This window comes from Hippocampus bargibanti, linkage group LG11 (genome assembly GCF_051943395.1).
Source record: "Hippocampus bargibanti isolate YZ-2025 linkage group LG11, ASM5194339v1, whole genome shotgun sequence".
Taxonomy (NCBI): Eukaryota; Metazoa; Chordata; class Actinopteri; order Syngnathiformes; family Syngnathidae; genus Hippocampus; species Hippocampus bargibanti.
The window spans coordinates 18,525,001-18,730,000 of record NC_142744.1 but is presented as its reverse complement, the minus strand read 5'-3'; the positions used below and the strand labels follow the sequence as shown (position 1 = coordinate 18,730,000).

The following is a 205,000-nucleotide window of genomic DNA, read 5'->3' as shown; positions in this document are numbered from 1 at the left end:
GATATATCCGATATCGATATAACGAGACTTTACTGTATATATATACTCATACACACACACATACATATATATATATATATATATATATATATATATATATATATATATATATATATATATATATATATATATATATATATATATATATATATATATATATATATATATATATATATATATATATATATATATATATATATATATATATATATATATATATATATATATATATATATATATATATATATATATATATATAGACACATATACACATTTCTTGAAAACACATTTTTTAATCTATTAAAAATATTACTGCTATTAACATATCTCCACAGAGTTTAAAACAACACGCTGTAATTTATTGATTAACCGCTATATGACGGAGATGGCTATTCTGAATGCCCATGTACTGAATGTGCATCCACATCTTCAAATGATTACAGAGGGTTGCGTGTTCAACATTAAGCTAGTTAGCAATCAACACGCAATGCGTGAGCTCACCTCAGCTGAATAACACCTTACGGGAATCCCAAAGGCTCGAGCAAGCCCAAAATCAGCCAGCTTCAACTCACCATTCTGTAAACGCAAACTTGAATGAAACTCATGTAGTATATGGAACATATGTATGATCTGAGCTTGACTCACCCTGTTGATGAGGAGATTCTGCGGCTTAAGATCTCTGTGAAGGACATTGCGACTATGACAGAAAGCCAGTCCTTTCAAAAGCTGGAACATGAAAGACTGTAAAGAAGCAAAGAGCTAATTAACACTGCGCGACATTGTTCTGACTTTCTCAAGCGTCACAATTGGGACATGTCAAACAGCAAGCAGGTTGTTTTAAATGTTCCGTCAATTTAAGCACAGCCCAATCAGATGCTTCTTGAAATGTGCATGTACAGTAAAGTCTCGTTATATCGATATTCTAGGGACTATCGACTATCGATATATCCGACCCTGTTTGCATGTAATTTTCTCCGTGCGTGCATAGAAATAGTATCGATATAACCGGGACTATCGATATATCCGATATCGATATAACGAGACTTTACTGTAATTGGAAATAAAAAAATACATATACAGTAAAGTCTCATTATATCGATATTCAAGGGAGTCCGATATAACCGGGACTATCGATATATCCGACCCTGTTTGCATGTAATTTTCTCCGTGCGTGCATAGAAATAGTATCGATATAACCGGGACTATCGATATATCCGATATCGATATAACGAGACTTTACTGTATTTAGGTTTGAAATTGGAATTTGGCAATCTATTTTCTCACCTTGACTGTTTCAGGGTCTAAATCCCCGTTGCAACTGTCAAAGTACTTCTTTAGATCCTGTGCGTTGAAAAAAAGGTAATTTTTAGCTCAAGTGCCTGCAAGTGATCAGATGCAAGTTTGTCGGACCTGGTCACAATATTCAAAGACCAACGTTAGCTTCTTGTCGCTGTGCAACACGTCGTGTAGCCTGCAAAGGACAGAATTACCCATTAACATATTGGTATTACAATTTGTGTAGAATTTGCATGTGCATTGATATATAGAAAATAATGTGCCATTTTGGATATTTTTTCAATACCAGTCGTTTAAAGTGACTTTAAAGTGAAGATATTGATTGGATTTGCCTGAGGAACATGAATTTGTTTAATTTCTTCACTACTTAGGAATGTTGTTGAATCTCAGATTAGTATGTCTTCTTCTTTCCTTTCGGCTTTTCCCTTAATGTATTGTAAAAGTAAATAAATGAATAATAATAATAATAATAATAATAATAATAATAATAATAATAATAATAATAATAATAATGTGTTATTCACTAAATTAAAGTCATTCACATCTGCATTCACACCTGAGGCAGTTTAGAGTATTCAACAACGTAATTATTAATTTGATAATATTCTCATGGAAATTTTTGGGCTCTTTAAAGACGTTCTAGTTTTTTTTTTCACAATCACTTGAATTCACTGAGGAATGGTAAATTCGAAGAAAAAAAATGAGATAAAGTTCGAAGTTAATATGGGAACTTATTCATTTTCTTATTCCAATTATCCATGACTATTTTGTGGTTGAATTCTTTTAGTTATTTACATGATTTCACGGCTCTTTTTCTCTCAGTGAATGTGCAATTCATTAGAAATTTGAAGTTGAAGTCAAAATTAGACATACACTGATACTGTACGCCCTTTCTCCGATGAGGGACTCTATACATGCTCCAATATTATAACACTTTACCTGCCTAATGTTTCTGTATGACTTGCATGAAGAAGATATTAGCTATGTGGAGCTATTATAAGGTAAACAACATACATGGATGACTACACTATAGCTGAGTGTTGGAGGTAAAAATGTCAGTCATGACACGTTATTTCTTAAAAAAACGTTGAATAGGGGTGAAACATCGGCTCTTCGGCATTTACACATTTCTGATTCTCAAAGACATTTCACATGCTACGGATATCATGAACCTAATTCACTGACCTGACTATGTTTTTGTGCTTGAGCTCCTTCAGCAGGCAGATTTCTCTCAAGGCAGAGCTTGGCACGCCCTGTAGGGGGTGGAAAGCGGTTAGCCATCACCGTGGTCGAGACGAGTATGCGCAATAATCCAAACACACACCTCGTCGTCATCGTCCAAACGAACTCGTTTCAGGGCCACTATTTCGTGGGTTTCTCTGTTTTTAGCCTTGAACACAGTCCCATATGTACCTGTGGAATTGTTTAGGGAAAACAACAACCCCCCAAAAAAATTAGCTCAGATTGAATGGCACTATGAACATGCGAGCTAGTGAGACCATCTCTTAAACGCAAACAAGATGGAAACCGACATGTATATAGTTTACATCATTAATGGGCATGTTTACGTTGACCTCCCAATCACTTAATCTACAGCCAGGGTAAGCAAGACATAAAATTGAAGCTAATGTCAGCTAATCCACAAATAAAATAAACGCCTCAACAACAAATAGCTGATAGAGCGGCGGGTTTATATTTCTCCCCCCCAAAAAAAAGCTTACCTTCGCCAATTTTTTCGAGTTTCTCATATTTCTGCATGGTCGCTCTGTTTTAGCCAGCTGATAGGTGGCCAACGGAACTGCCCTGTGACCAAACCCCGAATTTAGGGGGTGTGGAGTGATGTGTCGTCCGCGAACGAACCGACTCGTAGAGTCGGCTCTCTGAAGTGAACGACTGGAGCCGGCACTTAAATGGGAGCCGCTTATATGAACGGATTCCGCAACTCCTTCGGTTAAAGTCTCACGTGATTGGTCAAAATAGAACAATAGTAGTAGTAGTAGTAGTAGTAGTAGTAGTAGTAGTAGTAGTAGTAGTAGTAGTAGTAGTAGTAGTAGTAGTAGAAGACACACACTCACAAGCACACGCACACACACGCGCATACACACACACGCACACACACAAACACACATGCACACACGTACACAAATAAAGTCACATAATTTTTAAAATGATATACTGTATTGTATATTTTTGGTAGTAAATTAATTTAAGCAACAATAAAAGAAAAAGAAAAACTGAGGAACCATGCCATGCCAGCCGAATAAACCCGATCTGCAGCTACGTACTTCCTCTTGACAATATTTTCCGTAAGTTTGGCATTCACTTTCACTGCTACGCGGATGACACCCAACTCTACCTCTCCAGCAAACCCGACGCCTCTCTTCCACCTTCATCCCTCTCACTTTGCCTCTCAGAAATTAAATCCTGGCTTTCCCATAACTTTCTCAAGCTGAACAGTGAAAAAAACCGAACTTCTCCTTGTCGGTACCAAATCCACCCTCCACAAAACTAACAGTTTCTCTCTCACCATTGACAGTTCAACCGTTTCCCCCTCTCCTCAGGTCAAGAGCCTGGGTGTCATCCTCGATAGCTCACTATCTTTTCAGTCCCATATAAATAACATAACTCGGTCTGCTTATTTCCATCTCCGTAATATTAACCGTCTCCGTCCTTCGCTCAGCCCTCACACCACTGTTATCCTTATCCACAGTCTCGTCACCTCCCGCATCAATTATTGCAACGCACTTCTCTTCGGTATCAATCAGAAATTTCTCCATAAACTCCAACTCGTCCAAAATTCTTCAGCCCGGATCATCACTAAAACCCCCTCCTTTCACCACATCACCCCTGTCCTCCAGCAACTCCACTGGCTACCTGTTAAACATCGTATCGAATTCAAAATACTTCTGTTTACATTCAAAGCCATCCATAACCTTGCCCCTCCCTATCTTTCTGACCTGCTTCAAATCTCTGTTCCCTCTCGGTCCCTCAGATCCTCATCCTCCCTTCACCTCTATGTGCCCTCTGCCTGTCTCACCACGATAGGATGCAGAGCTTTCAGCCGCTCTGCTCCCAAACTCTGGAATTCTCTTCCACCCAACATATGTAATATTAACTCCCTCCCTATTTTCAAGGCTCACCTCAAAACCCACTTGTTTAAAATTGCTTTCAATGTATAGTTCTATCTGCTATTTTATTATGTATCATTTTACTTATGGTTTTATTGTTATGTGCTTTGTTTTATTGTTTTTATTGTAAAGTGTCCTTGGGTGTTTTGAAAGGCGCTTGAAATAAAATGTATTACGTACGTATTATCTTTAAAGTGTGCGAGCCAAAAGAACCCACTCTATAAAAAGAGCCGTAATTCCCATCACTACTGACCAGATGACGCCAATAATACGGAAACAAAACATGCGCATGCGTAAAGGGTACTTCCTTTTTTGTGAAATCATAAAACCCCGTGGTTTATATTCCACCAATCAAATCATATGCTAGCAGACACCGGAAAAAGGAGCACCACCCGGAAGTACACAAGAGCGCGCGAAATACATGTACTGAATTCCAAATTTTGAGTCAATGCCGCGGCTGTCCGGTGTTATTCGATGTTGTGTCACATCAGCGAGGTATTTTAGTGCGGCACTTGTTTTATTTTGTCTCTTGCCGCACCTCGATTGTGCATCGCCCTCTTTTGTCGCAGCTTCGTTTATTGCAGCTTGTTCTCACGCCGCTGATTTTAAGTAAGCCTTTTGTTTTCGACATTGTCGCAATTGCTGCTTGCCTCTGCCGCTTCCCGAACCCCTACAGTTGTGGGGGGAAATTGTCATTTTTGTGTTTGGTTGTTGCATTTGGGTCTCAAATCGTTGCATTGTTCGTAATGCGCAGAATGTGGACACAGCGCGCAGTGTTTGCTTGACTCGCGGGTGTTTTGGTTTTTGTATGTCAAACGGTTGACAGTGTGAGGCTGGTGCGGGTTGCGACTTGCTTTCTTTTGCTACATAATCGTTGTGTGCCAGTTTTGGCATAAAAATGAATCTTTCTTCAAGCGCGTTCAGTTTTTGGTCACAGAGCCAATACTTTACGTGTCAATTGTTATTTTTGTATTGAGGGTTTGTTTATGTATTTTGTTTGTTTGATTGCTTTATGTATGTATTCGTTTATGTTGTGACTCAAGTGTAAAGTGTATTGGTTGTTTGCATTATTAACCTTAGCCCAGAAGAAAGATTCAAAAGACAAATCCAATATATAACACCTGGATTCTGCTTTCTCCCTTTTCTTTTACTAATTTTAATATACATATACTTTTTCGTGTGGTCATCAAAGCCTACTCTGGTTGTTTTACTGTAAATAGTTAAACGCTTATAAATATACACATTCAGAGATTGGAAATTTTTAACCTTGTTTTGAGATTGGTCTTTGTTTTCGTACTTTATATATATTTGTGAGACATGCAACACTGCTTATGTTTTTTAGTGAAAAGATCAACAAAATCCATCAGCACCTCGGGTCCTCTGTCCCCCCTCTCCCAGCCTTTCTACTCCTTCCCAACGACTTTCTGCCTTTGAACTCCCCCATTCCTCTATAATCTCAGACATTATCACCAAATCCAAGAACTCCTCCTGTCAACTCGACCCACTCTCTACTATCCTTATAAAGTCCTGCCTACCCTCTCTTCTCCCATTTATTTCTACCATTATTCACTCCTCATTATCAACTGGAATTGTTCCTATCCCACTCAAAACCGCAGCTGTCACTCCAATCCTGAAAAAAACCTGGCTCAGACCCAAACGATTTCAATAACTTACGTCCAATTTCCCACCTCCCATTCATCGCCAAAATTCTTGAAAAGACAGTTGTCCACTCGTCCAAAATTCTTCAGCCCGGATCATCACTAAAACCCCCTCCTTTCACCACATCACCCCTGTCCTCCAGCAACTCCACTGGCTACCTGTTAAACATCGTATCGAATTCAAAATACCTCTGTTTACATTCAAAGCCATCCATAACCTTGCCCCTCCCTATCTTTCTGACCTGCTTCAAATCTCTGTTCCCTCTCGGTCCCTCAGATCCTCATCCTCCCTTCACCTCTATGTGCCCTCTGCCCGTCTCACCACGATGGGATGCAGAGCTTTCAGCCGCTCTGCTCCCAAACTCTGGAATTCACTTCCACCCAACATCCGTAATATTGACTCCCTCCCTATTTTCAAGGCTCACCTCAAAACCCACTTGTTTAAAATTGCTTTCAATGTCTAGTTCTATCTATTTTATTATGTATCATTTTACTTATAGTTTTATTGTTATGTGCTTTGTTTTATTGTTTTTATTGTAAAGTGTCCTTGGGTGTTTTGAAAGGCGCTTGAAATAAAATTTATTATTTTTTGTTGTTGTTGTTGTATGCCATGTTGAGCATGTTCAGAAGAATATAAATAAGGCCATATAAATGAAAAGAAGAAATAAAAAAATTATGTATGATTTTTAAATTAGTGATTCATTTTACCTTGTTTTTGGTCGTAAATTAATTTAAGCAACAAACAACCTGAGGAGCCATTTGGGAGCTGAACGATCAGTTTTTGGTGAGCTGAGCCAAAAGAACCGGCCGGCTCTAAAAAAAGAGCTGAAATTCCCATCACTCGTGTGGAGGGGGTTGCTGTTATGATTGCCAGCGTTAGCTTCACGCTAGCAAAGCCTTGCTGCTCTCGAGAGCATGTTGCCCGCACTGATCAACTCTTGTATTACAACGCTTGACAAAGCAAGTCATGCAGTTCTAATTACACATGAAGTATTAAACGCATCATGTTTTGACAAATGAATCTTCCAAAGGTAAAATGAAACACAGTCACAACTTCAATAGATCATTTTATTGATAGATAATTTAAACTAAACTTTCGATTGAGGTAAACAATTTAAGAAACCTTAGACATTGTAGTAGTACTGTGTTTTTTACCCACGTTCTGGTCCAGTTACTTAAATTAAAAACAAGTACTTTGTTTCATTCATAACTCATATGACTGAGGAAATGTAAAATTAAAGTCCATCCAATTTTTTTTAATCCACTCGGGGGCACGATGGACCCCATCCCACGTGTCGTTGGGCAGTTGACGGTTTCCCGCCTATGCAGGGCACAATGATAAATAACCATCCGCGTTCACACTCCCACCCGGGGAAAATTTAGTGTTCCATTAACCTGCATGCATGTTTTTGGAATGTGGAAGTAATCTAAAATACCCACAGAAAACCAAACAGGCATGGTGAGAACATGCAGACTCCACACAAGGACAGAGGTGGAATCGAACTCTGCACCTCTACATTGTGAGGCCAGCCATCCGTGTAGCCCTATAATTAACATTTGTAATCATATTGAGCATGGTTCATTTCTGTCCCCCAGCCCTTTGCCTTTGGATCAGGTCGCAATACAGTCCACCTCGGGCCAGCAATTCTGTGTGAGTTCCAGCCTTAAAAAGTTGTTACAAATTATAGTCAGACAATTGAAACATTTGCATAGTTTAATGAACAACAATTACTTGAGGGGACATGATATTTTACGAATTTATGTTGAGAACATTTTGCCAAACTCACTTCTATAATGCGCCCGTTGCTCATGACGCAGATGACGTCAGCCGCCTGGATGGTGCTCAGGCGGTGGGCGATGATGAGCACAGTACGGCCCTGGGTCGCACGGTCCAAAGCTTCCTGAACCACACGTTCCGACTCGGCATCTAAAGCGCTGGTGGCCTCGTCCAGCACCAGGATTCTCGGATTCTTAATGAGGGCCCGGGCGATGGCGATACGCTGTTTCTGACCTCCTGATAATGTCACTCCACGTTCGCCTGGGATGTAAAGGGAATACATTCTGAAAAACTTGATGGCTTGTATACAGACTATACGGTCTCTGGAATGCAGACCTCACCCATTAAGTGCAAATCAAACAACCTAGTGAATGTCTTGCCTGCCTCTTCCTGACATTGTGTGGGTGAGTGAGCAGTTATTTACATCATAGTCCCAACTAGCCAGAGGACTACCTGGCCTTGGTTAAAATCGTGAGCTATGGCTCCAGACTACTGTACACCGAGGTCTGACACATTGTAATTAAGAGATGCCTACATCACTTGTTGAAATTTCCTTGATGATCATGTCAGAGCAAAATGGTAAGCAGAGCTGTATTGAGCAAGAAAATGTGAACAAAAGTGTTCACAGTCTAATACCGAGCACTGTGTTGTAGCCATCTGGGAAACTTGTAATGAAGCGATGAGCATTAGCTTGCTTGGCAGCTTCAAATACTTCAGCGTCGGTTGCTTCAGGCTTCCCGAAGCGGATGTTCTCCATTATAGACGCTCCAAACAAAATGGGCTCCTGCAGAGGAGAACGCGACACAGTTCAAATGGAACTCCTTATGTGAGGTCATTGTTATGACTGTCTTTCGCCATTTTGTGGTCATGTACAGATATAAGCTACAAACTAAAATACTTAAGGTGGGGCACACAACGATTGATAACTGAGCCTAATTTAAAGATTTTTTTTCCTCTCAAAATTACACTTATCCAAGAGCAATAATTTTTCCCAATCGTTGAAAATAGTAACTAATTAAAGAGACAGTTATTCAACAAATGTTCATCTGTGATCATGAAAGTCCCTATGTATGTGTTTTTTTTCCAACAAAAATTGAAGAAAAGAAATTTATTTTACTTGATTGATAAATCCAATAACTTGTCCCCTGAGCCAGCAAAGATCAAGGGTTCGAATGTCGAGTCCATCCAACATTACCACCCCGCTAGTTGGGTCATAGAAACGCTCCAATAAGGCTGCTACTGTGGACTTTCCTGAAATAAATAATACATCATGCACATTATTATACAGTCTGCATTGAGCTGCCTCGTATGATTTATGATGAAATTACCTCCTCCAGATTCCCCGACAATGGCGATTGTTTTGCTTGGTGGCAACGTTAGGTTGAACCTATCCAAAATAATATGGCCTGGCCGTGTTGGGTAGCTATAAATAGAAAATAAAATTAAATACAGACCTTTAATTGTACAGTTTACAGTTTTTGTTCACAAAATGTCTAAATCAGTGGTTCTCAACCTGGATGGAGCCTCTGCCATGGAGGAGAAAACACACACGACTCAACATCTTAGTTATGACGCACCGCCTGGCCATTACTGGCTGCAGATGATCACATAACATTTCTTGGCCAATCGGTGCTGTGGGAAATGTAGTTCACGTAGTAGTCAATGTGTGACATTCGTAATGGTAAATTGTACAGTTAAATAAAACTAGTATCTTGAAATGTGAAATGCATGTTTCTATATTGAATTTGTAAAAAAAAAAAAAAAAAAAAAAAAAAACATTTTCACTCATGAAGGGTTTGGTGGATATTAACTGTTTTGGGTTGGTTATCTCGAAAGAGGTTAAGAACCACTGGTCAAAATGAAGGCTACAACCTGAATGAAATGTTGAGAAAATCAACTCTTCCTGCCAGAGAATAATATGGAATGCGTCCCCCGCCGGAAAGAGGAATTGATGGCTTCAACAACAAATATTCAAAAACGCGAGCACCAGCGCTTGTTCCTCTCACCATCTGGAGAGAACAAGTGGAGGCAGTGAGAGCAAATTAAAGCTACTAATTATCCTGCATTTTACGACATTTGACTTACTTGGCCAAAAAGAATAGATATACTGGCTAAGGACCTAATAATTGAGGGAAAACAACAGTTGTTAAAATAGCTTGGATTTAAGACATATTCATCAGATGAGATGCATCATTTACCTCTGCACAGTCTGGGAAGCAATCAGGAAGGACATGAGTTCTCCAGGTGACATTTCATTGCTCGAAATCAGAGTTCCCCCAGCAAAAATAGTTCCCAGAACAATGCCTGCATTGACGTATAAAAAAAAGGGTGAAGCCCGTATTTTTTTTTTTTTTCCATAGGGGAAAATTCAAGAAACTTACAGTTAAGGGCAATGTTCGAAAGTCCCTGGAAGACAGCAATTCCAGTTCCAAGATTTTCATTCATTTCACAAGATTTTTCAACTTCATACGCGTACAACCTGGCAGATTAACGGGGGAAATGGTGGAAGTTTATCCGAACATATCTCACAGCTTTGAGCACATCACACACGTTTCACTTACTGTAGCTCCCGCTCCTCCATGGCAAATGCTTTCACTGTCCGTACATTACCGAGAGCTTCATCCGCCACTCCAGTTGCTCTAGCAACCTTTGGGGTAACACCACAGTTGTGATACATTGCTGATATGATTTAGACAAGACATATGGCTGTATTAACACTCCAGGGCCAAGTGCCCCCCACATTCCGCTCATGCTGCCAGGACACATTTAAAAAACAAAACAAAAAAAGGAAATGTGTGTCACTTGAACCATGCAGTCTTAACCCACCCTGTTTTAGAATTGGAGAAACATCCTCACCTGTTCTTGAGCCAAACGGGAAAGTCTGCGGAGGAACGAGCCAATGAGAGCGCCTGCCCCAACTAGACAAGGTAGCACCACCACGGTCAAGCCTGTGAGTTTTGGGGAGATGATGTAAAGCGACACAAAGCATCCCACCGTCTGTGTGATACTCCGCAAACCCTGAAATAATCAGCAAAATCCACATATTAGAAATACCAGACAGCTTTGACTAATTTCAAAATCTGCATTTCTTTATATAGTATGGCCGAATATACTCTGTTTCTTTCCAAATACAAAATTGCAAACCCTCCTTAGAAGATCTCTTCTTCTTTTCCTTTCGGCTTTTCCCTTTCCGGGGTGGCCACAGTGAATCAGTGTCCTCCATTTTCAGAGGTTTGATACGCATGTTTGTTTTAGCCAAGCTTTCACGTCGGATGCCCTTCCTGACACAACCCTCTGTATTTATCCGGGCTTGGGACCGGCACAAGAAGACATTAGCTTATGTCACCTTGTGGCTACAGAACAAGCAACTCTATGAACTTGATGAAGATGCTCAGAAAAAGGCACCCAAACACAAAATGGTCATCGGCACAGAAACATTCCAAAAAGCAAAACTATACTCACCATAAAATCAATAGTATGAAATATAAAATGATAAAAATGACACCAAAAGTAATAACACTTATAAATGAACTGTAAACAGTTTGGTATATAATAGTACTCATCAGAAAACGTTGCTTAAAAACAACAGCTTGACATCGTAAATCCTCCTTAGAAGATACATTAAAATATAACAGTTTTTTTCTGACTTCTGCTTTAAAAACTGCTTATGCATCAATGCGATATATGATAGATAAATACATTTACTGTATGCGGGATTGTTCACTTTTTGTATTGGTCCTTTTGAGGGAAACTGAAATTACCATGTGGCCCATGACCACAATTGGTTTGATACTCCTGATATGATGGAACAAATGAACCACATGGTGCCCTCAAACCATGTTTGAAATCTGTAAAGTTGAAATTTGTGCGGCTGTCGTGGACAATAAATGAAGTAAATAATTGGGTGGACAAAGTTTGCAGCTATATGCCAAATATGTATTGTCTAGATTAACACCTATATAGTGCATAATAAAAAAGTACAATTATGATAAGTAAACGGACAAAGATCGGAGGAAACTGCGCAGAAGTAATTATGGCAAGGAAACAGAAATAGGTTAGCAGAACAATACTGCCACATCGTAATTTGGGAGGAATTGAACGTACAGCCATACCTCATCTTACAAACTTAATTGGTTCCCAGAAGGTGTGTGTAAGGCGAAAAGTTCGTCTGGCAAATATTTATTTCCCATGAGAAACCATTAAAAATCAGAATAATCCATTCCCAGGTTCCCATAAACCATAATTTTCTACCAAATGAGCCTTAAAACTACACAAAATACACCTTTTTTTATGTGTAATAAATGTGATATTGTATTGTAAGTAAAAAAATAAACTACAGTATAACAAAGTCTTTTTATTTACCTTTGTGATGGTCGTTGATGTAGTTGCCTCTTGATGATATCTGAGTGAAGTTGGTGTGCTTTCTTGGCGATAATACCCTCACTCACACGGTCCTCTGCTAGCTGTTTTTCGTTAATCCAAATCAACAGAAGTTTTTCAACCTCTTCTATTGCCTGTGACCGTTGATTAGACAACACATGAACACGCTTAGCCACACGTAGCAATGGTCGACTTAGTGTATTGGTACTGGGACGCTAAGTCACACAGACGCAGACCTCGTTCGTGTTTTTCATTATCTCCTTCTACTCGACCGTAATTTTCTTTTGTGTCCTCTTTGGCTTAACGGTAGCCTGTGGTGGGGTCTTTTTCGGACCCATAATAGCAAAAGTCCGTCGTAAAGTAGTCCGCCAGCCACCGTGGCGCTGTATGGTTTGGCAAAAGCGAAAAGTTCATGAGCTAAAGCGATCGTAAGCCGAGGTATCACTGTATTGTAATACTGTAGCGTGATTGTATACATGCAATCATGGATCACTCTTTGCAGTTTGGTAAGGATGTTTACGTTGTACCTGAGAGATGACCAACTTAAAAGAAGATTTGAACTCCTGAATGTCAGCAGTCAAGCGATTCACCAGTTGCCCAGTTTTGTTAGCATCAAAGAATGCCACGTCTTGCCTGAGAGACAAAAAGTATTTCAACAATAGGACAGGTGGTTAAATTGAAAACAATTAGAAATGAACACCTGAGTAGTGACGCAAAAAGTGTTTTCCTCATGTCGACCGCCACTCTTTCTCCGACCCTTGAGAGCAGGATGATGTAGCCGCTTGTTAACAAGCCCTGTTGTACATTTCCAGTTCTTAAAGCAATTACAACAGAGTCATACATGGATCATTTGGTCAAAATGATGACGTACTTGGATGCCATATAGTCCAAGCAATTTAAAAGCGGGTGCTCTTATTTCACGGATGTAATTCCCAGTGTGTTCTTTCAGGTAGCGTGCCACAACATTCACCAGCTCCCCCAGCATGAGAGGGATTTGAATGTTTAAAACGGCTGCACCAAAAGCCAGCTGAAAAGAAAACAATACAATAAATTGATTATAATGACATAACAGAAAATGGATTATAAATGTTTCACGAGATTTACCAAGACAGCACATGTGAGCGCAAAGAGCTGAGGCTTCACAAATGCCCACAGAATGTGCCATTTGAACTCTGGATTTTTGTTTACAGTCTCCACTTGGATGTTGTTGTTCACATCTGCCTTGCAGTACGCGGTGTGGCAAAACAGTCGCCCGGACACCATAAGCACTGCTGGTGTGAAGATGAACCGCAGTGTCACACCAGAATGTTTGGATGTTTGCGTGGCTGACTGTCGCAAAGCTCTGTGAGCCACGCTCCATAAGCGACTGGTGACATTTCCATGTTGTCGCGAGGCACTCAAAACATTGGATCCTGAAGATGAATGCAATCTGCAGACAAAAAGAAATGTTTTAATTTGTACGTGAATAATAGAACAGCCATTATATTATACATATTTGGCCTATATTGCTAATCACTTCACTTGAAATTAACGAAAAGCAAAATGAGACAAATGAACATGTTCGACTGGTTGGCTCTAATTTACTTCTATGTACTTTCAATTCGTTAATGACAAAATATCAAATTTGCACCATATATAATAATTTAAATCTCGTAAGAATTAGAACAAACAAAAGTTAATTACGTTGGAGGTTTAAATGAATTAAAGAAGCAACTTGCATCCAAGCTTATTATCTACTAAGCAAAACTGGTTGAAGGAGCAACAAGCATTAAGCTGTCCTAAGACCAAGCGAGGGGGTCACATTACCCTACCTACCGTGAATATTTCCATAGACCCGCCGTTTTATTGCACTGCAGATATAGCGACAGTGACTGCGCCGGTGCGGAAAAGCTTACTCTCCACCAATACCACATGTTAACGCCTTTGTTTATATAAACGAAAAAAATGTGTTTGTTATCTTGGTGCTACAAGCGTGCCGCCATATTGAAATCACCCAGAATGCATTTTTCATCATCGGCAGAAATTATATTTTTCAACCGTTTAGTATACGGCAATTCTTTACTGCCACAATTATATTACGTTTATAAATTGAACTATGTGCGTTTTAATTTTTTGGGGCATTCCAAAAAAAATGACAAGGAAATCATACGACCAATCGTAAAAACTACAACAGGATAACGGAAGTTGTCGCAGCCAAAACATGTAGTGACGTATGTATGTCACGACAAAAACAGTGGGACCACTCGTAATGCATGTTGTGCTTTTGGAAGAGCAGTTGCCGAACTGGAAGATTGGAAGAATTAACCAACGCATTCGGGTTTAATGAACGCGAGTCACCCTGGTGTATTTGCCAAACAACGTGAAGAAGGAGTTCACCACCAGCTGATGAACGGAGCGAGTCGGGAACAAAACAAAGTGCACTCTGCATGACCACGCTCGACTGGCTGAACCATTCCCACGCTAGCAGACGACTTCACATTTGCCGTGGGGTCATTTGATTGTATACAGTTGGCGTATTACAACAATAACATCAGCCGAATACTCCTCGGGGTGATTTTGGGCGTTACGTCACAAGCCGTTGTAAATTGTCACACGAAAGTAGCTTGTAGATAGCCTGCTTGGACTTTTTAGTCGCTAGCTGAAGAACGTGGCCAGGCTTTTGAAGGTCTTTATTTTGCACGGGACACTGTAGCCCGTTCTTCGGTGAGTTGAACAACTGAGTGGAGAATGTGAAGCACAACCATGGCCAACTTGGAAGCCTACCGGGAGTATCAGAGGATTGAGGATCTGGAGGAGGACTCTCCACCTGGGGAGGAGCACTTGCTGCTCCACGTGCCCGAAGGCCTAAAAGGTAAACATGAAAAACAAACAAAATAAAGTGGCGTAGTAACTTAAAACATCTCGCGACAATGCTCCCTTATCCTCTCATAAAATTTCCGACATTTGTGTTACAGATTCATGGCACCACATCAAGAATTTGGATAACTTCTTCACTCGAATATCCTGATCTGTTTTTCTGTGACGTGTGCTTTTGCACTGAGCCTTGTAGGTGCAGATTTACTAGTTAAGTCAATGTCAACCCCAACGTGCAACAGAATTATTCAGTGATGCTGGTGGATTGCTAAAATGTTCGACATTAAAAAAAACAAAGGAGACAAAACGGTCATCTGGACAGATGGACTGATTGGTTGGAATTGACAGATTGTATAAAACATTGACATAGATAATATAACAAATATGACATTAGATGATCTTTACATCTTATTTTACTTTCTGCTTTTCCCTTCAAGGGGTCGCCATAGCGCATGAGTGTCCTACATCTTCAGGGGTTGATCATTACATGCCAATTTTTAATTAAATAAAATAGAGGTTGACATCTTATTACAGTCTGAAATTCTAAAATAATATGATCAAATTACAACATGTTGACACTACATAGTTTGTGGGGGTGACATTTGTCTGTGGAGAAGTGGAATAACAACTGCCTTTCACAGAAGCTGTTTTTTTTTTGCATGGAGGTAGTGCTCTGCATGATTGTAGCCTATTCCGTCGATTATTTTTCACACGTTTCCTCAGTGACTATGCCAATGTTAGCCTTGATGAGCTACACATTTTTTAAAGCAGACATTTCCCAGAAATATGGTTATACTTCAAAACTGTTTCACCCCTTTACATAGCTTCATATTTTTTCCCTTTCAAAGTTATACTTCTCATTCGAATGAGAAGGTTTCTTCAGCCGTCATCTGTACAAAAGTGAAGGTTTCGGACGTTTCACCTCCTATCCAAGAGGCTTCGTCAGCGAACTAAAGTCTGACTGGTCGTATCGGCCCCATTCTCATTCGAATGTGTCATGTTTTCCCTTAACCTGCGCGTGCACATCTATCATTTTCATCAAAAGAATGGCTTCGCCTGTATGATGCTGTCAGAGTTCTTTGAGCTTGTGTGAGTATCAATGTCCGTTACCTGATTTGATATTCAGTTGGATTACATCAGGTCACAGTAAATTTACATTGGATATAAGAAGTCTACACATCTCTGTTTTAGAAATCTTTTCAAGACCATTCACATGTCCTATAAACTCAACCACCTCAAAACCACCAGCAGTATAAGTGCAATTAGAAAATGTATGAATGGTTTTGTGGATTCGAACAGGATATTTGAAGACGCATGCTGCTCTTTGCTTTTGTGTTCACCATGGTTAAATATGCCCCCAGGCTTCAACATGAACTCTGTCACCTGGATAAATTTGATGATTTCAATCATTGTTAAATATTTTACACGATTACAACAAAAATGCTTGGATTTTTGTCGACTTTTCAGATCAATCACACACGGCACTTGTCCTCTTCTCACATGCAGTCTTATTTATTTTCCATTCTGACCGTCTGAGACTTTCTCTGTGCTCGACCAGTGGGGGCATATCTATTTTTAGGTCTTGTTCAACTGTTTGTCTGAATGTGGCCACAGGTCGCATTAATATATGGCCTCATGAACTAACAAGCTTAGAATGACAGCCTCCTGACTCATGATGTTTAGTACAGCAGTGACTGTTCTACTGGAGTACCCCAACAATGCATATTGGGTTCAGATTCAATCAATATTTGTCATCTACACTGATGTTTCCATCTACTTTTACCCATATCTCTGTTCTGTATTGAATGGTATCCACATAGGTAGGGTGAACAAATTTTACCCCTTCCAAGTCACACCAATTTATGATTTCACCAAGTGGAGACATAGTTGCATAGTTGCAAAGTTCTCCTTTGGATTTGTTTGTGTGGAGCGGGTAGGGTTAAGCACAAGCACATTGATGCCAGGTCTTGTGGTATTGAAGCTTAAGTGTTCTTTTTTGTGCTCAACAGTCAGTTTTTGTTCGTCGTCACTTTCACGACGTTCTTGGTCAACTGTGTGGAATATGATGTCCTGTTTGCCAACCGTGCTGTCAATCACACGGGGCTGGGCCACAACCCGTTGGACAGAAACAAGGTCACCATCCCTGATGCCCTTTTGCCAAGCCAGCAGTGCTCTCAGATGTAAGAACCAATTTGTTACACTTCATCAGCCTTATTTTCAGACATATATTCTATATTTCCATCCATTGCCCGTACTTTTGAATGAATAATTATTCTTGCAATGTTCTCCATTCTCGATTCTACTTAACAATACAACTTGACCTTTCATTTCGTCAAGAAAATATGAATTTTCTCTCAGTATCGTACAATATTTAACCTGAATATGTTTCATATTTGTTTTCAGTCTTTACACCTTGAATTCTTTGTGGTGTAATTTGAAATTGCTAAATACGTTGTTGTCATCAGAAACCAGGCATTTTTAGTTGTAAGAAAATTCTGACTATCTAAACTTATAGCGAATACAGATATTGCAATAGTCATGCTTTATTAAACAACTTTGTAAGATAAGGCAGTGTTGTGAGCAAGCCCGCGCCCCCTTGGGGCTAAGTGGTTTAGATAACGGATGGATGGAAGTTATCATTAACACCAGCAGCATTTTTTTTTCTTTTAAATTCATGTTGTTTGAAGGAGTTTGTCCCTTTTATTTTAGTCTTTTGTGACTGGTTTTCCTGTTGCGACATTTAACACGGATAACACGGTGAAGTTGTTTTGTTGCACGTTCAGTAATTGATCCGTGTCAGTGAGGTAAAAGTGGTCAGCCGAGATGCATTTTGGCTGCAGCTGACTGCTACATGAGACGCTGGCAGGCTGTGAGGAACAAACTCCATTCAATGTTATTTATTTTCCACAGTAGTCTCACTTGTGCGTATTTTTAACAGCTTACAGAAAGATCTAAAAAATAAATAAATAAAAATTGAGAAATGTCACTTAAGAGTTCTTGGAACTCTTTGTGGGATCCTTTTGTTCCTCCTCTGATATCTCAGTGAAGCTTCCTAAAGTTGTAGAATCATACATGTGTCGGTATACGATATGGAAAGAGTTATTTTTCTCATTATCGCTGAAGTGCAGGTCATTTTTCCTTCGCAAAATCATAAAACAAGGTTTTTTGACGGCCACTGTCCAGGACTCGTTCAGTTAACTACAAACATTCAAACGATAAAGATGGAATGGCTGCAACTGACTGTTTGGCTGTGTGACAGTGTAAATCTTTCATCATATTTAATGATGATATATTGTTATGCAGCTCCAAGTTTGGGGTAATTCTTCTATTTTAAAGTTTGGTTCATAAAATTCAGTCATTCTTTATGTAACATTATGACTTTTTACTTGAGAAATGTGAATTTTCTTCTCTATATTTTCTTTGTAATATGATGTTCTCCCTAGAGAATGTATTTCATGATCACATTTGGACTCATAACTAAATTTATTGTATTGTTACATTATTTCTACATGAAAAAAGTTACTTTTCACTAACTATTACTGTTTCATTCTTACGTTTTTATACTAAAAATGAATATTTTATCATAAACATTTGACTTTTTGCTCAATGATCGTGATCGTTTTTTGTAGCATTACAAATTTATCCAAAAAGATAACTTGCCACATGAGGACACTTTTATTCTTGTACCGACTTTGTCTTGTATGCAATGTTATACGCTACTTTAAAAAAATGACGACTTTAACAAATAATTTTGCTACAACTCATTCTCATAGCATGGTATATAAAAAACAACTTTTTATTTGGAAAAACATGTTTTTTTTTGTCCTCCAACCATTTTAGGAATATCCTTGTAGCTTGATGATTTTCCATTCTGATTAATGACTCCTAAGTTTGCTAACGTTACGACCTTATTCTGCCTGCCACTTGGAAACATATAGTCAAGATTATGCATTATGTGTAAAATATATATTTGTTTCTGTTACTGTCTACCTTCAGCATCCAGGACAACAGTTGGGTCATATTTCTTCTCATCATGGCAGCTATCTTCTGGCTGTATCGACTGATCAAGGTCATTTGCAATGTCCTGAGCTACTGGGAAATCCGACAGTTCTACATTAAAGCACTGAAGATCAGAATGGTACACATGAATTCATGAATTGAGATTTTAAAGGAGAGATTATTCTGTTTCTTCACAATTTAACAACTCTTAATTATCTGCATGTTCGGGACATGCTTCTATCCAAATAACCAATGGAGCAAGAATTACCCAACGCTTTACACACTCACATTACATACATCTCTTTTGCAGACAGTAAAAGCATTTCAACTCTAATGTCATTGTATCCACTTCTCCCTAGTTTGCATATTGCTAATTGAATGCTCTCCTTCATTGTGCCAGGATGAACTATGCAACTTCACGTGGCAAGAAGTCCAGGACCGTCTCATCAGCCTGCAGCGAGAGCAGCAAATGTGCATCCACAAGAAAGAGCTGACCGAACTGGACATCTATCACCGCATCCTGCGCTTCAAGAACTACATGGTGGCCATGATCAACAAATCCCTGCTTCCCGTGCGATTACAGCTCCCCCTACTGGGTGATGTGGTCTTCCTCTCGCAGGGCTTAAAGTACAACTTTGAGCTCATCCTTTTCTGGGGCCCTGGCTCGCTGTTCCAGAACAAATGGAACCTGCACCCCAAGTACAAGCGCAACGGCAATCGGCTGGAGCTGGCGCAGCAGCTCAGCAGGGTCATCCTGCTCATGGGCATAGCCAATCTGCTGCTTTGTCCCTTTATTCTGGTGTGGCAGGTTCTCTACGCATTCTTCAGTTACACAGAAATCATCCGCCGTGAACCTGGGAGTCTGGGCGCACGTCGCTGGTCTCTTTATGGAAGACTGTATCTGCGGCACTTCAATGAACTCAACCACGAGCTGCACGGGCGCTTGGGTCGAGGCTACAAACCCACATCCAAATACATGAACTCCTTCACGTCGCCGTTGCTCACGGTTCTGGCTAAAAATGTCGCCTTCTTCTCGGGCTCAGTGTTAGCTGTGCTCATTGTGCTGACTGTCTATGACGAAGATGTCCTCACGGTGCAGCACATTCTGACTGGAATCACAGTTTTGGGTGTGGTTATCACCATCACCAGGTGGGTTGTTTAATCATTGTCTCCATCATTTCTCTGTACACATTAGTAAACATCAACATTTGTTGTGTCCGACGCAAGGTCCTTCATCCCAGACGAGCATATGGTGTGGTGCCCAGAACAGCTGTTGCAGTGCATGCTGGCCCACGTCCACTATATGCCGGACCACTGGAGGGGAAGTGCTAACAAGAGCGAAACCCGTGACGAGGTGGCACAGCTGTTCCAGTACAAAGCGGTGAGTTCAGGAAACCTCACTGGTTGACTGCAGCCGACAAGGCACTTTCTATTCAATTTCGGGAAAAAATAGTAGGGTGATTCTTTTCTTGCAATATAGCGCATCAAAAAAAAAAACAGCAGCCGAGTCATATTAGCAGTACAAATGTAACAGTGTAAAAATCACTGAATATATCAATATAAATACAAAACAATCAAATGACAATTCGAGGGTAATGGTGTAATTTCACTCATTCCAAAGTTGTTGGCAACTATCCATCTCATGTACCCGGTACTCTTTTTAAGCATACTAAACTGTTCTCTCCTGAAATCAGGTGTTCATCCTGGAGGAGCTACTTAGTCCTATCATTACGCCCTTTATTCTCATCTTCCTGATGAGGAATAAGTCTCTAGAGATCATCGACTTCTTCAGGAACTTCACGGTGGAGGTGGTTGGCGTAGGAGACATCTGCTCCTTTGCACAGATGGACATCAGGCGCCACGGGAATCCAACTGTAAGTGGGATTCAAGCAGTACACAAATACTGTACAGAAATGTCATTTGGCAAAGTTGAGCTTTTTTCCACCCACCAGTTATTTGAGCAAAAGCACGATTGATTAGTCGATTTGTCCAAAAGATCATCTGGGTACAAGATTTTTCCTGGCTCAAATTGAGACAGATGGGGTCTCATTTTGACCTATTCTATAAATTCAACAGACACGATTTCTCTTACGGGAAACATTCTGTAAAAGTTCCAAAAAGCATATGCCTTCTGTCTTGTTAAAACATTCATGTATTCAAATTTGCATAAGAGAATTTTAGAGCCACAAAATATTCTGGAATAGCTTTCAATCGCTCTATCATCTTGTTTACTATACCCTGATGCAATGTCCTCTTTGGATGTGATTGCAAAGTACCGGTACTCGTTGGTGAGCATGTAGCCAGACAGCATAGATTTGTGGTGTGTCGAATGAAGTGTGGTGAGGAAGATGAAGAGAGTAAAAAGCAGAGAGGATAAAATGTTGTAAGCCGAAAAAGAAAATGTTTCGCATGACTTTTAGGAAGGAGTTGAGACAAGCTTTGGGCCGTCAGGATGTGCTTCCAGTTGACCAAAGAACTACAGTTAATGTCATCCGGGAGTCAAGTCGGAAAGTAGTTGATGTAAAATCTGGGAGGAAAGTCAATGAAGAGACTTGGTGGTGGAATGATCTGATCTGATTTGATCCGTTTCTCCTTCGGTAGTTGCTTTTCGTTGCAGTGCTGCAGACATAGTGCATCCATAATGGCGCACCACTGCAACTGGAATGAAAATATCAATCCCTCAATCATAAGTGTTTAGCAATATCAGTCAATTTAGTTGGTGGTGGCACAAAATAAACTGGAGGCAGCCCCCACACGTTTTTGAACACAGTGAAAACCCTGTGGCTAATTGTGTTTTTTTTTTTTTCCCCAAAGTAGCTATTACTTGTGTTTCGTGTTCTCACAAATCAGTCACCACAAATGACAAGAGGTAGATGAGATAAGCAAATAAGCAATGGAGCTACTCTTACAGCTATAATTATTTCTCCTATCATTGTACAGTTAACATCCACCTTTCGTCCGGGTTTCATTCCGACCAAGCGGTCGTAAGTCCAAATAAGACGAAATACATTCAAAATGTTGAATAGAGATTCGGTGCGAAATGACTTGCAAACAATCTGATTTGGACACCTCGGGGGCGGGCGGGTCTGGGTCGCCGGTGTTCTACCGGTTTCCCTCTCCCCGGCCTTACCCCGTCCTCCGTGCCGACGCGTGGCCCAACCCCGTGACGGTCTGCGGCACCGACCCGCCACCTCGCCCCAAAGCAGAACGAACTGTCTTAGAGAGGCGGCGGCGCCGGCCGTGGGCCCGACGTGGCGATCCAGAGCGCCGACGCCCGACCCACCTCGGCTCTCGTCCTGGCATGGCCGCATCGGGGGACTCTCCCCCTGTTCTTGTCGCGGCGGTCCCACGAGCCCGAGCGCCGACGCCCACCCGCCTCGGCTCTTGTCCTGGCCGCTCCGCAGCCGGCGTCGGTGAACACTCTCCCCTCCGGTTCCATCACACGGTCGATTGCTGTGCCAGAGTGAGATGCTGGCTGGCCAAAAGTGTCATGCGCGTTGCCGGGTTGCTAGCGCATTGCGGTGCCAGAAAAAATAAGTCTGGCAGTCGTGGTCATAAGTACGGGTGGTCACAAATCGTGCCGGTCGTAAGTCGGATGTTACCTGCATTGTCCATCAGTGTGGTTGTGTTGTGTCACCATGATGCCTCCTACTAGTCCAGGTTGATATTCCAACCGGTCTTAGTTTCAATGAGTCTTGCTGATGGACTAATATGTTAAGTGTGTTATTTCGAGTACACTAATCATTGTTTTTTTTTAATCACTTGATTTTTTTTCCTTGCCATGTCTTCTAATCGATGAGAAGGTTTCTTCAGCCGTCATCTGTACAAAAGTGAAGGTTTCGGACGTTTCGCCTCCTATCCAAGAGGCTTCGTCAGCGAACTAAAGTCTGACTGGTCGTATCGGCCCCATTTATATATCCCTAATGTCCAGACCTGGTGGCGCCGGACACAGCTATGATAGGTCCCTACTCTCAGGTTGGGGGGGGGCGCGGGACCCCCCCCCTGTGGCCCCACTGATTGTTCCTACATTCCTGACTAACGATTGGCCTATTACACCCACTCCCCCCGGTATCACCTCATCAGCATAACGACCCTCATCAGCATTGCGAAAGTTGCCTAACCTGTTTTGCCTGAGCAGGCTATTGTATGAACGATCCAAATTGAACCTCACACCACCAGACCGGTTTAATGAAGGATTTTGTTGTTTTATAAGAATCGCCTCTTTCACCCCCCTTTCAAACCATCTATGTTCTTTCGCTAAGATTTTAACCTCATTGTCGTCAAATGAGTGGTTGCTAGCTTTTAGGTGCAAATGTACTGCCGATTGAGGCCCACTAGTATTATCCCTGCGATGTTGATAAAGTCTTTTTTTGAGAATTTGTTGAGTCTCCCCAATGTACTGCTCTTTACAATTTTCATTCTTACAATGTATGGAATAAACTACATTACTTTGTTTTTCATTTGGTAGCCTATCTTTTGGATGCACTAATTTTTGCCTTAACGTGTTTATCGGTTTGAAATAAGTAGGAATTTTATATTGCCAAAGGACTCTGTAATTTTTTTTGTAATTTTTCAGACACTCCTGCAATGTACCGTACATTGCAGGAGTGTCTGAAAAATTACAAAGAGTCCTTTGGCAACATAAAATTCCTACTTATTTCAAACCGATAAACACGTTAAGGCAAAAATTAGTGCATCCAAAAGATAGGCTACCAAATGAAAAACAAAGTAATGTAGTTTATTCCATACATTGTAAGAATGAAAATTGTAAAGAGCAGTACATTGGGGAGACTCAACAAATTCTCAAAAAAAGACTTTATCAACATCGCAGGGATAATACTAGTGGGCCTCAATCGGCAGTACATTTGCACCTAAAAGCTAGCAACCACTCATTTGACGACAATGAGGTTAAAATCTTAGCGAAAGAACATAGATGGTTTGAAAGGGGGGTGAAAGAGGCGATTCTTATAAAACAACAAAATCCTTCATTAAACCGGTCTGGTGGTGTGAGGTTCAATTTGGATCGTTCATACAATAGCCTGCTCAGGCAAAACAGGTTAGGCAACTTTCGCAATGCTGATGAGGGTCGTTATGCTGATGAGGTGATACCGGGGGGAGTGGGTGTAATAGGCCAATCGTTAGTCAGGAATGTAGGAACAATCAGTGGGGCCACAGGGGGGGGGTCCCGCGCCCCCCCCCAACCTGAGAGTAGGGACCTATCATAGCTGTGTCCGGCGCCACCAGGTCTGGACATTAGGGATATATAAATGGGGCCGATACGACCAGTCAGACTTTAGTTCGCTGACGAAGCCTCTTGGATAGGAGGCGAAACGTCCGAAACCTTCACTTTTGTACAGATGACGGCTGAAGAAACCTTCTCATCGATGGACCACTCCTGTACGACTGAGAGCTTACACAGACATGTCTTCTAATGAAATATTTTATCTTTTTTTGCAGTGGCTGTCTGAGGGCCAGACGGAGGCGTCTGTGTACCAGCAGGCCGAGAACGGCAAGACAGAGTTGTCGCTCATGCACTTCACCATTAAGAATCCTCACTGGCAGCCACCACTGGATAGCTCGGTGTTCATCAGCCACCTGAAGGAGAAGGTGCAACATGACGCGCAAGGCGGTCCTTCCACGCAGCTGCTCCTTTCTGAAGCTCCTCTCTGTACCTCACTACAGTCCAACGAGTCTGCTACCGGGGTAAAAAATACTGCAGACAAACCCAGTCCATTTCTGTGTGGCCGTTATAAATTGTTCCACCACCTTGCTGTTATTTTTCCCAGCCGGAAAATCTGCTGGCCAGCGTCCTGGCGCACCCCGTTCTCACTGCGTCAGGACTACAAGGCAGAGCACACCTCTTTATCCCACCAAGTACGGCAGCATCAGCCGCCGCAAGTGTCCTGGCCTCTTTGTCCACCTCCCAGCTGCTGCACACTGGCCGGGGACACGCGCAACGCAACCAAGCTTCCTCAATACATCAAGAGAGCACCATATACCACAGTGATCGAACAATTATCGACAGGTACCAAACAGACCTCAAACATTGCATGATGTATATAACAAATGATATTATTCTTAAATTAATTTTATTCAAGGGACAGTAACACGAGTTAAGTTATATAGCCTTGTGCATGTTCACATTCACAAGAAAAGAAGACTCCCTCTGTAAGAAAGTGCATGTTGAACAAGTCATTCTTTATCGCAGCTGCCACATTGCCATCAGGACTTATTATTGATGCAGTGTTATTGTTATTTTCAAACGGTTCCAATTCCACAACCGATTTACTTCTCCCGATAGATTCCCACTGAATATAAATAGAGAGTACCTGCAAAGCTATAAAGGCTAATTTTACCTCACAAACCCAAATCACTCACCAGCCTCAAGCGAACGGCAATCCAATCCCGTCATATTTTTACTCACAGTGGAAGCATTTCATCAGCAAGCCTTAGAATTGCACTTGTCAAAAAGTACCGTGGTGTAGTGCATGATGTGACCCAACACAAATACCTTCAACTTGTTATTGTGAATTTTGTTGAGTGAGTTTGTGCTGATGATCAGAAGCTGGTGTTTGCAACACTGTTCAGACAACAGCTCTGGTTACCTTTTGTTTTCAGAATTCTACACTCAATGGCAGCTCAAGGAATCTAGCAATTCAGAATTAGAATCAGAATGCCTTTAATAGTCCCACAGCGGGGAAATTTGCAATCTACATCAGCAAGATTGAAAGGGGTGGGATGAGGATCAAAAAGAAGAAAACAAAGTCAATACTTTGTTTGTGCATGTACAGAAAAATGAAGGAGGACTGAACTGTACAACTGCACAAAATGTTTCATAAAAACATCTGTACATAGTGCCAAGTATAAAAATACAGTACAAAGCATATATGATCGATGTAACTCAATTTACTCTGCGATCATTGATAGAGCAACTTGGTAAAAGGATAGCTATTATGTAAGTCGTCCCAATGCTATGTAACTGAGGGAAAGAAGCGCGAAATGTCTCGCTCACAGTTGTAATGTACCTGCTGAAGTGCAGATATAATCCAGATTCATCCGGTAGTTTAATTCCACTTGATGGCTGGGCAGTCACATACCTTACATGATCGTTGAAAGGCACTTGATAAAAAATAACGCTCCACATTCTATTTGTGTTTTGTTTCTATTAGTATGTCATTCAGTGATAGCCGCTTAAGGAGCAATGCGCTGCACTCTGAGTTTGCCGCAGCAGAAATGAGCCTCCATGCTATCTACATGCATGAGGTAATTTTTCTCTAGGGAGCCACATGCGCCAATTCACTTATACCAGGACACTTGCTTTTTTTTTATTAACACCAATCTTTCTCTTCAGCTCCACCAGCAGACGTCGCAGCCGCGTAGAAGTTCAGGGCTTTGGCAAAGCTCAGTGCCAATGACAGAGCTACATGGCAACACTGGTAATTTCAACACTGGTCATGTGTTATACTGCAATTGAGCAGAACAGTGAAGGCTCTCAAATGGGAAGTTGTATGTAGAGCAAAATCTTGAAAATGTTCTTTTAACTCTGGTAATATCTTGATGGATATTTCCTGAGGTTTTCACTTGAGTGAAAAAGTCTGACATTTTTGTAGTTGATGAGTTGACTAAAACTCAAAATTTCAGGTTTCGTCGCCCGTATTGGTTCTACGCCATCTTTGATCACACCGGTGCATCTTGGTGGGTGGCGAGAAGAAGAGGAGGAAGAAGGTGAAGAAGAGATAAATAACAGATCTACTTTGAAACAGGACACCAGGAGTCTTTGAAGTGCCTTATGACATAAGGTGTGTGCTCTATTTTTAACCATGTCGGTCTGTGCTAAGTACATAAGAGATTTGCTTCTAATTTAAAAGTTAGTACTGCGGTGCATTCATGAGAAGGAACATCCCAATAAGTACATAAAAACATGATTGATGACAGTAAACAAAAATGACTAGCATTAACTTGATGTTGATTAAGAACAATATTGTCTGTTGTAAAAAAGTAGCCTTGCGAGCATACTAAAGATGCAATTTATGACAGTAAACAAAACATAGTGACATTAAATAAACAAAAAGCACGGCTGGATGTAAATAAAAATTTTGCCCACACTGAAAATGATACAATATGTCTGACTTCACTAAACTAAATACTGGCAAATAATTGTAATAAGAAAACTTTAAAAACTTTTTATTTGATCCCTGTCAACAACTGTGTAAGGGAAAAACAGCAGGAATTTATTTGATTTCCTAGATTTATTGATTGCACGACAGGTCCATGTTTTTAAAGCCAAAGCCTAATGAAGACATTCACACATCTTAACTCTGATTCCTGGTTTTCCCTCCTAGTGTTTACATTAGACTTTTCACCAATGAACATAGCGGCCTTAGAAGATCTTCAGCACGGAACTTTCAATCCATCCTTTTGACATGTGGACTTCACATGAATCACTATCTTCTTCTGCACAGTCATCAGGGAAGCATATATGTTTTCATTTTGTCCAGATGTTCGTGCCTACGTGTATGTGTACGCATGTGTGTGTACACTTGTGGACAGGTGTACAATATGGTGTACTGTCAAGACCACTGATGGAAAAATACCAAAGGCTCTATATGCACAATTCAAGTTTTTGTATTACATATTACAAGCATCTAGCATAATGTTTTTTTACATTATTGCTGCATGGAAGGACCGTAGTGAATAGATCCTTGCGATGTGTAGAAAATACATGCGTATATGTAGAATAGCACACATAATTGCTCAAAGAGTATGTGGTTGACGGACTTGATCCATGACTTGACTTGGAGGATGTTGATGGATGTTGATGCTTCTGTCTGTGTTAGGTTCTCACGTTCACAGATTTTGTTTAGTATTATCAATTCATTTTTAATAAGTTTATTTAACAACAGGAGGACGCACAAAACGGGCTCCAAATCCATTACAGGAAGTGGATGTTTAATGTTCCGTATTAAACTTGTGGCAATAGCCCAGGAAGATCACTTGACTAAGCGCTTCCTCTTTTCCTTTCGCCCTTTCCCCTGAAGGGGTCGCCACAGCGCAAAGGTTGTTCACGACCCAAGCACAGATTTCAAACTACAGTAAAGTCTCGTTATATCGATATCGGTTATATCGATAGTCCCGCTTATTACGATACTATTTCTATGCACGCAAGGAGAAATTTACATGCGCGCAGAGTCGGATATATCGATAGTCACGGTTATATCGATATTTTTCGGACTCCCGAGAATATCGATATAACGAGACTTTATATCCAAGCATCAACAGGTATTTTCGATACTGCTCATTACAGTTGTGGATGACCTGACGCCTAACCCTGCTGACCTCTGGGCCGGCGGCAGGGTGCATTCTGGGCATCACATGGCACATGTAGACCAATAAGCATTCACGCTTGTACGCGCACCAATTGACAATTTTAAGTCTTCAATGAACCCAACGCGCACACTTTTGGACTGTGACGGAAGCTGAAGCTGCAGTGCCAGAAAAACTCTCCAGGTAGAGGGAGACCACAAAATTCCTCACAACAACCCCAGGATTAGCACCCTCAAACAATGAACAGTGAGGCTTGTATTCGTAACCACTAAGGCATCGTGCACCATCCATAATTAATTCATTATTTATGAAAATTTATTTTTGAACACATGAGACTTGCATTGACATAACCTGTTGACGCGAAAGCGGTGGAAATTTTCCTCGCTGATTTTTTTAAATTATATTTTCTGTCTTTTGACTACTGTCACAAAGGCATTTCATGTAAAAACAAAAAGTTTAATTCATTTAGTCAATTTCATTTGTTGAACCACAGAAAACATGCATTCTATTGGACACAGAATAGACATATTCCCTGTATGCATTATTTATCCTCCATAAATTCTTGTTCATTTTAATTCACCCACATTTATTAACGCTTGATTTTTATGACCAGACCACAGTTTGTATCTCAGTTGACTTCATCAAAGTATTTTTTAGTTTTATGAATTGGATTTTACCCTCTTTAATGTACGGATAAACATTTGTAGAAAATATTTTTCAATTTCTCTCAAATTGTTTCCTCATGTGACTAATACTTAACTGACGTTGGTGTGCTCATATTCTGGGTAGCCAAAAAGACATTACTTAATGAAGATTAATTTAGTGTAGTTCAACCTGAGAGTCAGTGTACTGTATATGTAAACAAAAACACACACACACATCAAAAAAGGCGTATGTTCTTTTGAAAACACTGAGGATCAGCAGCTCAAATCACAATCGATAAACATGTTGGTGATTATCTGTTTGAGGAAGAGCAGGTGCTTCATGATGCTAACATGTCAGTATTTTACACTGATATATATATATATATATATAACATCAAAGTAGAATAAACAGAATTTTAAGTGTACATACATGCATGCACATGCAACAGCTCAGAAACGATCTGAGCCACCACCTTTTTATTTGTATGAATCGACTCATTTTGTATCGGTCATGTTGATGATATATTGATGATTTGCTTACATTTGTGTGTGTGCGTGTGTGTTGCATCTTCCATATCCATCTTGTAAAAGACACTGACATTGTTTTTATTGCTGTCACACCTCACTGCTGGTGTTTTCCTTTTTATTTGAAGCATTAAGGACTCATACTTGTTTTCTGGTCTTGTAAGATTTGCATAATTAACAGAAAATATTCAGTATTGTGCTTTTAGTCTCTCTGTGCAACATCAACATGAAAAACTGTATTTGCTCAGAAACTGTTCCTAATTAAGACAGATAATAGCTTCTCCTCAAATGGAAGCCATCCGAAATGTCGTTGGCCTATGTGATATCCACTTGAGAAAAAAAATTATTGACACCAAAAAATACAAACAATTGACAGCAGACTCAAATGTAACCCAAATAGCAGGTCGTTTATCATCCATTCATGACCAAAAAATATACCGGTATATATAAAAAATAAATTACCGGTAATAAAGAATTGCTGCAATAACATATGTTGGCCAATGCGGCATCCACTTTGAGCTAAAATGCCACCAACAAATAAGCGACATCCACCAATTTTGGGCCCAGTAATGAGAAACACAGGCATCTTTCAAATGATACCAATAAGACTTTCTCATTCTTAAATGGACACGGTGGCCTTGGTAGTTGCTATATCTATCATTCTTTCATCCATATAAACTCTTCACTGAAATAGATGCCAAGCCCAAAATAGTCATTGTTTTGTCATCCACTTTGCAAAAGAAACACCTCCTTGGATAGACCGCGTGCCCCCATTAGTCAATGTCTCTTCATCTACTTAAAACAATGAAGGCTTCCCTCAAATAATCATTGTGCCCTATTTACTCAGCGGGTCCATCATCCACCTGTGTAAATAACTGCCCCGCGGACACTTTTTTTGTAAATTCTGTTGACTACAATAAATGTGGCTTTAAAAACCTGCAACAGGACTGACACAAATACATATTTTAACTTATTTATGCTGTCTGAATTTGCACTGTCCTATCATCGACTGGCATCCAGGTCATCACCGTGGACAACCTCATTGAAACATGCCAGTCGAGTATAACAATGACTGGGATATGGTGCTCTTTGTTTTCATGCTATTTTTAATAGCAGCTGACTAATGCAAGGCGCCAAAATAACTTTTTCGACAATGTTTTGTGTGTCTGGCAGATGAATCTTATTTAATCTTTTTTTTTGAGTGTGTGTTATTGATTCTGTGGCTGTCTATTTCAAATAAAACATTTCTAAGGTTGTGATTGAACACTTGTGATGTGATATATTCTATTCATGCATTAAAGCTCTTTAACTACTGACTCTGTTGCATAGAATTGTATAATCTATGCACCCGTTCCCCAAAAATTCTTTGCTGACATTTATTTCTATTTATGTTCTATATCAGGTGTCTCAAACTCAATTTACCTGGGGGCCGCTGGAGGCAGAGTCTGGGTGAGGCCGGTACACATAAGGATTTCCACAAGAAAACCGCTGATAAATCATTACAATGATCTCAAATATCTATTTTTAACACAAATAACGACATAAATAGTTTTTTAATGAATGTCTGCTTTCACAGTCCTCTCACCTCCTCTTCCAGTTTTTTAACAAGTGCTACCAGTCCATTCTTCCACCATGTCCTTGATGAACTTAATTCTGCTGGGTTTTCTTCATTCGTTATTCCAGGATTTCCTGTGAAAGTATACACTCCTCTGACAACTCGAGGTTTATTCGCTCACCGCTCTCCTCCTTCCCTACCTGTCGATAAATAGTCAATGTCCGATGAACTGGCAGAGTTATCAGAAGTATTCAAGCTTCTGAGGGAAGGTACATATTCACTATCACCCGTTGAACTAGACATTTGGGTTGTAACACTTAGTACAAATACGTACAAAAAAAATTAATGCAAATGTGGATGTGAACAACACCTTAACAACAAAAACGGCTGTCGGAGCAAGTCTCATAACATGTCCTGGAAATCCCACAGCTCTACACTACTTGCAAGAATATTTCACACGTGGAATGGCTCACAAAGGCTTAAAATCGAATTTGTCCCCCTCTCTGATGCAAACCAGGTGATAAGCACTTTGTAGATCCATTTTCGTAAGAATGGTCGCCGATTCAAGAGGCGCGAAGGCTGAATCCATGAGGGGGAGAAGGTATTTGTTGCGAATGGTGATGTCGTTCAGACCCCGATAATCGACACACGGACGCAGGGATCTGTCTTTTCAATAAAGAAGAACCCTGCGCCAAGCGGGGAACGCGAGGGTCGGATAAGTCCCGCCGCAAGGGAAGAGTCTGTATGCTCAGGGCTTCTTTTTCCGGGTGTGAAATATGGTAAAGTCTGGAGTCCGGGAGTGGAGCCCCTGGCTGAAGTTCAATGGCGCAGTCATGACTTGCTGAACACCTCCCGCAAGTCATGGTAACAATGTGCCACGCCGTCGAGACAAATCTCTTATGGCGGGCCACCGCGGGAGGGGTCTCGCCCTGCCGTAGCCGACCGTAGGCAATTGGCATAGCAGTAGGGGCTCCAACCCTGTATGGTGGGACCCTCTCAAGAGATGGAAGGGTCATGGGTACTGAGCTAAGGGAGGCCCAGTACTAACGGCACGTTGCGGAAGGGCAATGTTCAACATGGTTACCCGCTAACCTGAGTTTAAGTGGTGCCGTGATGCGGGTAACCCTGGCCAGTAGTCGACCATCAAGGTCGAGAATCTCCTTGGGGGTCTGGAGAATCTCAAAGTCGCAGCCCAATGATTCGGCCAGTTGGGGGTCGATGAAGCACCCATCTGCCCCCGAATCCACTAGCGCCCGTATAGCTTGGGAGTTGGACGGGCCGAATAATTCGCCGTCCTCAATGCCTCCAATGGCGATGGTCTAGGCCAGGGGTGGGCAAACTTTTTGACTCGCGGGCCACAATGGGTTCTAAAATTTGACAGAGGGGCCGGGCCAGGAGCATTTGGTGGGAATGTTTGGGCCGGATATACTAAAGCATTAAAGGACAACCGCTATATTTTACTTTTAAGACTCGCACTGAATATTCCAGACTTGTTTTTGAGTTGATGACGAGTCCTCACGTCACTGAAGGAACACCCCTGACCGAGAAAGGACACACTGTAGCAGTCCTTTGATTACGCAATGTATTTTGCGGTACTTTATTTGGTCTGAAAACTTCGTGTTGATGGCGAAATTAGAAGGAAAACACATAAATAACGCAATGGTGAATCCTTGTGTGTTGTGACAAAAATGTTGAGCCATTTCCACGCGAAAGATTGTCGCCATCTTCTGCCTTTTTTGGGTGCAACATTCCACCCCCCTGATGCCTCAAAATGACACGGAATAAATTCTTTAATCGATTGCAAACATGTATGCTTTCCTCTTCAGAACTATTTCAATCATATTCATAACTGAATGAGTAACAAGAAAGCATCTTCTCTGAATCTGAAGCCATTGTTTTGATTCTCGAGCAAGGCAAGACGTCTTGGCGTGACACCCCGATCAAGGGGGCGGGACCTTCTGAAACTGGCCACTTCCGGTTTCGATTTTTAAGTCATTTTTATTGGTGTTCTTCATTTGACTAAAAATATCATACTGCATTTTTTGGGTATTTTAGATGCTACAAAACATTTTTCTGATGTCAGTTAGGAAATAAAAAAGTGATGTCAGTTGTTCTTTAAATCTAGTGTGTGCAAACCTCATAGCACAGTAAGAACACTATAACCCAATTTGGATTGGATTTGCCTTTATTAGTCTCGCAGTGGAGAAATTTACATTTCACATCAGCAAAGGGATGCATAGGATGTTTTTTGATTGATTTATTAATCTTTCAAATGTGAAAAAAAGCCCTTATCAGTTCATAAATTTGTATCAAGGAATATGCAAGATATGGCATTTACATACTATTTTGCAGATACTGGGAGGAGGAAATGTAAATAGATTAAAATAACATACGCACTGTGATTCATCAAGATTGCGTCTGTTTTTAATAAGTTTCAATCCAAAGTGGAAAGTTTAATCAACATTTATTGAAAAAAGGAATCACATTCAACATTCAATACATATTGTTACACAACGAAATACTCGAGCTCAATAATATCTACTTGTGTTAAACCCTGCAAAATCATGGATGGATTTTCCTGACCGCGCACTCGACAAACTCACCACGGACGCCCTCGCTCGCCTTCATGCGCTAACAGTACACGTGTATCGTTGCCAAGCACACAAACATAGGCTACCTACAGTTGAAATTTGCATACTCGACACAGCAGCCAATCAGAAGCCTGCTTCCTGCGTCGGACTTTCCCAAGAACGCTTGGGAAAGTCCGAAGCAAAGTCGTGCGTTTGCATATCATTTTCCAAAGTAGATGCACAGAACCTTAGCCCCAGAAGAAAGATTCAAAAGAAGCTCACAAAATTTGTGTCGCTATAAAAGGTAAATTTACATTAAACCGTGACTGTAAAGTGTACTTGAGAGTTATGAAAGGCGCTCAGTGGCCCGTAGGAGACAACGCATTGTGCACAAAGACGGCAAGAGACAACTGCAATAAAACTTTCGGCCACGGATATTTTCCGTAAATTAAACAACGTATCGTTTGTGGTCGGGACAGCCTAATTTTAAGGAAAACCTATATACTTTGCAGACAATGTTTTATTTTGCGATTGCGATTTCTCATCTTTCTTTATGGCCGGCAGGCTGTCTGACTTGTCCGCTAACATTTTCAGACTATCAGACACTGTTTTTACTATAATTTGGACAAATTCGGCGGGCCGGATTAAAAAGCCGTAGGCCGATGACTACGTCGATCATATTGCTGAGGGAGGTGCCCGCGTCGGGGGTGGTCAGCTCGTCCTTGAGAGCGGCGCTCAGTCCGCGACGAAACACTCTTCTCTGCGCTTGATCGTTGTAGCGGCTCCGGGCAGCCTGGATGCGGAAGTCGATGAACGTGTCCCTTGCACGCCTCGCACTCTGTGACCGGGTGGTGGAACACTTGGCGAAGGTCGGCCACAAAGTCCGGGTAGGAACTGTAAAGTCCAGGCCGGGACTCCCAGACGGCCAATACCCATGACTCGGCCTGGCCCGTGAGCAGACTGGTGATGATTGCCACTTTAGCCTCATCGCTAACGAAGGCGGAGGGCTGTTGTTCAAAAAACAACGAGCACTGCATCAAGAATTGAGCACAGCGCCCGGGTTCGCCTTCGTAGCGTGAGGGCTCGCGACTACTGGGGGGGGGGGGGGGTGGTCGCCAGGGTAGCGAGTCGTGTCTGGACCTCCTGTAGGCGTTGAGCCAGCGAGGACGCGATGAGGCGGTTCTCAGCGATCGCTTGCGCCAGCTGGCTCGAACGATCCGCCTGATGACGATTTTTTTCTCCACCGGCGAGATCCATAGTTGGTCAGTGTATTATGTCACGTCCGCTCGAGGAGTGGGGACAGGACTCGAGGGACGGCGGAAGGTGGTTCAGGTCGGATCCAAAATATACGGTGGAGACAAGTATTCAAAAAAAATGAGTCTTTACTGAGACACATATGGCATGAACAGAAAAATAGGCAATTTAGAGGGCACCGACAAAAACAGACATGCGTGCGGAGGGGTGACGGGGAACTTCCTGGAATACACCGACAACAACTGAACGGTAAGGGTGGTTTTTATAGCCAGAAGGCACAATTAAGGAAATGGGGAACAGGTACGTGAGTCAGGAGAGCCAGGAAGGGAGGGGCCCTCTCCAAGGAGCAGCGGAGGAAGAGACAGGAGGGGAGGGGCACGCTCCTGGCGTTGACGAGGATGTGACAATTACATCCCCTCCCAAAAGTTCTGGTCAAATCCTGCTTGCCGTCTCTCCTTCCATTCATTTCAGCCATTATTCACTCCTCGCTATCCTCAGGAATCGTCCCTGTCCCCCTCAAAACGGCGGCTATCACACCAATTCTTAAAAAGCCTGGATCTGATCCCAATGACTTCAAGAACCTTCGCCCCATTTCTCACCTTCCTTTTATTTCCAAAATCCTAGAAAAAGTTGTGTACTCCCAGCTACACTTTCTCCTCTTCCAGAATGATCTCTACGAACCATTCCAATTTGGTTTCCCCCCCACCACAGTACAGTGTCAGCTCTCTTAAAAGTCACGAATGATCTTCTTTTGGCAGCTGACGCCGGTTTACTCTCCATCCTCGTCCTTCTCGACCTCACTGCAGCTTTTGACACAATTTCTCATCTCATCCTCCTTGACAGACTTTCCTCTATAGGGATCACCCTATGGAGGGAAGCACCTACGCGGGTTCCACTCTTATCTCTCTGGCCGCCATCAATTTATCCAGATTAACTCCTTCACTTCACAGTCCTCTACTGTATCTTCTGGTGTTCCCAAAGGCTCTGTTTTGGGACCGCTCTTCTTTATCACCTACCTTCTTCCCCTTGGCAATAGTCTCCGGAAATTTGGTATAAAATGTCATTGCTTTGCAGATGACACACAGCTCCATCTCTCGAGCAAACCCGACGCCTCTCTCCCACCTTCTTCCCTTTCACTGTGCCTCTCTGAAATTAAATCCTGGTTCACCGATAACTTCCTCAAACTTAACGGTGAAAAAACTGAAATTCTCCTCGTTGGTACCAAATCCACCTTGAGCAAAGCTGACAGTTTGTCTCTCACTATTGACAATTTGACCGTTTCTCCCTTCCATCAGGTGAAAAGCCTCGGTGTCATCCTTGACAGCACACTATCTTTCCACTCCCATATAAATAACTTAACCCGATCTGCATACTTCCACCTACGCAATATCAATCGTCTTCGCCCGTCTCTTACCCCTCACACCACTGCTATCCTCGTTCATAGTCTTGTCACCTCCCGAATTGACTATTGCAATTCACTTCTCCTTGGTGTCCCTCAGAAACTTCTCCACAAACTTCAACTCGTCCAAAATTCTTCAGCCCGGATCATCAACACCACATCACCCATTGTTAGGGTAATTCGCCGTACAAACATCTCTAAACATCGCTCTGTAATCTTTGTTTACATTTTGAACTTCCTCGTATGTCATATCCTGCCTTCCCTTACACGATGTCGCATTTTTATTACGTCACATCCTGTCGCGTCATTGCTATGCGCCGCATAAATACTCCTGCGGCCGTTCGTCTCACTCTCTCTCCATGCGCTCCCTCCTCCGTCCGCACCACAATGCCCGTGCTCTCCAAATTAAATCAACTTTCTGTTCAAGTCCTGGCTCCCTGATGATTTAACCATCGATCTCCATCAACACCCGTCGAAGCAATGAACCAAGGGCGAACGATAAAAAATAACCCAACACCCATGTCCTCCAAGAGCTCCACTGGCTCCCGGTCAAATACAGAATCAACTTAAAAATTCTTCTTTATACATTTAAAGCTATCCATAACCTTGCCACCCCATACCTATCTGACCTTCTTCAAATTTCTATTCCCTCTCGTTCCCTCAGTTCTTGTTCCTCCCTCCAACTCTGTGTGCCCCCCTTCCCGTCTCAGAACAATGGGGGACAGAGCTTTACGCTGCTCTGCCCCCAAACTCTGGAACTCACTTCCTCCCTACCTTTGTAACATCAATTCTCTTCCCATCTTCAAATCCGATCTCAAAACCCACCTATTTAAAATTGCATTTTCTGTGTAGCTCTTTCTGATGAATGTATTATTATTATAAGATAGGGGACATTCTCGCAGATGGCAGGACTCCTTTTTTTGTGGATTTCAAGGGGTTATAAGGGTGCTACATACGACAGGCCCCCTAATTATCTGTGTGCCGACACCGTGGTTGTGCATTATGACATTGACAGAAGAGGCTCTAGAACTGATGTATTTCTCATATGCAGCAAGACAACTGATTCAAAAGAGGAAGTGAACAATGTATCAGAAGAATATAGCCCAGAGTATGATCAATCATCTTCAAGGCCCTCATTGTACATACATTCTACCTGTTTATCACACCGGCAATAGAAAAATAATCATGACATGATAAATCTGAAGGATTTTCTAAAGTATGGAGGCGGCTGGAAAATGAGGGATGGGACCGACCTGCAGGCCTACTTAGGACTAAGAATCTTAGGTGATCTGGATCAACTTGATGTGATATATCATAAGAAGACCAAGATGAGGGTGTTATGTATATATACAGTAAAGTCTCGTTATATCGATATCGGATATATCGATAGTCCCGGTTATATCGATACTATTTCTATGCACGCACGGAGAAAATTACATGCAAACAGGGTCGGATATATCTATATTTTTTCGGACTCCCTTGAATATCGATATAACGAGACTTTACTGTGTATGTATATATATATATATATATATACACACACACACAAAAGCTGTGCACTTAACAATACATAGTGGGCTACATCTGCAATTATTTGAATGGGTTAATTATAAATACTCATATTTTTGCCTTGTAACGTATTGTTCTAAATTGTTCATTGGAGGGAACAAAAGATGTTTCATCATGAAAATTCCTCTAAAAAAATCATCCAAAAATACTTTTCACACAAATTTTAGCTTTTTTGAATCTATACAAATATAAGTGAGGAGGGAAAACTATATCACATATTGTGGTGAAAGACAAGTTGTTTCTTCAAGCAAACTTAAAATGTGTGTTTAAAATTTCAATTAAGCTCCCTGTTTGGGGGGTGTACTGAAAATGGTTCATTTTCACCCAAAGGACACGGGGTGTGTACAGAAAATGAGGACAACCGGAGGGTTTGAAAAAATGCATTCCAAAATGTTTACGAAATAAATGATAATGTTTATATACAACCTTCATGACTAATATCACTCATGTCATATTTTTCCAGGTGCATCATGGCTAAGTATATGCCACCAACTGTTCATTATGTACAATGCTGTGTCATACTTTGGACAAAGTTCAAGTCTGAGGCCCGTTTACATTTTAACAATCTGATAATCGAATAATGCAGAAAAGGGGGCCAAAATACAACTTTAAACTAAATAATGTGCAGCATACATGTAGTATTACCAACAACTTTGCATAGCACGGAAACCAACTGGATAAAATGCAGTACAGGCATACTTGCGCTCCGTTAGAATTTTGAGTCAGGGGCTTCATCATGTGAACGCGCAGATGACATTGCTGCTGCCAATCACTGGTCAAAGGGGGAGGCAAATATAGTTTTGATCCACACTGCAAAAATGTAATTATATACTCGGTATAGTCATTTTCTGAATATCCTCCGATACTCCGGTTTCCTCCCAAATCCCCCCCAACCCCCAAAAAAAACATGCAAGGCTAGTTGATGGAACCCTAAATCGTCCTTAAGTATGAGCGTGAATGGTTGTTCATTTCCTCTGTGTTGTCCATGCTTCATGCCCGTAGACAGCCTGGTAGACACAAATACTACACATATTTATTTATATAATGCTTTTACATCAGCTTCGGCTGAAACAAAAATGAAAATGTAGTAATTGGGCCTTCTTGTGCTGACGTATTGTCATGCCACTGCGCAAGCTATTTGATTACATGTCATTCATAACCGCGTAAATTAGAAATGTCCGAAACTGAGAAACTATTATACTCCTCAGAAGTCATTCAAAATATGCTATTATGTGTCATCGTAGTGTCATGGTCCTGACAAGAGCTAAAAATATAGGTTTTCAAGGTTAATTTGCATTGTTCAGCACTGTAATAATTTAGTCAATGATGTGGACTTGTATTACAGATAATGTATGCCATTAGTAAGTGTTAATATTTGTACCATGACCTGATGAGTGTCAGATGATGGATGAATGGATGCATAATGTTATCTATATAATAAAATGGGATGCTTGAGCTATCATTTGTCTCTGTCCATATTTATATCCACAGCAAAAATCTGATGGAAGAGCAGAGCAAAATATTTGTGTTCGTATGATGCCACAGTTATTGCCTTACAAATCAGAATTCAACTAAAATTTTCCGGAATCCCCATTAAAATGTCCAAAAAAATATCACACAAGAACTAATGTCATTGATCACATGTACACTTACCAATTATTTTGTGTTTGTTTAACCTTGGTTTGTGATGGACTTTCGTTCCCATGGCGACATAAACAAAAAGACATCATATATAATCTCACACGAGCAGATGTGAACAGTGTTGTTGCTATTCTTATGAAAATCAGAAACAGTTCCCAAGAGTACCCTCACATATTTTTGAACGTGGACCCCAATATAATGAATTTGAAGCATGCAATCCAAGGGTTTCAATTTTCGGAGAATCATTTTTAATGAGTGCACAGCACAATGATAAATTCTCATGTCCAATCTGCCCTGCAGCAGTCCGCAACCACCGTATGAGTGACGATGTGGTATCTGCACACTAAATGACAAGAGTCTATTTTGGAAAGGAGGCTGCGCCAAAATAGGCATGCCAGCTATCTGCCAGCATCATGTTGGACCTACACGGGACAAGAAAGAAAATATAAGTCTAGTGAAGCGTGCACCACAGTGCACTTGGGGATGCTGCAGCACTCTGAATTTCCAACCACTTTAAGGATATTTCCACTTAGGGAAGACATTTTTGGCGGTTGGAATTTTTGCGCCTTCCATGACTGACTGATTTGGCCAAGAAGAGTCAAGGTGATTAAAAAAGCTTAAAAACTATAAAGTTGTGTACGCTCTGGTCAGATTTAGCTAACTTTACACCACTGTTTTACCTGTACTTAAAAAAAGTGTTGAACAAACAATTTCGTTTGCCAAGTAAGCTGACTAGCATCAAATTTGTATCAGGCTAGTTAAAATGCCTGTCATTTCCCACCATTTCCTGCTTTTAGTTTAAAAAACGCATTGGAAATTCCTTGCTGGCTTTCAAAGGCATATTTACAAAGCCTGATTGGGTGGAAGTGCGGTGTGGTGGCGTCATTGTCGGAGCCTTATCAAACAGCCGAAGCACTGCCGGCTTCTACAAATGGAAATGGAGCGAGACAGCCAGGGACAGCTGAGGTTATTTTTGGCCGGCCTCGGTTGAAGGCACAGAGGCGACAAAGCCACGATATGTCACCCTTCACAAAAGGGGGAAACACTCTGTTTTGACCTTGACACCCTGGAACTCATTAGTTTTTCCGTATTGAATATACTTACCTTTCTGTTCCTTTTTGTTCAGCAGTGGGGAAGAGCGCAAGTTGCATATTCATATTGATGAGTGTAAATATCTGGCGCTACAATTACTCATAAATGTGCATGTCTGCACTTTGGAATTATTACCCAATTTCATAACATCAGTCAATATGTCACTCATTGATCACAACATTAGATACAGTGCCTCTGAAAATGATATCTAACATAATGGATTTAAATTTTACAACTGAGTTCTGTTTGGATGGAAGAGTAACCTAAACATAAGCAAGTAGTAATTCGTCTTAGTTAGCTAACGCAGTAATGAAGCCAATGATAGCACATATTTGTTTGAAAATCAGTTCTTAGGCTATGAATATAACACAGCAGTAAGTCAGTACGAGGGTTGAAATCAGCCTGTTTTGAGGGGGTGGTCCTGCTCTAGCTGGTGCCCCCAGTCAGACCAGCAGTGAATGCAAAACAAAAGAGCCAAGATTTAAACAGCTGAACCTTCACTCAGTAACCAGACTAACTGAGCTAATAGCATCCAACAAGACCACTATGCTAGCACCACCTTATGGTAGGGCACCAGCAACAGGTTTGCCCTTGGCAGCTCTGGATTACTTCATAGAGACGAGATTTCTATTATCTGTTTTGTTTCTGAAAAATATTTTCCTTAACTGTAGGTACAAACCATGGATCCAAATCTGTTTGGAGGGGCCCCCAGGTTCCTCACCCGGCCCAAAGCGTTTGCCGTGTGTGTCGGCAAGGACGCCACGCTGAGTTGCACCATTGTTGGCAACCCCACACCACTTATCATCTGGGAGAAAGAAAAGCTGAAACTGACATCCGGGGGCCGCTTCAAGACCGTGGAAGATGGAGATACCTACCGTCTGACCATCTATGACATGGGGTTGGAAGACAGCGGTCAGTACCTGTGTAGGGCCAAGAACAGCGTCGGGGAGGCCTATGCAGCCGTGACTCTTAGAGTGGCCCTCCCATCAGAGATGACTCCAAGAGCCCCCATTTTCATGCTCAAGCCTACATCAGCCCGTCTGGGTTTAGGGGGCGATGCCGTATTCCATTGCAGAGTAGTCGCTCACCCCGAAGCCAACTTCGACTGGGAGAAGGATGGACGCTACCTGGGAGAGACCAACCGCATCAAGATCATTTCGGACAGCGACAGCAGCAGCTTAAAGATCCAAAGCGTCCGCAACCTGGACAGCGGCACGTACATCTGCACGGCCCAGAACAATTTGGGCCGGGCGCACGCCGCTGCCATGCTGGTGGTGGAAGCCCAGGATGCTCCCCAACTTGCATTGGAAAACCACACCTCCCTCCTTTCTCACCTCCAGAAACGTAAAGAAGAAATGAACAAGGACATATCGGTCTTTCGTAACGATGAAAGCGCTGCCTCAGATAAAATCACAGACAGTCTGAGTTCTCTGAGTCTGGAGCACGGGGTGAGGTCCTCAGCCCTGACAAAACTTCCCAAGGGTGTGTTCACCCGCACCTGCACGGTAACGGAAGGAAAGCATGCCAAACTGAGCTGCTTTGTGACGGGTCACCCCAAGCCTCACATCATTTGGAGAAAGGACGGAGCAAATATCAGCGAGGGCCGTCGCCACGTCATATATGAAGACCAGGCAGAGAACTTCATCCTCAAGATCTTGTACTGCAAGCAGGATGACAATGGTTTCTACACTTGCAATGCCACTAATATGGCTGGTCAGACCTACAGTGCTGTCCTGGTAACAGTCAAGGGTAAGTGGCTTTTAACAATTCATTGGGCTTTCACGGTTTACCATAGTTTCAAAATGTCAAGGTTAAAATCATTCCTAATATGAGCTGTCACCAGAATGGAGTACTCCTTTCCTTTTTGAGAGGATATCTTCGCAACCACCTTTTAAAGTTAATTGCCTCCAATATTTATTTATTTTAATTTTCAGCGCAGAGGAAAAGGAAGGGTGCAAGACTAGTTACTAGAAAGACTGGTGCCTCTTTGCACTGATTAATGGGAATTGTTCTAAAAGGAAAAAGGTCCAGTCGATACTAGTTTGCCACAAGGGCAACTTGATTAGCCTATAGGTCTGCGATAAGACTAGTTCACCAGTGATGAGACACTATGATTTTCTCATCTCATCTCATTTTCCGTACCGCTTATTCCTCATTAGGGTCGCGGGGGTTGCTGGAGCCTATCTCAGCTGTCTTCGGGCACGAGGCGGGGGACACCCTGAATTGGTTGCCAGCCAATCGCAGGGCACAAAAAGACATACAACAGTCACTCCACACAGGGAGGCCGGACCGGGACGCGAACCGGCGACCTCTGCACTGTTAAGCCGGTGTGCTAACCACTCGGCTACCGGGCTGTCCCACTATGATTTTCTCAGAAGAATTAAAAAAAAAGAATGTTAGCATTCATTTGAACTTAACCCAATGCACCTTTCTTTTGTACTAACTATTCAATATTACATTTGCATATTAGCATATTTGACAATAAAGCTGACTTTGACTTTGAAAAAAAAATGGATTGTTTTCAATGGGAGAATGGTGTTGTTTTTATTTACCCAAATATTTCATATTTAGCAGCCAGGCGTGCAGAGATCATTCATTCAATCCCCGCTCGGACCTTCCTGTGTGGAGTTTGCATGTTCTCCCCAAGCCCGTGTGTTTTTTTTCCGGGTCCTCTGGTCTCTCCCACATTCCAAAAACATGCATGGCAGGGTGACTGAACACTCTAAATTCTCCTACGGTGTGAGTATGAGGGTGGATGGTTGTTTGTCTCTGTGTGCCCAGCGCTTGACTGGCAACTGGTTCACGGTGTCCCCCGATGATAGCTGGGATAAGCTCCAGCAGCCCCGTGACCCTCGTGAGGATAGAGCAGTTCATATAATAGATGGATGGAAGAGCTGCAATTTTAACACCATCATGCTGTGATATTTTTGCTCACATTTGTCATATCATTACAATTTAAAATCTGCTCATGGCGACTTTTTGCCAACTGTATTGTGTCACATTTGCACATTTTATCGTTTCTAAAACCCAAATATCTATTTGACCCCTTTCAGGGACAGCAGTCACTACAGTGGTTAGCTTACCATGTTATCAGGTTAGATGGTGAATGAAAGGGTTAGAAATGTAAATAACAGTGGCAAGGGTGTATTTCAACGCGAGGCCTTCAGTCAATCCGTCTCAATCAATCCAGAGAGAAAAAAAGTGTGGTCTGATTTACTACAAGTCCACTAGAGCAGGGGTGGGCAAACTTTTTGACTCGCGGGCCACAATGGGTTCTAAAATTTGACTAAGGGGCTGGGGCAGGAGCATTTGGAGGGAGTGTTTGGGCCGGTTATACTAAAGCATTAAATGTAGTGTGTGCAAACCTCCTTTGCACAGTAAGACCACTACCACCCAATTTATTAACTGTCTTTCAAATGTGAAAAATAGACATTATCAGTTAATAAATTTGTCTCAAGGAATATACAAGATATAGCATTTACATACTATTTCGCAGATACTGGGAGGAGGAAATGTAAATAGATTAAAATAGCAGACACACTGTGATATATAAAGATGGCGTCTGTTTTTAATATGTTTCAATCGAAGGTGTAAAGTTCAAGAAATCAACATTTATTGAAAAATGTAATCATTCTCAACATTCAAAACAATTGATTACACAACGAAATACTCAAGCTCAATAATATCTACTTGTGTTAAACTCCGCAAAATCATGGATGGATTGTCCTGACCGTACGCTCTACAAACTCGCCACGGACGCCCTTGCCTTCATGCGCAAACAGTACACGTGTCTCGTTGCCAAACACACAGACATAGGCTGTATTACATATCCCACCTGCAGCTGAAATTTGAATACTCGGCACGACAGCCAATCACAAGCCTGCTTCATGCTACCGTACTCTCCCGAGCGTTATAAGGTCGTGCATTTGCGTATCATTTTAGAAAGTAGATGCACAGAACCTCAGCCCCAGAAGAAAGATTAAAAAGAAGCGAACAAAATTTATGACGCTACAAAACGTAAACGTACATTATCCCGTGACTGTAAAGTGTCCTTGAGAGTTTTGAAAGGCGCTTAGTGCCTCGTAGCAGACAACGCAACGCAAACATTGGATTGTGCACCATGACGACAAACGATAAACGACAACTGGAGCAAAATCTTCAGCAAGGGATGTTTACCGTAAATTAAGCAAGGGAGCATTTGTGGTAGGTACATTCTTAATTAAAAAAACCTTTTTGCAACAATGGTTTATTTTGCGATTAGTCATCTTATTGTGTTTCAAGTTGTAAAAATGTGGCAGGCAACTTTATGGCCATTTTTTTTGCGATTAGTCGTCTTATTGTGTTTTGAGTTGGGAAAAATGTGGCAGGCAACTCTATGGCAGGACAGGCAACTTTTCAGAGTTGTCTGCCCTGGTGTCCGCTAACTTTTTGTCATGAGTTTCAGACACTGTTTTACGGTAATTTGGACACGTTCGCCGGGCCGGATGAAAAAACCTAAAGGGCCATATGTAGCCCGCGGGCCATAGTTCGGCACTAGAGGGTACCATTAGCTAGGAAATAACTGACCGACCTTTCCTAATGATGTCCATTTTTTCTTGAAAATTCCGTCTTGAAAATGGCTATAACAGTAAATCTCCGACCAAATCCATTTTTTCTCCTCCTTCAGCTATTGTGGGTTGACAAAACTGCTAGTAAATCAACACAATTTATTTGCTTATGCAGCTCGCTACTGATACAGTGTGCTAGCTCTGGACAGTATCCGCGTATCACCCGCGGCAAGTGATACTATGATTGGCTACTGTAACATGTGACAAGCCAATCATAATTTCGAAAAAGGCTGACGTTACCAGCGCCTTGGGTTGCCAACTCGAACTCAGAGCCTGTGTTGCGCTCTCCACTATAGTAAGGGAGATACGGTGTTGTGGGATCCAGAAAAAAACCACAAGACAAGCAATGTGATACGTCTTGACTCAACAGTGGTTTACTTCGAATGCCCCGATCTAATGCAAACGTACGCGCACAACAATTTCCGGTCCAACGATCTAAATCGGTCCGACACGAAACATGAACCGAAGCAGGCGTTCCATGTTTAAATAAACATTTTCGATATATATCATTTGTAAACCAATAGAACTACGCGAATGTAACCAAAATAGGAAATACGATAATTTACAACCTGTCACATACTCCCCCTCAAAATAGATGTTGTCCCCAACATATGTACGAGTAAATACATAAATACGCTGGACGACGTGCCCAAAACAATGACGCACGGTATTATGAACTGCATCCAAATATGAACTATAATAATGAACAGTTTACAGACTGGAACTCTTTTCATACATTCTGTTTACATTATAACAATCAACAATTCACAGACTGGAACTCTTTTCATACATTCCGTTTTACTTATACAGGGCTCATCGGGGTCTTCTTGTTTCCATCTCACTGTTCTATTAAACCGAAGTGTCGATTAACCATTTCTGTAGTATTTCGTGGCATAATAGGGGTGTGCGCCATACATCCAAGGCATTGTCTGTTCACCATGATATGGTACTGTCCCTACATTGTAGCAAGATGGCGAACCAAGGCGATCATACGTGAATACCTTGGGTCTCCTGTGTTCTCGTCGTGGCCGTTGATTTCCCCCAATATCAGGATTACTGGGGGTTGGCTGGGGAAAAGGGGGACACACCGTCACAGGTGCATCATTTTCCGGACCAATGTTGCCCTCCTGAGGTTGGTCAACTTCCGCAGCTCCCGGCTCTGTCCCCGGCAGTTCATTCCCCAGTTGATTGTCATCATGGTGGGTTGTCTCCACGAAGCTCACGTCCCGCGGTTCTGGTGAGTCTGGTCGGGTGCTCTGGCGATGCAACACTGGATAATACTCATCCTCCTCATCATCCTCTTCCGGATCCATTTCCGGCATCTTGTTCGGTCGTTGCCGAGTGGACTTTTCCTTGGACTGGGACTGTAGTGAAGTCTCTAATGGCAAATGATCACATGGCAGCAAGAGATTGCGGTGGAGTATCCTAGATCTGCCCTTCCCCCTCTCAGGTTTCAGCTCATAAACTGGAATGTCTTGGCTGACTTGACGAACCACTGTATGAACAACATCCTCCCAGTGGTTTCTCAGTTTGCCTGAACCTCCACGTGGGGTTAAGTTTCGAACCAGAACACGATCACCGGGCAACAGGGTAGAATACTTTAGTTTACTGTCATATAGTCTCTTACTCCTGGCAGCAGCTTTGTTGTTATTTTCTTGCGTGATCGCATACGCTTCCTCCATGCCCTGTTTCCACTTCTTCACATAGTCCTTCTGGTTGGTTTCACCCTGGTTAGAGTCTGGATTCAAACTAAACAACATATCAACTGGCAAACGTGGTGAACGTCCATAAAGTAAGTAAAAAGGTGAGAACCCTGTCACCTCACTTTTGGTACAGTTGTAAGCATAAACGAGTTTGTTTAGTGAGTCTTTCCAGTTACTCTTTTGTTTCTCTGTCAGTGTCTTTAACATCTGGATCAGTGTTCGATTAAATCGTTCAACCTGTCCATTTCCCTGTGGATGGTAGGGGGTTGTCCTTGAACCCGCAACCCCACAATATTCCTTCAGTTGAGCAAAAAGTTGATTTTCAAATTCACCACCCTGATCATGGTGAATTCGAAGGGGGAACCCAAACTTTAAAGCATAGTCATTAAATATTTTGTTTGCCGCTGTTTTGCCAGATTTGGACGTTGTAGCATAAACTTGAGCGAAACGTGTAAAATGGTCTACTAGCACAAGCACGTATTCATAACCACCCTTACATTTGTCAAGATGCAAAAAGTCAACGGAGACAAGTTCAAAAGGCTGTGTAGTCACAATATTAGTGAGAGGGGCTCTGGTCTCACGGTTGGGCTTTTTGTGTTTTAGGCACACACACTCTCTCAGTACATAGTCCTCTATTTCTTTTTGCATAAAGGGCCAGTAAAAACGATCCCTTACAAGGGAAAGAGTCCTTTCTACACCATGGTGGCCCATTTCATCATGCAGGTCTTTTAACACTGTCACCTTGTGTTTTTCAGGAAGCAGTAGTTGGGTTCTGTTTGCCGTTTTTCTGTACAAAACACCTCTGTCATTAAAGTGTAGCTTGTCCCATTCCCTCACAAGACAAACAACTTGAGGACAATGCTTTCTTAGTTCAGTACCTAGCGGTTTCGTCTCCGCCAGTTTGTATCTAATAATATGTCCTATAATGGGGTCAGTCTCTTGATCTAGCTTGATCTGTCCAACAGTCAATGGGGCTATCGGTGTGTTTAGTGACACCTCGGCACACGTAGCTGAGATTCCCATAGACCAAGCTGCACTAGACTCGTTCTGTTGGTCAACCGCTTGTACGGCAGCACTCACAGCATCATATGACATTTCTTTTGTACATCCTTCCATATATGTTACCATATCAAGGGGCATCCTAGATAAACTGTCTGCATCAACATTTTCCTTACCGGGACGATATTTAACAGTAAAATTAAAATCAGAAAGTTCTGCGACCCACCTGCACCCAGTTGCATTTAACTTAGCAGTCGACAGTACATAAGTGAGTGGATTATTGTCACTATACACAGTGAAGAATGGTGCATAGTACAAATAATCACGAAACTTGTCTGTGATCGCCCACTTAAGCGCCAAAAATTCCAACTTGCCCGAGTGTAAGTTATAATTCTTCTCAGCTGCAGTTAATGTCCGAGAGCCATAGGCTATCACGCGAAGTTTGCCATTTTGTCTTTGGTACAACACAGCACCTAAACCCCGGTTAGAGGCATCTGTATGCAAAATGAAAGGATGCGCGAAGTCAGGAAAACCTAAAACTGGTGGTTGAACTAAACAGTCTATTAGCTGCTCTAACACTGACTGATGCTCATCACTCCACTCAACCAACTCGAACTCAGAGCCTGCAGAACTGATTGTGAAGGTGTTCAGGTAGATTTCTGACGCTGGTAAAAAATGATGGCTGAAATGTGATTGGTTAAATGCTTAAATGCGAAAACACAGGTCTGAAAGCAGCGCAACAGGGAATCTGAAACCAACTCGAACTCAGAGCCTGCAGAACTGATTGTGAAGGTGTTCAGGTAGATTTCTGACGCTGGTAAAAAATGATGGCTGAAATGTGATTGGTTAAATGCTTAAATGCGAAAACACAGGTCTGAAAGCAGCGCAACAGGGAATCTGAAAGACAATTTGGAGTTATTTAAAAATAATTTAGGGACAAAATATAATGAATTACTCTGTGATTCAGATATTTTTAGACCAGCAGAGAAGTCTTTGCAGGCCCTGACAGCCTGCCACCGGTAAACAAGAAAGTAATATTTGTTCTGTTATTTACAGCCTACATTTCCCCCTTTTTATTAATTTGTTCTTCCATCCATACATTTTCCGTACTGCTTATTCCTCATTAGGGTCGCGGGGGGATTGGTCTTCGGGCACGAGGCGGGGGACACCCTGAATTGGTTGCCAGCCAATCGCAGGGCACACAAGGACAAACAACAGTCAGTCTCACACTCACACCTAGGGACAATTTGGAGTCTTCAATCTGCCTGCCATGCATGTTTTTGGAATGTGGGAGGAAACCGGAGGACCCGGAGAAAACCCACGCGGGCCCGGGGAGAACATGCAAATTCCCGGACCGGGACGTGAACCGGCGACCTCTGCACTGTGACCGGTGTGCTAACCACTTGACTACCGGGCGGTTAATTTGTTCTTCTTTTTATGTATTTATTTTTCAGAACAACCATTGCTGAACTGTAATTATTATTTGTTTTAATATCTTAATTAAAGACACATAAACAAGTGAATCGCGGTTAAATTGACCTTAACCTATTCAGTCACTATCAAGTCACAGACCAAAATTGCTGCTGCTGCATTTGTTATGTAACTCGTCTGTGTAAGCTCTCAGTCGTACAGGAGTGGTCCATCGATGAGAAGGTTTCTTCAGCCGTCATCTGTACTTTTTGAAGGTGTCGGACGTTTTCGCCTCCTATCCAAGAGGCTTCGTCAGCGAACTAAAAGTTAGTTCGCTGACGAAGCCTCTTAATATCCAAAAGGCTTCGTCAGCGAATTAAAAGTTAGTTCGCTGACGAAGCCTCTTGAATAGGAAGCGAAACGTCAGACACCTTCAAAAAATACAGATGACGGCTGAAGAAACCTTCTCATCGTTGTTATGTAACTGTACATGCATTGTCAGAATAGTGTTTTAACAGAACATTTGCTTCTGATATTGCAAGTGTAGCAAATGTAGTGGCCAATGAGCGTGTGAGTAGGATAAATTAAAGTTAACTCACTCACTTTCATGCCACTTTTATGGCATGAAAGAAGCAGCAGGAGCGACTGCACATACTGTCCGTACCAGGCTGAAACCATTTTAAAATGTGAACAGCTTGTCGCAACATGATTCAGTCATAGCTTGTCTTCTGCGGGAAGGTGTAGTGTTGTATCTATTTTCTGCTGCGGTTGAGAAGTTCATGGCTGCTATGTGAGGTTCCTTCACTTTAGCACTAATGCGAGCTAGTATCACTTCCTCCGGGTTTGAAATTGATCAAAATATCAGACGGGTCTCTGCCAAGTCTTTGATGGTAGGGTCTTGTGGAGAATGCAACTAACCATAGTGCTCCAAGCAGGTTTTTGAAGAAGAAGAGAAATGTCCACAAGTCAACAAGAATGGTTCGATTGACCAGAATTTGAATGTTTATGTTCATATAGTCATGCCAAATTCCCATTCTTTTTAATAGCAACTTGCAACCTGACATAATTACACCAAGGCAATTAATAAAAGTGCCTTGAAAATGTTACCAACTGCAGACAGTGTTACATCAAAAACGTTTCTTCCTCTCTTCTGCCAGAGCCAAATGTGCCTTTCAGGAGGAAGCTTCAAGATGTGGCGGTCCCAGAGAAAACCTCGGCCACATTGATGTGCGAGGTGCCGCTAACTGGCAGCAGGGCTGACTGGTTCATGGAGGAAACGCGCCTAGAACAAAACGCTAAGTATCGCATGGAGGAACAAGGCACCCTGCGTCAGCTCACCATACACAACGTGACCACCAACGATGACGGCGTTTACATATGTGAAATGAAGGAGGGCAGCCGCACGGTGGGCGAGCTCACCGTCCTGGGTAAGGTTGACCACTTTATTTCTTTTTCTTTGTACGGTCACACTGCATTGCTAATCTTCTTGGTCTAATACCTTTTCAAATGGGTGTGTCAAAGATACTTCCAGAAAGCATTCCGCTCGTCATTGCGACCATTAGCCAGAAGTGGAGAGGCACTGAATTTGTGCCCAGCGTAGTTACACTGACCTTATTATGTACAGAATGATCCAGACTAAAATATGTGAGTAGAAAGTCATTAGGATTCCACCCATTTTAATTTGACATCAAACTTTGCAGGCAACATTACAAAGAAGCTTCCTCGGAGAACAGTCGTTCCTGTCAGTGACACCGTCATCTTCTGTGTGGAGCTACAGCAGCCCTGTCCTGATGCTTACTGGACCCGTAATGGCGAAAAGCTGAATGCGGATTCCCGAATTTCTATAGCTGGCCTCCACTGCCAGTACACGCTAACTATTAGGGAGTGTCAGTTGGATGATTCAGGAGAAGTGGCTTTTGTGGCTGGAGACTGCAAGACATCCACTCGATTCTCTGTCACCGGTGAGAAAATTTTCTACATTGATGAAAAGCTACATGGCACTCACACTCACAGCTGCTGAGGTTCTGTCTCTTTTTTTGTTTTTGCATTCTACTTAACCTTCACTGTCAATCTGGAAAAAAAGTATATCTTCAATGACTCTTTGCTTTTCAGCGGCAAGGAAGCATCCTCCCGAACCCCCAGTCGATGCCGTGGTGCGGAACAAGACAGACTCATCCATCACCCTGCAGTGGTCTCCTCCCGACAGTGGCCGCCCCGTGCCCATCAAGAGTTACATTGTAGAGAGGAGAAAAGTTGGCACTCACACCTGGCAGAGGTGCAACGTTGGAGAAATTATTTTGTCAACGGAGATCACAATCTCTAATTTCACAGAAGAAGCCTCGTTCCAATTCCGTATTTCTGCCATCAATGACTTTGGTCAGAGTGACTACCTGGAAGTTCCTGGAAGCTTCTACCTTGGTAAGATGGATATTTTTAGTAAGCACAAGTGTATTATGCCACTAAAATGTCGTCCCTCACGTTTGGTTGCTCTCGTTAGAACCCACTGCAGAAATCAGGAAAGGCCTTGTGAACAGCACCGCAGTTTCCGGTGAAGAGTTCTGCATTTCGGTGGAACTCTCAGCCGTTTGCTCAGGTTTTTGGTCTCTCAATGGCCGCCTGCTGCGAAGTGGTGGCGACTACCTTATCACCCGTTCCAAGAACGTGCACACGCTGCTCATCCGAGAAATGACTCTGGACATGAACGGAACAGAAGTCAAATTTGTGGGCGGAGGCTCGGAGAGTAGTTGCATCCTAGCTGTCAAGGGTGTGTCACAATGTCACTTGTTTATTTTTATTTTTTGCTTTTGTTTTCTCCGAAATATTTTGAGAACCGCCTTTTGTCTGATATGTATTTTAGCGCCACCTGTCCGTTTCATCAATAAGTCAGATCAGCAAGAGATGGTGTTCTGCAGTGCTCAAGCCACTGCTCAGATGATGGCTGAGGTGTCAGATTACGATGCGGAGGTTTGTATTCTTGAATAATACTTAACTCCAACATGTATGTGCTGTTGGATCATTCTCCAATTACCGTAAAAACGGTGTGTTCTCTTTATCATGAAATTCAATTACGGTTGTTTTCATTCAAGGCATGTCCGGACACACTGCAGAGAAAACTAATTTTGGCCACTTGTATCTGGTATACCTAGCTCGCAGAAATAACATTTTTGTTAAATACTGTATATACATACTTAGCGTGTTTATACAAAATCTTCTATCTGCAAGCAAAATGTGGATTCTTGAAAATATATTCATGCTGAAAATTTGTTGTTTATTTTTTTATTGTCAAATGTTTTTTTCCAGGTGGTATGGAAGAGAAATGGACGAGAGATAAAAATGGGCAAGAAGTATGAATACGTGACTGTGGACCGCAAGAGGACCTTGAGGGTGCACAATGTTACAGAGGAAGACATGGGCATTTACGAATGTGTTTGTGCAGATGACAACATTTCCATGCAGCTCACTCTTAAAGGTACAGAGCAGGCTTAAAAAAATGATTGTTTTCATTTATGTCAAATGTTTTTCATAATGAGGGGGGTAAAATGCCGCAAATTAGTTTAAAACAACCCAAGCTGTCAATTTCCAAAATAAATAGCAATATGTTTAGGTAGCTATTATAGTAACTTTGTACATTTCTTTCTTTCTTTCTTTCTTTCTTTCTTTCTTTCTTTCTTTCTTTCTTTCTTTCTTTCTTTCTTTCTTTCTTTCTTTCTTTCTTTCTTTCTTTCTTTCTTTCTTTCTTTCTTTCTTTCTTTCTTTCTTTCTTTCTTTCTTGTTTGTTTTGTTGATATGTTTGTTTATATATTTGTGCAGTTAACTATTTGTTTGTGTATGTGTGTTTTTTCATTTGTGTGTTTAATTGTTTATTTATGTGTTTATGTACTGTTTGTTTGTTTGTTTTTGCTTGTGTCAAATGAAACACATAATGACATTTGGGGCACATCCTAACAATGTATGTGTCTGCACACAGCTGTGGAGAAAATGTAAAATATTCATGAAGACTAACATGTTTCTGTTTTTTTTTTTTTTAGATGAACCAGCCAAGTTCCTAAATAAGCCCAGAGGTCCAATGGGCCTGTTGTCCTCACTCAAAGGAGATCTCGAGCTGAGTTGCGAGGTTTCTCCTGCTAGTACGGCTGTCACGTGGAAAAAAGACCAGATTGAGATTTTCGAGGACCAAAGAACTACCATCATCTCCAAAGGTACTCAAAGAAAGCTCATCATCAAAAATGCAAAAAAAAGCGACGAAGGTCATTATTTGTGCGAGACAGCCACTGACAAGATCACATTCCAGGTTAATATTAAAGGTAAGGATTTAATTTGGTGATAATTATTTACTAATTTGACTTTAATCGATATGATATTAAAACAATTTTCCTCTCAGAAACTCAAGCCCAGTCTGCCTTCTCCAACAAGGAATTGGTGCAGAAGGAACTAAAAGTGGCTCTCTCCCAAAAAGCCAGTCTGAGTTGCACGGTGACAGACAGCAAGACAGAGGTGAAATGGTACAAAGACGGTAAGCTGCTCATCTCCAGTCCAACAATTTACAGTGAAGTCAAAGGCAATCAACGCCAACTGGTGATTGAAAAAGCAGCAAAGAATGATGCTGGAGAATATACTTGCGAGGCTGGAGGAGAGAAGCTGGTCTTCAAAATTATTGTGCCTGGTAGGATCGAGTATTTGAATGTCTATAGTTTGTATGTGGTAGGGCATTATTACTTTTCTCATTTGGATTAATTTCAGACTCCCAGGCGGCCTTTATTAACAAAGAAAAAGTCCAGAGCGGGGTGAAAGCCACTCTCTCTGAGAGAGCCACTCTGAGCTGTGAAGTGTTTGATTCGACCAAGGAAGTGAAATGGTACAAGGACGGGAAACTGCTGGTCTTTGGTAAGACAACACATGCCGAAGCCAAGGGGAAAACTCGCCAGCTGGTGATTGACAGCGTGGAGAAGAAGAATGCCGGGGAATACGTCTGTGAAGCTGGGGAGGAGAAGCTCGTCTTTCAGATCACTGTGACCGGTAAGGAAATAAATAGTTGAAGTGCAGAGTTCAATGAATAGATCCTGGTTTTCATCATCAGAGCCTTCACCAGCCTTCATCAACGAAGAATCTGTCCAAAAGGAGGTGAAAGCAAATTTATCTCAAAAAGGCACTCTCAGCTGTGAGGTTGCTGACTCCAAGATAGAGGTGAAATGGTACAAAGACGGAAAGCTATTGGGCAATAGTAAGACAAAACGTGCAGAGTCCAAGGGGAAAAGTCGCCAGTTTGCAATTGACAGTGTGGACAAGAAGGATGCGGGAGAGTACGTCTGTGAAGCCGGTTCTGAGAAGTTGATCTTCAAGCTCCAGGTGGCAGGTATGAAACACCTGAAAAAAATGCAAAGCATCTACCTGTATCTTCCCAAACAAATGGGAAGTGTATCGAAGTGTCGTGCGGCGAGGTTCTTAGCTGGTAAGGCACTACATTTGGAGCTACAAAATGATGAGTCGAATGAAGTGGAATATTTGTCATTAAATTAGCAGCACGGTTGGACCATGGGTTTCACAGTACAGAGCTGCTCCAGCCTTCATTTGTGGACTTTGCATATTCTCCCTTTGCATGTGTGGGATTTCCTTGGGTACTCCTGTTACCTCCCACATACCAATAACATGCACGTCAGTATAATGGGACATTCTAAATTGCCCATAAGTGTGAATGTGAGCGTGAATGGTTGTTTGTCTATGTGTGCCCTGCTATTAGCTGTTCAGGCCATTGATTGTTGTTGTTTCTGCACTAGCTGTTAAAGTTTGAGAAATAATCTTACCTCCGATATCTACATGACCCGCTTTGTTTGTGCCCGTGTTCTCCTGTCGAATAAAATCAATTTCCTTCCCGTTATGCAGAGAAGCTAATAAAAGTAAACACAGGAGACATCCTTATTCTCCTTCCATCGTTGTTCAGAGTTATTCTTCACGGTTTGTGCTCACAAATCAACATTGAATCAAGCCATTGCAAGACATTTAGTGATTATTTTCCTTTGCAGATGTTCAGATCAAGCCGGCCTTTTCCAACACTGACTCCGTTCAGAGGGAGGTGATTGCCCCCTTGTCCCGGAAAGCAATTCTGAGCTGTGAGGTGTTTGACAGCAAAATAGAGGTGAAATGGTACAAAGATGGCAAGCCGCTGGTCTCTGGCAAGACAATACGGGCTGAGTCCAAGGGCAAGACTCGTCTCTTGCTGTTTGACAGTGTGGAGAATAAAGATGCTGGAGAGTACATCTGTGAAGCAGGAAGTGAAAAGCTGACATACAGGATCCAGGTGGCGGGTGAGATATGGCTTGAACCATTACCAAGAAAAAACTCACATTTTTTGAGAAATTTCAGCGGATTTAAATATAATATTTTGCTATGATCGCCACAGCTGTTCAAACCAAGTCCGCCTTCTTCAACGAGGAATCCGTCACCAAAGAGGTGAAGGCTTCTGTCTCTCAGAAAGCCATCCTGAGCTGTGAGGTGGCGGAATTGAAAAGCGAGGCAAAATGGTACAAAGATGGGAAGCTGCTGTCTTCGAGAAAGTCGCTTCATGTGGAGTCAAAGGGAAAACATCGTCAGCTGGTGATTGACAGTTTAGTTAAGGAGGACGCTGGGGAGTATATCTGTATGGTTGGAAGTGAGAAGCTCACTTTCAGGATAGACGTGACAGGTAAGAAATACACCGAAAGTAAATTGTATAATTAGGATGACATGGGACATAAATGCAAAGACAATGACATGTATTTAGCCGCTTTTCTCAAAATTTGATCTGTAGATCCCCCCTGTGTTTTCACAAACAAGGACTCCATCGAGAAGGAGGCGAGAGCCGTTTCGTCTGAAAAAGCCACATTGCGCTGTGAGGTGGCCGATTCCCAAATTAAGGTGAAATGGTCCAAGGATGGCAAACTGCTAGCCTCTAGCGCGGTGCTGCACATGGAGTCAAAAAGCAGGAGTCGGGAGCTGGTGATAGACAAAATGGACAAAAAATATGTTGGGGAATACACCTGTGAGGCTGGATCGGAGAAGATAACATTTAATCTGCAGCTAGCAGGTAAATTGTTCATAAATGAAGTGATGCAGTTTGGTGACTTTGGTCAATTTTTTTTCCCAACACTTGATTTCGTGCTGTTACTGAGTGGGAAGCAGAGTCAGCTCTAGACAAGCGTTGTATTTATTTATTTACTGATTGATTGATTGATTGGTTGATTGCTTTATTGATTGATTGATCGATCGATCGACGGACCGACCGACCGACTGAATCCTAATTACATTCAGCGGAGGTTTGTTTAATTTTATTTTAATGTCTAACAAAATATGAATGAATGAAATATGAATGCAGCTATAGTACACTTTTTTACTGTGTTATTGTTGTTAGACATCGAACTTAGTTTGGGGCTAGTTGCATGTCTTACCCTTCAGCTAAACCGAATGCACGTTGTCAAACTTCTCAAACCTTGACACGATAAGGTGGAAATCCTCCACAAGGATGTTTTTTTTATTTGGTTGCATATTAGCATATTTGACAATAAAGCTGACTTTTGACTTGGGCTGATGCTTTTTACTTATTATTATTATTATTATTATTATTATTATTATTATTATTATTATTATTATTATTAAAATAATAACCAGAGGAGGATTTTCGTTTGTTTGACCAGTAGGCATGTGACCAGTAGTCATGTCCAAAACAAAGACCCAAGCATTCTGATAACCTGTAATCAACTGAAAAATATCGTAATAAGTAAGACAGTAAGAAGTGGAACGGAGGGAAGAGGAATAAGATAAGAAAACTATATGAAATACAGTAAAGTCTCGTTATATCAATATTCTCGGGAGTCGGAAAAAATATCGATATAACCGGACTATCGATATATCCGATCCTGCGGCATGTAAATTTTCTCCTTGCGTTCATAGAAATAGTATCGTAATAAGCAGTACTATCGATATAACCGATATCGATATAACGAGACTTTACTGTACAACATATTTTTGGGAATTTAATTTGAGTGGCGTTCAACCCTCTCTTGCCCTGGCCTAGACCCAGCCCTCATAGGCAAAGAATCCTTACAGACTGCACCCGAGTCAGGCGAGTGTCCCAATATTTCATCACTGATACAAGCCAACCCAATTGTGTTCATCTCTGTAGATGTGCCTGCCAAGTTCCAGAAGAAGCTCATCAAGGACACATGCATCATTCAGGCCAGTGAGCAGATTGTTTTGACCAGCGAGCTGACTTCAGAAAGCAGCAGCGCCGTAAGGTGGTTTAAAGATGAAGTGGAGATCAAGGAGAGCAAAAAATACCAAATGAAAAAAGATGGCCTCTCTTGCACACTCATTGTCACGTCCACCGAATCCAAAGACAGTGGTGTGTACTACTGTCAGACTGCTGATGATAAACTGGAGTTCAAAGTCCACGTCAAAGGTCAGTTTATTTGTTTATTCATTTATTTTGGCATAAGAATCAAATGCTGATGTCTCATTCTAACTATCATGCACCACGTTTTGTTTGCAGACATCGCTGTTAAGTTTGTCATCCCGTTGAAACCTGTCACGGTCGACTTGGGGGCTGATTTACATCTGACGTGTGAAGTGAACCAAGCTTCAGGAGATGTTCTATGGCGGCGCAATGGTTCTGAGCTTAAACCTGGAGGCAGGTACTGCATCAAGACAGACGGCGTAACACGAATCCTCATGTTGACTGGCATGACGAGGGAAGATGAAGGCGAATACAGCTGTGAATGTAAAAATGACAAGACCTCTGTCAAAGTCTCCTCGAAAGGTAACAAGGAAGAATCACAATGCTGAACATTTATATAAAGGTTTATTTTGCTCAGCCCACCTTTTCTCACCCATAATGATTGGAACGTCAGGATTTCTTTTTCAGCGAATCAAATACTCATTTTACTCAGAAAATTTCACACTTCGGTGCTGTTTTTTTTTTGCTGTACTTTTGACTTTTAACAACCATGAACTGGTTCAGCAGAAGAATGCAATCCCAAATTTTCTTCCCCGTACCATAAGTCATTCCATGTCGTCATTGTGCATATTTAATGCCGGTCGTTCCTTTCAGCTCTCCGGGTCGTCAGACTGACTTCCAAGCTGAACAACGTAGCTGCAATGGAGGGCAAAGATGCGATATTCAAGTGCACCATCACCCCTGCAGACGCACACGTCAAATGGTTCCACAACAATGTTCCTATCGTTCATGGCGCCAAGTATAAAACTGAGCATGGTGGCAACACCCACTCGGTCAGCGTCACCTGTGTCACTCAGAAGGATGCAGGGGAGATCAGCGTGGATGCCGAAGGGAAAAGCTGCAAGGCGACGCTTCAAGTGCAACGTAGGAGGAGGCATTCATAGTTGACCTCCAAAATTTCACACAGTCCATGGGCATCCATGTTGTCAAATAGCCAAATAAAATGCTGAAAACAATTGAGACGTAATTTCAACATGGAGGTCCAGCTATATGATAAAATGGCTTGTTTTCAATTGACCCGGTATTTTTAATACCTCTTATTTTTATTTATTTATTTACCAATCAGGTGAGCCGGTGACATTCAAGAAGAAGCTGGAGAATGTGACGGTGGAGGAGCAGAACGAGGCAAAGTTTGAGGTTGAACTGAGCAAGCATTCAGATGAAGTGCACTGGATGAAGAATGGCGTAAAGTTACAGACTTCAGCGGGTGTGGAGGTCCGGTTGGACGGCGCCAAGCAGGCGCTGGTCTTCAAGAGTGTAACTTATGCTGACCGCGGCGTCTACTCGTGTGAAACTCTTGATGACAGAACTCAGGCCAAGCTCACCGTCGAGAGTTAGTATGCAAGCATGCATGCTGGATTATATTTTATTCACCTTACTCATGAAAAAAAATTCTTCCGCAGTGAAGAAAGTTGAGCTGATCAAAGGTCTCACGGAAACCAGGGCACACGAGAAACAGACGGTAAGCCTTGAGGTGGAGCTCAACCAGGCTGATATCGAAGGCTCCTGGACCCGGGATGGCATCAGGTTAAAATCGGAGCCCAATGTCCGCATCACAGCCCTGGGGAAAATGCACGGCCTTACCTTGTCAAATCTGACAAGAGAGGACACGGGAACCATCACCTTCTCAGCGGAGGGGATCCGGACTTCCTGCAAAGTCATTGTTACAGGTACACCGCACAGTCGGCCCATGTCTTGAAGACCCAGTGGAAAAGGGAACATATTTGAAAGTGTTGCCTTGAACAGTAATGGGTCGTATGTATTGCGTTGGGTCCATGGGATGCATGTTGACTTCATCAATGATTTGGGCTCATTGCAGCTCCAACAGACAAGATTTAGTCCCAATAATATGAAAATCTCATGTACCGTAGTTAAATGGACTCTATACGTCAGATTTATGATTTTAACCCATGTCTCATGGCCTTTGCACCTCTTCTGTACCAATTTACACCATACATGTGTTGATGCTTTATTTTGAGTTTTATTCAGTGTGTCATTATTTATCCGCCTAACCGCTTTAATGAAAACAATGTTTACGATTGTTGTCCATTGAATATTATAGGACAAATCTATCTAATGTATCATTATACGGACAAAACTATTCTGATTCAATAGAACCCCCTGTTACGATCTCAAAGCCCATTGTCGACATCAGCGTTGCGGAGAAGGAGAAGGTCACTTTGGAGTGTGAAGTATCAAGAACAAATGCAGATGTAAAATGGTTTAAGGTGAGCAGTCACGCCAGTCAGTGCTGAGTGATTAAGGACAAGTGCTCACATTAATGTCATGAAATTCTACAGGAAGATGTACAGCTGAAACCAGGGAAGAATTGTAGTATTCATTCATTGGGACGAAAACGCACCTTGATCATCAACAAATGCACCCCCGAAGATGCAGGCACTTACATCTGTCAAACTGCAGACGATGGCACCTGCGCCAAAATCACTGTTCATGGTGAGTACCACTTCATCCAAAACACAACTGCGACCTTTGTCAATCAAAACATGACAAAAATGGTTCCCGCTGCAGCCAGAGATGTGAAGATTGTGAAGGACCTGGAGGATGTGGAGGTGATGGAGAAGGACAGCGCTGCATTCGTCTGCGAAGTTTCACACGACGAGGTGGAGTGCCAGTGGTACAAGGGAAGCTCCAAACTTAGAGTCAACGACAATGTCAAGATGAGACAAGAAGGTGACATACCAAAAAAGCTACTCATACCATGGTACATCCATACATAGAAATGGCTCTCCGATTGTCTCAATAGCCCCCTTCCAATTTTCAGACTTTTCATGTGGACTTTGAAATGAACTGCATTCCTTCCCATCCTTTTGTTGCTGGAATAGACACAGATGTTATCAAAGTCAATTCCAAGTACTGAAGTCCTGTCGTCCTGGATACTGCATTTGCGTCTTACGCACATGTGTAGCATTTTTTCAGCACAATACGTGCCTGGCTGGGATCAATAAAGTTAAGCCAACACTGATCCACACACTATAAGACAGTGGTTGTTAATGTGTGTCCAGTAAATTGCTTTCAGGAGTTAGACCAGGGGTGGGCAAACTTTTTGACTCGCGGGCCGCATTGGGTTCTAAAATTTGACAGAGAGGCCCGGCCAGGAGCATTTGGAGGGAGTGTTTGGGCCGGAAATACTAAACCTAAAGCATTAAAGGACAACCGACGCCTCTGGACAAGTTATGTCCATAATTTATAAAATCACTTCAAATGACTTTGACTGAGCGTATTTTACAAAGATTCCACAGCATATAGCTATCGTTTACGTTTTACTTGCGCTGAATATTCAGGAAGTCTTGTTTTCGAGTTGATGACGATCCCCATGTGACGTCACGTTAGGGCGGCCCCTGACCAAGAAAGCGACACACAATGCATTTTGGGTACTTTGTTTGGTCTGAAAACTTCGTGTTGATCCGTGTTGATGGAGAAATTAGAAGGAAAACACATAATTAACGCCAGGGTGAATCGTTGTGTGTTGCACCAAGACAACTATTTGATATTCGCTGACACAAATTCCCAGCTGACAAATCAGCCCATTTCTAACGGAGCTTGGGCGGAATCTTCTGCATTTTCTGGGTGCTACATTGCTGTCATTGACGGCTCGAATTGATATGGGAGGACTCCTTGAATCAATTGCAAACATTTATGCTTTCCTCTTCAGAACTATTTGAATCATATTCATAACTGGATGAGTAACAAGAAAGCATCTTCTCCGAATCTGAAGCCATTGTTTTGATTCTCGACCAAGGCAAGACATCTTGGCGTGACGTCACGAACAAGGGGGTGGGACCTTCTGAAACTGGCCATTTCCGGATTCATTTTGAAGTCATTTTTATTGGTGTTTTTCATTTAACTAAAACTATCAGCCTACCTGATTTGGGTATTTTAGATGCTATAAAACGTTTTTCTGATGTCAGTGGGAAACAAAAAAAATGGTGCCGGTTGTCCTCTCAACGTAGTGTGTACAAACCTCATAGCACAGTAAGAACCGAATTTATTAACTGTCTTTCAAATGTGAAAAATATCCCTGAGTTAATAAATTTGTCTCAAGGAATATGGCGTTTACATACTATTTTGCAGATACTTGGAGGAGGAAATGGAAATAGATTAAAATAACATATGCACTGTGATTTATCAAGATTGCGTCTGTTTTAATAAGTTTTCATTAAAGGGGCAAAGTTAAAGAAATCAACATTTATTGAAAAATGGAATCACTTTCAACATTCAAAACATATTATTCCACAACAAAATATTCAAGCTCAATAATACCTACTTGTGTTAAATTCCGCCAAATCATGGATGGTTTGTACCATAGAAATATCTATTTCTATGGTTTGTCCTGACCGCGCGCTCAACAAACTCCTCACTGACGCCCTCGCCTTCACGCGGAAACAATACACGTGTACCCTCGCCGAGCACACAGACATAGGCTACCTGCAGTGAAATTTGCATACTCTGCACGGCAGCCAATCAGAAGCCTGCTTCTTTCTTCCGGACTTTCGCAAGCGTTATAAAGTCGTGCAATTGCATGTCATTTTCCAAAATAGATGCACAGAACCTCAGCCCAGAAGAAAGATTCAAAAAAAGCTAACAACATATGTGACGCTACAAAACGTAAATTTACATTAAACCGTGACTGTAAACGTACACTTATGAAAGGAGCTTAGTGCTTTTTTTAGGAAGCAATGCAAACGTTGCATTGTGCACCACAATGACAATCGACTACTGCAGCAAAATCTTAGAGCCATGCACATGTACCGTAAATTAAGCAAGGTAGCATTCGTAGTAGGTACATTCTTGATAAAAAAAAAAAAAACGTTATACTTTGTGACAATGTTTTTTAATGTGATTAGTTGTCTCATTGTGCTTCAAGTTGTGAAAAATGGGGCAGGCAACTTTTCAGTTATCTGCCTTCTTGTCCGCTAACTTTTTGTCATGAGTTTCCGACACTGTTTTTACTATAATTTGGGCAAATTCGGCGAGCCGGATTAAAAAGCCTAACGGGCAGTAGTTTGCCCATGTCTGAGTTAGACTGATTCTCTGTGTGCAGGTTAACTCATTCACTGCCAGATGATGTGCAAAAATGTGCCCACTCTCGTGCCAGGGTTTTTGTCTTTTTCACTGAATATGCAGGACCCACAGAATATTAAGCTTTAGGACTACATAAACATTCAATGCAGTGTAAGAAACCTTAGATGGTCTTCTTTCATCAGAAAAAGAGTTAATTCCTAAATTATATGCGTGTGGAGTTAGAAAAGCTTGAAATGGGGGCGGCTGTACAAAAGGCAAATGCTGCCCCCTCGTGGGAGGGAAAAACATTGCCAGAGGTCTGACCAGCGCTTTATCTGCATGCCCGCAAGAAGAACCAAAACCCAAACAAATTCAGGAATGGCCTTGAATGATTTAATACATGTCTGACTCAACATGCCAATTAGTCAGAAACGCTCACTTTGTCATCAGTGACTGGTTGATTTTGTGCACAGTTTAAAAACAAATGTATACTTATAGTTATACTAATTGTGTTTGCATTTTTTCTGTTTTCAATGCATGTGTTTTTTTAATGTCTTGAATTTGTTAAAAAAAAACTCTTTATTTTTACGGTTTTATGGTTTATCATACTTTTTACACTAATGAATATTTCTGTGCATGTACATATGAACTGATTGGGTTTGGCACCTATGGCAGAACGACTGCCATGAGAGCAGATTTTTTTCCCCTCGGTCATGCTTGGGGATTGTCACAAATCATTTCATACTTTTCTGGAATGAAGACAGTGATGTTAATTTGTTGTTGTTGTTTTTTTTGCATTTTTTAACACAGGTAGGACCTACGTGTTGCTGTTTAAAAGCGTGACCCCAGCAGATATAGGAGAGATTACATTTACAGCAGAGAAGGCCTCGTCATCTGCACAACTGAAGGTGAAAGGTAAACATACTTTGACCTAAGCATGTCAATTGCCTGGTTTGATTGATGTGATGTTGCAAGTCGATGGACTCAAAAAACAGACACTGACAATAACTAAAACAAGCCTAGGTATATAAGATCATCATGGATTTTTCCCCCTGGCAGTTTAATTAGAAAAATGTTTAAACGTGTGTATTCTAGTACAGTATATAGATTCATTCCACACAAAGTGAAATACTGAATTATTTGATCTTTCTGTAATGTGGAAGAGATCAATGAGTTTACAGCTTGTAAAAACCCACAGTGCTGAAAATTTTCATATTTCCTACATGTTTCGATAAATCTTTGAGTTTCACTTTTTCAATTAGACTCCTGGAATGAATGAATCCATCAACAATATTCTATTTTAGTTCCCCCGTCCCCATACATGATCAAATGCAATTCGTATGCTGTAGAGCTGCCCGCCAAGTTTGTGAAGAAACTCCGAGATAAGATAGCCATTTACAAGCACCGTGGCCACCTGGAGTGCCAAGTGTCCCGTGCCAGTGCCCAAGTCAAGTGGTTCAAAAACAACATAGAGCTGAAATCTGGGCAGAAGTATGAGATCAAAAGTGAGGATGTGTACCGGAAGCTCACGATCAACAATGTGGACACAGCTGATGAAGACACCTACACGTGCGATGCCTCTGATGACAAGACATCCTGTAAACTGCTTGTGGAAGGTAAAACAATTGGAGGTCAGAAGTCACATATAGGAAATAAGTCACCAGAGTTCTCGCCAATAAGTCCTGATGCTCAGACATTGTTTATCATCTTAAATTGAAATGAGAAGACAGATTGATGTGTTATGGTTGTAACTCACCGTCTGTTCCCACAGTTATAATATTAAGCAGATTCTTTACTTACAGACAGTGTAGGTGTTCAATTAGCTGACATGTTTCGGCGACTACTTCCGCCTTTGTTCCCATAGTTGTTTGATTTTTTGCGGACACTTAACTACCGTGATCGGAGGGCAATATTCATGTAGATGATGAATGTTGCCATCTGCCATAAATGTGCCATCTGCCCACAGTAATGGTCTCTTATGAATTATAAAAGTGGTTTGTCATCGCTTCCATATATTATTACATATCATTTGGTTGGTTGCTTCATGACTATGGTGTACATGAGGAATGGGTGAATTGGAACCCTGTAGATTATAATGTTCATTATACAGGCTCAAAAAGGTGTCGAACATTCTCTGAACATTTCGCAAACACTGAGCTGCACTAAAGTTCAATTAAAAATGGCCTGAATTGTACTGGAGTACTACTCCATACTTTTTTAAGGACTTACACATAGTTTTCTTACATTATTAGAATGAAGTTGATTTATTATTTACTCATATTGCAATTGTTTTATATTTGAATGAATTTTCAAGCAAACCCTTTTTTTGTTTGTATCCTTTTAGAGCGGTCCATAAGCATTGTGCGCGAGCTGAGTTCCGTAGAGGTGACTGAACCTTTCGCCGCTGTCTTCGAAGTTGAGATCAGTATGGAACTGGGGAAACCACCCATTTGGACCCTCAACGGCGTCATCGTGCAGGAGAACACTGATGTTGAGATTGAAACAGAGGGCACCATGCATCGTATCACGTTCAAAAAGACCAAAGCGTCCATGACTGGCCCGGTCCAGTTCACGGCTGGCAAGAGCAAGTCATCCGCCCAGCTTACAGTCAAAGGTACTCTATTTGTGTGAACACAGCATAATAACGCATTTATGCCGCATCTGTTTGTAAAGCTTCTTAATGATGCCTTTTCTATGCTCAGAGCGTCCACTTGAGATTGCAGAGCCCATCAAAGACGTGAAGGCCAAGGAGAAAAGCTCTGCCATGCTCACTTGTAAATTCTCCATCCCGCCAAAAGACAAAGTGCAGTGGTTCAAAGAACAAGTCGTACTGGCTGCGTCAGACAAATATAACATCAAGCAAGATGCTACCAGGGCTCAACTCACCATTCATAGGCTGACTGAAGAGGACAGTGGCGAGTACCTCTGTCAGTCTGGACCTGCTGTAACAAAAGGAAATCTTCTCGTTGAAGGTGCCCTTTCTTTAATATTATACTGTAAATCGATGAGAAGGTTTCTTCAGCCGTAACGAAAGGAAATCTTCTCGTTGAAGGTGCCCTTTATTTAATATTATACTGTAAAGCAGAGTTTTCCAAATGTGTAGCGGAGTGAAAGTAGTCAGAGTCCTCGACGTGTGGAAAAGTGTGACCAAAATGTTCACTGAAAGACGCTTCTCATGTCAAGTTTTTATCCATCTATCAGAATCACAATCAGAATCAGAATCATATTTACTGCCAAGTATGTAGAACACACAAGGAATTTGTCGACTGTATCATAGTTGATTTCATTATAGTCATATGTGAGCTGTAGCCAATCCCTGGCTGAGAGGCTAGCTACACCTTGACCTCGTCGCTAGCCAATTGTGGGGCACATATAGACAAGCTGGGTGGCCCGGTGGATTACTGGTTAATGCGTCATCCTCACAGTGCAGAGCAGCAGGGTTTGATTCCCGCTCCATCCTTCCTATGTGAAGAGTTTGCATGCTCACTATTGGGTGGTCTTTCTCCGGGTACTCCAGTTTCCTCCCACATTCCAAAAACATGCGTGACAGGTTAATGGAATACTCTAGAATAGTAATACATTTAACTTCTGAGTGCCCTTCAAAACTCTCAAGGACACTTCACAGTCATGGGATTTTTTTTTTTTTTTGCGCGGGTGAGCAGCGGCAGCAATTCGCGACAGCTTTCACTCTACCAGGAGCGTACCCTGCGATTGTATGGCAACTACTTCAAGGTTTCCTTCGGCTCCTGCCTGTAAACACATGTGATAGGTTCCAAACTTTGTGAGGATAGCGCAAAATGTATATATGAATGGATATAGAGAAGCAGGCATTCACACCCACACTCATACCTATGGACAATCTTGAATCTGTAGTAAACCTAACAAGCATGTTTTAATGCTGTTGGAAGAAACTCAAATTGCAAAACCTTTTACACAGTAGGCCACAGATGAAATACAAAGTTTTAATTAATAAAAGAAAAAAAAATGTTTGTTGTCATAAAAGGATGTCTTGAGAATGTCATGAGTCTGTGTATTTTTCTACTAATAGTCTGGGATCTGTGATGGAAGCAAAATGTCTTATCTGAAAAAGTTTGAAAACACAAAATTTTCCAACTACAGTGAATTCTATATAGCTGGTTTCCACCCTCAGTGCGTGACATAAAATTCATCCAGCACCTGGCTGACACAGAAGTGGAGGAAGACAGCGATGCAACGTTCACATGCGAGGTCAACTATGCGGACGAGGGGGCTCGGTGGCTCCTCAATGACAAGGCGCTCTTCACCAATGAAGTCAACACCATAAGCCATGAAGGGAAAGTGCATAAACTCACTCTTAAGAACCTGGCACCTCAAGATAGCGGCACTATCACAGTTTATGTCCGCAATGTTAAGGAATTGGTCACGCTTAAGGTTAAAGGTAAGAATCTGTGCGGATTAATATGGTATAGATTAGAAATAATATAATAATCACTATTTGCATGGTTCACTCGCCAGAAAAGCCTGCCCTTTTCCTCAAGTCTCTGGATGATGTCATCGGTGAGGAGAAAGGTTCCATCACTCTGGCTTGTGAGGCGTCCAAGCCCAGAGTCTCTCCCATGTGGAGTAAAGATGGCAGCCCGTTGAAGGCTGGACCCAAATATGAGCTCCTTCACACAGCCAAATCTTTGGGGCTCATCATCAAGGATGTGACCAAAGATGACGCAGGGGAGTACACTTGCGATCTGGGAACTGAGATGTCCAAAGCAAAGGTCACTGTAAGAGGTTGGTTTTATCAGAGTCGTCCCCGTCCGGGCATCACACACGAGCACAATAACAGCAACCTTGGCTGTACTTATTCCGTCCATTTTCCCCTCCCTAGAAATTGGCATCGGGATCACAAAATGGCTGAAGTCAGCTGAGGTGAACGAGGGGGAGACGTGTGTTTTCGAGTGCATCTTGTCTCGGGAGAGCACAGATGAGTGCGCCTGGTCTCTTAACGGCCGTACCGTTGCAAGCGGAGGCCGCTTCCAAATTAACAGCAAAGGACGGAAATACACTCTGACCATTACGGACGTCACCCCTGCTGATGCCGGAGATGTCATTTTTAGCATTAAGGATCTGACCACCAAAGCATCACTGACTATTGAAGGTGAATTTATTTTTTTTAGTTGGCATTCATGAATCAATCCATGATAATGGAGGACATAATACTTCGTTGCAGGAAAAACGGCAACGCTGTCAAAGGACCTGGAGAATATTACTGTGGTTCGTGGTGAAAATGCCACTTTTACCTGCGAAGTGACACAATCAACCGCCATTGTCAAATGGACAAAGGATGGCAAATCCATAAGGAAGAGCCAGAAGTACGACATCATCAGGGAAGACTGTGTGATGAAGCTGGTCATCTGCAATGTCTCCGGTAAAGACGCCGGAGAGTACTGGTGTGAGGTTGTCGGCGGGGCAACCGCAAAGGCCAGGCTTGATGTGAAAGGTGAGGTAGAATTTAGTCAGGGGTGGTATTAGTTTTGTTTTTGTTCCTTGTACGAGCCTATGGTTTTCGTAGTCACATGGGGTTAAACACTGAAAATCAGCGTTAATTTTGAACTTCCCAAATGATTTGGACTGGATTGGATTGGATTGGATTTGCCTGTATTAGTCTCGCAGTGGAGAAATTTACATTTCACAGCAGCAAAGTGATGAAAGGAATGAAAGTAGAAAATCAAAATACATGAGCTGCTGGAAATTTAATTTACTGGAATTGTAGTTTACTCTTTCACCTATGGAACCAAAAGCCCATCCACATTACCTTAACACAGGATCTCAGTGGATCCTTAATTGTCCTCAACTATGTATTTCAAAATGAAGGCCTCAAATAGACCTTTAAATTCATTGCTCAGTCCTCATAACAGGGCCACAGATACAATAACAATTAGAAACATTTGTAAAAATACAAATCAAAACAAGGCAGGCTGCATTGTTGAATATACATCTCGAAGTATTGGTTTCAAACTGTTACTTTGGTCTGTAACCGGAAAGTAAAACTATTTTTTAATGCACTCTAAGGTTATTTATTTAAATACTTTAAGGGAAGTCTTTAATTTAATCAAAATGCCCTTTATATTTTGCTGAAATTAAAGACCTCCCTTTAAGTATTTAAATAAATAAATTAAAACTCTCAAAAAAAAATGTGGCATGTAAATTTTCTTCTTGCGTTCATAGAAATAGTATCGTAATAAGCAGTACTATCGATATAACCGATATCGATATAATGAGACTTTACTGTATATATATATATATATATATATATAATATCCCGTCCGGGCATCACACACGAGCACAATAACAGCAACCTTGGCTGTACTTATTCCGTCCATTTTCCCCTCCCTAGAAATTGGCATCGGGATCACAAAATGGCTGAAGTCAGCTGAGGTGAACGAGGGGGAGACGTGTGTTTTCGAGTGCATCTTGTCTCGGGAGAGCACAGATGAGTGCGCCTGGTCTCTTAACGGCCGTACCGTTGCAAGCGGAGGCCGCTTCCAAATTAACAGCAAAGGACGGAAATACAGTCTGACCATTATGGACGTCACCCCTGCTGATGCCGGAGATGTCATTTTTAGCATTAAGGATCTGACCACCAAAGCATCACTGACCATTGAAGGTGAATTTATTTTTTTTAGTTGGCATTCATGAATCAATCCATGATAATGGAGGACATAATACTTCGTTGCAGGAAAAACGGCAACGCTGTCAAAGGACCTGGAGAATATTACTGTGGTTCGTGGTGAAAATGCCACTTTTACCTGCGAAGTGACACAATCAACCGCCATTGTCAAATGGACAAAGGATGGCAAATCCATAAGGAAGAGCCAGAAGTACGACATCATCAGGGAAGACTGTGTGATGAAGCTGGTCATCTGCAATGTCTCCGGTAAAGACGCCGGAGAGTACTGGTGTGAGGTTGTCGGCGGGGCAACCGCAAAGGCCAGGCTTGATGTGAAAGGTGAGGTAGAATTTAGTCAGGGGTGGTATTAGTTTTGTTTTTGTTCCTTGTACGAGCCTATGGTTTTCGTAGTCACATGGGGTTAAACACTGAAAATCAGCCTTAATTTTGAACTTCCCAAATGATTTGGACTGGATTGGATTGGATTGGATTTGCCTGTATTAGTCTCGCAGTGGAGAAATTTACATTTCACAGCAGCAAAGTGATGAAAGGAATGAAAGTAGAAAATCAAAATACATGAGCTGCTGGAAATTTAATTTACTGGAATTGTAGTTTACTCTTTCACCTATGGAACCAAAAGCCCATCCACATTACCTTAACACAGGATCTCAGTGGATCCTTAATTGTCCTCAACTATGTATTTCAAAATGAAGGCCTCAAATACACCTTTAAATTCATTGCTCAGTCCTCATAACAGGGCCACAGATACAATAACAATTAGAAACATTTGTAAAAATACAAATCAAAACAAGGCAGGCTGCATTGTTGAATATACATCTCGAAGTATTGGTTTCAAACTGTTACTTTGGTCTGTAACCGGAAAGTAAAACTATTTTTTAATGCACTCTAAGGTTATTTATTTAAATACTTTAAGGGAAGTCTTTAATTTAATCAAAATGCCCTTTATATTTTGCTGAAATTAAAGACCTCCCTTTAAGTATTTAAATAAATAAATTAAAACTCTCAAAAAAAATGTGTCATGTAAATTTTCTTCTTGCGTTCATAGAAATAGTATCGTAATAAGCAGTACTATCGATATAACCGGTATCGATATAATGAGACTTTACTGTATATATATATATATATATATAATATCCTCGTCTCACCCACCATGGGTGGTGTCTGTCCCCATTTCAGCTCGGGTCCTCTACCAGAGGCCAGGAAGCTTGAGGGTTCTGCGCAGTATCCGTGCTGTTCCCAGCACTGCGCTTTTCTGGACCGAGATATCCGATGTTGTTCCCGGGATCTGTTGCAACCACTCATCGAGTTTGGGGGTCACTGCCCCGAGTGCTCCGACCACCACAGGCACGACTGTCACCTTTACCTTCCAGGCTCTCTCCAGCTCCTCTCTGAGCCCTTGGTATTTCTCGATTTTCTCATGTTCCTTCTTTCTGATGTTCCCATCACTCGGGACCGCTACATCCACGACAACGGCTTTCCTTTCCCCTTTATCTATGACCACGATATCTGGTTGGTTGGCCATTACCATCTTGTCGGTCTGTATCTGGAAGTCCCACAGGATCTTTGCTCGGTCATTCTCCACCACCTTGGGAGGTGTTTCCCATTTTGACCTTGGGGTTTCCAGTCCATACTCCGCACAGATGTTTCGGTAGACTATGCCAGCCACCTGGTTATGGCGCTCCATGTAGGCTTTCCCTGCCAGCATCTTACACCCTGCAGTTACGTGTTGGATTGTCTCAGGTGCCTCTTTGCACAACCTACACCTTGGGTCTTGTCTGGTGTGGTATATCCCTGCCTCTATGGCTCTGGTGTTCAGGGCCTGCTCTTGGGCAGCCAGGATGAGTGCCTCTGTGCTGTCCTTTAGGCCAGCCCTCTCTAGCCACTGATAGGACTTCTTGAGATCAGCCACTTCTGCTATGGTTCGGTGGTACATCCCGTGTAGGGGCTTTTCCTCCCATGATTGTCCCTCTTCCAGCACCTCATCCTCTGTTCCCCATTGACTGAGACATTCTCTGAGTACATCATCCGTTGGAGCCTTCTCTTTGATGTATTCATGGAGCTTGGATGTTTCATCCTGGACAGTGGCTCTCACACTATATATATATATATATATATATATATATATAAAATCATGAAACACTGGACGTGATGTTATTCTGTCCATTTGTGCCAATGGATGGTCCTCGCATGCGATTAGCCTTGATGTTGAGAGTGGTGTGGGAGCTGTGCCGCAGGGATGGGAGGTTGTGAATTTGGGACACATCGTCAGTAGTGTGCCATCGTCAGTAGTGAGAGATATAGATAGATAGATAGATAGATAGATAGATAGATAGATAGATAGATAGATAGATAGATAGATAGATAGATAGATAGATAGATAGATAGATAGATAGATAGATAGATAGATAGATAGATAGATAGATAGAAATAGAGATCGAGAGATAGAGATCGAGAGATAGAGGAGGGTAAAGATAGAGAGGGTAGAGGTAGAGATAGAGGTAGAGAGATCAAGAGGTAGGTAGAGATGTAGGTAGAGAGGTAGGTAGTGAGGTAGGTAGAGATAGAGATAGGGAGAGAGACAGAGAGATAGAGATAGATTTAGAGATAGAGATAGATAGATATCTAGATAGATAGAGAGAGAGCTAGATAGCGAGATAGAGACAGATATATATATATATAGACAGATAAATAGATAGATAGATAGAGAGATAGAAAGAGATAGAGAGAAGAGAATCATGAACCACTGGATGTGATGTTGGAGCTGTGCCTCAGGGATGGGAGGTTGAAAAACCGGTCCCCCCACTGGACATCAGTGAAAAACCGCAGTGAAAAACCGGTCCCCCCACTGGACGACAGTGAAAAAACGGTCCCCCCACTGGACATCAGTGAAAAACCGCAGTGAAAAACCGCAGTGAAAAACCGCAGTGAAAAACCGGTCCCCCCACTGGACATCAGTAAAAAACCGGTCCCCCCCTGGACATCAGTGAAAAACCGCAGTGAAAAACCGGTCCCCCAATGGACAACAGTGAAAAACCGGTCCCCCCACTGGACAACGGGAAAAAGAAGTTCTGGAAACCAGGATAGTCCAGACCCCCTGACTAAAGATTCAACTGCTTAAATTCACCCAGTTCCCTCCAACTCCACCTGAATTGTGAGTATGGCCGACAAGAAGGCAGTTGACCAGCTTAAGACTGAGAGGACAACTGCAAAAGCATCATTCACCCGCCTGGTTAACAGCCTCACCAGGGACCATGATGACTTGTCTGAGGAGGAGCTCAGAGACAGTTTTAAGATGCTCATCGAAGCAGCTGACAAAGTTATGGAAGCCAATGACAAGGTAGAGGCCAAACTCCTGATACAGCTAAGAGATGGGGAAACAGAACTCACTGAAGGGCAGCAAGAAGATCTGGACAAAACTTCAATAGAATGTGTGTCAAAGCGGGCGGAGGTCAAAGGTTTACTTCAGAAGGTCCTGTGGAACAAGTTTGGAAAAAATGAAGTATCCATAGCTCTTCTGACAGCAGAGGAGGAGTGCAGACGCACCACTGCTGTAGACCCTGAGGATATGAACCTGGATGGATACCAGTTCTTGCTGAATCCTTGAAGGATTAATGAAGACTGCAAAAGAGGTACATAGCCGGTGGAGACAATGGATTCCTGAAGATACAGTAGCTGAAATCCTGACAACCTTAAATGCCCTGGAAATTCAAGCCACCAAGCTTGTCTCCAAAAAGGCTGACTTCATACAAGAGGGGGTAAAGGAAGAGGTCAGGAAGGAACCAATTACGTCCAGTCACCCCGTACCAGCCATCAAGTTGAAGCCAATAACCCTTCCTAAATTCACCGGAATCAAACGTGACTTCTACAGGTGGAAAAGGGACTGGGAAGCGCTCCAAAGACAAGGGGAGCCAACCGGTTCCAGGGAAGTGAAAAGGGCCCAATTGCTGGACAGTGTTGAGGACAAGATCAGGAAAGACCTTCGTCTCACCACCCATATCACTGCTGATGACATCTTCCGTGTTCTGGGAAATTGCGATGGCAACCGGACGTCCATTGCTATAGAAATTGTGGAGGAGCTGCAGAGAATACAACCCGTCAAAAGCAACCAGCCACGAAGAGTAGTGGAGTTAATCCAAGCTGTGGAGAAAGCACTTCAAGATCTCAGTGAGCTCGGGGACACTGGCACTATCAAAAACCCACTCGTGACCAGGTTGAGTGAGGGGAAACTCCCAGCACCTCTCAGAAAGGAATGGCTCATCTATGCAGCAGATCCCAGGAATGCTGTAACTCCAGTCAACAGGTTTGACGGTTTGTTGGACTTCCTGAAAGTGCAAGAGAGTATTTATGAGCAGCTGGAACAATTGGATGAGGAACCAAATAAGAGGGAATCGAAGCCTGAGCCAAGACATGCCAGGACGAAATCCACCAGGGCATGTGATGACCGCAATGGCTGTGTTGTCTGCGGAGATGGGAAGCACAGGAAGAAACTATACTACTGCATGCAGTTCCGGGCATTGCAGCTTGCAGACAAGAAAGCTGCTGTTAAGAAGCTGGGAGCATGCAACAGATGTCTTGATGTCCATAATGTCAGTTCAGACTGCAAAGATGACTTCCTATGCACCAACCAAGCCTGCAAGGATGAACATGCACCTGAGCATCATTTTTACCTCTGTCCGAACAAGAAAAGCAGCTCAGCACAGAAGAGGAGCAAACCTGGCTCCATGGATGGCAAAAGCAGGAGAACATACACAGAGGAACAAGAAAACTTTGTCAAGAGGCTTTCCCCAGAGCTGGCAAGGCAGTTTCATGATGCGTTCTCCAATGCTGCAGCCAAGATGTCAAACACAAAAGCCAAATCAGGACTTTTAGAAAGAAGTGGATTGCAGGAACTGCCAGTGTTGATGATGTTATTGGAAGTCACCGCAAATGCTGGACAAAAGATTGGAACACTGATTGACCTGGCGTCTGACACCAATTACATCACCCACACGACTGCAGACAAACTGAACCTTAGAAGCGAAGACATCACTCTCATCGTACACGGTGTTGGAGGAATGAAGACCATTGTGGAGACAAAGCGGTACCTCTTGAAGATCAGAGTGAGGACTCCAAAAGGCACTCTTAGATCGCATCAATTGGTCTGTTATGGTCTGGACAATATTGCAGACATTAACAAAAGTGTTGACTCCAAACGGCTACAGAAACTCTTTCCGGATGTTCCACTTGGAGCTCTGACAAGACCAGATGAAGTCAGTCTGCTTATAGGCCACAGAGAGGGCCAGCTAGCACCTCAACGGATCAGAGTTATTGGAGACCTTGTGGTGTGGGACGGGCCATTGGGGATGACAGTCGGAGGCTCTCATCCTGGACTCTTTGAAGACTTTACTGTGTCCGCCCACATGTCCAGGACTCACTTTGCAAGATCAACGAGGACTGCTGCCTTAAAGTACGAAGAACTCACTGGCCCAGCTAGAACAAACCCTCCCAACACTCATGTTCACGCAAAGCTCCAGAGGTCAAGCACTTCAAGCACCTACCGGGACTTCCTGGAGTGGTGGAAATGGGACAGTATTGGTGCAGCATGTGATCCAAAGTGTGGAGGATGCCGCTGTGGAAAATGTCAACCAGGCGGCAAAGAGATAACTCTCGCAGAGGAACGGGAACTTGAAGTAGTTCCCTATGTCGCAGAGGACCACCACAGCAAAGAGCCACACTGGCATGCCAGGTATCCCTGGGTAGAGGACCCCATTTCCTTACCAAACAACAGAAAAATGGTTGAGGTTACATTCCTGAGAACAGAAAAACAATTGGCCAAAAGACCGGAGTGGAAGGTGGCTTATGCTGCACAAGTCCATGATATGGTAAATAGAAAAGCAGCCTTCAAACTACCCAAAGGCACCATCACCAGTTGGGATGGACCAGTTTGGTATCTCAGTCACCTCATTGCTCCAAACCCACACTCGGTTACAACTCCAATAAGAATTGTCTGGAATAGCAGTCAAAGGTACAGAGGTGTCAGCATGAATGGCCTGCTGATGAAAGGCCCTGATGTCCTTAATCAGATTCGAGCTGTACTGCTCAGATTCAGATGTGGAGTTCATGCTGCCCTGGGAGACATAAAAAAGATGTATAACTCCGTCTGGCTGGAAGACCAAGAAGTGCATCTTCACAGATTCCTCTGGCGAGATACTGAGAATGAGGACCTGGGGGAATACGCGATCTCAAGAGTGAACATAAGAGACAAACCTGCAGGGTGCATAGCGCAACTGGCAATGCGTGAAACTGCAAACCTCCCTCTCTTTGCCCACCTTGAAAAGGAACGTCTAGTGATTCATAACGACAGCTACGTTGACGACATCCTTACTTCACACAACAGCCTTGTCCAGCTAAACTCCATCACAGCCAATGTGGAGAGGATCCTGAAGGTCGGAGGTTTTGAGCTGAAGCCATGGGTCTTCTCTGGGCAAAGTGGGAAGAATGAACGCTGTAATGAGGAAAGGACAAAGACCATCATCCTACCAAATCAGATGGGCAATGATGACAACAAAGCACTTGGTCTGGGCTACAGAGTTGAAGACGATAAGCTCCATGTCAGAATTGGAATCAACTTCTCTAAGAGGAAACAAAAGATGCGGCTGGGTGAAGACCTTCTGAAAGACAAGATCAGAGCCATGACACCCAGCCCTTTGACGCGAAGAGAACTTCTCTGTCAGGACTGCACAATCCAGTTGGCCTTGTGACTCTTACCAAGCAAAGGGGAGCTATTCTGGTGCGGAGGGCATTTCAAGAGGCAAAGGCTGAAAGCTGTCCAGTCAAAGACACATGGGGCATTGCACTCTCAGATGGACTCAGAGATGATGCAATCGATCTATTCGAGGAGTACCAGCAACTCAGTACGTTCATGTTCACTAGGGCTCTAACTCCCAAATGCTTCATTACTGAACCACCCTCTGCGATCACATTCTCTGATGGAAGTGAGCATGCTTATGGCGCAGTGATGTACCTGAAATGGACCACAGACCAGGGTCCTATCATTAGACTGGTCAAAACAGTTGGAATGGTTTGGAGAGCGGCAAAAAGCATCTCTCAACAAGTTCAAGCCTTGGACGGCCCAAAGTGGGAGGCAGTCTCCTCCATAGGAGCCATCTCTGTGTAAGAAAGAAAGAAAAAAAAATCACAGCTCTCAGAGGGCATCCAAGAAAGATCTGGTCTGATCCTGGCACCAATTTCATTGGAACAAAGTATTTCCTCAAGGAACTGTACAGTTTCTTGGATGGCTTGGATCAAACAACACTGGAGGATCCAGCAGCCAAAAATGGAACTAAGTGGATGTGGAAAATTCACCCCGCTGACTCTCCACACAATAACGAGGTAGAGGTAGAGAGATAGAGAGGTAGAGAGATCGAGAGGTAGGTAGAGATGTAGGTAGAGAGGTAGGTAGTGAGGTAGGTAGAGATAGAGAGAGATAGAGATAGAGATAGAGATAGAGATAGTGATAGAGTTAGAGATATAGAGAGAGATTTAGAGATAGATAGATAGATAGATAGATAGATAGATAGATAGATAGATAGATAGATAGATAGATAGATAGAGAGAGATGCAGAGAGATATATATAGAGAGAGATAGAGAGATAGATATATACAGAGAGAGAGATATATATATACAGAGATAGATAAATAGAGAGAGAGAGAGAGAGAGAGAGAGAGAGAGAGAGAGAGAGAGAGAGAGAGAGAGAAAGAGATAGAGAGAAGAGAATCATGAACCACTGGACGTGATGTTGCTGTGCCTCAGGGATGGGAGGTTGTGAATTTGGGACACATCGTCAGTAGTGTGCCAAAGAATCATTGGGTGTTTCGGCCTTTTAATCACTAGACACCCTCATCGATGGTGGCCAGCGACAGGTTGATCACGCCTGCGCTTGTGTCCCATGCCCAATCAGATGTTCAGAAGCTGGTGGGGGGGGGGGGGGGGGTCTTAGGTTGCTGACCTATGAGCCCAACAAGGGTCCTTCCTCTTCATCCAGATCCAGTGGCTGCTTCTTTCTGCCGCTTCAGAGAGTGACCTAACTGTGTGCCGCAGAGCCTGTCCATGGATACCCAGGTCTTTTAGCAGCCTGATGGTGGAGGAAGCCACAAACCCTCTGCATCCAACTTCAATTGGATATACCTTGGTGTTCCATCCCCGCTGTTGCGCATCCACTGCGAGTTCTATGTAGCGCAGCTTCTTGCGCTCATAGGCCTCTTCAACAGAGTTTTCCCACGGGACTGTGAGTTCTGCGATGTAGACAGCCTTGAGTGAAGGGGACCAGAGCACCAAGTCTGGTCTGAGGGTGGTGGCTGCAATCTCCGCTGGGAAAACCAATTGCTGGCCAACCCGCATCTCCCAATCGCGGGCCCCAGATAGCTGTCCAACTTCTGGTTTGGCAGTAGGATGGTTGGGCTTTTTCTCTCCATCTCAGATAAAAGTCAACGGTGCTGTGCTGGACGTGGTGGCTCTCATTGGCAAGGAGTTGATGGTATTCCTCTTGCTCTCAAGGACAACTGCCAAACTCTTCAGGACCTGGTTGTGCCTCCAGGTGTAGCGGCCTTGTGTGAGGCTGGTCTTACAACCGGTCAGGATGTGTTTGAGAGTTCCTGGAGTTCGACAGAGGTCACAGGTTGGATCTTCGCCATACCATTGGTGGAGGTTTTTGGGAGATGGGAGCACGTCATTGATAGCTCTGATGATGAAGCTGATGTTGCTTGCCTCCATTTCCCAGAGATCCTTCCAGCTGAGCCTTCTCGTTCCTTCGTGAATCCACGTTTGAGTTTTAATTTATTTAATTAAATACTTGAAGGGAGGTCTTTAATTTCATCAAAATATAAAGGGCATTTTGATATATATATTTTTTGGGGCGGGCTAAGGGTAACTTAACAGACATTACATGTAGTGTATCCCTGGATCCTTCCTCCTTCGTGAAGCCACGCTTGAGAGTGTTAAGCTTTTATAAAGGGCATTTTGATGAAATTAAATGTATATAGGAGGTGGGGGACTCCCCGAAGTACTTCTTTTTCTCGAGTTTCTATTATACAACATTTGTAAAATGCTACATGTATTTGCAACTCTACAAATTATTTTCCCAAACATTCTACTTTTCGCATTTGTAACGCACTCAATATTTAACAGAGCCAATTCATAAATTCACCGAAGAACTAAAGGACAGCAAAGCGGATGAGAAGTCCTCTGCGACAATCCAGTGCAAGACAGTTCAAAGTCCATCCACGGTTACCTGGCTTAAAGGGCACATGGAGCTCAAGGCTGGCGATCGATATGTGATGAGCCAGAAGGAAGGCATCTTATCTCTCACCATCAAACACCTCCAGGAAGATGACACTGACATCTACACCTGTGATGTGGGCACAGCTAAGAGCGCGGCCAAACTGACTGTTCTGGGTAAGAATATCTGCGTGCTCCCACAACAAAACAGAATTTAATAATCATACCATATTTACTCAGAGAGTGGTGGTAGATGTTTTAATGCATGTACCAAGGTGTCTGATCTGTGAGATACACTTTATTTAATGTGATTCCCTCTTTTTTTTAAATGACTTCTCAAGACACGTGGGGAAAAAAATCAAGTCGGTTCCTCTCATGCATTTCACATCAAATTTCCAAAGAAATGAATAATATTTAATTTTTTTCCCATCTCTCCCTCACTCACAATCTTTAAAACTTAAACATTAATACACATTTTTTTATTAATTATGCAAGATCCATCCATAGTTTGATTGGGACCTTCTCCTACACTTTGGTGTACTAAACATATCGTTTAAACATAAATATAGTTTGCTAATAAAAGAGGCATCTATTTTGAGTGCGCCCCCCCCCCCCAATTTATTCTCATGGCATGTCATGGTTAATGGTCAAGAATGTGTGTTGTCTTAACCATTAACCCTTTTAGGGACAGCCGTTCCAACAGTGTTTTTTTTTTTTGTGTTTAGTGTTTAGTGTTAGTGTTTTTTTAGTGTTTAGTGTTTAGCTTATCGTGTTATCAGGTCACATGTTATCGTTATTCATGCATAAAAGGGGTAATTGGGTGGTGACATTTTGAGCAGAGCTGACGAAATGAGGTATATAAGTGCTTTAATACTATAAATAATCTCTTGTTGTGTCTTAGCTCTACCCATCATTTTCAAAGAAAAGCTCAAGAATCAAGATGCAACGGAAGGAGAAACTGTCACACTTCGATGTGTGCTATCAAAGCCCACATCCAACATTCAGTGGAGGAAAGACTGTGAAACTCTCACTCCTGGAGAGACGTATCAGATTGAGCAGCAAGAGACATCTTGTGAGCTACGCATTATGAATGTCAAAATGGACCATTGCGGGGAATATTCTTGTCTATGTGGGGACCAGAAGACTTCGGCGATTCTAAAAGTGAACGGTATTGATCCATCTAATCCGAATCGTGTCACTTGAACTTGCAGTGTAAATGCTAAATCTTTGGTGTATGTGCAGCATTACCGGCATCCTTCACGGTGAAACTGCAGAGTCTGGAGGTTAATGAGGGATCCAGGGTTACCCTACGGTGTGAGACTTCTCAACCTTTAGTCCCTATTGAGTGGAAAAAGGGTGCACATGTGCTGAGACATGGAGAAAAATACCAGATGAAGCAACAGGCTTGTGATATTGAGCTCCTCATCAAACAGGCTGAGCTTGAAGATAGTGGAGAGTACAGCTGTGTGTGGGGGGAGAAGACAACCATGGCCTGTGTCATCATCAAGGGTATGATGAACCTCTACTCGATAAGTACAGTACACAAGCACATAAACATCTTCTAAATAAGGTGATTTTCCATTGAGAAGCTCCATCATGAATGACGTTTGTTTTCATATTTTGGACACTTATTTCTTCCACACAGGCTGCCATTTTTTTCATTTCTCTAGTATACCTCCGTAATACTACTTGTTTTTGTTGACGTAACATATTACTCCAATGATGTGTTTTTGCCAAAATAAATAAATAAATAACAAAATAAATAAGTAATCCCTCTGAATAGATGCCATCGCCTGTCTAGCGTTTGCCGAAATAAGCAAATATGTCATCATTGAAATATTTCATCCATGTGCATGTACTGTATAGGTTTAGCAACTGATCGTTTTAGCTATTGTTCCTAACATTCAACTTCGATCGCCAGCCTTACCGGTGACCTTCACAAAGAAACTGCAGCCTCAAGAGGTCGAAGAGGGATCTAGCGTCACACTCCGCTGTGAGACGTCAAAACCCGGGGTCTCAGTGGAGTGGGAGAAAGAAAGACAAGTACTAAAGTCTGGAGAAAAGTACCAGATGAAACAGCAAGCGTGTGTCAATGAACTCCATATCAGTGAAGCGCAGCCAGAAGACAGTGGGGAGTATAGCTGTGTCTGTGGGGGGAACAACACTGCAGCCAGCCTCACCATTAAAGGTAGAAGGAATACTTTTTTGGGAAACGTTTCTTATTCAGTGGAGTCTTTAAGATAAAATGTGAAAAAAATCTTATAATTTGGAGTTGAACCCTAAAAATAAGCCTTAGCAGTGTAACAATTGTTTTTATTTTGTTCTATTTATCAGTGAATAACTTTAAAGGACGACCGACGTCTCCGAACAAGTTGTGTCCATAATTTGTAAAATGGCTTCAAAGGACTTCTACTGAGCATATTTTAATAAGATTCCACCACATATAACTATATTATACATTTTAAGACTCGCACTGAATATTCAGGAAGGCTTGTTTTTGAGTTGGTGACGAGTCCGTACGTGACGTCACTAAAGGAACGCCCCTTACCGAAAAAAAAAGACGCATTGTAGTGGTCCTTCCATTACGTCAATGTATTTTGCTGTAATGTTTGGTCTGGGGACCTCGTGTTGCACCCAAAGCCGCCAGAAGAGGTCTTCCAAGCTCCATATAAGGAATTTATATGCCTGTGGAAACGGAGGTAGCCACAGGAGGTTGCCATTTTGTGCCTCTTTCTCTGTGGGAAATTTCCCCTCAATGTTGCCTCAAAATGACAGGGAATAACTTCTTTAATGTATGCCTTCCTCTACAGAACTATTTGAATCATATTCATAACTGGATGTGTAACAAGAAAGCATATTCTCTGATTCTGAAGCCATTGTTTTGATTCTCCAGTTATGCAAGACGTCTTGCAGTGACGTCACGAACTGGGGGCGGGACTTTCTGAAAATGCCCAATTCGCAGTTCAATTTTTTTTGCAGATTTTGGAGACTTTAACTCATTTTTATTGGTGTTTTGCATTTGAATAAAAATATCATACTGCGTGTTTTGGGTAATTTAGATGCTATAAAACGTTTTTCTAATGTCAGTTAAGAAACAAAAAAAGTGACGTCGGTTGTCCTTTAACCCTTTCAGGCACAGTGGTTACTCCAGTGGTAAGTTTTTTTCATCTTATCAAGTTACAGAGTGTATGAAAGGGTTCAAATCAATCAGCATCGTCAATTTTAAATGGACACTTTTGGGACTTCTGTCTATAGTTTGTCCGTTGAATCAGCTCTCCAAAATGTGGTTTTATTATTTCTAAAAAGTTGTGGCATCACCTGTTGCTGACCAATTCAAAATATCTAGCCCAAACAGTGACCTTCACAAAGAAGCTGCAGCCTCAAGAGGCCGAAGAGGGATCCAGTTACACTCTCCGCTGCGAGACGTCTAAACCTTTAGTTCCAGTGCAGTGGAAGAAAGGAAGACAACTTCTCAAGTCCGGAGAAAAGTTTCAAATGAAGCAGCAAGCATGCGTCAATGAACTCCACATTAGCCAAGTGCTGCCAGAAGACAGTGGGGAGTATAGTTGCGTGTGTGGCGAGAACAACACTACAGCCAGATTCATTGTTAAAGGTAAGAGGAACGCAAAGTCCTCCAAGGAGTACTTTTTAAAATAGTTGTTCATTCATGTTTCGAAGAGGGTCCTCAATTTTATGTCGACATGTCCGTCATTTAACGCCCCTGCTTACTAACCAATTCAAAACACGTCTAGCTCGACCAGTGACCTTCACAAAAAGGCTGCAGGATCAAGAAGCCGAAGAGGGATCCAGTGTTACTCTCCGATGCGAGACGTCTAAACCTTTAGTCCCAGTAGAGTGGAGGAAGGGAAGGCTCCTTCTCAAGTCAGGAGAAAAATATCATATGAAGCAGCAAGCCACTGTGAATGAACTCTTGATTTATGAAGCAACAGAGGAAGACAATGGAGAGTACAGTTGTGTGTGTGGGGACAACTATACAGCAGCTAACCTCAATGTTATAGGTAAGACAAAGCTCCCCCCTTTTTGCTTAAGTTGCACAAACAGTGGTCTATCCAACACCAAGCGCCACAAGAGTAACATGAATGGGCAGTGAAGTGTCCTGTTTGGTTTTGGAATTAATTCAGTTTAATTTTTTAACTCTACACACATGGGATTTTTTTTGTACTTTATTGTCATGTCATCTTAACTGAAATTTATCTCAGCCCAACCAGTGACTTTCACGAAGAAGCTGCAAAGTCAAGAGGCAGAAGAGGGTTCCACTGTGACTCTCCGCTGTGATACGTCCAAACCGAGAGTCTCAGTAGAGTGGAAGAAGGGAAGACAGGTTCTCAAGTCTGGAGAAACATACCTGATGAAGCAGGAGGAGGCTGTCAATGAACTGTATATTCATAAAGCGACAGAAGAAGATAGTGGGGAGTATAGCTGCGTGTGTGGAGAGAATCAAACGACAGCCAGTCTCAAAATCAGAGGTAAGAAAATGTGCTATTTAAAAGTACCATGTTATATATTATTGACAGCAGGAAATCAAGCATCTCCATTTGGCAGGCCATTTTGCTTATTTGTGTTCTGTTTAGTTAATCGTCTCTATAACCTGAGAGTAGGGACCTATCATAGCAGTGTCCGGCGCCGCCACGTCTGGACATTAGGGATACAGTGAGACCTCAAATTACAAACACCTTATTTTACGAACTTTTCATCTTACGAATGTCATATTTATGAAAATGAAACCTTATAATAAGCACTATTTTCATAATACTCACCCACCACGGCTGGTCCATTAAGCACACGACCTTCGGATCTGACGGAGTGATCTTCGGCGGAAGCACACGACCGAACAGCGCTCCAGCCGGCGCTACTTTCCACACCCCCTCTCATTCAATGCACTCGTCGATTGCCTAGCTTTTTGCTGATAATTTTACTATGATGGGACCGAAAAAAACCACCACAGGCTTGTGTTCAAGCCAAGAAGTCACAAAATGAAATCACCGTCGCTGAGAAGAACTAGATAATTGCAAAACACAAACAAGGTTTGCGTTTGTGTGATTTAGTGGCCGAGCACGGCTATGCTAAGTCAACCATTGCTACCATTCTCCGGAACAGAAAAGCCATCAAGTGTCTTTTGCAAAAGGTGTTTCCGTGCTCTCAAAGCGACGGTCTCAGGCAATCGAAGAAGTTGAAAAGCTTCTGTTAACGAAAAGCAGCTACCTGGCGACAGCGTGAGTAAAGCTATTTTATGCGAGAAAGCACGTCTAAGCATGCCGATATCGCCATGCGCCAACCTGGAGGTTCTGCGCTTATTGAGGATTTTAAAGCCAGTAACGGATGGTTCGAGAACATCTGAGGAGGAGATGGTTGCAGCATCAAGTGAGCTCATAAAGGCAATGTTGGCAAAGTGGAATGATGTGCAGGCTTTTACCGAACAGTTCCATTCAGAAAAGACTGTGGCTATGACAATCATCAACATGATGAACAATAATGTGATGCCTCAGCTTCGTAAGACCTTACAAGTCAGAAAGCAATAGGTGTCAATTAAGAGGTTTTTAATCAGCAAAAATGATGAGGAGTCTCCAAAGAAAAAAGAAGAGAAGCCACACCAGAGGTTAAGTTACCAACAGTCCTTATGGAAGGTGACTCCTTTCATAAGCCATCAACAACCATCAAAAAGGTAAATAAAACTTTATTTTACAGCACAGTTTATTTCTTTAATTACAGTCCTCATGTAATGTGCCTCTCTTTCCAAACAGCAATTCCCTTTGACCTTCGACCTCCAACAATATTCCATCAAGCCATCACTGACCATCACAATGTCAATAAAGTGACTTTATGATACAATGCAGTGTATTTCTTTCATTACAATACAATAGCACATTTATTATACATAGAATAAGGTATGTTGTGCGTAGTTTTAAGGCTTATTTAGTTGAAAAGTATATTTTATGGAAACCCGGGAACGGATTATTCCCATTTAAACGGTTTCCCATGGGAATTTTTTTTGAGATACACACTTTTCGCCTTACACACTCTGTCTGGGAACCAAATAAGTTCGTAAGTTGAGGTCTTACTGTATATATAGGGCCGATACTACCAGTAAGACTTTAGTTCGCTGAAGAAGCATTTTGGATAAGAAGCGAAACGTCCGACACCTTGAACAAGTACAGATGACGGCTGAAGAAACCTTTTCATCAATGTAGAAATAAGTTGGATCACTTTTTTCACTTTTCAAAAAAGTCCAAAGCTTTTCATGTCTGATAGAACATACTACGACAGGGTATTGATAATGGTGATGGTGATTATGATTACTATCATTATTTTTATTATTATTATTATTATTATTATTATTATTATTATTATTATTATTATTATGGGGTGTCATAATGAATCAATGCAATGCATCGCTGTGATTTGCTGAAGTATCACTTTCATGACTCGGCTTTTGGCACAAAGTATCTGTGGGGTTCTCCATGCAAATTCTTGCACTTGCTTTTGATTTTCTCATTTATTTTATGCCAAATGGCATGCAGTTTGCTTGTTTTGTTTGACTGAAGTATTCCGCTTGTAGCTTTGCTCAGGGGAGGAGCCTTGGACAGTGAGACCTCAACTTACAAACACCTTATCTGACAAACCTTTTGTCTTAAGAACCTCTAATTTCTGAAAATTAAACCTTGAAAAAAACAAGTTGAAAAAAACTTTGTTTTACAGCACAGTTTATTTCTTTAATTACAGTCCTCATGTAATGTGCCTCTCTTTGTGACTTTATGATACAATGCAGTGTATTTCTTTCATTAAGATACAATAGCACAATTATTATACATAGAATAAGGTATGTTGTGTGTAGTTTTAAGGCTTATTTAGTCAAAAACTATATTTTATGGAAACCCGGGAACAGATTATTCCCATTTTAATGGTTTCCTATGGGAATTTTTTTTTGAGATACACACTTTTCGCCTTACACACTCTGTCTGGGAACCAATTAAGTTCGTAAGTTGAGGTCTCACTGTACTGTATTTGCATTTGAGCCAGAGTCCCTGAAGCTAAATTTGTGGTTGCTAAAGATGAGCAGAAGAAGCAGGAGATATATAAAACAGTGGAAGGTAATCTTGGTCCATGTGCTCCTCGCGTATCAGTGTGGTCTGTGGAAGTGACGGAGTGAGTTACGTTCTGTATGTGCGCCATTTCATCACAAGTCATGCTTTAGTTTTGTGTTTTACATTGTCAGCTCTCAACTTGTGTGCACACTGCAGGACTGAATAAGTGGCCTCTGGCTAAGTACTTGTAGTTTGTACTTCAACAGTTGTTGGCTGTGTGGCATAAAGCTGAAGAAAAAAATCAAAATGAGGTTCAAATTTTATGTTCAATTTCATAGTTGTGACACTGCGCGAGATCTGTGTCATTCAACAGCACATCACTAATGGGCCTTTTTTACCGTGCTTGTGTGAACGTTAGTTCCGTGCCAGTTCCCAGGTTCTCACCAGTTTCATTTTTCAACCCTGAAATTGGCTTTAGCTCTTGCTCCGATACTTGAAACTGATGTTCAGCTGGCCCCAGTTATTTTTGAACGAGACGCTGGCAACAGTGTTTTGTCAATGACAATCACATATGTAGTGGAATGAATATCTGGACACACAGAGGTTTTACACAAAGGTTGAATGTTGAACTCCAGCATAATTGTGTCCTACTAGAAGACTGATCCTGGATGTGCCCAGTTGGCATGCGATCTCCGACTCACAGCCAGTCTTGTAGTCATCTACAATGATTAGGAAAGATAAAAGCATTTGGTAATTGCATGACCTTTACTCTTACAGTATATTCTACATACAAGTATAATCGATGCAATGCTAAATTGCCTATCGGATGCTTGCAGCATATCGTAATAATAATAATAATAATAATAATAATAATAATAATAATAATAATAATAATAATAATAATAATAAGAGATAATAATAATAAGAGATAAAGAAGGTGGAGGATTTTAAGTACTTGGGTTCAATTGTCCAGAGCAATAGAGAGTGTGGAAAAGAAGTGAAGAAGCGTGTCCAGGCAGGCTGGAGAAAAATGTCAGGTGTGATGTGTGATAGAAGGGTTTCAGCAAGGATGAAAGGAAAAGTGTATAAAACAGTGGTGAGACCAGCCATGATGTTTGGATGGAGACAGTGCCACTGAAGAAAAGACAGGAAGCAGAGCTGGAGGTAGCAGAGCTGAAGATGTTGAGGTGTTCTTTGGGAGTGATCAGGTTGGATAGGATCAGGAATTAGTACATTAGAGGGACAACTCATATTCACTGCACCGGGAAAACCAAGGAGCTGGTGGTGGACTTCTGCAGGAAACAATCCTCACCTGCACCATTGAACATCCAGGGTTCGGACATTGAGAGGGTGACCTCCTACAAGTACCTGGGTGTTACTCTCAACAATAAACTGGACTGGACAACAAACACGGATGCCCTAATCAAAAAGGGACAGAGTCGCCTCTTCCTCTTCAGGAATCTGAGGTCTTTTGGAGTTCAGGGGTCACTCCTAAAGACTTTCTATGACTCTGTGGTGGCATCAGCCATCCACTATGGCATTGTCTGCTGGTCAGGCAGCATCACCACCCGGGACAGAAAAAGACTGGTGTCAAGCGGGCCAGATCTGTCGTGGGCTGCTCGCTGGACTCTCGAGAGGAGGTGGGCAACAGACGGACGCTAGCTAAACTAAAAGCTATGACGGACAGCCCCTCCCACCCTCTCCTGCCCATCCTGACAGCTCTGGGTAGCTCCTTTAGCCAGAGACTATTACACCCGCGCTGCAAGAAGGAGAGGTACCGCCGCTCGTTCGTACCGACTGCTGTCAGGCTTCACAATTCCCATTGATCACATGTGAGAAAAAAAAACTGGACACTTGTAAATATGGGTTGTTGCAATATATCTAAATGCATTTCTTGATTCTGCACTATGTACAGTCTTGTTTATAGAACGGTTTTTGCACATCTACATTTGCACAGTATACAGTTGACATTTTTATTTTGTTATGCTTAGAATATCTTGTTTTCTATCCTTTCACTCCCTCCCCAACCCCATCCCTCTTCAATTGCTGCTGTGGACTGCAAATTTCCCCATTAAGGGACGAATAAAGGTATTCTGATTCTGATTCTGATGGCTCTGCGGGTGAGGCGGGTGTTGTAAATGTCCTGAAGGGGGGAGGGAGAGACACCGATGATCTTCTCAGCTGTCCTCTCTCCACTGCAGCACCGTCAATGGTTAGTGGAGCATGCTGGGGGCGCACTCTCCAGAAGTCTAAAACAATCTCCTTCGTCTTCTCCACATTCAGACGGAGATTTTTGTCCTTGCACCACGTGGCAAGGCGGCTGAACTCGTCCCTGTAGGCTGTCTCCTCATCGTTGTTGATTAGACCCACCACAGTTGTGTCATCCGCAAACTTTATGAAGAGGGTGGAGCTGGGTGATGATGGTGAGCAGAGTGAAGAGGAGGGGGCTCAGCACACACCCCTGGGGGGCCCTGTGTTCAGCGTGATGGTGCTGGAGGTGTTGTTTCCAACTCTGACTGCCTGTGGGCTCCCCGTCAGGAAGTCCAGCAGCCAGTTGCACAGGGAGGTGCTGATCCCCAGTTTGCTCAGTTTGTCTGTGAGCTGTTGGGGGATGATGGTGTTGAATGCTGAGCTGAAGTCGATGAACAGCATTCTGACATAAGAGTCTCTGGTCTCCAGGTGGTTGAGCGCTGAATGGAGAGGAGTGGGGATGGCATCATCGGTCGAGCGGTGGGGCCGATATGCAAACTGGAAAGGGTCATGGTTGGGGGGGAGGGCAGCGTTGATGTGGTTCATAACTAGCCGCTCGAAGCACTTCATGAGGATGGGAGTGAGTGTGACTGGGCGGTCGTCGTTGTGGCAGATGGGGGACGACTTCTTAAGGACCGGGATGATGGTGGTGGCTTTGAGGCACGTGGGAACAACAGCCTGGCTCAGAGAGGTGTTGAGGATGTCCGTGAAGACATCTGTGAGCTCATCAGCGCAGTCTCTCAGGACACGGCCAGGAATGCCGTCGGGACCCGGGGCTTTGCGTGTGTTGTTCCCTCTGAGGGATCGCCTCACGCTGTCCTGGCACAGTGTCGGTACCTGGTCGCCGGGAGGTGGTTGGGTCTTCTGTGCTGGAGTGCTGTTGTCGGAGTGCCTCGAAGCGGGCGAAGAAGTCATTCAGCTGGTTCAGCAGAGTGGTGGATTTCTCGCAGATCTGTGGAGAGGGCTTGTAGTCTGTTATGGTCTGTATCCAACGCCACAGGTTCCTGGTGTCTCTGCTGTCTCTGAAGTGGTTGGCGATCCTCCTGGAGTGCTGTTTCTTGACCATCCTGATGCCACGTGACAGGTTGGCCCTGGCTGTCCTCAGGCCCAGCTCATCGCCAGCTTTGTAGGCAGCATTCCTAGCCCTAAGGAGCCTGTGGACTTCACCCGTCAGCCATGGCTTTTGGTTGGCCTGGATGGTGACAGATCTTGTGACAGTCACGTCATCCATGCACTTCCTCATGTAGGAGGTAACAGAGTCTGTGTACTATTGGAGGTCTGTGGTGTTGTTGTAGGTGGCCGCTTGTCTGAACATGTTCCAGTCAGTGTTGTACAAGCAGTCTTTGAGTGCCTCTGACGAGCCATCAGGCCACACCCTTATCTGCTTCTTGGCTGGTTTGACGACTTTGACAAGTGGCCTGTATGCGGGCATCAACATGATAGTGGAGTTGTCCGAAGCTCCTAGGTGGGGGAGGGGGTAGGCTTTAAAGGTTCCTTTGTGTGTGGTGAAAACATTGTCCAGAATGTTGTTACCTCTAGTCGGAAAGGTAATGTGTCCATGGAGTTGTGGAAACACGCTTTTCGGGTTGGCATGGTTGAAATCGCCAGCCAGGATAAGGAAAGCATCTGGGTGGTCTGTCTGTTGCTCGCTGATGTGCTGGTAGTGTTCATTTAATGTTGTTAATTTAGCTTGGGGAGGTGTAAAGTGCTAAATTATGTATGGCACTAAATTCCCTCGGCAGGTAGAATGGCCGACATTTTATGACTATAAGCTCCATCAAAGGTGAGCAGTGTTTGCATACCACCACAGCGTTGCGGCACCAGGCATCACTAATGTAAACACAGAGTCCCCCGCCGCGAGTCTTCCCCCCTTGACGAGCGCTCTGTCTGCCCGGAAGCTAGTTAGCTGGGCTAGCTGGATGGCACTGTCCGGTATGCTGTCGTTCAGCAATGTTTCCACAAACACAAGGACACAACCACGGTCTTGGAAGTTGAGCGGAGAAGTCTGATGTCATCCATTTTATTGTCAAGCGAGCGTACGTTAGCCAGCGTGATGGTAGGAATGGTCGGCCGGTGGGGGCTAGCCGGGAGCCTAGTGCGGATACCTCCACGCTTCCCCCTCTTCTAGGAGAGAAAGAGGAGCCGCTGCGTGTGCACGCGCCGCCATCTTGGAAAAAAATGCACTGCAGTTGAATGAAAAATGTTCTAATCTGAGCAATTGAGTTGGCTTTTTTTTACATGTTGATATATTTTTTCATTTGATGAAATTGTGATGACGCTTGTTTTATACACTCCAAAATGTTGAATGTGTAACACAGATGCAGAGGCATATCTTGGGGTTCAATCAATTTCTTGAGCAGAATACTGAAAACCAAGTTGTTAATTATTCTGCACTACAGTAGCAAATGCCCATTTATGATGATGTTAATTATTGTACTGGTCTTTTTTTGTGCCACTGCCATTGATTTACACTTATGAATTGTCTGACCATTACCGCACACGTTCTGTATTGCAATGACTCTGTCGTTCTGGGATTGTCTTTTCTGACTCTTCAGAAAAGAAAAGTACACATCGGCGTCTCCATTACGCTTCAGCTCCAAGACTTTGTTAGTTTGAAGCATTTCTTGCGAGATTCTTTTGCTCTGAGAAGGGATTGAGTCCCATGTTTGGAAGACTGGAAAAGGGCAGGGTGAAATTCGATCTCCTTGAATTTATTTGAACAGAAGTTTTTATGTTAAACCAATCGTAATTTTATCATAAGGCAGTCCGGGACTCTCCAATGTAAATTCAAATGTTTGTTTCTGAACTACCACAAGTCTTCTTGTGGTGTTCAACCACACATTTTATGATCCATTCCATTCACCTCCAGCCTCTTTAGTCACGTTGCTCCGAGAAGTGGAAAACCAAGAATCTGTCGAAGGAGAACGTGTTACTCTGCTCTGTGAGCTTTCGAAGCTGGGACTTCCTGTCGAGTGGAAGAAGGGAACTCAAATCCTGAGTTGTGGAGAAAAGTACCAGATGACACAAAATGGTTTCCGTTATGAACTACACATCTTGGATTTGAGACCTTGTGACACAGGAACATATTCATGCTCTTGGGAGGGCGTGTCAAGCACTGCCTCCATTAACGTCAATGGTAGGATGGCTTCAGCTCTGCCATTCAAGCCAAACTGCACACTTCAGTCATTTCAATTTCTCTCTCCGATTCTCCATCTTTTCCATCCCCATGCCCCATTCATATTTTTCGCTCATTGCGTTCCATCAGTTCTCCCAGTCACTTTCACAAAAGATCTGGAAGACCAAAGAGCTGATGAGGGACAAAGCGTGGTTCTGCAGTGTGAGCTTTCTAAAGCCGGCGTCCCTGTCGAGTGGAGGAAAGAAGAACTCGGTCTTTGTCACTGTTCCAAGTATGACATTAGACAAAACGAGCACACCGCCACGCTTGTAATCCACGACGTAGACAAAGACGACATGGGCTGTTATACGTGCGATGCTGGATTCCATCAAAGTACATCATATGTGGCTGTGAAGGGTATGCCTGCCATTTCGTGTTTACTAGCATGTTGAAAGTGGGGCATGCACGGAACAAAATGGCCCATATGCTCTTACTGTTCTCATAGCAACGGATTGATGAACTTTAGGATCACACAGAACACATCACACACACTCAACACCTCCCCCCACGCTCCCAAAAAAGTGCAATTTAACATAATGTGACACATAGACTCCACCATGCAATGTGTTTCATCTGTCAATCCAGTCGCAAAGCAGAAGTTTTAGTGTGACATGATTGCAAAGTGATTTGTTAAAAACATTATCCACAGTAACCATGATTTTGATGAGCCACATATTTGTTTGAGTCACTGGGCTTAAAACTGAAGGGAAAAGTCACGGATGGTTATCCAAAGTTTACCATAGTGTTACCTTGGCTTAATATATTCTGACACTTTCTTTTGTTTCCCCTTGGTGGGTCAATTCCACATGACAGTCCAAAAAATACTCCGAATGTTTATTTAACATTTGAAATTGGCAGCCTGACCTCCAACAGACCTCAGACCTATATGCTGACTTGGTCAATAGGACCTCCGATGCTATCTTGATGTGTGTACCCCACTTGTGACTTGGGCTGTTTTTGTTTTTGGTTTTTTTTTTTCAGTTTTTTTTTTTTTTTTTTTTTTTTTTTTGAGTGGGGGGCGGGGCGGTTGCCACAATTACAATCATATCCTTTGTTTCTAGCTCAGGCGGTATTTTTCAAAACCCAACTGCAGAACCAGGAAAAGCCGGCAGGGGAGACAGCTGTTCTCCGCTGTGAAACCACAAAGCCCGGAGCTAGTGTGATTTGGAGACATGGTGACAGGGTGCTCGTATCCAGCAGCAAATATCACTTGAAACAGGCAGGGACGCTTGTAGAGCTCGTCATCTATAAATTGCGGGGAGCGGACTCGGGAGAAATCTCCTGTGATACGGGCAGCCACAAGACCTCAGCCACCCTCACTGTGCAGGGTAGGCTCGTTTTGGGTATTCCTCACGTGTGCACTTCTTTCATAGCACTTTCCACTTGTTTCTCTTGAGCATGAATTCAAACAGCTCGTATCGAATGACTTTCTTCGATTGTCTTGACTACATTTGAAATCTAATTTGAAAGTAATTTACCCTCACGCGTGTGGAGTCCACTCTTTACTGAGCACCTCTCCCTAACAACCCAAACACTTGATTTCAAGTGTTTGATCACCTGGTTCAGACCATCACAGAAATTAACACATCTTCTGGACATATTTACCAAGCACCTGCTCAATCCAAACACCAAGTATTTATCTTTTACACAGAAACGGAGGTGTCCATAGTGAAATTCTTGGAGAGTTGCGTCGCACGCGAAGGTGAAGACGTCCACTTTGAGTGTCTGGTCTCACATGAAGATGCGCCGTCGGCACAGTGGAGACTCCAAGATTTTCCACTACAGAATAATGACATGCATGTTATTAAGATAGAATGTTTTACACATAGCCTGACGCTTCGAGGCGTCACCACAGCGGACTCAGGCACAGTCACTTTCTCAGTAGGCAACCACACATCCACAGCCTCTCTGACTGTCACAGGTAAGGAAATACATATGGAGCTTCTCGTAGAAAATACACCCATACTTGAAATTTCAAATCCATGTCTTTTTTTGTTTTACCCCTCCTTCTTCTTGAATGGCTGTATATCAGTGGTTCTTTATCTTGTTGAAGGCACCGAACCCCACCAGTTTCATATGCTCATTCATCGAACCCTTCTTTCAATGATTGCGCTCACGAACTGCAGACTAGACTGAGGGGTGGAGCTCTGCGGCGGAGGATCCACCGAACCCCTGAGACCGACTCACCGAACCCCTAGGGTTCGATTGAAACTAGTTTAAGAGCCACTGCTGTAGATACTCTTGGAACATGTTGCTCTTAAGCCTTTCTTTAAATTTCCTTTTCTTTAAATATGGACATGTACTTCCTTCAAAAAGCTGTCATTTTGAAGAAGAGAGAGAGAGAGAGAGAGAGAGAGAGAGAGAGAGAGAGAGAGAGAGAGAGAGAGAGAGAGAGAGAGAATGGTAAAATAAATACATGACAAGGACTACTCGGAACAAACCAAAACACTGACGAATATAGAAAAACGATTGACTATAGTAATTGTCACGTCCGCACGAGGTCTCGTCGGACAAAAAGGAGAGCTGGATCCAAAATACTCGATGGAGACAGGAATAGGTTCAAAAGAGGCTTTACTGAGACACGCAGGGAACAAACATAAAGTGACGAAACTGAATAGCGAAGCAGCGACTGCCGAGTGGGACCAACCTGCGTACTGTAAGGGGACAAGGGCGTGGAATGAGGAAATACACCGGCGAATACCGAGCCTAACCGGGTGACTTTTATAGACAGAAGGCACAATCAGTGGATTCGGATCAGGTGCGCGAGCCCGGAGGAGCAGGGAGGGGAGGGGCGTGCACATGACGCCAATCAGGATGTGACAGTAATTCACCTGTGACACCGTCCGATGATGGTTACAGCTGTACTGGGCGTGAATTCAAATGGCACATGAGTTGTTTAATTCATATTTACATTTTTTTCATTGAATTCCCATGCAGATTTGCAGAGTTGAAATGAACCCATTTTTATTTTAAAAACAGATCCTGGGTTCATTAAAACAGCATTATTTATTATGATAATTTTTACACCTGGAAAAAAATCCACTCGTTCTAAATCGCAATGGTCTTTTCTGGCAGCCGCACCTGTTGAATTCAAGAAGACTCTGGACAGCCAAGAGGGCACCGAGGGTCAAAAAGTCACTTTGTCATGTGAGACATCCAGCCCCACCTGCAAGGTGACTTGGTGGAAGGGCTCAACCCTGCTCAACCACGGGGACAAATACAGCATTAAGCAAAACGCTGCAACTCACACTCTTGTCATTCACAAGCTGAGAACGGAGGATCGTGGGGATTATAGTTGTGACACGGGTGACAAGAAAAGCAGTGCTACGGTCACCGTCAAAGGTAAATATGACCATATGGCACTTTGTATTATTTCATTGGTTGTCTTAATCGGACATTGTAACCAAAGCAAACAGTAGTTAAGTCATTCTTCAGTTGATATTCTTTTTAAAAACGTATCTCGTATATAAAAAAAAACCTTGACAATTGCGTGTAACTGTTCATGTGTGTCTTACTTTGGTCCTGAACTCCCATTTGTTCTCAGAACATGTGCGAATCCTGCGGAAACTGCACGACATTACTGTGCAAACAGGGCAGGACGCTGTCTTTGAGGTGGAGTTGTCTCATGCCAGTGTGACAAGTGTGGAGTGGTGGCTAGCAGACAATCTCCTCCAGAATAATGATCTGAATCAGATGAGTAGCGAGGGCCGTGTACATCGCTTGGCCCTTAAGATGGTGACCCCTGACGAATCGGGAGATGTCGCCTTTGTCGTGGGTGAAGAAAAGAGTGTTGCTTGTTTGATGGTGGAAGAGAAACCAAAAGGTAAAGGACAGAAGCAACCAGACTTGGCAAACGGAAATCATAATTGATGCTGAATGATTCATATTGGACCAAAATAAACATATCTCATTGGCGTGCCATTTCTGAATTCTTCCCAGTGCTCATTGTTGAGAAGCCCCATAACATGGCAGCGTCGGAGGGGGAAACGGTCACCTTGACCTGCACCATCTCCGACCCCAAGGCGACCGTGACCTGGATGAGAAACAATTTGGTCATTAAAGCAGATCTCAAGTACGATCTGAAGCAGAACGCAGCCTTTCACCAGCTTTGTATTTACAATGTGGTACCTGAAGACGTAGGGATGTACACCTGCGAGACCATAGATGATCGCTGTGACGTCACCCTAACTGTGGAAGGTAAGCCCATTATAAGATAAGTGAATCGCTACTGGACATCAAACATGGGGTGAAGGGGTTTAAAAGGACCTAAAATATGCCTTTTTTACATTCTCAAACATTTCTGTCACATTTCGGGTTGCGACCGATGGGTGACAGTGTGGGGTGGCCCGGTCGTCAAGTGGTTAGCACACCGGCTTCACAGTACAGAGGTCGCCGGTCCGCTCCCTGTGTGGAGTTTGCATGTTCTCCCGGGGCCCGCGTGGGTTTTCTCCGGGTCCTCCGGTTTCCTCCCACATTCCAAAAACATGCATGGCAGGCAGATTGAACACTCCAAATTGTCCCTCGGTGTGAGTGTGAGAGTGACTGTTGTACGTCTTTGTGTGCCCTGCGATTGTCTGGCAACCAATTCAGGGTGTCCCCCGCCTCGTGCCCGAAGACGGCTGGGATAGGCTCCAGCAATCGCTGCGACCCTAGTGAGGTATAAGCGGTATGGAAAATGGATGGATGGATGGGTGATACTGTCGGGATCCCTGCCGCTGTACAGCTGTTGGTCGTTTTAATCAATGGCAGTTAAAAGTACAGTGATAACTCGGTTTACGAATCCCTTGGCTTACAAACTTTTCGGTTTAGGAACATTTATGACAATTTTACTTTGGCATATGAACTTTTTTCGTACACGCAGCTGCCTCAATGAGTGATGTGTCGTTTGCGAGCGAGCCCGTTCTTCGAACAACAAAATGGCAGTCGACTGTTTTTGTGCTCTATTCCCCGCCCCCAGTCTTTGGTTAAAGCCACGTGATTAGTCAAGAACGCAGCAGTGAGGGGAGGTGGTTTAAACATTAAAGAGACAGGCAGACGACAGTGAGAGTTTTAACTTTGATTGTTCAAAGGCAGAGTGTCGAATGCAAGGTTAAAATATCCCATCAATCAGGCTCCACAAACAACCCGCACAAGCCACTGTACACATGATGCAAAAAGCTATCAACCCAGCTAAACAGAACACAATTGATGAGGAACTAGATAAATTATCACAGAGAAAGCACCTACTAGGGATCATTCCTCAAGATGGTGAAAGAAGAAGGTTACGTTCCTCATCAAGTGTTTGATGCTGATGAAACCGGCCACTCCATTCCATCAAGCCATCAACGACCATCACAAAGGTAAATAAAACGACTTTATTATACTGTATAGTTTATTTCTTTAATTATAATACCATAGCACATTTATTATACATAAAATAAGGTATATTTTGTGTAGTTTTAAAGGACAACAGACGTCACTTTTTTGTTTTGTAACTGACACCAGAAAAACGTTTTATAGCATCTAAAATACCCAAAACACGCAGTATGATATGTTTAGTCAAATGCAAAACACCAATAAAAATTACTTAAAGTGTCCAAAATCTGCAAAAAATTGAGCTGCGAATTGGGCATTTTCAGAAAGTCCCGCCCCCAGTTCGTGACGTCACGCCAAAACGTCTTGCATTGCTTGTGAATCAAAACAATGGCTTCAGATTTGGAGAATATGCTTTCTTGTTACACATCCAGTTATGAATATGATTCAAATAGTTCTGAAGAGGAAAACATACATATTTGCAATCGATTAAAGAATTATATGTGCCATTTTGAGGCAACATTGGGGAAAATCTCTCACCCAAAAAAAAGAGGCACAAAATGGCGACCTCCAGTGGCCACCTCTGCTTCCACAGGCTGATAACTTCCTTATATGGCGCTTGGATGCCCTCTTCTGGCCTTCTGGCGGCTTTTGGGTCCAACACGAGGTCCCCAGACCAAAGAAGTACAGCAAAATACATTGACGTGATGGAAGGACTGCTACAATGCGTCTTTTTTACGGTCAAAGGGCGGTCCTTTAGTGCCGTCACGTACGGACTCGTCACCAACTCAAAAACAAGACTTCCTGAAAATTCAGCGTGAGTCTTAAAACGTAAAATATAGCTATATGTGGTGGAATATTTGTAAAATACGCTCAGTAAAAGTCATTTGAAGCCATTTTACAAATTATCGACACAACTTGTCCGGAGACGTCGGTTGTCCTTTAAGGCTTAGAAAATTAGAAAGTAGAAAATTATGTTTTATGGGGAGCTGGGAACGGATTATTCTAATTTTAATGGTTTCCTATGGGAAATTAATTTAGGGGATACACAGTTTTCACCTTATACACTCTGTTTGGGAACCAATTAAGTTCGTAAGCCAAGGTATCACTTTACTGGCACGACCATTCAGAGTTGTGTCACTGTTTATTTCACGCAGTCATGTTTGTTTTGTCTTGTCAGGTTTTTTTCAGTCATGTTTTAGTCATGGTTTTCTTTATAACTTTGGATCTTTTTGATGTACGATTTGTTGTTTTTGAGTTAGTTCTTGCCAACTTTATTTAAAATAATTTGTCAAATACACCCTGCTCCTTCTTCCTGCTTCTTTTTCGGGGTCCACCACCGCCACCATCTTGCAAAAAAATTTCACAGCTGTTTTGAAAAGATGATTTTGTCTAATGTCCTCAAGTTTAAGAATGCCATTGTCTTGCTGAAAATGGCTTCAATCAGACTTTCATTACAAGGAGAGACATCGCGCCCAATTCTCTTGTTTTATATCTCCACCAGCTACCCCAGCGTTCTTTAAGAAGGAACTAGAGAACCAGGATTCCATCGAGGGTGACGATGTAACCCTTCGTTGCGAGCTATCCAAGCCAGGGGTCTGCGTGGAATGGAGGAAAGGAGGTGTAGTTCTTGCACCTGGTAAGAAATATGAACTCTGGCAGGAAGGGTGCATTAAAGAGCTCCGGATATGGAACCTGGATCCGGAAGACAGTGGTTACTACACCTGTGATGCAGGAGATCAACTTACCACTGCCTCAGTGACAGTTCAAGGTAGCGTACAGAATCGCTGTTTGACCATATGTATAAATACTGTATATATATATATATATATATATATATATACTGTATATATATACTGTATATATATATATATATATATATATATATATATATATATATATATATATATATATATATATATATATATATATATATTACAGGGGTTCCTTGTTTTGAGTTATTTTACGATACTTTACAGTAGGTTAGTGATAGATGATGATGGGTTACTCAAGAAAAGTGGGTTATGTTTTCGCTGCTACAAACGGGAATCCCTGTACTACTGTCATGAAAATGTTGACACTGAGGTTGTTCCTGTATTTGTATTTTCACTCAACAGTAAAAGAGATCTACATTTTGTGTGGTCTTAAGCCAGTGGATGTGTTTGTTGGAGAATGGGCAACATTTTCTTGTCAGCTGTCTGGCCAGGCGCCCTGCAAAGTGCAATGGTGGTTGGATGGCACTTTGCTGAAAAGCGGCCCGGTTAATGAGATAGGGCTGAGTGAGGGCCACATTCACACACTCACCTTTAAGAACCTGGCCACAGATGACTCGGGCACTGTCATGTTCAAAGCTGGCAGTTTAACCTCTGCAGCCAAGCTCCTTGTCAAAGGTATCGCTGAAATGAACATGAACATAATCAAAGCCTTTTACACTCTGCAGAAAGTCAAGCAATGTGTTCGTGTAGTGATGAATCCCTTTTTAAAAACCGTTTCAACCATTCCATTCTACATGTATATAAAATACAGTGGAAACTCCAGATTCGACCCTCAAAGGGTGCGATTTAGAATGCACGTAAACATTTCTGGAAAGAAATATGCCTTTAGAGTCACAAGTCCAAATTGTCTTCTTGTGTTGATCACTCACCAACGGATTTGCCATCATAATTCATGAACATTTATTATTTACAATTGTTTTGTGAAGCAGCTATGAGAGGTAAAATCGATGTTAACACATTCCGCATAACAGTATAATCATTACGATAACTGAGCTTTTTCTAAATATACTCACTGGGGCGGGCCATAGATGAAAAAGGAGTCAATAATTAGGAAACACATTATTCTAAAAACATAGCTTTAATTTGTATTTCATGTAGTCTGTAACATGAGCAAATCAATTAAATGTGTCTCAATTCCAGTGCATGAACACATTTTAGTTTTATTACGCGAAACAAAATGTACTGGGTGGGCAGGAGGTCCTTCCAGATGACTAACAAACTACAATGAATGTAATCAGAGAGACAGGTCGGAAAGTACTTGGTGTATCGAATGGAAGAAAGGTAGATAAGGAGACTTGGTGGTGGAATGGGGAGGTGCAGGAGTTTACACAGAGAAAGAGGTTAGCAAAGAAGAAGTGGGACACTGAGAGGACGGACGAGAGTAGACAGCAGTACAAGGAGATGCAGCGCACGGATTACTTGTATGCGAGGCTGGACAGCAAGGAAGGCGAGACTGATCTTTTCAGGCTGGCAAGACAGAGAGACAAAGATAGTAAGGACCTGCACCAGGTTAGGGTGATTAAGGATAGAGATAGCAATGTATTAACAGGTGCCAGTAGTGTGATGGCAAGATGGAAAGAGTACTTTGAAGATGAATGAGGAAAATGACAAGGAACAAAGAGTAGATGATGTGACTGTTGTGGACCAAGACATAGCAATTGCAAACATTAGCAAGGATGAAGGGATGGGGGAGGCACTCGGGCCTGATGGTTTACCAATTGAGGTATGGAAGTGTCTAGGAGAGCTGGCAGTGGTGTTCCTGACAGGGTTATTCAACAAGATCCTAGATGGTGAACAGATGCCTGAAGAATGGAGACGAAGTGTAGTGGTGCCCATTCTTAAGAACAAGGGAGATGTGCAGAGTTGTAGTAACTACAGAGGAATAAAGTTAATGAGTCATACAATGAAACTATGAGAAAGAGTAGTTGAAGCGAGAATAAGAGCAGAAATGAGTGAAGCCAGTATGGCTTCATGCCAAAAAAGAATATGACAGATGCAGTGTTTGCTTTAAGAATGCTGATAGAATGCTGAAGTACAGAGAACGTCAGAAGGAATTGCATTGTGTCTTTGTAGATCTGGAAAAAGCGTATGACAGGGTGCCCAGAGAAGAGTTGTGGTATTGCAAGTCTGGAGTGACAGAACAGTATGTCAGAGCACTACAAGACATGTGTCATGACTGTAAGACAGTTGTGAGGTGTGCTGTCGGTGTGACGAAGGAATTCAAGGTGTGGAGGTGGGACTCCACCAGGGTTAAGTTCTGCGCCCCTTCTTATTCGCTATGGTGATGGACAGGCTGACAGACGATATTATCCAAGAATCTCTTTGGACCATGATGTTTGCAGATGACATTGTGATATGTAGCGAGAGCAAGGAACAGACGGGGGAGAAACTAGAGATGTGGAGGTATGCCCTGGAAAGGAGAGGAATGAAGATCAGCCGCAGCAAGACATTGTGATCTGTAGCGAGTGCAGGGAACAGGTGGGGGAGAAACTGGGGAGGTGTAGGTATGCCCTTGAAAGGAGAAAAATGAAGATCAGTGTGTGTGAATGAATGTGTGAAGGATCCAGGTGCAAGAGTGATGCAACTGGAAGAAGAGATAAAGAAGGTGGAGAATTTCAAGTACTTGGGGTCAACTGTCTAGAGCAGGGGTGTCAAAGTCATTTTTTGCCGCGGGCCACATTGTAGTTATGGTTTCCTCTCGAGGGCCGTTATGAATTTGAGGAACCCATTAGAATGTTTAAATCCCTTCAAATATTACATATAGAGCACACAGCAAATTAATGAATAACTCGTTTTCAAATCTGAAGTCAAGAATAATGACTTTTATTGTGGTTGACATCCAAAAATATGAAATTTTGGCTCAGATTTTAGCAATCATCATGGAATTTAACAAGTTTGATTTGCTTTCGCGGGCCGAAAAAAATGATGTGGCGGGCCGGATTTGGCCCGCGGGCCTTGACTTTGACACCTGTGGTCTAGAGCAATGGAGAGTGTGGAAAGGAGGTGAAGAAGCATGTCCAGGCAGGCTGGAACGGCTGGAGAAAAATGTCAGGTGTGATGTGTGATAGAAGTGTTTCAGCTAGGATGAAAGGAAAAGTGTATAAAACGGTGGTGAGACCAGCCATGATGTTTGGACTGGAGACAGTGCCACTGAAGAAAAGACAGGAAGCAGAGCTGGAGGTAGCAGAGCTGAAGATGTTGAGGTTTTCTTTGGGAGTGACCATGTTGGATAGGATCAGGAATGAGTACATTAGAGGGACAACTCACATTAGAGGCTTTGGAGAGAATGTCAGAGAGGCCAGACTGAGATGGTTTGGATGTCCAGAGGAGAGAGAGTGACTATATCGGGAGTAGGATGCTGAGCCTTGAACTGCCAGGCAGGAGACCGAGAGGAAGACCAAAGAGGAGGTTTATGGATGTTGTCAAAGAGGACATGAAGGTAGCTAGTGTCAGAGAAGAGGATGGACAAAACCAGGTTAGATGGAGGACATTGATTCGCTGTGGCGACTCCTGGAGGGAAAAGCCAAAAGGAAAAGAAGAAGACAAAAGAAAATGTATATAAAAATGTATAGACTAGCACATAATACAGTAAAGTCTCGTTATATCGATATTCAAGGGAGTCCGAAAAAATATCGATATAACCGGGACTATCGATATATCCGACCCTGTTTGCATGTAATTTTCTCCGTGCGTGCATAGAAATAGTATCGATATAACCGGGACTATCGATATATCCGATATCGATATAACGAGACTTTACTGTACCTGAAATAATATTAGGATACAGCATCTGCAAACATTTATGTTGCTTCTCTTTTACACATTTGTCACATTGGTCTTCAAAGCACAAGTAGTTTTACATAATTAGCTGGCGACCAGTGCAAGTTGTCCTCTGCCTCTCGCTCAAAATCACCTGACAAAGGCTGCAGCTCACTCGAGAGAGACCCTTATAAAGATTATCAGTTCAGACGATGGATGGATGGATGGATGGATGGACGTACAATATTATTTAAATATTTACAAAGTTCTTTGAGACTGAAACCAGTCTGATGGAATTGTACATTTGCCTGTAAAGGCAAAGTAAGTCCAGCTTCCATTCAGCGACGATGTGAATCTGAGAGTGAAGAGGGGTCTTTCTCAATGTGCACCCTGGACCGACTGGTGACACGACAAGCACAAAACGCACACAATGAATGGATAGGTGAATTGAATTCTCTTTGCATGACAACAACTGAAAGGTCAGCAAGTGTCACGGAAAGGATGATGTTTGACTTGGAGATTCCACTGTCAATATAATAATCGTGTCCAACGTGGTTTTCTGCAGAGGCTCGTAAAAATTGAAATGAACTAATTGAGACTTCACATTCATGTTGAATTGCTTGAACTTGTTTTATGTATTTATTTGGTTTTTTTAAGTACGTCATGCAACTTGGTTTGGCACAACAGCAAATTTAAAAAAAAGACCTTGTGTTTTGGATTTTGTTTTTGATACAGTAGACCCCCCCCCCTCTCTCTCTTTCTCTCTCCGTCTCTCTCTCTCGCTCTCGCTCTTGCTCTTGCTCTTGCTCTTGCTCTTGCTCTTGCTCCTGCTCCTGCTCCTGCTCTTTCTCGCTGTCTCTGCCTCTCACTCTCTCTGTCCCATCCACATCTCAACCATCCATATTTTCAGTGGAAAGTTTCTGATTAAAACTGGACTTCTCAGAAATATGAGTTGGAGCTGAGTCAATAGAAAAAGTTTGTCGGTCTCCCATAACTGGTCAGTGCACTATCTATCTGACCTTTCAGTCAGTAGCATGTGTTTTTAGTCTAGAATCTGGTTAAATTGCATCAGAAGTAATGTAACTAAGTTAGATGTAAGAATTATGCACAGTTGTGCGATATTCACCAATGTTTACTTTTCGAGGGACCTAGCTGAGAACCAGAACCTAACCCCCTTGAAAAGATGGGGTCTACTGTATTAAGGATTTTGTCATTCAAAAAATGAATCATTTGGGGAAGTCACTCCAAGTAGTGCAGTGCTGCTCCACCCATCCATTCTGGCCTGTTGCTTTCCACTAATGACTGACTTATTTTACCATTTGACCAAATGAATCTGTCATTAGCTTGAATGTACGCTTGCCTCTAACATTTGATTACCCATGCTTTTGCACTTAAAATGGCGTCCTTTGTCAATTGCAATTTAAACTGTAATCTTGACATAACTTGTTTTTTTTTTACCTCCAATATTTGTCAGGTCAATTCGTAGACCAGGGTCACCACTCGGGTGGCTGTTGGAATGTTATAGAAGGTATCACTTGAAAATCCAGATGGCAGAGATTCAAACAGTGTAAAAATCACAATGTGTATTATTTTCAGCTGTGAAATGGGAAGTTTTATTTGGACCTACTTTAAAATATAAATTATTGACATTCATGTCAGTAATGTTAGTTTGCATAACAAAGCAAGAAAATTGTTTATGGCAATATATCCAGTTTAGGCTGAGCCGTTTTTGGGAATAACTTATACTGTGGATAGACAGCAATACAAGGGAGTATTTGTTCTATGAAATCATATTTCTTTGTAGAAATATGATGTAGAAATGGGGGACAAGCAATTTCCCCAACAAGAAAATCTACAATATATATTTCGGAATTGCTCAACATAAAATATTGCCTTGAAATTTAGATTTCAGGCCACTTTTTGTGGTGTATTTGGATATCGGTTTCCTTTTCATTGTGAGAAATCAAAATGCCAGAGCACTAACTTCACAGATCTCAATACTATTCAAAAAACAAATAACCGGTAAGTTGTGCAAACTTGTTCATCAAACTGATAGCTCCTTGTATGTATCCGTAGCTAAAAAGCGGCCCTCACTTTCAAAATGCTTGGTGACCCCTGTCTACTATACTATCATCCAACTATAATATCATCACTCACCTCAAAAGTTGCTGGTTATAAAACCTTCATTTGGCATGCACTGTACAAATATGAGTCTTAAAACACCACCCTGACCTTTGACCTTTGACACCTGACCTTAACCTCAGATCCCACAGTTGAAGTGGTGAACGACATGGAGGACCTTAGGGTGGTCGAGAACCAACCGGCTGAGTTCATCTGCCAGTTTTCGCGGCCGGTGAAGGCCGAGTGGAAGCGAGATGGTCAGCTGTTGCAGCCTGACGGCTGCAGGGTATTAGTGGAGCAGGACTGGACTGTGTCTCGCTTGTACATTAGCCGCGTGTGTGCTGAAGACAGGGGCACATACTCCTGTGAGGCAGAGGGGATCCGTGTGGTTGCTTCGCTTCATGTGGAAGGTGAGCTCTCCTCCACATGGAAAGAGCAACGACCTTCGGGGCCTCACCTACCTGGGAATTTTGTGGCGCTATCAACTGATCTGCTGCTTTTTATTTTTTTCACATCATCAAGTGCAAAGAATGTGTCTCTTCAATCCCTTCTTTTTTTTCTCCCCTATAGCCAAACCTATCAACATAGTCCAAGGCCTAGAGAACATGGAAACCTTTGATGGAGGAGAAGCTTTGTTTGAGTGCGCCTTGTCTCGCCCGGAGAACAAAGACTGTCTGTGGCTCCTGGATGACAAACCGGTGAATGAATCCCCCAATGCTGAGATTGTGTCCTTTGAGAGCGGCCGTCGTCACCTGCTCCTCCTCAAAGAGCTCCGTGTTAGTGACAGCTGCACAGTTACCTTCAAGGCTGGCACGGCGTGTACATCTGCCCAACTTGCTGTCAAGGGGTGGCAACTAGGTGTGGCAAAGCATCTGGAGGATGTGGTGGCTGCTGTCGGTGAGAGGGTGGAATTTGGTGTGGAGCTAACTGAGCCCGTGCTCGCGTCGGAAATCATGTGGTATGCCAACGGAGTTGAGCTCAAGCCCGGCCAACAGTGGATCACCAGGAATGACGGATGTTGCTATCGCCTCATCCTGAATCAGGCACCGCTTATGGCTCAACAGGAAATAACCTTTGCAGCCCGTGACGCTATCTCTATGGCTAAGCTCTCCGTTATTGGTGAGTCTTGCAGTTCATTAGTCTGTTTTTCATGATGGGTGAATTGTTAGAACAAATTACAAAAAAACATGGCTGAATTGTAAGAGTGAGATGAATTTGTACACATTTCTCATTTCTTTTGCAAAATTTCTCAGACATTGTAGATTTTTTAAACAGAAATGTTGTAATTATTGAAGAATATGAAATCTGAATTTTTTAATCATTTGAAAAATGATGAATTTCAGTTTGAGTCATCAAATTAATGTTTTTTATTGATTTGCTTATGTTTAAAAGGCATCCTTGGGAATTTGCATAATGATTTGTTGAAAAGCTGACATTTTTGATACATGATGATATTTTTAATATTTTTTTTCTTCAATGATTTCAATGGTTTTTGTGTCTTGTGGAAAATGTGGAAATTATCCGAAAGTTAAAAAAATGAAGCCCATGTAAAAAGTTATCAAGATGTCCTTAGTAAGCCGGGTTATTTTGATTTCACACGATAATCGGTCAACCTGTTCAGGGTGTCCCCAGCCACCTGCCCAGAGCGCTAGGATAGGGTGCAGCACCCACCGCGACCCGAGTGTGGATAAAGTGGTCTGTAAAATGAATAGATAGATGGAGATAGATATAGGTTTTCAGAGTCAGACGTTTCGTGTTGTGTCATCCTTTATGAGTAAGAATCTACTTCAAAGTCGGGCTGCTTTCTTCATCGCAGCTGTACCAGACCCACCGGAGGATCCTGAGGTCCTTAGCAAGACCAAAGAATCGGTCACCCTTTCCTGGTTCACTCCTCTACATGACGGAGGAAGTACCATTCTGGGCTATAAGGTGGAGATGAGGCTGGCAGAAAGCGCTCTCTGGCTTCCGTGCCACTCCACTCTCGTGAGCAACACTGACTTTGTGGTGGGAAATCTCACCCAGGGTACCGGCTACAGATTTCGTGTGGCAGCCATCAACAGGGCTGGTACAGGGGAGCCTGTTGAACTTCCTCAGACTGTGGAGCTTGGTGAGTGGACCATTCAATATTTAAGTCAGCCATACACCAAGCGACTCCTCTGAACTGTACAATTGTGGAAATCAATTTGCAATCTGAAATTGACTCTTCACAATCAGTATTAATGGACATTGTAACGATAGTCGCAGTCGCAATATTTATTTGACACTTATTTTTCAAATTGGACCTCATAGGGCCAGTATGGTGTGTACACATGATTATAGTCAGCCATCAGCAACACTTTTTAGTATGTTGTATTGGACTTCTGTCACGTTGTTGGAAAAATATTGATTCTGGAGTGTTTTGGTTGATATATATATAGCACTGTTGTGTGTTGTATTGCATTTTTGTGTCATATTAACAATTCCTTCTCTGGAACATAACAGTGTCCCAAGTACCAAATGCATAGCCCGCCAGTCCTTGAGATTGCATTGTTTCTCCAAGTACTGCCAAAAGTCTCATCTAAAATGTTGTGTATCGATAGAAATGGAGGTAAAAGAAAATGAGTCTGAGCAACTCGGACAGCCCAGCCTTCCTCCAGAGGCTGCTGAAGAAGGAGATCTGCATGAACTGTGGGAGGCGTCGGCCAAGAAAAGGCGCATGAGTCGTGAGCCGACTCTGGACTCCATTACAGAACACCCAGAGGATGATAAAAAAGGCAGCCCAAAGACAATAGAGCAGAAGGAGAGCAGTGCTTCAGAGAAGATGGATTCAATATCAAAAGAGAGTGAGCACACCAAGAAACAGACTGAGTCTCAATTGCACACCAGTTCTGAGGAGTCCCATGATGAGTCTTTGCTCGTGTCCTACCTTAAGAAGAGCAGTCAGCTTCAATCTTCAGCCACGGTTGCAACCTCCGATGACCGGTCATCAGCCACCGAGCGCTTCTTTAAACACTTTCAGATGACCGACCAGAAAACAACAGTTCAGCAGACCGAAACAAAGCAGGCGTCTACACAAGAAACTGAGATCCTGGAGATCAGCAAGGAAGACGAACCAGAGCTCAGGGAAGCAGCCATCAAGATCCAAGCTGCTTTCAAGGGCTACAAGGCACGCAAGGACATGCGGCCGGTTTTCAAGGAGGTTTTCAAAGACCAGACTAAAGAGCCTAATGGGACCATACATCTGGAGTGTGTGGCGGAAGGAAAACCCGATAAGGTGCGTTGGCTGAAAGATGGGGAGCCGCTGTCAGATGGTAAACACCACCACATCGACATCTACAACAATGGCACTTGTTCCTTGGTCATCACTGCCATCACCACCAAAGACACGGGCGTTTACACATGCGAAGTCAACAATAAGTTCGGAGTCATCTCTCACAGTGCAAAGGTTTCCGTGGGAACAGTGAGAGAATCATGCGGTCGGCGTCCGCTGACAGTTGGCTACAGTGCTGACAGTGAGCCAGACAGCTCATCAGGCAGCGAGATGGACGAGTCGCTGAGGCAGGCGAGCAGACGCCTCCGCCGATTGCTGCGTACGCGCCTCCCGCCAGATGTGGAGGAGGAACCTTTCATCAGTGCAGATGAAGGAGAACTCTGCCCTCCGGATCCTCACACTTACCGTGAGGATGACAGGTATATTTACCTCCGGTTTGACACGTGGTTAGAGGCGGAGGTGGCATCCAAGAGGTTCCAGGAGATGTTTACAGTCCACGGAGTCCCTGTGGAGACCAGCATCCTAGAGGCCGGACATCACAAAGTGGAGCTGCGGATTAGGAAGATGGAGTTCACACAGGATGGCACGGAAACGCCCACTCAAGAAAAACAACCTCCAGCATTATTATCTGGAGCTTCTGGTAAGATCAAGAGTATTGCTGATATTTCCTCTTCTTATTCTCTGTTGATGAGTGTCTATGAAAATACAGTTCACTGGAAAGACAGTAGCTCTGAATCAGTTTCACACGAGAGCAGCTATTGGTCCACTTATTTACTAACTGGCTTTTTAGTATGTAAAAACAACAATAGACTTTTGGACATTTGGAGATACATTAAAAGTAAAAGTGAAATCCACCGAATTGTTTGATTCGATATCATTATTTCATTCAATTATATTTCATTTGATGATATTTTATTTGTTATCTTAAAAACATAGAAGATGACACACAAGTGGTAAACGAAACCCAGTCTTTCAAATGCAAGTCAAAGGTCTTTGTTTTTAAAAAGATGATCACTGCTATCTGAGATGACAGAGGAACAGGAAGTAGACGGATGCCTAAATTCACAAATTCATTTCACAGGTTTGCCTTGGTGGAGGTCTTTTCTTTAAATACTTTTGTATTCCTCCTCCCCCAGCCGCTCCTGTCTTCTTGACAGAGTTACAAAATCAGGATGTGCCCGAAGGCTATCCGGTTAGCTTTGACTGCGTGGTGATCGGCAAGCCTTCGCCCGCTGTGCGCTGGTACAAAGATGGCAAAGTGCTGGAAGAGAATGACCACTACATGATCAATGAGGACCAAGAAGGCTGCCATCAGCTCATCATCACTGCCGTGCTGCCCTCCGACATGGGAGTCTACCGTTGCACGGCGGAAAACACCAGCGGCATCGCGGCCACCAGGACCGAACTCAGGGTTGACAGTGAGTTGAACCTCATTTTTCACTCACACATCTCACGTTTCGGGATCTCACAGTTCTGGCTGTATTTCTTCTATAATGATGATCATGAAAGACTTTGGACTAACAAGATATCTTGAAAAAAATATGTAGGTTGAACCACCAACTGGTCCTCAGATGCAGCACTAACTCATCACCTTCTCTGTTAGTGTCCTGCAGCTCCGATTATGACACTGCTGCTGATGCCACTGAAACCTCGTCTTACATCAGTGCCAAAGGCTACTTGTCCAGGTACTAACCTAAAGTTTTCAGATAGTGTGCATCTGATGCCTTGATCAGGAAGTTATTTTGTCACTCTTCAAGCAGGGAGACCGAGACCTTTGAGTCCGTGACGGAAGATGATCAGTTGCCTCAAGTTGTGGAGGAACTTCATGATGTTCACGCTATCCCAGGTTCACCAATGGCAAAGATGCAGCTCAGAGTCAAAGGTACAGTGAGAAAATTGGTCATGGAATCGGCTGTGATTGTAAAGATCATCTGGTGTTTTTTGTTTGGTTGTTTTTTGGCAGGTTTCCCCAAACCCAGAGTGTACTGGTTCAAAGACGGCCACCCTATACACGGCTCCGAAAGGATTTTGCTGTTAGCGCAGCAAGACCTTCACAGCCTCGAGATCCTGGAGGTGAAGAAAGAGGACATGGCGGAATACTCGGCCTACATCAGTAACGCGGCTGGTTCTGCTTACTCTTCTGCCCGGCTCATTGTTCTAAGTGTGTACGCCAGATTATTAAAAAAAAATAGGACATGAGATGGCATACGGATTTTAAGAACCACTGTTTTATTTCAGATCCAGGGGAGATTATACCTCAAGATGTGAAAGGTAATTAGATCTACTTTCATCCATACTTAACATGGAAAATGGAACTTACACAACCATGGCATATCTATCCCACATGTGCTCATTTTGTTGTTTTTTTGTTGTTCTTTTTAACCATATATCATATACTTAAATGTGACTCAGCATTACTTGTTTACTATGATCTGTATTTTGTAGAGTCACTGGAGTCTCTGGTGCCACCGCGTTTCCTCGAAAAATTCTGCAACAGAAAAGTGAAACAAGGAACCAGCATCACATTATCCGTCAAAGTTGAAGGTTTATACACCACATGCTTGAAAAATATTGTTTTTATTGTTGTTGTTTTTTTTCCTCCATTTCTGCACTTTCACCCACTCTGTACATATGCCTTTAGGCTATCCCACCCCAATGGTCTCATGGCTAAAGGAGGAGTCGGTAGAGGATGTGCTGTGGATTAAGCCTGATACCAAAGGATACAAAGTAGCAAGCTCCGGCCGCCAACACAGTCTCATCTTGATGGATGTTGGAACCGAGTACACCGGAGCCTACACCTGCATTGCCACCAATAAGGCGGGACAGTCCATCTGTACTGCCCACCTCGAGGTGGATGACAGTAAGAAAAAAATTGTAATTTCATTGACCAAGTGAGCAACATACAACAACAAATTGTTTTACCCCTCTTGACAGTAGTTTGCGGAACCTCCAAAAATGAACGCACCTAAATTTAGGGTTCATCCAATATTGTTCTGCAAGAATACCATTGATGTCAAACAAATTAGGAGTGACATTGAATAAACTTTCAACGCAATCAGCTTCTTTAAAGTGAAATCCTGGTCACATTTTCTTCGAACTAATATGTTCTTTATAGTTGTATTAACTTCATCCTGTCTACTTGATATCTAATTCAAAACAGATTATTTTCTTACATACAGTGTATTTGACGAAGGCGGAAGTATACGCCGAAACATGTAAGGTAATTGAACACCTAAAATACTCTGTCTGTAAGAAAATAATCTGTTTTGAATTAATATGTTCTTTGTTCCCCGACTAGTCAAAACAAGTTATTCTGATTAATATGGTGTTGATCAATTCAGAACTAATCAGATCAACCATTTGGATACTATACTACCTCCTGCTGTCAGCTGATATTTACGTCAAAGTTCCTTCGTGCGTGCATTGCGAATATCACGGCTGACCTGTTTACCATGTTTGCTCATCAGACGTTCACAATGGGAACACACTGCATTTTTCACTGTGAGAAAAACATGTCTTGAAATCGGAATTACTTGGACCAACCCAACTTATTGTTTAACTTTGGAAGTTCCAATGTATTACTACTGGATGATCAGTCCAGCTCCACCTTTGTATTTATAAGTTGTTCTCATTGTTTTTCTCAGCTCCACCACAAAAGAAAGAGACCAAGGCTTCAGAGTATGTTTTTTAATTTTTATTATGATTAATTCTTTAGATAGAAAATAACAAATGCAAATGTGATGTATCATTTTCATAAATCAGAGTTCTCGGGATTACTGTCAGTCCACCAGAGGAACATGCAAAGAGAGGAAAGGGCAAGTATCACTTTAAAACATTTGGTAATTTAATAATAATTAGTGTCATGTAAATCTGAACTAATAGTATTAAGCAGATTCTTTACTTACAGACAGTGTAGGTGTTCAATCAGCTGACATGTGTCGGCGACTACTTACGCCTTGTCATGTCAGCTAATTGAACACCTACACTGTCTGTAAGTAAAGAATCTGCTTAATAGTAGATATCAAGTAGACAGGATGAACTTAGTACAACGAACTGAACTAATAGTGTTTTGCAATTTGTTTCAAGAGAGCAAAATGTCCTACCTTGGTGAAGTTGGCTCCGAGGAATTTCTCATGAAACTCACCTCACAGATCACGGAAATGGTATCGGCCAAGATTACGCAAGGTATGTTTGTACTCTATAAACTGGGCCATCCTTACAGTATAGTCGCTGCAGTGTATTTACGAAATAGCAAGTCAAATAATATCACATTTTATGGATTTTGATTTCATTGCCATTGTCATCATCCACACGCTGTGCAGCTATTCTTCACTTTCTTGCCTGCACCTTCTTGAGCTTGTTGGCCCTATGCTTTTATTGTCGACCATGACTCGTGTTTGTCTGCACGTATGGCTTGTGTGATGTGTTTTACAACGTCCAAGTCTATCTTGCTTCATTCAAGCAACACATCTTGACCAGTTAACTATGCCATCACTTGACTAATAGCACCCTCCCAATGCTCAACCAATCATGAATGTGTTATTCAGACAGCATACAGAATCAGGAAGTGCTCCAGTGGATGAAATCCTGGCCCAAAACGACCAGTATGTATTACAAATGCATCTATTGTCATATACCGTAAATTAAGACTTTTGCACATGATGATGATGATGATGATAATGATAATGATGAAGCACAGACAAATTATTTATTTATTTAGAATGAAATCTCAGATGCAACAACAGCATTTGCTGAAACCACAATAGTTTTCTAATTTCTCTGTTGTATTACGAATGCCTATTGACTACTAATCTGTCTGTCCGACTGTCTATCCATCTTCTATCATGATCTATACATGATGGAGTATCTGTTTAATATACGTGTATTTTAGTTTATCAAATTAGACATTTTGACCACTATTTTCTTTTTTCATTGATAGCACGAGTCAACAGCACATTTCAAGCAGAGATGGATGTTTGTGTCCCTAAATGCATTTTTGAGGCTGATTTCAAAAATATCTTTACATATTTTTATTTATGTATTTGTTCATTTAGTTACTTGTAAGCACAGCTGTTTTTTAATATTATTTTGATGATGATGATGATGATGATGATGATGATGATGATGATGATGATGATGGTGGTGGTGATGGTGATGATGGTGGTGATGGTGATGATGGTGATGATGGTGATGGTGATGAAGATGAAAACCTAACCTTGCGTGGAGGGATGCCTCCGAGTGACTTGATGGGGGAACGTAGAGCACGCAGCTATATGCACACCAGCTGGCGGGGAAAGAGGTGGGGTCCCACCAGAAGGTGAGGCACCCAACTTTCACCCCACCAGAACGGAAGGGAGTTGGAGTAGCCACCCCACAACCTTCCTTAAATAATAAACAGGCGAGTGCCCTTTTGAGGCCTGCACTGGGTGTGACCCTCGCAAGGAGGGGGGCAAATCCCTGATGAACGATGAGGAGGAGGAGAAGGATGATGACACAACCTAATGTCCACTTATCCATTTTCTAATCCACTTATTCTAACAAGGGACGTGGGGTGTGCTGGAGCCTATCCCAGCTGTCTTTGGGTCTTTGGGCAGTAGGCAGAGGACACCCTGAACTGATCGCCAGCCAATCGAAGAGCACACATTACCATCCAGCCCCACAATCGCTTCTTGGGACAATTTGAAATGATTCATTAGCCATTAGTTCTGGGAATAAATTGTCTAGAAAAGGTGACTTGCATCTCTGAGAAAAATTATCAGGTTTATTATGATATTTCCATATATTACTGTTAATTAATTGTATTATATTTTATACAGACCATTATTATTGTCCTTAACCTTCTTTGCGAAATGATTAGTAAGACTATGAATAAATGTATTTTATTGCCACAACACTTACGTTCATAAATTGTACCATTAATTATATTTCATTAAAATGTTATTGTATTTTCTGGTATATAAGGTGCACCGGACTATAAGGCGCACCTTCAATGAATGAAAAAAGTTTTCAAAATAAAATTCATGAATATATAAGTTTTCCAAATATAAGGCACACCACATTATATATATATATATATATATATATATATATATATATATATATATATATATATATATATATATATATATATATATATATATATATATATAAGGCGCTACAGTCGAGGCTTGGCCTACACACTACTTCTTCTACAGGGGGAAATGGAGACGGTGGCTGCTGACAGTAGTTGCGAGACCCGTTGTGGCTCAATATGACTTCACATATCAGGCGCGCCTGCATATATGGTGCAGGGTCAAGGCTTTTGAGTACACCTTATACACCGGAAAAATAGGTTAGTTTGGGTTTCGTTTTTATTTTTAAATACGTATTTTTAAGTTTTGATTTATTGATTGGCTGGTTGATTCACGTGTCTCAAACTGATTTGGTCCACATGTTCATTTGTATGGCCAAATGTGATTCCTTGCTCATGAAATACTTTCGGTGATTGTAATTTACATCTTCGTTGATACAAATATACGTATATCGGAGTGCTGATTCAACTGGTCATGTGCCACAAGTGAACTGGCACGGTACAAAAAGAGGTTAGGTGGTATTTGACAGCTGTCACAAGAGACAAAACTGTGCTACGAATACTCTTCCGCTAATATTCAAATGACTCCAGCTTCCATCCCTCCCTGCTGTGTCAGGCTCATTGCGTGTACCAGGTGCAGATAGTGACGACGATACCAAGACCCCTTCGGCTTCCCCTCACCACGGTCGCTCTCGTCCATCCTCCCTGGTGGCTGACTCCTCGTCTGAGTCTGATGAGGGAGATGCCAGGGGAGAGGTGAGACCTTGCCATTTGAGAAACACCTTATGTGTCACGAAAAGTGATGGCAACCCTGTGCACGCAGATGTTTGACATCTATGTGGCGACGGCCAACTACGACCCCATCGTGGCCACCAAAGAATCCGTCTCATTGAAGGAGGGTCAGTATGTGGAGGTGTTAGATTCGGCCCACCCGCTCAAATGGCTCGTGCGGACAAAACCCACCAAGACGACGTCATGCCGCCAAGGCTGGGTGTCACCTGCCTATCTGGATAAAAAGTTCAAAGTATGCCTGCGTAGCATCGTATCACTGTTTTGGTTGCCATGTGCAAAGGGATGTGGCATAAAGAGAAGTTTCAGTTCTTCCACTGATGATAAACGTGTACCTCCAGCTATCTCCTGATTCGGGTGACCTTCCTGAGACAAGCATTGAGGAGGTGTCTGAGGGAGAATACAAGAAGAAGTTATTGTAAGTAAAACAAATCTTTCGATCCTTACAAATACAATCCGCCTCTTAATCAGCATCTTTGGTATCTTCTGTAGCCAGTTGATTCATGAAATCACAAACGCCGAATCAGAATTTGTCAAAGAAATAGACTTCTTCACAAGTCATCACCTGAGGCACGCCGACTCTGCTGATGCACCGAGTGACGTCAGCGTCCAGAAAGAGTTCATCTTTAGGAACATTGACGACTTGAAAGACTTCCATTACAGGTATGCTCGCTGCCTCGCCATGACCAGCTCGTCTTTGGGAGAAGCTTGGTGGCAGTGACATTGCCGTATGTGCATTGTAGGGCGTTCCTGCCAAAGCTGAGAGATTGTGAGACGGATGACGATGTCGCCATGTGCTTTCTGAAGAATAAGGAAGGCTTTGAAAAGTACCTGCAGTATCTTGTAGGCCAGAGCCAGGCTGAAAGTGCCATCAGTGACAAAACGGTCCACCGCTTCTTCAAGGTATCACTTCTCGTTTTCACGTTGCCTCTTGCCTCTTTTTATACTGCCAAGCCAGTGAAGTTATTTATGCATACTATCCATTTTCCACAATTGACTGTAAGCGTGAATGCTTACAGTCAAAGCATTCACACTCCTACAACATGACAACATTGTACATTTCACATGCTGTCAAGTTGAGTTTGTGTTAAGATATAAATAACACGAATTAGAATTAGCGTATTTTCCGGAGTATTAGGCGCGTCCCCAATGAATGGTGTATTTTCAAACTTTTTCCATAGATAAGGCGCACCAGAGTATAAGGCACACCTTCAATGAATGAAAAAGTTTCCAAATATAATATATAAATATATAAAAGTTTCCAAATACAGTAAAGTCTCGTTATATCGATATCGGATATATCGATAGTCCGGTTATATCGATACTTTTTCTATGCACGCACGGAGAAAATTACATGCAAACAGGGTCGGATATATCGATAGTCCCGGTTATATCGATATTTTTTCGGACTCCCTTGAATATCGATATAACGAGACTTTACTGTATAATATATCAATGTTTCCAAATATAAGGCACAACACATTATAAGGCTCTACAGTAGAGGCTGGGGTTACGCACGACTTCCCTCTACCGGGTGAAATGGAGTCGGTGGCTGCTGACAATAGTTGCGAGACCTGTCGTGGCTCAATATGACTTTACATATAAAGTGCATATGTGTCTAAGGCACAGGGTAATTTGTGAATAAAATCAAGGCCTTTTGGTGCTTTTTGTTGAGGCACTTTGCAGTATAAAGCGCTCCTTCCATGAATGGCCTATTTTAAAAGTTTTTTTTGTATTAGAAATATGTGTTGTGGCGCGCTGCATTATAAGGTACTGCGTTTAGAATGGAAGCCAAAATCTACAATAGGGTGTGCGGTTGCGCTATGCATCCACTAGATGGAGTTACACAAAAGCAATACTACACAACATACGAGCTGTCTTTAGAGCAGACATGTTCATAAGTGGCCAAATGCCGCTCGTAGTAAATTTTCTTCTGGCCGTAGCCTGAGTCAGAAAATCAATATCCCACATGTAGAATGAATGCACTGGGCCGTAGTGCTGTTAGCTGTGTGTGCTAAGTGCTGCCATCTACAAGCTCAATTAGGAACAGCAAATTAGTATATGAATCTTCTTCTTTTCCTTTCGGCTTTTCCCTTCACGGGGTCACCATAGCGAATCAGTGTCCTCCATCTTCAGAGGGTTAATTCACATGTTTGTTTTGGCCAAGCTTTTACGTCGGATGCCCTTCCTGACACAACCTTCTGTATTTATACCGGCTTGGGACCGGCACAAGAAGACACTGGCTTGTGTCCCTGTGAGGCTACAGAACAAGTAACTCTATGAATTTAATAAAGATGAAGATGGTCAGTAAAAGGCTCCCAAACATAAAATGGTCATCGGCACAGCAACATTCAAAAAAGCAAGACTCTACTCATTATTTGATGACAAATTAGTATATGAGTAATGGACTGAATGAGCACCCCAATTTTCTAAAATGGTGATTTTCATTTTTTTTAATTCTCAAATGGCGACCACGAACAAAAGAACAGATTAATTGTGTTCAACTGTTACAATAAAGTTAAAGTATTAAAAAAAGTGAAGTTGAGTGAATTTTCAATGTCAATTCAATTTTGATATCCATGTTTCAAATGAACCAAAAGACATGCTTAAGATATACGAAATTACATAAAAAAACATGCAAAACATAGAATGGCTCGCTGAAATTTAGTTAAAATAATTGTCGTCTATGTAAAAAACGTCCACCAAGGTTGGGCCCCCTACATTTCAAGCACACCAAATCTGGCCACCTTTGCAAAACGTTTCACCACCCCTGCTTTAGAGCTTTTTAACCGCTGCAGGTATATTATTGTCAACTGGTCCTAACACGGACAAAAAATAAATACAAATGGCATGACAAACCAATAAATGAACGACAAAACTTATGAAGACAATTGATTCAACAAAAAGGCACACAAATGTCATGGGCTCACATCTATCCGGAGCTAACTGTCTTTAGTAATCTTCCTTGTCTCCTTCTCTCCTTTAGTCAGTCGTGAGCTTTTGGAGAGCTCACAAAGATGTCTGGTTGAGTGTAGCAATGGCATGTCAGTTACTTTTGGGCAGAACCCTTTTAGGATGCAATTGGTTCCTGCTAATAATTGTCACTAGATAGCATCGGTCTCTTTATATTAGGCGCGTCGGATTATGGGGTACGCTGTCACTTTTTGAGAAAATGGAATGCCTTTGGGTGCCCCTTACAATGCATAAAAGACACTTGGGTTCCATAGTGTAGTGGTTATCACATCTGCTTTACACGCAGAAGGTCCTGGGTTCAAGCCCCAGTGGAATCACCTCTTTTTGCGAATGTCCCCACTGTGGGACTATTACATGTTTTCTGATAGTTTTGTTCTTTTCCTTTCATTTATGGATTAAGTGGGACCTGTTGTTCCTGCAGAAACATGCATCATCGGGGAGTAACTCCAGATGGTTCTGGTTTTGTACAACCCTTCCCATTATGTCATAACAGGAGTACACTGAGAAGGAGCAAGCCAATGCAGACCCAGCTAGCCCGCCTATACGCAGCATCAACGCCTACCTGCTACAACCGCTGGACAGGATTCAGAAGTACAAGGTCTTCCTCAAGGTGACGTCCAATAGTTGTGTGTTTCTTTCGAGATGTTGAATCATCTCGGTTGTAATGCACCTGACTCTTCAACATTCCCAGGAGCTCATTCGAAACAAGGCCAGAAATGGCCAGAACTGCTGCCTCCTAGAAGAAGCGTACGCTATGGTGTCGGCACTACCACAACGTTCAGAGAATACCCTCCACGTCTCCTTGATTGAGAACTACCCTGCCAACCTCGAAGCATTAGGAGAGCCTCTTAGACAGGTGTGTGTTCAGTTTGACCTAATTTCTTTTCAGTCATATAACTTTAAAATGTTTACATGGTTATTAATTTCAGCATTCACATTAATGACCACAGAAATGCTGTTTGGGAATTTTCAAATTCTCAGATGCATATTTTTTTTGTGTGTGCTGTATCCCCACATGTTCTCTGTGTAACTTTGATTCAGCGTGATTTTGCTCAATTTACTTTTATCCATGACCTTTTCCTTTTTTTCCCCGACAAGGCAAAGCTGTTTTTTGACCAAAACCTCTCAGGGATGAAAATAACAGTATAGTTGTATTAAGTTCATCCTGTCTACTTGATATCTAATTTAAAACAGATTATTTTCTTACAGTGTTTTTTAGGTGTTCAATTACCTGACATGTTTCGGCGTATACGCCTTCGTCTGAGTGTCACGGTTGAATTAAATAACAGTATAATACAGACCTCCACTTCTCCACTGTCTCACTACTAGGGTCCATTCCAAGTTTGGGAGGGGGCTCCTGGAATAAGAACATCTTCTCGAGGTCACCACCGCCACGTCTTCCTCTTTAAGAACTACTGCATCATCTGCAAATCCAAGAGAGATAGCAACATCGATTCGCAATCATACGTCTTTAAGAACATGATGAAGGTGAGACTCGACAACCCTGTGACTAATCTGTCACAAACTGCATCTCACTTTTTGATTTGCACCCTGCCATAGCTGAACAACATTGACGTGAATGACGTGGTGGAGGGCGACGATCGTGCTTTTGAGATCTGGCACGAACGTGAAGATTCGGTGAGGAAGTACACTTTGCAGGCCCGAACCGTGACCATCAAAAACTCTTGGCTGAGAGACTTCAGAGAACTGCAGCAGAGATACAGCATGCCCGCCTGGAGTAAGTCGACCAAACTTTTGTCTTCATTTCATTGTCAAACTCTCATGACCAGATGGCCTGTTGAAATCTCCACTCAAAACAAATACTAACCTACTTTACGGAAACAAACGCTTCCTTTTTCTTGAGGGCAAAAATGGGTATCACTTCATCAAATTCACTGCATCAATTATGATGGACATTTGATAACCAAAACAGCAGCACGTGCTGAAATGCATCAGAATCAGAAAACCTTTAATTCGTGTCCAAAATATACAGTACTGTTAGGGCCATTATTAATGAAGCAGGAATCAAAAGTAAGAACAAACAAGATGATTTAATCTCTTTGTATGGTACAAAAGCATGTTTCTTCAAGGGCAGTGGGAGGGGGAGAGAGAGAGGGGCAAGCCACATTCAAAGGTGTGGCATTTCAAACAAGTCTATCAGCTACTGGTGATATTGTTTAAAATCAGCTACAAACTATCTAGAAGTGGGAGCTTACAATCAAACCAAAAGTAAGTATGCAAAAGTTTAGATATTTAAAGTGACAACAGATGTTAAGAATGTGTTCGTATTGCGAATTGCCCTAACAGGTACAATTACAGAAAATCATATTCATCCAAAACTTGTAGCAGATGAAAAAACCCTGGAATAACATTTCCAAAAAGATTGGACACCTTGATCAACAACAAAAAGTATATTTTAAAAAACATGTGCCCCAACAATAGTTTTCACTGGTTTTTTTTTTTTTTTTGGGGGGAAGGTCCTCCTGATTTTGTAGAAATACTGGCAAACTGTACAGCTGAACTCGGGCAGACTGTTAAACTGGCGTGCAAGGCCACAGGAGTCCCCAAACCTGCCATCACCTGGTACAAGGGTAAGACATACGTTCCTCATCCACTGTCTGGCCTCAAGTATGAAATCACGGAAGAAATCTGGACTATTCTTGTTTATCAAACACAGTTCACTTCTGATGTGAAAGGCTTCTGCAGTTCTTTAAATTTTCAATGTGGCCTAGATGATTGAGAATCTACGCATCGCATAGATTGAGTGTGTTTTGTTATTCACTGCCATTCCCAAATTTACTCAAGAATTGAAAAGTGTGAAGGGGTCACTTTTCCTGAATTATTTCGGGTTTTGGTTTTACTTGCGGGGGGATACCGGTCAAGACCTATGGCAATGTGTACCTTTCCACGAGGGGGGCAGAATTTGCATTTTATACACATGCCCCCATTTCAAGCTCAGATAAGTCCCGACCCATATTACTTAGGAATGAACTCTTTTTATGATGAAAGAAGGGATTCTAAGGTTTCTTACGCTGCATTGACTGTTTATGTGCTCCCAAAACTCGATATTCTGTGGGTCCTGCAATTTGTGTGAAAATGACAATAACCCTGGCACTGGAGTGGACACATTTTGGCACATCGTCTGGCAGTTAAAGCATTAATATTTCTGCTTGACTTGCTGGCTGTAGATGGATGCACAGTTGAGGCAGACCCTCATCACATCATTATCGAGGACCCCGACGGCTCCTGCACGCTAATACTGGATAACATGACAGCCGAGGATTCAGGCCAGTACATGTGCTTTGCCATGAGCTCGGCCGGCAACGCCAGCACGCTGGGCAAAATCACCGTACAGGGTGAGCAGCTCACACAGAGAAAGTCCCCGGGCTATTTTTTTAAAATCTTTAACAAGCCATTCATTTGTGTCCTCAGTGCCTCCGCGGTTTGTGACCAAATTGAGGAATGCGATTTGTGTCTCCGGCGAAGACACTCAGTTCACTTGTGTCATCCAGAGTGCTCCCAGTCCCAAAATCAGGTATAAATATTCAACGTCTTGCAGAGAGCCAGTTTGTAACATTTGTATGAAATGTCCCCATGTCAATAATTTCCGGCGGTGTGTGAATGCGCGATGAAGATGGTTCAAGGACAGCCGCCTGCTGAGCGACAAGGAAAAGTATGACACCCACAATGACCTCCGCAGCGGAGTTTTGGTATTGGTGATCAAAAATGTGACAGATCGAGACCTGGGGCACTACGAGTGTGAGGTTGGTCTTCATGAATGTTGTTGTTTTTTTTCAGCCTTGTCATCGCTATGAGAAGACTGTCAATTTCATATCTAAATAAAGACATACATTTGTCAATTGTCTTCACTCATTGTCGCCAGTTGTCCAACCGTCTGGGCAGTGCCAGGTGTGCCGCTGAGTTAGTTTATCCATCGGCAGGGAGCAGTGGTGAGCAGGCCATTGTTCTTGAAGGTAAGAAGAAATGGAGTACTATAGTGGAACTCACATTTTTTTGCATCATTCCAACTACTTAATTTATTCACTCGGCATTCTGTCTAGTCACCGAACAGGAAACAAAAATACCAAAGAAAACTATCATCATGTAAGTGGCATTCATGCATTGTCTATGTTCTTTTGTTGTTTTTTGCCTTGTCATCACTGCTTTACTTACACCTACAACATTTATCCATGGGAAGTAATGGGAAATGTGAATACCATATTTTCTGATCTATAAGGCGCACCCAAAAGCCTTGATTTTCTTAAAAAGATGACCTTAAATGCTCAACAGGTCTCGAACCCACTGTCAGTAGCCATTGACTCAATTTCCCCCTGTAGAAGAGGTAACAGTGATAATACATATAATTTCTAAGCGCCTTTCAAAACTCTCAAGGACACTTTACAATCACGGGATAAGAACCTTTTTTGTGCGGGTGAGCAGCGACAGCCATTCGCGCCAGCGTTCACTCTACCGGGAAGTAACACAGCAGCAAATTTATGAAAGATGTAGCCTCTACTGTGGCACGTTATAATGTGGTGTGCCTTATATTTGGAAAATATATGGCACAGTCTTTCTCTTGGCAGTCCATCGAAGTCGAAGATGACATAGCTTCTATTCTTATGTGGGGTATTGGACAGTGGTTATTGTTGCTGGCCAAGGCACAGTACCCACAACAGGTCTCACAACAATTACTCACTGCCACAGACTCCATTCCTCCCTGTAGAAGTAGTGCTAAACTCATTCTCTACTGGAGTGCCTTATAATGTGATGTGCCTTCTATATGGAAAACTTATATATATTTATATATTATATTTTATAAAACTTTTTCATTCATTGAAGGTGTGCCTTATAGTCCGGTGCGCCTAATACACCAGAAAATATGGTAACTTTGTTCAAGGGTCAGGCCGTTGCAATTATAGAACCTTGCAATTGTTGACTTTACAAGTCAATACCAAAATACAGTGAGACCTCAACTTACGAACTTAATTGGTTCCCTGACAGAGTGTGTAAGGCGAAAAGTGTGTATCTCAAAAACAATTTTCCCATAGGAAACCATTAAAATGGGAATAATCCGTTCCCGGGTTTCCATAAAATATACTAATAAATGTGCTATTGTATCGTAATGAAAGAAATACACTGCGTTGTATCATAAAGTCACTTTATTTACATTTGTGATGGTCATTGATGGCTTTGTGGAATGACGTTGGAGGTCGAAGGTCAAAGGGAATTGCTGTTTGGAAAGAGGCACATTACATGAGGACTGTAATTAAAGAAATAAACTGTTCTGTTAAATAAAGTTTTATTTACCTTTTTGATGGTCGTTGATGGCTTATGGAAGCAGAGTCACCTTCCATAAGGACTGTTGGTAACTTAACCTCTGGTGCTGTTCGGTCGTGTGCTTCCGCCGAAGATCACTCCGCCAGCCGTGGAGGGTGTGTATTATGAAAATAGTGCTTATTATAAGGTTTAATTTTCAGAAATTTGACGTTTGTAAGACGAAAAGTTTGTAAGATAAGGTGTTTGTAAGTTGAGGTCTCACTGTATATTAAGTGAATGAATGCTTTGATTTTTATACAACTACATGATGGAAGCTTATTTTTTTCCCTGAAATTTGTGCGACCTTGTCTTCATCAAGCATGTTGTGTGGTCTTAATTGTGACTGAGACTCACATTGGTGCAATGCCAAGTCTAAGTGCGAACAATTCTTTGCACACGGCTGACGAAATGTCTGTTCTCAACGGGATGCACCTTTAACCGCATACTCAACAAATCATGGCACAAACTAAATGATTGAGAATCATGAGAGCATGCTTCTTTCATGGTGGTATTTTTGAGAACCGCCTGTCCCCATTTCACGTACACCATCCCTCCCTGGCTTGGACAGTCTTTGTGAAATTTGCATGTGAGCCAGTGCAGTCATTTTGGATAATAATCTCTGCAGTGGTCGTTTATTGGCAGCGAGGAGACGATCACCACAGTGGTGAAAAATCCAAGAATGAGGAGACACAAGTCCCCTGGCATGACTGTCACTGCAACGTCCCGCTCAGATATAAGCACCTCAGAGACCTCCAGAACCAGGAGGATGGCGGCTCCAAGGAAAAGCACAGTTCCAACCTACTATGTCACTGAAGCTGAGGGTGCAGAGGGTGCCAGTTATGTTGTCGCGGAGAGCAAGCCCAATTGGGTTGAGGTGGAAGAGGTGATTGAGTACAAGGTCAATAAATCACCCAGGTTGTCCAGGAGGGGTGCGTCGTCGGGCATCTCGACCGGCTCCATCGCTCCTTCCGGACCTAAAAGATCGCCCGAGGAGAACCCGAATGCAAACAATTCCAACAACAATCTGGTGGAGCTAGGAGGCAGCGCCTGGGAAGAAGAGGCGCCTCTGTCTGGTTCAAGAGATCCCCGTGAGCTCTCATCTGTTATTACCATGGCTCGGGGGACTCACAAAGACCCAGAGGATCTGCAAATCGTCATCTCGGAACCCGATGATAATAATCCAGACCTTTATGGAAAGCAGGAAGCAAAAACACTAAGAGGTGGAAGTCAAGTTTTAGCACTGGAAGACTTGGAGGATTACATCCCAAAAGAAAGACCATCTGACGGTTCGACCAGCTACGATAATGTTGAGAAACCCTGTGAGATCTCCGTGCTCCAGAGGGAGGTTGGGGGCACGGCTGTGGGACATCCGGTGCTACTCAACCTGGGACATCCCGTGGCGGCTCAGAGGCATAAAAGCAGATTTTTCTCTCGCAGCAGACAACATCTAGGCCGCAATCTTTTCTCATCTCATCCCTCCCAAGCAAGCAGTACCCAGTTGGAAAGGCGCGTCCCCATTGAGGTGAGCCACGCCAACCTAGAGGTGAAACCTTCGTACTGCTCCAAGATACAGAAGGTAGGAGGAGCGCAGCGGAGCTTTAAAACCAAAATATCAACGCAGATGTCCGGCTATACATCTTGTGGAAACACAGTCACGCTTAAAATCAGTGACAAACAACCCCAAAACCAGTAGCTTTTACATTCTGTTCAGCGCTATCCTCTTTCGTCTTCAATGCCATCGGTTTGAGTCCTCTCCTAACTTTCAGAATAATTTCAGCAGTTAACAAACCATTCCATACAACAAAATAATGGTTGGATGGTAACACATAATCACAACGGTCAAACTGAGCAATTTGATTCACTAAAACTAAAACCAAACTGGATCAGAAACCTCTTAGTTTTTCTTCAGACACTGAAAGAAACAAACATTGAATGGAATGACAATCAATTACCATTGCAAATACTTGTAAATTATGACCTGGTGTTTTCCTGAAGCAACTACGGCATTCGAGAGTGTGGCGCTGCATGTGACCTCATGTACAACATAATACGACACGCAAAATCGGAGCTCTTCAGACCATGAAATCAACGAGTGCTGATGTTAGCAAAAGGCGGACACGCCTGACTGGTCATTTATATCCTTGAAGAATACAAGACAACCAGTGTCGTCTCCATTCACGTCACCGAGCGGGAAATGAAACCACACGACTTGCACGGAGTTCATAGTGAATGAAGCACAACATTTGTCAAAGGACTTGTAAAAATCTAACTTGGATAGAAACACAAAATTGGAATAAAGGAGGCCTTATGCGGCGACCATAACTGATAGCATTTAGGTATGAATGTACTACCTTTTATTCATATTTCTTAATACTTCATTTTTTTGTGTATTCAAATAGAATCTACTTTCAAAAGTTGATAGTTAAAGTTCAACACGTTATTTCGAGGGTGACGACAATTAGATATTCCATCTCATACAGTCATTTATGTTAATCATTTATCATGTTGCTATATTGATGTGCACTGAATTTTCTCTGTCTTTTCATGTGGTGCAGTGACGTAGCTCACATGCACATTTTCAGTTCATTTAAATAATTAACTGCATGCATTTCAATTGAATCAAGAGATTGAAGTCCACCATAAGGATTTGGGTTTTGTGTAGTTCATAACACTCAAAGGATTGTAATTGCTCGTCCTTTAATGGTGTTGTTTTTAAATGGAAAACAAAAAATAAAATAAAATTGTTTCCATGTTTGTCATCCAAATTTTTCTTGTTCTTGTTGTTATTCCACAATCCACATAAATAATCACCAAAACAGCAGTCTTGCCACATAAAGAGGCTCCCATATGAATTCAAGTCTGGTGTTTTACCATGTTTGTCTTGTAGTAACAAAGATTATCTTAAATTATACAAATGATTTTTATTTTGTTCTGCTTAGAATATCTTGCTTTCTATCCTTTCAACCGCTCCCCATCCCACCCCCTTTCAAATTGCTGCTGTGGGTTGCAAATTTCCCCATTGTGGGACAAATAAAGGTTTTCTAATTCTGATTCTGATGATAAGTATCCAGCAAAAACTATAAGCTCTATAAAGGGCGGTTTCAAACCAAAACGGCAGACTTCTTGTTCAATTTAATATGCCTTGCTGTGAAAGGCATATCCGCCCAAAATTATGTACATTTGTGAAAATTAGTTTACATCCATATTTTGACCCAGATACACACACAAAAATAAATGATTTCAAGAGACTTAAAAAAGAAATATATTTTCTTGTGGGAGAATTGACACCATTCCACAACAGGAATCAGTTTAAATACAGGTAAAATACACACAGCCCCCCTCCAACCCCCTTAAAAAACACCTGACATGATCACTCGGCCATATTTGTCATACATTCTAGCCTATGATGACATTGGACTTAATCTGAATACATCAAAGTTAGTACAAATTAAAACACTATGAAATGGAATACAAATACGCCTTCAGTTGACTTGCGCAATTAAATGGGTGTGTTTGGTTTAGTGTTGTTTTTTTTTGATCTGCACAAGATTTCACACTGATTAATCACACACAGCACAATGGCACAAGGACAAACAGCCTGTTCAATTCCTGTATTTTCCGGTGGATACTTTGCTGCTATGAAAGTGGAAATTCTCCAATGTAAGGCGAATAAAGGTTATCACATCTCAGTAAGCTTGATAGACCAGTTTGTCAACATATCAGAATGAGTTCAGGTACGTCCGTGGTAGAGAAAAACTGTTGGTGACTGCAGACAGTTTGCCACCTATCCTATCAGGGTCAGATTATAACACGTAGCAAAGTTTCTAGAATAGACGTACATGTAAATAAGGATTAAAAAAAAGACAACTCATGTCATTTAAAAAAACAAAACTAGTTATAAAAAACAGTCTAAACACACATGTAAACCTATGTTTTTTTGGACAATGTGGTCAGGAAGCTTTTCTAGACTACATTTTTGGGGTAGGGTGGAATGTTCACAATGAGGTCTTTTTAAAGAAGTGAACAATATTTTGTATTGCCTTTTCTCCTACAAAGACATGTTGATTTTCTTGACCATGTTGATTTCCTGAAGGAAGAAGGGAAAACAAATTGTATTTTACACAATAATCCAATTAAGGTTCAGTAGACTTATTGTGACGAAAAATTTAAGATGGTGTATTTTATCAATAACATAAAATATGTTTTAAATTACATTGCAGTCGTTAGTCATGAATTAAATTGATCACTCAAGCTAAAGTAAAACAGCGACTTGAGCCCAAAAATTAAAACTGCTGCACAATTATTGAATGTGGAATGTAGCATCCAATCAACTACGTATTGATAGAAAGTAACATCCAAGAATACATATTTAAACATATCTATGCCTAACTTTGTGTTCACAATAGAAAAATAGAAGCCGAACAATTGCACAATCACAATTTTGGCTGGTAGCATTTGCAAGTTTATATATACACACACACACACACACACACACACACACACACACACACACACACACACACACACACACACACACACACACACACACACCACACACACACATATATATATACACATATATACATATACACATACACACACACACATACATACATACATACATATATATATATATATACACACACACACACACACACACACATATATACACACATATATATATATATATATATATATATATATATATATATATATATATATATATATATATATATATATATATATATATATATATATATATATATATATACACACACACACACACACATATATATACACACACACACACATATATAGGAGTTCAGGGGTCACTCCTAAAGACTTTCTATGACTCTGTGGTGGCATCAGCCATCCACTATGGCATTGTCTGCTGGTCAGGCAGCATCACCACCCGGGACAGAAAAAGACTGGAGCGCTTTGTCAAGCGGGCCAGTTCTGTCGTGGGCTGCTCGCTGGACTCTCTAGAGGAGGTGGGCAACAGACGGACGCTAGCTAAACTAAAAGCTATGACGGACAGCCCCTCCCACCCCCTCCTGCCCATCCTGACAGCTCTGGGTAGCTCCTTTAGCCAGAGACTATTACACCCGCGCTGCAAGAAGGAGAGGTACCGCCGCTCGTTCCTACCGACTGCTGTCAGGCTTCACAATTCCCAATGATCACATGTGAAAAAAAAAAAACAAAAAAAAACTGGTCACTTGTAAATATGGGTTGTTGCAATATATCTAAATGCATCTCTTGATTCTGCACTATGTACAGTCTTGTTTATAGAACGGTTTTTGCACATCTACATTTGCACAGTATACAGTTGACATTTTTATTTTGTTATGCTTAGAATATCTTGTTTTCTATCCTTTCACTCCCACCCCAACCCCATCCCTCTTCAATTGCTGCTGTGGACTGCAAATTTCCCCATTGCGGGACGAATAAAGGTATTCTGATTCTGATTCTGATATATACACACACACACACACACACACACACACACACACACACACACACACACATATATATATATATACATATATATATATATATATATATTATGTATATTATATATATATATATATAACTTTTTTTTTGTTAACACAAAGGTAGGCATAGATATATTTAAATGTGTATTTGTCTGTGTGGCTCTTGCTATCTAATAATAAAATAATGTAATAATTCCATCATAATCTCCAACACAAGGTCACACATAAATAAACTGAAAAATGATGTATTCCCAGTAACTATAAATAGACACTAAAGTAGTAAAGAACCACCAGTACAACCTGTTTCAAAGTGACACTCATGATAATTTTACGTATTCTTACACCTGCTTGACAACGGAAAGTCAAACTGCTACGTTCATAACTTTGCTTGCGAGTTCATGACAGAAGGAAACAGTGTTGAGTGGGACGCCATGGCTGTCAAACTCAATCTCAGTTAAGATCACCTCAAGAAGAGCATCTTTTAAGTTCCCATAAGCATCTTCCAAGTTGTCGTTGACGATGATGACGTCAAACATGTCGGGCTGTTTACCTGCGCAGGAGTACAACAACACTCATGTCATTTTTGGGTTCTGAAAATTGGGGTCTTCGACAAGGACCACAGATCGCAATAATGAAAGACGGGTTTTCAATAATTCAATAATTATTCTTGCTACCAATGACTGTGGCAGGCATGGTGAAAATGACACATTGATCCTCTCCTCTTTCATCTAGAACTGCTTTATGTAACAAAGAGGGCACAATAAAGCAACAAAGAGGGTACAGAAAGTGCATTACGAATGAATGACTCTGTGTCTTTGTGTTGGCATATTATTTGTTATTTAGTATTTTTTTTTGTTCTTTTGACTTCAAGATGGAGCAACAAGAGTGGCTGCCTTTCCAGCAGCTCATGTACTTTGTTTTTCTACTTATTTTATTCCTTTCATTGCTGCTGTGAAATGTAAATTTCTCCACTGCTAGACTAATAAAGGCTATTCAGGCATCTGGTTAGGAACGGGAGGTCACATTTGTCATTCACTCCCCAGGTAACAGGGAAGAGTTATTGTGTGCTGTGTTCCCTTTGTTTTTTAAGCTATCTATTTGTCTTCTCCTCTTCTTTTCCTTTCGGCTTTTCCCTTCAGGGGTCGCCACAGCAAATCAGTGTCCTCCATCTAACCCTGTTTTGTGCATCCTCTTCTCTCACACCAGCTACCTTCATGTCCTCTTTGACAACATCCAAAAACCTCCTCTTCGGTCGGTCTGTGTAAGCTCTCAGTCGTACAGGAGTGGTCCATCGATGAGAAGGTTTCTTCAGCCGTCATCTGTACAAAAGTGAAGGTTTCGGACGTTTCGCCTCCTATCCAAGAGGCTTCGTCAGCGAACTAAAGTCTGACTGGTCGTATCGGCCCCATTTATATATCCCTAATGTCCAGACATGGTGACGCCGGACACAGCTATGATAGGTCCCTACTCTCAGGTTGGGGGGGGGGGCAGGGGACCACTCCCTGTTGCCCCACTCCTCTTCGGTCTTCCTCTCGGTCTCCTGCCTGGCAGTTCAAGACTCAGCATCCTTCTCCCTATATAGTCACTCTCTCTCCTCTGGACATGTCCAAACCATCTCAGTGTGGCCTCTCCGACTTTCTCTCCAAAGCCTCTATTATGAGTTGTCCGTCCGATATACTCATTCCTGATCCTATCCAACCTGGTCACTCCCAAAAAAACCTCAACACCTTCAGCTCTGCTTCCTGTCTTTTCTTCAGTGGCACTGTCTCCAGTCCAAACATCATGGCTGGTCTCACCACGGTTTTATACACTTTTCCTTTCATCCTAGCTGAAACCCTTCTATCACACATCACACCTGACATTTTTCTCCAGCCTGCCTGGACATGCTTCTTCACCTCTTTTCCACATTCTCCATTGCTCTGGACAGTTGACCCCAAGTACTTAAAATCCTCCACCTTCTTTATCTCTTCTCCCTGCACTTGGATCCCTCATTCACACACGTTTGCACTTGGATCCCTCATTCACACACATATATTCCGTCTTGCTGCGACTGATCTTCATTCCTCTCCTTTCCAGGACATATCTCCACAGCTCTAGTTTCTCCGCCACCTGTTCCCTGTTCTCGCTACAGATCACAATGTCATCTGCAAACATCATGGTCCAAGGAGATTCTTGTGTAACATCGTCTGTCAGCCTGTCCATCACCATAGCAAACAAGAAGGGGCTCAGAGCTGACCCCTGCTGGAATCCCACCTCCACCTTGAATTCCTCAGTCACACCGACAGCACACCTCACAACTGTCCGACAGTCATGATACACGTCTTGCACCGCTCTGACATACTTTTCCGTCACTCCAGACTTCCTCATGCAATGCCACAGCTCTTCTCTGGGCACCCTGTCATAAGCTTTCTCCAGATCTACAAAGACACAATGCAATTCCTTCTGACCTTCTCTGTACTTCTGTATCAGCATTCTTAAAGCATCTGTCGTACTCTTTTTTGGCATGAAGCCATACTGCTGCTCACAAATGTTCACTTCTGCTCTTAGTCTTGCTTCAACTACTCTTTCCCAGAGTTTCATTGAATAGCTCATCAACTTTATTCCTCTGTAGTTAGTACAACTCTGCACATCAGATGTTTGATTCGCATATTTGTTTTGGCAATTTTTTTTACGTCGGATGCCCTTCCTGACACAACCCTCTGTATTTATCCGGGCTTGGGACCGGCACAACAAGACACTGGCTTGTGCCCCCTTGTGGCTACATTTTAAGCTATCTATTTGTATGGAACAAAATTAAAAAAAAAAAGAACTTACTCAACTCCATGTCCACCTTAGCGGCATTCAAGCGCCTCTGCAGGCTCTCTTCTGACTCTGTTTTCCTGGCTCTCAGACGGGCTTCCTGAAAGTATGACAAGAACAACAAGTTTATTGCGAAATCAGTGGTTCTTCACATTGTTGGACATACTGAAACTAACCAGTGCATACGCACATTCTTGGGCCACTTTATTAGTGAAACATAAAAATATGATTCGGGGATTGTTCTTTCAGTTTTGAGTTGCTGGCTACGGTGAAGCCTCTCCCTTCTCAAGAGCACTTTCAAACAGTGATTCATGCCTCTGTCACATTGTTCAGTGTACAGATTTTTTTTGGATACAACTGAGTTGAGTAAACCGAGGAATTCTTGTATAGTCTAGTCTTTTTCTCACCAGCACATCCAAAGACGGAGGCTGGATGGAGATGTATATGGGATTGAGGTCGGTCTTCTTGATATTCTTCACCCCTTGCATGTCGATGTCTAGAATGCAGATGAGGTTGCGTGCCTTGACGGCCTGCACTGCGGCTCTGCTCGTCCCGTACATGTTGCCGGAAAACTCTGCACTCTCAATGAATTCGCCTTTATCGATGGCAGTTTGCATGGCTTCCCGTGTGACATAATGGTAATCTGGAAGATGAGAAAGGGAAGACACATGATGATTACGACCAAGATGATGATAATTATTATGTTAAGTATCCCAAAGAAGATAAAATAGAATGTACCTTTGCCATTCTCTTCCCCAGGCCGTGGGTTCCTTGTTGTATCTGAGGGAGGAAGTCCAAATATGTTCTGATTATGGATCAGGACCCTCAACAAAGACAATGGGTGCGAGGGTTTGAATTTCTATTGTTGTAAACGAAGGCTCTGTGCCAAAGGAGCCTTCAGTGACAGTTGAGTAGAAGAAAAAAAACTGGTTTATTGCATGGCGGTTTATATTAAGTATAATTCAGCAAACAGGTGATGAAGTCTTCTTCTTGTCCTTTTGGCTTTTCCCTTCAAGGGGTCGCCACCGTGAATCAGTGTCCTCCATCTTCAGAGGTTTGATTCGCATGTTTGTTTTGGCCAAGCTTTTACAAACAGGTGATGAAGTGCTACCTTTAAAAGTGAAAATAAAGTCACTGCTTTGAGTTTCTTCAAGGGTGCTCCCTATTTTTTCACACTCAGGGATGCCACTTCGACTACTGCGCAACTAGCCTCATCATTCCTCCCTAGCTCTGCCCACAATTAAAGCTGATTTAAAATTGATTTTAATCAACATGCAACATGATGTGTGCTTCCTTTGTGTGAGACACGACCATCCTTCAAACTGGACTTATTTGAAACAAATGGCAAATGGACTACAAGGCTCTTTTTTTTCTTTGTGGACCAGTTTTGCAAATCAATGACTTCGTTTGAGTGGCAACTTTCTAAAATTGAGCATCTTTTTTTTGCTGGTTAAACCCAGTGACCTGAAGCAAAGATTTTATTAAATGACAAATATAGACAAAATAATGAATGACAAAAGTTTGTCCTTATTATTTATTTATATTTATTTCATGTGATCACCATTTGCACTCTATGTGTGCAGCAGCAAAATATACCATCTTTTCTGGATTATAAGGCGCACCCTGAATGAATGGTCTGTTTTCAATTATTTTCCATGTATAAGGCACAACTGACTATAAGGTGCACCTTCAATGAATGACATGTTTAAAAAAGTTTTCCATATATAAGGCACACAACATTCTAAGGCGCTACGTTTTGTGTACTATATCAGTATGGAACGTACACTACCACAGGGGGAAATTGAGTCGATAGCAACTGATGGTAGTCGGGAGACCTGTTCTAGCTCAATATTACTTCACATGTAAGGCGTACCAGTCTATAAGGTGCAAGGACATCTTTTGAAGAAAATCAAGGCTTTTGGGTACACACTATAGTCCAAAAAATGGAGTGACTTTCAATTTTGTATTTTTGTTTGTCAAACTAAATTGAATTGAAAAAATACACCCATTGAGCAGAGATTAAAAGTCAAAACTCAGGTTACCATTCTGAAATAAGGAAACATACAATTACAGTAAAGTCTCATTATATTGATATCGGATATATCGATAGTCCCGGTTATATGGATACTATTTCTATGCACGCACGGAGAAAATTACATGCAAACAGGGTCGGATATATCGATAGTCCCGGTTATATCGATATTTTTTCGGACTCCCTTGAATATCGATATAACGAGACTTTACTGTACTTATAAATGTTTTACATTGTAATAGCATACTTTATGGCTGACTACACCATCATCACAGTTTATGGTTCTGTATTTTTTTTCTTTGTAAATTAAAAGCAAAACCATAAACTCACGTGAGACGCTGAAGCCAAAGACTCCATTGTATTCTTTCATGAGTTTCTTGAGCAGAGTGCTTTTACCCGCCCCGGAAGGGCCACTCAGCACCACGGGCCTTGGTCCAGCCATAGCTAAAAAAAAAAAATAAAAAAAAAGACAGGAGGGAGAATGTAAGAGGTCTTGGGTCACGGGTAACACACTGGAATTTTAGAAAGTGACTCACGAGTTTGACTGAAAAGAACACTGCAACTTTCCAGGCTGACTAACGAGGCTTTTAACAAAACAGGCAATCAAGATAGCACCCTTGAGGAGTATACAGTGTAGAGCTATACAGGTATAGGCATACCAGACTATGTGATGCACTTTGAAAATAATTTGCTGGTTTAAAATTAAAGTAAACCAGAGCAATCAGGAAGTGAGATTGACATTACCACAGAGGTTTTAAACCACCACATACAACAAGGACGCAGGATGACACCTTGGTCACAAATGTCATCGCTGACATGCAGAAAACTCCTAAAGGCGTAGCAGTTCAAGGGGGAAAAGGTAGTTAATAGCCTTCTTGTCTCCATGTGATCCTGCTGTAAACTGGTTGTTGTGTTTGCAGGTGCAAATGACAAGAGTGTCCTTTTCCATTGTCTCTTCACTTAAAGGGCCAGAGACTTCCTTTTTTCCTTGCAGCATTGATGATCCTTGTGTCTATTTCAAAACCACTACATACAGTCAAATGGGATTTTACATAGTCTTAAACCCATAAACAATTGTCATGTGGGATTGAAACAGTTTAGCCACAATGTTGCATTTTTGCTGTTCTCCAGTAAAGACCAGATTTAAAGGCAGCAATTTCTTTTCATTTTAGAGAGTAATTATTTTCACAATACATAAATGAAAAAACACACTGGAGATATTTTCAATACAACAAATAACCGCTTCTGCCCAAACAACACAAATGTCAATGTGTGTTGTTTGCGTATGTGTAACTGGAAAACAACATGGAAACCAGATTCAATTGAAATTTGGCATTTAATCGGACAAGCACACTTAGACCTGAAGTGTCAATCTATTTTACTTGGCTATAATAATGTTCCCGAATTGAAATTTCTAATTTGATTATGTAACCCAAAGTGCACGATTATTAATCTGTAAATTTTTAGGCAAAAGTGGTTATGTGATACTCAGGTGGCTGTCATTTATTTCATTCATGACTACTACCACACAGCCTCTGACAGACCCGCAATTCAACACAGAGCACTTATATCTTGAGCAGCATGACAGCAAATTAGATATCTGACTTCATCAATTCCATCTGACTCTCACTGGAAGCAAATCATGTGAGATTTATTGGCAATGGGTGGCCAAGAACCGACACTTACTGTCTACTGTAAATACAGCCATACACGTTGCATTGTATACTGTACACGGAGTGATATTCAATTCCCTGCCTGGCTAAAATGCAATAAAATGCATTTTAGCCAGATGTGGAAATGCATCGTGGTAATCGTGTAACATAAAGCTCAATAAAAATGCGTTTGGTTGCTCTGCCTGCAAAACTGGCACCCGGATGAAAATCATGTTTTCCACGATTGTAGTGACTCATTTTTACATGGTTTCATAAGCATTCAAAGTATAAGATGAGAACAGCACTGTACTCATCTAAACGAGTAATAAACCGAGCCACATTATGCGACTTCTGAGCTAAAGACAACAGCCGCAAGTGTCCCGCAAGCGATTATTAAATGAGTCTTGACAAAAAAAAACAACGCAGCATCTCTATGGCAGCCGTTGCCACACAGCTGAGAGCAAGAGAGACAGGGAACAAATAAACATGTTTGCTATTCCTACCTGCGTAAAGCCTGGCGAAATATCTCATATACATTGGCGGTTACTTGGACGTCACTTTGCGAGGACGCCCTGATAGATTGTGGTCGTCCTCGGGCTCAGGCACGGGCAGGGCTCCTTCGTTCCGAGACATTTTGCGTGTGTGTCGTACAACAACGTCATCGCCACGCGACGGAGTGAGTAAACAAGCAGATGAGCGACAGCACACGCATATATATATATATATATATATATATATATATGCCACGAAATCAACATTACAGTATTCTTTTGTTTTGTAATCCCAAAAGTCTAAGGTGCGTAAACGGTTTTAATTAATACATTTAAGGCCCTGAAACCCACTGAGAAAGAAATATTGAGCGATCGTGTGACGTCAGTTTTTCCCCATCCATATTGCGATACCACTTTAGGTTAATTTATCTAAATATTTGTCCATAGTTACAGCATGTTTAACTGTATACAAAGTCTAGTTATATCCCACGAGTGATAAATCCGTACAGTGCTGTATACCCAATGAAAGTCGTTAGGGAATTCCCCGGATGTGAGAACGACAGAGACCGCTTGTGTGTTGCGTAAGCTAACTTGCTGTATTTCTTCTCTTTTTTTTTAATAAAAGCGAAGAAAATGTTCGGTTCTTCGAGGGCTGGGGGGTCTCGTGGAGGTCAGGACCAGTTCAACTGGGATGACGTGAAGGTGGATAAGCACCGAGAGAATTATCTGGGTAAGTATGCAAAGCAATGCTAAATGCTCACGTGTTTTCGCTCCCAAGAACGAATGGTCAGACAGGAGCTAATAATTTCATTAACGCAGTTTCGTGCCGTCGTGACGTGTCGTGCCGCATTTTCTTACCTTTCCCTGCTGTGTCCTTCATCGTGCGGGTTCTTGAATATTTGATATCTATTTTGGATCGGTGCTGTGCGCAACTTAAGTCCAATTCATCGCCCACCCTGGGTTGAACCACGTAGCCCTTCTGCTACTTGAGCCCCCCTTCAACTGGGTCAACATGCGGGGGCTACGTGGAAGGCCACCGTGTTTGCGAGTACTGCATTAACGTCAATAAATTGGAGAATACACCATTTGGCTTTTACTGCATCGTAATAATAAAACGAACTTGTGGTGTGCGCCGCGGCTAAACATATTAATGTACCAGACCCTTGCGAGAAAGTTCATAATTCTGTCGTATGAATGGCAAAAGATGGAAATAGAAAGGGTTACTTAACTTCACCTCATCTGACGGAAAATAATTACATCATTTTGCCGACTGCCACGCATCGCCGGCATATAGACATCAAGAAATATATATTTCATTGTGAGTAATAATTTTCGTTCAAATTCATAATCAGAAAACCTTTATTCGTGCCACAATGGGGACATTTGCAAAAAAATGGAATTAAATTAAATAACTTCCCATGGCACCCTGAGCTCCAAGCCACACAATTTTGGTCATCACTGATGTGCTTATTAAATGTACATATGACTTAACTACCGGCAATGCATGAACAAACGTTGGTGATGATCTATAGTGTTTTTGATTTCTGCACAAATGTGAATTATGTTGCAAATGAAGGAACAGAACCAAGAACACTGTATTTCTTATCTGGAAAGTCATTTTCACTGTCTTCTGTTTTTGTTCTTTCTTGCAGGAAATTCTCTCATGGCTCCAGTTGGTCGATGGCAAAAAGGCAAAGATCTGACATGGTACGCTAAAGATAAAACTGGTCGCACCCGAACTAAAGAGGAGGAGCTCGCTGCTGTAAAGGCTGCAGAACATGATGCATTGATGGCTGCATTGTAAGTTTGCCACCCAAAATATGTTACCGCAATGGGTAAAATAATCAATCCAATGTCTAAAAATGTTATATGCAATTGATTGTTCCTGTCAATCAAGAGGTCATAAGGTTATAAAGAGACAACCCACTGGACTGACAAAAGAGGTACTGTATTCCATCCAGTTTTCTTTCACTCCAAAGATTTTAGCCATTTTGAAGCAATCCATGAGCCCAAATGGCCCACATTCCCACAGGACTTGGCAGATATGTGTAGAAGAGAAGATGATGATGGTGAAGAAAAAAATGTGGATCGACTCTCAGGATTGGGAAGCTCCAGGTGTTTATTTTACATGTATTTTTCTGTTTTTTTTTTTTGTTTGTTGTCTTTTTTTTGAAAATATCTTCAGGAGTATTATGTAAATTTAATACATTCTTTTCAAAAATGCAAATCAAACTACTACTTATTGAACGAGATGTTCTGCTTTCTTTATCAATTCATAATGCACTGAAAAAATATAATGTTCAAGCCACTCTTCAGTTGAACAGTATTTGCGGCCAATTAACAATCCTCTTGACATTCAGCATCAACAAGTAGCTGATTGCAGATGAGAGCTGGGTTGTTCTTCTCTCAAGTTTGTTTGCTTTTATTTACAGCGTTGGCTCACGCAAAATGGTTCTCACCCAAAAGGAAAAGGAGGCTGTTAAAATGGGCCTTCCAGTTTTTACGGTAAACCCAAATACAAACGTTTGATTTGCAGTGCAACACTCTAAATCTTTAACACAGCATGTTCTGTGGCTCTGGTTGACTGAAAGGACAACCGACACCATTTTTTTATTTCCTAACTGACATCAGAAAAACGTTTTATAGCATCTAAAATACCCAAAACACGCAGGATGATATTTTTAGTCAAATGCAAAACACCAATAAATATGACTTTAAGTGTCCCAAAACTGCCACAAAATGAGGTCGGAACTGGGGAGATTCAGAAAGTCCCGCCGCCTTGTTCGTGACGTCACTATTGGTCACACACTGCCTTGCTCCAGAATCAAAACAATGGCTTCAGATAGTTCAGATTCGGAGAAGATGCTCTCTTGTTACTCATCCAGTTATGAATATGATTCAAATAGTTCTGAAGAGGAAAGCATAAATGTTTGCAATCGATTAAAGAAGTCCTTCCGTATCAATTTGAGCCGTCTGGACTCCAATGTAGCGTCCCAGAAAATGCACAAGATGGTGGTCAAGCTCCGTTGGAAATGGGCTGATTTGTCTGCTGGGAATTACACCTTCTTTATGGTGTTAACGCAATTGGTAGTCTCGGTGCGACACACAACAATTCACCATCGCGTTATTTATGTAGTTTTCCTTCTAATTTCGCGATCAACATGGTGTTTTCAGATGAAAAAAACTGCCCAAAATGCATTGTGTGACGCTTTGTCGGTCAGGGGCGTGCGTTCCTAATGTGACGTCACTTCGGGAATCGTCATCAACTCGAAAACAAGACTTCCTGAATATTCAGCGCAAGTCTTAAAACGTAAAATATAGAGATATGCGGTGGAATCTTTGTAAAATGTGCTTTGTAGAAGTCATTGGAAGTGATTTTACAAATTATGGACGCAACTTGTCCGGAGGTGTCGGTTGTCCTTTAAAAGTTTTCCTTATTTCTGAAAATGTTTGTGATTAGAGATTAAATTAACCATTAATTGAGTAATTGGAGTACCTCAATTAAAAGGGGTTACATTCATCTTTTAAAACTGTTTCCACATTATACATTTCTATATGTGTTGACTGTTTATTCGTGAGATTTTATTGTCTACCGCTTGATGAAACATAAGAAAAGTCCTTTTACTTTTTGGCACTTTCAGCACCACAAGACTGCAAATCGTCCTGAAACTTCGACTGAAAAGGCATCAGAGAGTGCAGTAAAAGAAGAGGTAGCTCAACGGTAAGAAAGCACACATACCACTTCATTAGCTCCACTTTCATAATCTGAGTACTAAACAGCCTGTATCAAAAACTCTCCTTGCTGTAACAAAAAATAATAAATTAAAATCACACAATGATCTTCATTGGTGTTTGCTGTAGTGTGGAATTGCACGGTGCTGTAGACTGACCGCAGTGATAAACATGTGTTTACGCCGGCTTTGAGCGTTTGTTATCTTCGGAAAGGCAGACAGACTGAAATGCAAGTTGGCTCTCGTTGTATTTGCGGCTTTTGCCTCACGTGGCATCCAATCCACTTTGCTGGAAATAAAAACATTTTTACATTCCCAGTCGGACTATTAACTATTTTTTGGGTGAATTATTTTAGTCAGGAGAGCAAGAAGAAAAAGAAAGAAAAGAAGAGCAAAAAGAAGAAAAAGAAGAAGAACAAGAAGAGGCATAGAAGTGACTCTTCTTCAGATTCAGATGACGACAGAAAGAGGTTGGTTGAACAGTGAGCACAGTTTTAGGACATTTTGTGCATGATTTAGATCCAGTTTACACCAATCCGCTCTTCGTTCCTACGCTTTTGTGATAATGAGGAATGATTCACTAGAGGGCGCTAAGACGTCACTCATTTCATCGCACACTCCGTTGAAGTGTGGAGATTGGAGCCTGATGCTCTCCAATAAACCACAGACAATCCAAAAAGGGGAATTTCACTCAACTGCAGAAGGGCCAGGCATTTATTAATAATCGTAAACGTGTTTTATTATAATGGGGATTTTTATTCAGAAGCAGAACAAATCCATCAAACCAATGTGTTTAAACAGAAAAAAATAAGTATACACTCGTTTACTAAAGGATAGGAGCGATGACATGTGTATCTTAGATCAGGTGAAAGAAAAGTATATCATCTTTGAATAAAAGTAAATATAATATAAAATCATCAAGGTGGCCCAGTGGTTAATGCCCTATGTGGAGTTTGCATGTCCTGCATGGGTTTTCTCTGGGTACTCAGTTTTCCTGCACATTCCAAAAATATGGATGTCTAGCTGACTGAATGCTCAAAATTGACCCCAAGTATAAGAGCGAGCACGGATGTTTTTTTTCTTTGTGTGCCCTGGCAACCGGTTCAGGGTGTCCCCCGCCTACTCGCTGGAGACGGCTGGTATAGGCTCCAGCACCCCCCACGATCATTGCAAGAATAAAGCGTATGGAAAAATCGATCTAGTCACAGAATATTGTAGAAACTCATTTATCTCAGTAATTACATTAAAAAGTGGAACTCATGGTGCTAAAGCGTCATTAAACTGCAATTCATCCCTAATTTGTCTCGTCATCTGGAAAAACAAGGCTGATGGTTTCTTTTGCATTGTTGTCTTGACAAGGCAACATTGAGATTTTTATTTGGTGTGAGGCATCATCCTAATTAAGTTTGTAGAGATAAAATAAAATGCCATGAAATGATGAAACGTTTTAAGATAAATTGCTATTTGTATTGTTTTTTTTTTTTTTTTGGTTCTCTGTATATTAATCTGTATATAAATGGGCCAGAAAATGAGGTTGACAAAATACAGTCATCTGAATGTGATACTAATAGGGACACGCACAACTCTGTTGGAAGGTGACCGGCATGCTTCTCGTTCTAAAATGCCTGCCGACGTGATTCAAGAGAAGGACGAGATGCCACAATCTGATTATTGGCTTTTCTATTGCTCTTCAGGCCCCGAAAGGACCACCACCATCCTAATCCATCATCCCACAGTCAGAGTGGAGCCAGACCCCATGACAGCCATTCATGGGGAGGATCGAAGTCACAGCAACAGCCCCCGCGCCCTCCTCAACGACAGCAGCGCCACGACACAGACTCCTCCGACGGGGGGTCCCCTGTCCCCCGTAACCCCTCGGGCCACAAGACGGCCCCTGGCGGTGCCGCACAAAGCCACAGGCAACGCCACGACACAGACTCGGACAGCTAATGTCCTTCTCTTTACCCTATCTCAATCCGGCCCTCTCACTCACTCACTCACTCATAAAGATGCTCTTGAAAAGCTTGAGTGCTCCTGAAGACCTCATTTACCTAATGGAGGTTTCAAGGGCCATTTTTGTTGATTTGTCATTTATTACCTCTTCTTTGTTTTTTTTAATCCACAATCACAATGATTAAACCTTTTATGTACTTATTCAGAATTGTCCTCTAGTTGTTTTGTTACTTTTCTTGGACATATTACTAACTCCTAATCAAGTCTTTTTGGTCCCGTGAAACCTCAAAGGCAACATTAGCCATAGAACAGGAAATATATCTTTTTGCATACATAGAAGACAACTTCCTTCGTTTTATTTGTTGATCGCACAATTTAAAGTCATTTTACAAGCAGAAGCAGACATGTTTTATGCTAACAAAAGCACTCTAATGGCTGATGACTAACACAAAAATGTCCTGAGAGACTAATCCCCTATTATGTTGCATGTCTCTAAAGGGTGAGTACCGTATTTTCCAGTGCATAAGGCACACCCAAAAACCTTCATTTTCTTCAAAAGAAGATCCTGCACCTTAAACGCAGGTGCACCTTATATGTGAAGTAATATTGAGCCAAGTCTTGCAACCATTGTTGGCAGCCATGGACTCAATTTCCTCCTGTAAAGGAAGTAGTGCATAACCCCAGCCTGTACTCCTTATAATGTGGTGTTCCTCATCTTTGGAAAACTTTTTGATATTTTATATAATTTGCCGGCAACCAATTCAGGATGTGCCCCGCCTAGTGCCCAAAGACGGCTGGGATAGGCTCCAGCACCCCCCGCGACCCTAATGAGAAATAAGCAGTTCGAATAATGGATCGCAATCAGAATCATCTTTATGCCAAGTATGTAGAACACACTAGGAATTTGTCTCCGGTAGAACACGCTGCACTAGTATCATCTTTAAAAAAAATTGCACAGGATGGATGGAAAAATTATATTTGTAAAACTTTTTTATTTTCATGAATTGAAGGTGCGCCTTATCTATGGAAAAAGTTTGAAAAGACACCATTGATTGGGGGCGCGCCTTATTCAGCGGAAATTAGGGTAGTTGAAAGGTATTTTACTTTCATCATGCAGTTGAGGTCATTTGGTTTACTCTTGCCATGCAAATGCTAACCTAAATATGGTTTAGCCCAAGGGGTAGCAAGTCACTACTCAATGACAAGTGTGAAAATGTCCAGAGTTCACCAACAAGCTCCATGATGTAAAGCACCTCTAAAAGTTGAGCAGGTTTTCTTGATCATAGTTTATTGACATTCTTATGATATGCCTGCAAGGATGTTACTAAGCAGATTGCTAAGTGAACTGTATTGAACCCGAAAATGACAGCAAGCAGTCTTGTGCCATCTTTCTTGAATTGTATTGGATTGGATGAGCCTTTATTAGTCGGGGAAATTTACATTTCATAGCAGCAAAGTTATGGAAAGACAAAGAAAGGAAAAAGTAGAAAAAAAATATAGGGGCCGTGCTATCTTGAAGTCAAAAGAAAGAAAAACAATAACAAAATAAGATGACAACATAAAGACACAGTCATTCAATCCTGAGCACTTTCTGTGCCCTCTTTGTTGTATGAAGCAGTTCTAGATGAAAGAGGAGAGGATGAAAGTTTCCTTTTCACCAGTGGATCAGTGACATTATGGTGAAATGTGAATGTCTGCTACAAGCTAAATGTTTAAAGCACACAGAGCTGTCACATCCATTGACGAAATACATTGTTTCGCATCTCCTGTCCCACGTAAATCCGCTTACATTCCAAATCGCGGCAGTTCCACACACGCATTGGCGCTCTGCGCCGATCCTCCTTTCTTTCATCGTAGGTTCCTCAAGCCATGCGTCCATACAGCCAAAGACTGTCCCACCAGCACCGACTTTTTTGCTGAACGAAGCGGGACTGAAAATGCTGCCCATTATCACCCCAGAGCTGTCCAGTGGTTACAGTCAAATGGCACCGACATTCCTCCCAATCAAAAAACGGTGCTGTCATATTTGTGCCATAACAACCGCTCAGAACAGGCTCTCCTTTGATGAATGACTCGGGCGCCATCTTGGACTTCCTATTCTTCTAAGGGGGAGTAGTTTGACGTGGATATCTTTTATTGCGGTTAAAAATTACTTCTGCTGTTACCAAGCTAATGCTCAGCTAAATATCCTCTACTCGAAAGTCTGATGACTGCCGTGTAACTGACTGGAGAAAAGCTCCCTAAACTGTGTCAGACGGCTTCAAGGGGACGGCAGTTTTACTTGACCATTTTTGTATACGTATACTGTATATACTGGATATCCATATATATATATATATATATATATATATATATATATATATATATATATATATATATATATATATTATATTATATTATTATTATTAATAATAATAATAATACATTTAATTTCTAAGCGCCTTTCAAAACAGACACTTTACAGTCGTGGGATAAGAACTTTTTTGTTTTTGTTTTTTTGTGCGGGTGAGCAGCGGCAGCCATTCGCGCCAGCATTCACTCTACCCAGAAGTAACACAGCAGAAAAGTTATGAAAGGAAGAGGAAAGGAAAGAAATGAGTCGAAAAAGAAAAGAGCATGAACAAATAAGCATGTCGTCTGAAATGAGCAGAACTTCTCTGCAAACCATTTCTGTTATGTCCCGTGGTTCCAGAGTGAGTAGTTGCGTGATGTTTAGATTAAAAATGTCTTTTTTTGTAGGGTGGCAGCATTTCCAGTCTTGTATGGGGAAAAACGTTTGAAATGATGATTTGGAACTTGTCCCCCACCAATGCAACGAGAGACCGCTTAATCCCTTGAAGATTCACACCTCTGACGGGTACACTGCCATTGCAATATCTGCTCCTATTAGGGCCTTGTGTTTGTATGGGCCCCTGAATGAGGAGGCGCTGCACCTATGGGGGTGCATAAAAAAAGAGCAAAGAATTCATCGAGAGAAAGAAAAAAATAGATGCCCCAACCCTTTTTTAAAACGCATTAGTGTGCCACACACAAACCATGCTGGTGGAGCAGCAGGACAGGACGGCCCACACAAAGCCTCCTTATGAGCAGCCATGGACTTGTCCTCCCCACCCTTTTGCCACCGCTTCCATTTTATAGGCATGGTTGCATGAACCATAGCAGCCTAATCAACCTGCAAGAATGCCCTTCTCGATTCCCTCCTTTATCCTACACAGCGTCCATGCGGCAGATCACTCACTGCTTCAGGCCTAACATTGAAGTGTTCTACAGCTATAGGCAGCACATTGCTTTCCCGCTCGGTTACCTAATGAGTGCAGTTATGACACCTCAGTTTTTTCTTTAGCTGTTTGTCAATCGAGACAAGATAGATGTGTCAGGCAACCAGAAAGTTCACTGAAATAATAAATTAGGTTTGGGCGACATCTATAAAAAAGAAAAAATTACCACAAAATTCTACACGGCCTCTCACAATTAAAAAATGAAAGCTGAATCTAGCAATGTACAGAGAGATTCTCAATGAAAACTTGCTCCAGAGTTCCGGACCTCAAACCGGACTCATCTATCAACGGGACAATCACCCTTCAGCAAATGGCCAGGATTTCAAAGGGGTGGCTTCAGGACAACTGGGAATGCCAGCTCGAGCTCAGAATTGAATCTGATTGAACATCCCCAATAAGGCCTGAAATTGGCTCTCGACAGATCCTTGCCATCCACCTTGATGGAGCTCGAGAGGTGCTGCAAAGCCGAAAGGCCGAAACTGTCGAAGGTTTGATGTGGCATGCCTGTATTGTCCATACATCCATCCATCTTCTGCCGCTTATCCGGGGTCGGGTCGCGGGGGCAGCAGCTTTACTAGGGAAGCCCAGACTTCCCTCTCCCCAGCCACTTCTTCTAGCTCGTCCTGGCGGATCCCGAGGCGTTCCCAGGCCAGCTGGGAGACATAGTCTCTCCAGCGTGTCCTGGGTCGTCCCCGGGTCTCCTGCCAGTGGGGCATGCTCGGAACACCTCACCAGGGAGGCGTCCTGGGGCCCAAGCCACCTCATCTGGCTCCTCTCGATGTGGAGGAGAAGCGGCTCGACTTTGAGCCCCTCCCGGATGACCGAGCTTCTCACCTTATCGCTAAGGGAGAGCCCGGACACCCTACGGAGGAAGCTCATTTCGACTGCTTGGATCCGGGATCTCGTTCTTTCAGACACAACCCATAGCTTGTGACCATAGATGAGGGTTGGGATGTAGATCGACCGGTAGATTGAGAGCTTTGCTTTTTGGCTCAGCTCCTTCTTCACCACGACAGATCGGTACAAAATCCGCATCACAGCAGACGCCGTCGACCTGTGGGCTGATTCTCATCCCAGCCGCTTTACATTCGGCTGCAAAACGCTCAAGAGAGAATTGGAGAGCTCCACTTGAAGGCCCCAACAGTACCACATCATCTGCAAAAAGCAGAGATGCTATACTGAGGCTACCAAAACGGAAACCTTCAATGCTTCGGATGCGCCTAGAAATTCTGTCCATAAAGGTTATGCACAGAATCGGTGACAAAGGGCAGCCTTGGGGGAGCCCAACCCTCACTGGAAACGATTCCGACTTATTGCCGGCAATGCGAACCAGACTGACATTGGTCGTATAGGGACCGAACGGCCCGCATCAGGCGTTCCTGTACCCCATACTCCCGAAGCACCCTCCACAGAACTCCACGAGGGACACGGTCAAATGCTTTCTCCAAGTCCACAAAGCATATGTAGACTGGTTGGGCGAATTCCCATGCACCCTCGAGGACCCTGCTGAGGGTTTAGAGCTAGTCCACTGTTCCGCGGCCGGGACGAAAGCCACACTGTTCCTCCTCAATCTGAGGCTTGACTTTCCGATGGACCCGCCCCTATAGAACCCCTGAATAGACCTTTCCAGGGAGGCTGAGGAGTGTGATCCCTCTGTAGTTGGAACACACCCTCCAGTCCCCCTTTAAAAGGGGGACCACCACCCCGGTCTTCGAATCCAGAGGCACTCTCCCCGATGACCACGCAATGTTGCAGAGGCGTGTCAACCAGGACAGCACCACAACATCCAGAGCCTTTAGGAACTCGGGTCAGATCTCATCCACCTCCGGGGCCTTGCCACCGAGGAGCTTTTTAACCACCGCGGTGACTTCAGCCACAGAGATCGGAGAGCCCACCTCGGAGTCCCCAGACACTGCTTCCTCCAAGGAAGGCGTGTTGGTGGAGTTGAGGAGGTCTTCAAAGTACTCTGCCCACCGGTTCACGACGTCTCGAGTCGAGGACAGCAGCGATTCTACCAGACGTTCCCAACAAACTCTCACAACACGTTTGGGTCTGCTTGGTCGGACTGGCATCTTCCCCCACCAATGGAGCCTACTCACCACCGGGTGGTGATCAGTTGACAGCTCTGCCCCTCCCTTCACTGAAGTGTCCAAAACATGAGGCCGCAAATCCGATGATACAACTATAAAGTCAATCATTGAACTGCGACAAGGGTGTCCTGGTGCCACGTGCACATATGGATACCCTTATGTTTGAATAAAGTGTTTGTTATAGACAATCCGTGTCGAGCACATAAGTCCAATAAAAAAACACCACTCCTGTTGTGATCGGGGGGTGGGGGGCGGTGTTCCTCCCAATCATGCACCTCCAGGTCTCATTGTCATTGCCTACATGAGCATTAAAATCGCCCAGCAGAACAAGGGAGTCCCCAGGGGGAGTGCTCTCCAGCACACCCCCTATGGTCTCCAAAAAGGATGGGTACACTGAACTGCTGTTTAGTGCATATGCACAGACAACAGTCAGAACCTGCCCCCCCCTCTCGAAGACGTAGTGAAGCAACCCTTTCGTCTACCGGGGTGAATCCCAACGTACAGGCGGCGAGCTAGGGGGGCAATAAGTATGCCGACACCGGCTCTACGCCTCTCACCGTGGGCAACTCCAGAGTGGAAGAGAGTCCAACCCCTCTCGAGAGGGCTGGTCCCGAAACCCAGGCTGTGTGTGGAGGCAAGCCCAACTATGTCTAGTCGGACCTTTTCGACCTCGTGGACCAGCGACCCGCATCCGGGCAAGGGAAAACCAAATCCATTTGTTTTTTTCATATGGGATCTTCTGAGTCATACTTTGCCTGGTCCCTCGCCCAGGACCTGTTTGCCATGGGTCACCCTGTCTGGGGCTTACAACCTAGCTCCTAGGATCATTGGGACACACAAACCCCTCCACCACGGTAAAGTGACGACTCATGGAGAGGATGCTTGTATTGTGCATCATTAAAAATGAAATAAAAAGATTTGATGCATTGATTGCTGCTGAAAGAAGCAACTACACAGTAAGTTAGCTAGCCAAGCCTCTATTTATTTGCTTTTTTTCGTGTGCTCTGTGGCACCAGGCTGAGTGGTGTGCTTCATCTCGAGTACATCGCATAAACACACCAGGAAGCATACACTTCCTTTTTCATCCATTGTCACCTGTGGGTTCTTACACATTTTAACTATACATTTGTTTATTCCTTTTGATTTATTTTTCTTGGAGGCCAGAAAAAAATGCATTCATGGTTAATTTTGTAACATCGAACCATTTTTATTGCATAGTCAAGTATAAAGAAAAATCAATTTTAGGTACATTGAATCCATTTAGTTTTATTATGGTTTATAACAGAACACCCATATATTTTCTCAAACATTTAAAAAATTAGAAATCACAAAAACACCCCCCCACCCATCTATATTCAGAGCAGTGCAGTAACATTGAGGAAAAAAACAGGAGACAACATTTTAACATGATAGAGGTTTCTGTTTACAACGAGAACCATGTGCAAAGCAAAAAAAATGCAGAAGAAATATCCTTTCATTTTTATTGCTGTTGAAAAGCCTTGCCTCACTTTCCAAAAGGCATCAAGGACAGCCACGACATTGTACTGTTACAGTGCATACAGTACAGGGCAAGCCAAACGTGATAACTTGTGCATCGTTTAAGTTAGTGTATGCTCTTTAAGGCAAATGTGGACCTGAGACAAACAAAATAGAAAAAGAAAATGCCCCCCAATAAGATATATTGCATGAAAAATTCCAGTGTTTACCAAATGGGAAAGCGGCCTTTTCTGGCAAATAGCCAAAAGCAAGTGCATCTCTTTTGCCAATTGGTCGTACGGTTACTGGGAAAAGTTGATTCCATGCCTCCCTCATTAATACCCCAACCGAAAGTCAAAAAAGTCAGATCATAAAAAAATAAGTCAAGCTGGCCCATTACCAAAATCTATGACATAAAATACAGCTTTGGCCAAACGAGGTAATCGTCCAGTATGTCTGCAGTAACAACAGCTCAGTAAAGGCAGAGTGTAAAAATTAATGGGGAGACTTAGTTGTTTTTCAGCCTGTTGGACAACCAATCGAGTCCCTCGTAGAGGCCTTCCCCACTGGTGGCGCAGGTAGCCTGGATGAACCAATCTCGGCCGCGCAGAGTGTGAAGGCCCAGCTTTTCTGTGATCTCAGATGCCGTCATGGCATTGGGCAGGTCCTGTCAAGGCCACATCGGAAGGAAGAAACGTCATCAGAATGCTTGGAAGACAAATACAAATTCACAGTTGGAAATGGACGTTTTGCTTTTTGCTTATGCACGTCCCTTTCAGGGTACTGAATATATGTTGGACTTTTAACTCCCTTTCGTGAGATTTTAGTGGGTTTTAATACGTATGAACAACGCACATGTCAACGGACGCGAGATTGCAATTCTTTCAGGAAGACGACAAACCTGTTTGTTGGCAAAAACTAAAAGCAAAGCACCACTCAGTTCGTCCTCTGACAACATCCTCATAAGCTCCTCGCGAGCCTCGGCACATCGATCTCGGTCGTTGCTGTCCACCACAAAAATGAGACCTGCGACAGAAACACGCCTTAGGCGGGCTACACATACCAATGATCAAGCCACATCACATGAGCACCTTGAGTGAAGAGGTGTTTTCCTTCATGATTACCCGATATTGTTACAAATTAAAACATTGATTGAATGAATGAATTCTTAGTGTATTATTTGCGGTCAAAATATTTCCCAAAAGCTGGGGTGCAAGCACATTCACCTAACAACTACTGCTAAATGATAATTAAAAAATAATATTGTGAAAAGAGAGCGTTACTTTTTTAGAAACACGCCCTCCAACTTTTCAACCAACATGGTGGCCTTTTACTGTTCCTGCCAAATAATGCATTCAGTTACTTATGAGATCACGACACCTGTTTTCAGACCAGCAAGTTCACTTAAGTGATGCCGAGAAAAACCGCAAAACTGACAATTGACTCAGGTCCATTCAAATTTCATTGTAAGCCACTCAGGGGGAGTTTCGGAGGTTCTGTTGACACACATCGAAAACACACACTCGCACAAGTCTACCAGTAATGATGTGTGAGGTCAAAGGAACAGCGCAAGCCCAGTCAAATATTGCCAAATAAAATCAGCCTTCCTCCATCCCAATATGAAATGTTAGTTTCCTGGGAACAACATTAAAACGACCAATGTACAGGATGTCAATTTTTGTTTTCAATGCCTACGCCCCCCCCCTTTCAAATTTGCTGCTGTAGATTGCAAATTTCCCCATTGTGGGACTATTAAAGGCTTCCTGATTCTGATGCACACAGTGCCATGCTCAAAAATCCAAAATTGACTCCCCTCAGATTTTTAAATTATGGTGCCAATTATTACTATTTAGAGGGACTGAACACTCACAACTCATGGAATATAATTGGCCCAGCAATGGTTAGGACAATTTTTTTTCTCCCTGCTTGGGATTTCAACATTTTTAAAATGGCAATGCATCCACTCAAGATAATATTTGTGTCATTTCAGCGGGATGAAGCGTGGTGCCTTAACACATGCCTTGTGTGTTCTGAAAGTAATGACGCCACAACGGTCGAATCTTGTCCTGGCCACCGACATCCCACACTGTGAAGCTGATGCTCTTGTATTCCACCGTCTCCACATTAAAGCCTGCAAGGCAGAAGAATGTACGGTCATGTAAATGTCCTCACCCAGAAAACTGACAAACATGCCAATTTCTATTTACCTATTGTTGGGATGGTAGTGACAATTTCCCCGAGCTTGAGCTTGTACAAAATGGTGGTTTTGCCAGCCGCATCCAAGCCCACCATGAGGATCCTCATTTCCTTCTTGCCCAAGAATTTGAACAGGCTCTCAAATATATTTCCCATGGCTCCCACTGTTGCTGGTGACAGGAATGTACGTTTGCCTTGTCTGAAGACACAAAAAACCCATTGTCGACACAGCTACTGACATGGACAGGTTGCGTCAGGTGCTAGAGTGACGTCACAGAAAAGGTATGCGCTATTAAAAATAACATCAAGCAAAAATAACGAGCACTTCTTGAAATCCAAATACATTCAAATGAAGCAAAAACGTTTAAACCACCCTTAGGCGTATAGGAAGAAATAAGCACCGACTAGTGTTGAGAATTAGTTGAATATCAAATTACAGGTAAATTAGCCGCTTGCTTTCGGTGCAAGCAGACAATATATACAAATGATAAACTCTACATCAAATTGCACGTCACCAGAAAACTTTGTCCTGACGGCACTTTTTACATAGACTGTTGAAATTAAACGAATTGCCGAAAACAGCCGATGTTACACTTCGGCAAAGTGAGCCAACCGGTTCGGTGAGTTCTCAATAACCTGCGTTGGTTAACGTCGGCACTTACTCCTATTGCTCGTCATCATCGCTGCCGCCCGCTATTAACAAAACACGACTCGCAATAACACTACGCGCGGGAAGGAATAAAGTAGTTTATCAGATGAGCACTTACAAGGGGATCTTGCGAACTTGAGACTTCAAGGCGTTTTCTTCCTCCAGGAAATGTCGACCAATGAACACGTCCCAACTTCCGCCGCGGCTTCTCTTCCGCGTTGCATGCTGTCTTTCTACGACATAGCGCCTCTTGTGGTCAGAAAAGGCACTTCAATTAGCAGACTACAACTCGCCGTAAAAAGGACTAAAGAATCGGTTTCAGAATTGTTTTAATTGTTTTCATTTTCCGATCCTCGGTTTGCGGAGGGTGTTGGAGCATATCCCAGCCGTCATCGGGCAGTAGGCAGGAGACACCCTGAACCGACTGACAGCCAATTGCAGGGCACACTCAGACCTAGGGAAAATTTGGAATGTTCAATCAGACTGCCATTCATGTTTTGGGAAGATGTCAGGAAACCGGAGGGCCTGACATGAGGTGGGCCCATGCAGGCCCGAGGAGAACATGCAAGCTCCATGCAAGGAGACCGAAGCAGGGATTGAACCCACAACTGTGAGATGGGCACGCAACCCACTGGCCACTGAGCCGCTCTGTCTCAGAATATTAATATTAATTATGATGTCTGGAGGAAAAACATGCTTATCTCTGAGGTCAAAGTTATTTTAAAACAAAATTGAATAGTTTCGTGTTCCTATATTTGAAATACATATTTACCTGAATAAATAATATTAAATAACAAAAATAACAACTTCCGGGTAGAGTGAATGCTGGCGCGAATGGTTGCAGCTGCTCACCCGCACGAAAAAGAAAGGTTTTGAAAGGTGCTTTGAAATTAAGTGTATTGTTATTATTATTATTATTATTATTATTATTATTATTATTATTATTATTATTATTATTATTATTATTATTATTATTATTACAATAAGGATAAGAAATAAGTTATTATTCCTCAGCATTATTCAGCATAAAACCAATCCCTTATATATCCCTTAGCAGCAGTATCAGTACGAGTGTTTTTTTATTGCAATCAATCCATTTCCTTTTTATTTTAAACCAAGCAGGTCATCGAAAAAGGAGCTCATTGAGGGGCCAGTTGAATTTTAACCAGGGTCAACTATGCCAGCTATCCCCAGCAGGGGGGGGGGGCAGCAGGAGGGCAGTTGAGTTAATAGCTGGTGACAGACCACACAGAAAAGGGTCATAACACTACTCTATCCCCCCCCCCCCCCCAACCTAAAACCATAATTTGTGTTTGGCCCTGCCAAGCGCGCCCGAGATCTCTTTCAGCATATTTGGGTGCATTGTTGTCATTCATGTGGGTGTATTTTACCTGGAAACAAAAATGATTGACATTGGAGAACATTACTTTTCAATCATTGTTTTGAGTATTTTTTTGAATAATCTCACTCAAAACAGTAGTGAACGAATACTGACTTAAAGGACAACCGACGTCTCCGGACAAGTTGTGTCCATAATTTGTAAAATGGCTTCAAATGACTACTGAGCGTATTTTAATAAGATTCCACCGCATATAGCTATATTTTACGTTTTAAGACTCGCTCTGAATATTCAAGAAGTCTTGTTTAATGTTGGTGACGAGTCCGTGCGTGACATCCCTAAAGGACCGCCCCCTGACCGGAAAAAGACACATTGTAGCAGTCCTTCCATCATGTCAATGTATTTTGCTGTACAGTGGTACCTTGGTTCTCGAACGCCTCAGTGTTCGAACAAATCGGTGTTCGAACAAAATATTCGAGATATTCTTGCTTCGGCGCTTGAACATCAATCGGTGTTCGAACGCCAATACGACGCATGAGTGCGTACGCGAGGGTGGGGAGCTGTGTGGCGCACGGGTGTATCGTTCTCTCCGTGACTGTCACGTCACTTGGGGCTTGAGGGCAGGGCTTGAGTGACGAAAGGAAAGCGGGGAGGTTGGATCCAAAATACACGGCGAGACAGATACTCGTGAACAAAAGTCTTTACTGAGGCACGCATGCAAAAATGACAGCAGGGAGAGGTAAGTGAGAGTGATCGTGACGGCAGACCTGACGGCATGGAAGTAGCAATGGTGGCTTTCAGAATACTCAGACGGAGACGGTATTACACGATCGGTAAATATAGTCAGAAGGCACAATCAAGGGAATGACAAACAGCTGTGGGAACCCAGGTGCGTGATGACGGGAGGGGCCGTCTCCAGGGAGCAGCGGAGGAGGTGGCAGGAGGGGCAGGGCGCGCCCAGGGCGGCGACGAGATGTGACAGTGACCAACTGTTGTCGCTAGCGGACGTGCTGCGTTTTGCTCTAGCGTTTAATATAGGTGTACGGAGAGTTTTAGCCCCTAATCATACCTCCAAAGAAAGTAAGTGCTGCTTAAAGTGACAAAAGAAAAGTAGTGCGTACAACTATTGCATTTAAGAAAGAAATAATCGCAAAATATGAAGGAGGTGTGCGAGTGTCTGATCTGGCGAGGGAATACAGCATGGCGAAATCTACGATCAGTACGATATTAAAGAATAAGGTGGCTGTGAAATCTAGTGATGTGACCGTGGGAATGAGAGCAAGTGTCATTGGATAGATATTTTAAGAGAAAAGAACATCCTGTAGCCGAGTCATCCGAAGCTGTCACGTTCCGAGCGAGAGTGACGGCAGATGACTCGTCGGAACGTAGTGGAATGTTTGGGATCCCAAAACAGACACGTACTACCCAAGCAGGATGTTTATTCACAAATCAAAGAAAACACAGCGAGTAAGAAGGCAGGGGGTGATCCGACACGCTTACTACGCCAAAAAGCAAATGGCACACGAGGGTGCAAAATTACGCAATCCCGGAAGATGACATAAATTTACGGGACGCAGGGAAAATACCTCGGACCGGATACACTCGCATCGAAGGAAGAGTCTAGGTAGGGTGGCGAGTTTAGTCAATCTTCCGGCATTAGCGAGGTGATCGCAAACCGTATAAATGCCCCATGTCCGTGATTAGAGAATGACAGTGGGTGGAGAACGGCCGGGAGAGGCAGCCCCCCCCCCCCTCGCTGTCAACTCGCAAATGACAGGAGCAAAGAGGTGGTTTCGGTGTTCGAAAAAAACGCTTTTCGAACAGGGTCCTGGAACGAATTATGGTCGAGAACCGAGGTACCACTGTACATGTTTGGTCTGAGAACCGTGTTGCACCCAAAAGCCGCCAGAAGAGGGCATCCAAGCTCGATATAAGGAAATTATCAGCCTGTGGCAGCGGAGGTGGCCACTGGAGGTCGCCATTTTGTGCCTCTTTTTTTTTGGGTGAGAAATTTCCCCCAATGTTGCCTCAAAATGGCACATATAATTCTTTAATCGATTGCAAACATGTATGCTTTCCTCTTCAGAACTATTTGAATCATATTCATAACTGGATGTGTAACAAGAAAGCATATTCTCCGAATCTGAAGCCATTGTTTTGATTCACAAGCAATGCAAGACGTCTTGGCGTGACGTCACGAACTGGGGGCGGGACTTTCTCAAAATGCCCAATTCATGGCTCAATTTTTTGCAGATTTTGGACACTAAATCATTTTTATTGGTATTTTGCAGTTGACTAAAAATATAACTATAAAAGCCCACTTCGAAGATCTGCAACTCTGCTTCACAACACCTGACTTCACAACATCATATCAGCATGTAGAAGTCGGCATCATGGCAGGTTGTACGATTTCACCCCTGGCCTTCACAAAGGCCAAGGAGGTCATCATCAGGGCCTCAAGGTGGGGGGTGAGCGAACAAGGAATGGGATCCACCTCCCACCTATCCGGGCATACATGACCACCTTGACCACTACTGCAGCTTGCACCAGGCGGCTACTTGGAAAATTGCAGGAAAACATCAAATGGGCCCGGATGAAAATCAAGACGAACAAGTCACGCAGCATCTCAATCGTCAAGGGACAGCTAAAAAATGTGAAGTTCTGCATTGGTGATGACCCAATACCAACGGTGTCTGAGGAACCGGTCAAAAGAGTGGGCCTCAGAGACAAAGATGAAGTGCAGCAACTAAAGCAGGACATCACCAATAGTCTGGAAAACATCAACAAGACTCCACTGCCAGGAAAGCTCAAGCTCTGGTGTCTGCACTTTGGACTTCTCCATCGGGTAACGTGGCCACTCACAGTCTATGAAGTCCCACTCTCACCTGTGGAGAAGATGGAGGGAGCCATCACTAGATATGTGAAACGCTGGCTTGGTGTTCCACGCTGTCTGTCCAACATCGGCCTTTATGGCAAAGGGGTCCTTGAGTTTCCAATCACAAGCCTCATCGAAGAGTACAACTGCGCTAAAGTGAGACTTCAGATGACCCTCACAGACTCCAGAGACCAGAAGATCAGTCAAGCTGTATCCCCCTCCCCCCTATCAACTGGACGGAAATGGACGCCATCCATTGCAGTGTAGCAGGCCACAGCAGCCCTAAGGCACAGCGACATTGAGAGACACGTTCAGCGAGGAAGAGGGGGCTTTGGCCTTACAAACAAACCTTCTTGGCGTAAGGCTTCAACATCGGAAAGAAGGAAAATGGTGATGGCAGAGGTGCACCGCCAAGAGGAAACTGAAAGAACTGCACAGGCTGTCTCTCTTGCCAAGCAGGGACAATGGATGAGGTGGGAAGGCCTGGAGAAGAGAAAGCTCAGTTGGAGGGATCTCTGGGAAATGGAGGCAAGCAACATCAGCTTCATCATCAGAGCTATCAATGATGTGCTCCCATCTCCAAAAAACCTCCACCAATGGTATGGCGAAGATCCAACGTGTGACCTCTGTCGAACTCCAGGAACTCTCAAACACATCCTGACCGGTTGTAAGACCAGCTTCACACAAGGCCGCTACACCTGGAGGCACAACCAGGTCCTGAAGAGTGGCAGTTGTCCTTGAGAGCAAGAGGAATACCATCAACTCCTTGCCAATGAGAGCCACCACGTCCAGCACAGCACCATTGACTTTCATCCGAGAGGGACAGGAAAAGCCCAACCAACCTCCTGCCAAACCTGAAGTTGGACAGCTATCCAGGGCCCGCGATTGGGAGATGCGGGTTGACATTGGCCAGCAATTGGTTTTCCCAGCGGAGATTGCAGCCACCACCCTCAGACCAGACTTGGTGCTCTGGTCCCCTTCACTCAAGGCTGTCTACATCGCAGAACTCACAGTCCCGTGGGAAACCTCCGTTGAAGAGGCCTATGAGCGCAAGAAGCTGCGCTACACAGAACTCGCAGTGGATGCGCAACAGCGAGGATGGAAAGCCAAGGTATATCTAATTGAAGTTGGATGCAGAGGGTTTGTGGCTTCCTCCACAATCAGGCTGCTAAAAGACCTGGGTATCCATGGACAGGCTCTGCGGCACACAGTTAGATCAGTCTCTGAAGCCGCAGAAAGAAGCAGCCAGTGGATCTGGATGAAGAGGAAGGACTTTTGTTGGGCTCATAGAACAGCAACCTAAGACACAACACTCCTCTCCCCACCAGCTTCTCAACATCTGATTGGGCATTGGACACAAGCGTGGGCGTGATCAACCTGTCGCTGGCCACCATCGATGAGGGTGTCTGGTGATTAAAAGGCCAAAACACCCAATGATTCTTTGGCACACTACTGACGATGTGTCCCAAATTCACAACCTCCCATCCCTGAGGCACAGCTCCCACACCACTGTCAACATCAAGGCTAATCTCGTGTGAGGACCATCCATTGGCACAAATGGACAGAATAACATCACGTCCAGTGTTTCATGATTCTCTCTCATACTGCGTGTTTTGGGTATTTTAGATGCTATACAACGTTTTTCTGAAGTCAGTTAATAAACAAAAAAGTGACGTCGGTTGTCCTTTAAGTGGTGTATGCACATTTCGATTTTAACATCTTAACTCAGACATATTCTTCTTTTCCTTTTGACTTTTCCCTTCAGGGGTCGCCACAACGAATCAGTGTCCTCCATTTAGCCCGGTTTTGTGCATCCTCTTCTGTCACACCAGCTACCTTCATGTCCTCTTTGACAACATGCATAAACCTCCCCTTGATTTCGGTCTTCTGCCAGGCAGTTCAAGGCCCTCTCTCCTCTGGACATGTCCAAACCATCTCAGTGTGGCCTCTCTGACTTTCTCTCCAAAGCCTCTAATATGAGTTGTCCGTCTGATATACTCATTCCTGATCCTATCCAACCTGGTCACTCCCAACGAAAACCTCAACATCTTCAGCTCTGCTACCTCCAGCTCTGCTTCCTGTCTTTTCTTCAGTGGCACTGTCTCCAGTCCAAACATCATGGCTGGTCTCACCACTGTTTTGTACACTTTTCATTTCATCCTAGCTGAAACCCTTCTATCACACATCACAACTGACATTTTTCTCCAGCCGTTCCAGCCTGCCTGAAAACGCTTCTTCACCTCTTTTCCACACTCTCCACTGATCTGGACAGTTGACCCCAAGTACTTAAAATCCTCCACTTTCTTTATCTCTTCTCCCTGTAGCATCACTCTTGCACTTGGATCCATCTCATTTACACACACTGATCTTCATTCCTCTCCTTTCCAGGGCATACCGCCACATCTCTAGTTTCTCCCCTGCCTGTCCCCTGCTCTCGCGACAAATCACGTAATCTGCAAACAACATGGTCCAAGAAGATTCTTGTCTAACATCAACGTCTGTCACCCTGTCCACCATAGCGAATAAAAAGGGGCTCAGAGCTGACCACTGGTAGAGGCCCACCTCCACCTTGAATTCCTCCGTCACACCGACAGCACACCTTGCAACTGTCTTACAGTCATGATACATGTTTTGCACCGCTCTGACATACTTTTCTGTCACTCCAGACTTCCTCATGCAATACCACAGCTTTTCTCTGGGCACCCTGTCATACGCTTTCTCCAGATCTACAAAGACACAATGCAATTCCTTCTGACCTTCTCTGTACTTCTCTACCAGCATTCTTAAAGCAAACACTGCATCTGTCGTACTATTTTTTTGGCATGAAGCCACACTGCTGATCACAAATGTTCACTTCTGCTCTTAGTCTAGCTTCAACTACTCTTTCCCATAGGTTCATTGTATGGCTCATCAACTTTATTCCTCTGTAGTTACTACAACTCTGCACATCTCCCTAGTTCTTAAAAATGGGCACCAGTACACTTCGTCAGACAACACATGACAAGGAAAAATACACGCATGTGTATTCTAAATCATCCTATATGTCCTTGTGTACCCTAAATGAACAACACACCAACCAGTGTCTGTGGTAGCATCAAGACTGACATGAATGGTAGCAAAGTGTCATGGGGTGGAAAGAAAGGTACACGAGGAAACAGAAGGAGTGTGCTAACTGTTTGCTTTTATCTATGTGACAGCAGTGCCAGCTTTCCCTTAGTTCAAATAAACCATTCTGTACAGAGCATTTAAACATGTCTTGTCAAAGTCATGATACTTCCTTCGCATTCTTAGACCAAAAAAGGAGCCAATTATCACAGTAATCATGGGTTGTTCACAGATCTACAGTCTTATTTTTCAGGTTTTCAAAATATATCGATATGTGTTGCTTCTCACCAAATTTTACCACAATTCTGTGACTGAATGTGACAAACAGCCGCAAAATTGAATATGAGGGACCAGCGTGTAACTTCCCATGTATGTACTGTATTTGAAATATGCAAAGAAACCAGAGTTCCCACAGAAAACCCACACAGACATGGAGATAATATGCAAACTCCACGTAGGAAGGCCTCAGCCATAATCGTAACCCTGCACCGCTGCATTGGGAGGCAGACATGCTAACCAGTCAACCATCGGGCTGCCCCAGCAATAAAATTATCCACATAAGGGGGGCTTGGAGCGAGGTTAGCTTAGCTTTGCATTTCTTTTGTAAACATTGTCATACCAATGACCTCACTGGTAAACAATTTGAAATTGGCTTCTATGAAACACAGACAGGCACAAACACACACATGGCGGTTTCCAAAACCACTCTTGACTTTTTCACTTTTGTTGCCTCATCCTTTAATTTCATTTTTAAGACTCGCAGGCAATGAAGTCTAACTCCCCCAACCCCCCCACACACAAAAACAAACAACAAAACAAACAAATGGGATTTTACTTTTGTTTCAGATGGCGGTCAGCCAATGAAAGGCATCAATCAAATCTCTTTGTGGTAAATGGTTGATGAAAAAAAAGATTTTATTCTAAAATTTGAGGTTATTTTTCTTTCCAAAAAAACCTTCAACATCCCAAATTGGATTATTTTTGAGTTGGAAGTTTTGCCCTGCCTTTGTGCTCTGCTGACCATTTTGGAAAGTGATCTTTGAATCAGAATGTCCAATCTGTCATTGTGCTGACTTAAAAAACACACACATATTGGCACTCATTGGTCTTCTCATTTCTATCTTGTACTGCATTGTCTCTAAATCAACACAATTCCATGTGCCCCAATTTCAACATGGGTGATGGCATAGCTGCTTTATTTACCTCGGCGGTCACACAAACAATTAAATATTGGATTGGATTGGATTGGATTGGATTTGCCTTTATTAGTCTCACAGTGGAGAAATTTACATTTCACAGCAGCAAAGTGATGAAAGGAATGAAAGTAGAAAAACAAAATACATGAGCTGCTGGAAAGGCAGCCACTCTCGGGGCGCCGTCTTGAAGTCAAAAGAACAAAACTAAACTAAATAACAAATAATATGACAGCATAGAGACAATATGACAAAACAAAGACACAGAGAGACATTCATTCTTCAGGACTTGCTGTACCCTCTTCGTGATGACATGAAGCAGTTCTAGATGAAAGAGGAGAGGATCAAAGCGTCTTTCCACCAGTGGATCGGGGACATCATGGTGGAATGTGCACGTCAACTACAAGCTAAATGTTGAAAGCAAACACGCAGCTGTAGCATCCATTGACGAAAAGAGATTGTCTCACATCTCCTGTTCCACATAAATCTGCTTCAATTCCAAGCCGCAACAGTTCCACATACGCATCGGCGCTCTGTGCTGATGCTCCTTTCTTCTTATCGTGGGTTCCTCAAGCCATGCATCCATCCAGCCGCAGACTGTCCAACAGCACTGACCTTCCACTGAACAAAGCGGGGCTGTGAAGATGCTGCCCATTACAGGCGCAAAAAAGCACAAATGGCCCCTTTGGTGTCCAGCGATGGCAGTCGAATGGCTCCGACATTCCTCCCATTCAAAAACAGTACTGGCATATTCATGCTGCCGAAAAGGCGCAACCGCTCAGCACAGTCTCCTCCTTGATGAATGTCGTGGTCAAAAATGCTGAAAAACAATCCGTATCCGTTCCACACGACGCACAACAACACAAAGTGACAAAAGAAAACACAAAACAAGACAAAAACAACCAAAAAAAGCAAGGCTCATGAGAGCACTTGCTGAAAATATGGTTCATGATATGTAATCAGCAGAGGTATGAAATCCAAACAAGCTAGTACAGATGTCAATTCAATAGAACCACCTTTGGCTAAAGCCAAACCGGGGCAAGATTTTTACTTTCTGTACCCAGATATGACACCCCTGGTGGACCTTTTAGTTTGATAATTGTGCACACAATACAGTACATTATAAGCACACTGTTAAACAATTGGTACTTGTGGACCCACAGACCATTCAACATGACAATATAAGTGCACATACATACGGCACATTATAAAATGCTGCAGAAACCATTTTTTTAAAATATGGTATTTTCCAGACGAGGCTGTCTATGATGTAATTGTTTTTCATTTTACTATACTGTATGTTTTAAGGGAACAATTGCACATTGATAAATACTGCCTTGTTCACTACTAGCAAAACTATGCCAACATGAGAATACCACAAATTTAGATACAATTACTATTTGCCACTATGGTACATGATAAACATGGGCTAATTATATTATATGTGTTATGTATGAGAGAATACAGTATAAACATGAATGGGATGAAGTGATTTGGCAATAAAAATTTCCGGTGGTTTGCATTACAATTTTAAAGTAAACATCCGATCCAGGATGCGGAAACCAGCCGGAAAAAAAAGTTACGATAATGCTTTTTGATTTATTTTGTTTTAAAAACGATGTTTTCAGATTAAAGTATGCAATCATGAAAGGAACAAAGATTGTTTTTTTCGGGTAAAAAAATCCATCCATCCATCCATCCATCCATCCATCCATCCATCCATCCATCCATTTTCCAGACCGCTTTATCCTCATTAGGGTCGCGGGGAATCAGAATCAGAATACCTTTATTCGTCCTGCAATAGGGAAATTTGCAGTCCACAGCAGCAATTAAAAGGGATGGGGTTGGGGTAGGGGTGAAAGGATAGAAAATGCTGAAGCCTATCTCAGCTGTCTTATTTTTATGATGCAGAAGGGCTTCTATTCTGGAAAAAGACACATTGATCCACTAATAATTATCCATAAATGGATCTGTTGTTCATGAAAAAAGTAATATACTGTAACTTGTTTTACCATACTTTTTGTGTAAAAAAAATAAAATAATTACACTCATATCAGAATTTTCAACAAATCTACTTTAATGATTAGTAACTTGTTTACCTTGTTTTTGTTTAATTATGTCCGACTTTTTAAATAGGTTTTTAAAATATGACGTTTTGTGTAGGACAATTATTTTAGGGAGCCCCAATCAAGAGTCCGTGGGCCCCATTTGAGAACCACTGCAATAGAAGACGTTTATTCTGACACACATTATTTGCAATGTAGCATTCAGAATAATGCGGTCTAACTTTGCTTTAATCCAAACTTAATCAAAATCCTCTGTGTACTTGTGGGGTACAAGGTTTGGCTTGCGGACCACATGTGGCATTCATTATAATACATTTGAGCGTCTTATAATCGTGGTTAATTGATTCTGATGAAATCAATTATGAATCTCTTCTACTAATGATCGAGCTGATTCTTCCCTCGTCTGATATGGCCTTGGTGTTAACGTATTAACAAGATTATGAATGACACATATTAAGTAACAAACACCTTCAAGATGACAGAAGGATGTCATATTTGTTAAAACTGAAGATAAGGAAAAACACTTGAATAACTTACTCATCGCTGGTCAAAATCGGAGTTTAGCACTATGCCGCCATCCTGAGTTGTGAAGCTGCTGAGGTCCAAGTTAAATCCATCATTTCCAATAGCTTCGCTTTACATGTTCTTTTCACCATTTCTCCAGGATATCTCCTTTTCTCCATCATATCTCAGCACATACTGACAGTTGTGATGTGTGAACACAGGTCTATAAATACGATATACACCCCCTACCCCCAACTCCCATTTCATCCACAACAACAACAACAAAAAACACAAACAGACAAATTCTGATGGCTTGATGACAAATTTCCTGCATACACCCACACAACACGAAATGTCATGGTCCAATTAAATCTCCCTTGAAATGTGTCCCAAATGGAGGCTCCATGAGCCCAGTGATCCTCTGCATGGATCGGAATCACCCCGCAAATTGCTGCACATCATATCAGATCAATATGAATGTATGTTGAAATGTAGGGAGGGGGTCAGAGAGGCATCCCAGGGTGAGGGAACTCACTAGGGGCTTTGCTCCCCGCTAAGTGGGGATAAAAACACTCAGCAAGGGGCATGGGAATGCAGTGTCCCTCATTCCTACTATCAAACATTTTCGCGAGTTTTTTCATGATCTAGACACACCATGTTAGCCATTGGTAGTTGTAATTAACGTCATCATTGGTACACTTAGTCTTTTTCTTAAAAAATGCAATATAAAACACAATTGCTTGGTTGAAGTATTGCTTCAAATTCGGTCTGGGACGTAACACAACTCGGAGGGACAGGCATAGGATGCCTCCCTCCGCGTCTCATGGCCAGGATGACGGCTCGGGCCAAAGGCTCCAAAGGAGGCCGGTAACAAACCAAACATTATTACGGTCGCCATGAGAGGATCCGTGCTGGCCCCTGGCCGCTGGCAGCCAGAGCCAGCGGGCACTGCACCCCACGCCTGTCACAGTAGGGGGCGCCACAGATGGAGACAAGCCGAGGGCAAAGGATCAATGTGCGGCAGTATCGTCTGCCAATCACCTTTGTCTGCTGATTGAAAAGCTTGCTAAGGGGATTTACATACAATTTTACACTCCGCCCCGGCTACATGCAGACACATTTCATTCCGTGTGCGTCATTACGTCCGGGTAATGCTTTTCCGATATGCATACAAAATTGTCAGTTCCTTTCAACACCAAAAATCCAAATTGATGACACACAATTTCTGGACAAGTATCCTTTGAACAGATAAGACAAAATTCAAGATTTTGCCATCAAATTCAGTTATGTTCTGGAACTGCCTTGCTAATTCTGGCAAAGGGCGTATTGAAGTTGCAGAACACAATGCAAGCTCAACGCTATCAAGAAAATCTGAAGCAAAATGCGCTGTCAGAAAGTTTGGCCGAGGCTCTGTTTTGGGGTTGCTTTGCTAAATCTATCAAAAGATATCGTGAATGACAAAGGATACACTGAAATCTCCAGATCAGTGGTTATTAATCTTGTTGGAGGCACCGGACCCCACCAGTTTCATATGCTCATTCACCGAACCCTTCTTCCAATGACTGTGTCTACTAACTGCAGTCTAGACTGAGGGATGGACCTCTGCGGCGGAGGATCCACCGAACCCCTGAGACCGACTCACCGAACCCCAAGGGTTCGATCGAACCCAGGTTAAGAACCACTGCTCCAGATATTCTGGAAAAATGTGATGGCTGGTGACAGAAAGCTTGAAACACGGAAAAGTATCACAAATTTCTGCAGGCTACACTGAAATATTCAAGACATATGAAGGCGTTGATGAAGAAATGTACTGCTTGATTTCAAAAAGCTTGGTCTTGGTTGGTGCTGCTTTGCGATATTTGGCATATGTTTGATTATTAAGATTATTAAAGAATTTGGAAGCAATTTGTGAAGCCTTGAATCAGAAATTTTGTATCATGGAGCTTTTGTTGTCTTTTCTTCTGGACCTGCTTTGCTGCATCCCAATAAGTCTGTATTGAGTCTGTGCAGTGTACAAAGGAACCCCAAAATTCAAAGTGGCCCCTTTTGGGTACTGACCCTCGAAATTCCAAAAGCAGAGCTGAGAAACTGACCGCTGCCCTAGGCGATTATTGTATATACTGGAAATTTAATTTAAACTCCTATTCTATAAGTCAGACGTCAATCTATCAAGAACTGGCTGAAGAACACGAAAACCACTGGAGTCAATGAGCGACATCGTAGGACATCCGTGACAGATGGTTGAGACAAGCCCGAGCAGGATGCGCTACTTTCCAAAAGACAAGGGGGCCTCTGATGTCGGGAAGGTCTGATGGTTGCTTTGCAGGATGAGGGTAAACATGAGCCACCATGCCAGGGAAGTGGATTTAGTAACGGAGGTTGACTCGCTTGGATGCGAGCTGCATGGTCCGCTTCTCAAAAGCAGGGATTCACAAACTGCTCTGTGACACTTTTGGGAATGTAGTTTCACAGCGAAAAGACTCTTTGTGAGATGGAACATTTCTTTGAATGACGGCTTCGCATTTGTCGTGCATGCAGATTGGGATTCTCATACCTGCAAGTACAGGGCCAGTAAATGGTGATATTGTCATCAGTGCCAAATTAAGATTGGTTCACACATACTGACAATTGACCTAACTGAAGCATCTGTCTTCTTTTTCAATCAAAATAAGGGCCGTCACACACTTCACAATTATTCTGAAACTGATTAGGACACAACCATTGCGAACAAAAAAACAAACAAACAAACAAACAAACAAACAAACAAACAAACAAACAAACAAACAAACAAACAAACAAACAAACAAACAAACAAAATACACAAGTAAATAAATAAAATCCCAATTTGTCACGCACCCCTATCTATTGGGCCATTTAGCATCAGTACAGTACACTTTGCGATGGGGAACTGTACAAACCCATTTCTGATTTTTAGATTAGATTAAATGAGCCTTTATTTGTCTCACAGTGGAGCACGTCACAGCAGCAAAAACAAAATACAGGAACTGCTGTAAAGGCAGCCTCTCTTGCGGCGCCATCTTGAAGTCAAACACAAACAAAAAAAGAAACAAAATAACATAATGTGACAAAACACTAAGACACAGACAGTCTTTAACCTTAACACTTTCTGCACCCCCTTTGTTGCATGAAACAATTTGAGATGAAAGAGGAGAGGATCAAAGCCTCCTTTTCACAAGTGGATCAGGGACGTCATGGTGGAATGTGCACGCCTGCTACAAGTTGAGTTTTGATAGTAAACACGGAGCTGCAGCATCCATTGGCGAAAAGAGATTGTCTCCCAATTTCTGGCCTACGTAAAGCTTTCTTTCTTCTCATCGCGGGCTCCTCAAGCCATGCATCCATCCAGCCGCAGACAGTCCAACTGCACCGACCTGTCCGCTGAACAAAGCGGGGCTGTGAAAATGCTGCCCATTACAGGTAAAAAATAAGCACAATCGCCCTAGAGGTGCCGAGCGATGACAGGGAAATGGCACCGACATTCCTACCAATCAAAAACAGTGCTGGCATATTCGTGCTGCCGAGAAGGCGCAACCGCTCAGCAGTCTCCTCCTTGATAAATGTCATGGCTAAAAATGCAGAAAAAGAATCCGCATCCGCTCCACACGACGCACAATAATACAAAGTAACAAAAAAAGAGCAAGGCTCATGAGAGCACTTGCCGACGGCTGCCTACTCGGGCGCCATCTTGGACTTCTTGGATTTTAAGGCTCCTCATACAATATGACTTACCTCACCTTACATCACCTTTTTGGATCCATAAAAAGATGGTGTTCCAGTCAAGGAAGACACGGGATGATACTGAAAGTGCACAGTGGGCACAAATTAAGAGGAAAAAGAGGGAGGCACTGAAAGCAGTGCTCACTTGCATTGATTTGAATGGCACAAGTGTAAACCCCCCCAAGCCAAAAGCATCACTATTCACTATTCAATCACCGTCAATTATGAAATATAAGTTTAAGATTTGTTTCTGGATGTGCGTAGTTTAACCGAAAGAAATAAAATTAGACCAATCTAAAATATTAAAAAATGCTTTTCCGAATGAAAACTGCCATCTCGTGTAAGCATCAACCATCATTGTTCTGCTGCCACACACAGCATTTGCCACGGGCATTAGTAATGGAGCACAACCATTATTTTTGGTCATGGATGAATGAATGCATGCATGAATGTACGAATGAATGAATGAATGAATGAATGAATGAATGAATCAATGTACAAATTAATTAATGCATGAATTCCTAATTTTTTGTTCCAATTTCTTATGGTACGGAATAGGTTTGACCCAAAATGCAGTTGCTTATCTCCAAAAACTAAAACCGACAAATCATAGAGCGAAATGCATAAACTGATTGCAAAAACATTGACTTCACATGCCAGTTTCTGAATAGCAACATTTTTTAACAATGCCTTGTGATAAAAACATTTTGAAAAGTAATTTGAGCAAATGTGATATTTAAGTGTGTCTCAAGCAGTTAGCCCTTTACATGAAACAGAAGAAGTAGCTATCGGTCTTAAAATGTTGGTGAGTCCTAGCATAGAGACTGGGAGATGATTACTAATAGCTATTAGGTGTACTCCTGCTTTCTCACCCCACCCAGCGACCGAGTCAACTGACAGAAAAAAAAGTCAGGCCAAAGCATAACAGGACACTCTTCAGTAAAAGTGGATAATTATTGGTTGGCTCTTAAAGCTTATCCTGGGTGATTATCCTGTGGTGAGGGTTGTGCTAAGTGAGATTTTCCTCCCCCTGTTAAATCTGCTCAGTGTTGAGGATTGCAAATCGTTTTCTGTGTGGTCAAGTCTAAATTGGGCTGAGGCACGGGCCCTGTGATTGCTCCATGAAATTGAAACCTTGCCAATTAGGAAGCGACCTGAAAATCAAACTGTTGTGAATACAAGCCAAAGTTCGCAGTCACAACTACTTTGCGGTTCTTTGTTCAAATATAAAAAAGAAATCCACGCTTTCACTTAGATTGTCTGGGCTTCCTCTCAGTATTCTCTCAACTCTGAACTAAACCCAACTGCATATAAAGAGTACTTTCAAACAGACAATGTTGCATCCAAAGTGCTGTACATGGACAACTATCATAAATGAACAATAAATCAGTCACAAAGATACAGTAGTAGAAAGCACCAAGGAGTAAAACTAAGATCAAGTCTGAGTTATGCTGAGTCAAATGTACAAGTGATATTTAAGGCGGGTTTTAAAAATGGGCAGCGAGGGGCTAGCCAAATGTTCAGTGGCAGCTCATTCCAGAGAGTGGTACCAGTAACGGAAAAGGCTCAATCCCCTCTGAGTCTCTGTTTAGTTCTTGGTGCAGTGATACCTTGGCTTACAAACTTAATTGGTTCCCAGACAGAGTGTGTAAGGCGAAAAGTGTGCATCCAAAAAATTAATTTCCCATAGGAAATCATGAAAATGAGGATAATCCGAATCACAGGTCCCCATAAAACATAATTTTCTAGTTCCTAATTTTCTAAGCCTTAAAACTACACAAAATATATCTTATTTTATGTATAATGAATGTGCTATTGTATTATAATTAAAGAAATAAACTGTACTGTATAATAAGATGTTTTATTTACCTACGTAGCCTTCTTCTTTCACCATCGTGAGGAATGGTCCCTTGGAGGTGCTTTCTCTGCGATAATTTTGCCTAGTTCCTCATCAATTGTGTTCTGTTTAGCTGGGTTGATAGCTTTTTGCATCAAATGTACAGATGACTTGTGCAGGTTATTTGTGGAGCCTGATTGATGGGATATTTTAACCTTCCAGTCTACACTCTGCTTTTTCAAAGTTGAAACGAGTCCAAATTTCACTGTTTTCTATCCATTTATCACCATTTCACTTGTTTTTTTTTCACTTTTTTTGGGTTTCAAGCTCTGTCGTCTCCCTTTCATGTGTGTGTGTGTTTTCTCACCTTCTCTCTCTCTCTGTCGTCTGCCTGTCTCTTTAATGTTTAACCCCCCTCACTGCTGCGTTCTTGACCAATCATGTGGCTTTCACCGAAGACGGCATTTTGTTTTTTGGAGAATGGCCTCACTCTCTCTTTCTGTCTGTAACCCCACCCCCCCACTGCTGCGTTCTTGACCAATCACGTCGCTTTAACCGAAGACTGGGGGCGGGGAATAGAGGAAAAAAACAGTGGCCACCATTTTCTTGTTAGGAGAACGGGCTCGTTCGCGAACGACACATCACTCATTGGGGTAGCTCCGTGTGTATCCCGAAAAATAGTTTGTATGCCAAGGTAAAATTTTCATAAATGTAACGTTGTAAACCGATAACGTTCATAAGCCAAGGGGTTTGTAAACCGAGGTATCACTGTATTTCTAATACAGTGAGACCTCAATTTACGAACTTAATTGGTTGCCAGACAGAGTGTGTAAGGTGAAAAGTGTGTATCTCAAAAAAAAAAAAATCCCATAGGAAACTATTAAAATGGGAATAATCTGTTCCCGGGTTTCCATAAAATATACTTTTCAACTAAATAAGCCTTAAAACTACATACAACATACCTTATTCTATGTATATGCTATTGTATTGTAATGAAAGAAATGCACTGCATTGTATCATAAAGTCACTTTATTTACATTTATGGCTTGATGGCATGGTGTTGGATGTTGAAGGTCAAAGGGAATTGCTGTTTGGAAAGAGGCGCATTACATGAGGACTGTAATTAAAAAAAATTGCTGTAAAATAAAGTTGTATTTAACTTTTTGATGGTCGTTGATGGCTTATGGAAGGAGAATCACCTTCCATAAGGACTGTTGGTAACTTAACCTCTGGTGCTGTTCGATCGTGTGCTTCCGCCGAAGATCACTCCGCCAGCCGTGGTGGGTGTGTATTGTAAAAATAGTGCTTATTATAAGGTTTAATTTTCATAAATTTGACGTTTGTAAGACGAAAAGTTTGTAAGATAAGGTGTTTGTAAGTTGAGGTCTCACTGTAATGTCTAGTCAGGAGACCACACTCAAAAACTATCCATCCATTCATGCATTTTCCAATCTCCTTTATACTCACATGAATCATGGGCGATGCTGGAGCCTATCCCAGCTGTCCACAGGCGGTATGTGGTGGATACCCTGAACCAGTTGTTTCCAGCTAATCACAGGACACACAGACATGAACAACCAACCTATCATTCACACCTCGCGTTAAGAGTGTTCAGTCAGTCTGCCATGCATGTTTTTAGAATGTGGGAAGAAACAGGAGTACCCGGAGAAAACCTCCGTAGGCACTGGGAAAACATACTAACTTCACACAGGAAGGACAGAAGGACTTGTAAGGAGGGACTGTAAGGTACCCAGATGCGCTATCCACTGGACTACTACGGAGACCCGCATTTGTATTTTTATTTTTTGATGTGTTAAAGCGTAACAGCATAAGACTAACTTGTGATATTTACTCACCACCCACCGCCCCCCATATTTGTCATGATTCAGTTTCTGCTCGTTTCTAGCAAGTGGTAGAGGTGTTCCTATTTTTCCAGCTGCTCACCTGTTAGCCATCATAATCAACTGACTATTCAAACTTAACACACGAAAAAAATGAAATTCTCCTCGTTGGTACCAAATCCACCTTACGCAAAGCTAACAGTTTCTCTCTCACTATTGACAGTTCGACAGTTTCTCCCTCCCATCAGGTCATGAGCCTGGGTGTTATCCTTGACTGCACACTTCTTTCCAATCCCATATAAATAACTTCTGCGTACTTCCACCTACGCAATATAACTAGTCTTCGCCCATCTCTCATCCCTCACACCACTGCTATCCTTGTACATAGTCTTGTCACCTCTCAGATTGACTATTGCAATTCACTTCTCCTTGGTGTCCCTCAGAAACGTCTCCACAAACGTCAACCAGTCCAGAATTCTTCAGCCCGGATCATCACCAGAACCCCATCCTTTCACTACATCACCCCTGTCCTCCAAGAGCTCCACTGGCTCCTGGTCAAATATAGAATCAACTTTAAAATTCTTCTTTATACATTAAAAGCTATCCATAACCTTGACCCCCATACCTATCTGACCTTCGTCAAATTTCTATTCCCTCTGATTCCCTCAGATCCTCTTACTCGCTCCACCTCTGTGTGCCCCGTGCCCGTCTCAGCACGATGGGGGACAGAGATTTCAGCCGTTCTGCCCACAAGCTCTGGAACTCACTTCCTCCCAACATTCGTAACATTGATTCTCCTCCCACCTTCAAATCCCATCTCAAATCCCATCAATTTAAAATCGCATTTTCTGTGTAGCTTTATCTCTTGTGTCTATTTATAATTGTATTTTATTTATTACCATATCTGTTTTTCTTTCTATGCTTGTCTGTGACTGTAAAGTGCCCTTGAGAGGCACTTAATAATAATAATAATAATAATAATAATAATAATAATAATAATAATAATAATAATAATAATAATAATAATAGGATCGTTCATACAATAGCCTGCTTAGGCAACATAGGATTAGTAATACTGATGAGGTGATACCGGTCGAAGTGGGGCAATCAGGCATAGGAATAGGAACTATCAGTGGAGCAGCTGCAGGGATTAGTCCTCTGCTCCCCCCAACCTGAGAGCAGGGACCTATCATAGCAGAGTCCGGCATCGCCATGTCTTGGCAGAAGGGATATATATAGGGCCTAAACTACCAGTAAGACTTTAGTTTGCTGACGAAGTTTCTTGGATAAGAAGCAAAACGTCGGACATCTTCAAAGAGGTACAGATGACGGCTGAAGAAACCTTTTCATCGAAGAACATTACAGGGTTACAAAAAAATAATCTGTTCAACTGATTTTTAACTCATTCACTGCAATTCACGAATTTATTCGGGAATTGAAAATATGACGGGGAGCGCCATTCTCAAAGTTTTTTTTCATGCTTGGGTGCTGATGAAGCACTGGTCATGGCGTCAGACAATGTTTTTTTCTTTTCCACAAGGGGGCAGCATTTCCCTTTTTTTCCATGTTAGCGCTTTGTTCCAGCTTCAGCTGTTCAAGCTCTCTATAAACTGATATGTATGTATTGTGGACAGCTGCCCTCATTTCAAACTCATATAACTGCAGACCCATATAATTTAGGAATTAACTCTTTTTTTTCTGATGAACGAAGAGAGTCTAAGGTTTCTAACACTCAATATTCTGTGGGTCCTGAAATTCAACTGACAATGACAAAAACCCTGGCACTGGAGTGGACATATTTTTGCACGTCTGGCAGTGAATAGTTAATCAGTCGATGATGTATCGAGTCTATTATCCAAAAGTTCAGCGACAATTAGCAAGTGACTGGCTCACATGACGAATGAACTTGAAAGGTGTTTTCCGTTTCCTTTAACGTGCGCTACGTCATCAAAATTTGTTGACAACAACAGTTGTGATATCATTCGACTGTTTTCCGAGTCATTGTTTTGATGTAGGGCAAAGAGGGCCTATTTGAGCGAATGCACGAGTGTGTGCATGTGCGGCTTGACGGCACAGCTGTCTGCCTCCAGGCTGCACAGTCTACCGCAGCCTCTCACTTTGGGACGGCGCCGGTGTGTTAACGCATTAACAGGCTTGTTGCGGCACCTTTTTGAAAGCTTGTGACTGGCTGCCTGACGGGGTCAGAAGTGTCAAACTGCTCGCGCTGACATCACGACAGACACGTAAAGGCCCGGGCAAATTAGTGCGCTACCTGAGTCGATTGACACTCAGAGGCTTGGGGGCTCCCAGGCATGTGTAAAAATGTTCACATCACACATTTGTAATATGCACTAGTCAACTACGTTACACACTACCACACTTGCACAAAATCAAATACTACGATGCAAACTACATGTCAGTTTAACGAAATACCTAAAATGCATAAGAGTTCAGGGTTCATTTGAAATGTACAGTAAAGTCTCGTTATATCGATATTCAAGGGAGTCCGAAAAAATATCGATATAACCGGGACTATCGATATATCCGACCCTGTTTGCATGTAATTTTCTCCGTGCGTGCATAGAAATAGTATCGATATAACCGGGACTATCGATATATCCGATATCGATATAACGAGACTTTACTGTATTTGTTTCGGTATTCCTCCACATCCACACAGAAAATGGAAAGTCAGTTGACAAGTATCGATTACTCTGTTTGCATTATGACACAATAGTTAGTGATTTTTTGGGGGGCTGTTCATCGTGCACTCGAAAAATTGCAGGTATTAAAAAAATACTAATAATACCAAATGTAATAAAAACAAAATTGAAATGAAGCCGTTACTCCCCAAAACAAGAATGACGACAGACTCAGAAACCTCCTCCAAAATGTGTTAAAAACCTGCTGAATTACAATAAATAAATAAATAAGAAATAAAACTTAAAGGACAACCGACGTCACTTTTGTGTTTCCTAACTGACATCAGAAAAACGTTTGATAGCATCTAAAATACCCAAAACACGCAGTATGATATTTTTATTCAAATGCAAAACACCAATAAAAATGACTTAAAGTGTCCAAAATCTGCAAAAAATTGAGCTGCGAATTGGGCATTTTCAGAAAGTCCTGCCCCTAGTTCGTGACGTCACGCGAAGACGTCTTGCATTGCTGGAGAATCAAAACAATGGCTTCATATTCGGAGAATCTGCTTTCTTGTTACACATCCAGTTATGAATATGATTCAAATAGTTCTGAAGAGGAAAGCATACATGTTTGCAATCGATTAAAGAATTTATTCCGTGCCATTCTAAGGCAACAGTGGGGGGAAATGTCTCACCCAAAAAGAGGCAGAAAATGGCCACCGAGCTCCTGCCACTGTAAACCCGAACAGTACTACTGACTTAAAGTCATTGAGGTCAGTCAACTCAAAAGCCGATTTTTTGTTTCAAAAACTCAAACGTTTTGAGTTTTTGAATGAATCCTGCGTTTTTAATTTGCAGTACATCAATACTTTTGAGTTCATGGCAATCATTTACTCAAACATTTTGAGTTCACGGCAGGAAGCTGCGTGATGACGTCACTGCGTGCTCTCATTGGATGCCATTTGAATTCTCAACGGCTGAATCTGGCAGAGACCGACGGATTATTTATTTTAAATTAGGGTGGAAAGACAAACAATATCGTATTTAATATACAATATATGTATACTACAAGGAACCAGTGTGTCAATGCTGTAGTCCAGGAGTGTCAAACTCATTTCGCATCGCGGGCCACATACGGCCTAGGGAGATGTCAAGTGGGCCGGACCATTAAAATTATACCATACTCTGCTAAAAATAGAAAAAATATCATGTATTTCCTTTGTTTTGGTGTAAAGAAGCACAAGAACATTAGGAAAATATTGACATTTAATGAACTATCCTTTTACAAAACATTTCATGAAACACCTCATATTTCCTTAGAGAAATGTGCAATTTACTTTTATCATTCACAAATATGCATTGCAACTGATCCCACTGATTGTACAAAGGCACAAAACTTTAATTGGGACTGAAAAATATAGTAATGCACTTTAAGATTAAATGAGACTTTTAAAGGAAGGGAATTTTTAAACCACTTACACATATGCATATAAAATCTAAATGTAATCCCTGCGTACACCTTACAAACGGAGAGTGATTTTAAATGTGTAATGAAGAAAGTGTTCACCTGTCCTGTAAATCTGTAAACTTCGTACATGAAACATACATACACATACAATACATACTGAAAATTTATGGAGTTGTATGAACAGTACTGCTGTTAACCTGCTGACTAACATTAAAGTGTGCTATGGCAGGCTGTGGGTAATGTTGCTGAGAAGTTTGTCAAACTGACGATGGTTCAGACCTCTGGACCGGATGAAATTTAAAGTGCGAACAACCACCTCCATGACGTGGTCCATTTTCAGTGACTTGCGACACAATGCCTCCTGGTGCAAAATACAGTGAAATGTCCAGAAACAATCTCCTCCATTAAGGGCTTGTACTTTGTCTTTGAACTTTGTCGCGACACCTGCTTTCTTTCCGAACATGGATCACGCGCCGTCTGTAGCCAGGCTGACAACGCGGGACCGGTCCACTCCAACTCTGTCCAATACAGCAACGACAGAGCCGAAAATGTCCTCGGCTGTTGTGGGGTCCATCATTGGCACCGACTCAAGAAACTCTTCAGTAACAGTCAATGTCTCATCAACTCCTCCAATAAATATGGCCAGTTGGGCCACGTCTGCATGTGATGTCAGTGCTCTCGTCAATTGCCACGGAAAATGCAATAAATCCTTTCTGCTATAGTATTCCTCGTTGGGCTAATATTGGCAAAAGCTTGTCGCTTCTCGGAACATACAAGTTCAGCCGCCTTCATCATGCATCGTTTAACGAAGTCACCATCGAAATGTCGAAATACGGCTTCGATGCTAATACTATTTCACTAGCAATTAGGTAGCTGGCTTTTACCGCTGCTTCATTGAATTCTCGGCTCCGGATGAAAGTTGACTGCTGTTTCCTCAGACCCGCCAGCAATTCGTTAATCTTTTCTCTTCTCAGTTGTCCTTGCAACCCGTCATATCTTTCGCTGTGATGAGTCTCGTAGTGGCGTCGAATATTATATTCCTTCAATACCGAAACTTGTTGCAAACACACCAAGCACAAAGGTTTTGCGTGCATCTCTGTATATAAATAGGACGTGGTCCATTTTTCTTTGAAAATTCTTCATTCCTTATCTACTTTTCTCTGTTTGGATAACGACATTTTGGCTAATGAGGGTGTAGCGGAGAGGCAGAGACCAAAGTATTAACAACGTCGTAACAAGCAGTAGATGGCGCATTGACACCGTCTGCTGTTTTGAGTCTGCCTCAGTGATGCGGCGTGTCTTCTAATCTGATGGAACGAGTGTGCCCCTTAGAGGATAAGACATGAATTGCAGCGAATTAAAAATATCAATTCCATGTCTTTTATGCATTTTTCCACTTTCAAATTATCCTGCGGGCCTGATTGAACCTCCTTGGGGGCCGGTTCCGGCCCGCGGGCCGTATGTTTGACACCGCTGCTGTAGTTGCTCCACAGGAAAGGAATATTTTGGAAAGTCTGTTTGGGGCATTATATCCGCCGCTCGAGCCAAGGACTTCTCCTAATGTTACGAGCTCTTCTGTGGTAAGTAGGAATGTTTCTTAAACGTCTCGTTTGTTGAAAGACACAGCAGGGTTATTAGGAGAATTGTACCGCGCAGGTTTGTTTGGGCGGCGGTGGAGTAATATCTATCACGGGGTGTTGCGAGTTATGTTTGTGTCCGCGAAGGTTCGGGAATAATAGTCAAATGGGTGTTAAATTAAGTTTTATATGAACTTCAAAAGTTATAAGGGTCACCCGAAATCCGCCACACAGATGCTGCAACGCCAGCAGGTTGGTGCTTTGAGTTAACTTTGTTTTAAACGGCAGCACAATAAGTCATGTTAATTCAACGTGCAACAGTTGTGCTGCCGTTTTAAGAAGGCACTAAGTAAATATAATGCTAGCCAAATGAAATATCACTCTGTACAATTGGTGTAGTTTTAAATGGTCATTCATGTGTAAACATAAAACCTTTTAAATTTATTTTTGAAACTGCAAACACCATTTTTCAAACTGCAAACACCTGACTGGCTTGATGGCATTATTTAATCTGGTAAATTAGATTATTTATTCAATTTAAAAAGTAAACATGGATCAAGGTGTTTTATTAAATTAAATGATTACATTTGTTGTCTGATTTTTTCTATTCAACCTTTTAGCCCCATTATCTAAGGTATGTTTACATTTTTATTAATGCTACATGATTAATTACCCGAATCATATTAAAAATAATACATGTATGTATTTTTTTATATTGAACAGAATTTTACCTAAACTTAATTCTCCATAGGTCTCCATAGGCCACTGTCTTGGGTTTGAGATGCTGAAGACAAGTCCTGCAATGTTAAACTCCTGTCCCTTTCCCCAAATTAAAACTTGGCTTTTGATAAAGGAACAGCATGATATACACGAGACGCAGTCTGGCCCTTCGTGCTCTCCATGCATTCCTACGAGAAGATGACTCACAGTTCTTCAAATTTCCCCATTGTGGGACGAATAAAGGTATTCTGATTCTGATTCTGATTCAAAATATGCAATGTATGTATTGCCTGACTTAACACAAATGTCTATTGATATATTTTGCAGTGAGAAGAGGATCCAGACATTGAAAACATTCCTGTCGCACTACTCTCTGTGACAACTGACAACTAGCGCCATCTTGTTTAACCCCAACAGCATTTCTGTTGTTATAGAAGATGGCATTATTGTGAGATGTCTCCCCAGGTTGGCTGATACACACCTCCTCTTGTTTGGTTTAATGTATGCACTGCATTTAGATTCTCCCAAAAAAAATAATCCACACATTCACCTTCATTCAGAAAACACTGCTGTGTCTTGATGATAACAGACCACTCAAACCACGCCTGCTAAGTTTAAAAAATGCTTTGTTCCGCAATATTGAAGGCACCAGTGCCTCCAATATTACGGAACAAAGCAACACTGGATAAGTAATTCCATAGTTTTACTCTGCTTTGTATACCTAAACATTGATGTACTGTTTGTGACTGATTTTCTATTCATAATTTGATGTGTAAACCTGGATTCCACCAAAATGTCTTTTTTTCATTTCATGAATATACTGTTTGTTTTTAGTAAGTTTTACTTTGATTTGCACCTTATAACGAGTACATTGAAATGTATTCTCTTGTATTTATTCAAGTATATGCTTGTTAGATAATTTATTTTTTAACAGAACAGCAGAGTATAATTTGTTGTTTTTTTCTGTTTTGTTTTGTTGTTGTGTTTATTTCACATCTTTATCACGATGTTGTGTTAATTACTAAAAAAGAACTGCTCAGGGGTTTATTTGTTGTTTTGGTACGTGGACATGCTGTGCATTTGATACTGTTATCATGAATGTTTTATCAAAGGTTGTTTTAAACCTTAATAAAAAATGTGCACTAAAACAGATGTGAGGTGGGTTTTTGTTTTTAGTCATAGAAGGCAAATGTAAGTACAGTATACATGAATATATTTTTTCAGGTAATTTGAGTTGGTTACGCTTAAATATGAAACCTAATTTTAACTTAAAAATTAAGATAACAAGAAAACATTAGAGTAAACTGAAAGTTCATCTTTTAAGCTCATTCAAACTCATAAAATGTATTTCCACTACTCAAAAATTTTGAGTAAACTGTACTCAAAATTTTGAGTACAGTTTACTCTAAAATTTTGAGTAAACTGTACTCAATTTTTGAGTAAACTGTACTCAAAAATTTTGACGTAATCAGTTGCCATAAAAAATTTGAGTACTTTCAATTTGTTGGGTGTGTGATGAATAAATCAACCCGTTTCCACAGGCTGATAAATTCCTTACATGGAGCTTGATCGTCCTCTTCTGGCTCTTTCTGGTGCAACGTGAGGTTTTCAGACCAAACAAGTATTGACGTGATGAAGGACTGCTACAATGTGTCCTTTTTTTCGGACAGGGGCGTTCCTTCAGTGACATCACGTACGGACTTGTCACCAACTGAAAAACAAGACTTCTGGAATATTCAGCACGAGTCTTAAAACGTAAAATATAGCTATATGCGGTGGAATCTTATTAAAATACGCTCAGTAGAAGTCATTTGAAGCCATTTTAAAAATTAGGTACACAACTTGTCCGGAGACGTCGGTTGTCCTTTAAGGCCAGAGACAAAACCTGACTGGCACTTTACATGTGTAAATTAACATGTTAATCATTCATCATTAATTATCAATGATCATTAATCACAACACCATATTTTTATTTATTATTGTTTTAAGTGGTTATAAATGGACATTACATTTGTATTTATTTTACACTTTTGAAATGTATTTTGTTCTTTTTCCATCAGTTGTTTTATTCATTTTGACAACCACAGAAATTCAAACGAATTTTCATACATGTTTTTTTCATTCACTCAAATATTTGACTGAAATGACACTGTATTAAAAAAATTACAATAATTTGACATGCATTTCTGTTTTTCCTGTTAGGCGAAACAAATTAGAGTTTTAATTTGTACTAAAATCATCATTTCAAAACGAGTACCATTTACACATTTTGTTTCTCACCCATTAGCCTATTATTTCACATTAAAAGTGATTTCTATTCATGCCAGTCTTCTTTTCCTTTCGGCTTTCCCTTTAGGGTTTGCCACAGCGAATCAGTGTCCTCTTTCTTTCTTTGATTTGGCCGAGCTTCTACATCAGATGCCCTTTCTGCCACAACCCTCTGTATTTATCCGGGCTTGGGACCGGCACAATAAGACTCTGGCTTGTGTCCCCATGTGGCGACAGAACAAGCATCTTAAAGATAAAGATGCTCGATAAAAGGCCCCAAAACACAAACTGGTCATCGGCAGAGCAACATTAAAATAAAATAAAACAGTAATTTTAAATAAAATACACGATAATTGTACTGCATGTATGAGTGAAGACCATTGAAAAATAATTACCCATGGAATTTTAATCGACCCATTCCCACATATTTTGTATCCAAATGTTTTCGTGCAGGATTTACATCCTAATAATTAGTGTCAACTTGTTCATGAGCATGTCTGAGAATATTTCCTCAACAACTCTTTTTCTTATTTATGCCTTCACCGAAAGCCGCTGAAAATTGAAACAGTTTCAGGACATGCAGTGAAGTGGACACAAAGTCTCATATGGCGGATGAATGTTGGGTGTCTCTTTCACCATGCCATTGTGAGACGTTTTCACCGCTCTAGCAGATTTGTATTGTGACAACGACCATTACCCAAAAAGATGTGAGTGAAACACAGGGTCAGGTCATCACGTTTGGGCGACCTGGAAACAATTTTTAAACTCACAGCATAGAACAAGATAACAAAAATCAACACCAAAATAAAAATGCGCAGCCCCCATGCTGACCAAAACATTCCAATTAGGGGCCAATGTTATCTATATTAACCCTTCGCCACCCCCGCCCGTTCGCGGCCTCCTCGGCTTGACTTTATTGAGGCAGCGGCGAGGGGGTCGGTCGGGCGGTATGCGCTGGCCTCAATAAAAACAACACTAAAAAGCAATTACAGTGCTGTGAAGAATGGGACTTGTCAGTAATTTGCCGTCTCAAAAACGAGGAGATTGCAGGTCTGGGGCCGAGTGGAATTCTGAGCCTGCAGTGTAGTGTGGGAAAACCAGTGGGAAGGCAAGCGCCACTCTTTGTCTGCTAATTACTGGAACTCGCAGAGGCCAGCGCCAGGCCCCACTAATGATAAGCCCGCTCCTTGACACCCCCCCGCTAACACGCTGTTCGTCACCTTGTCATCGATATGGCCCATCGCGCCCATTCGGCGAACAGCATTCGTGCCCGTAAGCGGACCGTCCAAATCCTCTAAGTGAATTTTAGTTGAGTGGTGTCAAACTCATTTTTGTCTCAGGCCATGTCGCAGTTACGTCTCCCCTCGGAAAGTCGATCTATGACAGTTCTATGACAGTGCACATTTTAGTAAGGATCATACAAGACACACTATTTGCTTTCGCATGGCACATAAAAAGATGTGGCGGGACGGATCTAGCCCTCGGGCCGTGAGTTTGACACCTGTGCGTTAGTCAGAATCAGTAAAAAGTAGTCCTCCGAAGAAGTACTTGCGGAAGAATAAACAAAATATTCAAGGACCAAGTAGCATTGCATAAATTTATTTATTGTCGCGTTTGCCCCCTGCCTGCAGCTGCACAGGTGTTGGTCATTTTAATCAGTGGTCGTTAAAAGGACTCCGGGCACAACCATTCAGTGTCGGGTCATTGTTTGTTTCACTCTGTCTGGTTTGTTTCGTCTTGTCATGTTTTACTCATGGTTTTGTTTGCTACTTTGGACCTTTTTTTGTTCTGATGACTTTGTTGTTTGAGGTTTTGTTCCTGCATGACTTTATTTAACACAATTTGTCAAATACAACCTGCTCCTCCCTCCTGTCTGTGTTTTTGAGGGTCCAGCAGTACGACCATGCAAACCGTTTATGTATTTATGTATTTATTTTACTCAATCGAGGCGTCAATGTCAAACCTACAGATTTTTTTTTTGGGGGGGGGCTGATTCTAATTTAAAATTTTCATGAATGACTTCAAGATCATATCACATCAACATTTTTCTTGAGAAACATGTACGCAGCTCCACTAGTCTAAACTTGGTGGTTGGTTGGACAGCCAAACCTATCATTTCAAAAAAATAAAAAAAGAAAATAAAACTCAGGGGGATTTTGCCACGTGTTGACTGAAAATTACATCAGGGTTGCTCAGTCACGACTGGGTGCACCCTTGCCGGATCACTCCACCACAAGAGTGCTAAATGACTTGCAAACGACCTGATTCTCAGTCCATTTGTCTTTTGAGTTTGGTTATGAGACGTTCTCAAAATGAGAAAAGATGCACAAGACACTCATATCAAAGCCATTACTCAAACGCTTGTATATTAAAATTTTATGTTGAAAGAGATATTCTGCATTTCTAAACACGCAAATTCCTACTTTGTATTGCAAATGCAGATATCAAGAAAATGGCAGCCTTGGGTGGGCCACTTCCTACCTTTCGCCTTGAATGTGGCTGCTGCCAAAAAGAGGCACGAGGTGAGTGAAACTGCTGCTGGCAATGCAGGTGAGTTCATCCTACCCAGGAAAATGCTCTCGCCTTCACATACACGCACCATATGCACACACGCACAACCACACACACACAAGCACGCATGCATGCGCGCACACACACACACACACACACACACACACACACACACACACACACACACACGCACACACACACACACACGCACACACGCACACACACACACACACACACACACACGCGCACACACGCACACACACACACACACACGCGCACACACGCACACACACACACACGCACACACGCACACACACACACACACACACACCCACATACACACACGCACACACACACACACACACACACACACACGCGCACACACGCACACACACACACACACACGCGCACACACGCACACACACACACACGCACACACGCACACACACACACACACACACACACACACACACACACACCCACATACACACACGCACGCACACACACATGCACGCACACACGCACGCACACGCACACGCACACACACGCACGCACGCACACACGCACGCACACGCACGCACGCACACTCACACACGAAAAAGGTGACTAATGAGTGATCATGTCTGCCTCCTCCCATTGCACCTCTAATCCGCCAATGACCCCTCATCATACCTTTCAGGCAACCCCACCAACATTGCGTCTAGGCCGCACCACCACTTCAGCAATGGTAATGTGATTGACGCAGACATCCCCCCCACACACACACATTCAAGTGCATGAAAATGTCTCCCATACAGCAACCCCCATCACTCCCCCTACTCCCATTATCTGGCTGAGGTGCTAAGACTTCTTTGTTGGCCGCAACAATACAAACAGGTACTTCAAAAGACGGCTGTACAGGTGTCATCTCTCTTCACGTTACATTCTGATAAACATCCCTCGCATTCGCGGGCAGACGACATGCTTCGCACCTCAAATTTACTTTCATCGTTGTGAAAAAGAAAACCAAAGAAAATCCCTGGTATATTAGTATATTTCACAATCGTGTTAATGTTTTTTGTGTTAATGCTGGAGAAAATAATGTGGGCGGTTTTGGAATCAGCACCTAAAAAAAGTTTACCTTTATCACTGTTTTGTAATTAGAAAAAAAGTGGGAACTGGTTATATACAATTGAGAATGGATCACGTGTTGGCTGTGATAATCTTATTGGAATTATGTCAGACAGTTCACCTTTCTGAGAAAAAAAATCTAAAACGGTGTCTCATTAAGGGGGCAACATATTGTTTCTATTTCATCTGTCATTTTCCTTTTCTTTTCTTCCATTGTTTCTGTGTCTGGATTGACTTGGGTCATCCTCACCTTGAAATGTTTGCCGTTGTCAGTGGTGAATGTTTGAGTGAAACTCCCCCACATTCTCCCCATACAATAAAAAAAGGCTTGGTAATTGCAATTAAGTCCTTTGTGTTGCTTTTATATGGTTATTGGCTGCTCCCGCTCACAGGTTGGCCCTGTCAAAGTTCTCACAGTCGGGAGGACATGATTCGTCCTCTGGCAACTATCTGCTAACAATGTCCGTCTCACGTGGGTGACAAAAGAACGGCAAGGCGGAGGCTCTCCGTAGCCTGTGCTAAATTTTGGACCCATCTGAGTCCCCATTCGCTTGCCGTCAACACTGTCCAAGGGCCGTGCAGTGAGCTGCTGCTTACTCTCAAGAAACCGACGTGGGAGGAATTGTAGTAAATTAGCATTTTTTTTAGCCATGTCAATTATTTCTGTGTAGGCTCTCAGTCGTACAGGAGTGGTCCATCGATGAGAAGGTTTCTTCAGCCGTCATCTGTACAAATTTGTACAGATGACGTCTGAAGAAACCTTCTCATCCATGTAAATTATTCTATTTACATTGAAAGCATAGGTATAAATATGTTTAAATATGTAGTTGTCAAAAATAACACCAATCAGCACTTTTCCCCACATTGTTTTTTTGTTGTTGTTGTGACTGAATTAGAAATATATCGATCTTTATCTGAGACATGTAAATATGCTTGTGTGTGTGTATTATTATTATAAAACACTGTCTGTCTGTCTGTGTCTGGTATCTATCTATCTATCTATCTATCTATCTATCTATCTATCTATCTATCTATCTATCTATCTATCTATCTATCTATCTATCTATCTATCTATCTATCTATCTATCTATCTATCTATCTATCTATCTATCTATCTATCTATCTATCTATATAGTTCGCTATCTATCTAGCTATCTAGCTAGTCAGATAGATTTCTAGTAGCCACAAAGGGTCATGAGTCTTCTTGTGCCGGTCCCAAGCACGGATAAATGCAGAGGGTTGTGTCAGGAAGGGCAACGGACGTAAAAGCTTGGCCAAAACAAACATGCAAATCAAACCTCTGAAGATGGAGGACACTGATTCGCTGTGGCGAGCCCTTGTGTGGCGACCGAAAGGAAAAGAAGAAGAAGCTATTTAGCTTGCTATCCTTCTATCCTTCCATCCTTCTATCCTTCCCTCCATCCATCCATCTGGCTGGCTTTCTAGCTAGTTAAGACAGATCCGCCTACAGAACCATTTGAGTAAATATTAACTTTTACTTACTACTGTACTGTATATACAGTGTAGAAAATATGTAATTGTTAAAAAAGAAACACATGAGTATGTACAAAACTTTGGACTTGAGAAAGGAAATTAGAACACAGATAAACTACTGTAAGGAACACAAGCACTTCAGGTTTCAGAAACACTTCAGGTGACATTAATTCTTTGAGGAATTTAAACCAAATATATTTACCTGAAACTACCTTTTACGTTCAGCTGCATTTTTATTGGATAGACACCGATTGACTAATGTGTACAAAATACACTATGTTAGCATTTTTCCCGTATCAAAAATAAATGTTTGTGTGATTAGATTGTTCAAGATAAAATTTGCAATCTTTTTTTGTGATAGGGCATGTATTTCATCACAAAAGTGTTTTTCAGTTAACTAAACGTTCTGTTTTATAGATAGTTAGACATCATTATTCTTGCAAGTTCTAATCTCATATTGTAAGAAAAAAAGTAGTATCGGTCTGAGAAAAAAACGTTTTTCAAGATAAACATCGTCAGAAAAAAAATCGTGATATATTTCTGAGAAAATCATATCTTCTGTAGAAAAAAATATTCTCATAAAGGACAACCGACGCCTTTTGTGATTAGATTGTTCAAGATAAAATTTGCAATCTTTTTTTGTGATAGGGCATGTATTTCATCACAGCAAGTTGTGTCCATAATTTGTAAAATCACTTAAAATGACTTCTACTGGGCGTATTTTACAAAGATTCCACAGCATATAGCTATATTTTACGTTTTAAGACTCGCGATGAATATTCAGGAAGTCTTGTTTTCGAGGTGATGACCATCCCCACGTGATGTCACGTTTGGAACGCCCCTGACCGAGAAAGCGACACACAATGTATTTTGGGTACTTTGTTTGGTCTGAAAACTTCGTGTTGATCCGTGTTGATGGCGAAATTAGAAGGAAAACACAAAAATAACGCGATGGTGAATTGTTGTGTGTTGCACCAAGACGGATATTGCAAGATTTGATATTCGCTGACACAAATTTCCAACAGACAAATCAGCCCATTTCCAACGGAGCTTGGGTGCCATCTTGTGCATTTTTTGGGACACTACATTTCAGTCCAGATGCCTCAAAATGACACGGAATGACTTATTCAATCGATTGCAAACATTTATGCTTTCCTCTTCAGAACTATTTGAATAATATTCATAACTGGATGAGTAACAAGAAAGCATCTTCTCCGAATTTGAATCCATTGTTTTAATTCTCGAGCAAGGCAAGACATCGTGGCGTGACGTCATAAACCGGGGGCGGGACTTTCTGAAAATCCCCAATTCACAGCTCAATTTGTTGCAGTTTTGGCACTCTTAAAGTCATTTTTATTGTTGTTTTGTATTTGACTAAAAACATCAGCGTGCGTGTTTTTGGTACTTTAGATGCTATCAAACGTTTTTCTGGTGTCAGAAAACAAAACAATGGTGTTGTTTGTCCTTTAAGTATTAACAGCAATTTTATGAGTTTTCGATTTTTTTAATGGGGGGATGAAAGAGTCCTCAATTCAGTTTTAAGCTTTCAGAATCAGAATCAGAAAACCTTTATTCGGCCCAGAATGGGGAAATTTGCAGTCCACAGCAGCAATTTGAAAGGGGATGGGATGGGATGGGGGGGGGGGGGTGTGAAAGGATAGAAAACAAGATATTCTAAACAGCAAAATGAAAATGTCAACTTTATACTGTTATTGGATTGGATTGGATTGGATATGCCTTTATTAGTCTCACAGTGGAGACATTTACATACATACAGGTATACAGGTTATACTGAGGAAAACAAATAAACAAAACAAAAGAACGGCTGTGAGTCATAATAAATTAAAAATTGAGAAGCAAGTCATATCATGTTTGCACTAATCACACTTTTAAGCGAATAAAACAAAAATAACTCTATTTTGCTTAAAATGCAGATTATTACTCGATTCGGGAATGAGTCCAAACTTCATCTGTTCCAAACTATAAAACACAATTCTTTCACAGAAAGAATCTAAGCAAAAACAAAAACAAAAACAACAACAAGAACAAGAACACGAAAACATATAGACAAATTGAATACCGGAACCTCAAAAGAGACAATAACCACCGAACATTAATGACAGCATGGGAAGAGTAGAACGTTTGCGAGCTTGAGTGATGCCGTTTTTTTTTTTTTATTCAGACGAGAATGGAGAATGCGCACCATGTTTGTTGCTTCTAAAATCTTTCCAAATAATATAATTAATAATAATAATAATAATAATAATAATAATAATAATAATAATAATAATAATAAACACTAATTGTAACACTAATAATGGGTGTGAATGTCTCTCATTAATGGCGGGTACAAAGTACAAAATTATGCAAATAATGTCAGTTTTTTATGAGTGGAAATCATCCAAATTTGACATGACTGACATTGCAATGTGATGACAAAAAGATGGAAAAAAAACGAATAAACTTGATGCGAAAAAGGTCAGATCATAACATTCCAAAATATATTCCAAATGTACATCATGAAAACCCCAGAATTAAAAAAAAAAGAATAAAGTTGCATCACGCTGAGAAAAGAAAAAAATGTCTTTGTTGAAAAAGACAAGACAGTGGTGATTTCCCAAGTTAATTGTTCACATTTTTAGAAGGATAAACTCTTCATCACTCACAAAAAAATAAAAAAAATGCAACACAATTTAATTCGCATTTTTTTCATGACAATCTCTTCTTCTTCTTTACCTTTCGGCTTTTCCCGTCAATGGGTCGCCACAGCGAATCAGTGACCTCCATCTTCAGAGGTGTGATCCGCATATTTGTTTTGGCCAAGCTTTTACGTCGGATGCCGTTCCTGACACAACCCTTTGTGACTACAGAACAAGGTAGACATTCTCCAGAAAAGAGGAAATGACTGTTGTAATATTATGAGGTGAAAAAAAGTCATTAATTGATGACTTCTATTCCTGGGAAAGTCTCTTTCCTGAAAAAACAAAAAAAAATGTCGCTCACTTGGAGGACATATGTGCCACGGCATGAATAAAATAGTCATACTGCGGGTTAGTCATACTGCGGAAATGTTCCCCAAGATCGTTACTAATACAATACAATACAATACAATACAATACAATACAATACAATACAATACAATACAATACATATTGATTTATATAGTGCTTTAACAACAGCTGACGCTGTAACAAAGCAAACACGGACTGCTATCAGATACAGGAAATGAAGTGGTGACAAAAATAGGAGAACAAAAAGTGAACAAACCAGTGAACAAAACCAAGATCAAGTCGGAAACACGCTGAGTCGAATGCCAAAGAGTACAAGTGAGATTTAAGACGGGTTTTAACAGTGGGCAGCAAGGGGGCTTGCCGAATGTTCAGTGGCAGATCATTCCAGAGAGCGGAACCAGGAACAGAAAATGATTGATCCCCTCTGAGCTTCTGTTTAGTTTTTGGCACATCTAATAATGTCTGGTCAGCGACCTGAGGTGCCGGGAAGGTGTGTGGGAGTTATGTGCTCCCTCTTACGAGTACCAGTCAGGTGGCGAGCAGCAGCATTCTGGACCAACTGGAGACGCTTCATGGTGCATTGGCTGACTCCAAAGTAAAGTAAATTACAGTAATCCAGCCGAGATATGACAAAGGCATGACTCACTGCACTTCTATTACTTTGTTTCATGATTTTTAATTATATTTTAACAAAACAATGCTAAGATTACAAAATTCTAAAAACATATTAAAGTTGCATTATTATCGAAACAATATTTTGAAAAAAAGATAAATCATACCAAAGCTTAGTGGGAGTTATTTTCTATTTTATTGTATTTGATGGACAATATGATTCAAATTTCAAGTTAAAATTGTTCATAATATAATCTAATATGATATTCAGACTTCTCATCACATCCGGACTTCTTTATTTTCCTTTTTTTTTGTTAATGTTGCCGCAGAGCAACTGAGACGAATACTTTTGAAAATTAACTGCTCCCTCATCTCAAAGAATATGAGACATTCCTAATACTGATAAAAAGAGAAGTGGTTATTTGACATTATAGACACAAGTGCTGAACTGTGTGTGTTTATTTGGGAGAGACCATTGGCTGTTTTTTTTTCCGATTTGAAGAATGCCCCCATAGTGCTGAAGGATTAGTGGCATTAATTTAGTGGTGCCAGATTTTCTTTTATGACATATATATGGAACAGCACCTCCTTAAAAGTGGGGCACACACATTCAAATCCTTTGTATCTTTGTGAAGTTGGCAAGGCACAGATTATTGGACCTTTCTCAATAATTGTCCTGAGCCATTCTTCTGTGGTTTGGAGTGTGTTGCGATTTTTAACATGTGAATCTTTTGGGTTTAACCTGGTATCAGCCATTGGATGGAATCAGTTGAAGGTTGACCCTTAGTTGGCATCTCAAAGATAACAAGGGGAAATGTATTTCAGGTCGTTTGTTTCTAAAAACATCAAACATGTAATTGGTGAAGATGTACTGAAGCTGACAACTACTCAATGTTCCAATAATCTCCACAATTTGTTTTGTTTTATTGTTTGTTTTTTTTGGCAAGGCCAAGCAACATTATCATAATTAACACTAACTAAAGAAATAACCAAACTAAAATGGATGAAACATTTTCCTTAATGAAATAAAATAAAATTGATAAAAAACAACTATGTGTTATGTTTATAAAACTACATCTACAACAAGAATATCCTTGTTTTTTCCCTTTGCTGTTTGATTTCATACATCAGTTTTCGTAGATTATTTCAAATGCACTTCTATTGTTATGACTGAACGGCCAAACAAAAGACGGAAGACTGAACAGTCATTTGGGATTTATCGTTGACTTTACTTTATTACACAAATACTCACTGTGGCATTCTTTTTATCTTGCACTTAACAAATACTTTCCATCCATCCTCGAAGGGGTCGCTGGAGCCTAACCCGGCCAATCACAGGGCACACAGAGAAAACAACCATTCGCGCTCACACTCACACCCAGGACAATTTCAAGTGTTGAATCAACTTGCCATGCCCGTTTTTAGAAAATGGAGGAAAACTGAGTGCCTGGAGAAAACCCACGCAGTCACAGGGAGAACATGCAAACTTTACACACATATTTTAATGCTCTTCCTCTAGATGGTAAAATATATGACATTTCTGGAAGACATGCATTGACCACAGTTGACCAAGCGTTGCAGGACAAACACACTGTCACTAGTCGGATTGGCAGCAAGTGCTGGGGTTGTGTGTGTACCACCTACTGCCAATCACCTCGTTATGTCACCGGGTATTTATACGGGACACTTTCTGTAGTAGTCGCCGGAGTATTGATGTACCACACTACACCCAGTGCCCAGGTCAGACCCTTTCGACCCCCCCCCCCATGCCCCGCCCACACGTCCCAATAGTTATCTTCTTAGTCAGAATTGTTGAATTTTTCACCACCGTGTGCTTGCTATTTTCCTCTGTTGGCGTAGTACGCGGTTCAGTTTTCTCCTTGCATCCCTACTCACACTTTTTTTGGTGTTCTCTATTTTATTTTTCCATTGGTCCATTTGTTGAACCAACGCTTTGTGTCATTCACTAAGCCTTCTGCACGGGTCCTTTGTCCCTTTCGCTTGCTTTGGGGATCCATAGATACATTTCGTTTCCAACGAGACAGTTGCTCTCTGCCTCGTTCGGAATGTGACACACACCTTTCACATCACGGTGGGGCAGCTCTCCCATATTAAAATTGGGCTAATTTCAAAATCAGTATTTATGTATCCTGTTTTGCATCGTCCATGTTCAAGATAGAGTTGATATACAACCCCTGACACTCACATATTTACTGAAATAATTTAATTTTGGCCCCCTTAACGCTTAGGATAATACAGAGAGGATGAATTACATTGCAAACTTTATAACAGCGAAAAATCGGCAAAGAAATTTTGTTCACTTTTGACAAAAGGGTGAATATTTGAATGTCATCTTTTGTTTTATGTTGTAAGGTAATGTGTTTTCTTTCATTACTTTTATTTATTTATTTATTTATTTATTTATTTATTTACTTATTTATTTAAAGAGCTATTCTCGTCCGATTAAATCGGCCGGCCGATTAATCGTTCCAGGCCCTAACCACTATATTCTCATGCAGCCACAAGCCATGCTATGCTTAACTATACCTACATGGAAGGCAAAGACAACATTTTAACAGAAACACAAAAAAAAACTAAAAACACCAATATGGTGTTTGACATTTAACCAAACAGGCCTTTCTGACTCAATATTAGAAAGCTGTCCATGACACCTGAAAACGTCTTCTGCGTGAAGCCTCCCAGAAGATGGAGGTCGACTTTCGAGCCTCTGTGAAGAGAATGCAAGTTTCCATCCGTTGGACCCCAAAGACAGACGAGCTCAGTCCAAAATCTGAAGCTTCAAGATGGAAAAGCAGGTGCTATTTGCAGGTGTGCACATCGTAGACCCTGATGCACTCCTGGCAGCTGACGTAGCAGCACCAGTGGAAAATGCAGTGGCATTTCTCTTTGCGCCTCTCCGTCCGGGTGTTGTGGCCGCGGCCACAGCACAGCAGATCGCAGCCGTCGATGCCGTGCGATGTCAGATTGCAGACGCGGTTGCGGGTGCCGAACGAGCCCGTCTCGATGTTGGGGTCGCAGAAATTGGGCGACCCCTCATAGTAGACCAGGTCGCGCTCGGTGGGGGGCTTGAAGTAGTTGTACCTGGGTCTCAGGGTTTCCACCCAGCCGCGCGACTCCTTGTGCTTCTCCACCACCATCTCCGAGGCACTGTCGTATTTGTCCTTCATGTAGTCGCCGATGACCCTGAAGTCCGGCTGAGACCACCAGCACGTCTTCACCTCGCAGCTACCCGACAGCCCGTGGCACTTGCACTTCAGGAAAATGTTGTCATAGAGAGACTGTGGATAAAATAAGATTTTTTTCCCTGCTTTTTCAATCACTGTTGGAAGCACTGCAGCATATTTACACGCTAAATTCTAAGAATGGTGGTTTTCCAATGTCTAATTTTTGAACATAGAAAGAAACCACAAGAGACTGGGAATAGCTGTTCTTTAAAAAAGGAAAACAACTTCCCTCGTGTAACATGCACGATCAGGACTCACCGTCCGGCCAGCCTCGTTGTTATGGCGATTCATGGCCGAGCGGGCATCGGGACGGTTCTCCCTCGCATCGGCAAACTCTCGGGACACCATGCCGCCAAAGTCCACATCTTCGCTGCAACCGCCCCACTTCCAGCCCTCACCGGGGGGGCCTTTGTGACGCGTGTCGCAGCCGCAGATGGTGGCGGAGCCATCGGCGCAGGCCCGGGTTACTGCAAAGGCCACTCCGGCTGAGGCGATGGCGTGGACGAATGCTGACTCTCGAGTGGCTGCAAGGAGAGAGAGATGCATGCACCCTTGCTCAAAAGTATTGGGACAACAGGAAATGTGAACGGAAGACAATAAAACCACGTATGTCAAACAAAACGTTTACAATCCTCAAGGGTTCGGGTTGAGTCGGAGTTAAGGAGTTATTCCTGGGTTACAGTTCAAATTATATCTGGGATAGGATTAGGTTTGTTGCTCTGAAGAAAATTAGGGGTGAGCACTGCCCTGAATCTCCCCACTAATCCAACCTGAGCCAAACACATTGAACATCTACTCCAACCACATCACTCATCTGGGCAAAACCCAACAGAATGCTGTCACAAATCTATCGAAATGTTCAATGTGAACAAAATTGAAGCCCCGACAGATACAAAGAAAGTGAACTCTGATCATCCCACTACCTAGCCTAGTGGTTCATCGTCTTTTAGAGGTGCCAAACCCAATCAGGTCTTATGCAAGTTCACCAAACCCTTCATGAGTGAAAAATAAATCTATATTTTGGTTTACAAAATCAAGATATATATTTAAAAAACCTTTATTAAAAAACATAAAAAACTGTTTTTTATTGTTTGACAAGAGTCAAACGTTGATTACTAGGCGGATGACATTTCCCACAGCACTGATTGGACAAGCAATGTCATGTGATGATGAGTGTCACAAGCAATTAACATGTTGAATCGCGTGTGTCTTATACCCTCAATGGCGGAGGCCCGTCAAACCCCTAAGACCGACTCACCAAACCCCAAGGATTCATTCAAACCCAGGTTAAGAACCACTTACCTAACCACAGTCCGAACCCAAAGTGAAACCCAACCCTAACCCAACCAATAATTTCAATCCTCACACAAACCCTCCTTGAGACCCAACCACAACACTGTGCTAAACCCAACCTCCACAAAATGTTGGTGTAGATTTATTGAGAACATTTAGTCAACATGAGAAAGCAAATCACAATGATTAAATGCAAGTATGTACTATTTTGTACTACAAAACTAACAGACTATAGTTTGCTGATGCTAACTTGTCATTTCACCTCCTCTGGGATCTCACAATACTGTAAGATCTGATTGCTGGAGAAAGTAGGTCACAACCTGCTAATCTTGTTTTGCGTCACCTCAAAGGCAAAAATCTTTGAAAACCACGCGAACGAGACCACTGGTCTCGCATTCAGGTGGTCAACTTCTGTCGCAGAGGTCATTACTCGTGTCGACCACATGTGTTTAGGTAGCATCAACAAAGGGTGTCAGTGTGGGGCTTCATTCATCCTTGACATCAATCGTCATGTCTGTTGAATAAGGCCAGCGAGGGGCTATTGTCTTTGGGCTGACATAGTTAACTGATGACTCATCAGGCATCATGAGAGGAAGACACTGGCTTGACAGGTCTATCATTAAGGGACTCAATTAAGCTTTTGAAAGGTGAGGAAATGGTCTCACAGATTGCGGCAATGGGTGCCCACTTATCAAAGCACATGTGATCGCGCTCATCGGACGAGTGCAATTACAATTTTGGAATACTGCTTAAAATAAATATTAAAAAAAACAAATAAATAAATAAATAAATAAACAAATAAAGAAATAAATACATGGTTAGTGCGTGTATGTGTTTTTGTGGAAGAAAGACAGAGACGAGTACAAAGCGAAAGGCAGAAGGGAGCGCCTCCCTTACAGCAGGTTCCAACCAGTTTAAGGACTAAAAGGCATTAGACAACAATGACGCAAGAGAAAAGGCCCACTGTCATCCTGCGCCAGTCGCGTTGCACAGCTACTGTATGTCAGCTCGCTCAATTAGGTGCCATAAATGTACCAGAATCCTAACCGACAAAAAGTACAGGCTGATGATTAAAAGAGAGCAGATGTCATCAGGGGTGTTCAAATTAACTGTCAGGTTGGTTGAAATAAAAAAAGAACTGTAATCCTGCTGTGCATGTTATCTGAAAACTGGCAAATGTTATACATTTATCAAAGTGTTGTCTCTTCAATGACAGTTTTTGTATTTTGTTGAAAAAAATATAATTACAATACATACACCAAAAGACATAATGTAGGTATATGTTTGCCGTTTTGAATGAATTGAATTGAATGATAACATGACTAAAAATGTCTTCAAATGGTTTGAAAAACGTGTGATTTTTAAAATGATGGTTTGCTATGAGCACTGTGTTGCTATTTTACATTGAAATAAGCACAAAATGGAAACACAACTCACTTTTGACCCGTGAACCTCAAGTGCTACTAAGGGGATACTAATATAACACATAATAAGTGTGGCTTTAACTCGGTCCCCTGATGCACTCCATGGGCAGCTTTGCGGTGATGCAGCAAAAGGATAAGCAAGTGTAAGGATGAGCGGGGTGAGGAAAAGAGGATTATCTCGAGACAAAATGAGCAAAGGAGCAGAGCCGGGAAGCAATTAAAGGGGCCCTGGCCTCTCAATATGAACATGTAGATGGGAACCTGAGAAAAAGGAGGAAGTGCTGCTTGATCTGTGGATTTCTTCCAAAACTTTACAAGTTATGGGAAAATAAAGGTCATCGGCCTTCCAACATTTTGTCAAGCGTCCACTTCAGTTCATGAGCAAACACCTTGCGCTCGCTAGGTGGCCTTCTCAATCCTTGTGAAGAAATTGGGGCGATCTACACGGGGTTGACCTTCGGGGCCAATTACACCGACAATAACATTTATTTCACCTGCTCTCGCATTAGTTCCACTGCTTGGTTTTAAGACCAGTTGATGGCGTTTCATGACACTTTGCATCCCCACCAAACTTTGCCAAACGCCGACAGGCCAAGTGGTCCCTGCAGCCTGCTGGGGGGTTGAATCCCCTATTGTGCCTCCACTGTCACGCTGCGTTAGGCCCACAATGGCTCCAGATATTTTATATGAAATTTGCCCTGGCCAGTGATTAGTGGGGACCAAGTTAAGTCATAGCAACAGAGAACTATGCATTGGCCGGACCCTGCTTGTCGGCAGACGGGGAAATCCCTATTCAAATGCTTTAATAAAACAATCTAAAGGGCGTGTGAATGGGGAAAAGCACTATTTCTCCTGCTTAATCTCATGGTTGCAAAGATATTGTGCTCTGAGCTGAGCCCAGCAGGGAGTAGGGGCTGAGGTCCCCCCATCAACTCCACTTGCCACACCCCTTCTTTCTTTCTTGCACAGAGTTAATGATATACCGGGGTGATGGCTTCCCTCCCCCAGCATGGTGAGACGTAGGTTTCAGGGGGAAGAAGCAGAGAGCCCGAAGCTCATCCTACATACTTACAGTTTCCCATCCTCAGCTCACAGGCGGTCAACTGATCCAAGTTGGGTTAAGAACACAAAGCGAGATTTCAGTCCGACATAGGTTGTCACCCGTGTCACGTACACGTGATGCCAATCGAGTTCTGTTCAAACTCGTAATGGTTTGAGGTAGGAGTGACGGTGCGTGGCAGAGGAACGACCCTGGTTGCCTCGCCATGCTGTCAACCGATTCATAAAGTGCAAGCCGACGGCGGGGATGTGTTCGGTGAATACGAATACCGAATGCCGAAAACAGCTCCGGTATTGGCTGGCTGTGCTGAGAACACCTGCACATCTATCTGTTACTTTTCATCACAGCCAGATTCCTCCACTGCATGTTTTGACACTTTACTTAATTAATGAGTGCTGACGCAGACATGGCCTGCGGGAAGGGCTGGCGTGTCAGGGTGTGGAGTGAGCGAGAAAACCGAGGAGAGACAGAAAACAACATTACAACTGTTTGACCGTACGACGTACGACGTCATTCATGCGCCTGATCATTTTGGACCCCGAAAACGAGCTGAGTTGAAATGTTGTGCCCAATTAGAAGCCTGCAATTGTCTCCCATATCGTGAAGGTGAGGATTACAAGTGAGACCTATAAAGACGCGCACTCCCCTTTGGCCCAAAAGAGGCAGGAGGAAATGGACACACTACAGTCTGAATTGCAGACAAACAGACACCAGTGAGGACAATGGGACCGTAGCACAGACAAACAACAGCATCAATCAAATTCAGTGAAATGGAAGCCCTCTTCCACTAAGCCCTATCAAAGGCCTCAGAGCTACCGAGTCACTCTGGTTGCCCTCTGACAAAGGCACTTAATCCCGCCACTTTGACCTCTCCCATTATGAAGGGCTTCACTGACCTTAATCCAATCAAAATGATCTACTGAAGCCTAGTTACTGCCTCCCCTTTAACAACCAGCAGCCCAGCAATTTGGGCTAGGGAGGGGGTTAGCAGTGTTATTTTTTGACTCCACAAAAGGAGCTGGGATGAAGATTCCCTCTCACCTTCAACTCATCCTCAAGCCTCCTTAATACGGGTTTGAGAGTTCATTAAATGTTACTGGGTGAGAGATTAGAGCAGTGGCTTTGTCTCACCTCTATCGGTAGAAATACTGGTAGGTGGGTTTTAATCTTAAAGCTTTTTAATTGGGTGTCTAGTTTGAGCTTTGGCAACATGTTTCATTCGAAGCTCAGTCAAATATGATTGGTGCAATTGTAAAATCATCATTGTGTCTCTCAATGATTGTGACGCCTAGGCAGTCTCATAACTACAGATGGCGGCTAATATATTTTGCTATGAATTCATTGTGGAGCGGAGGTTTGGGGTGTGTTGGGGGTGGCAGCAGAGCCAGGAAAAAAATCTGCTTCTTGGATCAAGAACACTTAAGCCAATTATTGAAAAATGAGAGCCCACTTTCCAGAAAAAAAACATTTTTGAGTGATCATGTAATTTTGTTGTCAGGTTCCGATAAACGTCAGGAACATCAATGCCTTCATCAGTTTGATCCAGCTAAATAATGTGGATGTTCGATAATTATTTAAATTGGTTTACAAAGCACCATTGCTTTAGCCCTAAAACAAAGTATACAATATACAAATTCAGCTACATAAAGAAAGCTCTCATGGCACAATAATAATACCGGGATTTGTCTTGACTGGCACTTTTTTTTATGACGACATTTTGTCTGAAAGCTGCAATTCATCATCACCCATAGTCAACATATTAGATAACATGCCAACATTCAGGTTGACATGTTGTATAAGGCGCTTCAGAGAATCAACAGCAGAACAATCATTGGGGATTCCCTCTGAAAGAAAACACCCAACAGGACTGAACGGGTTTTGATGTATGAGTTCAGCTGGAGTGTTGTCTCGGTTCTGTTTGAAAATGGTTGAGGCGTGCGAGAAAAGCAAGTTTCACTGTTTACATTCTCCTCGGAGTAGTTGAGGAATGTGCAAAGAAAATCACCTGTAACACTTGTCAAGTGGTGTGTTAGGAGAAAATAATTCTTGGTACATTAGTTAAACTGCTATACGGCCTCTCTTAATTTAGGAGGTTGGGCTCAGAAGAAATTCAATGAAATACGCAAAAGATAATTCATTACCCTTATCCAGCACCGGTCCGAAAATGGCCAGGTTATCATTTACGGTGGTGCAGTTCCAGCGTCGCCCTCTGAACTGGTGTTGGCACTCCTGGATGCCAATCTTCACCCCTTCCGCCACACTGGGCATGATTTCCAAGTAGTTGCGGCAGAACCGCAGCTGCTTGGGCACCAAGCCTGGAATGCTGCTGCATAGGATGGGTTGTGTGCCCAACGACGAGTACTGGTGGCCCATCGCTAGTGACCTAAACACACAGAAGGTCATCAGTGTTTGAGTTTTAGAACTTAGAAAAACTTAATTGAGAATGAATGCAGCAGAGCAATCAGTTCATGTCTGTGGATGCTGGATTACTAATATATCAGATGCTATCTGATAGACAACACTCCCACAACTACCACCTAGCATACACTCTGTGGACTCTGTAAGCATGGAAATTGTCGGGCTGACACCACAGAGCCATTCTGCCTATGATGAAAGTCCTTGATGCATCTCAAAGTCTTCATAGACCTGAAGCAGACAACCGGGAGAGCTACAACGTGTTATTAGCTGTCCACACACTTAACAGCCCCCCACTCCCATCTGAGGCTAATAAGAGTGTAAACCCTATGACAAAACTTCAGAGAGTGTACCAAGGCTAACATACACACGACCCAATTCCCCCAAATTCCGCCTTTCTCGATTTCTTTTGAAGATGAAACAAGTGCAAACTTGGTTCAATCACGACATCCTTGTATTCACCTTTATCTCTATCTTGTTATTTACAAGGGCACTGCCAAATGTAGAGCAACCGGTAGGATTTCATATTTTTTTTCAATTGACGTATTTGTCTATTACCAACACAACTGAAAATCTACGAAACACAATCGAACCAAATTTTGTAGAAGAATGTAGCATAGGTCAAGGAAGAAGACTTGACATTTTGGTGCAGATTTTTGAGATTGCAAATCCATCCGGAAGAAACCGTGGTTGTCGTTGCAAACCACTGTTGTCCTGTGCATTACCACTGGGTGGAACACCTTCAGGAAAGCTGACGTGACAACCAGATTTTTGAAATGAAGATGCTCAGCTGTGTTCTGCTGTCCACATAACCTTGAATCAATGATTTCGCTTTAAAAGAGTGCAGCTCGTTAAGAAGTTTTTATCCTCAACCTGTCCTCTTGGGCATGGATTATGGATTATGGATTATGGATTTGCCTTTCTTAGTCTCGCAGTGGAGAAATTTACATTTCACAGCAGCAAAGTGATGAAAGGAATGAAAGTAGAAAAACAAAATACATAAACTGCTGAAAAGGCAGCCACTCGCGCGGCACCGTCTTGAAGTCAAAAGAACAAAAAAACAACAACTAAATAAATAATATGACAACACAAAGACAATATGACAACACAAAGACACAGGGTCATTCATTTTTAAGCACTTTCGGTACCCTCTTGTTACATGAAGCAGTTCTAGATGAAAGAGGAGACGATCAAAGCGTCTTTCCACCAGTGGATCAGGGACATCATGGTGAAATGTGCACGTCGACTACAAGCTAAATGTTGAAAGCAAACACGCAGCTGTAGCATCAATTGACGAAAAGAGATTGTTTCACATCTCCTCTCCCAAATAAATCTGTTTCAATTCCAAGCCGCAACAGTTCCACAGACGCATCGGCGCTCTGTGCTGACGCTCCTTTTCTTCTTATCACGGGCTTATTCGCACCTCAAGCCATGCATCCATCCAACCGCAGACTGTCCAACAGCACTGACCTTTCCGCTGAACCAAGCGGGGCTGTGAAGATGCTGCCCATTACAGGCGCAAAAAAGCATAATGGCCCCTTTGGTGTCCAGCGATGACAGTCGAATGGCACCAACATTCCTCCCATTCAAAAACAGTGCTGGCATATTGATGCTGCCGAAAAGGCGCAACCGCTCAGCACAGTCTCCTCCTTGATGAATGTCGTGGTCAAAAATGCTGAAAAACAATCCGTATCCATTCCACTCGACTCATAACAACACAAAGTGACAAAAGAAAACACAAAACAAGACAAAAAAACAAAAAAAAAGCAAGGCTCATGAGAGCACTTGACGGCTGCCTACTCGGGTGCCAACTTGGACTCCTTAGTGGAACAATACGGATTTTAGCGACAGTTGAAATGTCTTATCAGCTTTTTAAGAAATGAACTGTTCTTGCATCTTACATTGTCAATGCGATTTAAAGATTAGCTAGCGCTATTGGCTCCGACAGAGTTTTTGTTTTCAAAAACCCTAGCGAGCATTATTGGCTTCCACACAGTAATTTTCTTCATTGTATCACCTCAGTTCTTAGTTCTTCAATAAATAGAATATCTTGTTTCCATTTTTAAATACATGAACTGTTGACCTGATTATTCAATTGACTAAAATAAATATCCAGAGTGCTCGACATTCTGGATCTGGCAGGTGTGTAGTGTTTGGCCGCATGGCTCGCTTGTTATCTGTTGACATTTTGTCCAGACTAATCACAACAAGATTGGCAAAAGTCCTGACACTGACTTGAGGCTATTTTCTGCAAAAAATTAAAAAATCCCAGTGGAAAGCCAAATGACCCCCTGTTTGATCCCCTCCAAACAAGCTGACCTTGAATAGCACCATTTTTCCTACAGATCATCACAATCACATATACATTGCTTGTTTCAATTGGAATTTCAAGATTACATTTCAATGTTGTTGGGCGTCACGGCGTGTCAAAAAATGAATTATGCTTTTACATGCCTTCAAGCAGATGGCAGAGCTATTTGTCACACTGCTTCTGTCACACAATTTCTCGCCTCATTTCTACAGAATACGCCACTATAGTAAATCACAGAACTTTTGACCAAATTGATGGAGGAAGTTGCACTGGTCTACAGCATTGGCCACTAAATAAGGGCAATGCTATCACAAATTGACCTTTTTTTGGTCCTTGTCACAACGTAAACTCCCACCCCTCTACAAAGCAAAACACTCCCGGCATAAACCCAGAGTCCGCATCTCACGCACAACAAAAGAGTGCAAATGCAAAGGAAGCCCGTGTTGAGCAATTCATCACAGGCTCATCACAGTGATACTGCAGGGGAGGTGAAAACAAGTGCCGCAGGCTCGCATTTTTAAAGAGCTCCTTGTCAGTCACATCCTGAACCTCCTCCACCTCTGTTGCCTCATAGAGGGCGTGGAAAAAAATGGTGGTGTCTCTGATGTTTCTGTGACGCTTGTCTTAATAAATATCAAGCACCCATTCAGCAGAGCTCACAGAACAAAAGTCATAAAATAATATTTTCATATTCATATTTCATTGAAATGTGGTCAGTCCATGACAAAAATCATCATTCACTTTTGCTATGCTCGAATCTGGTAGCAGCCTACATGTTGATATGATGTACCCTCACTTTTCGGGCGTGATTGTGTTCACAAACTATAAGGAAATCAGCGGGCACACTAGGTAAAGAGTGGTTACAAATAAACACTTAGCAAAACGTGTATACAGTGTACAGATAACTTTTTGGGGGGATCTGGGTACGCACCTGACCCCCCCCCCTCCCACACACACACACACCTCTCACATAAGCGTATCCAGTGCAAGTTTAATGCATATTTCAGCAAGCCCAAGCAAGGCGCTTCAGAATTACTACTCTACTCGTGGGCCCCCGGGCCTTGGAGTCGACTTTGACATCAAGAGAATATGTTTGGGAAAAGGAATGTGCGGCAAGCTTTCACCTCCAGGTATTTATCTTCTGAAGGTGGGGTGGACTCAAAGGGGAAGGGGTTGGCAGCTGATTTTTTCTCTGTCGGAGGGTGCAACCGGGCGATGGCAGGTTGAGAGGACACGGCGGGTCTTTGGGGCGCTGAGAGTCACACAGCGAGTTTGCTCAATGAAACGCCAACCGAGCGCTTGACAAATACTTTCTTTGTCTTAGGATCACATACTACGAAACAAATAAAAAGGTCCTTTGACAAAACGAAAAACCATTACGTCAATGAGTGATTGTTTGCTAGCAGTATTGTAGCAAATTTCCGTTTGCTTGATATCATTTCTTTACAACTTGATCTGCCCTCCAATTTTCCAAACATCGGTTATAAAGAGGGATTCTGGATCACTCTGCAATGATGACAAAATGGAAAACAACCTTCCATAGTTTGACACAAACTGTTTCACATACTGAGATCCTTAAAAACATTGTCTATATCAGTTGGCAGCACATTATTATTATTATTATTATTATTATTATTATTATTAGTATTATTATATATTTTCGGAATCATCGCACCTAATGTCCTAATGTGGGTCAGCATTCTTTTTCAAGGCCGAAGTGTTATATCAGAATTTCCTACCAGCCAAGCACAATCATGCGTTTCTCATCACTCTAAGCAGCAGGGGACCTGTTACAGGAAGATACACCCAATATCCAACCATGTGCAAATATAGAATAGCTAGAATAGTAGAATAAATACATTGCGCTTTGTTTGTGATGTTCCATAAAGTGATGAAGCACAATACAACGGTGGCACAGAACTGCATGAAAGGATCTCAAGTGGAAGTTATACAGCACGTTATAAAAAATAATGTAGGGCTTTAATAAGTATTCAGTAGATATATATATATATATATATATATATATATATATATATATATATATATATATATATATATATATATATATATATATATATATATATATATATATATATATATATATATATATATATATATGTAACGGAGTTGTGCATTTAGATTATTAAATTATGAAGGAAGTGACGCAACGGCGCACAGTGTGGCACCATGTCCCGCCCATAGTTTCCAGAACAATCTGGAGGAGATTAATGTTAATCACAAGACGAAACACATGCGACTTCACCCATCCCTTCTGTGTTGCAGAAATAAAAGAAATAAAAAGACACATCCACACATCTGGTCTCATTAAGACGGCAGCATCGTGGAGATGAAGACAGTCACTGTATATATATATATATATATATATATATATATATATATATATATATATTCGCACGATCAGAAGATGGTCCACAGAAGCTGAAGAAGCTCTGCGGGACTGTTTTGACTCAACCAGGTGGGAGCTCTTTACTGAGATTCATGGGGAGGACATTGACTCACTCACCAACACCATCACAGACTACATTAACTTTTGTGAACAACGTACCCACCAGGACTGTGCGGTGTTTTGCCAACAACAAACCATGGATTAATCCCGACATAAAAGTCCTCCTGAAGGAGAAGAAAAGGGCTTTTGTGTCGGGCAACAGAGAGGAACTGAAGGCCGTGCAGATCCAACTGAGAAGGAAGATCAGAGAGGGGAAGAAGGCCTACAGGATGAAAATGGAGGAGCAGCTGCAAGCCATCAATGTCGCTGGTGTCTGGAAGGGCCTGAAAAACATCTCAGGCCACAAAAGCCCAGTGACATTGAACGAAAAAGACAAGGACTGGGCAGATGAACTCAACCGCTTTTTCAATCGGTTTGACAAGACGCCAGCCGCCCCCGGCCCGCTGTCAACTACACCTGTAGCTGCACCTGCACCAACTCTCACTGTGGCCTTGCCCTCCCTGCCCCCTCTCACGACCAGCTTTCCACAACCAACATCTGCCCTCCCAACCGTTGCCACACCCTCAGCCGCAACTCTGCCTCCTGGTTCCTGCCTGTCTGTCACAACTGCGCAGGTGAGGAACCAACTGAGGAGGATGCAGGTGAGGAAGGCAGCAGGTCGATATCAGTTCCCGACTCCTCAAGACCTGCTCCGACCAGCTGTGTGTCATTGTCCATCACCTATTCAACCTGAGCCTGAAGCTGGGCAGAATTCCACAGCTGTGGAAAACGTCTTGCCTGGTCCCAGTGCCCAAGATTGCCAACCCAAAAGAGCTCAACAGCTACAGACCGGTGGCGCTGACGTCTCACCTGATGAAGACGCTGGAGAGACTCGTCCTCGCCCACCTGCGACCGCTGGCAAGCTCATCGCTGGACCCGCTACAGTTTGCCTACCAGCCCAGCATCGGTGTGGAGGATGCCATCATCTACCTCCTCCATACGGCGTTGCTGCACCTTGAGAATGCTGGGACCACGGTGAGGATCACGTTCTTCGATTTCTCCAGTGCCTTCAACACCATCCAGCCAAGTCTACTGGGGGACAAGCTGCGGCATGCCGGAGTCGACCATCACCTCACATCCTGGATTACAGATTACCTCACAAACAGGCCACAGTACGTGAGGGTAAACAACTGTGAGTCGGGCAGGCTTCTCTGCAGCACCGGAGCGCCGCAGGGAACAGTCCTGGCTCCATTCCTCTTCACCCTCTACAGCTCGGACTTCAACTACAACACCCCAACCTGCCACCTTCAGAAGTTCTCTGACGACTCAGCTATTGTCGGCCTCATTACAGAGGGAGACGATAGGGAGTACAGGGGACTGAATAAGGACTTTGTGGACTGGTGCCAGCAGAATCACCTCCAGATCAACACGGGGAAAACCAAGGAGCTGGTGGTGGACTTCTGCAGGAAACAATCCTCACCTGCACCATTGAACATCCAGGGTTCGGACATTGAGAGGGTGACCTCCTCCAAGTACCTGGGTGTTACTCTCAACAATGAACTGGACTGGTCAACAAACATGGATGCCCTAATCAAAAAGGGACAGAGTGGCCTCTTCCTACTCAGGAAACTGAGGTCTTTTGGAGTTCAGGGGTCACTCCTAAAGACCTTCTATGACTCTGTGGTGGCATCAGCCATCCACTATGGCATTGTCTGCTGGTCAGGCAGCATCACCACCCGGGACAGAAAAAGACTGGATCACCTTGTCAAGCGGGCCAGTTCTGTCGTGGGCTGCTCGCTGGACTCTCTGGAGGAGGTGGGCAACAGACGGACGTATATATATATATATATATATATATATATATATATATATATATATATATATATATATATATATATATATATATATATATATATATATATATATATATACTATATATATATATATAGTAAAGTCTCGTTATATCGATATCGGATATATCGATAGTCCCGGTTATATCGATATTTTTTCGGACTCCCTTGAATATCGATATAACGAGACTTTACTGTATATATATACAATAATATTATATTATGTTAAAAATTTGAATTTGGAATTTCAAAAAGCTTGTCATATAATGTGATATTTCCCAATGACATACTGTACTCGCTTAAGATTGTTGACTGAGCAGGGATGGCTCCGCCGGGGCTTGACCAAAACATATTGAGGATGAACACATAAATGGCTTGCATTAGGTTATTGTTCAAAATGTAAATGCAGTTTCATATACACACATGAACAAATGATTCAGGATAAAGAGTGATATAAATCAAGGATCCACCATTTTATCAGCTTTTTTCTTCTCTATTGTTAAAGATTGTTAAAATTATTGCATGTTTATGAACAAACTGTTTGGGTAAACCATAGCTTCCCTATTTGTGGTAAAGGACAAAATATTGGGCACACTTCTGTGTATGATGCAATGCAGTTGACACCACAACAAACTAAAATATGATTCAAATCATTATGATATAATTTGTGATGGCTCTTTCACTAGTACATCCTCAGCATGTGTGTGGGCAGGCAATAGACGGAATGTGATCATTAAGACATTTAAGGTAAAAATGGCATCCACATAACCAAGCATCTCAAATGTTGAATGACCATCCTCACGCGCACACGCACGGCAAACCAATTGCACCTGCTGCACTCTCGATCAGCGAAGAGAACTTTTTTTGAGACCCCTACCGTCCCCGCCCCACAACCCCCTCAGAAAAAAAGACAACAAAAACCTGCCTTTCATGTCTTGTAAATGAATGTCATTTGCCGTAGTCACGAAGCATCGAGTGATGCCATGATGTCAAATCAAACAAGTTGAATTGAACAACGAGAGCATGAAAATTAGACCCATAAAAACTATCATAACATAAATAAAATACAATATCCCATGTTCCTAAGTATACATATTGTTTGTATACTGTATTTCATTTATTTCATTTCATTTGTGATTGTATTTTATTTATTATAGTACCTATGCTTGTCTGTGACTGTAAAGTGTCCTTGAGAGCTTTGAAAGGCGCTTAAAATGTAATATATATATATATATATATATATATATATATATATATATATATATATATATATATATATATATATATATATATATATATATATATACGTATTACACGTGGTCAAAAATACGCAATTGCAAACACTTCACACACACACACACACACACACACACACACACACACACACACACACACACACTCACACACACACTCACACACACACACTCCTTTCCAGTGACTTTTGCATCCAAAATGACTTACCACCAGATGGGATAACTTGCCATGACACGCGTGAGCCCGCAGAGAAACAAGAGGAAAAATCCAACGAATATCATCCTCCAAAAAAAAGTTCGTCCGAACCTTTCCAACTTGATGCCTGATGCTGCGCGCCCGATAGACCTGCTCCCAGATTAAAACAAAAAGTGGCTCCCCTCAAAACCCCCCCCCCCCAAAAAAAAATAAATAAATAAATAAAAATGAACAACAACAATCAAACAGTGGCGCTGATGTGATCTTTATCGTTTTGTGCCAATCAACTTGCGCGTGGCGATCACGCTGTGGCAGAGGCTGACAGTCATCTAAAAAAATGTTAAAAAGCTTGCTGCCTCTTTTTTTAGGACCCAGTCATGAGGAATTGCCAAAGGGTGATCTGTGATGATACGTTCCCCACCTCGTTCAAGGAGGCAATTTGAAGATGTCTTTTTTTGAGCTCATTGAGAATTGCAGTGCGTGTGATATATAATGTAGTTTCAAGGGGGGGAGAGGGGAGGATTCGAGGGGGCTTTTAAATAGAATCGGAACCCCCGCGGATTGCGTAGCTATAACAACCTGTCCGGATTTCACTCCTCGGCTTGAAGCTTCTAAAATGCAGAAATAAATATGTGTGAATTGCTCGGGACCATTACTGACTTCTCCAAGGGCTTTTCTTTAAGGCGGGGGCGGGAGGCAAGGGTGCACGAAGACTCCCTCATTCCACCCCCATTCAGGTATAAAGGATTTTTAACAGAATGGATTAGATTGTGTGCGTGTCTTTTTTACATTAGTGAATGAAAAAAAAAATAACACGGAAGTCTTATTGTTACTCCAGTGTAATGAACTGTAGATCAACGGTGATTTTTACACCGAGTTTTAGGTCATAAATGTGATTTGTTTCCGAAACTTTTCAACTGCACTCGGTTGAACTGCTCTCCATTAAAGACGATGTGTAAAAAAAAAATTGAAATATAATGAGCAAAGGGTCTATCGCTTTGGGAAAAAAACTTTATTTTAAAATCCATCGTAAAATGTCATGCATGACAAAACGGAAAGAACACAACATGCTAATTCTTTGGAAATGTCACACGACTTAAATGTAACGGGAAAATGTAACAGAAAAATGTACCA

At 42.2% G+C, this 205,000-nt stretch overlaps 8 protein-coding genes, 1 long non-coding RNA gene and 1 other non-coding gene across 14 annotated transcripts in view; 5 read left to right on the top strand and 5 right to left on the bottom strand.

The window, feature by feature from the left end:
• cdk5 (cyclin dependent kinase 5) overlaps positions 1-3,148 on the bottom strand; it is an 11,395-nt gene extending 8,247 nt beyond the window's left edge. Inside the window, exons 1-7 of the mRNA XM_089008460.1 lie at positions 3,018-3,148; positions 2,621-2,709; positions 2,482-2,549; positions 1,411-1,471; positions 1,285-1,341; positions 646-741; positions 502-576 (exon numbers count right to left, since the gene is read on the bottom strand). Of these exons, the coding sequence (XP_088864586.1) occupies positions 502-576; positions 646-741; positions 1,285-1,341; positions 1,411-1,471; positions 2,482-2,549; positions 2,621-2,709; positions 3,018-3,054 (483 nt within the window). The 5' untranslated portion in view covers positions 3,055-3,148. The remainder of the gene's footprint in view (positions 1-501; positions 577-645; positions 742-1,284; positions 1,342-1,410; positions 1,472-2,481; positions 2,550-2,620; positions 2,710-3,017) is intronic.
• Positions 3,149-7,136: 3,988 nt separating this feature from the next.
• Positions 7,137-14,236, bottom strand: abcb8 (ATP binding cassette subfamily B member 8). Its single transcript, XM_089008768.1, has 16 exons — positions 14,055-14,236; positions 13,344-13,668; positions 13,111-13,266; positions 12,940-13,034; positions 12,767-12,872; positions 10,716-10,877; positions 10,421-10,506; positions 10,241-10,338; positions 10,058-10,163; positions 9,945-9,978; positions 9,732-9,868; positions 9,188-9,282; positions 8,977-9,110; positions 8,496-8,643; positions 7,870-8,120; positions 7,137-7,745 (listed from the first exon to the last, which is right to left on the bottom strand). The coding sequence occupies exons 1-16, from the start codon at positions 14,150-14,152 to the stop codon at positions 7,662-7,664; spliced, it is 2,115 nt and encodes a 704-aa protein (XP_088864894.1). The 5' UTR covers positions 14,153-14,236; the 3' UTR covers positions 7,137-7,661.
• A 228-nt stretch (positions 14,237-14,464) lies between these two features.
• On the top strand, positions 14,465-30,109 carry atg9b (autophagy related 9B). The gene is made up of 14 exons (XM_089008542.1): positions 14,465-15,090; positions 15,194-15,239; positions 16,119-16,181; positions 17,102-17,272; positions 19,089-19,230; positions 19,492-20,240; positions 20,319-20,472; positions 20,786-20,965; positions 24,549-24,794; positions 24,878-25,116; positions 26,261-26,354; positions 26,443-26,527; positions 26,733-26,890; positions 27,434-30,109. The coding sequence occupies exons 1-13, from the start codon at positions 14,982-14,984 to the stop codon at positions 26,870-26,872; spliced, it is 2,418 nt and encodes an 805-aa protein (XP_088864668.1). The 5' UTR covers positions 14,465-14,981; the 3' UTR covers positions 26,873-26,890; positions 27,434-30,109.
• A 9,915-nt stretch (positions 30,110-40,024) lies between these two features.
• Positions 40,025-125,385, top strand: obscnb (obscurin, cytoskeletal calmodulin and titin-interacting RhoGEF b). Its single transcript, XM_089009112.1, has 78 exons — positions 40,025-40,175; positions 41,336-42,413; positions 50,541-50,810; positions 51,084-51,344; positions 51,496-51,801; positions 51,881-52,147; positions 52,241-52,347; positions 52,684-52,852; positions 53,412-53,687; positions 53,765-54,046; positions 54,124-54,399; positions 54,461-54,736; positions 55,404-55,685; positions 55,781-56,062; positions 56,168-56,443; positions 57,539-57,814; positions 57,905-58,171; positions 58,463-58,732; positions 58,935-59,201; positions 59,272-59,538; positions 59,984-60,096; positions 60,169-60,322; positions 60,398-60,559; positions 63,701-63,805; positions 64,240-64,506; positions 65,235-65,504; positions 65,593-65,862; positions 67,041-67,307; positions 67,385-67,651; positions 67,749-68,018; positions 68,091-68,360; positions 78,718-78,984; positions 79,709-79,975; positions 80,050-80,316; positions 80,729-80,995; positions 82,154-82,420; positions 82,560-82,826; positions 83,028-83,294; positions 90,970-91,236; positions 91,366-91,632; positions 92,337-92,603; positions 92,927-93,196; positions 94,351-94,617; positions 94,820-95,098; positions 95,215-95,472; positions 98,072-98,338; positions 98,685-98,957; positions 104,366-104,632; positions 104,793-105,341; positions 106,039-106,329; positions 106,802-108,112; positions 108,609-108,890; positions 109,076-109,157; positions 109,230-109,354; positions 109,436-109,633; positions 109,711-109,743; positions 109,918-110,016; positions 110,114-110,332; positions 111,117-111,150; positions 111,235-111,287; positions 111,559-111,657; positions 112,020-112,076; positions 114,159-114,298; positions 114,366-114,566; positions 114,673-114,749; positions 114,824-114,994; positions 115,075-115,234; positions 117,798-117,914; positions 117,996-118,160; positions 118,634-118,792; positions 118,865-119,042; positions 119,782-119,895; positions 120,493-120,660; positions 120,737-120,839; positions 120,939-121,068; positions 121,188-121,278; positions 121,366-121,408; positions 123,263-125,385. The coding sequence occupies exons 2-78, from the start codon at positions 41,345-41,347 to the stop codon at positions 124,311-124,313; spliced, it is 19,212 nt and encodes a 6,403-aa protein (XP_088865238.1). The 5' UTR covers positions 40,025-40,175; positions 41,336-41,344; the 3' UTR covers positions 124,314-125,385.
• trnav-uac (transfer RNA valine (anticodon UAC)) lies at positions 117,549-117,621 on the top strand. Its single transcript has one exon. It is a non-coding gene; the product is annotated as a tRNA-Val (tRNA).
• Positions 125,386-125,866: 481 nt separating the features above from the next.
• Positions 125,867-135,240, bottom strand: guk1a (guanylate kinase 1a). The gene is made up of 7 exons (XM_089009111.1): positions 135,099-135,240; positions 133,274-133,387; positions 131,650-131,691; positions 131,319-131,554; positions 130,927-131,011; positions 128,577-128,662; positions 125,867-126,707 (listed from the first exon to the last, which is right to left on the bottom strand). Exons 1-7 carry the CDS (start codon positions 135,130-135,132, stop codon positions 126,669-126,671), a joined length of 636 nt encoding a protein of 211 aa, XP_088865237.1. The 5' UTR covers positions 135,133-135,240; the 3' UTR covers positions 125,867-126,668.
• Positions 135,136-142,146, top strand: lg11h1orf35 (linkage group 11 C1orf35 homolog). Of its 3 annotated transcripts, none has more exons than XM_089009109.1 (9): positions 135,136-135,271; positions 135,712-135,816; positions 136,739-136,886; positions 136,984-137,029; positions 137,119-137,201; positions 137,519-137,591; positions 138,728-138,807; positions 139,174-139,287; positions 140,512-142,138. In XM_089009109.1, exons 2-9 carry the CDS (start codon positions 135,720-135,722, stop codon positions 140,765-140,767), a joined length of 897 nt encoding a protein of 298 aa, XP_088865235.1. In that variant the 5' UTR covers positions 135,136-135,271; positions 135,712-135,719; the 3' UTR covers positions 140,768-142,138. The 3 variants fall into 3 exon arrangements, with proteins under 3 accessions (XP_088865235.1, XP_088865234.1, XP_088865236.1); XM_089009108.1 differs by having other exon boundaries at positions 135,258-135,391; XM_089009110.1 differs by lacking the exon at positions 139,174-139,287 and having other exon boundaries at positions 135,258-135,391; positions 140,512-142,146.
• A 5,174-nt stretch (positions 142,147-147,320) lies between these two features.
• On the bottom strand, positions 147,321-150,692 carry LOC148891848 (ADP-ribosylation factor 1-like). Its single transcript, XM_089008036.1, has 5 exons — positions 150,578-150,692; positions 149,822-150,009; positions 149,635-149,745; positions 148,516-148,640; positions 147,321-148,281 (listed from the first exon to the last, which is right to left on the bottom strand). The coding sequence occupies exons 2-5, from the start codon at positions 149,964-149,966 to the stop codon at positions 148,123-148,125; spliced, it is 540 nt and encodes a 179-aa protein (XP_088864162.1). The 5' UTR covers positions 149,967-150,009; positions 150,578-150,692; the 3' UTR covers positions 147,321-148,122.
• A 22,504-nt stretch (positions 150,693-173,196) lies between these two features.
• Positions 173,197-176,512, top strand: LOC148891847 (uncharacterized). The gene is made up of 3 exons (XR_016116459.1): positions 173,197-174,650; positions 175,399-175,610; positions 175,695-176,512. It is a non-coding gene; the product is annotated as an uncharacterized LOC148891847 (long non-coding RNA).
• Positions 176,513-188,157: 11,645 nt separating this feature from the next.
• On the bottom strand, positions 188,158-204,454 carry wnt3a (wingless-type MMTV integration site family, member 3A). 3 transcript variants are annotated; one of them, XM_089008368.1, is made up of 4 exons: positions 203,879-204,454; positions 195,537-195,778; positions 189,877-190,142; positions 188,158-189,672 (listed from the first exon to the last, which is right to left on the bottom strand). In XM_089008368.1, exons 1-4 carry the CDS (start codon positions 203,950-203,952, stop codon positions 189,193-189,195), a joined length of 1,062 nt encoding a protein of 353 aa, XP_088864494.1. In that variant the 5' UTR covers positions 203,953-204,454; the 3' UTR covers positions 188,158-189,192. The 3 variants fall into 3 exon arrangements, with proteins under 3 accessions (XP_088864494.1, XP_088864495.1, XP_088864496.1); XM_089008369.1 differs by having other exon boundaries at positions 188,158-189,645; XM_089008370.1 differs by lacking the exon at positions 203,879-204,454 and adding an exon at positions 201,438-201,574.
• Positions 204,455-205,000: the final 546 nt, after the last annotated feature.

Coding starts and splice junctions, on each gene's coding strand:
- lg11h1orf35 (XM_089009109.1), top strand. CDS start 135,720: ATGTTCGGTTCTTCGAGGGCTGGGGGGTCTCGTGGAGGTCAGGACCAG. Junction 135,817..136,738: donor GCACCGAGAGAATTATCTGG/GTAAGTATGCAA, acceptor TCTTTCTTGCAG/GAAATTCTCTCATGGCTCCA. Junction 138,808..139,173: donor AAAGAAGAGGTAGCTCAACG/GTAAGAAAGCAC, acceptor GAATTATTTTAG/TCAGGAGAGCAAGAAGAAAA.
- LOC148891848 (XM_089008036.1), bottom strand. CDS start 149,966: ATGGGAAATATATTTGAGAGCCTGTTCAAATTCTTGGGCAAGAAGGAA. Junction 149,746..149,821: donor CACTACCATCCCAACAATAG/GTAAATAGAAAT, acceptor TCTGCCTTGCAG/GCTTTAATGTGGAGACGGTG. Junction 148,641..149,634: donor TTACTTTCAGAACACACAAG/GCATGTGTTAAG, acceptor TTTCTGTCGCAG/GTCTCATTTTTGTGGTGGAC.
- wnt3a (XM_089008368.1), bottom strand. CDS start 203,952: ATGATATTCGTTGGATTTTTCCTCTTGTTTCTCTGCGGGCTCACGCGT. Junction 190,143..195,536: donor CGGACCGGTGCTGGATAAGG/GTAATGAATTAT, acceptor CTCTCCTTGCAG/CCACTCGAGAGTCAGCATTC. Junction 189,673..189,876: donor ACAACGAGGCTGGCCGGACG/GTGAGTCCTGAT, acceptor TTTTATCCACAG/TCTCTCTATGACAACATTTT.
- guk1a (XM_089009111.1), bottom strand. CDS start 135,132: ATGTATATGAGATATTTCGCCAGGCTTTACGCAG. Junction 133,388..135,098: donor TTTCGCCAGGCTTTACGCAG/GTAGGAATAGCA, acceptor TTTTTTTTTTAG/CTATGGCTGGACCAAGGCCC. Junction 128,663..130,926: donor TAAGGTGGACATGGAGTTGA/GTAAGTTCTTTT, acceptor ACTCCTGCGCAG/GTAAACAGCCCGACATGTTT.
- atg9b (XM_089008542.1), top strand. CDS start 14,982: ATGGCCAACTTGGAAGCCTACCGGGAGTATCAGAGGATTGAGGATCTG. Junction 16,182..17,101: donor TCAGAGTTCTTTGAGCTTGT/GTGAGTATCAAT, acceptor TGTGCTCAACAG/TCAGTTTTTGTTCGTCGTCA. Junction 20,241..20,318: donor GTGGTTATCACCATCACCAG/GTGGGTTGTTTA, acceptor GTCCGACGCAAG/GTCCTTCATCCCAGACGAGC.
- obscnb (XM_089009112.1), top strand. CDS start 41,345: ATGGATCCAAATCTGTTTGGAGGGGCCCCCAGGTTCCTCACCCGGCCC. Junction 68,361..78,717: donor GGCCAGGCTTGATGTGAAAG/GTGAGGTAGAAT, acceptor AATATTTAACAG/AGCCAATTCATAAATTCACC. Junction 114,995..115,074: donor TTGAAAGACTTCCATTACAG/GTATGCTCGCTG, acceptor TGTGCATTGTAG/GGCGTTCCTGCCAAAGCTGA.
- abcb8 (XM_089008768.1), bottom strand. CDS start 14,152: ATGTGGTATTGGTGGAGAGTAAGCTTTTCCGCACCGGCGCAGTCACTG. Junction 13,035..13,110: donor TTGGACTATATGGCATCCAA/GTACGTCATCAT, acceptor AATGTACAACAG/GGCTTGTTAACAAGCGGCTA. Junction 9,979..10,057: donor GCTTCCCAGACTGTGCAGAG/GTAAATGATGCA, acceptor CTCAATTATTAG/GTCCTTAGCCAGTATATCTA.